At 35.2% G+C, this 282,446-nt stretch overlaps 12 protein-coding genes across 12 annotated transcripts; 6 read left to right on the top strand and 6 right to left on the bottom strand.

Moving 5' to 3' along the window:
* Positions 1-9,455: 9,455 nt before the first annotated feature.
* On the top strand, positions 9,456-41,102 carry LOC132555674 (atrial natriuretic peptide receptor 1-like). The gene is given in 24 exon segments (XM_060220028.1): positions 9,456-9,603; positions 18,314-18,415; positions 18,978-19,141; positions 21,426-21,678; positions 21,831-21,976; positions 22,762-22,917; positions 23,056-23,191; positions 24,106-24,200; positions 24,867-24,993; positions 25,800-25,902; positions 26,526-26,616; positions 29,302-29,376; positions 29,671-29,775; positions 30,170-30,241; positions 30,588-30,732; positions 31,376-31,534; positions 32,669-32,850; positions 33,843-33,979; positions 35,993-36,116; positions 37,125-37,193; positions 37,777-37,948; positions 39,214-39,312; positions 40,205-40,296; positions 41,022-41,102. Coding segments are annotated over 24 exon segments (3,033 nt in total).
* A 27,881-nt stretch (positions 41,103-68,983) lies between these two features.
* On the top strand, positions 68,984-82,946 carry LOC132555673 (protein HtrL-like). The gene is made up of 2 exons (XM_060220026.1): positions 68,984-69,074; positions 82,156-82,946. Exons 1-2 carry the CDS (start codon positions 68,984-68,986, stop codon positions 82,944-82,946), a joined length of 882 nt encoding a protein of 293 aa, XP_060076009.1.
* A 7,175-nt stretch (positions 82,947-90,121) lies between these two features.
* On the bottom strand, positions 90,122-155,678 carry LOC132555672 (protein hobbit-like). Its single transcript, XM_060220025.1, has 56 exons — positions 155,588-155,678; positions 151,852-151,975; positions 150,345-150,394; positions 146,519-146,693; positions 145,027-145,145; positions 143,608-143,668; positions 143,373-143,465; positions 142,898-142,943; positions 142,258-142,329; positions 141,844-141,893; positions 140,599-140,657; positions 140,241-140,338; positions 139,949-140,013; positions 138,525-138,694; positions 138,209-138,363; positions 137,505-137,665; positions 136,864-137,131; positions 135,846-135,952; positions 134,288-134,399; positions 133,879-133,999; positions 132,937-133,048; positions 132,460-132,548; positions 131,881-131,950; positions 131,565-131,666; positions 130,874-131,027; positions 129,784-129,994; positions 129,365-129,537; positions 128,561-128,659; positions 128,099-128,365; positions 127,143-127,239; positions 125,000-125,093; positions 124,444-124,679; positions 123,975-124,224; positions 113,613-113,668; positions 112,770-112,863; positions 111,856-112,023; positions 111,467-111,622; positions 110,510-110,588; positions 109,751-109,917; positions 108,098-108,274; positions 106,204-106,326; positions 104,916-105,008; positions 103,889-103,954; positions 103,361-103,458; positions 103,082-103,162; positions 100,162-100,254; positions 99,747-99,799; positions 97,371-97,485; positions 96,962-97,058; positions 96,472-96,559; positions 95,941-96,072; positions 95,457-95,584; positions 95,175-95,246; positions 93,683-93,823; positions 92,966-93,076; positions 90,122-92,799 (listed from the first exon to the last, which is right to left on the bottom strand). The coding sequence occupies exons 1-56, from the start codon at positions 155,644-155,646 to the stop codon at positions 92,743-92,745; spliced, it is 6,564 nt and encodes a 2,187-aa protein (XP_060076008.1). The 5' UTR covers positions 155,647-155,678; the 3' UTR covers positions 90,122-92,742.
* A 302-nt stretch (positions 155,679-155,980) lies between these two features.
* Positions 155,981-180,359, top strand: LOC132555671 (mediator of RNA polymerase II transcription subunit 13-like). Its single transcript, XM_060220024.1, has 31 exons — positions 155,981-156,049; positions 156,428-156,695; positions 157,763-157,871; positions 158,186-158,269; positions 158,670-158,815; positions 159,189-159,359; positions 160,791-161,100; positions 161,522-161,608; positions 162,502-163,239; positions 163,408-163,660; positions 163,892-163,961; positions 164,235-164,362; positions 165,011-165,104; positions 165,325-165,479; positions 165,809-165,984; positions 166,251-166,957; positions 170,736-171,032; positions 171,689-171,786; positions 172,319-172,568; positions 172,830-172,889; positions 173,149-173,385; positions 173,663-173,862; positions 174,146-174,332; positions 174,476-174,489; positions 174,963-175,174; positions 175,869-176,011; positions 176,365-176,633; positions 177,201-177,437; positions 177,650-177,817; positions 178,115-178,221; positions 178,723-180,359. The coding sequence occupies exons 1-31, from the start codon at positions 155,981-155,983 to the stop codon at positions 178,853-178,855; spliced, it is 6,177 nt and encodes a 2,058-aa protein (XP_060076007.1). The 3' UTR covers positions 178,856-180,359.
* A 7,718-nt stretch (positions 180,360-188,077) lies between these two features.
* Positions 188,078-208,735, top strand: LOC132555702 (WSCD family member AGAP003962-like). Its single transcript, XM_060220063.1, has 4 exons — positions 188,078-188,162; positions 203,885-204,226; positions 204,328-204,567; positions 207,189-208,735. Exons 2-4 carry the CDS (start codon positions 203,938-203,940, stop codon positions 207,530-207,532), a joined length of 873 nt encoding a protein of 290 aa, XP_060076046.1. The 5' UTR covers positions 188,078-188,162; positions 203,885-203,937; the 3' UTR covers positions 207,533-208,735.
* On the bottom strand, positions 199,060-203,826 carry LOC132555670 (uncharacterized). Its single transcript, XM_060220023.1, has 2 exons — positions 203,668-203,826; positions 199,060-200,664 (listed from the first exon to the last, which is right to left on the bottom strand). The coding sequence occupies exons 1-2, from the start codon at positions 203,824-203,826 to the stop codon at positions 199,060-199,062; spliced, it is 1,764 nt and encodes a 587-aa protein (XP_060076006.1).
* Positions 208,736-215,667: 6,932 nt separating the features above from the next.
* Positions 215,668-217,087, bottom strand: LOC132555669 (uncharacterized). Its single transcript, XM_060220022.1, has 3 exons — positions 216,926-217,087; positions 216,397-216,766; positions 215,668-216,131 (listed from the first exon to the last, which is right to left on the bottom strand). The coding sequence occupies exons 1-3, from the start codon at positions 217,085-217,087 to the stop codon at positions 215,668-215,670; spliced, it is 996 nt and encodes a 331-aa protein (XP_060076005.1).
* Positions 217,088-220,065: 2,978 nt separating this feature from the next.
* Positions 220,066-222,515, top strand: LOC132555668 (uncharacterized). Its single transcript, XM_060220021.1, has 4 exons — positions 220,066-220,327; positions 221,061-221,242; positions 221,370-221,739; positions 221,986-222,515. The coding sequence occupies exons 1-4, from the start codon at positions 220,066-220,068 to the stop codon at positions 222,513-222,515; spliced, it is 1,344 nt and encodes a 447-aa protein (XP_060076004.1).
* A 3,334-nt stretch (positions 222,516-225,849) lies between these two features.
* On the bottom strand, positions 225,850-228,347 carry LOC132555667 (uncharacterized). Its single transcript, XM_060220020.1, has 4 exons — positions 228,080-228,347; positions 227,114-227,307; positions 226,574-226,943; positions 225,850-226,307 (listed from the first exon to the last, which is right to left on the bottom strand). Exons 1-4 carry the CDS (start codon positions 228,345-228,347, stop codon positions 225,850-225,852), a joined length of 1,290 nt encoding a protein of 429 aa, XP_060076003.1.
* An 8,407-nt stretch (positions 228,348-236,754) lies between these two features.
* Positions 236,755-246,676, bottom strand: LOC132555661 (noelin-2-like). Its single transcript, XM_060220013.1, has 2 exons — positions 245,793-246,676; positions 236,755-238,564 (listed from the first exon to the last, which is right to left on the bottom strand). The coding sequence occupies exons 1-2, from the start codon at positions 246,502-246,504 to the stop codon at positions 237,777-237,779; spliced, it is 1,500 nt and encodes a 499-aa protein (XP_060075996.1). The 5' UTR covers positions 246,505-246,676; the 3' UTR covers positions 236,755-237,776.
* Positions 246,677-255,069: 8,393 nt separating this feature from the next.
* Positions 255,070-261,247, top strand: LOC132555714 (universal stress protein YxiE-like). The gene is made up of 4 exons (XM_060220076.1): positions 255,070-255,166; positions 256,565-256,645; positions 260,173-260,279; positions 261,050-261,247. Exons 1-4 carry the CDS (start codon positions 255,070-255,072, stop codon positions 261,245-261,247), a joined length of 483 nt encoding a protein of 160 aa, XP_060076059.1.
* An 8,678-nt stretch (positions 261,248-269,925) lies between these two features.
* On the bottom strand, positions 269,926-273,771 carry LOC132555662 (C-type lectin domain family 10 member A-like). The gene is made up of 5 exons (XM_060220014.1): positions 273,729-273,771; positions 273,016-273,113; positions 272,106-272,184; positions 271,188-271,461; positions 269,926-269,950 (listed from the first exon to the last, which is right to left on the bottom strand). Exons 1-5 carry the CDS (start codon positions 273,769-273,771, stop codon positions 269,926-269,928), a joined length of 519 nt encoding a protein of 172 aa, XP_060075997.1.
* Positions 273,772-282,446: the final 8,675 nt, after the last annotated feature.

Genomic DNA, 282,446 nt, shown 5'->3' with positions numbered 1-282,446 from the left:
TTATCATCATTATTGTTTTCAATTTTGAGGTTTACATTTTGAATGCCTAATAATAGACTCAGTCAAACCCATCACATTAACACACATGTACACATTTATTTACATCCTTTCTGTCACAATTGTATATAGCCATATCTGGATTTGCTTTTGTAATTTGTTACTATGGTGTACCTCCTCAAATTTTATTTGAACATAGTCCTTGTCTTCAGTAAAGGTGCATTTAATCAATAAAACCTGCTCATTTCATGATTGTTATAGTAATGTTACACTTCAAACTCAATTTCAGTTTGTTCTTTAGAGCTACCTTAAAACAATTATTTTTAAAAGCATCAGTGATTTTTAGGTCTCAGATATTTGAGTCCTTGTCTCATGCTTTTCCTGTGGAACTTGCTCAAACATGGAGAATTTTTGAACCAGTATTCTGAACTCTAATACTAATGAGTTTGCCACATATTTTTGACAGAATCTTGGCTGAATGAACCTCTGGGGTGATATACAGTACTGTAACCATTTTTGCAGCCATTGAAGTATATCATATATGTAGTTTTGAACAAAAGAAACTGATCAGAAATAACATCTTTTCTTTTCATTTCCAAAATTGCAGCATTTATTCACTGTAGCTTAGTGCATCAACATTATAAGTTCCCTTGCTTTAAGCTATCAGTTTCACAGACTGGAAACATCTATGTCTAAGTGTAGCCTTTTGGTCCGGATTTAATTGTAATGCAACAACCAGGCTAGTTTTGGTGTTCATTCATAACACAGTAGAAATCTACAACATAATATATCATAGAGATAGTACATGGACATGAACATATAGCATGTTAATGCTTCAATTTACTGTGGTGTATGGCTATACATTTATGTATAGTAGAATATTTGTAAAATATGATCAAACTAAACTCAGGCTTACCATGTCTGGCAGGTAAGATGATCAATATGAAATATGAAGGGAGGTGTTGCCTGTCTGACAGCTTAATGGAGAATGATTCAGGGAGGGTAATGGAATGTTATGTGAAGGAAATAGGAAGGAAAGTCAGTACAACACTCTCATTCAATCAAACCTATCACACCAGATGATGTTTAGGTACATGAAGGAACCTTTGTGCACTAGGGAAGTACATGTGACTGGCATGTGCATGTTCTAAATGTACATAAGAAAACAAAAATTATCACATGACTAGTGTGACTGAAATATGAGAAAATTTTGGGTTTAGGATCTACCTCAAAGGCAGCTATTGCTTACACATGCAATGATAGTTAAGATTTCGTTCTTACAAACTACATGGTCACAATGCAGTGATTTTTATGTTCATAGTATATATTAATATACATGATTATTCATAACTTATTTAGTATAATCCTTAAAAGCCTGACAATTTCAACTTCAATCTTAAACAATTCAATCGCACCATGGAATAGCATAATAACTTAATAGTATATGACTTTCAACATAGAATTTGCATAAGTATTTTCTTCCATTAAGTGTTATGTGTCTGACTAATCAAAACTAAATTGTCTTAAATGTCATCAACTTTATTTGAAGTGATGAAGCCAAACTAAGGTTAATTTGAAAAATAGTAAACTCTATTCGTTGACTAGAGTATAACCAGTGTTCATCCACTATTAACATGTATAGTCTAATGTGATACAATTAGCAATAAAAATCTATATACATTTATGCATAGCCATCCTAAACATATGCATTTTTACTTTATCACATAAGACTATGTCCCTGTGGTTGAACTTGATCTTAAATGAGTTTACCTGTTAACATGAAATGAGCCACATTTCGAATTCTTTATCAATATATTTCAAAATGGTCTTCTACTTAAGTTACAAGGGGGTGTCTGAAATTTCAGGTTACAAGGCGCATGTCATAAACTCCTCGTCTTGTAAACTATTAACATTGTTGGAGTATCACAACTAACGTGTATAATTGAAGCGATTGAAGTTCATGGGATGAAAACAACAGCAAGGTCGGCTGTCAATGAAGTTTTTCATTAATATAAATAGTGTTTCCTACACCTGGTAAATCAGTTGATTTGAATTTCAATTGTGTGAACTATTTTCATGTTTGGTGACAATGTTAAACTTGGTACAATACGAAACAGAAATGTCCGAGATCCAGAAATTACCTGTTGTCTGCCATTCAGAACTCTTTGACGTTAGTTGTACTTCCGGGTAAAATGTAATATACGAATAAAACCGTAGTCCCTTTTCCGGAACTAGCCGGTAACCCAGACTAAACTCTGCTCAAACGGATCATATAGTAACTTGTGTGGGTGAAATGGGGATGGAGGTGAGGAAAGGGTGTGTGTACGCGCGCGCGCGTATGTAGGGTGGGGGTGAGGGTGGGGAAGGGGGGTTCTTCGACGCGATTTTTTTCTTCTAAATATGATATAGGATGCGGCGGGGATGAGGGTGACAGAGGTTTTAACCAGGATCTAGATAGGATACACTACTAGGGTGACAGAGGTTTTAACCAGGATCTAGATAAGCTACACTACAAGGGTGACTCGGGTTTTAACCAGGATCTAGAAAGGCTACACTACTAGGGTGACAGAGGTTTTAACCAGGATCTAGATAGGCTACACTACAAGGGTGACACAGGTTTTAACCAGGATCTAGATAAGCTATACTACTAGGGTAACACGGGTTTTAACCAGGATCTAGATAAGCTACACTACTAGGATGACAGAGGTTTTAACCAGGATCTAGATAGGCTACACTACTAGGGATACACAGGTTTTAACCAGGATCTAGATAAGCTACACTACAAGGGTGGCAGAGGTTTTAACCAGGATCTAGAATGGCTACACTACTAGGGTAACACGGGTTTTAACCAGGATCTAGAAAGGCTACACTACTAGGGTGACAAAGGTTTTAACCAGGATCTAGATAAGCTACACTGCTAGGGTGACAGAGGTTTTAACCAGGATCTAGATAGGCTACACTACTAGGGTGACAGAGGTTTTAACCAGGATCTAGATAGGCTACACTATTAGGGTGACACGGGTTTTAACCAGGATCTAGAATGGCTACACTACTAGGGTGACGGGGTTTTAACCAGCACAATCTGTAAGGGGATGCTCAGAAAAATTTCCAGTGGTCAGACTACAGTGATGTCGTTAGTCTCCTAAATAAACGTGACGAATTGGAATCGATTATCAGCATGGAGTACCATTTTATTGTAGCACTGACGGAAATGTTGCCAATGAATAAATAAATGACCCAGGCGACAATGACATCAGAGAATTCAGCTTAAAATGATATGCGATATTACCTTTTTACCAACAGTGTTAAGAAGATTCGAGGAGTCATCATTTATATAAAAAAATGAACTACAAAGAGAAGGAAAAGACAATTCAATGCACTTGGACTTTAGAGAAATGGTATTGTGTAGCATTAATACAACGCATTAACAGAATTTGCTATAGTAGCTTAACCAACTCGGAAAACCTGCAGGAAGTGATGGCAGGAAGCAAATGACGGAACCTATTGTCTTCTGGAATGAATTGGCAAACGGGAAGAACAATAAAAGGCGGAAATCTACATCCCATGAACTTACACCTGTATACAAGATCATTACCTGTACCAGCATGTCACTGACTATACAAGACATGGAAAAACACCGTCAGTTTCTCACCTTGTAAAACATATTTACAAATGCTTAATGAAGTGGCGGATTTGACAGTGAATAGGAAAGAGTGACTATGTTAATTTAATGTTCGAAGAGAGTCTTTATACCGTAGAGAGTAATTGATTTATCTGGGATTGGATGTAAAGAAGTTGGAAGCGATGAATTGAATGGATATAGATGAATTATTGGTCTTCTTTGTTGACAGTATGATGAAGTGTATGTATGTAAAATGTAAACCGGAAAAAAAAGTAGTCCTGGGAGACAACAGAAGACAAGTATGAATGAAACTAGAATACGAGAAGTGAAGAAAAAAAGGAATTGTTAAAATGCAAAAGTAGAAGGAATGAAAACACACTAGAGAGTATAAAAGAGTAAGGAGCCACGTCACCTACGTCCAGCGACAGACTGCTAAACAGTATAAACAATAGGTAGCCAACGTCACCAACGTCCAGCGACAGACTGCCAAACAGTATAAACAAAAGGTAGCAAACACCACGTCACCTACGTCCAGCGACAGACTGCTAAACAGTATAAACAAAAGGTAGCCAACGTCACCAACGTCCAGCGACAGGCTGCTAAACAGTATAAACAGAAGGTAGCCAACGCCACGTCACCAACGTCGATTGACAGGCTGCTAAACAGTTTAAACAAAAGGCAGCCAACGCCACGTCACCAACGTCCAGCGACAGGCTGCTAAATAGTATAGACAATAGGTAGACAACGCCTCGTCACCAACGTCCAGTGACAGGCTGCTAAACAATATAAACAAAAGGTAGCCAACGTCACCAACGTCCAGTGACAGGCTGCTAAACAGTATAAACAAAAGGTAGCCAACGTCACCAACGTCCAGCGACAGACTGCTAAACAGTATAAACAAAGGTAGCCAACGTCACGTCACCAACGTCCAGCGATAGGCTGCTAAATAGTATAAACAAAAGGTAGCCAACGTCACCAACGTCCAGCGACGGACTGCTAAACAGTATAAATAAAAGGTAGCCAACGTCACCAACGTCCAGTGACAGGCTGCTAAACAGTATAAACAAAGGCAGCCAACGCCACGTCACCAACGTCCAGTGACAGGCTGCTAAACAGTTTAAACAAAAGGCAGCCAACGCCACGTCACCAACGTCCAGTGACAGACTGCTAAACAGTATACACAAAGGCAGCCAACGCCACGTCACAAACGTCCAGCGACAGGCTGCTAAACAGCATAAACAAAGGCAGCCAACACCACGTCACCAACGTCCAGTGACAGGCTGCTAAACAGTATAAACAAAAGGTAGTCAACACCACGTCACCAACGTCCATTGACAGGCTGCTAAACAGTATAAACAAAAGGCAGCCAGCGGCACGTCACCAACGTCGATTGACAGGCTGCTAAACAGTATACACAAAGGCAGCTAACGTCACGTCACCAACGTCCAGTGACAGGCTGCTAAACAGTATAAACAAAGGCAGCCAACGTCACGTCACCAACGTCCAGCGACAGGCTACTAAACAGTATAAACAATAGGTAGCCAACACCACGTCACTGTTCCATTACCTTCGATTTTGGGTCACTGCAAGTGTTTCCCCTAATGTGGCGTAGCCATGATCGTAAAGAGAGAGAGAGAGAGAGAGAGAGAGAGAAACACTGTTCAAAGGAGAGGTCAACATCAATCTTCAAAAAATAGGATGGAGGACATGGTGATGATTGTAACTGAAAATACTTTACCTCTGTGTATTTTCAGTTTGGGATCTGAATGCTTGATCTGTAATGTTATAATGGTTTCGTTGCTGTTTACTTTGATCTTATTTGGGAACGTGATATTATTAAATTGGATCAATCAATGTCTACATAAGGGTGTCGTCGATGATGCAAGAGACGCTGACTCTTCTGGAACTCATGATCTTATTCACCCCGTACTTTTTCATGTGTATCCATGTAAATATTTACTTTTCCATCGTTTCATCGACTATGGGTGTGATTAAGATGCTTTTATCATTGCGGTTTTTCTTAATGTTTAAGTAATATCGATTGCCGACATGAATTAAATATTACAAACTGATTGGGGAATTACTAAATAAATACATCAGAAGGACACCCGCCATGTCGTGGATGAAGCAGAACACGCTTACTCGTCCGGAAAATTATACATTGTAAATTTTCTCTACCCTTCTTTTTTTTCTGACACTGAATTTGAGTTTGAATTAAGATGTTTACATGTCGGTATGTTATTTGTTGTTTTGCTAGGTATTTATTTCGCTTATCGTGACTTCCTTCTGATGTATTTATTTAGTAATTCCCCAATCAGTTTGTGAATCACAAATCTTCATCAACCTTGCATCTCTAGAAACGATGTGTTGTGAGTTTGTCAGTTGCCGACATCCTGCATGCTATTGAATATCGAAGCAATGACATCTGAAAAATCCGTTAAGTTTATAACACATACAGTATTATGCCATTAGAATTATTATCACTTCCTTTGTAGTTTATTCAAGTACAGAGCGATATTGATATCAATTAGTACAGGCTTGCACCTGCGTGTGACTTATCCCCGTGGGAAATGTCGGTAACAACAATATCACAAATCTTTGATTATGACGTGCCTACGAGGTGGGCGAGTAATAGTAAACACCGAAGCTAGGGCATTATGGAATAAAAGAAGTCTGTCTTAATTTACTTATTTACTAAAGAGAGAGAGGGGGAGAGGGAGGGGGTCAAAGAAATTTAATGTAAGGAGTGTAAGAACATAAATTGTATATATATCAAGTCATTCATGTGCTCGAGTTTGGAGTGTGGACTACTTTTGTTCGAATTCGAATGTATTCCATTTGACGCAGAATATCATCTTCCAATAAGCATGACTTTATCATGAATATTTTATTTTTGGGCCCTGGGCACTCAAGTGATTACAACGCTAGACAACAAATCATTTGAAGTCAGCGAGTCGGCGTGTATATATGTGTCGTCGTAGCACACTTGTCACTGGATATTGTACCAAAGACACACAACCGAATAGTACATTTAGATACAATATATTTAGATAAAGTAGAGACAAACAATAAAGGAAACTGCATCATAAGCCTTTCCGTCCTTTGTGGAATCGTCAGTGACAAGAAAGGTCTTAATTTTAAAGCCTAGGAAGCGAATGTCGAAATAAAGGTCAAAATCTTGATGAAGAGTTGAAGTGTTTAAACAATCGTTTGGTGTTCCTAAGGTATGATACGAAAGCGGTAATGAGAGATGTGATTTTGAGTTTTCAAACATTGACTTGTTAAGAAATGTTTGTATAATTGTTGTGAACAGTTTTCGATAGATTGACTTCAATATCATTGATATTAGAATGTGACCACTCGACAGTTGCTTTTACACTCTCGTCCAATCACAAAATGGTGAAACCAAGGAACAGTCATTAACATTTTCTTGATGAAGATAAAGCAGACGTTTACAAAAACACACAAATCTGTTTTCAATCGCTGATTTCGTTTTAGATGAACAAATTCTCAAGATATGATTATACCTAACTAATTAATCTTATCCAGTAAAAATAGTCAATTAATACTGATTTAAAATCAACGTAATGTTCTGATACAAGCACGTATATAAATAGGGATTACAGACAGGTAATTATTATCATCGAGTCAGCGTGAATTAAACTGTATTATACAGCTGCTTCGTCCTTCTATTACTCCTGACGCTAGGTTTTAAACATGAGTTGCAACTGAGGAAAATTCAGAGTGATGTAGACCGAGAGGTATAGTAGCCCAATAATTCACTTAATTTTCCTATATCTCAACTTTTTTAAGAGTGTCAAGTATAGGTGTATATTCTGTACAATGCCACTATTTAATTAATTAAACCGCGACATGTTATTTACGTCACACCTCTCTGTTATGATCCTTCCGTGTTAGCATACTTTTCCAAATTGATAAATTAAAAAGATATATGGATATCTTTGATCTTCTCACATCAACATAACCATAATTCTTTTATTACTACGGCCTTTTTAAAATACATATCATCAACTAGCCATGTGGATAACTGTGAGATATATTGCGGTTTAAAACATATTACAGGAACATATCGACCTTTGAAATCTCGATGACGTTTGTATACTATACTTTCGCCAATTTGATTTTTGTACAAGGCTGAATTTTTAAATAGATGACAAAGACGTTAATCAACCAGTAGAACTTTAATAAAAGAATTTCATTTTATTTCATAAATGTAACCACTACTGATATTATAGTAATATGGGCTGTATATGACTTAAGTTGTTATCCTATGTTATGGTCTAAACTATTTAAAAAAAAAACACACAATGTATTAGTTTATCGTATGCGTCCACTGAACACGCGAATAAAGCCACTGCAGAATTTTGTATACATCATATATTTTTATGTTCTTTAGGTTTAACGACGATTTTCAAATTGAAATCTTAAATCACAGATACATTCAAGAGCTCATTACCAAGTGTATAGTATTTTGTACCAAATGATGAATGAAATTGCTTTATACAGCAGGTTAAACTCGTTAGTAATGTGAAGGACCTAATTTTAAAAACCCATGATGCGACTGAAGAATTCACTGGAAGATACGTAAGTAATGAAATACATATCGAGAATTGCACTAGTACTATAACTCGTTATAATTTCGTTAATTTAATGTATCTGATGTTTTCAGCAGAACATGAAGTACGTGTATGTATACTTAGTATATTAAAACGTGTCATACAGTTTACGACAAACCTTGGGGACTAAACAGTCAGCTTAGCAAGGTTATCTCAATGACTAAAAACACGCCAAAGCGAAAAACAAATTAATTTAGAGTTAGAGTATAGATAAGAGATGTAAATATTAATGTAATCTCATAGTTTATCCTCATTTTGCATCTTTTAAATTAACTTTTCAAGGGCAATAATTCAAAGTATTATTTATGTTAGTACCGCAGTAACGGAATTTGAAGAAATCTATTGCATTATCCCACATTTATCTACTTTTTGTTGGTATCTTTACGCTCCGAATGTTATATAAAAGCACGAGGACTATATATCGCTAACCAACATGTTTCATCATTATTTAGATATCCAGGTTATTTTTGTATTGAGAGATAAGTTTTGTCAGATAGTAGTAGTTCTGGAATTTTCAATTGCCATGGTCCTGCACATTTTCTCTGCGTTAAAAGGTTTTAAATACTTTTTATTAGCCGGCAAAGTAAAGGAGCATTTCTTGAAAAGGGAAGAATGTATTTTGGACACCAGGATTGAGCAAGAGTGAGTGGTATGCACAGTGGAAAAACAAAATAAGCAACGTAAGTAACGATCGTATAAAACAGCGCATGTTCGCTTTTCACGTATTTATTAACGAAGTCGATAGCTCGTTAGTATCCGTATCCCTTCTCCATAGGATAATAAACATCAGAAATCACGTTGATAGCTGACAATAGATGTCATGTGATTATTCTATGCGTATGTAATATATTAGCGTTCGTCCATTGACTGGTAACTATATTAATTATAACGAGTACTCTAAGGTATTTCCTTGTATTCATGGGCCAGGACCTACTCACCTATGGCGGAAGATTTGTATTCAGTTCTTGCCATTGATTGTTGAGCACGTGCGGACACACCACCAGAGGGCATATAATTGTAGTCAGGCTTATAGAAATCATACATTTATTAGTTATCATCGTTAAAAAATAGACGTCCATTACAGTTGTGAAGGATAATTTTTAGTGTTCTAGGAAAGTGTGAAATACTTTAAAATATTTATTGATAATATCAACTAAAAATAGACATGTGCAGTTAGAGTAGGAAGTGGACCTATAGATATGTATAGTGTTTTACATTTACTCGTCTTTACGAGTCTAGTCGTTAGTACACGACCAAACACAACAACCCTAAAACTTCTACTGCTGTTACCGGAACGGAAAGGTACCTTTTACTACCCATTTGGAATGGAGAAAACAGGAGCAGCAGGTCAGTATCCACTTGTGTAGTTATCTGGATTCACTGCAATAACGTTGGTATGATTTTTTTTATTTTATTTTAAATAATATTATGACTTTTACAGATAAAGAATAATGTGTCGTAAACAACTTTCAGGAACAAAATAAAAAGAAAATAAACGAAACAAAAACTAAATTTTAATGATTTTCAATTAAACAATTATTGATTTCGTCAGTTGCTCTTATGTTGCAGGTGATAGTGACTTGATTGTTTTAATTGATATGTAGGATTCAGGAATGATTGTAACTACGTATCACTCTTACACAGGAATAATCTCGCAAACCGTTTTGATTGAATGAAAATAAGCAAAACAAAAACAAAAAAGCAAAATAAAAAAAGTATTGTAGCCAATATGTTATCATAAACCTACTTGCCACGTTGAAACTCATTCGAATAGTGACAGGTCACAGAAAATAGACATACACTGGACACTGTTTTAAATTTATCTGGTGTATGAAAATTATGAAATTTAACTTATTATGAGACTACTGCACCTCTCCGTCAAGATTTTTTTCTTTTCTTTTGATCACTTTTGATTTTACTTAGTAGCCTCCTAGGATTCGATTTTTAGGCCCTTGGCATCACTGACGAATCCTAGAAGGACGAAACAGCTGTATGATACAGTTTTAATACATTGTTTGGCTCTACTGTATCTCACTATAATTCTGAAGAGGTGCTATTCATTCTTGTACAATCCAAGACTCGGATATTCCAGAAATTATATTTACTACATTTCTGAAACGAATCAACATATGTATCGGGTATTTAGTATCAGATAATACCATATATTCATAGTTACCGTTGCAATTGACTGTTGACTCTTGATACACTGTGCCTATTGACATGACTCGCGCTAAATGACATCGTATCATACTGGACTTGAATTACCGGTGTTTTTAAATACGTCCGCAAAATATAGTCCGTTTGAAGTATGGCCCTTTTATCAATCTTTTACAAACTTTTGAAGTTTTCCTTACGTAATTTCAATAGAATAAAAAGTGGAGTTTTGTATTTTGCAAGTAAAATATAATTGTATGTTGATTTTTTAAAGATGTTATCAGAAAGACTGAAACAATAGGCCATTCATGATGGTAGTTTTTAGGCCAGCAAACTGAATGTTTTTGTTGTTTTTGCGCCTGTTAATTTTTCAATCGATAAAAACATCAAGGTATTTAAATGAAAAGAAAACCAGTACATATGATAATTGACTTTCTTTCTATTTTACGTTATCGGAGGATACCTCAAATTAAAATCAAGTACATTTTACATAATTGTCTTCAATTTACTCGATTTCAATCGTAGTTGCTCTCCAGATAACTTCAACAAAATAGAAAATTCTTCCTTTAAGAGCGTCATTATCGACTGGAATTTATCTCTTCATTTTACTAATGTTTTTACGAAGTGTCGAACGGGTAAGATGTCGCAACAGAAATTTAATTCAACCTCAAGGCGACGTATGAAGCAACAATAAATTGAATATATGTAAATACTGATTCCACGAACAAAATAACTTAAATTCAATGTAAACACTTTTTATTTTTATCTAGGTTACATATGAATAAAATAACTTAATACTAGTTCAAACTTACTATTTATGCATAAGACGGTAAAACAGTTGGACAGACAAACAACAACAGCAAGGAAATCATCATGTCAACATAATTATAATCCAAACTCAAATTTGATGATAAAAGACACAGAGACTCTTGAAACATGACATTGTCCAAGGAAAATATGACCAGGTGTTCAGAAAGACTAAGCTGCTCCTGCTTCACCGACGACACCCGCCATGTAAATTTTGGTCAATGTCAAGTTCTCAAATGAGAACATGGTATGCAACCACAGAATCAATATGCAAACTGACGAGCTTCAAACACTTCCATTTTCATATCGCACAAAAAGATATAATATGTCTCTGTTGTTTGATAAAGTATTGGATGATACCGTTAGTACTGTCGTTCTAACTGTCGATATCGATGATACTGTTAGTGCTGTCGTTCTAACTGTTGATATCAATGTAGATGTGTTATCCTTTCAACTATATTCTCATCTCGGTCCGTTACTAACAAAATATAATCTTACCAGTTTACTTAATGAACCTACAAGAATTACTCTGGTACGACTGTCCTCACAAATAACAGTTCTTCCGTTGTTCATCCTGTAAACAGAGATCATTGTCTTATCAACTTTGACTTATCATATTCATTATATAAATAGACTGCATATAAGAAAATAATTATGATAATGCAGATGTTGATAGGATTAATAGTAATACATTATATACAAGGTATATTGACAGGCTCTCTGTTTGTAATGATGTTAATTATTTCAATAATATTTTGGTTGAATCCATAAATGACCAAATTGAGAAATACCTCATCGATATGTTATAAAATGTCAAACCTTGGTTTTACTAAAAGGCTAAACATAAGACAACGAAATTATGTCCATAAAAAGCTGTAAATTCGAACTCATCTTCTCACTGGGAATGGTATAGTTTAAGAAAACAATACTTACTGAAACTTGAAATTTCTCAGATCAATAGTTTGCCACTTGATAAGCGGTGCAAAATTGCGGAACCTTTGTTAACACAATAAGGAAACCGGCAACCGCCTCTAAACTATATCTAGATTTATATGTTTTAATTCTTACTTTTCTTCTGTCTCTAATTAATCAAACAATCTAAATTACCTCCATTCTCCTGTGTTCCTTTTTCTTAACCATTAAAAAGGTTCTCCAGCATGTGCTTGCAACTACAGTAAAGAAAGTTGTAGAACAGTATTTTTATCTGTTCGTTATTCAACCATTAACTACTAAGACTGAGGCTTAGAAATCAGCTGATAACCCAAAATATAACCCATGTTCACTTCAATATTTATATACCATTTCATAGATGTCATGAATGTGATGAAGAAAGTAATGCATTTGTATATCGAAGTACATTATTAATACTCCAACATTTGATTTAACTAATTAAATTAGGTGGGATCATGGAGGTACATAATATGTATTATCTATGTGTTTGTTTCATCATTACAATGCTTTATCATTCTGAAGTTATACGGAGAAGGCTTATGTAGGCTTTGCCAGATGTCTGTACCTTTGCATCTCTTTTGCATTGAAATTTTGTTGAAATGAAACTATTTCTCGAGTACGGTCCCACAAGAACTCAAATATATTCATGGTCTAGCTCTATTAGAAAGATTTTTCTATCATTTGTACATATCCTAGATACTTAACTTTTGGAATTATAAAAGAATTCATCAACATTGCTATTCCCTTAATGGTTAATTTCTTTTTGTTTCCAGTCTTTTAACACTTTATCATAGTCGTTTTAGTTTTTGCAAGTTTAAGTTGCCGCGCACTTTCTTTTCAGTTCCATAAAATATTCCAAGCGATTTCACTTGTTTTCCATTTTTGAAATACCACTATGGAAATTATTTCCCCCTTTTGGTCCTAATAATAAGCCCTCTGCTTTACACTCATTAATGTCAACCCAGTTAACCTTCGTAAACTCTTGTACCATGTGTAATACATTTTAAATATCACAGTTATCAGAGATAATTTGGCATCCTCCACTATCTTTGATATCTTAATGTGACCTCTTTTGACTTTGAATCTTGTAATATTTGCCTCCTACCTGAACACCTCCTTTGTTATTACAACAATGTAAAAAGAATGAGGACATCCTGTGTCTTATTTCCCTCAACTTCTATATTCTGCTGTTTTAACCAGTTGTTGTTTGAACTAGACCTCTAACATTTTTAGAAAGCATTTTAATCCAGTGAATAAATTAATCAGAATTTTAAAAATCCAACAAACCTACTTAAAATCCAATTCAATTGACTGGAAAGCCTTTTGGAATCTAAAAATAAGTGGATCTATATCAGTTTCTTTTTAAAATAAAATTTTTATCTAGCAATTTTGCCTTTTTTCATTCATTGTTTTTTTCAACCCAAGGAAATATTTGTTGTTTCGTTTTCTTTTTAGGTAGTTCGCGACCTAATTTGACCATCTTTAACATTTTTCTTCGTACAAGTCCTATGGTTGTATTTATTATCTGCATACAACAGCTTTTTTCCCTTTAATCAGTCAGGTCTTTTTCGCTTAATTCACTATTTTTCTTCTGCTAAATCTACCGAAACGTTATTGATTACCCGTATAAAGGTCTACCAATTTTACGTGGTCAGCAACTGACACTGACTCAAATGATGTGGCGACAACATTATTAGGTATTCCGAATTTATGGTAATGGCATGAGACAGTCTACAGGCATCCTATATCTTTTGTAATAAAATCAATATATCTTCCAATTAGTTCAAGGAACATATACCTATGGCCGATACTAAATAAAATATACCAATTGAACTACAGGAGTTTCATTATGCCAACTGTTGTGTACGTTGTCAGAGCATTATGTACATCTTGCACTTAAGGCACTATTTGTTTTCCGTTTCAAATCACGATAAAACATACATGAATATCACCCAGATCTTGATCATTATTTTTCTGGATTGTTATTTTCGACAATTTACTTATTTATATTTTTTACAGAAAAGACTTCATTGGTTACACAAAAAATGCCAATTTAACATTTTTTCATTATTTCGAGGACCGACATCTTATCATCTTAGTGCATTTTATTAATTTTGTCTCCGAACACCTGTTAAGTATTACTAATGTAGACCATATGACCCCCTATCGGCTGACACTTTATTCATGAACGTTTGGAAAAGCTTATCAAGAAAGGCTTTTCTCACTTATCACGGAAAACATCAAAGATCTTCTGCGGGGGTAATTCCGTATTCTCTTAAATTCTAAATTCAGGTATTGGTAAGTAAGTAAAACTGAGATGAAGGTGAAATCAATATTGTTAGTTACGTTAACATTTATTGCATTCCTCCACACGGATTCATGGAACTTGTCAATACATAATTACACTCACTGATGTAACTTTTCAACACATAACCACACTCACTGATGGAACTTGTCAACACATAACCACACTCACTGATGTAATGTCAACACATAACCACACTCACTGATGGAACTTGACAACACATAACCACACTCACTGATGTAACTTGTCAACACATAACCACACTCACTGATGTAATGTCAATACATAACCACACGCACTGATGAAACTTGTCAACACATAAACACACTCACTGATGTAATATCAACACATAACCACACTCACTGATGAAACTTGACAACACATAACCACACTCACTGATGTAACTTGTCAACACATAACCACACTCACTGATGTAATGTCAATACATAACCACACTCACTAATGCAACTTGACAACACATAACCACACTCACTAATGGAACTTGTCAACACATAACCACACTCACTGATGGAACTTGTCAACACATAACCACACTCACTGATGGAACTTGACAACACATAACCACACTCACTGATGTAATGTCAACACATAACCACACTCACTGATGAAACTTGACAACACATAACAACACTCACTAATGGAAATTGTCAACACATAAACACACTCACTGATGAAACTTGACAACACATAACAACACTCACTAATGGAAATTGTCGACACAAAACCACATTCACTGATGAAACTTGTCAACACATAACCACACTCACTGATGTAATGTCAACACATAACCACACTCACTAATGGAAATTGTCAACACATAACCACATTCACTGATGAAACTTGTCAACACATAACCACACTCACTGATGTAATGTCAACACATAACCACACTCACTAATGGAACTTGTCAACACATAACCACACTCACTAATGGAAATTGTCAACACATAAACACACTCACTGATGTAATGTCAACACATAACCACACTCACTAATGGAACTTGACAACACATAACCACACTCACTGATGGAACTTGTCAACACATAACAAAACTCGGTTATCCATCCAATTAAGATACTGTATACAGTGATAATAACATTATTCATATTTCTTAATCATGAACACTGTGTTTATGAACAATGTCGTTAATTCGACTTGTCTTTACGTCTTAGGAATTCATCATCATTCAAAGTGAGATATAACTATTAGAGAATGTCAATTAATCACAAATAAGGCTCTATTGAGATCAGCCATGTATATTTTAACGGGAAAATGCTCACAGAATGTTAGACAATCATAATACTAGTAGTCGTTATGTTGATTGTAGATTCTGGCATTTTCACTATATTTTCACTACCCACTAGCACACCAACCGCCTTCTCCGGATCATCGAAATTAATGTTTTATATCCTTCATTGTTCTCACCCGGAAATGCCTTGTAAAGTCCTTGCACGAATCGTGTAATTTGGTAGGAATATTGGAAATTTTTACTTCCATCCCGTGTCGTTTGTACAATCTTCGGGACTGCAGATGATAGACAATGCTGGTAGAGGTTTGCTGCGACCTGTATGCTATGTTTTATTCATTTAAATAGTTTGTAAAGTTTGATCACGTTGTGGTCATTATCTTATGTTTAAGATAATGTATACGTTTGCGTGTGCCTCTGTTTGCGTTTGCGTTTGCGTTTACGTACTGTATCCGGCACATACGCATGCGCAAGAACAACTATACATTGAACCGCATGTCGGTTCGGCCCACAGACTGTCCTTATTCGTGAGAGAAAACTCATAGAGAAAGCATACAAAGGTTGAGATTAATGCCCGGGAGAATAAAAAAGTAAAAAAAATAAATAAAGAAAGAAAGTTATGACATAATTATTACTATAATAGATGCGGTTATCAACAACCTTTACCAAGGGATGCATTATGCATAAGAATTATAGCAGTCTGTTGATTTAAACAAACGTCCATCATTTAGATCTAAATCAGTGAGTTCGGTCCGTGTTTTCAAGTAATTTGAAAGGCGAAATATCAAATAGCAGCATTATGTATGCAGACTCGTTGTAACGATAGAAACGAAACCTTAGAACCTATACGAACTTTTTTCAAGAAATCTGATCCACAATGTGCTTGTCGTCACTACTGCTTTTACGAGTCGATTGGACAAATGTATAAATCGTATATATCGTACGCATTCCTGGCGATTAATGAAAATTGTGGTGAGATTTAACGGCCGTCATGGTGATTAATTATGAAATAATATATCTTTCTGCCATAGGAAGCTGGACGTGTTTGATGCTCATTACGTTGCTCGGTGGTTCCGTTATTGTATACTTTGTTCTCATTTAAGAACCTAAATTACTTTTTTCTGTAGTCGTCTGACTGTCGATCTTTTCTTTGTTCATATTTTCTCTTGGTTTTATCGGGTTTGAAATACGATCTCGTAAGCTTGTCTTTATGATCTTCCCTGCTCTTACTTTTGTAGCCTCTTGATTGGAGGTGGGGTATGACTCCAACAACATATTATATTTTATAACACAGAAGAAACCTACAACACATAGATCATGGACATATTATATGGTAGTGAACACATTATACATCAACGCTACAATTTCCCGTGTCATATGGTACTCAGACGAGGGGTGGCCAACATGGCTGTTTTTTACGTACTCAATAGCAACAGTAACTAATGAACACGGTGCAAATTGAATATGGATGCTTTTCATTTTGACATTACAGAACTACGGACGATTTTCGTTATTTCTATGATGTTGTCTCTACTGCCGAATACACAGTCATCCTTTAAAATACAGCATGCTTCTAGGATAAGTTCTCTCAAACTAAAGCCGATGTTGTTTGAGATAAACAGTCAAAGCTGAAGTTCACTGGCAATTTGGCCATGAATTCGATTGGTCATACTAAAAGTGCATTTGCGTTTGGTATCATACGGTAATTTCGACATCAACATTACAAATGACACCTCACAAAATACATAAAATGATTGAACAACACTCAAACACACTGATATGTCAATCGGTGGAGTCTATGCATGGCCGTTGTAAACAACGTGACATCATTGGAATGTTGACATTGCAACAACATGTCTTTTATTAATAAACTAATAAGCTGAGGACTTGCGAGCAGCATTAACTACGATGCGGAGCAGGGAATGGAATGGCAGGTCATGCAATATGTAGGACGAAAAAAGTCATCAAACACTAGCATCAAATTTCAAACATCTTATGAATTACGAAAGGTCAACATAATCATAATTAAAACTCAAATTCAAGGAAACTTTCGCAAAATATTTACAAAAGAAAGGTTTACACGGTGAATCATAAAAAGTAAAGGGCAAATAAGACCAAGCGTGCCGGAAGAGTAAGCTTCCACCTCTTCATCGGCGACAATTGTCTGGTAAACCTTGGTCAATCCAAGTAAGTTATGTGACAGACATAAGCATGTTCCAATTTACAAAGGCTATACTTACAAAGAGAAGGTTTAAACATCACTTAAGAGTCAACCATATTGCTTTTCAGTCATACATCACAACTTCCAACATTTGTATAAGGTTTATCATCCCTAGAATTTAATTATGAATCACAGACTCACTGTTTCAAAGATATGGTACATGATCAATCTAAAATGTATAAACTGCCATTGCACAAAGCACAATTGAGAATCTTTCGATGAAATGTCGCCAGAACTATGATTTCTTCGTTGAGACGACACCTTGAAACTGGTCTAGTCAAGGAAACAGAAAAACTGAAACGAACAAACCAAACGATTAGGTTAGACAGCTTTATATGATTATCTTTCCAGTTTACGTCGCCTTGGATGATATCAACGCCGAGGGCCTCCTGGGAAACATCACAATAGAAGTTGAGAGAGTGAACACTAAATGTAACGACGTGTACGGCTTGGGTAAGTGTAGTTTCTCACCAAAGAGTACATAAAAGAATTTTATACTAAATTTCATTTCCCTTGATTTGTACTTGTTATTTAACAAATATTTCGATATGTCTTCGCCTTCGATCGGGTCTTCCAGTCAATAGAAAAGAATATTTACCTATGGCAAGACTTAATGAAAAATTCGTATCCGGAGAAACTAAAAAATTTGCTGGTATCAAATTGACAAATAAATTCTCATTGAATGAGAGATACTCGCTTTGTTGTGTCATTTCTAACTGTTTTATAGAGTTTGTAAGTAAGAATGAAAAGTATATATTTTAACGCATGATCTATGGCGGCGAGTTGGGACCTCATTTTTTTTTTCAATTATCACCATTACTTTTATCCAATGACTTATTTGTTCAGAAACCTGCATATGTGATAGTCTTTTAATTATTTACGCTGAAATTGGAATTTTGAAGATACCGCTATGTTATCAACAGAACAATTACATCTCAAACTCGTTTTTAAAAATGCATAATAAAACGAGGATACATATATATAACATTATTATACACGACTTTGTCAATTGTAGGTGTGACCACTGATCATCTGCACGCACACACGTACCACGGTATTATTGGTCCTCAATGCTCGGGAGTGTGTCGACACATCGGAAGACTAGCTGCCTATCACAACCTGCCTTGTTTGACAGGCGTCTGTCAAGATACGGAAATGCTCAACAAAGACACATTCAAGGTAGATTTCATCAGCGACTGCAAAAAGTACTGCGGTTATTGTTATTTTTGTGGATGTGAAGGTCGAGATTTCAGTGGTTAGACTATTTACTCAGGGGTTATTTCTGCGATCAAGATAGCTTCACAAATATCAATTGATTCACATATCGCTTTGCTGTTAAATGATAATATTTTATCTCCCCAACACGCGTCATTTCCTATCTATTACAGTACCTGTAATCGATCAGATAAAAATGTTACATTATTTATTTTAAAACCAGCCATTGGTCTCCGATATTTTATAGTAACGTCTTTTGCGTAAAAACTACCAACGACATTTCGTAAAAATATATTTATAACTAGCAACTGATTGTTTAGACTGTCCATGAATACTATTTGAACTTTTTATCTCGGGGTTTTATTGATTTCAGTGTGCTTATCGTCTCTATAAGCTAATGATGCATTATGTTTTGTTTAGCAAAGCAAAAACAGTTGCACAATTTTCATTAATTGTCATTGCCACCAATTATCCATCAAAAAGCTGCTATGCTATCCGATTTGTTAGAGCAGTTGACAGACATCAAAGCTAAGCTGAAGAAACCGCAACTAAGAATATAGATTTCTACTAAATGAGGCTAAAATTATAAAAAAGAATTTCTCGGTATCGTTTTAATCATACTATGTGACAGAGTAAGATTCTTTTTCAATTGTTAACTTGTGAAAAACAATAGAATAAAAGTTCTTTTAACACAACAATTAGACATTTTGATATGAAGTTTTGATACTACCTTCATCAGAAAAAAAAATCGCGAAAATACCAACATGTCTACATAAACATAATCCAATTCAATAAAACTAGGACAAGATATGCACAAAAGACAGATTTACAGGAAGGCTCATGAAAAAGTACAAGGAGAATAAGACCAGGCGTTCCGAAAGAGTAAGCGTCTTCTGCTTCATTGACGACATGCGCTATGATGTCACGTTCTCAAATGAGAACAAGGTATACAACGGAACCAACAGGCAAACTAACAAGAATAAAACACATTCGATTTCATGTCGCAAAAAGAAATAGAATATTTCTCAATGAGATCATTAAGACTACCATAAAACTTCACTAAAATTTTCATTAACTTGCATCTTTTGAAACCCTGCATTACAAGTGTGTTAGTCAGTTGACGATTTCTTGAAAATCGAGATAATGGGAACAGACCCTTGAATATCGAATCAACTGCGATATGTAAACACCTTAGGTTTGGGATGCAGGAATGCTGCTGTCCAGAGATGGAACATTCATAATAAGGAAATTGAAATGGTCACGTTTACTATACAGCCACAGATTACACGATATACCACAAATTTTAACATTCAAACTGGCAGTTTACGTCATTGAAGAGCTGTCCTCATAACAAATGAGTCAACGTTTCGTGTTGACTACAAGGAGCGTGTAAAGACGTTGTGAGCAGTCACAAAGGCCAACCGGGGTCATCCTCCTTATTAAGCTTCTGAAAGCAATTTCTGGACTTCGTGTTTTCCCTGTAATTGAATGTAGGATGAAATGATATTATAGCAAAAAAACTACAGTATGAATGGTCTACTTAATTGGCCTTATGAGAGTAGCACAGTCTTTGGATAATCCAGTGTGATGAAATTTATAGATAGGTTATATTGGAACTACCTTATACGTCTATAACCATGGTTTTGTTGATTAATACATACCAAGCTACACGGCAAGATGACAGGCATCATTTGTTCACTACAAATCTTCCAGTACTTTACGGGAAATGTCGTCAAATCTTGTGTTCACCTTTTGTTCTATAATGTTTTGCTTTGGACACGCGTAAGATAAAGAATATGAAGTAAGATGAACATTTTGCATTGTTATGTTTTGTACAAAAGAAACAGAGATTGGTATTATAGATTACAATAGCTAAACAATAGTTTTACAGAGTATGTGATACTAAACATTTCTTGATTGATATCATTTTTTTATCATTATTTTGTTGAATAGTTTTATATTCTTAGATATATCGTTATATTCAAATATAAAAGATGTATCATCAGTGTCCGGTGTGATATATTTGAATAACTTAACATAACATGATGCTTAATAAATTGCCTAGACAAATTATTAAGCATTATGAAGATTCAGGAATGAAAGCGATAATGCTTAATGTTGTTTATAGTTATTCAAATATATATATATAATGCAGGAAGTCATTTTACTCTTTTATAATTCACAATTAGGCTGTTGTTTCCTTATCATTCAAATGAACACAAATTAAAAACGTAATTGACATTTGTAGACACTGACCAGACTCCTAGGAACTTTTGACAAGGTAGGGCACGCCATAAGAGGAATTATGGTCCATTTTAAGTGGAAACGGATTGGAATTATTTCTCAGAAACACACGGACAGAATTTGGAAATACACACGGGAAGCTGTAGAAGAGGTGGTGACCGGGTCTGGTATGTTGGTAGCCGTAAGTAAGGAATACGATGGTGCCACAAATGATAGTCTCCGGTCCATTCTGGTAGAGGTGACGGCCGTGTCCCGAAGTAAGTACCAGTGTAGGTCCTGTTAAAGTACACATTAGTTCCACGGAAAACTTCAGGGGGAAAGATAAGATGGACCTATGACTAAATAGAACTACACTTTCTACGTTCTTGATATGGAATTTAAGCATTAACAACTATTGATTTTTTTTCAGTAATTATTCTTGCTGTACGGGGCGAGACATTACGGCAGCTGATGATAATTGCTCATGAAATGGGACTTACATCAGGGACATGCATGTTTATTTCCGTGTATTATTATGCCTCGTCGAGAACGTTTGGCGATATATCCTGGAAACAGGTAAGATTCACTAATATCAATTGCTATATAATTCCATTTTCTTTTAAATGTAAAATATGTTCGCATATGATTTTGTACTCATTCAAAATTGTAAATCACTTTGGCTTGCTTGTTATACTAATGGTTTGATTCGTCACCATAGTCATTCGTTGTTTAGTATACCGATTTGACGGGAAAAGATGTGAGGTCGGTGATAGGTTCATGATGGTTTTCTCCAAGTATTCTGGTTTCCTTAGACAATAGATCCCTCGCACGTTTTCATTATGTCGATATATGTTGAACGTTTACAGAGTTGAAATGTAGAATCTTTACAATCTTTACATTGTTTACAATAAGAGGTAAGTTAGTTGTACAATGTTTACAATAATAGATAACTTAGTTGTACAATCTTTACAATAAGAGGTAACTTTGTTGTACAATTTTTACAAGAAAAGATTACTTTGATAAACAATGTTTACAATAAGAGGTAAGTTAGTTGTAAAATCTTTACAATAAGAGGTAACTTTGTTGTACAATTTTTACATTTTGATAAACAATGTTTACAATAAGAGGTAAGTTAGTTGTAAAATCTTTACAATAAGAGGTAACTTTGTTGTACAATTTTTACATTAAGAGGTAAGTTAGTTGTACAATCTTTACAATAAGAGATTATTTTGTTGTACAATCTTTATAATAAGAGATAACTTTGATGAACAATGTTTACAATAAGAGGTAAGTTAGTTGTAAAATCTATACAATAAGAGGTAACTTTGTTGGACAATAATAGTGTGTCTGTTTCAATTCAGAACGACGAATTCGATGATGTAGCAAAGACAGCGTATACTTCTCTGATTTTTGTATCTTACCTGACACCACTGAATCACCTGTACCGGAAGTTCGAGGACGACGTGAAATCTAGGTCAAGCACGTTGTTCAACTACACATATGAAGCAGATGAAGGGGTATTTACAGTTCCACTTGTATATTTTCTCATATAATTTAATATATCAAATTTATTGCACATAACATTCGACGTATAAATATCAACATTGTATGAGCTCTTTGTGAAGTGACACGTAATAATTATATTTTTGCTATAGCTACCCTACCCGGCAGCAAACCTGTATGAAGCAATGTACTTGTACGCTCTGGCTGTTAATACGACTTTAGAAAGAGGAAATGACGTCACCGACGGACTAGTTCTTACTAATGCACTTTGGAACAAGACATTTTCAAGTAAGATCAAACACATTTTGATTACATGGTTGTTTAAAGAACTTACCAATGCTTTATTTTTAGAGAATTTAGTAATGTGATACTGTGTGTAATTCTGTGATGCTTTAATAGAATGACAATCTATTTTTACTTCTAGACCATACTTTCAAAGGAGCATTGAAAACATCACGAATCTAACGGAAAAACGAAAATAATTAATTTTAGACTCGTTGCTTAAATGACATTATAACTGGTAATCCGTTGTTGACCACAGGAAGGCATTGGTTATATACCTGATACGGGAATCACTTTTCATGTGGGAATTCGTTTTCAGTGAACGCCAGCTGTTGTACAATATATGCTGTCGAATTCACAATGTCTCTAATTATCCGTTCGATGTCAATGCCGATCGGTAAATGAAAATAATCATGTCGCACTGTCCTGTTATTATTGTTGATGTTGGTGCTTATTTGTTCTGGCGACACTCCGATAATGAGGGATATACCCTGTGGTAATCACGTTCCATATAGTGACACCATTCTGGTATAATGTTAAACTTAGTGTTAATTGGCTTATGAGAGTAAGGACCTCAGTATCACTTCTATAAAACCCACTGTCAATTATCTTTATTTTGTATTACATATAATGAAGTAGCGTTGATATTATAGAGCATGTAACAATACCAGATGCCTGTTAACGTTATTTGCATTGTTGTTGTTTCGGAGAAATAGCGTCAAGCCCAGGAACACAAATTTGGTTATGAAACAACTTGTAAACAAAAATCAGAATGCGTCCTGGTTGACCGTCAAATTATTATTTGAATGAATAACGTTCTTGCTAAGTTATTAACAGACCAAGATACTTAATGTTAGTATAGTGTATTGTTAAAATTTATTTCTGTTACAACACTATGTCAATTAACTCTGTTTCGACAGGTGTTACAGGCAATGTCTCACTTAATGCCATCGGAGACAGACAACAAGGTTACAAGGTGGAACAAGTAACTTCCGGAACTTCTTTTAGTCTGAAGGTACACTATATCCAATCATCGTTTAATTTCAGTGCAAAATTTGTCGATTATTTTTGTACGCTTTTAAATAGATAGATAACACACTAACCTTAGTCCATTCAAATGGAGGCGTATTGTTGTTAGTTACCGTGTCTATAAACATCGATGTTAGTATCACATCACTTTGTAATTTAATTAAGAATTATTTAAAATTCCTCTCTGTTCTAATACGAAATACTACGCTGTCAAATTATTGACCGTTTAGCGATAGATATTATTTGCAACATTGTCAAATAAAATTCCCGATTTTAGTTGAAATTGTTTAGACAGGATCAGATAACATTTATTTTTTCGTCTAAATACCGTTTAATCGATATCTTGGGTTCTAATGAACCCTCGTATGAAAGGCTTCTGCAGCTGATCATGAGGTTTTAATTTCTTGTCCACTGTTTCTATACGTTTCAGGAAACATTATTTGTGTTTATTTAAACTTTGCTGATATAAGAAATCAATATAAACTAATATCGATACTCAGTTTCAGTCTTGACTTTTGATATTATTGATAAAGAAACACAGATGTAGTTTGCCTCGTAAATTATTGTAATTTTTCTATTGGCATATACCATGGTTCTGTGTGGTTCAATAGTGTATTTACAAATTTGCTAATTCACTGATAATTTTTGTCAGCAAATTGGCCAGTACCTGTCCGAAGTTGGTCACTATGAGGAAGAAACTGGTGTGTCTCCAGTGTGGCCGGGACCATATCCACCTTCAGATAGCCCAGTATGTGGCTACAGTGGAGAACATTGTAAAGGTAAATGTTTCAAGAACTGAAAAACTTTACAAAAAAGGCAGAACATTTTAAGAAACCGTTATTTTATTGAAAATCAAATATAGAAAGGTGAAATGACCTTGACGTATTTTCAAGGTGACAAGGGTCAAAGTTGTCAAAACATTTGAATGACTTCTTCTCGTGAGAGTAGTAAATCATTCTGCTCTCAGCAATCTAATATTCCAATGCTTTGCTGAATAATGGTCCTCAAGGTTACTATTCCTGATATATATACAGCACAAATACCGCAGAGGTCGATGTAAACATGCGTCATTAAGATATCTGTGCTTTGATTTCGGTATGTCTGCTACATTGTAATGCTCTTAAAATGTAAGTTCATTGTGGAAATGAGTGCAGGTTACGGCAGCTTGTAAACACATCACAACCCTATTATCACTGTGATAACACCCATTAAAGAAATGCTATATGTGTTTCACACGCATATTTATAGGTTCCGATTGTTTCAATATGACTTCATAAACGCATGGCATCATCTGCCTTGTAAAGTCATCCAAGATACAGAAAAGGAATGAGATAATGGATTTTGTATTCGTCTAATCAAGTGTTGCTTTCATGAACGTCTGCAAAAGTATTATAGTTTTGTGATAAATCATTCATTCGATAAATTATTCCTGAAACTCGTCATGGATTCTCATTTTACCTGGAAGGAGTCTTGTTAAATAATTATCATACGAAATGGATACTCGTAAAAGATTCCATACATTTAGATTTATGGTTTTACAACAAGAAACCTATATTATAAACTCCTACTTCTGTAAATATTGCAGGTTTGACAGAGGCAGATATCATCCGTATCCTGATTTTTACATTTGTTTGCATCATTTTGTTGGTTGTGCTACTCAGCTTTATTATTCAGCAACTATATGTAAGGTAAGTGTTTACACATGTAGTGGCTGATAAACAATAAACCAGCGGTATTCTAATGTATTTCGTAAATGGTGAGACAGGACTAGAAAATAACGGTTTCTTTTTGATAAGGGGAATTTCCCTCGCTGTGAGACCATTGACCCAAAACAAACACAGAATAAGTCGCCCTGTCAAAACTTAGATTTGTTGATTAACAAATATCATCAAACCGACCCATTTTACGGGGTGCTTTTCTATATTTTGATATCACCATTATGTCAGAGAATTCTTCGGAATTGAAAAAAAGAAACACTACTTCGCACGTGTCACTAATTATATAGGATGTTTTCTTGTCATAGCGGTTGTTTGTCTCATTTTCTGCTTGATTTATTATTTACACTATACAGACAAGGGTCCTTCTCCGGATTTAATGGGATACAGAGAGATCATCATGTTTTGTAACTGGGATATAGATCTTTTTATATGTTCACGTTATCATTACAAATTCGAACGAATAACGAGAAACACAATGATGATTCCGTTAGTATGGTACTTGATATATAAGGTTCCACATGACTACATATCATGTGGTAAGATTTTTAACATTTATCTTATTAATTTCATTTACAAAAATGTTCTTGTTCCAGAAAAGTAAAGAATAAATTAAAAGAACAGTTTTGGAGAGTACATAAGGATGAGATCACCTTTAATACAACGTCACTTTTTGCTTTCTCTACGGTAAGTATCGGGAGATGGCTGTACAAAGGTGTTAGATTAGGATATACTTGTCAAATGACGTAAACCAACTTCTTTCTTGTGCAATTTACTTAATTTTATTTAAGTCAATTAACACAAACTCGTTTTGATAACAAAATTGAATTGTGAATGTAAGCAAACCGGAGGGAATCTGGTGTACAGTAGTTCTTTCTACAGACAATGTATGTAGACAGGAAATAACTGTTTATTTCATACTCAAAGTTTTGATAGTGATCTCTGATGAGGTGGATAATTATCTTAAATCTATGAATGACTTAAGATCATATCAGGATAATATCGATGGGTAGGCGAAATACTTTAAGTATTTGAAAGCTATTTAACAAACTCATACTTCATTTTAAACTAATATCGCTTTATATTACAACGAAACATCAAATTGATTGCAGTAGGATATTGTATATTGTAAGCACTTAAAGATTACGATCTCGTGGTTGTTTTAGCTGATGTACTTGTCTTTTGAATGAATAAATCTGCTTTACGTCGGAGAACATGAAAACGATTATTTAATTATTTTTATTTATTTATTTATTTTTAATATTTTTTGCTGTTGCTGAGTGATCATATCCGCTTTTGTAGTGAAGTAAAGTATTGCTTCATTATCAAGGCAGGCAGTCTTACCTGTACGTAGTTAGGCAGCTCGTGTTTAACGTGTATATAAAGATTTATTTCCGCGTTGCCAATGTATATTTCGAGCTTGAATGAAAACGTCTGTTCTAAACTACTGTTTTCAAACGCTAAAAAGCACTGATTATAATGAATCAGATTATTTTTCACTCCCTGTTTCAATCAGGGTGTGAAAGGCGGAAAGGAATCTCATCTCCTGTCTTAGTCATAGTATACGAGTGTAAATTATTTGAAATTAGTTTCATAAACAGAAACATATAGGATCATGACAATAGCAGGCACTACTGAAGGTACACGTACAGTATCTATTAATGAATTGTTTTTGACTAATTTCAGAACTAAATAATAATCGTTTAATAATGCTAATGTAAGTCTTACCTTTGTGGTTTCATGCTCTCACGTCCCTAGCATTATTGATAAGTCCTAGACTGAGGAGAAGGCTGTACACTAAAGAATATTTACTATTGTCATGACAATTCTACATAAACTATCTTCCATTGTGCTGTTCACTATTGTGTCATTATCAAACGTCTTGGAATGGCCAGTGGATAGTCACGTGTTAAAGATGCTTTCACACGTCGTGTTAAATGGTTAAATATCGAATAAAAATATTGTTTAAGCCAACGAGATGTTACTGTTTGGAGATACAGATTATTTAACATGACATTGGATGTTGGTTTTTTTCAATGTATGTATTACAGGAAATAAAAACGTTATTTTGTAGATTCTTTGTTAAACAATAGAATCATTCATTTGAAAGATTTTTTACTTTTATAAAATCCACTGATACATGTCTTGTTCACTACAACAGTTATCGATGAAAGGTGACAACGAATTAGCGATAAAAAGACGAAAGGTGAAAACGGGCGATTATAAGGTAGTATTCATATCATTAATATGTTACTAACACAGAGGTGCGTGTGATATCCAAATCTATTTTTGCACAACTTATAAGATATTTTCTCTTATATCTAGATTTTTTAATGTTGGTTCGTATATAATTGTTGGAGAGAGTTGACTACCACACAGCCAATCCTATCTATATTTGTGAGAAAAACATGATGTTGACAAGTTGTGTTCACCTGATCCTATTTTCTTTCTGACTGTGATATATGAAACTATACTATATCCATTTCCTTATGAAAATATTACTGAGATTGGACATATTTCCTGTAAACATGAGTATCTCATTGGGTTCCAATTAATTACGTTCTCATAGATATACGGATAGATATTAATCATTTATGTCGCATTCACCCCGGGTTTTCAGGAAAATTGATACACTGAAAATAAACAAGGCAGAGATTCACTTACACATGTGAGATCAGAAAATCAATCAATAAGTCAGCTTTGATCGGCCAATATGTACAAATCTATTATTATAATGTCCGTAAACACACCCTACTTCCCTTACATGTACATTCAAGGATATTTTTGTTATTGGGGTTGTTTTTTTTTCAAAATAATACACAATTGATTACCGAAATAGTTATGTTGCAGATTAAATAATGTATCTTTAGAAATTATCTTGTTAGTTTTTCCAACACTATAAAATAACCTGATTATCCATTGGTGTTGTGGAGTTTGAATTGTAAAGCCTGAAATGACGATTTCCAATTCCGAGAATGTGCGGACGAAAGTTTTCCTGCCGTTGTTATGTGTTTATTGACTGTTCCGGCGAGTATTATTCTGAGAGTTCATTATGTTGTTGATACTGACACCGATATAGTAAATCATCAATTCCACACATGTGTATTAAAGAAATCGGTATTTTCATTTGAATACCACAGATAAATGCTTGACAGAAGTAATCCAGAATTAATCATAAACGCGAAGTTAAATACCTGATATATAATATCATTATCGATAGCCGTCAATATTGCCAGGAATACTCAGCCAAAAACGCTCACGGTAAACACTAAAATAACGTATGTTTACCGTGTTAATTATCGCCTTGTGTCAGAAATAGGAGTGGGTTTTTTTAGGTGAATTGGATTACATCTTTTATTGTGTTTCCTTCAGGGATCGACGGTCATGATTAAAAGTTTTGACGATGTCATACCCGACCTAAGGACGGATGTGAAAGAATTCCAGAAGGTTTATACATCTTCATTAATATTACTCTGATTTATTGGATTTTACCACCAGTTGACTTGATATCTATATACATGGTATTTAGATTTTGTCACCTTTGTCTGTAAAAAGAACTCATATATGTATACATACACACACATATGTATATATTGAGGAAATGTCATTAGTGGAAAAGACGATTTTGGAATGGAATTGCTGATGATAATTATAACGCATATGTTTAACAAGAAGAAAATTATAATGACTAACATATTAGTATCAAGGGTTTTTATGCTTAACCGGAGTTATTTATTTCAGTTGAGAGAACTAGATCACAGGAATGTGGCCAAGGTACTGGGTTTCTGCATAGACACCGCCCACTTTTATATACTGACGGAGTACGCATCTAAAGGTAGTTTAATGGTGAGTTTGTATTTCTGTAAGAACACCGCCCATCTTTATATACTGAAGGAGTACACATCTAAAGGTAGTTTAATAGTGAGTTAGTATTTCTATACTGTAAACTAAACACAATCAATAGAAATTAATAATCTCTACTGTAGACTGAAGACAGATAAAAAAAAGTTAATATTTCCCTTCAATAGATTTAACACAGTCAGCAAAAAAGTATTTCTTTGCTGTAGATTATCTAAGATATTTTGTTTCTGTTATCTCATAATAATTTCTATAGACAAAACAAACCAATGATATGAAGATCTAGGGATACTGATTTTTTTATTAGTTGTCATATCATTTTCTTTTGGAATATGAATAATCTTGATTAATCATACATCACTTTTTCCGTCTTCGAAAACAGGATATCCTGGAGAACGAAGATATTAACTTGGACTGGGATTTCAAGTACTGTTTGATTTGGGACATTTTACGGGTAATTTCAATAAAACAAAAAGTCTACACTGTAAATAGCAGTTTTCCAGATTTCTGAATTATAGTATTTTTATTATTTATTTTCAATTTTCAACAAAATGAAACTTGATTTCTAATGTCATTTAAATGCCATAGATATTCCGTTATAAACATTTGATGCTTATCAAAACATCAAATTATCATTGAAAAAACAACACTATTTATCACTAGTTATGATATGAATAGAAAGTTGAGTAAAGTGAAATGACCATTTTTATCAATAGGCTTTTGTTCATTTAGTCAATCAAACACAAAACTCAATAACTTGAATGTGTAAAATAAATTGGTCAATAATTTTATCTTGAAAGGGACTTGAATACATTTTCCATGGTAGCATTAAGTATCACGGAAACCTGAAGAGTTCAAACTGCGTTGTTGATGGTCGCTTTGTCCTCAAACTCACGGATATAGGACCACGGCGTTGGATTAACTCAAAACGGAAGTGTCCAAGAGGTACTGCAAATGTTCCATATGTATACCTGTAATGCCAATCTGAATAATTGTAATAGTGAGACACAATTAGCAAGTATTTCCTCACTGAATAAAAACATGATATTTTGTAGGCAGGATTTTCTTTGAAGAAGACACCTTCTTTTTGTAAACAGGAAATGTCATAGTGTTGGCAGACAAGTGTCAAATTAATAAATACCTTGTTTTCAGATACAGACACTTCTGTTTATGCACCTCGGGATCAAGGATTATAGACTGAAGTTTTTTCTGTTACGAACGATAAATCAAATAGATTTTATCAATATTAACAGTTATTCCGAAGTACGCTCTGGAATAAGTTTCCAATGAATAGAAGAATTTTCACTTTATTTTGGCTCGATCACAACAGGCCCTAGTAGCCTAGTAGAAGAATAAGAATTCACCTGTAGCTAGAGTAGTGTGTATGCAATATGGCGTAACTCGAAATGAATATTACAGGATAAAGTATTTTATAGACATGTTGTCATACTGTCTACTTTTAATACACACGCAAAACAATCTAATGCAGTGGTCAACATGTATATGTCGATTCATTGACTTTGTGTTTGAAGGGATTGACATCATATCGAGGAATTTCATATCACGTTTATTTTTCTATTGCACATAGATTTGCTTTGGACTTCTCCTGAAATACTGAAATATCAAGGACCACTTCCCGCTTCGATGGGTCAACCTGGAGACATCTACTCTCTTGGTATCATGATGCACGAGATCTTACAACGGAACGGACCTTTCGGTGTTGAACTAGGAGGAATCACGCCGGAAAGTAAGCACAACTGTATTTTGTAATTAGTGGAATACCACGTTTTGTTTTACACACGATACAATAATTATAAAATCTTCATTCAACATTAAACGTTTATCAACCAAATTTTGCAGATGACGTCACAGTAAAATTGAAACTAAATAGAATTTTTAATCTTATACAGTGTCACTTTTTAAAGATCCGTTACTGATACTTTCTCTGATATCCAATGTGCATTCCAGATTTGTGTGGGAGAGGGCTGTAGGTGGGGTGGGATGGGGCTGTAGGTGTGTTTGGGTGTATGTGGATGGGGGATGGGGTAGGAGTGTTGTAATAAACACAGAACCATCGGAAAGTCGTGTACAATGTATGACATTTCCAAACTAAACTGTTACCATGCGCTGAGGAAAAATTGAGCGAGCTTGTAATGAACTCCCTAGACTTTTCGACTGTTTTGTAATTTTATGTAAACTGAGGTCGAAAATAGAATGACGAGATCGTGTAATAGTGTGACGAGATCGTTGTAAAAATGTGGCATAAAACAAGGCAATTTGATAATACCATATGTACGTGAGATGGTAACAATGTGCCACCCCATGATTCGGCGACACTTTGATTAAAACATAAATAAGAGAGAGTCTTCCAGATGGCCTCTGACCTGTCACTAGAAGAGGTTGTTTGTCCTATCCATTATTTTGGAATTGATATGGTTGTGCTGTTTGGCATTATCTGCTAGTGACGATATCTGAGGATGTGTGTTATTCGGGTAATCAATGAGACAGATCCATAATCTCCTTCAAGTTTGTCCGACATAAAATGCGTCCGATCTTGAATAAGCATTTCGCTTCGTTCGCTTTAGGTGTCTTATCTTCCGGATGGCAAAAGAATTACGGAACTCCTTGTGAGGTTCTATGAGTGTTGCAATGTCCTTTAAATCAGCGATGGCTACTTTCATTTTCCTAGAGAGTTCTTCTGTCTATTTTCTCTTTCTAGCGAAGATAAAGTACGAGTATATTTACACATTGTTGATTTCAGGGATCTAAGCTCAAAGCTATGGTTGGGAGGGGGATTTATGTCTTAACCATACGGACATTTTCTAGTTGATTATGTATTGGTGAATTTTATTGAATTGAATTATCGCTACATGTGTTTCAGATATTATTGAATCTGTGGTTAACCACAAGTCAGATGTAGCTTTCCGACCGGTGTTCGAACTGAACTCGTGCCCAAATTACCTCGTGACTTTAATCCAATCGTGCTGGGATGAAAAGCCCCATTATCGCCCCGTGCTAAAGGATGTCATAAAGCGTCTTAACGAAGTTACACAAAATAAGTAAGTATCGTTATAATAAGGTCTTTTCGTGGTTTTTATTATAAAGATGGATTAACATAGACTTTTAGGATAAAAACAGAATGAAACCTTATTTCCAAAACCAATCTGTATCATTAACAATATTCGTCATCCAATGAATGTCATTACTCCTTCCTCGAGAGGGATGCTAACAGATTCAAAGGATAATGATGACAATCTGTAACAAATCCACTGAGATCTCCATGGTGACCATGGAACAAGCCCGTATGATCATCGCGGATAGATAAAAGTGATTGTTAATGACCCGAGAAGAAGACATGTCAAGTGTAGTAAATTCCCCAGAGTTTGGGTTTTCAACTTTGAAGTCAAATACAAATATTTCTGCTTGACTGATTGATTTCACACAATATGGAAAATTTAACAACGTTATGTAATCATGCCGTTCGGACGATTAATGCAGACATTCGTATCATGATGCGACAACGTTTTATCAATTTGGAACTTGGGTTATGTTTTAACTGATATGTCAACATTTTCATTTTATCAACTTTTATCGACATGATAGCATAGTCAGTTGGATGATGTAACAGGCACACTGTGAAAACATTAAACTACTTTGGTTTCAATATAAAACAAAATGTAAATAAAAGAATAGAAACAAAGATAAATATAACATACCTGCCTCCTTTCTTAGGAAACGGGAAGGTTAAAGGTCAAAGTTCATATTAATTATATTTGTACCAAAATCATAAATTTCCTAAGTATCTAAGTATTGATGCTAAATGACACCAGTAGTTTAACTGCTATAAATGAGCTTGTTTTTTCCTTTAAAAGGATAAATCTACATACTTTTTTTAATATTTTGAGGCCTGTGGTGCCTAACAGTTGAGCTTTACTAAGTATTTGGGTTTTATTATTTGAAGGTAATGAATATGTTTATCTTCGAGCGGGATTAACTTCCTGAAACAATAAGATTATACCACGAATCACATATTATATATTTACAGATTCAAACAGGACAACTTTTTCGATAATCTCCTGAAGCGGATGGAGCAGTACGCAAACAATTTGGAGGATATCGTGGGACAACGAACAGATCAATACTTACAAGAAAAACAGAAAGCTGAAAATCTTCTCTATCAACTGTTACCAAAGTAGGTCAGAAAAAATAGAAAGCTTAAAATTTTCTCTATCAACTATTACCAAAGTAGGTCAGAAAAACAGAAAGCTGAAAATCTTCTCTATCAACTGCTACCAGAGTAGGTCAGAAAAACAGAAAGCTGAAAATCTTCTCTATCAACTGTTACCAGAGTAGGTCAGAAAAACAGAAAGCTGAAAATCTTCTCTATCAACTGCTACCAGAGTAGGTCAGAAAAACAGAAAGCTGAAAATCTTCTCTATCAACTGTTACCAGAGTAGGTCAGAAAAACAGAAAGCTTAAAATCTTCTCTATCAACTGTTACCAAAGTAGGTCAGAAAAACAGAAAGCTGAAAATCTTCTCTATCAACTGCTACCAGAGTAGGTCAGAAAAACAAAAAGCTGAAAATCTTCTCTATCAACTGTTACCAGAGTAGGTCAGAAAAACAGAAAGCTGAAAATCTTCTCTATCAACTGTTACCAGAGTAGGTCAGAAAAACAGAAAGCTGAAAATCTTCTCTATCAACTGTTACCAGAGTAGGTCAGAAAAACAGAAAGCTGAAAATCTTCTCTATCAACTGTTACCAGAGTAGGTCAGAAAAACAGAAAGCTGAAAATCTTCTCTATCAACTGTTACCAGAGTAGGTCAGAAAAACAGAAAGCTGAAAATCTTCTCTATCAACTGCTACCAGAGTAGGTCAGAAAAACAGAAAGCTGAAAATCTTCTCTATCAACTGCTACCAGAGTAGGTCAGAAAAACAGAAAGCTTAAAATTTTCTCTATCAACTATTACCAAAGTAGGTCAGAAAAACAGAAAGCTGAAAATCTTCTCTATCAACTGCTACCAGAGTAGGTCAGCTGTACATAAACTGTTATCAGATGTAACTAGAGTACCTGTGTTTGAAGGAGATATAAAGTTTTAAACATACAGGATCTTACAAGAATTACCATCCGTATGATATTGAATCTTAGAAATGTTCATTTTTCCCGAGGCTCGTGATGATTTTCATGATTTCATACATGAAAATTAATGTAAGATTAAGTTTCTAATAAGATAAATAATGTGTGTGTGTTATATATATATATATATATATATATATCAATGAATATAGTGGTGACATTTGTGTGATTCTGTTATAAGATGGGATACGTGAAGGTGATTATTGTTTCATTACGTATTTGTCGTTGTATCTAATTAATTGTATTAAATAAAATGATAAGTTACAAAAAGATAACTAATGGTAAAAGCGGTTACCGGAAATAAAGAACACGAGATATAATGGCAGACCAAGCAGTACATATGAACATCAGTCTAGTTGGCTGGTTTCAAGTTTCCGTCTCTATGACTCTTCCTATCTCTAGCATTCTCTCGTCGACAAACGTCAGTGTTCTAGCAACACGTATAATAGACAGAAAGTATTTAAAACATCATACAAAATACCTTACAACACGTCCATAGGATATTCAGTAGACGACAAGAGACAATATGTAGTAAAATAAACACTAGAAATGCCAGGAATTGAAAAAGACCTATAGAAATTAATGGAACAAAAAATTTCAAAATGGAAAAATAAAAATAAAGTACAACACAGGAAAAGGTAGTCCACAAGATATCACAGGAAAGGAAGAAGTACGCAGAAGATTATAGATATACAAAAATACACGGGAGGTCGAGATATGAGATCATGAGTTAAAGAAATGGTAATAGAAGATATTATATCAGATTAAATAGTAAAGGAGAAATAATGAGAGATAAAGAAGTACACAGGTTGTAACCATGAGGAAATAATGTAGTACAAGCGAGTAATAGAAGCGAAACAGTATTAAAATGATTTACCAATACTATTGGTTGATACAGAAGTTGAGCCTACGTAAATATGAACAAATAAGTTGTAAATATAACATTTATACAGACTGATATAATTTTATGGTGTTTCATAAACGAAATACACGAGGATCAAAAGCTTTATCAACGTCGATACACACACACACAAAATAAGACAGATAAGATTTATAACATGTGTTTCAGATCCATAGCGACTCAAATCCAGTTGACGGGTACGGTGGAGCCGGAGCATTTCGACTCCGTGACCATCATGTTTTCCGATATCGTGCACTTCACCTCTTTGTCTGCGGAATCTACTCCGATGGAGGTGACTTTCTTTCCGTTCTGCTAAAATATACCAAACATGTCTGTATTCCTGTTTATATAAATCGGACGTAACGGCGACGTTTCATATACGTTATGTTACGGATTTACCTTCGAGGTGACACGGGACAATGTTTGAAAAATACTAGAAACGGTACATTGAGTCTTTGGTGACTGTTTCCAGACACATAAGATCAACATAAATTACAAAAAAGGAGGGTGCTGATAGGCTTAATTATGTGACCGCTTTTCTTCGTCCTTTTTACAGTTAAATAGGTACTCTGTACAAACACCATATTATTGTATTCGGATCCAAGTCAAATGGAAATAAAAACATAACTATGTACTACACTATCTGTATGCATTTTTGTAACATTTCCATTTATATTAATTTCTCAGTGAATAAGAAATATGCTTCGTTTGAAACGTCAAGAGAAAAGTAAGCGCCAACTCAAACCACACGCCTACTTATATTCACGCCTTTTTTGGTCATGCGATTCTTGAAAATTTCTTAAACTTTCTTCCTGTTTCACCTATATCATTCTTGATGAGAGACATAGCTCCGCCCTAATCTAATGTTCACTCAGTCTGGGACACTGACACGGCCATCGTTGCAGTCATCAAAGATATGGTGTCCCCTTTCTTTCACTTATCAAACATTTTCCCGTTTCCCGAAACTCAAAGGTAAATCTGGACCGCATGTGCAATGTGTTCTTGTAAACAATATTGCTACAATGTATTTGGGAGAAAAGTGAATTGTGCTTGGTAAATCAAAGTAGTAATATGATGTAACCTGAACGTAAGATATCTTTTCAATCAAACAACAGCATATCATAACCGGAAATTTGTACCAAGTCACATTTTCTTATACTTTAGTAAGAAAACATTAATTACGTTATGATAAGTTTGATTACTTATTTACATATCCTATCATAGATATTGTATTATATAAACACGTACGTATTGATGGTTCTGTTTTGTTATATTCACTAACGTTTTGATGATTTTGCAGATTGTTCAGATGTTGAACGAATTATATTTGGCCTTTGACGACACCATTGATGAGTTCGATGTATATAAAGTAAGATTATACCGAACGGTTGTGTATCATTTTTACAATTTTTCCAAATATTAGTTTACTATTATACGTTCATATTTTATGTTTGTTTTTGTGGTATTTTGTTCTGAAAGACGTACTAAAATATGTTATCTATATGATTGTGAAAGGCAACATAAGCATTGGAATATATATGTGATGTTAACAGATGCGTTGAACTTTTCTCATAAAGCACCAGTTTGTATACCAATTTCACTGACGCGTTTTGTCGTAAAGGTTATTCAACAGCCGGATAAAATGAAATTGCTATTAAAAAACATCAAGAAAATACCAACATGTCAACATAATTGTAATACTAATTTGAATTCAATAAAACTAGGGCAAAATATTCACAAGAACGATTTACACGGAGACTTCAGAAAAAAACACACAGAGAATAAGACCAGGTGTTCCAGAAGAGTAAGCCTTTTCGTATAAATTTTGGTTAACTATATAACATTTAGCTATTATACACATCGGCGAATCACAATTTGACTAGTACATTATGTATAACTATGTATATATCAGTTATGGTGTCAAATTTAAATCTGCAATATTCTAATGCCAGGTGGAGACAATTGGTGACGCTTACATGTGTGTGTCCGGGCTGCCACAAAGAAACACCTATCACTTTAAAGAGATGGCAAAGTTGTCGGCGTCTATAATGAAACTAGCCGACTCCTTTGTGATCAGACATCGACCAGATATGTGCCTTCAACTCAGAGTAGGCATCCATTCAGGTAACCCAGGTTTCTAATGTGTCTAATTCCCTGAAAATCATACCAAATTGTACGAAGTGGCAGGCAAGTCGTCCTTTATCTGCGGTCTGTCCTTAATTTATTCTTTTTATTAGTATTTCTCAAGACGTTATGTACAGAACTATGTTATATTTTAAATGAATCTCCCGTGTTTTAACATTTTGAATTTTTTGCTAAAGGTCCTACTTCGGCCAAATTTAATTTTATTAGTTATTTGTTTTCCAAGAAACTCTATGGATCTTCCAATTAACAGCCATATTTGTTTTCACGGTTAAGAATCGTTATTGCCATTTAATGGAAATTAAGGAATAGGGTTATCTCGAATTTCATATTTTCATTCTCTTTGTTCTCATTTGTGCTTTAAAAAGATAATAAAAAAATACCAACATGGCAACATAATCACAATCCAAACTCAAATTCCATAAAACTAGGACAAAATATGAACAAAAGAAAAATTTACTCCTGACAAAGTACAAGGAGAAAAAGTCCATGTGTTTCGGAAGAGTTAGTGTCTTATACTTCATCGACGACACCCGCCTGTTTATTTCCATAAATCAATGTGATAATAAAATGGTTCTGAAGAGATTTTGATTCCTGCCGGATGAAAATATAAATAATAGCAAATACTTACAATGTATCAGAAATCTTCCACATATACTGTTAACATAACTGTCCACATCATTTATATTTAAGATTAGTAAAGAGATGAGATGGAACAGAGAACAAATAAAATGATACGTTGGTAATATATGGTAGATATAATGTGTAAGCTCCCTCACAAATCTCTATAATGTCTTTATGCAAAAAATTGACTGCTAATCGTTAGGCAATTTTTTTATCTATCACTCGGTAATGTAGGATCTTTAACTCAATTGTTCACTGTTATTTTTTTAATAAAAGTTTTATGAACAAGTTACTACTTTTGAAAGAAGATTTGTAATTTATTTGAAACACTTTTCCCTTCATCTGTGTAACCTAACTAATGTAATAATCCTTCTTTTGACGTCATCAACAATAAGAATGTGACGTCAAAAATCCTACTGGTATTGTGATGTTAACCAAAATGGCGGCATTATAGGTGAAAACTGATGTATTGGATCAAAAATGTTTTATAAATTTTACATGAATTTCACCACCAACAACAGAATTACAGTTTGAATTGATCTGGCCTTGCTCAATACAATGTCAAACGATGGGGTACATAATATCGAGCAGATTTGGTAATTAATGCCAGGTACTTTTTTTAGGGTCTTGTGTAGCTGGTGTGATCGGACAAAAAATGCCTCGATATTGCTTATTTGGAGACACAGTCAACACGGCCTCAAGGATGGAAAGCACGAGCGAAGGTACGCATAACTAATCTTAAAAGAACTGGAAGCACATCTATAACTGGCAAATGTAGTTAACGGAAAAAAATATCGGAAAGGCAATATTTTATTTTATTTTCAAATCAAGCAGGTCATTAAAACCTAAATTTTATTCGGACTGCACTCACTGACCCACAGACTCGTGTTCTGTTGTGTCAGCAGGATGTCGATGCTTCCTGTATGTTGACCGCGACATCGCCACTAATCAGACACGATACATCACCAAATATACATAATTCTAATTAATTTTCTTTCTGGTTCTCCGGTACCTGATGACCGGTCAGTTGTTCTAATTAAATGACAGGTCGATTCCTCTACATTGCAATCATATGAAGTGCGAAGATTATAACGAGGTGACAAATCAGAATACGTTTGAGAAAAGTGCTGAAAAACAGATGATGAACAAATCAACGTAACATCAAACAGAAACGATACAATATTGTTGCCATAGAAATGTAACTCGGAATAATGTTTCTTACGTCACGAGTTTTAATCAATACCCGTTACAGACGATACTTGTAGCAGACGAAACGTGTTACGGACGACACGCGTTAAAGACAATATCTGTTACATATGATACGTATTACGGACGATGCATTTTCTACAGACAATACCTGTTACCGACGATACGTATTACGGACGGTACTTTTTACAACCATTACGATATTACTGGTAACGAAATTCATTGGACAACGGCATACGAATAAAAAAAATTAACAATAATATGCTTGCTTTATGCTGGTCCTAACATGATTCTTCAAACAAAATGAATACGTCGCTGTTCTCTTCATTTAGTCGTGTTCAGATTGTCGATAGTTTGTTCATCTTGTTTTTGACATGTCTCAACAATTTTATATTTTTATGCACATAGCTTGCGCGATCCAAGTCAGCAACATCACAGCAAATTTGCTCATGGATGATCCCTCAATGATTCTTACAGAGCGTGGACAAATGGAGATAAAGGTATCACACTTTTGATTTTGATATAAAATCAAACGGTTTCCACTACTCTTTTACAAAGGATTAAATGGTTACCATCGATACCACGTCGCGAAAAAAGGGTAGATTTCTCAGGAAACATTGTAAGTAAGCATAAATGTGGATCCACTGAGAATTGCCATTGAGTATTGATAAACCAGTTAATGACTTAATTTGTTGCTATCGATATTAATGTGACATTGACGATTTTACTTACATTCGATGTCACGATGAAATCAAAGCTTTCAGTATTGTTACAAACCAATAGTGGTTAAAAACCGATGGTAATTAAAGGGAATAAAATGGAAGATATACAACATATAGTAGAGATGAACAATAAAGCCTAGAAGAAAGTACATTAAATCCTTGTCCTTTCGCGAAAAAAAAATCCACAAGAACAAAAAAAAAACAAAAACAAAAATCGAAAAGACGGTATATCAAGAGATACCTATTATCTCCCTTCCCTTGCAAAAGAACTCCAATGCCTTTCTGTTGGAGCTAAGGGTGAAATGGGAGAGAAAATATGTTAGTATTTGGCGAAAAGACGAAACTTAAAAAGGCACACACTAGCAGTTAAAGCTTTACCGTATCATCAAACACTTTATGCATAGGTAGATAGAGTGTGTGATATGTTAAAGGGGTTTCCAAAGGTGTCTCGTGAATTTAGCTGAAAAATAACACAAACTTGAGTTGATGCTTTCTCATTTCAGGGGAAAGGACAAATGACAACCTACTTCCTGGATTGGAGACAGACAGAACCATGCAAGCTAGCGAAATCTAAGTCTGACTAATGAGCATTATATATAACCATACAGTGTACGGGGAGTTGAGAATTCCAAGCTTGAGAAGTGCCAGTGTTGTTGTACCGAGCGTTGTAATTTTTCAGTTTTCCGCTAAAGGTTACGCCTGAAGGGATCTCCAGTCTGTACAATAACCTATAGAAGATGGCATATTACTTATTACTATGAACGAGTTACACGTTCACGTATATTACCGAAACCTTGACGGGGACTTACCTCTTCTTTTATTGTTCATGTTTATTGTATCCATTTTTATGATGCCTGTCTACTCATGAAATTAACGAAAAATAGATCCCTTCGAAGAGTAGAGCCTTGACAGTAAAACGTCTGTGTTACTTAGATCTTGATATCCGTTCTACACAGATCGAAGTATCATTAGATCAAATCGATATATATATATTCTTAAATATCGATCTCCGTTTACATAGATCGATACATCATGATATCCCGATCTTAATTTTCATAGATCGACATATATTTAGGTCTCGATCTCCGTTTACACAGATCGATATATCATTAGGTCATATAGATATATCTTTAGATCTCGATTTCCATTTTACACAAATCGATATATTTTTAGATCATATACATATATCTTTAAATCTCGATCTCCGTTTTACACAGATCGATATATCCTTAGGTGTTATAAAGATATCTTTAGATCTCGATCTCCATTTTTCACAAATCGATATATTTTTAGATCATATACATATATCCTTAGATTTGGTTGTCCATTTAACATAAATCGATGTATCCCCATATCTCGATCTCCGTTTTACATTGATCGATTTATCATCAAATTTCTATTTCCGTTTTACATAAATCGTTATATCCTTAGATCTCGATCTCCGTGATCTCCGTTTTACACATTTCGATATAACCTTAGATCGCGTTCTCAGTTTTATATAAATCAATATATAATTAGATTTCAGTCTCTGTTTTACACCGATCGACATATCCTTATATCTCGACTTCCATTTTACATAGATCCATTACAAATAGATTCGCCGCCAAATGATTATCTGATCTACTTAATTCTTATCGGCTGACTAAGTAATTACCCTTGCTTGTATGTCGATATTTGGCAGATAAATTATACCCGGATACTATGAGGAGGTGGGCTATTGAAATCTTCCGTGTCTTTTTTTAAACAATTTTATTATCACTATTTCTTGAGAAGTAATGAATGGTTTTTTTCAAAAAACATAATGTATGGTCCTCCTTGTGATGCCCTGTAATTTTGGACTAAAACAATAAGTCAAATGACTGAAAGATAACGACCTTGGGTTTTAATCATGGATATCTGTTTTTGCTATTTCTTGAGAGGTTCTGTATGGATAATTGTCTAGTTTCACTTTGTGGTTTCTCTTGGTCCCTAGTAGAACCCTTTTAATTTTGAGACTGACGAAAGAAAGAAAAAATGGCTAACATGTGGCCATCTTCGATTTTGTCAATTCAAAGTTTGCTATTGCTATTTCTTTAAGAATATTTTATACATTTTCACATATTTTATATGTAGGTAGCATTAGTCCTTTTTGTTGTATGCTTTTTGGATCCTCGTGAATATCGTTATTTGGGGAAAGTACTTTGATGGATCTTTCCTTAATTTTATTTGAAGGCTCCATTAGGTCTCTAGTCTAGTTTTGGATTGTCCATTTCGTAATTGAGAGACATGAAGGGAAACGATCCAACGTTTAAAGACCAAATAAAAATCAAATAATTGTGGTAGCAGAGATCCCCGTAGGATTCCTTGTTTTATTATATTTTTTTATTAGAGTACATTACGTTTAAAAAATGCTACAGTTCTGTGATATGTTCCAAAGCCATTTTCTAATGTGCCTTGTTTCAGTATTTTTGACAGAGATAGCATATTGTGGATGGTGATATCGCTAATCCAGTGGTAATGTCGTTAATCCATTGGTAATATCGTCAACCCATTGGTGATATTGTTAATCCATTGGTAATATTATTAATCCATTAGTCATGTCGTTAATTCGTTGGCGTTAATCCATTGGTAATATCGTTAATCCATTGGTGATATCCTTAATCCATTTGTGATATCGTTAATCCGTTGGTGATATCGTTAATCCGTTCGTAGTGTCGTTAATCCGTTGGTAATGTCGTTAATCCGTTCGTAGTGTCGTTAATCCGTTGGTAATGTCGTTAATCCGGCCGTAATGTCGTTAATGCATTGGTAATATCGTTAATCTGTTCGTAATGTCGTTAATCCGTTGGTAATATCGTTAATCTATTTTTTTTATTCAAGATCATTAAGTAAACTAAACAAACTGAAATCCGCAAAAATCTTGCATATGTATATTTCTCGTAACGATTTTTTTTATAAACCAAAAAGTCATTTGATGAAGTCCCATAGATTCGCACGGGAGAGCTGGTCTTATTCTGATAGAGGAAAAAATCAATGTGAAATGTGTTATCGACGACATGTTTGTTTTTACGTAAATAATCTCTATCATTGCGAAAAAATATATATAAAGCGAACGAAGAATATATAACAGGTTTGATCAATCTGACACCGGAGGCTGCAATTGCAGAATGAATTGTAATGTAAACTTTTCTTGTTTGAAAACACAGTGAAGTATGAATTTCACGATATGTCTATATGAATTACTCTTACCTGCATGTCATTTGTAATTCATTTTAAAAGTGAAATGGTTTGTTGTTTAAACTTTATTTTATTGATGTATATTGCAATAATATACATGATGAATCAATGAAAAGATTCAGAAACAAGTAAATCTGTCTCCTTATATCTATAGAACAGCTATGGGACAGTATTGACAATGATACATAAGGCGCAAACGTTTAGAGAGAGGTAATGTCGGGGTATATCTGTATTGCTGGAACAATTCTAAATTGGCACAATAGAGTTTTTACACTGACGCAATATGTAGAACAATATGATATATCTTTAGTAAATACCACGATATTAAATATTATTTCAAGTTTAAAGGAGATAGTTTTAATCAGAAACGTTTGGATCTATTAATCAAGTTTTGTACACAATCAAAGATAGTTTTATCATACTGAATTAGCATGCCTGGACTACCAAATAGTAAAGTATTAACATTATAGTTAGGAGGAAGGTTTCTAAAAAATTAATTTCATACCTGCTGGTAGTTACGACAATGGAGGGGGAGATGTTCGGTAGTTTCAACAGACCGAATAATGAGCACATAGGGCTATCAGTCTCGTGACTACATATAACTGTTCAGGGAGCTCAGTCACGCATGGTGGATCTGACCGTGTCGGCTTCTATGACTATCGGCATTTAAGAACTTTTTAAGATTACTAATTGACGAGTTGTGTTTTATGTCATCGAGAAATGCGTTCCACAAGTCAACAGAAGAGAGTAAGAAATTGTCTATAAAAAGGTCAGTTCGACAGTTTACTTAACAATAATTGTTATCTCTTATGGTGTTATGAATATGTATGTTGGAGTGACGAGTAGTCAGAAAGTTAGTGAGGTAAAGGGCACTGGCTATGAACAATTTTACAGAATTGTTTCTACAAATAGTCTGTCGCGACTTGTGAGATTGGTAGCCCCAATCACAATTCAGTATACACTCACATACTCCACACTGTTCCGAATTAATCAAATAATAATACCATTTATTATATATATTTAATTTTAGCTTTACACGACATTTCCTGTCTGGCTAATTTTGATTTCCCTATGTCGCCTCCTACGTTTCAACACTTGACTTTGGTATCAAAGACGAGTCCTCCAAGGACGAAAATTTGGTTTCGCGTAATCTAATCAACTGTTTGTCTTCAAAGTTTCTAATTATAGATCAGTATCGGGAGTTGTTTTAAAGTTATATGTCTTTTTCACAATCCCTGAAGGATCTCGAGCTATGAAGGATGTTGTTGTCAGGGTCATCAATCCATTGTTCCTTATTCTATGTTGTCTTATAACATGTGAATAAATATATTTTACTTACAGTGATGCACTTTGGTTTGTTTCTTATGCACGAGATTTAAATAATTTTGTACCAAGTGAGCAAAATGCATGCTGAATAATATTCAGTCTCAATTCAAGAATAGGTGAAACTTTTTTTTCTCTCTCTCTGTTGTCAGTCCCAAACAGCGAAGATTTAAACAAGTTCGAACTGAAGTTGCCTTTGAGCTCAAAAAAACGACATACGTGTAGGGACTATGCTTTTCAAAGGATAACCCGACAATTTTCAGATGTTCAAGACTGTTGGATGTAACTTGACTTCTGTGTTGGAGGATAAGAATCAGTTTTATTTAATACAACGAATTAATTTAAAGATAATTTTTATGTTGCTAAAGGAAACAAGATATTTTCTAAACATGAAATTTCAGAAATGGTTGACCCAATTAGTTAATCTGGCTGTGCCAAAAAAGGTAGAAAATAACAAAAGGAGGAGAGAGAGTGGGAGGGGGGGGAGTGGTTGTCAATGTAGCATGTAATGTTTACAAACAGCTGCAACAACAAAACACGCCACACCTTAGCCTGTGATTTTATACAAACACGCGGTACTGTAATAATGGAAAACGGACATATTATTGGCCTTGTTTGGAAATGTGGAAATTAAACCAGAAGACATATTTACCATGTTCTTTAGATACCATTCATTAAAAAAAGTATCACAAATCTGCTAATTTATGTTAATAATGAGCATGACGATCTGTTATAATATACATATAACATTAATGCAGCTGAGTTTTTTTTAATACTTTCGAATTTCTCATAAAAATAATGTCAACGGCGATTAGCGGTCAAGAGAAGTTGAAGAAACGTCTCTCATGTCTTTCCTGGAGTGACATTACACTCTACCACATTGCCAGCAGTCAGTACTAGATCGTTACACCTAATAATAACAGCAAAGACAAACTCAACTTAATTAAAATTAGGGCAAAATATGAACAAAATAATTACAAGGAGACTTCTGAAGAAAGTAATGGAAAAATAAGACCGTGTGTTCCTGAAGAGTAAACGTCTTCTTCTTCTTGGTCAATCCAAGTAAGAATTGTCATGTTCCCAAATGGGAACTCTATAGATGTGTTTGATGTTATCGTTTTATGTTTGGTTTATATTTTGAATTTAAAATCTTTAACGAACGGTGAATTAAAGAGATTTAAAATTAATTAAAGAAACACATAAAAAACAAAGGATCAATGAAAAACAAAAGGGAATAATTGTTTGATTTTAAAATTCATTGAAAGCTATCGATTCCAATATCTTATTGTGAATCAACTAACGTGGCTGAAAAATGTCCAAAGAGAGTTTGTCATGCATCACACTTATGTTTTTATGAACACGTCGGAGGTTTGTAATTTAGCAAAACCAATGATGATCAATTATACCTTTGATACATTTCCGTTTAAAAATTGACACGTCCGTACTTATCAACAGTTGCCCGGGTAACCGATCAGGTAATACAAATGAAGTAGAGTTCGTTTTCTTTATATTTGTGACACGTTACTTTTATTCTGTGTGTTTTTGTTGTTGTTTTTTTTTCTTTTCTTTTTTTAAGTTTAGCTCGTCCCTTTAATTTTATTCCTTCGTCTATAACACCGATATAATTTTATCATCTTTTGTCGATGATACTAGTAAATCAGTTAAGAGATATGTACAAAAAAGAACGGAACGTGATATCAATTTTTCATTGGACTTGTTGGTATCGTTAAATAGATTGCAGAGTAATGTTGAACAAAGTGTTAAATGTGTATGAGTTATCTCCCATGGATCGCTGGACATATGGTATAACGTGTTGTGTTTGAGACTTTTTATCAGGCCCCAGGCGTATAGTATTTCCCGTGTCTGTCCATCCTGTTACATTCCGTACCGAATCAGTCATACACTGTATCTTGAGAACCTGTCAACATATTTGTTTCCTATGTAAAGATTAAGGAATTAATCCCCCTCCTCTCTGTCTCCCTCTCTTTCTCTCTCTCTTTCTCTCTCTCTGTTTTGTAAATACCAATAATATATTTTGTTGTAATTAAAACCATTCGGTTTGTATTATTTCCATTTTAACGAAATTGTATTCTAAATAAATTAGTGGTGCTTAAAACAATACTTATCTGCTTTACATTTATCAAAACCCTTCTGTCAGGTATGTAATTGTGCAATTTTGTAAATTACCGGTTAACAGGTACCAAAAGGTCAACAACAACAGTAGTATTTAGGGAAGGTCATCCAGATCTGATCTATTAGTTTACTTCATTATCTACATCGATGTGATTTTCAGGACTTCAAAACGCTGAAGATATATTTCAGCAAGTCAGCCAGATGAATGAGAAAGCAGTCTTTAAATTTCTTTACATTTGTTACAGTTACAAATGATCAATACCAGCTTTAATCAATTTACTTGAAAACAACAAAAACTGTGTAGAAAACTGTAATTATCCTTACGTTTTACTCAAAATGATATAGCATTTGAAATAAAATGCTATATAGGTAAAATAATATGTTATACAAGTAAAAATATGATATACAATGTATAGGTAAAATTATATATATAGGTGAAATGATATGCTATACAGGTAAAATAATATGCTATACAAAAATCGTGAATACAGGTGAAATAATATGTTATACAAGTACAAAATTTGATATATAGGTAAAATAATATGCTATACAGGTGAAATGATATGCTTTACAGTTAAAATAATATGCTATATATGCTATACAGGTAAAAATATGCTATACAGGTAAAATAATATGTTATACAAGTAAAAAGTATTATATATAGGTAAAATAATATGATATACACGTGAAATGATATGCTATACAGGTAAAATAATATGTTATACAAGTAAAAAGTATTATATATAGGTAAAATAATATGATATATAGGTGAAATGATATGCTATACAGGTAAAATAATATGCTATACAAGTGAAAATATGCTATACAGGTAAAATAATATGCTATCTAGGTAAATAATATGCTATAAAGGTACTTGCAATCAGTGTTACCCGTACCATAGGACTTGCAATCAGTGTTCAGGATTCCATTGGACAATAGCATTGTCCTCGGCGCTCGTAATATCCTCCATGGTTCCGTCACTATCTAGCAGTTTAAGAACGAGGAATTAGGCCTCTAGCGGAGAACTCTTACTTTTTTCTAGGTTTGAAACCTCGTTTTTTTTTTTTTTTTTTTTTTTTTTTTTGTAAAAACATGTGTAAGGTGTGAAATTAACTATATCACAGGTGTTCGTGGGGATATCCTGTGGTTTATATGAGTGGAGTAATCTGCAGCTCGTCTTCGATGTAAGAAATCTATTTAATATCGACCCTATGTTATATATTACACCAGACAATATCTGTAACGCGCTATACCTGTACAAAAGGTTTGCGACAGGTAAAAGTGACAATGACATTCCCTAGCTCCTGAAGCTCGCCTATATACATCTGTATCTCTCGTTACATCGCTGTAGCGAAATGGAAATTCAAACGATAAAGGATTTCATTTTTATAACGTTTGTGTGACCAGTATGAGGTCTCGTTAAATATGCCCTTTTGATCTCGTGAGTACGATGTTATAGCTAGCTCAATAGAAAATTCCTCACATTCCATCCGTACAGGCTGGTGTTCCTGAATGTCATGATGTTTAGACGAATGCGTTTCCTTTATTTGTTATAGGGACAAGAATAAGGATGTAGGCTGGACTGCCACGAGACCACATTTAAAAACAGATGATGAATTTATATATTTTGATTCGTTTTTTCTTTCTCTCTCTTCCTGCTCCTATCCTTGTCGTTTCCTGTAGATAGCTTTGTTTTTTTCGTTTCTTGTGTTTCAGCTGTTCTCTCTCTCTCTCTCTCTCTCTCTCTCTCTCTCTCTCTCTCTCTCTCTCTCTCTCTCTCTCTCTCTCTCTCTCTCTCTCTCTGTTTTGTTTTTGTTTTGTTTCTTTGTTTTTACTATTATTTTCTTTAGTTATGTGTTTATTTAATTTTGGTAACAAAACAGAACTTGAGAGAGTGCGTAATAGGTATAGAGTATGATGGATATGAAAATTCTGTCAGAAGGAGACTTGATCAACCTCACATAATTGTAGGTAATTATTAAATAACAAAAACAGGGCCTGAAAGATTCTATATGTTTATATATATATATATGTATGTATATTATAAATGAAGCAATAATGACAGTACGGACAACCGAATTGTCAAATTTCGAGGCAACCTGCCCCTTTATCTAGACACAAATATTATATAAATTACATCCTATACTTAGCACATAAAACAAAGTTAAAAATCTAAATCGAGAGTTGTGGTGTAAATTTCGGTGTCTCGATAATCCCTTCGGTCGATGGACGCCGAAGACCCTTTATAACGGAAAAAAGACATCCTAAGCTGTTGTTGACTTCAGTCAAACACCCTTCATTTAACTATAAAGGGTTTGGTTGGTAATGGAGTTTTCACACCCGTTCATCCGCTATATATATATATATTCCATGCCCTATCTTATTGACACCATACATACTTCTGATTTCATGTCATGTATCATTATGACTGTTAAAAGGGTCTAATTTAAACGGAGACCATCAGACAACCTTACACCTGTTCAATATATACTACGATGAAATGATGTTTCAGTTTTGTTTAATTGGAGGGCTACCCTTCCATAGCGCATTCTGTTCGAATTAAGTTCTTCAGATCAGATAATTGTACAGAAGACACAGGTGCATAATAACACCTTTAAATACTAATTAACAAGGTAGAACCAAATAAAGGAATAAACTACATCATACAAGTGTTTCGTCCTCTTTTTCGTATTATTGTTTTCAACACTATAGAGAGATCCTAACAGTGACGTTTATAGACACTACGTTAAAGTCCCCTCTATCCTGAAGCAAAAAAAACTTCATTTTATTGTAAAGAGTTTGGTTTGTAATATAGTTTGCACTCCCATCAATACGTCTAAATTAAAAACTCCTCGACCAAAGTCAGAGTGTTGTTACTGTGTACGGAATAAGAAAAGATTAATATACTATCCGGAAAGATGTCCTCAATGTTGACTTAAGGGACGTCCTATTCTAACTAACTAAAGAAAAGATTTACATACTATCCGGAAAGATGTCCTCAATGTTGACTTAAGGGACGTCCTATTCTAACTAACTAAAGAAAAGATTTACATACTATCCGGAAAGACGTCATCAATGTTGACTTAAGGGACGTCCTATTCTAACTAACTAAAGAAAAAATTTACATACTATCCGGAAAGACGTCATCAATGTTGACTTAAGGGACGTCCTATTCTAACTAACTAAAGAAAAGATTTACATACTATCCGGAAAGATGTCATCAATGTTGACTTAAGGGACGTCCCATTCTAGATTAGATTAGATTAGATTCTTTATTAGCCAGGAGCCTTACGGCTCATAGGCACAAAAGTAATACATTTACATATAAATATATAATAATATATAATACATGCATGTAGCTTACGCTCACACACACCACCTCACACACCATCCCTCACACACACACCATCTCACCCACACACACACACACACACACACACACACGCTGACATATCGGGAGAGCTGAACACATAACATACATATATATATATATATAGCTGTATACATGATCCTAGCAAAAAGAGTTGGCATTATTAGAGATTTTTTTGGTAGCATAAAACAAATCACAAAGTTTTTACATGGTAGCATAAAACAAATATTTTCCCAAATTACAACCTTTTTAGTATCCTTAATTCCTCATAAAAAGGGCATTTTAAAATAAAATGGAATTCATCTTCAATATCTTCTCCATTACATCTGATGCACACTCTATATTTTCTTCCAATATTTCTACGACGCCCAGTTTCTATATTAAGATTATGTGCAGATAGTCTAAACTTTGTAATTAAACGTGTGTATTTCGTTTCAATTGGCTTACATAAATAATATTGCAAATTAAAGTTATCAGTAAGATATTGGTACAAATATCCTTTAGAAGAGTCTTTAATTCTGCTTAAAATTTCTTGTTTATTTACATCTAATAACCTCTGTTTTATTCTATTATACGCAGCACTAGCAGGAAGATCATTTTCAAATAAATACTCAAGGCCTAATATTGACAACTCTTGTTTTATATTACTCATCCATACATCATTTTCACTCACACATTCGTCATAACATGCTTTCAAGATGCAATTATCGGAACTCTTTATTTTCAACCAATATTTAAAAATTCTTAATTTTCTAGTTACTAATAAAGGTAATATCAAAGATTGTACAAAGACACAGGATTAACAGTTTTTATTACAGTTAGAATTAGATACAGTAGAACCAAACAATGCACGGTACAGCTGGTTCGTCCTTCTTTGACTCGTCAGAGATGCTAAGGGTCTAAATTTTAAAACCCCGGAGGCGACTAAAGAAAATCTAAACTGATCGAAAGAAAAGTCAAAATCTAGATGGGGAGGTGCAGTAGCCATTCAATACATTTCTCAATTTTCACATATCTGATAATCAATTTAAGAACGTATGTGTATAATCTGACTCGTGCCACTATTCGAATGAATTGAGACGTGGCATTATCTGAACACTGAGGTGTTTTGTGCAATCACTTTGAACCTCTGTTAAGGCCTCATCATTTAAAGTTATCAACCTGATTATTTATATTACACGAGACAAGTCTATTGAAATGTAAAATCTTGTCATAACTGCCAAGTTTATGACACACCTGTAATTCCGTAGACTGCATTATAAAAAGATGTTTTCATGTGTGAAATTAATATCGACCTGCCAGACAATATTTTTCTGGGTGTATATGATGTACACAGAGTGTTTATTCATATCTTAAACCTTAATTAGTAATAATGACATTTAATGTAGCAAAAACATCATCGATGGTAATTCATGATAAGTAAACTAAGTGTGACGATAGCTATACCACACCAGAATGTAGAATTTGATCAGTCTCGGTATGTGTAAGTGTTCGTTATAATGCCTGACGGTTTCGTTCTGTATGACACCAGAATGTAGTATTAGATCAGTCTCGGTATGTGTAAGTGTTCGTTATAATGCCTGACGGTTTCGTTCTGTATCACACCAGAATGTAGTATTAGATCAGTCTCGGTATGTGTAAGTGTTCGTTATAATGCCTGACGGTTTTGTTCTGTATCACACCAGAATGTAGTATTAGATCAGTCACGGTATGTGTAAGTGTTCGTTATAATGCCTGACGGTTTTGTTCTGTATCACACCAGAATGTAGTATTAGATCAGTCACGGTATGTGTAAGTGTTCGTTATAATGCCTGACGGTTTTGTTCTGTATCACACCAGAATGTAGTATTAGATCAGTCACGGTATGTGTAAGTGTTCGTTATAATGGCTGACGGTTTTGTTCTGTATCACACCAGAATGTAGTATTAGATCAGTCACGGTATGTGTAAGTGTTAAGTGTTCGTTATAATGCCTGACGGTTTTGTTCTGTATGACACCAGAATGTAGTATTAGATCAGTCACGGTATGTGTAAGTGTTAAGTGTTCGTTATAATGCCTGACGGTTTTGTTCTGTATCACACCAGAATGTAGTATTAGATCAGTCACGGTATGTGTAAGTGTTAAGTGTTCGTTATAATGGCTGACGGTTTTGTTCTGTATCACACCAGAATGTAGTATTAGATCAGTCACGGTATGTGTAAGTGTTAAGTGTTCGTTATAATGGCTGACGGTTTTGTTCTGTATCACACCAGAATGTAGTATTTGATCAGTCACGGTATGTGTAAGTGTTCGTTATAATGGCTGACGGTTTTGTTCTGTATCACACCAGAATGTAGTATTAGATCAGTCACGGTATGTGTAAGTGTTCGTTATAATACTTGACGGTTTTGTTCTGTATGACACCAGAATGTAGTATTAGATCAGTCACGGTATGTGTAAGTGTTAAGTGTTCGTTATAATACCTGACGGTTTTGTTCTGTATCACACCAGAATGTAGTATTAGATCAGTCACGGTATGTGTAAGTGTTCGTTATAATGCCTGACGGTTTTGTTCTGTATGACACCAGAATGTAGTATTAGATCAGTCACGGTATGTGTAAGTGTTCGTTATAATGGCTGACGGTTTTGTTCTGTATCACACCAGAATGTAGTATTAGATCAGTCACGGTATGTGTAAGTGTTAAGTGTTCGTTATAATGCCTGACGGTTTTGTTCTGTATCACACCAGAATGTAGTATTAGATCAGTCACGGTATGTGTAAGTGTTAAGTGTTCGTTATAATGGCTGACGGTTTTGTTCTGTATGACACCAGAATGTAGCATTAGATCAGTCACGGTATGTGTAAGTGTTAAGTGTTCGTTATAATGGCTGACGGTTTTGTTCTGTATCACACCAGAATGTAGTATTAGATCAGTCACGGTATGTGTAAGTGTTCGTTATAATGCCTGACGGTTTTGTTCTGTATCACACCAGAATGTAGTATTAGATCAGTCACGGTATGTGTAAGTGTTAAGTGTTCGTTATAATGCCTGACGGTTTTGTTCTGTATCACACCAGAATGTAGTATTAGATCAGTCACGGTATGTGTAAGTGTTCGGTGTTCGTTATAAAACCTAGTAGTTTCGTTGTTGTTAATATAATTAACGATGGTTGACACGTTGGATGCCGTGGTAATTCGATCGATATTCTGTTTGAATTACTATGTACGTTTTTATGTATATTTTAAGTTACCAGTGAATTCAAGGACGATCATGCAGTCCTCGAAAATTAAGAAATTTTATTTTTTGTACAACTTATACCTAGAGAAAACGATTTAGATTTATCTGTTGAAAAATCCGGTTTTTTTTTCTTTCTGTTTTGACTTATTCGTTACTTGTTTGCTTTCGTTTCGTGTGGTAAATCTTCTTTATGCTGAAGAGAGTCTGTTCTGACGATGCAGTTTACGATTCTGTTCGGCACTTCTTGCGCTCCATTTAACACTAAGCCATGAATGGGTGGCGCTGGTGAATGGATGTTGTAAGAATTATGTAAATTTAACTGCATTAAAAACTAAAAAGTGTAGTCTCCTAAGTCTCTGGATTACATACAGTGTTATTATTGTCTCTGTTAATTGTCATTGAGCCAATCTCGACTCTTTAGAGTGTTAGAGCTGTCTTACTACAATTACCAATGTAAGAGACATATCCAACATTGTCACTAGAAATTAGACATATGCTCTTCTCACCGATCACAACACTGCATAAAGTTATCAACAATTTGTGTTTTCACCGTCACATTCCAGTCTCTGTTCCCTTCACATGTATGAACCAGCCAAGACAAACAGGTTAGTTTAAATAAATCACGTCCAATAGACACCCCTATACAGTTTAGTGTCAGTAAGCTGTCTATTACCTAAACATTATATAGATCTGAAACGATAACGGGTGACATTATATATCACATAAACCTTACACACTAAAAAATCAGGTTTATTACCTTATCTTTTCAGCTATAATAAGTATCATCTTTACATTAATCCGAAGTCAAAAATAGACATGTATTGACTGCCTCAAACATGCTCTACGCTGTCGTAATAAATTATAAAGGACTATACAATGTAGAACCAACGGTGCAGTATAAATAGCAGTGCGAGAGGATTTACTGTAGAGTAACTATAGATAGGTCCTTTAATCCGTATGGTTATGTGAACACAGCTTGTAGGTGTATCTATTGATAATTCAAGCGAGACACCCGTAATAGGCATGCGAATTCACGTTTATAATAGGACGTTTTTACACACGACATGATCTAAGGAACAAGCCTGATGGTTTAAGAATATATTATTTATGTAATTTTTCATACATATCTTACATCTCTGTGAGATCGCGACTGGACTGATGGTGTTTGAATATATACGGGACTGCATTTGGCAATGTGACCTTAATTTCAGACATGGGACATGCTAAGAGCCTTATATGATAGTTGCTTTGATGGATCATTCGAGATTGGTAACGATACTGTATAAGATATCTACCTTATATTTCTCGGTTGTACCCTTCTGTTGCCGACCCCCTCTTTAGTTGCTGAAAGTGTATATTCCTTGAAAGTTCTCTCCAGCTGTTAATTTTGTTCTTCCTTTGGAAGGCAAAAAATTATCAACGTGACATCATAATCATAATCCAAACTCAAATACAATAAAACTAGGGCAAAACTGACAGCTAATTCTGCAAATCGCACGAGGTGCCTTCTGCAAGGTGTTCATTCGTGGACGATAATTATTCATTGCAGATTTCATGATAAAATCCGTTGCTGTATTTTTGCTGTATTTTTGCTGTATAAATTGCTCTTTGTAGTGTTAGTCCAGTCCTCGCATTTTTCACGCCAAAACCAACTAAGAAATCTTTTCACCAAGGTATGTGATCAGCATCTAGGATGTTCGTATTAGTGAATTTCGAAATTCTATAAAACAACATCCCTGCTTCCCCAAACTCTGATGTGTTTATGTTTCAGTTGATTCGGTATTAAAGGACATGCGTCCAACATCAAGATTTCTGTTACAGACGTCGACAAAGAAATTGATTCGATCGTTGCAGTAAGACCACGCCCGCCATTTCCTTGTGTTAATTGAAGTTAATTGACTTATTATTTTTCACCAGTTTTCCTGTAAGTTTTTCTTCAGTTTACAGTTTGAATTAACATTTTGTTAACAAGTTTGTGTTTTTATTTTTTTCCTTTATTACCTTTTCCAAGCACATTTAATGTATATCTGGATTCTGTTGCTTCCTTTGAGTAAGTCTCATACCTTACAATGTGTCTGTAATAATGTAGATTTATCTATCAATTAAACGAAATGCATTTATATCTAACAATTTTTCTTAATTTCATTTGAAACAATTTGAAATTTGAAACGTTATTGGCGCGATACGAAAAATTGGCGATGATCTTGTTCAAAATTTCAACCAGTTCATCGAGTGCCAATATTTAACCCCAACAGGTATCAGAATCAGTCACACATATGAAACATGATGCTAATGATATGTCCTATATTATTATGCCACGACAGTTAAAATTGAATTTGTTTAACAAGCAAGATAAAATTTGAGGTGCTACACAAAGCGGCTATAGAATAAATTGACATTTGTTTGGTATTTTTAAAGACTAGCTATGAAGGATCTCGAGTTTATATTTCCTATATGGTCATTGTTTCAAACCTCTCTGAAAGGGAAATGAAAATTTCATGACACCTTCATCATGACGACCTTCTATGACTTTGAAACAAATTAAGATACTATTTAAGAAATAACTTCGATACTGTTGCAAGCCTTCGTGAAAATGGGCCTTTAACACTCAAATTAGCAGTACTCTCACAGCCTCCATGATTTCAACATGACATTGATGGAGTCAAAGTGTTATATTGATGTAGGTCGTACCTTCTGCCTTAAGATCTTCTGGCGATGTTATGACACGTGTAGACACAGCACAGTGTAATGGGTGTCATAACACTGAAAACACGATAGCATGTGATGAACGCGTTTATATAAAAAAAAATGCCATGTGTGCACGTGCTTGTTTTAACCTGAGTATGTACGAACACAGTATTTTGCCGTTTAAACATGTATATTTCTATGTTAACATATAGGTACTTTTAACCATTTTTATCTTAAGATACGTTCCATTTGTTTGCCACGTTTTATGAATAGTATCACTGTTTCCGAATAAATACACGATATGACGCTTGTATTTTAGACATGTAGAGACATTCACATACGTTTACAGAACTTTTCATCCAATAAAATTTAGAATAGATCTTCTCTTTAATGATACAGATGTTGAAAATGATAGTTAAGGTGATACGAAATTACGATGCATACATTTTGCTTACTCACCATTAGGAAATAACAATAGTTTAGTCTTTCATCATCCCAACAAAACCACTGAAACGCATCCGGCTGTGGTCAATTACGTTATCCTTACAGCAACCAGCACCAGAAACACATTTTGTAGTATTTCTCACTTGATTCAATAAGAAAAACAATCAGAAAATACCTACAAACTATGTCAACAGAAAAGTAATATGAAAACAGAAGCGTTTACGCAGCGATTCTTGTAATCGTACAAAAATGATATAGCAGATGTTCCAAAAGGCCAAGCGTCCTCAGCTTTATCGAGAACATCCACCAAAACAATGGTACGTTCTCAAATGGAAGCACAAGGTTACAACGGAAAAATTATGCCCACTCACAGGTATCAATAAGTTCAACATAAACTACGGAAGGAAATAGAACATTTCTTTATGTAATCATTGTGACGACCTTTAAACTTTCGAATCATCCCTATTAGTCTTTTGCAACCCTGAAACATTACTTGCTTTAATATCTTACGTCACGTTAAGAAAAAACTTATTCATAAAATCGTTCTTTATCTGTAGTTAAACAGATAATAAAGCAATTAAAAATCCGTCATTAGACTAAATAACTTATGACAATATCAGTATTTCAAGATGAAAAAATTGAAATATATTACTAGCATAACCTCCACAAAAAGTTTCCAGTAAGTATGTACTGATCAACGGTTAATATGAACTGCTTTATATTGTGGGACAGAAAAAATGCCAAGGGATTATTTTTTTAATTCCTTTTTGAATAACACATGGTAGGAAACGTGTTGAATTGAATTAAATCTGAATTTGAAATGTCACCGTGGTGGGTAATTATATCTGCATATAGATACCACCAGGAACCTCGCGCACTCGCACACAAACAAGCACGTATTAATGTCCTCCCACACAAACAAGTACGTATCTATGTCCTCCCACACAAACAAGCACGTATCTATGTCCTTCCACACAAACAAGAAGGTATCTATGTCCTCCCACACAAACAAGTACGTATCTATGTCCTCCCACACAAACAAGCACGTATCTATGTCCTCCCACACAAACAAGTACGTATCTATGTCCTCCCACACAAACAAGCACGTATCTATGTCCTCCCACACAAACAAGCACGTATCTATGTCCTCCCACACAAACAAGTACGTATCTATGTCCTCCCACACAAACAAGTACGTATCTATGTCCTCCCACACAAACAAGTACGTATTAATGTCCTCCCACACAAACAAGTACGTATCTATGTCCTCCCACACAAACAAGTACGTATCTATGTCCTCCCACACAAACAAGTACGTATCTATGTCCTCCCTCACAAACAAGTACGTATCTTTGTCCTCCCACACAAACAAGTACATATCTATGTCCTCCCACACAAACAAGTACGTATCTATGTCCTCCCTCACAAACAAGCACGTATCTATGTCCTCCCACACAAACAAGTACGTATCTATGTCCTCCCACACAAACAAGTACGTATCTATGTCCTCCCACACAAACAAGTACGTATCTATGTCCTCCCACACAAGCAAGTACGTATCTATGTCCTCCCACACAAACAAGAAGGTATCTATGTCCTCCCACACAAACAAGTACGTATCTATGTCCTCCCTCACAAACAAGTACGTATCTTTGTCCTCCCACACAAACAAGTACGTATCTATGTCCTCCCACACAAACAAGTACATATCTATGTCCTCCCACACAAACAAGTACATATATATGTCCTAACTCACCAAGAAGCATACTTATCATAAGAATGCATGGCAAAAAAGGATTCAAACGACCATGTTTACCATGGTTACGGTTCAGTTAAATGCTTTTGATTTGATCTAGGAAAGTAATTATGAATAGGCACTAATAGAAACCTAATTTGGGGCACCTATATGATTTATTAAATCTTTGAAAATGCCGAACTCTTAATTTTTATCTGTTATAGTCTTAATGCAAAATGTGTTTTGATGAAATTTTACATCAGAGAAACCAGACAGAAAATTAATCGAGGATGCACTTTTCCATTCCAGGTCCATGAAGCACGTATCGGTAATTGTTGACCGAAATACTTTAAGAGGTTTTTGGAACAAATATCAGGACGCGAGTTCTGTACTAGTAAAGGATTTTAAGGTTGACTGAGACCACACTAGCACAGGCCACAATAGATTCATAGCAAAAATATCCACCTCGACCAGTTAATAACTACGTTCTTAGAAACACGTCCTAACTGAGTTACCAGGTACAAAATCCATCGAATAGGTGTGTTTTGTTTGATCATAATGCAGTGAGCGCTTTACGATATTATGTGAAATTCAAAGTGAATCAAAACAGAATTCACTAGAATATACAAACTACATGCGCGATCGTTTAAGACACCTGTATTGCCGGATGTTTTTACAGAATGGACTGTGAACTTTCAAAATTCCAATCAGGATGCACCGATGGTGTTGGTGTCAGCTCTAAACACTGGTGTTTTCCCTTACAGTCAGAGTCTGTTTATTATCTTCTAGACAACTAAAAATCAGCTTCCTTAGCTGGTTGTTTTTGATGACGTAATATATTATAGCAAGTAATGTTATAGAGTTATAATCACAAAGAAAAAAAAACCAAATAAGCCCAACAAACATAAACATTAGAAATTGTAAACCCGTAATGTGTTCGAAAAAGTAGTTTAACCTACAAAGACAAATGTACTCAAATGCCCGGTTTAAAGTGCACTCTAGCGGAGAAAAGCTGTACAAAGGGAGATAATAAAAACAGCCCCTATGGACGTATCATAGCTTACACTGACTTTTCCATTCATTATGTCTTGTTTACGAAGTTATGGGGTTTTTCTTTTCTTTTTTTAATTTGAAAACAAATAAGGTTTTTTCAACATTTATACATTTCACGTATAATAACAGACAGAGAATATCAAAAGCGGATAGGAAAACAAGCTAGTAGCATATATAATCCTTTACAGCAGAAAACTGGAAACCATAATGTTTCTGTTGAAGTCATTCCATTTGTTTTCTCGGTATATCATGGGTTTAAGTGCATTAAGTTCAGTCTAGAGTAGTTAGTTTTTTTTTACATATAAGCTTTTTGTTATTGTCATCTCATTATCATAACAAAGTGGTGGTTTTATTTGATACGTTGTCATTGGTTCGTTAATATTGTCATAACATACAAGGAGAAAACTGCCGTAAACAAGGTAACTCGAGACAAGAATATTATGAATCCATTACACAAGAAAATTTTGAAAATTCAACACGTCTTCCTAAATCTTATAACATTAAATACAATGAAGGTAAACAAACTATGTTATCTATAGGAATATTTTGCAGTATACGTGTATAAGATAGAGACGAGAATGACAATATTAACGGAAGTATGCAGCATTTGATTTTTTTAAAATCTTAATCTGTCTCTATGGACGTACAAAATTGCTACCTGACATTGTCTGATTTTAAAGAACGAGAAAAAAAATCACCATTTGTTCCCTCTCAGATGATATCTTTTCTTACAGCGAAACCAACAGGGACATTTTCCCATCAAGAAATATGATAACAGTGATAATATCGATTTTTCTCATGTGAATTTCTAATGACTTGATAGCACAACACTGCTTGCCCTAACTTGCTGTCTTTATCTGTAACAGTTGACTCGATTTTCACAGGCCTTTTTCCGTAAACAAGCCGACAGCTGACTGACAAATATTCGATGGATTCGATAGATACCGATGGATGAAGACCAATTTTGCAGTTACTACTCTTCTTGCACAATATCAAATGATAAATTGTATTAGATGATTAGATTAGATCGGTATATTGCTGGTTTCGTTGTTGACCTTGCTTGCATTTAAGATCCTGCCATCAATTAAATGGAATGATGAAACTAACATTATGGGTGGTGGTGTCAATGAAGCAGAAACAATGAGAAAACACCAACATGGCAACAGAATCTTAATCAAAACTCAAATTCAATAGATCTAGTACAGCCTATTTCATTGACCACTTCCGTCATTTAAATCTTTGTCAATCAAAGTAAGTATGTCGCGTTCTCAAATGAAAAATCGGTAAACAACAATGGAACCAACATGAATAGCATGTCTAATTCAGAAGACGTTTACTCTTCCGTAACGCCTGGTCTTATTTTCTTTGTACCTATTTCAAGGATTTCCATGTAAAAGTTTCTTTAGCTCAGATTTTGCTCTTATTTAATCGATCTTGAGTGAAGATTTTGTCGACATTATCATATTGTCTCAGTTGTGTTCATATTACCGATGTATCGACTAAATTTTACAAGCATATACTGATTGAAGACATAATTTGATATTGATGTGCAAACAGTTGATAGAGCGCTATTTTCCCTGTATCAGGAATACCAATGAAATTATAACAAATGCATGTGTTAACATGATTTATTGACAGATAAAATATTACATAATTTATCGCATATAGTGTGATAGTTCCATGGTAATATAAATATGACTATAGTTTTAACACACGAACGAAATTTCATAGCACTTACTCCAACAAATGAAGCAGATGAACAATAATGTGTTTCCATAGAAGTTAAACGCACACATCGCACATGTATATGCAGCTATTACTGATTCACATGACAGATACGCTTGCCATTAAGCGAGTGTCATTTCTTCTGGAATTTCATGAGAATAAATTTGCATTTAAAACATTAGAATATGAACATGGCGCTGAGTAATTCGTACTAAGGATAATAGTGTTTACATCGTCTCTTTGTTAAATTTCTATGTAAATAATAGAATGAATGAAAAGACTTTTACCAAAGTACCAGTTAATATGTCTAGACATCAACACTGCCAAGATTTAAGCAAAGACAAACACATATAACATAATTATTTGATGTATCATCTCAACGTATCGAGACCAGTAGTATATGAGCATCATTTCATACGACAAAATTATTCAACCGGGACAAACATTCATTCATGCATCAATTAAACAAAATGAATCACGTGTAGCGATAACACGCCTCATATTCACCACGTATAGGAGTCATAATGGTTGGAGAGGATGACACGGTGAAAAGGAGGGGAGGGATTTCAGGGAGAGATATGGAGAGGGAGGGAGGAGAGATAAAAATGAAATTGAGAGGAGGTTTTGGAGAGGAAGATTGAATCGAAGAGAATAATGATAAGGATAAGGTCAAGGTATCACTAATAGCATTAATACATACAATTGTTGAAACATTTCTTTCAAAATATATTTTCGGTTTTGATATACATCTTTGTATATTGCTGGCTGTAAGACAATCTTTGTGATTTGTCACGCACACACATAGAAATGATAACATGGCTAAGTATGGATACCCAGATCATTTAAAGGACACGACAGATTTATCTTCATTATAAAAAATACCTCGATTGTATTGATAAGCTATGTTATAACGTCATGAACGTAAACTTATTACAAACTAGGTCTACTTTATTAATGTCTAGACAGCCTACCGACTACTTAATACAAAAACGGAGACAACTCGAACATGGCATCACAAACCCCTAAGAAAGAATAGAAAATAAAACATTCTGAAATATGAATGTTAAGAAAATTATAACGTTGTGTAGTATAGATTTGTCATTGGAATAATTTTCATCAAGTCCTTGGCAAGATGGCTGCTTTTCTTTTGCTGGCTATTAATAAATATCGACAGGTAATATATTTAATATCAACAGGCAATGACATATGTAAATAATATCAACAGGTGATTTAATGACAAAGCAATCGATAAGTGTATACTTCTAATAATTAGTGTTAAATTATATATGATGTTTTGTTGTCCATTTTAGTGACAAGCTTTTACCAAGGAAACAAGCATATCATGAAATGTGTCATATTTGTGTCATCACATATGTTTGAGTTCTATTGCCATTGAACTATTGCAAGGAGTCCAAATAATAATGAACAAAATGCTCTATTGTTTCTAGTTTCCTAGACAAATGTGCATAAAAGGTACATTATCCATATGTGTTCAATTGATTAAAGAAACGAAATTAAGATATCCTATACATGACCAACTATACTTGTGTAGAGGCAATTTATGCACATAAACATACATTTTATACCAATAAAATCAATGATATAAACTGGAGGCACAAGCTTCATTTACAAAAGCATCTGAATTATTTTAAAATAGATAAATATAATGTCTATCAAGTATTTCATATTGATTATGTAGCAGCAAAAAGAAAAAAATATAATAATGACCTTCAAAATTAATCTGGTACAAAGTAAAAAGACTTGAGATGTATGCACATTGGGGTTACTAAGTACCACAACTGACTGGTATAATACACTTAGGCGAGAGTAGGTTTTTTTTCACCTGTAGTGTTCATCCGGATATTTCGTGCAGGAAACCAACATTAAAGTGAATTATCGTACGCACGCAGACGTAAATTCCAGAAAACAAACTACTCCCTTTGTTCCTATAAATGATGTCACATGAACAGAACATAATAAAATATGTCATCTTCAAGTGTTTAGCTATTATCATTTCATAAAATGACATAATTTCGAGATGTCAAATTGGTTATGCACCATAAAATATCATAATCTGAGAGCCCTCAGCCAGATAAAGTTCTGCGAGGTGTTACTGGTCTTGTTTATGTAAGACAAAAGGACGATGACTTTTGTAAGACCATACGAACGCGAAATATCGTTATACTTCATAGTCTGATATATATATATATATTTAGCATCCTTTTAATTGGTGTAGAATTGTAGCATACTATACGTAAAATGAAAACAACCTAGATATATTCCCAGTTACTGTTAATTGATACACGTTGAGTAACAGGCAACTGTGTATATACAGTTATTTAATTAAATGTCATTATCTTTTTAATATCATGTCAATATCTGTCGAGACTTTATAAATTAATTACATTTTTAATTGAAGTGTTTATTAGTCATTCAAATCGACAATAGCCTTATTTTTGTTCTTTGATACAAATCTATCTCCCTCATTGATACATAACTTTTATCGTTGTTATTTTCAACATTTTAAAGTCGCTATGACATTTTGATGTTTCAACTTGTACTTTAAAGTTAATCGTGACCATGAAAAACTTGTCATTGTATCATAATTAGGGAAAACAATTATTTTCAATAGGACGTGATAGTATTATATACTCGTATATTTATAAAGCGCATTTCTGTACAGATAATTTAGATCTGTCTAAAACATGCACAGTCTATTTGATATGCATACCTTTTGGTTTGGTCTGAATACATTATGTCTGACGTTAGCGAGACAGTGGATCAGCATTTATACATTTATAATTTCAATTAACTGATAAATATACGACTTATATGCGTGCCCCTTAAACACCTCATGTTGTAATTTCGTAAATTTTCAATTTTACTTTTTAAAAGTGAATCCAAGTTAGATTTTGTCACACAATGAAAATCGCCCAATGAAAGAACATAATATTACATTATGAATCGGGACAATATTCAACTCTCTTTTACAGCTGATAATAAATTCGAAAGCATTATCACTGATGCCCGAATAATTTAATAATAAAGCACAAAAAGATGTATGAAATAGAAAGGGAGAAATCCAGTTATAGATATACCGTCCGTGACCATGAAGTATGAATTTCTAATTAATGTGTAACGAGCTGTGGTTACGACTCGAACAACTGTAATTTCTCTGCATACTTTGCGTTTACATTGACATGAACTAAGATTGAATTTTCGTCTTAATCCTGATTTAACAAATGTATTCTGTCAACATTAGCATAAGATTGAAAAGATTGACAAGTTCTGCTCTTAGAAATGACATGTTTAAAGACGAAATTTATCATTGACTGTTACTTCCATAGTCATGGGTTTGTTTGAACTGCACTTTTAAAGTAAGTACAAAATCGGTCACTTTTTTACCATTGTAGAGAAATCAACATCAAAACATCTGGATTATTGTGGCCTGTCATACTATTGCTATGCTAATGTTATGCAATATTCAGTATTGATCTTTCAATCTCCATTAAATGTATGATTACAATATGAACAATTAAACTGTAAACAACCGTTTCAATAGTTCGGACGTATGATAAATGTAAATTCTGGGAACCTGTTAAACTGTAAACAACCGTTTCGATGGTTCGGACGTATGATAAATGTAAATTCTGGGAACCTGATTATAGAATTATGTTTGATTTGAAGTGCATGCAGTTTAATGCAAACAATTACTGCTCAAGAACGCATACTTGAAATTTATGATTTTACCAAACTATCAGACTATATCAACTGTTTATTGCTCGTTTAGTAATGAGCGCGAATAATAACAGATGACCCGAACCAGCTAAACTCTCCAAGGATTGACAATTTGAATGTCACAAGAGAATTAAAATATATCAAATGCTTTCGTGTAATATCATGCAGTGTATGTTGTATGAGAACAATAAAACTTTGTAAACATCTTTTGTTTACAGGGTCTTACTTATACACATCTTCATAACATAATGATCGCTATATCCAACCTAAAACCAATACAATGACCATATTTGGTCATCCTCAAATCAGGATGTACGTACCCTGTCTTTACTACAATATGACTATGTATAAACACATGAAAAGCACCTTGATATACACACATATATATATATAATTAAGCTTGTAAAGTGTAATCAATATCAAATTATCTAGCAACACGTTAGGTATGACATTAAAGAATGACTAAATTAAGCCGAACGTGAAATGAAAGTCTGGAAAATCTTAAAGGAAATTAAATGACGCTTACAGTGTTGGTTCTTAAGATTTTACACGTTAATGTAGATGGAATGTTGTATATACACTTAATTCGGCTAATCATTTATACCAATAAAGCAAGAGTTAGTGTATAAGGGAATCAGGTCATACGATTCGGAGCTATCGATATGTATTGCATGTTAACAAGTTAAATTGTTTTATTGAGAATCATACCTTCTTTATTTTCACTTTTCACATAGAAACGATTTCTGTCACCTATCTGACAAACGATAAATAATGTTGGATATTATTATTTCAAAAGTATAACCATTTCTCACGTAAAAAGGGGATGACCTCGTCTAATCGTTGTGTACGTACGAATGTGAGGGAACAGGCCAGGTCCCGCTGATCAGCAGGTGAGATAACATCCAAATATTGCTAGATCGAGATCTAGGCCACTTAAGTAATCAAACAAAGATCCTTGTGTGCCTGGTAAACAGACTGGCAATATAATAGTCCAAATTTCACAAATGACTTCAGCGTGCATAATGTGTTTAGTTGACATTTAACGAGTTTATATACGCTTTCACGATCTAGTAGTTGCGTTATTGAAAAATCTCTTTTAAACAAACAATATATGATGCAAATATCTATGTATATCCTTCCATTTTTTTGTTAAATGTTTGCCTTTGTCTATTATGTTTTTTAAAGAATTTTGATCCTATGCGTTTCTGAAGATGCTGGATAAGGAATTGGTTTATTTAGCAAGCGGACCTTCTATTACTAAATTACTACAACAATTAGTTCTTCTTTTGGCGAGTCGTTTGAAAAAAGTTTGTATATATGAGTTAAACTTGATATTTACTGTAAAACGTTTGAATTGTAGATGACTGTATTTATCTGATCTGATGTTACGGAGAGTTTGAAAATTACAGTGATTAAACAAAGTTTTTAGTCATGAGAAATGGAAATCTTCTCGATGAAAATTGTACCCAGTTTGCACGTTTATCCTGTATGAACCGTTGTTAAGTGGTCCGGTTCGGTACACACATATAAAAGGACACCTTGGGCCCCCTTTTTAATTATACTGTCTCCCTCACAGTTAAATCCTGATAGACACCTGGTTCCTTTATCACATACAATAACATCCCTTGATCCGTCGATCAATGGAGCATGTCGGTCTTCTTAATACAACAAACAAAAATGTATTGAACTTTCCCAGGACTTGTAAACAAATTGTTTTGACCTGACTGATCCATTCAGCAACACAAATCTATTAAGAACCACATGTTTACTAGCCATCACATATACCGACCAAGTCAGAGGTACATGTCTACTGTCCTCCGACAAATAAAGAAAGCGGGCGAGAAGGTCTGGGGTATATTATCGCACCTATCACAAAGCAATTTAATTATAGGCTCCATATCTTTCCAATACAATCTTCCATACAATTTGGCAGCTGAAAATAACACTTGTTGTCGCTTCTGAATAATAAATCCAGGGATATTGTAATAATAACAATCAATAGAGCTATGTCATATATACAAAATTATTCTCCATTATCAGAGTGAGTTTTTTTATAAGAATATTAGTCAAATTCTTCCTCGAAGCTTTAAGTTGCTTGATTATCCACTTGAACATTATGGTGCACCACTTCCGGGACTTTCAGCATATCCATTTCCGCTTCCCTTTGTTTTTCCCCAGAATGATCAGAAACCGACAAGCTCGTTTGTCGATGTTTGATGTCCCTAATTTTCTGGTAGTCGTCGTGCTCAGGAGAATTTAAACCACCATTGACCACTGGCACCCCGTTTCTATTCAAACCAAACGTTTGTGGTGTGACCACCTGGCGACTTCGGCGGTAAGATTGTTCCATACGCTTACGGCTCCTGTTTGGTACAGCGTACACATCCTCTATCGGGCGCTCTACAGTGGAGTTAAGGAACAGTCCTGATGCCCTGGGGTAGTGTCTCCAGGATTGTTTTCCTTCTCTTTTAACTTTTCCGTCAGGTGGCAGGGTTACATACCTCATCATTTTCTTGTTAAGGGAACCAGATGAGCTGGAACTGGATGACCTTAACTGATGACGAGGAACTAGCCGGTGATCAGGATGGCTGTACATAACCGAATCACTCTGGTACCTTTGTGTCCTATTGGGTATTTGTGAAGATGTAACAGGCCTTGTATAGCGTAGGGATCTCGGATCACTACTGACACGACTTCGCCTCACAAAAAGCATCTTTTGCCTATTCTGAGCATGTGCTTGTGCCTGCTGGCGGACATGTCTGGTTATTTCCGTTTGACTTGCAAAGCTCCGTGAATCATACTGATCCTGAAATCCTTGTCCACTAAACATATAGTTGGAATTCTGAGAATCGGATAACTGCTTCCGCTTGAAATACTCAGTGTTACTTATCGCGACGGATGACTGTACAATGAGTCTGAGCTCCTTTACTTCCTTTTGAAGATTAGAAATTTCATCCTTAAGAGAACCGGAAGAGGACATCGCTAAACTGTCGGCGTCGCCTTCATGCATATCCGTTTGCACGGTAGCGTCACGCTGCAACGGATAGGTGATATTGTTATGTTCCGCAAAATTCACGGTCCGGGTGGGAGTAAATACGTCATCTTCATGGGTTTGTGAGCTCGAGCTACCACGTGGTACATGGACGACCTTGATCTGATCAAGGTCTTCCTTCTGTTGTACATTTGAATGAAAGTCAATCACCTTGACGTTGTTTTCTTCTTTGTCTTCCGTTGGAACGTTTTGTTCTTCTTGTTCTTCTTGTTCTGCGTTGGTCGTGACGGTCTGGCTAAGTCCTGTTGTGACCACGGAGCGACCTTGACTTTTCTTACGGTACCTGTGTGTTTCGGTGGATATTTCCCTATTAACTACCACACTGCCGTTTCTATAGTTACCATGTGACGTTGACTCCGTTACATTGTGGCCATTTGGCAGATTGTTATTGTTATTATGGGTTTCACTGAAACACTTCAAAATATCAAACACATCGTTTTCATTAGCGCATCTCCATACAAGTATACTTAGTAACAACGTGGAATCGTCTTTTACAACACATAAAACAGATTCTTGTTGTAACCGGTTCTGTTTTATCTCCAAAACATTCTTCTCTGGGATTATTCCAGATTTTTGTGATTTTTCATATACACTTAGTTTGATGCCGTGTGGCAGTACCTGTAGCGTCGAAGGCGCCCCTTTGTTATCCTTGCCATGGGCTGTGATGTCGTGTAAAAGGTGCTCCGACAGTCGGTTTGCCTTCCACGAACCCAGAAAATGAATATTCTTCTCCAAGAGTACGTCTGCCATTTCGGTAGCTGTCCCGGGAGATGGAGATGCGCGGTCAGCGGAGAGCGAGTGACGGCCTTGTCATGTTGCCGATTGAAGACTGTCAGATCAATACCTGGCCCAAGTCTACAGGTATATACACAACGTCACTGAAGCGGTAACAGTACGGAACACCTTCGGGAGCAGCCGCTAACGCTGAACATGTGACTCGGCCAACGTGGAGCATTAATTATTAATGCGTTGTCGTCCAAGGCGTGCTTTTGACAATACAATTAACGCAAATGAAGACATTTCTGCCAATAACATACATTTCACGAGATAGTTTTGTTTTATTCTAATTCCTTCGTTTGTAATATACCTCGAGGTGGCAAAAGCGTGTTCCCAATTAACACATATTGCGATGTATCAAATACACATACAGCATCGGAGATGGACATCAGGTATGGTAACGTGGGTAAGCTGAATTGCAGATACTCAATAGATAAAATTGCAATAGCAAGTCTCTTGATAATCTTAACATTCCACTTGTTCAATGAAGCACCATCTGTAAAATAATCAATACAAACATACCTGTTCGTTCAATCTACTATAAATTAAATGCCATAAAAATGTCATAGCATTTTTTATGGATATACACATTATACTCTAGATGTGAATAAAGGCGGGAAATGGTTGATATAAAACACAGACATCCACGTGTCAGTATTAGTATTAATTAGCAGCTAGAGCCTACGCAGTTCAGGTGGAAATCCAAGGTGTCATCTTTTGTAGTTTGTGTTATTCAAAACGCACGTAGACGGGCTGATTGGTGCTGTCGTGACTGTAGCCTTTGGAAAGACACTTTTCACCACTGTTTGGCATTTGTCGGGCCTCTACTTGTTGTTAATTTAGGTACGTTTCGACTATAACATAATGATCACGCCTCAACAGGCGATAGAAATTACAACAACATACCTTTTACTTTTTACAAAGTTCGTGTGCAGTATCGTGAGATATATTGAGCGAAGAGCGAACCCAGTAAGGTTTCAATAGGTACTGTGTACGCTATTCCGTAGAATCTAGTCAGAAGATTCGTATTAAAATTTACTTTTACAGAAGCTCGCCTGGTGTTGGTGTTGGCTGTGGTTACGGCGGGTGAGGTATTTAGGCGTTCCCCATCAGGACGGGACGTGGGAAGCATGCCAAACACGTACTTATGCGGCAGTACCATTACGAACCAGTCGAGCGCAGCCATCAAAGTTAACCGACGATGCGAGAACACTAAAAATTCACGAAATCCAAAACAAATTTAAGTCTCTTAAATTTCAATATCTATCTGAGCGTGGATAGTAAATGGTATGAATTGCGTGGTAAGGATCCCGTGCTGCTCTATCTTAACGCTGTATAAATGACATAGGATCATACCTAGACAGATGCAATATCATATTTTATTCAGACCGGTTTGGTGTGTTTTGTAAATATACATTCCGTCCCACATAACGTATTATATTGCGTAGCACGTATACATCGGAATTTCGAGTGATTCATTTTCTCTTTTTGTTATAGTAATATACAAGCAAATCTTGATCATTTGGCTTCTGTGTAGATTTGGAGTGGTAATACGTTAGCGAGAAAGATAATGTCAAATAACTGGGGACCGATACAATGGGTAGTGTGACACCTCAGTATAGCTATTCAGCTAGTGTCACAGTCGTACAAAACCCCGCTTCACATGAACTATTCGGCACTGTAACAAACAACAAATCCTCATCATATTGCCTCGTTAAGCGTGATTAAAGACAATATTTGCTATTCAGAAAAACAACTGCCCTCTGAAATTGACATCCAGTTTGTAGCGCGACCACCTATATTAACCTTCAGTGCTTTTGTATATGTAAACACACAATACCCTAGTAGTTTAATACATCACCGTACTTCAGTTTGGTCTGCCATTCATCTGATCACATATTTTAGATACCCTGTAGTTCACTCCCCCCTTTGACGAATTTTAAGGACATGGTGATGTTCTTGTGAAGCATTTTTATCTTTTAGCATCATATCCTCAACATTGATAATGATTAATTTATTTAAAAAGCCCTTAATGATTTGCCAACAAATGATAAAAGTACAATTAACATTGAAAATGAAGAATTAATGGATGGTTTTATAGAGCTTCTGTGATGACTTGGCTGATATTTTAATTGTTATACGCACACTTCGTTGTTCATTTGATTTGATCGTCAGACTTCACACACTCGTAAATGATTTATTAAAAAGAAATGTTTTTCCCAATGACAGTCATCAATACACCTACGAACAATGTTACATTAGGTAAGTGTGACACTTTAATGACCTCTGTTTACCAACCCTAGACACAACGTTAGCGACTACAGATACACGTTACTAACGTATAATACCTTCAGCATTTAACTAGAAATATTGTCATGTCAGCAGCATCATAATTCAAACTCAAACGGCGAAATCAGAAGAAAAGCATGGACAAAGTTGTATACGGAAATCCTTGGAAAAAGGATAAGGCGAACAAGAATAGGATAGGCGATCACACCCGCCACGTAAATATTGATGAATCCAAGTAGTGTTATGTCCTCAGATCAAAATAAACAAAATAAAATCTTCATTGTGTTCATATTTTGTCCTAGTTTTTTTTTAAATTTGAGTTTAGATTATGATTATGTTGACATGTTGGATTTATTAGTTGTTTTTCAATACGATCAGGTTAGAAATCAGAAATCATGTTATATACGAAATGATAAATATATTTGTTTTAATATTTGAATGTTTGGGGCCATGAAAATGCCGCTATTGTTGTATACATGTCTTAGAAAAAGTTAGCGCAGCCGTTAAATATGTAAAAATAACCCTTATTATAAACAATGTATTTGTTTTGTTCCAATACAGCATACTGTAATATATACATGGGAAATAACTCCCTTGAAGTATATTTTATCAAATAAATTATACTAGATATTTTGGACATTTTCGTTATACATTGTATACAACATACGAAATCATCCCCCCTCTTTTTATCAGTTTGATAGTAAGAATAACACAACTATGTAAATATCTTTCTACCACAATAGACTTCAGTTAATCAGTCCAACTGTTGTGTAATAGCATGTTTTGATTGACTGGCAGGGTATAACTTCGCCCGAAATGGCGCTTCACGCACTCACCGAAATTAGAACACGCAATAATTAGTTCATAATTGTTTTTTTTTTTTTTTTTATAATTTGATTTCTTGTTTGGATTTCTATCCCGTTTAATTTGCTTTGAAGCAATTTATTTCTAGTCAATGTTTGCAATACGTTACAATATCTCCATGTTTGGATGAAATTGTCAGTTTTACATATTAATTAGCGGCATATCACCAAAGTCTTATCATTACACCATAACTGATGATGTAATCAAAACACATCAGGCTTCAGAATAGGTCAGTTCAACTTAGGAATAACGTTTTTTTATTGTGGTAGAAGCAGATGTCACAAACTCGGTGTTTTATAGTTAGTAGTATTTTTTAATGGTGTTAGCAGATACAATTATTGCGAAGGTGGTAAATTACTCTCCGAGACTTGCCTACATGCCACATTCGATCTTTTCAAATCGGTTCAGAGTATACACATATATTTGACGTTTTTCTGTAAATTACTAAATTGAATTCGGGGCTAGTGCACCTTCCTTTCTAAATTTTGACATGTTTCGGTCCCTTGTGATTTTCCTCAGTCACCTCATAGGTTTTAAAGACCAAGCCCTTAGCAGCACTGACGAGTCATAGGAGTACAAAACAGCTGTATGATGCAGCTGATAAGTGGATTTTTTTTTTAAATAACTCACTCGAGTGAAAGAAATACCATGAACTACAACCACTCGTTGTGTAAATCATTTCTTGCAGCATACCTTTAATTGAGTAATGTCACAATTTATTTGCACATTCGAGAGCCATTGAATTAGCGTGTCACATTCAGTTATCATCAACTTGCATGTTTGACGATCAGAAGAACACTAACCATCCACCTTGGTGTGGTGTAAACAGAGTTTAATTAATCCTCCGGATACCATTTTAAATTTCTGCATACAGCATTCGGTAAAGCCTCTTGTCGTGCTAAATGCTATCGGATTGAGATGTCAGTATATATCAAAACAGGGTGCTGACATAGTTACATACCTGTTTAACTACATATACAATACAGATGTGTAAGTTAAGGACTATAAATGTAACCTATAAAATGCATCTAGGACCTTCCTCTCTATGATGTCCTATGTGTGGTCATTAAGACGCGACATTACACTGGTAAAATGGAAATATAATATCCTTCGCTGTTGTACGTATCTCATTAAAACAAAGAGCCATGAATTAAAATCACTTTTCATACCATGACAGCATACTAATTGTGATTATCTTTATATAAAAGTCTCCTTTTTATTTTGAACACTAGGGAAACATATGTTCGGTGGCAACTTTGTTTCAAGATTCAAAAACATTTTTATGGAGTACTCAGTCTATGTTAACGTTCTTTGTGGCTCCGACAAAAACTTTAATGAAGCTTTTATTTACAGGGTCAAGAATCCAAAAAATAAATTTTGATATTCTATATTTTTAATATCATTGGGACTTTACATAAACTCATCAGGATCAGGGCACTATTATCGGTAAACTAAGCAGATATCGCGCTTTCATTTTTAGCCTCAATGTCATTTTTTATCTTTCAATACAATCATACGTGCATCAGATATGAAGGAAAACGAATTCATTCGGGCCTACTAATAAGCAATCTTACAATGTTCGCCGAAGTTTAGAAAGACATTTGTAAATGATATCACAATGACGATTTAAAAACTAATTTGGTATCAGTTTTATATTTTGTATATTTTTTATATCTATATATCATTGTTTGTTCCTTTTCCCTTCTCAATGTTTTAAATATTTTTCTTGCTATTTTCCTCCGAAGAGATGAAATGTTATTGAAGAACGCAATGTCATGTCTATTTATGATGACTTGTGTAAGTAATGGTCAGTATTAGTCGCGATGAGAATGGTGAGTGATAAAATACAAATAAGAAAACTTTGTCTGAATCCTTTTGAAAGCATGCTCTCATATACAACATTTTTCGATTCACGCCGGAAGTCATCTACTGCTAAGTGATTCCTGGTCAGCCTGTTTCAACAGCCTTCATTCATGCATCACTATCATAACATTCTGAACATCTTTCACAATGAAGAAGTAAAAAAGGAATCATAGTCCAGATGTGAATTATACGGATCCAACAACCACAGAAACAGCATTGTGAAATAACAATATAATTATTTCTTTAAAATTCTACTGCTCTAAGTGAGCCAAAAATTAACTAAATTGCAGAAAGCTAATGTATAAATGACGTTAATATTTCTGTTTCAAGACGAGATCAATGTTCTACAGAAAATTATCTTAAAAACGTTGTAAAAGAACATTTTTGTGTTGTAGTATCGAGTTAATCGACAAGACCAGTCATGTTAATCTTGGTTGATCCTATGTCGTTTTCTCAAATGAGGAAAAGGTTAAAAACAACGAAATCACTCTTGCAAAAACAAATCATGATACACACCCTTAAATGTCAAAACAACTGTGACATGGAGTCACCATAGAATGAGGAAGCATAAATAGTGCTATCCAGAGACGGAAAATTCACAAAGCGAAAATCGAAATGATCATGCTAGGCATACATCTTAGAGGAGAGCTGTTTTGTTTGGTTTCGTTGCAGAAAATGATTGCGGTAAGTGGCTAATGAAGAGTGTCTTACGATTGATTTCCAATTTAGTTGGGTACTGGTATATAAAATGGATATGGTCAAGGAAATCTACAGATAAGACAATATGAATACATGTTCAAGTGAAAATGATTTTGAGAGATGTTTTATCTGTCTTGATGATTTTTTTGTCAAAACATTCATGTTTTTCGGGTCGTATAACGGATTCAGCGTGCTCTAGGGTACCCGGTTCGGTGCTATAATACAACAACATTAAACTATGAAATTATTATGTTTCATGAGGTGTACCAAACATTTAAATTTGTCAGAAGTTAATTTAAACTTTACATTGTTAGGCTGCCGTATCTACTACCTGTGGTATTTCTATAAACAGGTTTGTGAATTCATTATGTATGGGCTGATTAAGGCGAAGGCGTTGTATGATTCATGTCTGTCTACCTCAAATGATACACATTCATTATTCAGTGTGAATAGGGGGCGGGGGAGGTAACTCGTCTGCAGATATCTGGAGGATCACTCCCACACTACTGTTTTACATAATTCTACATATGAACGTCTGGGGTACACATTAAAGTCTAACTCTGTATAAATAATGACAGTTTATCTTATTTCAACAATTTTCCCCTGATCTTCATCTTACTTGCTAGGTCTGCTTAAATACGTCCCACATACATCAATGTGTCAAATATGATACATATTCTGTATACTAACAACTAAACAGTGATCTGTCATTAACCTCGTGTTCGAATTTCATTCATAAATTAAACGTTATTCATTATGCAGTGCATATCAAACATCAATTTGCCTAAAACAAGTAAAATCATTTGAAGTTGAAGAGTTTATGTCGAAAAATCGAATCGATCATTCAACAAGTGTACAAAGGTCACATACATAAATATAAATACTACTGATTAAGATCGTCCTATTGTTTTTTTTCATTTCTTCTCTAGAAGATGACTTTCGTGCGAACTATCACATCCTATGTTTGCGGAAAAATCCATGTACAGGATATCACATGTCTGAATAAATGATAAATGTAAATATAATCAAACAGACATACAATCTCCTCTTCCAAGTATGTGAACTGAGTCAGAGGTGTCCAGGTTTGTCCTGTGTAATTCGGGTGTGGCCATCATTTTCTTCCAATCAAAGGTACTATTTGTTTGCGCAACACTTAGAATTACTGGTCGTTAACTTAGATACAAAGCTGGAAAGCACTCCTTCGACAGCACGTGCATTTAACTCGGCACTCCTTGAATACATCAATTCTTGTTTAACCATCGATGTTATATCGTTTGCCGCCTTCGATCTAACAACAAACAATAGATTTATTAGTTTTACTAATGCAAATAATACACTTATATACATTTTGTCCTTCTCCTTTCACAATTAATGGAATAAGGTACTGTGTTGCATATCATGCACTGATACCGTAGCACGAGAAAATGTCAAAGACTGACGATAAATCCTCATTACACACCATGGTTTGACATGTCATTATCGTACATGTCTTCTGCATAATAGCATTGCTATACAAACAAACTTTCTCTGGATTAATCGATTTTGGTCACGGCGGATCGAGTCCGTCAATTTGTTATGATAAATTTCTCTCCGTAGAAATGGGGGCAATATGAGATGACTTTCACGTAACATTGTAAATAAGAAATATGCTATCTCAGTGAGATAAGATACCTTATATTGTATTATATATATATATATATATATATATAGAGAGAGATACAATAATATATCAAATATAACTTTGGACCCATTTTCTCATTTTGTATTCATACGTTGTATATGAAATTGCAAGGGTTTGAAAACATGGGCTCAGTGAAAGGGTCGAACGATTATACAAAAGAAACAGAGATATTATTAATGGTAACGGAATTTCTAGCGACATGGTGTATGTTGAAATGATCAAGAGATAACTTGACCCGAGGAACACTTAAAGGATATGACAGCAGCAGCAGAATTGAGGTAAAGACAACTTCTATATTGTATTATACATACTATCACTTCAGCTAATTTTTAAAGTGTTCAGAATGTCACGTCTACCGCAGACAAACAAAAAATGAAATGTCATATAATGACTGATAGATGTGTGTAAATATCAAGATAATTACCTTATTAAAAGCACGTTAATTCTTACAAATTTCATTATAAAGATTGTTTGGCGCCAATAACGATATATGCACATGACAAATTATTGTTACATTAATTAACAGCCGAGATATATGTGCCTAGAGAATCCGTGTAGAAAGTTCAAATAAATCAATTAGGGATAAGTTGAAATTTTACTGGGAATGCCCATGTTGTGTGATTTGGTGTGTTTACTAATGTGTATTGATATTGGAGTTTAGAATATCTATTGTAACATTCCTCATTAAGTCACCTCATCTTGACCAGAATCTAAGGCTACCAATGGAATTAAACTTCTGATGTTAAATGATGATACTTGTGTGAGTCATGTTCTATTTACTCATTGAATAACATTTACTGTGTGTCGTTCATACAAATTAAGATACTGTAATCTCGCAAAAGGATCTAATGGAGGTGAATCAATTGTAACCCGTAATTCTGATATCTACTATTTATTTCCTAATACATCCACCACACTCGAACTTATTGAACAATAAACAGACAACAGTCTTGGAACCTCAGTGCGGCTACGTCACTGTAACATTCGGCAACATTTTCAGCAGTGCCTGGCAATATTTTTTTAAATTATTGGAGTACTTTCTTTCAAAATTTAAAAATTTGGGAGAGAAAGCCGTGCAATCGGTTCCACTGCATACACAAAATGTGGTAAAGCATCCAGCAATTGCTCTTTTCTACCTTCAAGTTTTCGGTAATTGAAATATGTGAGAGTTTTCTGTGCAAATTCAATTTTCCAGTCAGTATCTGTACCGAATTATCCGTCTTGTATAAAAAGCACAAAATTTATTAAGTGACACAGAAAACAAAATCGCATAAATATATAGTTTAAGCTTGAAGACGATTTATTCAAACAATTAATCGTTCTCTGAACATAACCATAACTGATATAACTCAAGTTAACTTCTGGTAAAATCGATGGAACCCGCTCTTGTTAAAGTTCTATTTTAATTGCAACATTTAAGAGGCCATCAAACAAATTGATCGGCGTCAATAACTTGACACAACACAGTTAATCCGGTTTGTTCCGTAACTGTTGTGACAATGAACAATGACTCTCCGTTTTATAACTAATATTAGCGAGAGTGAAGGATAGTAAACTGATAACGGTCTTACAATTCTAGGACGATGGATGTTGCACGTGAGTTCTCCAGCACGTGACATAACATCAGCATGTAACCAGATCTGAGGAAGAATCCACGTTAGACCATCAGAGACAATCAGACTGTTCAATGTCGATTTCTTTTACGTCATCTCTTCCTGGAGAGAAAACGACGTCGGTATGGGTAATTCATTGAGACGTCGAATTTTATCATCTCAAACCTGGAATTTTAACCAGATCAAGATTTATTACAATTCTGTTGAAGAAAGCGATGCCATGGATACAATTTAAATGCGTGTCAGCGATGGTCAGCAATATCTACAAAGATATCACAGGAGTGGTCTGATGACGGTGGATGTGTTGGAGACACTGAATAGGAACTTTGATGATACAAACACAACACTGAGGAAGTTTGTTCTTTATAAGTTTTAGTATTGAATCGTTCTTAAAAGAAATTGGTGAAGTGTTATTTAGTATCTGACAACCGACTGTGAGGTGAGTTTGGCTCCTGAATATGAAACAATTAAGAAGCAATTGATACCGACTAGTGAGAGAGATATGGCTGTGATTTAGAGAGTGATTAAGAAGGAGATTCGCCAAAGATGCACTGGTCAATGTGGACACTGTTAGTGAGCGGACTGATTCCGATTCTCGTCAATCAGGGTAGGTAATTAACAAAATGGAAAAGTTTTTATCGTCTAACTGTTGCCGAGGTCTGATTTATAAAAACGCTTTTTTACTGAAAGCCTCGTTAAATATCATTAATGAAAGTTATGTGCAGTTTCTGTTTATGGTAGAAATAGCCATATACTTACAGGAAATGTATGTTCATTGATATCTGAGACAACATCAACTATAGAGAGAGGTGTTAGAACATGCTATTCACAAACATATTTATTACATCTCAGATATTGGGTAGTTATCATTGTAGGGGTAATACAATGCAAAATGCAGAACAAAATGTGATATCATACTTAATTAACTTTGGTGTCATTAATGTATGTAATTGTACGCTGACTGAAGAGTTTATACGGCAAATATCTATTATTTTACGTAATTGCTGGATTAAGAATTCAACCCTAAACGTGATCATCTGCTTTCTTGCCATCCTCACTAATAACACGAAACTGCAGATAGGTTAACAAAATTAAAGTCGCTTAAACGAAATAAAAGAAAAAACAAAATTTGTTCTTACAGAGAGGAGTTGTATAGCCTGCTGTCAAATCCTACTGGAAAGATAATATTATGTAAATAACACTTTAAACATTACACGTCTAAAAAGGAGAAAAAGAAAAAAAGCGTCGTATGATTCATCTACAACGTCTACAAATCTTCTTCATGCCAAGTACATGATGTCATGATTGTATGAGATTTGGATGAAAATAATATCAAACAATATATCGCCAAAGTGATTGTGATAGCGACAACAAAACTTATCAACATACATCTCCAGGTCAACAAGCACCAAAGGTTTAGGAAATATTGTACCTAAATTCCACAATATAGAAATAAAGTCCTTTTTCTAATAGACTGATTTATGTCCTTAATTTTAATTCTAATGAAGGATATGGTCAATGAATTCCTTGTTATTCAAAGACAATGCGTCATCTTTCAATATATCTGAAGGTGAAAACTAAAGGATTTCTTCTGGTTTGGATAAATTTCAGTAGTCTCGAATGAAAACAAAAAACAAACTATTCAAAAGAAAACAGCTTTAACCTTTAGAAAGATCTTACCACCAAACTCATCGAAGAAACTGTCAACTTTGATTCGATCACTTTCATCCTTAGCATATGTCTTCTTGGCTTTAGAAATACTTTGAATGAAATGTTCCAAAAAAAAAAAAATAATAGCAAGAACAGCAAGCTCTCGTAACCAAACATACTGACGTGATTTTCAGGCCCAAGTTTCTCAATGCTTGGTTACAGATAAGCAGTTATACATGATATATTGAAAGTATTGCCACCGTGAAAAAGGGGACTTTTAAAGAAAAATTGACACTCAAAAATTATCAATTTAACCTATCACGACCTATCTACAGCTATAAAATGATAAATAATGTTCCAAATTTTTTACATTCACCCTTGAACATTTCCCCTAATTACTGGTTAACTTGAAAAAATCTATTTCAACATCACACCAAAACAGCTTCGTTTACATAATAACAATTGTAAATGCAGCACTTTTCAAACATTATCGATTGAACTAACCCGGCAATATTTCGTGTGAAACAAGTTATTTACAGACACGAACACTCGTAAACATGGCCGTTGTGTTCCATGAGTCTGACAACAGGAAGGCAATCGCAAAACAGAATATCCGCTGAGTATGACGTAAATACTTTATCTTTGAAAGCAAAATATTGAGTGTTTGCCGTAATTACAATGACAAGCAATGGGTAATATAACTGACAGAAGTTTATCGACTATGATAAATTTTGCCGCAGGTAACTTAGTCGAAGAAAATACCCTGTCTGTCGCTCTATCTCTAAAATGTAATTGTTTCTTGCTCCGAGACAAATTGATTTCCTTTCCAATTTCCGGCAACACTTGCAATCAACCTGTCGAGTAAAATTATTTTATTAAAAGCAGCAATAAACACCAAACGCCTAAAGTACAGAGGATTATTGAGCGTCAGAGAATGATGTGTAATCTCAAGACACAACTCGCTATCAGTGATCAATGTCCACGACACTTTCAACTTATTCGATTTGTCTATGGTTTAGCTTGGTTCTAGCCATCTGTTTAATGTGGTGTGTAGACTGCCTTTAAGCTTTCGAAATGTCACTCTGTCGTGGCTTCAAACTCATAAAGCTCCAAAAACGGAAACAAGCGATGTTCGAGGCAGGCATCCTGAAGCTGGAATTAGTCAGTGTCGTGGTTGCGCAATGGACTATTTTTATTTTAGATAGAAATGTTAGTTACTATTTAACAAACTTGCTATGGATATTCATTGACAATGCTAACCCGATCCACACATCTAGTTATCTGTTAAAAATGCGGGTCCGATGGGATACTTATATATTCTAGAAGTCGAAATCGAGCTTAATCTTGGTGGGAATATGAGAATCAGAGATGCAGGCCTTTAGATTCGTATCATTATCTTTATTTCCATATCGTAAGACATCGATCGCGTTGATGATCTATATACTCTCGGTACTGCATTATGGAACTGTATTTTAGCACTTACTAACAATAAGTTAAGTTTGATATACTGATTTTAAAACATTTATGCCAATACGATTTGATAACCACGAGTATACGAACCTCATGTTAATCTCGGTCTGACTTTATGCTGTATGACGGTACCGAGCTGCGTTCATACCGCCATTCCATTACAGCCACAAAGGCAGACTAGAACCATAACCTATTATTCTTCTACATCCAATGCGATACCACAGTGCATTGTAGACTTTCTTATCAATACCGGATGTTGACGGAAGCTTAACACTCAGCATTGCAATAAAACGTTTAAACATTCACATTATAACAAGGCAATAACTAATGTCTGTGAGCATAAAGTATTTAATGGATAAGTAATGGCCGTTCGGAATGTCTCTTAAGCCTAGATTGACGACAATAGTGATCATTATACGTAATTGCCGCAGCGTTATTCTCGGGATTTCAATTTCAGTGATGAAATACACACCATTGTATATTGATTGCCATTAACGTGTCGGAGTTTTCGGATTTTAAAAACATCTTTGCCTATCCACTGGTACTTGTATTCGAATTTACGATATCTCCATTATTTCTGAAACAGGAGACGGTGGAAGCATATCTCACGATTTTTTAGTTTATGGAGATAAAGCAGATAGCTCCACTGTTTCCATGGTAATAAGCTAATCACTCGCATAGTATTTACTTTCGGAGAGACATTTTTTAAAAGCATATATCCTATACCAGAAGGACGTTAATCTAGAATAAAAAACATATAAGATATGCTTGATAAATTTCGTTTTTCTTTTAGTTGTAGTAAGTATAGTAGCTATTATTTATGTACTTTTAACCAGATAGTATGTGATCATGATTACATACAAACCACTGTTGTCAATACAAACATTTTTTTGCTCACAATATTCCACGTACAGAGACTACACATTTCTGGTTTTTTATTAATTAAAATAAAAACGTAAGTTTCACTGTAAGTATTATATATATTGTATAAATCATTTAATACTTCTAATTTGTACTGGCATCTTATTTATTACAGGCGTGGCATGCAATGGTGGCGTGACCTTTGTGACAGCGCTTTACGACATTGGGCGCGGAAACTGGACGGGTTGGGCCCGAGGTTTCGATACATACTTACACCATTTTTCCGTTCTTTTAAAAGCTAACATAACCCTGTACATTTTCTGTGATGACAAGGTAGCCCATTTTGTCAGACGTGTTCGGACTCCAGCACAAGAAACGTTCGTCCACACTCTACCTTTTGAGGACCTTGAGTTCCAGGGTTACAAACAACATATCAATCAGGTATTAAGGTCAGAGGAGTTCCGGAAGGACAACGACATGTTACACCATCCGGAATGTTTCTCTTCTGACTATATAATATTAATGAACAATAAAATATCTTTCTTGAACATAGCGAGGGCGTGGAATCCTTTCAAGACTTCTCATTTTTATTGGATAGACGCCGGATATGGACATGGATCGGTAGAATTTCCAAAAAACTGTGCATCTCCATGGAAACCCGAAAAACTACTTTTAATAGTTAGAAAAATTACTTATATACAACTCGCTAATCTGACTTTGTATCAAAACAAGACGGACCTACATAAGGTGAGACGGGGTCCTGCGCTAAGTGGCGGCTTCTTCGGTGGAGACCTGTCAGCTATTGCTGAATACTACCACCTGTACCGGAAAGTGTTTCGCGCATGCCTGGTTGAGAACATAGTTGATGATGACCAAAGTATGGCGTTGTACGCCTATTTTGAATATCCTATATTGTTTAAATTTGAACATGGACGTTGGTTTGATGCTGTCGAACTGTTTTCCTGATTCAAATAAATAATAAATAAATTGTTACAGTTGTATTGTTTATGGAATATTGGAGTAACCTCGAATTCACTGTAAAATCAATTAAATCGATACCTAACTTACTGAAATCTTACTTGAATTGAAGTCACAAGATATATAAACATCTTTCTCATATGAGATTACTTTTCGTGAACAGATTTGAAGATGAATTTGAGACATGGTCATCCGATCGATTAAACAGAAAAACGATTGTCTATCATTTCGTCTGCTATGGACAATTTCACAATGAATTGAATCCCACAGTTTTACAGTTTAACATCTCTCTACCATGTCCGAGTTTAACATCTCTCTATCGTGTCCGAGTTTAACGTCTCTCTATCGTGTTCGAGTTTAACATCTCTCTACCATGTCCGAGTTTAACATCTCTCTATCGTGTTCGAGTTTAACATCTCTCTACCATGTCCGAGTTTAACATCTTTCTATCATGTTCGAGTTTAACACCTCTCTATCATGTTCGAGTTTAAAATCTCTTTATCATGTTCGAGTTTAACATCTCTCTATCGTGTTCGAGTTTAACATCTCTCTATCGTGTTCGAGTTTAACATCTCTCTATCATGTCCGAGTTTAACATCTCTCTATCATGTTCGAGTTTAACATCTCTCTATCATGTTCGAGTTTAACAGTTCTCTATCATGTCCGAGTTTAACATCTCTCTATCATGTTCGAGTTTAACATCTCTCTATCATGTCCGAGTTTAACATCTCTCTATCATGTTCGAGTTTAACAGTTCTCTATCATGTCCGAGTTTAACATCTCTCTATCATGTTCGAGTTTAACATCTCTCTATCATGTTCGAGTTTAACATCTCTCTATCATGTTCTCTCTATCATGTTCGAGTTTAACATCTCTCTATCATGTTCGAGTTTAACATCTCTATATCATGTTCGAGTTTAACATCTCTCTATCATGTTCGAGTTTAACATCTCTCTATCATGTTCGAGTTTAACATCTCTCTATCATGTTCGAGTTTAACATCTCTCTATCATGTCCGAGTTTAACATCTCTCTATCATGTTCGAGTTTAACAGTCTCTCTATCATGTTCGAGTTTAACATCTCTCTATCATGTCCGAGTTTAACATCTCTCTATCATGTTCGATTTAAAATCTCTCTATGTTCGAGTTTAACATCTCTCTATCATGTTCGAGTTTAACATCTCTCTATCATGTCCGAGTTTAACATCTCTCTATCATGTCCGAGTTTAACATCTCTCTATCATGTTCGAGTTAAAAGTTCTCTATCGTGTTCGAGTTTAACATCTCCCTATCATGTTCGAGTTTAACAGTTCTCTATCATGTCCGAGTTTAACAGTTCTCTACCATGTCCGAGTTTAACATCTCTCTGTCATGTTCGAGTTTAACATCTCTCTATCATGTTCGAGTTTAACATGTCCGAGTTTAACATCTCTCTATCATGTCCGAGTTTAACATCTCTCTATCGTGTTCGAGTTTAACATCTCTCTATCATGTTCGAGTTTAACATCTCTCTATCATGTGTTCGAGTTTAACATCTCTCTATCATGTTCGAGTTTAACATCTCTCTATCATGTTGTTTAACATCTCTCTATCATGTCCGAGTTTAACATCTCTCTATCATGTTCGAGTTTAACATCTCTCTATCATGTTCGAGTTTAACAGTTCTCTATCATGTCCGAGTTTAACATCTCTCTACCATGTCCGAGTTTAACATCTCTCTATCATGTTCGAGTTTAACATCTCTCTATCATGTTCGAGTTTAACATCTCTCTATCATGTTCGAGTTTAACAGTTCTCTATCATGTCCGAGTTTAACATCTCTCTATCATGTCCGAGTTTAACATCTCTCTATCGAGTTTAACATCTCTCTATGTCCATCTCTCTAGTTTAACATCTCTCTCATGTTCATCTCTCTATCATCATCTCTCTATCATGTTCGAGTTTAACATCTCTCTCTCTCTATCATGTTCGAGTTTAACATCTCTCTATCATGTTTAGTTTAACATCTCTCTATCGTGTCGAGTGTTCGAGTTTAACATCTCTCTATCATGTTCGAGTTTAACATCTCTCTATCATGTTCTTTAACATCTCTCTATCATGTTCGAGTTTAACATCTCTCGTTCGAGTTTAACATCTCTCTTCATTTAACATCTCTCTATGTCAGTGTGTCGAGTTTAACATCTCTCTATCATGTTCGAGTTTAACATCTCTCTATCATGTTCGAGTTTAACATCTCTCTATCATGTTCGAGTTTAACATCTCTCTATCATCTCTCTATCATTCGAGTTTAACATCTCTCTATCATGTTCGAGTTTAACATCTCTCTTTAACATCTCTCTACCATGTCCGAGTTTAACATCTCTCTGTCATGTTCGAGTTTAACATCTCTCTATCATGTTCGAGTTTAACATCTCTCTATCGTGTTCGAGTTTAACATCTCTTTATCATGTTCGAGTTTAACATCTCTCTACCATGTCCGAGTTTAACAACTCTCTATCATGTTCGAGTTAAAAATCTCTTTATCATGTTCGAGTTTAACATCTCCCTATCATGTTCGAGTTTAACAGTTCTCTACCATGTCCGAGTTTAACATCTCTCTATCGTGTTCGAGTTTAACATCTCTCTATCATGTTCGATGTTCGAGTTTAACATCTCTCTCTATCATGTTCGAGTTTAACATCTCTCTATCATGTTCTCTCTCTATCATGTTTCGAGTTTAACATCTCTCTATCATGTTCGAGTTTAACAACTCTCTATCATGTTCGAGTTTAACAGTTCTCTATCATGTCCGAGTTTAACATCTCTCTATCGTGTTCGAGTTTAACATCTCCCTATCATGTTCGAGTTTAACATCTCTCTATCATGTTCGAGTTTAACATCTCTCTATCGTGTTCGAGTTTAACATCTCTCTATCATGTTCGAGTTTAACATCTCTCTATCGTGTTCGAGTTTAACATCTCTTTATCATGTTCGAGTTTAACATCTCTTTATCATGTTCGAGTTTAACATCTCTCTATCATGTTCGAGTTTAACATCTCTCTATCGTGTTCGAGTTTAACATCTCTCTATCATGTTCGAGTTTAACATCTCTCTATCATGTTCGAGTTTAACATCTCTCTATCATGTCCGAGTTTAACATCTCTCTATCATGTCCGAGTTTAACAGTTCTCTACCATGTCCGAGTTTAACATCTCTCTATCATGTTCGAGTTTAAAATCTCTTTATCATGTTCGAGTTTAACATCTCTCTATCATGTTCGAGTTTAACATCTCTCTATCATGTTCGAGTTTAACATCTCTCTGTCATGTTCGAGTTTAACATCTCTTTATCATGTTCGAGTTTAACATCTCTTTATCATGTTCGAGTTTAACATCTCTTTATCATGTTCGAGTTTAACATCTCTCTATCATGTTCGAGTTTAACATCTCTCTATCATGTCCGAGTTTAACATCTCTCTATCATGTTCGAGTTTAACATCTCTTTATCATGTTCGAGTTTAACATCTCTTTATCATGTTCGAGTTTAACATCTCTTTATCATGTTCGAGTTTTACAGTTCGTCTCTAATACATTACTACCTTGATCCCAAACATAAACGGAACCCTCTTCTAATGTCACTTCATCTCTTTGAAATATTACAAAGGTATGCATGACACATAACCTTTACTTCCAGTTCCCCTGTATGACTTCAAATGCTTTAATTTGCTATCAACTATGCATGATCGGCAATAATTTAACCTTTAAATATCTAGACCAGTGCTTTCTGACAATTTGGTCCGTATCGACAGCGACTAAAATAAATGTGACAAAAGTGATTTATCATCGACTTCAAATCACCTGGTGATATTGCACAAATGTAAGGCAATCGGCGGCGTCACCATAGCAATAAGACTTGACTTCTGTAGAACAACTAAATGAACCCGGTGTTGTAACTGGTGATTAATGATCACGCCGGAACGTCGAACATTTAAACCACAAATTGTAATGAACGCACAGTTTGTGGCACTGTGTTTACCTTACTAGCGATCTCGGGAGGTCACATCGACATTACATGTATCCATACCCCCTCATCGACTGCTTGTTACAGCTGGTGATAGAAATATACTTCATTCACCTGTATCTACTTCATTATATAAGTAAGTTGATGTACCTTTGAATGGCATGAGGGGTGAACTTATTTTACCATAATCATTCTCTTCCAAAGTTGGACTTCACATCCAATAACAAAAAACAAGAGGCCCAGAGGGCCTGTATTGCTCACCTGGATATATAAGTTAATAATGCTAAACTTTACATTTCTTCAGAAGGAAAATATTTCCCCTGGTGAGCCTCACCCCATAGATACAGCTTTAAATTCCCTAGGGGTGGGGACAGAGATCAGTTTTTAACCTCTTGATGTCCACCAAGCTATGAAGTTATGTGATTATAATATCAATGGCTTCAAAGATTTCATCTGTCCTGAGGTAGGACCAGACCCCAGGACAAATTATCAGTTGTGATTGTTTATCTCGAGATGCTCAGCAATGCTAGTTATTCAGTGGGAATCACAACTGTTTCAAAGAACCAAATATCCAAATGATTGTTGATGGTGCAAAACAATAAGAAAATGAACTAAATCCACTTAGGGGTTAGATTTTCCCTGTTGGACTACGCCCATCTGACCCAAGGGGGCCGAAACTCACACTTTGTTTAAAAATGATATCTCTTCACCCAAAGAATGCTTTAGAGCAAATATGGACATTGATAGATAGATTTTCTTTGTTGTGCCATGCTCCTTTAGCCCCAGTGGTGAAACCCATGCTTTATACAAACCCGATTTTACTTTACCCAAGCATACTTCAGACCAGTTTTGGATAATATCCTGAAAATCCAAAAGAAGAAGATAGATTTTAAAGAAATTATTAGATTTTCTCTATTGCGCCCCGCCCCTTTAGTCCCAAGGGGCCGAGACCCACCGTTAATAAAAAAAAACGATTTCCCTTCACCCAAGTCTGCTTCAGACCAATATTGGCAATATCCTGCAATTCCAAAGAAGATAGACTTTAAAGAAGTTTTCCTCGTTGGGCCCTGCCTCTTTAGTCACAAGGGACCGAGACCTACCGTTTACACAAAACTATTTTTTCCTTCACCCTAGTATGCTTCAGACAAATGTGGACAATATCCAGAAATTCCTTAAGAACAAGACAAATTTTAAAGAAATTGATAGGTTTTCCTCGTTGGGCCCTGCCTATCTGGCCCCAGGCTCAAGCATGCTTCAGATCGATTGAAGAAAATATCCTGCAATTCCTGAAGAACAGGATAGATTTCGGTCCAGGTGAGCTAAATAGAATGTAAGGTAATTCACAAAAGAGAGAGGTGTTTTGTTCTTCCGAGTTTGAATTGATAAATAGTAGATACTAACTATGCAGTAGCCAAACTTAGCCAAAATCTTACTAGGAGCTAAGCACAATAGTAGACATATATCTTAAGTCAGTTTTGTGCTCTGGTGCAGTCCTGGCAAAGTCAAAAACTAGTGTCAACCCCTTTTATATTGTTACAATGTATACGACTGTGATTCATATAGTCATCAGCTGTAGGTCATCCTGACCACTTACGAACCTGGTGCTCCGGAAGGGTAAAAGTCTTCTGCTTCATCGATGTCATCTGCAATGTAAATCTTGGTCACCCCAAGTAAGTAAAGGTGTTCTAATGTTTCTAATGACAGATTAAGCCAGATTAATAAGATGTACTAATGAACCTGGAGCACCTCTGCCTTCATTACGTCTTTCTCTAGGACCACAAAACAATTCCATGATGATATACAGTATTACTACTTGAAGGGAAGCTATCCTTGTTGATGTATGATTAGTTTCTTGTACATTAATTGATTTTTATTTCAATAGTTAGGTTTGCCTTTATAAACACCCATCCACCCACACTCTCATTTACACATGGTGTGGGCCACGGTGGTTGAATGGTTAAGGCATCTGACCATCTATTATCACTAGAACCCCCCTCTGTCCTTCGGAGTTTGAGATCTACATGGGGCAGTCACCAGAGGTACTGGCTGTATGTTGGTGGTTCTTCTCCCGAGATTCAGTGCTTTCTTCCACCTACCAAACCTGGCATATCCTTAAATGACCCTGGCTGTTAACAGGACATAAGGCAACAATAATACACTATCAGACACACACACAACTGATGTGGTACGTTTTTGCACAACCATGACTGAACTATTCAAAATTAAAATGCAACACAGAAGAAAATGAGGCATTTTTCTACATTCTTTATTGAGTGACTAGGTTTAGTAACAAAATATAACAAAACCTCAACAACTCATTAACATTGCATACTCCCAACATATATTATTGTGCTCACCATATATTCACAACAAGTACAACAAAACACACCATTAAATATATACATGTACACAATACACAGGTTTTAAAATCATAAATAACGTCTGATACATCCCGAAAATAGGTAATAAATATATACTACAATGTATACTACACAACAATATAATCAAATGACAAAAACAAACAAGCAAAAACTTATTGCAAATTGAATAAAGAATTATTGTACCACCTGGAAATCAACATCAGAGTATTTCATTCAACTTAAGATGAATCTTCATAAACTTAGCACTTAATTTGATGTCAATATTTATACATGACAAATTGCTATTTTATGACTTATTCATTTCAAGGTTTGGCTATAGATATTTAGCGTAGAAGTAAGCATGTTGATTACAATGATAAATTATAACGAACCTTGTGAAGTAACACACTTTACACAAACAACCATCACTACTTAAATACCATGAACAAATTACTACATTTAAATAAAAACTTCAACACCAAAACAAAATTGGTAAAGCTTAGTACTAGCCAGTAATTTTTTTCACTTACACTGAAGTTGGAGATTGTAAGTATCGTAAGTATTGTAAGTATTGTAAGTATCGTAAGTATTGTAAGTATCGTAAGTATTGTAAGTATTGTAAGTATCGTAAGTATCGTAAGTATTGTAAGTATTGTAAGTATCGTAAGTATCGTAAGTATTGTAAGTATTGTAAGTATCAAGTAGTAAGTATTGTAAGTATTGTAAGTATCATAAGTATCTAAGTATTGTAAGTATTGTAAGTATCGTAAGTATCGTAAGTATCGTAAGTATAGTATTGTAAGTATTGTAAGTATCGTAAGTATTGTAAATATCGTAAGTATTGTAAGTATCGTAAGTATTGTAAGTATTGTAAGTATTGTAAGTATTGTAAGTATTGTAAGTATCGTAAGTATTGTAAGTATTGTAAGTATCGTAAGTATTGTAAGTATTGTAAGTATCGTAAGTATCGTAAGTATTGTAAATATTTCAGTAGTGTTGATTCATGCTAATATTGGGACTAATAGACATCAACCCAGTACTGGATATTTTACAGTTGTATTGTTATTTCTAGTGCTTTCCTTTCACAAACCGAAAAGTTACTGAAAGTCAAATCTGTACATTGAACAAGAGGACTACAGAGTGAAACAATCTAAAACTGTTTCATGCTAACGAAATATTCATGAATAATTATGTGCAAATTAATACATATACATAAATTTTAATATTGAGTCAAAATTCCATAAAAGAAAACACTGTTTATGTATTAGTGAAATATTCTAAAATAATGGTCATGTAACAGTGTTTTTTATTGGTTAATTCTCATGATGTTATCCTAACTATTCGGACGCCATCCTAAAGATGTTAAGACTGTTAAAGCAGATGACCAATACTGACATCAGAAATTTATGACAATGACATGCTCAAATATGTCATCAAAATGTGAAATAGAAAGAACAGCTACGATAATGTTTATACTCCAACGCCGTTTGTTCTATTTTGCTAAGATTATTTGAGGGATTGTTTCGAACAAAATAGTGCAGATCTTAATTTTGTTGAATTTCATTGATATTACGATAAAATACATTGTTCTTAGACTTAAACTACTTCAGAATGGGGATATTATACTTCGTCTTGGTCTCATGTTAAAACAACAAAATTAATAATTTAATCTCTGATATATGCCAACAAACAAGCATACTAATCCATAATTGAAAGTTTAAAAGATTTTTTAAGTTTTAAAGGGATGAGAAAATTATAAAGTTGAAAAAAACAATGGGCAGTAACTCTGAAATATTGTTGAATCAAAATGTCATTCATGTAAACACAACTTCATTTTATGGTTTAAATCCTATCAAGTTTGAAAGAAATCAGTTGAAAACTGATAAATGAGATGTGTGGACAATATTAACTGTATGAAAAAAACAAGGGGCAGTAACTCTTCCAAATACTTTGACTCGAAATATCCCTCAAGAGGACACTACTTCATGTCACAACGATTAAGCCTTCCAAGTCTGAATTCTGGACATGCTCATTTGAACAGTGTAGGCAAAGAAAAGTTTATGACAGATGGGCAAACAATGCCACACAAAAATATGTCCTGTCAAAAATGTTTTACAGGTGTATAAAAATGAACAACTAGCTGTGGTGCATTGCCAGGTAAGTAGATGATTACATAAATTATAATTAACACACAAAATATATACTACCCTAAAGCTAAGACTGCTTTGTTCTGTGAGACAATACTCATGCAAAAGCTCAACTCTGAAAGTTGTTGTCAGAATTCAGAGAAAATCTGTTGAACATACTATGATTATGAAATAAACAATACTTAAATGTTGAATAAAATTTAAACTTAACTTAAGATTTTGGTTTATAAATAAAGAAATGGACAGCAGAAACAGAAACATATTTTACCTTATACTACATACACACATGATTTCAATACACAAATATCAAACATCTTTAATCACAAAGCATTGAGTAAGTATCACAGTTGGAGGACATATATCAAGGGATTCTCTGACATGCTACAATAGATGCTTTCTGACATTATCTATAGTACATAAGGTTTCTATTATTAGTAACTATGTATTTTAGTTAACCACCCTCTCCTGTGTACATCTATCTTTCCTTTATGTCAAGTGTCTCAGATTCATGTATACCTCTATAAATCTAAATAGCAATTCTTTTAATACATTTTATAAGTTTCTGCAAGATCTTTCAGATAGATAATGCACATCACAGGCGGATAGTAAATTCCTTACTAATGCTATGAAACACATACCTTACTGTGATCACTTGAAATTCATTTGTATTTCATAAAACAATACTTTGTCAGAACTATAGAACTTTCAGTAGTACACATCTTTTTGGTCACATACTGGTAGATAAGGTTGTTATATCTTATAAGAAGATTTAGTTACTCTAATCACAAGAAATGAGTCGCAATAGTCCTCTTCAAGAACATATAGCATCTTCCCTTGTAGCAATCTACAACACTTAATCAAATCAGGAATCACAAATGTTTAAAGTTTTATCAACTTTTGAAAGTCTATCAATTCCTGGTCTTTAAACTCTTGATCCAATAATAGCATGCACTACTGTATGTCCAAACATGAATAAGTTCATTTTTGATACAAAGTGGAAATTTTAAACCAATTAGCACAGTCAATTATCGAGAATATAGTATATAATCTATATTAAACTATTTAGAATTATAGATTTGAAAAAAATACAATATTATTCATCATCGTTTCCCACAGAACCACAAAATAATAATTATACCAACAAAAACTCCGAGGTTTAGCACCAACACAGAAACAATTAGGTTCCTTTAGTACAGTTACATTCAGGTCAATAATTATAGGTCACTGAACAACATTCTGGATTTCTTCTTAAAGCTTTGTCATCACAAACATCCATCATCACTGTTTTGGTGTTTTTCCAAATAAAGTTTTCTTCATGGGCTTATCTTTCCCAGACTGGAAAAAAAAATCATGATTGTATATGGTATCAGTGACATTTTAGAAATAGTCTCATGGAATCCACACAGCAACATAAACATCAGAGTAATATATCAAAAACATACAAGGATAATTACAATTCAAAGGGTTTCTAATATTAATTCAAAAATATCTATTTACTTACAAGAAGTTTAGCACCAAGAAGCATCTTCATTTTATCCTCCTCTTGTTGCACATCCGTCAGTGGAGTTTCCTCCCCTACACGAGCTCTCATGTGGAGTTTTTGTTTGATTGCCTGAATTTGAGCAATAAAACTGATATCATTGAACTAAACTGAAAACATAACTGCAAATTTTGAAGAAGCTTTGTCAGGTTATGAACATAATGGATTTGAACAGCTAAACACTTCGAAAGACAAGTGTATTTTTTCACAATTTAAATCACAGAAAAAAATAGTATTTTGTTTGATTCTGCCTTTCATCTGAATAGAATAGAATATCTTGGTAAATAGATTTCAGTTTAATTCCATTAATCTACACAGGTGTTTCATTTTTTCAAGGCAAATGTAGTTGTCATGCATGAGGTACACTGTTACGAGAATTTTTGAAGAGCGCCTTAATATTTGTAAACCCACACATTTTATTTTAATTGTGTTTGTCACAATCTTTGTTAAATCCTTCAAATCAACACCATTCAATGTGCAGCTAATTCTTAGTCATTGATTTAGTTGTTTATTTTTTATAAATATAACATGATGAATTCACAAACAGTCATTTATCTAACATCATCAAAATTATTGAGTTTAGCATGGCATAATCTAGTTAACAAAAGTATTGATATTGTTATGAACAAATTCATATGAACAATATGATAATATAATTTTTGCATAACAAAGCTGTACCTGAGAAAGTACCACTCTTTTGCTGTCTCCTTGCATCTGCATCAGGAGATCATACCATGTCCATATTTGGTTGTGATATTCCAGAGTAGGCAGTACCAAGCTAAAGTCATGAATATCCTCCAGGTTCTTTTCCTTCATACCCTTTATATAGAAAAAAAAACATGCATCATTTTTTTTTCTGAACTTAACAGAAAATGTTTATGCAGATTGTAACCCAATGGTAACTGTAGCTATGCACAGGTAGACCATGAACTACACTTAGCATCAATTATCTACCTTGTAGGTAACCTGTAAAGACACATCAATTATCTACCTTGTAGGTAACCTGTAAAGACACATCAATTATCTACCTTGTAGGTAACCTGTAAAGACACATCAATTATCTACCTTGTAGGTAACCTGTAAAGACACATCAATTATCTACTGTAAAGACACATCAATTATCTACCTTGTAGGTAACCCATAAAGACACATCAATTATCTACCTTGTAGGTAACCTGTAAAGACACATCAATTATCTACCTTGTAGGTAACCTGTAAAGACACATCAATTATCTACCTTGTAGGTAACCCATAAAGACACATCAATTATCTACCTTGTAGGTAACCCATAAAGACACATCAATTATCTACCTTGTAGGTAACCCATAAAGACACATAAAGTACCCATAAAGACACATCAATTATCTACCTTGTAGGTAACCTTGACACATATCTACCTTGTAGGTAACCCATAAAGACACATCAATTATCTACCTTGTAGGTAACCCATAAAGACACATCAATTATCTACCTTGTAGGTAACCCATAAAGACACATCAATTATCTACCTTGTAGGTAACCTGTAAAGACACATCAATTATCTACCTTGTAGGTAACCTGTAAAGACACATCAATTATCTACCTTGTAGGTAACCTGTAAAGACACATCAATTATCTACCTTGTAGGTAACCTGTAAAGACACATCAATTATCTACCTTGTAGGTAACCCATAAAGACACATCAATTATCTACCTTGTAGGTAACCTGTAAAGACACATCAATTATCTACCTTGTAGGTAACCCGTAAACACATCAATTATCAATCTTGTAGCTGACCAGTAAAGACACATCAATTATCTACCTTGTAGGTAACCTGTAAAGACACATCAATTATCTACCTTGTAGGTAACCTGTAAAGACACATCAATTATCTACCTTGTAGGTAACCCGTAAACACATCAATTATCTACCTTGTAGCTAACATCTAAAGACACATCAATTATCTACCTTGCAACTAACCTGTAAAGACACATCAATTATCTACCTTGTAGGTAACCAGTAAAGACACATCAATTATCAATCTTGTAGCTGACCAGTAAAGACACATCAATTATCTATCTTGTAACTACCCCGTAAAGATACATCAATTATCTACCTTGTAGCTAACCAGTAAAGACACATCAATTATCAATCTTGTAACTAACCAGTAAAGACACATCAAAGACTTACCTTGTAGCTAACACGCAAAGACACTTCAGGTATCTTTATGTACAGGAATGTATTGTTCTTAGCTGCTCGCTCCTAAAATAGAAGTATGAAAAATTTCTGGTTAAACTTTTACATAAATCAAATGTTTGGAAAAAAATATCACAGAGTATAAAAGGTTTATATAAATCTAACATTACTTGGTTTGAGAATCTCTTGAAATCATTGTCCACTAGAGTTAATCTAAAGCATCCAAATCTGATCTACATATGTAGATGTTTTAGAAATGACAATATCACATTGTACCTTCATTTTGTCAATATCATTCTCCGAGCTAAATGAAGCGGACTTTTTCAGCGAGTCCTTCTCTTTTCTTCCTGAAGGTTTTCGGTCGAGCTTCTTTTTGGATGATGATGCTCCATCTGATACATCATCTACAAAAGACATTATCTCCAACAGTTTATATCACATTGGAACATTTTATAGCCAGGTAGAAGAAACAAGACTGATTCAACCTTCTACAATTATATCGTGTCTGGAACATCAAGCTTATAGGCATTCAAACTCTTACACAGTATTCAAATGATCATTCCATCCATTTCATCATTTTTGTTTTTTCATTGAATCTGCAGTCATATTTTATTGTATTTGTTTTTTCTATTTAAGTTTTTATTGTTTGATATCACAATACTGTTTTAATTGTATTTTATACCAGCAATGTTTGACAGGTTATACATGTAAATATTACTAGTCACTAATAAAAAAACAGATCTATCCCGTCTTAACTCACCCTGAGCATCCTCGTCAATGTCCTTATCAGGGAAGAAAAACGCCATCATTGTTTTGAAGAATTGGTGGGTTAGTTGGATCTGCATGGGTACAACATTGACCTCAAAGTGTTCCTTCACAGCTATACCTCCAACTGTCAAACAAAACATACAGAAAAGTACTTTTACTGTCATCACCTTCAGCTATACCTCCGACTGTTAAACAAAACATATAGAAAAGTACTTTTACTGTCATCACTTTCAGCTATACCTCCAACTGACAAATAATGACAGTAGTCATCAAAAGGTCACACTCTACTGGTTGTTTTATAAGAACTACTGTTCTACTGACATTACCAACCTGAAGAAAATATTCTGAAATTTGGAAGCAAGTTTTTCTAAACAAGAAATCAGACAATAAAACAAAACGTATATTTGAATTGGTTAAAGATGACATCCGAATGATAACAGCATTGTACAACTACATGTGAAGAATAAGATGTAGTTAGTGGAGATCAAACATAAGTGTGAATTGTGTTGCATGTTATGTGTACCTGGTGGTCTTTCACTACACAAAATCCTGATGGCCATCTGACGGTTGTCGCCCTCATTACCAATGGGGTGTAGAGGTACAATCACATCCTGAAAATAAAACATTAATGATAACCAGTCAAAGTAGAATTTTACCAGAGACCATCTTCAGATCACAATCACACTAATTTTTTACTAAAAGCTTTTTTAAATTGTGCAATAATTCAAATACTGTTTACTAGGAAACATCCTTCTAGGGTCTTTTTGCCCTCAGATAAACATGTCAATTTTCATCCATGGTTATTCATCTGTAAATATGTGATTAAAAACACCTGACAGGTGAAATACCGAACATTCTTGAACTTTTGGTAAAAAGAAGAAACAAGATGAAAGTTAAACTACAAGTTTCCCTTCTATAGTACAGTCATTTTGGGGCTCCAAAACATCTTCATATTGACATTTTACTTTGTATATAGGGTCATGGAGGATATCTGTGGTGATGTATTGCATTACCTTGTATATAGAATTTGGAAGAAGGTTGGTCATCTTTATCCAGCCTAACTCCAGTTGGTGAGTCCATGTGTCATTGTCTCTGTTCACTTTGGTGTACCTGTTGTCCGAATGAAATATCACAAATAAAATGAAAGGACAGGAAAGTGAATTCTCCCACCTGTATCTGAAGGGTAGGGGAGATAACTCTGAATGGAACAAGAGATTTAACCTTTTCTTACAATATTTTCTATCTATTCTAAATTAAGAGTTTTGGGGCTCTATCTTAACCACTTTCTTAAAAGTTTGTAAATTAATATAAATTTTACAAATATGAAAGACTGTTATGAAATAAACACTAGGCCAGCATACAAAACATGTGTTATTCTTCAAAGCATTTGCAATGCATACTGAAAAGGATCAGGCTACCTACACGAAGTTTCGGAGAGCTAGGTCTGTAACTCCAAGCTGACCATCAGCTTCGGTCAGTCTCCAGTGGGCAAACTTGAAGCACACCTCATGTCTCTTGTCAACCCTAGCTTGGTGGGCTGTTTAATATAAACATACTTTAACACCTCTTTCCTTCCCAAGATTTACTAACTTACATTGTAAGTAAAACACTTTACTGACTGATAGTTCTGATAAAACTTCACAGAAAACAAGTATCAATCTATCATCTCCCCCAAAAACATTAATTTGCAAACCAAATAAAGTGTAAATCACTTTATCATATTTTGGGAAGTTTTCACACAAAAAAACAAAACATGACAAGTAGATAGACAAAATACCCCAGAAACTTAACAAACAAACAAACAAAGAATACTCAAGATTGAAATAAATATACCTCACACTCTCTGATGTTTCTTCTTTAATTAAACATGATATCTTGTATGGATATATAAATTAAGCTTTTTCTTTCAAAAGTGCTCAAGTGAGATCTTTGACCCTTCAACCCTGACTGCTAAACATCTAAATCCAATCAGATGCAAAACTTTTTTATCTTTATCATAACAGATCAATATCATACAACATGTTGAACACAATATCAGAAATTAATATCAAATATAATACCTATGGTTGTTATGATGTATACAACAATATAAGTGGAGTAAATGATAACACAGATAAAAGGTATTTATCAATGATAAACTCACTCTGACTTATTTACCTATCTATTTCTTTAACAGGGTTTTACATCCACTATAATGACCTTTTGACCTTTCAGCGGAGAAATTCACTCCATCTAAACCATACCTTTTAAGGTGACATTTACTGGACACATGTCAGAAGTATTGAAAAGGTGCCTGTCAGCAAACCACAAACTTATGATATAAACTTTTTTTTAAGTTTCAATAATCATATTTTATTTTAAAAATGTCATTAGGATCTGAATTCAAACTAAATATTGACGAAATTGGGGTAAACATGAATTTTTCCTTTATTCATAGATGTTAAACTTTGTTATATCACAGTGTGATGACATGAAATAAATCTGCTGTGGAGCTCGTGATAAAATGAGACAAAAAGGGGGATATAACACACTCTCGTATGTAAGCTAGTAAAAGTTAAGAGTTTTTTGACAATTCTCTGTGTGCTTTTTTGTGGTTCTGTGCTATTATAAAAAGTAAGGAGTGTTTGAATAGGGTAAATATGATACCAGGATGTAGATAGTGTATGGTTTATTGTTCATTATAATTAATTTACTGACACAAACTGTAGATATACCTACATCTGTAACCTTCCATATTTTTCACTTCTTGTCTCATACAGAAATCTCTTGTTGTAATATGTGATTAGTTTTCCCCCTCATTCACTGACGATTAATGTTATGACTACCTATATCTTACTTAGAGCAGTACAATACGGAATCTTACTTTTGTTATTGTATTATTATTTGACTTGTAGGATTTGGTATCATATTTTGAGTAACAGTATATGGTATCTAACTTTTTAAGGTAGAATATGGTATTTAACTTTTTAAGGTAGAATATGGTATTTAACTTTATAAGGTAGAATATGGCATTTAACTTTTTAAGGTAGAATATGGTATTTAACTTTTTAAGGTAGAATATGGTATCTAACTTTTTAAGGTAGAATATGGTATCTAACTTTTTAAGGTAGAATATGGTATCTAACTTTTTAAGGTAGAATATGGTATCTAACTTTTTAAGGTAGAATATGGTATCTAACTTTTTAAGGTAGAATATGGTATCTAACTTTTTAAGGTAGACTATGGTATCTAACTTTTTAAGGTAGAATATGGTATTTAACTTTTTAAGGTAGAATATGGTATCTTAACATTTTAAGGTAGAATATGGTATCTAACTTTATAAGGTAGAATATGGTATCTAACTTTTTAAGGTAGAATATGGTATCTTACTTTTCAAGGTAGAATATGGTATCTAACTGTTTAAGGTAGAATATGGTATCAAACTTTTTAAGGTAGAATAACTTTTTAAGGTATCTAACTTTTTAAGGTAGAATATGGTATCTAACTTTTTAAGGTAGAATGGTATCTAACTTTTTAAGGTAGAATATGGTCTAACTTTTTAAGGTAGAATATGGTATCTAACTTTTTAAGGTAGAATATGGTATCTTAACTTTTTAAGGTAGAATATGGTATCTTAACTTTTTAAGGTAGAATATGGTATCTAACTTTTTAAGGTAGAATATGGTATCTTAACTTTTTAAGGTAGAATATGGTATCTAACTTTTTAAGGTAGAATATGGTATCTAACTTTTTAAGGTAGAATATGGTATCTAACTTTTTAAGGTAGAATATGGTATGGAACTTTTTACAATATCTTACTTTTAGTTGTTTTCATCTGTGACTTGACTTGAAGTTGACTTTCCTTCAAACAGCTGCCAATATTGATGTAAAGATAGAATAAGTCAATTATGAGTCATAACAATTTCGAAGTTGTCACTTTTTCACCATAGTGCATTCACATGAAATCTGATCACAGCTAAGATAAGTGATTTTGAGGTAGTATACTGTGACAACTACAAACAATAGATTATCAAATAAAGCAGACATGAAAATTTAAACTTATTCAGAGCATCAGATTTTACAAGATCTGGGCTTTTTGAGTAGCCTGCACTTACTACGATGAATAAGTATAGCAATCATCAATTCAAAGGCAATACAAGAAATACAAGAAACATGATAACAAAAATCAGTAGTTATGGCATCATAGTTAAGTTTTAAAATTAAGTCTCCCTACCTGATTCTGAGTGAAAGTTCTTCATTGGAGGAGTTGATTCTTTCTTTACAATCAAACAACATCATCTCCAGCTTTTCTGACTGCTCTAACAGACTGCAAATTAATTACCAACATGACTGCAGCACTCCAAAATTATATTTTAATATACAAAGTTAAGTTACAATATATAAATTCATAGCTCTGATATACTGTAAAATCATACATTTTCATGGGCTTAAATTTTGTGGTTTTTAAAAACCCTTCTATTTCATGGACACTTGATTTTGCGGATAAATATTGCTCAATAAATCTGCTTTTATCATTTTAACATTTCGCTGACATAGGAATTTGTGGATTAAGAGTATTCACCAAGCCAATGAAAATAAATCCCTCACGGAAATTAATGATATTACAGTAATGTTCTTGGTGGTTGTTCTTATGTTTTGTGACCCAGACCACCGAGATCAGCTGTGTCATCCCTATACTTACCATACTTATCCATAATAACATTTCAGGTGCTGAAACACTGTCAACCATTCCACCACCACTATATACTGTACAGATTATTCCTATTGATCATTTTGATTATCACTACAAAGTTTATTCATAAACCAGTTCTAAACATTTTTTTAACAAAAACAATATTTTTCTTTATTTTCTGAATTCCTAGTTACTGAGTTAATATTTAACCTGAATTCCTAGTTACTGAGTTAATATTTAACCTGAATTTCTAGTTACTGAGTTAATATTTACGCGAGTTCGGAGTTACTGTGTAAACATTTACCTGTGTTCCTACATACTAAGTAAACATTTACCTGTGTTCCCCTATATACTGAGTAAAACATTTACCTGTGTTCCCATATGTACTGAGTAAAACATTTCCTTGTGTTCCCCTATATACTGAGTAAAACATTTCCTTGTGTTCCCCTATATACTGAGTAAAACATTTACTTGTGTTCCCATATATACTGAGTAAAACATTTACTTGTGTTCCCATATATACTGAGTAAAACATTTACCTGTGTTCCCATATATACTGAGTAAAACATTTACCTGTGTTCCCATATATACTGAGTAAAACATTTACCTGTGTTCCCATATATACTGAGTAAAACATTTACTTGTGTTTTACTTGTGTTCCCATATATACTGAGTAAAACATTTACTTGTGTTCCCATATATACTGAGTAAAACATTTACTTGTGTTCCCATATATACTGAGTAAAACATTTACTTGTGTTCCCATATATACTGAGTAAAACATTTACCTGTGTTCCCATATATACTGAGTAAAACATTTACCTGTGTTCCCATATATACTGAGTAAAACATTTACCTTGTGTTCCCATATATACTATATATATACTGAGTAAAACATTTCCTTGTGTTCCCCTATATACTGAGTAAAACATTTACCTGTGTTCCCATATATACTGAGTAAAACATTTACTTGTGTTCCCCTATATACTGAGTAACACATTTACCTGTGTTCCCATATATACTGAGTAAAACATTTACTTGTGTTCCCATATATACTGAGTAAAACATTTACCTGTGTTCCCATATGTACTGAGTAAAACATTTCCTTGTGTTCCCCTATATACTGAGTAAAACATTTACTTGTGTTCCCCTATATACTGAGTAAAACATTTACTTGTGTTCCCCTATATACTGAGTAAAACATTTACCTGTGTTCCCCTACTTGTGTTCCCCTATATACTGAGTAAAACATTTCCTTGTGTTCCCATATATACTGAGTAAAACATTTACTTGTGTTCCCATATATACTGAGTAAAACATTTACTTGTGTTCCCATATATACTGAGTAAAACATTTACTTGTGTTCCCATATATACTGAGTAAAACATTTACTTGTGTTCCCATATATACTGAGTAAAACATTTACCTGTGTTCCCATATATACTGAGTAAAACATTTACCTGTGTTCCCATATGTACTGAGTAAAACATTTCCTTGTGTTCCCATATATACTGAGTAAAACATTTACCTGTGTTCCCATATATACTGAGTAAAACATTTACCTGTGTTCCCATATATACTGAGTAAAACATTTACTTGTGTTCCCATATATACTGAGTAAAACATTTACTTGTGTTCCCATATATACTGAGTAAAACATTTACCTGTGTTCCCATATGTACTGAGTAAAACATTTACTTGTGTTCCCATATATACTGAGTAAAACATTTACTTGTGTTCCCATATATACTGAGTAAAACATTTACCTGTGTTCCCATATATACTGAGTAAAACATTTACCTGTGTTCCCATATGTACTGAGTAAAACATTTCCTTGTGTTCCCATATATACTGAGTAAAACATTTACTTGTGTTCCCATATATACTGAGTAAAACATTTACTTGTGTTCCCATATATACTGAGTAAAACATTTACTTGTGTTCCCATATATACTGAGTAAAACATTTACCTGTGTTCCCATATGTACTGAGTAAAACATTTACCTGTGTTCCCATATGTACTGAGTAAAACATTTCCTTGTGTTCCCATATATACTGAGTAAAACATTTACTTGTGTTCCCATATATACTGAGTAAAACATTTACTTGTGTTCCCATATATACTGAGTAAAACATTTACCTGTGTTCCTAGATACTGAGTACAACATTTACCTGTGTTCCTAGATACTAAGTAAAACATTTACCTGTGTTTCTAGATACTAAGTAAAACATTTACCTGTGTTTCTAGATACTGAGTAAAACATTTACTTGTGTTCCCCTATATACTGAGTAAAACATTTACCTGTGTTCCCATATATACTGAGTAAAACATTTACCTGTGTTTCTAGATACTGAGTAAAACATTTACCTGTGTTCCTAGATAATAAGTATACATTTACCTGTGTTCCTAGATATTAAGTAAACATTTACCTGTGTTCCTAGATATTAAGTAAACATTTACCTGGGTTCCTCATTATCCTCCAACTCCTTCTCTATCAGGTACAGCTCTCTCTCCAGCCTCCTCAGTGTTAATACGTTCTCTCTGGAAAGAATCAACACAAATGACGCTCATCATAAACGTGTTCTCTGTTTTATTTTATTTCAGTGAATTTTCCTGAGGACAATAATAACAGACATCTTTGTACCTGACATATTCCTGTAACTGCTGTATGGGTGTTCTCTGTTTTACTTACTATCAGTGAATTTTTTCTGATAACAATGATAAAAGATATCTTTGTACCTGACATATTCCTGTAGTTGCTGTATGGGTGTCTTCTGGTCCTCTTCTCTAGAAAGTTGTAACTGAAACCTCATACTCTGTAGCTTCTCTGTTGTCTCCTGTGTACATAACACTGTATGTATCAGTCATTCTTATCAACTTTTTTATTTTACAACAAAAGAAGGTATCACTCTATATCAATCACTTGTTGGCCTGGATTGAAGCATGTGAGGGTTCTTAATAAAGGAGGAAACAAAATTACCCAGGGAAAAATCACTTGGTTGGGCAGGTGACCCCCTTATCTTTTCACGTCTAATCTAGGACTGAAGAATGAACGTCAAGGTGAAAGATAAGTGTGTTATCCCTACATCACTGACCACTTCTTAATCTATAAACAGGTAAATCATGTCTAGCATCCTTACAACATTTGCCAAGCTTTACCTCCACTAATAAATAGGGCACATGTATTCTTTAATTGAAATTATTATCGAGGTCACATAAACTCAAGAACCTATGTTTTTTTCGAGGTCATTTTCTACTGATACTTGCCTTTTTCGTTTTTTCTACGTGAAGCAGTAGATTGTTCACGATGTCAAGAATCATGGCATATTGCAGCTGAAATAAAAACAAGGGGAGGTTATCCAATATTGCACACAGTGCAAAGTCTTTATTATATCTTGATGAATGCATTATTCAATGAACTAGCAAACTGAGACCATTTTTAGTTTTCATACTAATTAAACTTCAGCCTAATTACATCTCAATTAGACGCTCCTGCAGTGAATACATTTCCAATATGTAATATGATTCTATTAGATTCAGACATATTGACTCAACCTACAGCGACTGTGGATGTTATCTTCCCATACTAAAGACTCAGAAAGATTGACTAAACCTACAGCGACTGTGGACGTCATCTTCTCAAACTTGGACTCGAGACAGATTGATTCAACCTACAGCGACTGTGGACGTCATCTTCCCAAACTTGGACTCCAGACAGATTGACTCAACCTACAGCGACTGTGGATGTTATCTTCCCATACTAAAGACTCGAACAGATTGACTCAACCTACAGCGACTGTGGACGTCATGTTCTTACAAATAATGCAGTTAGTATTACGTATTTCAACTCAAAACAGCCCATGTCAAATGAGTTCTTCAGCATTTCAAATGTAACATAAATTAGGAAGAACCTGCCAACCTTGATATCTCAAAAGACTTAGTTGCATCTTGTCAGATAGTAAAATAAATTTTAGTTGTTCATAAACGAACATCCCTGGTTCAACTGATCAAACTGCCAAACAGAAATGGTCCTGATGTGATGTTACTGTATTCCTACTTCAGAATAATTCTGCCTATCAGGGGCATTACCATACTTATTTTGTGATAAGTCAGGCAGCAAACACATACGGTAACCTGTATCTCGAGGTAAGGAGGCGAACTTATCAAAGGACAATGATAAAGTATTTGTTGGCATTTTTATAGACCGCCAATAGATTTGGGTGATCTTATTGCTACAGATACAGGGATATACGGCTTAAATAATATGTGGTACCTCAGCTTTCTGATTACTTACAGAGTTTGTACAAACATTCAAGTCGTGATGAAGCAATGTAAAACTGTCCACCCCTTCTTCTCTGGACATCATATCCGAGGAATCCTCCGAAGGCTGTATATGAAAAATCAAAGGTGTGGAAATATAATAATGTTCAACTATCAATATCCATGTTTTTTCTTTACCCATATGCATAATACTTTTCTCAGATCTACTGTATTACTTAACTGATAAATGTACTGCCACTTAGTTATATGTTACGTAAAATGCTGTCACAAAAACAGCCATTTATGTTACAGTTAAAATACATTTTGTAATGATATTATATGATATCTTAATGGAAATAACAAAACCAGTACATGTCACTCAAGACAAAAATCATGGGCCAATCTATTTTTTTTTAATATATTCATAGAAATTTAAAAATTAGCTTCAGTTGAAATATTCATAAAACATTTTGAATTTTAGTTGAACCATCTTTATCTTTCGTGAAATCTACTATTCAGATATTATCACCAAATCTGTTGAGAGCTTCACAGGTTCCCATAACACTGAATCTGAATGTGACATGACATGACAATGTGAAATTACTGATATAATTGTCGCTATTTACTTCCCCTCATCCACTATAACATCGACACCAGTGTCAGACTATATAACACCATACAAATAAATTCAATGAAAACACTCAAATTCATTTCACAATAAAATAGAAAAATCTTGCTCCAGATGGTATGTTTTTCAACACTAAGAAAAGTGAAATTGTTTTTTCCCATATGGCAATACAATAAAATCGTAGTGCATTACACACATATCATATGGTTTATCACACAACTACCCTGTTATCATGGTTTATCACACGACTACCCTGTTATCATGGTTTATCACACAACTACCCTGTTATCAGAGTAATAACACCCATTACAAAAATCTTTGTTATTACACTTGTAAAATATAACCCCATGGACCTGTGTGTGGCTGAATGTTCTCATTGTTTCCACTGTGACGTCATACTTTCTGGCGTCATTTGTAGTGACCTCACTAAAGAAAGATATATACGAGTGGGAATATTGCCATAAAATGCTGTCCTTATGAATTTTGGCAAAAGTATCTGAGTGATGTGATAAAAACGAAATCTTAAATCCATTTCATAAAAGATTAATGAAAATATACCGGAGTTTTTCATTTTATGTCTTAAGATTTGTTTAATAAATCTCAAAAGAAATGGAAATTCTTATAAGATCCTCAATACATCATGGGACATGCTGGTCAGACAAAAAAAAATTTCAAAATCAGTGATTTAACTTACTGGGGGTGGTATTTCTGGCAGTGTTTCATCATCCACATCACCATAGCTGGCAAAGAACACCTGACATTTACATCTGGAGATAATTCTCTGGAGCTGTACTGAGGTCTTTTTAGACTTCTGGGACTGCCAAAGAAAAAAAGAAACAGGATTGAAAATACAGATCAATCATTACATATAAATCTTGGAATGTCATTTCAATGTTTCAGGAAAAAAATAATCAATGATCAAATATGTAAAATTCTGCCTCCTACACTAACAACTCCCCCTTTCACTTCCCATCTATTAAATTCTAAGTAAGGCATCCACTTGTATTGTCCTGTGTATAGTTTCCTAGACATACACATGTACACTTACATCATAGGAAGCATCTACTTTGTTGTTAAGTCTCATTCACTGAAATGAAGGCCACAACCACCTGTGTCATCCCTTTCACCGGAGATGTTGGCCACATACACCTGTTTCATCCCTTTCACCTGAGATGTTGGCCCTATACACCTGTTTCATCCCTTTCACCTGAGATGTTGGCTCTATACACCTGTTTCATCCCTTTCACCTGAGATTTTGGCCACAACCACCTGTGTCATCCCTTTCACCTGAGATGTTGGCCACAACCACCTGTTTCATCCCTTTCACCGGAGATGTTGGCCACATACACCTGTTTCATCCCTTTCACCTGAGATGTTGGCCCTATACACCTGTTTCATCCCTTTCACCTGAGATGTTGGCCACATACACCTGTGTCATTCGTTTCACCTGAGATGTTGCCCCTATACACCTGTTTCATCCCTTTCACCTGAGATGTTGGCCCTATACACCTGTTTCATCCCTTTCACCTGAGATGTAGGCTCTATACACCTGTTTCATCCCTTTCACCTGAGATGTTGGCCCTATACACCTGTTTCATCCTTTTCACCTGAGATGTTGGCAACATACACCTGTTTCATCCCTTTCACCTGAGATGTTGGCCCTATACACTTGTTTCATCCTTTTCACCCGAGATGTTGGCAACATACACCTGTTTCATCCCTTTCACCTGAGATGTTGGCCACATACACCTGTTTCATCCCTTTCACCTGAGATGTTGGCCACATACACCTGTTTCATCCCTTTCACCTGAGATGTTGGCAACATACACCTGTTTCATCCCTTTCACCTGAGATGTTGGCAACATACACCTGTTTCATCCCTTTCACCTGAGATGTTGGCCACATACACCTGTTTCATCACCACCATGTGTTACATATGTTCTCCTGTTACTAGTATTGTCATGCAAAATCCATACACCCCATTGTTAGGTTCTCCTGTAGACCGAAATCCATCTGTTTAATAATCCTGTCCACAGTACATCAAAACTCACCTGTTTATTAGTTCCGCCCACTGTGCTGCAGACCAAATTAATCCTGCCAACTGTGCTGTAGACCAAAACTCACCTGTTTATAAGTCCCACCAACTGTGCTGTAGACCAAAACTCACCTGTGTATGAGCCCCGCCAACTGTGTTGAAGATCAAACCCACCTGTTTATTAGCCCCGCCAACTGTGTTATAGATCAAACTCACCTGTTTATTAGCCCCGCCAACTGTGCTGTAGACCAGAAACCATCTCTTTATTATCCCTGCCCACTGTACTGTAGACCAAAACCCACCTGTTTATTACCCGCGCCCACTGTGCTGAAGACCAAAACCCATCTGTTTATTAGCCCCGCCCACTGTGCTGAAGACCAAAACCCATCTGTTTATTAGTCATGCCAACTGTGCTGTAGACCAAAACCCATCTGTTTATGAGTCCCGCCCACTGTGCTGCAGACCAAATTAGTCCCGCCCACTATGCTGTAGACCAAAACCCACCTGTGTATTACCGGTAGTTCCGTCCACTGTGCTGTAGACCAAAACCCACCTGTTTATTAGTCCCACCCACTGTGCTGTAGACCACACCACCGACACTGCTACCACTGCCCACCATTTCTGACATTCCTGACAGGTCAGGTTCAGTACGATCTTCTACATTCTCTGGTTGTAGCCAGGCCATGGTGTCATCATCAAGATCATTATCAGGGTCGACTGTAGCATAGTACTGTAAAAGCAAAAATACAGTCACATATATAATTGTAAAATTATTATGAAATTGAACAAAGTTTCAAAAATGTTAACAAGAGACCTATGGGCCTAACAGTCACTTGAAGTCTTCAGGTCTTTAGACAGTTTTAGAACCTGTTCATCAGTCCAAGCATAGAGGCTGACAAAACAGAACCAATATATGTATACATACAAAGTCTTTATTGTTTCTAAGTTTGAAGACTTAATTTCGATTAAATGGGACTGATAACAGCTGTCTGTTGTTGTACTTTAGCATATTTGACTCCTGTGACCCAGTGAATGAAAATCAAGGTCATTTATTTGAACAAACATGACAGTCCTTCATCCCAGCATGTTACTGGTCCAATATCATGACCCTGGGTCATTGGAATGTTCAGAAGAAGTTGTTGAAAATTTAAATACATTTGATCAAGAAGAATTACAGTGCAGTGTGTCTTGATAATAAATAAAAGCATAGCAAGTTTTCAAAAGACGGGTAGAAACTGAATCTCTGGACAATCTTAAAATTCCAAAAAGGACTAAGGGCAATAACTATCTGAAATATTGTTTAATCAAAATGATATAGGGTTTTCAAGTTTCAAAGAAATTGAAAATGTAAAATCCCAATGCAAGTAAAGAAAATGTCATTTTATGTAATGGTGATTTAAGCCTACCAAGTTTGAAAGAAATTGATTGAAAACTGAGTGGAGACCTCCAAACAAGATTAAAATTAAGAAAATAACAATGGGCAGTAAAATCAAATCAAACTGCCATTCACAAAAACTTAATTTGGAGTCATGGTGATTAAGCCAACTAAGTTTGAAAATGATTAATTGAAATATGTGGGTGGAGATCTCCGAACAAATAAAAATTTACTATGGATGGACATTGGCATACCATAATACATCCCATCAAATATTTTGACAGGCTTATAAAAAGAGTAACATTGGCCTTGACCTTCAGCTTGATGCTATAACCATGAAACTCAAACTTATGATAATATTATCTTTATAAATAATGATGATAACCATGACAGGAATCCCATAACGTACTTGTATAACATTTTCTTCACTGAAATTATACTTATCATTAATTAAATTTAAATATTTCTGACACTTCATTGCTACAGCAGCTTTTATATGGTATGTTTAGATATTTATAAATCAGCTGTTTGATGCAGCCTATTGTCACACTTCCTCCTTACTGAATTTAAAGTTTATAATTGTATCTGTTAATAAGATATTTCTTCCTTTCCTGATTTCACAGCTTATTTATTAGAAATGATATCTATGTAAATCTGTCTTTCGTGAATATTTTGCAATTTTCATTGTTTTGAATTTTGACACGCCCATATACCCTTTATCATTTTGACACCATCATAGATATTCAAGATTTGTACAGACTGTTCCTTATTCAGTCAATAAAACAAAGTATGTCCAGATGCCTGGTATCTATAGTCATATGACACACTTACCTGCATACATTCGACAGAGGTCACCCAGGATGTCTTACTGCGGAGTTGGTTTTCCTGCCACACAGGGTGATGTGTACAGGACACAATCTGGGCTTTAGCTGCACTGACAATCACATACCCTGACGTCTCACATCCTTTCACCATCATCTGGCTGTTGTGTAGTTCAACTGTCAAACAGCGACAAAATTATTTGTAAAGAAACAATGTTATATAGGATTACACTTGGTGATTTTTTTATCAACTTACCCAAATTGTTAAATCTTGACTTTAGTAAATGCTGCAATTTTCATCTGGTTCCATTTTTTGTTTTGTTTTTGAAAGATTGAATAAAATCTTGAGAATTGGGCACATTTAAATAAAAAAGAAAAATTAGAGAAAACCAGCATTTGTTGAATGATTTTCATAAAAATCATCCTTTTGATCTGAAACTTAAAAATGCTTAAGTTAAAACCATTGAGAAGAACCTTTGTGAAAAATTTGTGGTGATTTAAGAAACACACAGCAGGGAGTTTTTTGAAAGATTTTCATCAAAAACATCCTTTTACAAGAATTAGCACAACATACTTCATCAGTTACCACTATTATAAAATGCCTTATGAAGATAATTCAGTCGAGAAATTAACTTTCTCCTGATAATCCTGAACCATAACATTCCAAAAGACACCCACTTGATGGTGAAAGACTGGTCATTCATTAGAGGGAGTTTCATTTCTTTATGGAATTAAAATAAAGAGAAATTTAATATTGGAGATAACTCACTGAGCCAGTTTTTACAGTAAACATCATCTGTCTGGCATGCAGCTACACCATGTAACTGGTCCATATTCACACTCGATGGCTGAAATTTTAATTAGAAATTACTTTAAATTCTTAAAATGACACCAGTATCAACTCAATCATAATACAACAATATCTACCAAAATCATGGACAGTATGCACATTTTTTACACTAATTAAATGTCATTACAGAGTCTACCAAAAGCATAATGTCCACTGTATGTCAATTCATTAAAATCCTATTAGAATAATTAATATCTAGTTATGATTAAAATGTATTAATATAAGGGATAAATGACTCACATTAATGGATTCTAATATTGTTAACGCACACTATTAACAAATTTTAATCAAAAATTTAATGACAGTAAATAATGGAATATAATAAAATTTTAAACTTAAAGCTTAATTGAAAGTTAATGACATTAAAGTCAGATATACTTCAGAAGTGGTCTTCTACAGAATTTTATTCTAAATAGCTACATATCATCACCAGTATACAACTACGGGTCATGGGATAGGGATCTAAAACGTTTTCAAACACATTTCTCCTATTGAGCCCCTCTCCTCCTGCCCTAGGGGGGCTGAGATACACCATTTATACAAAATTGATTTCCTTTCGCCCAAAGATTCTTCTGATCAAATTTGGGCAAAAGCCAATCATTCCTACTGGAGGAGTAGAATTTTAAATAATTTGCTCTATTTCCCCTAATGAGCCCTGCCCCCTCCTGCCCCAAGGGGCTCCGAGATGTAAAACTCTCCTCAGTGAATGATCATGATGTGATAGAGATTACAATGATAAACTCTCAGTTTACTCACCTCCTCAGTGAAAGATCATGATGTGACAGAGGTTACAATGTAAAAACTCAGTAAACTCACCTCCTCAGTGAAAGATCATGATGTGACAGAGGTTACAATGTAAAAACTCAGTAAACTCACCTCCTCAGTGAATGCCACAGATTTGCTATCCGACTCTGATACCAGCTTCATGAGAAGTGAGTGTGTATGGACACCACTGAGCTTAGTCCCAGGGCTGGGATTAGGAGTAGTCGGGGAACCAGGGGGACCTGTTGTCAAGGACATTGACCTTGTCTTCTGTAACAAAAATAATAAATGAGAGTAGATAACAATTCATGATAATTCCACCTGTAGAATTTTCATCATAAAATGCAACTTCATCAGATGGAGCATTCAACAAATATTTGAAAGTAGTACTAAAGTCAAAATAAAAATTGGTATGCTGACACTGCACTTAATTAAAACACATACTAAATATATAAAAACAATATATTTGAAATCTCATTATCTATGTAACCAGGAAACCTTACATTTGACCCTTGTCCTCCATCGACCTTGAACTTTTTGAGGGCATCAGCAGACAGATTTCGCTTTAGTGATTGAGCCTTGGTGTAACTGTCGAGCACGCCCAGTAATACAGTACGATTGTGTTTGGTCCATGCTCCCTTAAGGTCATGTACTTGTACATTGTGGGTTGCCTGTAATATTGTTCACAGAACTGAATAATCAGTGTATCAACACCTTTTACATAAATGTTTTGGTATTACACACGTGTAATATGACTTAGCTATGATTGACTGAAGGTTCTCTTTGTTTCCATGGCGATGTAACTTCATAGCATCATATGTATTGTGATGTCACCAAAGAATGAGAGTTAAAAATTATCACCAATTTTAAATCTAGTACCAGTCTAATAAAACCTTGTTTTCTTGAATGGATGGAAACTGTCTTAGTTTTGTGATAAACTAATCTAACATGTTTCCACTTTATATGTGAATCATGAAACTTGACAAAACTTTTCATTTTACCTTGTCTGAGTCTTCTAAAATTAAAAAATCTTCTTGTGAAAATGAAAAATTCTTTGACTTGCTTCATAATCTTATTCATAAAACTGAATCAGATGTATTAGATAAACTCCTTCTGATCAATGATTGCCTATTGTTTTAATGACAAACCATGAACGATAACATTATAAAGATGAGTCTTTAATTGCTGTTATTTCCATCTTTATCAAATTCAATATGCAACACTGAAGAAATCAATAAATACAAATTTGTCAATTCCTGTCTTAAAAATACCAACAACGGTCAACAAAGTTGATAAAAATCTCAAAACTGAGTATGTTTTAAAATGTTCATTATCAGTTATATTGCAGGGTAATAACTATATAGAATTGACATTACGTTACACCCTAAAACAAAAGCCATAAGATTTTCCTACCAACCTTATTAAATCGTTTGTCTTCTTCCTCCTCTTCGTCTTCTTCCTCGTCCTGCTCACAGGAGGCACTGGTGTTGTCTCCTCTTTGATATGAAACTCTGTAGACAATATTAGCAATCAATCATTGACTTTCAGAATATATCAAACAAAACATGTCTAAGAGTTAGGAGACTGAAACAAATGTAAATAAAGCACCTCAAGATGGTTCCATCCATGAAAAGCATTTGATTCTACCATATCTAGGTGTTGAGAAGAGGATTTCTGAAATCTGGGTCAATTTGAATGCTTCTTGTCCTACCCCTTAGGCCCCTGAGTGTGGGGACCAATAATTCATTGTTTTGGCCAGGGAAGGTTTCTGCAAAATTGGCCAAGGAAGTTTCCTTCAAAATTTCAGTGAAATATGTTGAGGTGTCTGAGATGAAGCCAAGAATTTAAAAAATTTAAGGACACACAACCCTGTACAAAAAATATCAATAAGCCTTCATGAGACTCAGTGACCAAAAAATTAACATCTGTTTTTACACAAAATTATTGACTTCCCCAGTTTCTGTAAAGCATACATCATCCTTGCCTATATCACCTGCCCTGACCACTGTATTTCAAATATGCATATTTTAATTTGAGCTTAATATTAAAAACGATTAATTAATATACCACTGTTAAACATAATTCTAATATTGATAAATTATCAATAAAAAGAAATGTGTCCCTCGCCCTAACATATCTATAATATTTCAGTATCTAGGAAGGCCTTTCAGAAAATGTCAGCAAGCATATGATGGTTATCTTACATAAGAATTTCAGAAGTTACATTTTCACGGTCCATGTGTAAAATTCTCCATCTTACCTGCCAACACTCAGGAAGAAATTCTTATCTACTGGATTACGGAGAGACACATTCAACTGAAAAAATAGACACAAAATAATATAAATATTTTCTCTGCTAGACCAACGAATCCCACAAAATTACTTTTCCGACAACCCTGACATTTTAGATTAGAAATCTGATCATTTCTATTAAAGTGATCAAACTTTTTCCAATTTTCTGCTGAAGATCTAAGTTCATATTTGAAAGATTTTGGTATATTTTTTCATAATAAATGATTACGTTATATTATTTTAACTTAATAACTGGAAGTTTTACTTTGATTTAGAAATCATTTATTTAAATGATGAATAATTTGTGTTTGCGGATATCAATAACAACCCCTTAGTGACAATAAATCATTGCCCAGATGCTCAAACATGCCAAATAAAATCAGCCAGGCTCCAAGCAGCCTAACTCTAACGCCGTTTAATGGATAAAGCTTTTTTCCCACAAGATTCTGCAATTTTATCAAAATATTTGACTAATGATGGTGATTTTATGTCTATCAATACATTTATCCCCAAGTAAGCATGTTTTCTTATACATATGTGATCCAGCAGAGAACATTGTGAGTGTTAGTTTTATATCTTAAGTCTATGGATACATGTATGTTTGGTGTGACATTATAATTCATGTTTATTCACTCAAAGAAAATAAGGCAAACAGAGTAGTGCAAGAGGCTTTTGTACAGATTTTGTATGATAGTGTTAGAAGTTCTGATGAACTTTTTCATTATTCATTAGTCCCGATATAAACCAGCTTTATACCTAGCAATGCTCTAGGCTAGCCAACATTTACAAGTTTTTTAAGTCAATGCACTTGAGCAGAGAATAAAGCATCAAATATTTCACAGTGAATTCATCATTTGATCATTTTCATTCATTTTTTTTCATATCAGTTACTTAGTCGACATCAATAGGAAGTCACTAAAACATCATTTGGATCTCAGTGTCTGGAAAAAAGTTGGATATCATTGACAATACCTATATATTTCAGTATCTCTTCGTCCAGATTACAGTGAAATTACTTGCAAAATGCCCATTTGATATCCCGTCCGTGCGATATCTATATTGTATTTCATCAGTGAAAATACAAAAGCAATCAGGAAAATGATAACCAAGTGTTCAAAACCTGATAGCTTGACCAAATCTGTGGCTAGATAAACTCACAAGATTTAAAACACCTTAATCTGTGGCTAGATAAACTCACATGATTTAAAACACCTTAATATGTGGCTAGATAAACTCACAAGATTTAAAACACCTTAATCTGTGGCTAGATAAACTCACATGATTTAAAACACCTTAATCTGTGGCTAGATAAACTCACAAGATTTAAAACACCTTAATCTGTGGCTAGATAAACTCACAAGATTTAAAACACCTTAATATGTGGCTAGATAAACTCACATGATTTAAAACATCTAAATCTGTGGCTAGATAAACTCACAAGATTTAAAACACCTTAATCTGTGGCTAGATAAACTCACATGATTTAAAACATCTAAATCTGTGGCTAGATAAACTCACAAGATTTAAAACACCTTAATCTGTGGCTAGATAAACTCACATGATTTAAAACATCTAAATCTGTGGCTAGATAAACTCACAAGATTTAAAACACCTTAATCTGTGGCTAGATAAACTCACAAGATTTAAAACACCTTAATCTGTGGCTAGATCAACTCACATGATTTAAAACATCTAAATCTGTGGCTAGATAAACTCACAAGATTTAAAACATCTTAATCTGTGGTTAGATTAACTCACAAGATTTAAAACACCTTAATCTGTGGCTAGATAAACTCACAAGATTTAAAACTCTTTAAACTGTGGCTAGATAAACTCACAAGATTTAAAACACCTTAACCTGTGGCCAGATAAACTCACAAGATTTAAAACACCTTAATCTGTGGCTAGATAAACTCACAAGATTTAAAACACCTTAATCTGTGGCTAGATCAACTCAAAAGATTTAAAACACCTTAATATGTGGCCAGATAAACTCACAAGATTTAAAACACCTTCATCTGTGGCTAGATAAACTCACAAGATTTAAAACAGTCACCTAAAGAGACAGTATTTCCACCTACTGTACATGAAAAAATAAATCTACTGAAATTACCAACTGTATGTTAAGAAATACACGTAGTGAAATCATCATCAAATTCTAACATATTTCACATGGTGATCCAGTGATTGTTAGGGATGGAATAATTCTATCTCACACAGGGTAGGGAAAGAGAGCTGCCACACACTATGATGCTACTCATTACAGAAAAGCATAGGCCCTTCATTTAGCGTAACCATGTCAAAAATCACATCTATATCAACCCAAAGTTCATGGGACATTGATGACGGCAGGATTAAGAGGTAGCTGCAGTTAGAAGCAGTTCCGAAACGTCAAAGAGAATTATCTTTATACTAGCTTACTAATGATTGTCAAAGATTGAAAGGAGTAGCCAGGCAAGAATATAGGGTTATTCTGTTTTCTTGTGCAAACAATGCTATAATATTCCTGGGTTAAGTAGCAGTAGGCCAGTAGAATCTTCCTGGATTATCCTTGTTGCAGTAATGTATTTGTGATCTCAAAACATTTAAAGACATCACTGATCAAAAACAAAGACAGATGGTTTAGAATGTAACCAACTCTATAAATATTTACTGTATCATTAGACAGATGGTTTAGAATGTAACCAAGTCTATAAATATTTACTGTATCATTAGACAGATGGTTTAGACTGAACCAAGTCTATAAATATTTACTGTATCATTAGACAGATGAACAAGTCTATAAATATTTACTGTATCATTAGACAGATGGTTTAGACTGAACCAAGTCTATAAATATTTACTGTATCATTAGACAGATGAACAAGTCTATAAATATTTACTGTATCATTAGACAGGTGGTTTAGACTGAACCAAGTCTATAAATATTTACTGTATCATTAGACAGATGAACAAGTCTATAAATATTTACTGTATCATTAGACAGATGGTTTAGACTGAACCAAGTCTATAAATATTTACTGTATCATTAGACAGATGAACAAGTCTATAAATATTTACTGTATCATTAGACAGGTGGTTTAGACTGAACCAAGTCTATAAATATTTACTGTATCATTAGACAGATGAACAAGTCTATAAATATTTACTGTATCATTAGACAGATGAACAAGTCTATAAATATTTACTGTATCATTAGACAGATGGTTAACAATGTAACCGAGTCTATAAATATTTACTGTATCATTAGACAGATGAACAAGTCTATAAATATTTACTGTATCATTAGACAGATGGTTTACAATGTAACCGAGTCTATAAATATTTACTGTATCATTAGACAGATGAACAAGTCTATAAATATTTACTGTATCATTAGACAGATGGTTTACAATGTAACCGAGTCTATAAATATTTACTGTATCATTAGACAGATGAACAAGTCTATAAATATTTACTGTATCATTAGACAGATGAACAAGTCTATAAATATTTACTGTATCATTAGACAGATGGTTTACAATGTAACCGAGTCTATAAATATTTACTGTATCATTAGACAGATGAACAAGTCTATAAATATTTACTGTATCATTAGACAGATGGTTTACAATGTAACCAAGTCTATAAATATTTACTGTATCATTAGACAGATGAACAAGTCTATAAATATTTACTGTATCATTGGACAGATGGTTTAGAATGTAACCAAGTCTATTAATATTTGATGTATCATTAGACAGGATTTACAATGTAACCATGTCTATAAATATTTACCGTATCATTAGACAGATGAACAAGTCTATAAATATTTACCGTATCATTAGACAGATGAACAAGTCTATAAATATTTACTGTATCATTAGACAGATGGTTTAGAATGTAACCGAGTCTATAAATATTTACTGTATCATTAGACAGATGAACAAGTCTATAAATATTTGATGTATCATTAGACAGATGGTTTAGAATGTAACTAAGTCTATAAATATTTACTGTATCATTGGACAGATGGTTTAGAATGTAACCAAGTCTATTAATATTTGATGTATCATTGGACAGATGGTTTAGAATGTAACCAAGTCTATTAATATTTGATGTATCATTAGACAGATGAACAAGTCTATTAATATTTGATGTATCATTAGACAGATGAACAAGTCTATTAATATTTTATGTATCATTAGACAGGATTTACAATGTAACCATGTCTATAAATATTTACCGTATCATTAGACAGATGAACAAGTCTATAAATATTTACTGTATCATTGGACAGATGGTATAGAATGTAACTAAGTCTATAAATATTTACTGTATCATTGGACAGATGGTTTAGAATGTAACCAAGTCTATTAATATTTGATGTATCATTAGACAGGATTTACAATGTAACCATGTCTATAAATATTTACCGTATCATTAGACAGATGAACAACTCTATAAATATTTACTGTATCATTAGACAGATGGTTTACAATGTAACCATGTCTATAAATATTTACCGTATCATTAGACAGATGAACAAGTCTATAAATATTTACCGTATCATTAGACAGATGAACAAGTCTATAAATATTTACTGTATCATTAGACAGATGGTTTACAATGTAACCAAGTCTATAAATATTTACTGTATCATTAGACAGATGAACCAAGTCTATAAATATTTACTGTATCATAAGACAGATGAACAAGTCTATAAATATTTACTGTATCATTAGACAGATGGTTTACAATGTAACCAAGTCTATAAATATTTACTGTATCATTGGACAGATGGTTTAGAATGTAACCAAGTTTATTAATATTTGATGTATCATTAGACAGGTGAACAAGTCTATAAATATTTACTGTATCATTAGACAGATGGTTTAGAATGTAACCAAGTCTATAAATATTTACTGTATCATTAGACAGATGAACAAGTCTATAAATATTTACTGTATCATTAGACAGATGAACAAGTCTATAAATATTTACTGTATCATTAGACAGATGGTTTACAATGTAACCATGTCTATAAATATTTACCGTATCATTAGACAGATGAACAAGTCTATAAATATTTACCGTATCATTAGACAGATGAACAAGTCTATAAATATTTACTGTATCATTAGACAGATGGTTTAGAATGTAACCAAGTCTATAAATATTTACTGTATCATTAGACAGATGAACAAGTCTATAAATATTTGATGTATCATTAGACAGATGGTTTAGAATGTAACCGAGTCTATAAATATTTACTGTATCATTAGACAGATGAACAAGTCTATAAATATTTACTGTATCATTAGACAGATGAACAAGTCTATAAATATTTACTGTATCATTAGACAGATGGTTTAGAATGTAACCAAGTCTATAAATATTTACTGTATCATTAGACAGATGAAGAAGACTATAAATATTTACTGTATCATTAGACAGATGAACAAGTCTATAAATATTTACTGTATCATTAGACAGATGGTTTAGAATGTAACCAAGTCTATAAATATTTACTGTATCATTAGACAGATGAACAAGTCTATAAATATTTGATGTATCATTAGACAGATGGTTTAGAATGTAACTAAGTCTATAAATATTTGATGTATCATTGGACAGATGGTTTAGAATGTAGTCTATATGTAACCAAGTCTATAAATATTTACTGTATCATTAGACAGATGAACAAGTCTATAAATATTTACTGTATCATTAGACAGATGGTTTAGAATGTAACCAACTCTATAAATATTTACTGTATCATTAGACAGATGAACAAGTCTATAAATATTTACTGTATCATTAGACAGATGGTTTAGAATGTAACCAAGTCTATAAATATTTACTGTATCATTAGACAGATGAACAAGTCTATAAATATTTGATGTATCATTAGACAGATGGTTTAGAATGTAACTAAGTCTATAAATATTTGATGTATCATTGGACAGATGGTTTAGAATGTAACCAAGTCTATAAATATTTACTGTATCATTAGACAGATGAACAAGTCTATAAATATTTGATGTATCATTAGACAGATGGTTTAGAATGTAACTAAGTCTATAAATATTTGATGTCTCATTGGACAGATGAACAAGTCTATAAATATTTACTGTATCATTAGACAGATGAACAAGTCTATAAATATTTGATGTATCATTAGACAGATGAACAAGTCTATAAATATTTGATGTATCATTAGACAGATGAACAAGTCTATAAATATTTGATGTATCATTAGACAGATGAACAAGTCTATAAATATTTGATGTATCATTAGACAGATGAACAAGTCTATAAATATTTACTGTATCATTAGACAGATGAACAAGCCTATAAATATTTACTGTATCATTAGACAGATGGTTTAGAATGTAACCAAGTCTATAAATATTTACTGTATCATTAGACAGATGAACAAGTCTATAAATATTTGATGTATCATTAGACAGATGGTTTAGAATGTAACTAAGTCTATAAATATTTGATGTATCATTGGACAGATGGTATAGAATGTAACTAAGTCCATAAATATTTACTGTATCATTAGACAGATGAACAAGTCTATAAATATTTGATGTATCATTAGACAGATGGTTTAGAATGTAACTAAGTCTATAAATATTTGATGTATCATTGGACAGATGGTTTAGAATGTAAACAAGTCTATAAATATTTACTGTATCATTAGACAGATGAACAAGTCTATAAATATTTACTGTATCATTAGACAGATGAACAAGTCTATAAATATTTGATGTATCATTAGACAGATGAACAAGTCTATAAATATTTGATGTATCATTAGACAGATGAACAAGTCTATAAATATTTACTGTATCATTAGACAGATGAACAAGTCTATAAATATTTGATGTATCATTAGACAGATGGTTTAGAATGTAACTAAGTCTATAAATATTTGATGTATCATTGGACAGATGGTTTAGAATGTAACCAAGTCTATAAATATTTACTGTATCATTAGACAGATGAACAAGTCTATAAATATTTACTGTATCATTAGACAGATGAACAAGTCTATAAATATTTGATGTATCATTAGACAGATGAACAAGTCTATAAATATTTGATGTATCATTAGACAGATGAACAAGTCTATAAATATTTACTGTATCATTAGACAGATGAACAAGCCTATAAATATTTACTGTATCATTACACAGATGAACAAGTCTATAAATATTTACTGTATCATTAGACAGATGAACAAGTCTATAAATATTTACTGTATCATTAGACAGATGAACAAGTCTATAAATATTTACTGTATCATTAGACAGATGAACAAGTCTATAAATATTTACTGTATCATTAGACTTTGATTTGAGAAATAAAAAGATTATACAGAATTAAGTAGGTTTGTATTACAACTGTCATAAAGAATGGGTATATATTGAAAGTATCAAATGGATTGTGAAGAATTTGTACTGATAGAGACAGGTAAGCGCTAAAGAAATACAGTACTTATGTAGATGTAGAAGTATTTATAAAGTCTTAATATTCATTTACATTGTGACTTTACAGAATCCTATATACAGACACTGGGGACAGTATCATGAAATACAATACTATTTATGAAGTCACAGCATGTATATGGTATATATGGATGTTGAAGAACCTTGTGATCATAAATGGAATGCTGTAGACTAACAGACATTATAGGAATCTGCATCACATAGTATCACCAGTTATAGATGTATTGATAACTTACTACCAAGATCAAATCTGTTTTCTGTTTTTTTAATAGAATGACGAAAGGATGGACGACAGACGCTGTGGTATGACATAGTAAGTTCACTGTTGTAGATTATAAACATGTTTCTTTATATCATTTCAAACTCCAGTTTAAGAACTTTGCAAAAGAGTATTTTCAGAACATGTATATTACTATAATGACATAATTATCTGATCTTCTTACTGAATAACTTAGTATAATTCATGGACTACGATATCTCTTTCTTTAAGATATAGATCAATCAGAATTAATAAGTCAATTCTGGGTCATGAAAGCTTCAGACAAAATAATGGTAAAAGACCCTATGTTTGCGTAGGAAAATAAAACTTTGAATAAGGACCTGAAAGTTCTAGCTATTGAACATTACACAAGACAGAGATGTTGAAAGCATTATATCAGTTAACAGGTAATCTGTTGTAGAATTACTACATTTACACTCAGGAGAGACAAAGCTAAAAGTAACTAATATATTCCATAGAGAACTCACAACTTTGCGCTGGAACACATATTTTTTTCTCTGAAATTTTTCAAAACATTGCAATATCTGGGAAAGAATATACAACATATTTAAATGAAGAAAAAAGGAAGACTACAATTTCACAAGCATAAAAATACTACAATATAGAACTGAACACTGTCTACAAAGGTTCACATACAAAGCATAAACATTGGTGTAAGACAATGATAATACAAACATGCTTTTTGTATATCTTTATAATAAGTCATCCAAGAGGGACCTTCATGCCCAGCATCATTTGATCTTTATTTGTTCATTAAAAGTTAAATTTTTTCCTTTCCATTCTCTTCTTTCCTTTGTTTTTACTCTTATTTATATGGAATTTGATAAATCCTGTAAAGAATTAGACAGTAATTTTCAACTGCCAAATCAAAGATGACTTCCTGACAGTCATTCCTCTATTCTGATCTGTCTCAAAATCAAATGGGCAAAACTAGGGACTAATGGAAACCTATAATAAAGATTGAGAAAGATCCATCCAGTGTTTCTGAAGAAATGTCAATAACAATTTTCATTGTCAAAATCTAGGATGGCCACCTGTCAGTCAGTTTTTCTGACCATTCCCAAAATCAAAGGGCATAATTACCGTAAAAACCTGCATAATGTGTGCACCAACGTAATGTGTGCACCAACGTAATGTGTGCAGGTACTTTTTGGGGCTGAAAATGGTAAAAAAAGCTTTTACTTGCATAATGAGTGCACCCAAATATTCAGTCATAATCAATCTATTGGAGTAAAAGAAATGGATCTCGGAATGTTCAGATAACACGTCAGACCAACGATATAAGTCCAAAACCTGAATGTTTTCACTTCAAAATTTGTTTTCATCTCATTTACTGACTTTCAATAACCTTCTGTTTAATCAAAGCCTAATGTTTGTGCATCTTCTTGTTTTCTTTGACATCAGACATGTCTTGCTGTCATTCACTTACCAATTATCCCTAATTTATCTTATGTACACAAGTACTTGTCTTCACACTAGCTCTAATTAACAGTGTTCAGTGTTGAAATCACAGGTACAAGTCATCTGCCTATTCGTGACCAAACCAAAACCAAAATACGATCTCCTCAAGTCATTTTTTCTTTCATGTCTTGCTGTCACATTGAGCACCGCAAACTGACATAAATTGAGGCCCCAACTCTGTATATGTAAGCAATCGGTATATGGAGCATGGAATGGAATCACAAGAAATGTACTATAGACATGCATATGTGTATCGTCAAAAGAAGAACAGCGTTTCATTACACAGTTTCTTAATAGTTGAACAGGAAAGTGTTTTAAAAGATAATCCAGTTATAATTGACACATTTTTTAATGTCCCAAACAGGCCACTGTCTTTGCTGATCATCAGTTTTCTGTCTGTCTAGTTGCTATCGCTTTTTTTAAACACTTCTTCCAGATTTTGCATGATATTGACTCCGATCGTTTGCAAATATATATACAGTATTTATCTTATTTATTATTTTTGTTCATAAAATAAATCGCCGAATCCTATTTGTGTCAGTTTTGAATACCGGATAATCCTGACAAACAATGATGGCAGACTCACAGTATCTTTAATTTTTCCATTAAAAAAAACTTCAAAATCCTATAGCTACATCACATGCTCACCCCCAACCTTGGACACTGATTTTCTCAAACATTACTGCGCACATTATGTGGGTTTTTACGGTAGGTATTAAGTGGAACCTACTTATGAAATTTAAGGTGATCCACCCAGGACTTCTAATGAAAGGATAACACAAATTGTTTATGGATGACAAATGGACCAAGGATGTAGGGCATTTAGAAAAGCTCACGATCTCATAATGGTGAACTTTTAACAAGTCTTCAAAGTAGAGAGATTCTACAATCAGATCCATGCATATAGGACATCAAATTTCACCATCTCACACATGAGAAGAGAAAACATTTCAGCCAGTCACCAATATCTGTTCAGACAGTAATGTAGGTTACATCAGATTAATGTCAAAGATGCCGTGAGAGAAGACTTCTTGCTACAGACCACTAGTATTCTGATCCATCGAGACAAGCACCACTTCTCTAAACTTACCTGGTCCTCTGTCTCCCTTCTGGCACTGCATAGCCAAGTCTTAGCTCCAGTTAACTGGCAATGGAGATAACGAACACTCCACGTAGCCAAGGGTCGGTGGAACAGGCCATCCTCCACTGGGGTAAGAGTCAGGTCATTACAAAGGGACAGCACAAAGGAATCAGCTAGAAGCTCTGAGCCAAGCTGCTTGTTGAACGACATCCAGTAACAGATGTTGAATCTATGCAGGTTTACTGATGTCTTGATTGTCCTGCAATGAAAATGCCATACAAGGACTGCACATAGATGCATATACAAAAACATTTTATTGGCTTTATTGAATATTTACAATATTTTATGAATTTATATAAACATGTGGACCATTTCATACCTCAAAATAATCAATTTCCTTTCAAGTTCAGCTATGGAATATTTCTTCATTAATTAAAAAAAAAATTTTAAACTCAAAATAACAATTAAGTAGTCTTACTTGTAGTGTCGGGTAAGCTGTGGTTTGCGAGGCCTTATAACATTGAAGTAAGACCCTCGACGTATGGGGCGAGTGACACTCGCAAAACACATCTTGATTTTGTCCAGAAATCTGAGTGTGCTTGCGTAGAAGAGGCAACTTGGAACATTCAGTGTGTTCTCCCTCAGTGGTTTGGTGTCCAGAGATATGGACACATTCAGATTCTTGGATCGGAAAGCTCGGAATGAATCATGCTCCTGTAATGTAGTAATTGATATCTAAATACACGGTTTCCAAAATATAATGATATGAATTAGTGTTTGGTCGCTCAAATTTTTGGTTGTGCAAACTTTTAAATAGTGTAATTAAAAGAAAGTTCATAACTTTAACAGGTATTTGAATGATATGTTTTTTTTTATCTGAAATGAAAATCTAACCATTTACTCCCTTCAATCTTTACAAGAAGTCAGCTACTTTGTACTAGACAGCTGGTATATCACATTTCATCTTCAGCTTGACTGAGGCATACATCTTACTTCATACGACAAGGCTAGACATACTAAAACATATCACTTACTTCATGTGAGAAATCCGGTACTTTGTCAGGGGCACAGGGCATTACAGCATGGTGGTCATTAGGGTCTCCATGGCACAACCATTCCAGTTTGTAACTATGAAACAGTCAATGACAACATGTTAATATATATGTTTATAGTAAATCATACACATTGTCCTGTTCTGAGTAAGGTAAATCATACAAATTGACCTGTTCTGAGTAAGATAAATCATACAAATTGTCCTGTTCTGAGTAAGGTAAATCATACAAATTGTCCTGTTCTGAGTAAGGTAAATCATACAAATTGTCCTGTTCTGAGTAAGGTAAATCATACACATTGTCCTGTTCTGAGTAAGGTAAATCATACAAATTGTCTTGTTCTGAGTAAGGTAAATCATACAAATTGTCCTGTTCTGAGTAAGATAAATCATACAAATTGTCCTGTTCTGAGTAAGGTAAATCATACAAATTGTCCTGTTCATAGTAAGGTAAATCATAAAAATTGTCTTGTTCTGAGTAAGGTAAATCATACACATTGTCCTGTTCTGAGTAAGATAAATCATACAAATTGTCTTGTTCTGAGTAAGGTAAATCATACACATTGTCCTGTTCTGAGTAAGATAAATCATACAAATTGTCCTGTTCATAGTAAGGTAAATCATAAAAATTGTCTTGTTCTGAGTAAGGTAAATCATACACATTGTCCTGTTCTGAGTAAGATAAATCATACACATTGTCCTGTTCAGAGTAAGGTAAATCATACAAATTGTCCTGTTCTGAGTAAGGTAAATCATACAAATTGACCTGTTCTGAGTAAGGTAAATCATACACATTGTCCTGTTCTGAGTAAGATAAATCATACACATTGTCCTGTTCTGAGTAAGATAAATCATACAAATTGTCCTGTTCTGAGTAAGGTAAATCATACAAATTGACCTGTTCTGAGTAAGATAAATCATACAAATTGTCCTGTTCTGAGTAAGGTAAATCATACAAATTGTCCTGTTCTGAGTAAGGTAAATCATACAAATTGACCTGTTCTGAGTAAGATAAATCATACACATTGTCCTGTTCTGAGTAAGATAAATCATACACATTGTCCTGTTCTGAGTAAGATAAATCATACACATTGTCCTGTTCTGAGTAAGATAAATCATACACATTGTCCTGTTCTGAGTAAGATAAATCATACACATTGTCCTGTTCTGAGTAAGATAAATCATACACATTGTCCTGTTCTGAGTAAGGTAAATCATACAAATTGTCCTGCTATGAGTAAGATAAATCATACAAATTGTCCTGTTCTGAGTAAGGTTAGATATTGGTAATCTATTCCAGTACTACACCAAAACTTACTTAAAAATACAGGTACAATATACCAGGACTGTTATTGTTACTAGTGATACTGTTACTGAAATCTATCTGAAAGTTCAGCCCAATATCAATGTAACAAAGATTGCATTGATAACAAGTTTACATCAAAGGGTAAGTGAATAAATTAATTCTATTTTTAACACTGAAAGGAGAAATGTACAGATTTACAAGAAGCATGATAAATAACTAATCCTTTATCATTCAGATTGGAAGATAGAGAATGTATCATTCTGAACACTCTGTCACTTCATTAAAACCAGTATATCATTTTGTTTTTAACTATATCCAACCCTCAATCTCAGTTCTATACAGTAAAACCTGTCCTTATCAGACAAAGCTTAAATCAAGTTCTGTGTACATTATCAACCCTCAATCTCAGTTCTATACAGTAAAACCTGTCCTTATCAGACAAAGCTTAAATCAAGTTCTGTGTACATTATCAACCCTCAATTTCAGTTCTATACAGTAAAACCTGTCCTTATCAGACAAAGCTTAAATCAAGTTCTGTGTACATTATCCAACCCTCAATTTCAGTTCTATACAGTAAAACCTGTCCTTATCAGACAAAGCTTAAATCAAGTTCTGTGTACATTATCAACCCTCAATTTCAGTTCTATACAGTAAAACCTGTCCTTATCAGACAAAGCTTAAATCAAGTTCTGTGTACATTATCCAACCCTTAATCTCAGTTCTATACAGTAAAACCTGTCCTTATCAGGCAAAGCTTAAATCAAGTTCTGCATAATTTGACAAAAAAGGCAGCTCTTTCTGAGTGTTCTGAGTGACTTACCAAAGTTTGAGGTTTGGCAAGTGCAACAGTTTACAGTCATCATACTTGGATGTAGTCCTTGCAGAAATGTCAAAGTCTCCCAGCAAGACAAAATTGGCTGTAATTCAATTAAAAAAAAAGAGACAATTACTATGTATTTAATCCAATACTTTGTCGTTGATAACTAGCATTAAACAACATTTATCATTGAAAAGCTACAACTCCCAACACAACTTTTATTTACCACTGATCCAAACAAGACAGACTTTAACCAGGACTTTACTTGCTATTGGTCCAATCAAGACAGACTTTAACCAGGACTTTACTTACTATTGGTCCAATCAAGACAGACTTTAACCAGGACTTTACTTACTATCTGTCCAATCAAGACAGACATTAACCAGGACCTTTACTTACTATTGGTCCAATCAAGACAGACATTAACCAGGACTTTACTTACCATTGGTCAAATCAAGACAGACTTTAACCAGGACTTTACTTACTATCTTTCCAATCAAGACAGACTTTAACCAGGACTTTACTTACTATTGGTCCAATCAAGACAGACATTAACCAGGACTTTACTTACCATTGGTCAAATCAAGACAGACATTAACCAGGACTTTACTTACCATTGGTCAAATCAAGACAGACATTAACCAGGACTTTACTTACCATTGGTCAAATCAAGACAGACATTAACCAGGACTTTACTTACCATTGGTCCAATCAAGACAGACATTAACCAGGACTTTACTTACCATTGGTCAAATCAAGACAGACATTAACCAGGACTTTACTTACCATTGGTCAAATCAAGACAGACATTAACCAGGACTTTACTTACCATTGGTCCAATCAAGACAGACATTAACCAGGACTTTACTTACCATTGGTCCAATCAAGACAGACATTAACCAGGACTTTACTTACCACTGGTCAAATCAAGACAGACTTTAACCAGGACCCTTACTTACCATTGGTCCAATCGAGACAGACTTTAGACCAGGACCAATCCATGAATTCAGTGGTGTTGTAGGGGTCAAATGAGGCATGGTACAGCCAACTCATTTGTTCCACAGACATGAAAAATCGACCATGTAGAAGAAGGCGTATCTTGTCCCAGATTGGAAGCGGACGACTGGGGTCTACTGAGGGTTTATTGATAAGGTCAAGACTGATATTGTATTGAGCTATAGCAGGTTCCCAGCATGCTCCATAGGCCATCACCCAACTCTTCACATCTGGACAGAAACATGTACACAGTCATCATACTCTGTGTATCAGTACAATAAGTTAATCAATGTTTTAATGCTAATTTACTATATTCTATTCTAGTATTCTAGATCATGAGAGTGACAATAACACAAGGCCAAACAAATTATTATCCTTGTTTATCAATAATTAATAAAATATATAAAGGGTATTGAAGTACTGACCACAGCTAAAGTCGTGGTAGAATTTGAGGGTGGGCAAGTTCCTCTCCACCTCCATATTACCCCATGGGTCCTCCACCTCTACAACACACTTCCTCTTGGCTGAAATAACATTCATTTCAAGTTATACTCACATATCAACAAACATATTATAAAATCATCAAGGCAGTCCCTTTATAATACAAATATGCAAATTAAAAACCATACATTGTGTTATTTACATAAGGGCAAAACTTCATAAGGAAAAAAATTAGTATTTTTTTTATGAATTTAAGGTAGTTTTAGAAAATTGAAAATAAAAACATTCAGGTTGAGTTTTTCAACAATCCTATTACACAGGAGGATTTCATCTAAATGAGTGACAATCTAATTATAAAAAAAAATACATGTTAATCATGACTGAAAGAAAACAACACAAAATGCTGACATTAGAAACTCGTACAGACAAAAGAAAATTGAACAATTGTAATATTTGTGATTTTGATAGGATTGCTAATTTTGCATAATATAGAGTAAAATGCAAAATTTAACGTTAATTATCAACAACAATCAGTGTATTTTTGACTGAACCAAGTCAAAACTCGTGGTACAAAATTACTTTTTCCCCACTATATTTTTCACTAGTAAGTACTTGCTTCTGCATCGTTAACATTACTTCTAAAATCTTATTTACAGTTACTTATCAAGATACCAGGAATATTCTCTCACTAGTATTCAATTTTTTTAAATTTGTTTGCAACATGTGTACACACCTTGTACCAACATGGCGCCTAAAACAATGAAGAAATTCACATCTCTGCTACCTACCTCTCCTACTGCCATCCTGCTCCGCCCCAATTAACCGACCCCAAAGTCCCATGTCCTTCACTTCCAGCATAGGATGAGGATAGTCACGCATTACTACTTTCCACAGACTCAGGTTAAAGTTCACATAACGACACCAAAGGGTAACAAATTCTAAGCCCTCCTCAGGATAGGGACTGTTAACAATGTGAAGAACAAGGGTAACATATACGTGTAATGAAATCTCTGTTTTATCCAATTTTGGTGTCATTGTTTGTGGGTTTATAATATTTACATATTGCAAAATATATCAAACTTAAGTGAAATTATTGATAATCCTTACACCTCTTTGTGAAATTACTTAATCTGCTTCAAAAATTGTACACGACATGGATATATATTTACATGTTCCTCTACATAATACCTAGTACATCATACTCTACCTCTGATTGTCAATGTCCCTCATTTGTCTGATAACATTCTCCTTCCCATGGAACGATTTATCAGCATAAGCAAGGATTTCAACATCTTCCATTAGCCAGGTGAAAAGCTTGGTTCTCATTGGCGTTGTTTTATACAACAGGCGAGATCGCTGCAAGTAAATGTCACTGCTTTTCTTGTCCAAGGAATCAAATAATTCCTGTACACGGTCAGCTGAAAATCAAGATAAAAGATCAACATCAATTAGAGACGTATATTGATAACTCTCTGTAAGAACAAATCAAGAATTACTAAAAATGAACTTTATTTTTTGTACTCAAAGTTTAATGTGTAATCACTTTTTCGTAATTAAGTGCATTGAGGAATTCACACATCTACAATAATTGTAATATAAATAACATACAAAAACAGATATTAGTGTAAATAATGTAAACATTATTTCAGAACATTTTCTTCAGGTTGGTAATGTCAATAGAAAAGAAGTTCTTATAACACAACCAGTAAAAGATTGAAGTGTGACATTTCCATGACTACACGGTCACCTTCATCAGACAAATGTCCAGTGTTAAGCATACTAGCACTGACATACATATAGTGTACGAGATGGTAAGGGATCGACCAACATTTTCAGCTGTACTATGTTTAATATTGATCATTTGTCTGATGAAGGGGACCGTGTAGTCACCGAAATGTCACACCAAGTCTTCTACTGGTTGTTTTATACTGTAAAGGTTGTTTTTTTATATCCTAAATTTTCGTGGTTTTTTACAAAAATTTTTAGTGGACAGGATATATCTGATATATAATGGAGAATTGTTCTTTTTATTTACATCTTCAAAGTATCTCTAATTTGTGATTATATAACATCCTCAACAGCAGCGAAAATAAGCGCTCATGAAAATAACAGTAATTTTTTAATTGTTAAAAAGATCACTTAAAAATTCTGGAGAGTTAGGCAAGAAAATTCAGTCATTAATTTAAGAGGCAAAATGACACACGATTTTACTGTCACATCACATCCTTAAACGACTCTTTCATTTCAAGTTTACAATAATGTCTAACAGAATTTTATAGGAAAGTAAGTAAACATACCTGGAATGAAGCCATGAGTGCGTCGTAGATTTTGTACCTTCTGCTCCATAACAGCCTTCCTCTTAAAGTATTCATAACATTCGTCTTTCATTAGCTCATAGTTATCCCCCAGCTTAACCTCGAATGGATCATCACTAAGCTGTACCTGGAACCTCTGTGGACAGAAATCAAGCTATTTAGAAAGCAAATCTAACAATCAGACCACTGGGACCTCTGTGGACAGAGGTCAAGGTATTTAGAGAGCAAAACTCACAAAAAGACAACTGGGACTTCCGTGGACAGAAATCAAGCTATTTAGAGAGGAAATCTCACAATCAGACAACTAGGACCTCTGTGGGCAGAAATCAAGCTATTTAGAGAGCAAATCTCACAATCAGACAACTGGAACCTCTGTGGACAGAAATCAAGCTATTTAGAGAGCAAATCTCACAATCAGACAACTGGAACCCCTTAAATGAAGCACTAAATACAATTTGTAAATACACCCACAATATGTATTTTGCATATCAAAAATACCTGCCACATTATTTGGTATGAAGCTATGAAAGACTCAAAAAGAAGTCCCAACTTTCATACAAAACTAGAATATTAGAATGAAGAAAACAATTTGTGGCAATGCTTGACAATGTGATCAAAATTAACTAATTACTGGAGACTTTTCATCACTATGGTTACAGGTATTGTTGCTGACCTTGACTTTGATCTGTAGATCAGGAGGAAGTAAACTGTCCTCTGTAAACGGCTTCTTCTTCACTTTGTGGACCAACTTCCACCACTTCCATAGGTTCACAAACTGTTCAAAGATCAAGATTTAAAGTCTACACACACAACATACAGTAAACAATAAACATTGATATTCACGTTAAAGTCCTTTTAATGAATACAATTTTTAAAAATGATTAATTTCCAAAGTTATCAGTGAGTTGAACAAAACATGAATACAATAAGCAACAGACTGACATAATATTAATTCCCTATCACTGGACGTGTATACTGATGTGACTTACCTCCTCAAAACATTTAGCAAAGTTGTATTTGAACGGGAAGACAACATCAAAGTTGTTAAACAAAACATGCCTGAAAATGAAAATATTCATGAATTTTTCATACCTGGTGAAAACTCAGGCTTAAACAAATCCAATAAACAAAATCATTTTAAACTGTTCACGAAGTTTTCCTAATCATATTAAATCAACATTTGTTTTGAAAATAATTACCATCATAACCATCGATTAAAAGTAAAAAATGAAACGCGACACAGAAAAATAACACAACACTGTGGCTTTATAAAACATAAACACTACTTCATCTTTCTTTACAAATACATATTATTATTAACTGAAATGGTGTTCATTCCACAGTAGAGCCTGCCTGTAATTATTAAGATTATCTACAAATGACGTCATTTTAATCAAGCATTAAAAATGACTCAGATTGTCATTTATGAGGGTATGGGGAGGTAAACCTAAAATTAACATTCATGAATATTAAGATCATGCCCTGTGTAATCTGCTTGCTCTCTATATCACTTACAGCTTTATTACGGCTACCAGAACTCTGCCTGCCTTACATATCATTATACTTACCATGCCCTATTTGTGGGACATTTTAGGTTACCCACACTCTGTCTGCCCTCCCTTAGCTGGTACTTGGATAGTGTTCCCATCATTGTACCCTGCATTTAAAAAAACACAAATCTGAAGTATTTTACAATTTCATTCATGCAATTTAAAGGTGTATGGGTGTTTATAATGATAATTTATTTGGGGACTGAGATCAATTTCTTACTTCCAATATATCCAAGCATCCTTTAATTCTGAGGTTGTTTTTGAAGTGCTGTCATTTTTCCACTAGATGACTTAAAGATTAAAATCTTTTTAGCAAAAATTGTGCTGAGACCCATATGTACAGAAGATCAGAAAGACATGTTCAGTGCTTTCTGGGGTATGACAGTAAACTAACAAACCTCAAATATTTAAAGATACCAATCTGTTAATCATCTTGTTTTCCATCAGTTCCCTTACCTTATATGTACAGTAACAATAAATGATTGTTAAACCTACCTCTAGCACTACCACTTGATGTTCATCACAGTTCACTGTGAACCTTTCCATTTCCATCAGTGTCTCCTCCTCAGATCGTGTCATGATGAAGCCCTCTGGTACAAAGGTCACACTGAAAACCAGAAGATTAAACAGTGAATTACCATACAGGGGACATAAAACACAAAGGTCACCCAAAGGTCACCCTGTATACCAGGTTAAACAGTGAGTTACAATACTGGGATAGAAACACAAAGGTTACCCAAAGGTCACCCTCTATACCAGGTTAAACAGTGAGTTACAATACTGGGACAGAAACACAAAGGTCACCCAAAGGTCACCCAAAGGTCGCCCTGTATACCAGGTTAAACAGTGAGTTACAATACAGGGAGAGAAACACAAAGGTTACCCAAAGGTCACCCTGTTTACCAGGTTAAATAGTGAGTTACAATACTGGGATGGAAACACAAAGATATTTAAGTCTAAACAGAACTTCAATAAAAGAAAGTAGAGTGGAGTTTACATAAAGAGCAGAAATTCTGAAACTCACAGAAAGTTGAGGTTCAATACATACATATGTTCATATCATAGGTAACATATCAAGAAATTTTCTATGAAATATCCCAATAAGTTGAAGAATAGTGTTTCAGAGGCAAAACAAACCAAGGGCAATAACTCTTGTAATATCATTAGAAATAAGAAGCTAGTGTAAGTGAAAATCCAAGAAATTTGGATCTTTCCAATTGTCAAAGATTAGATTTTGTCTCCAGACAGCCAACCATATAATTCCAGAAAATCTTGAGAAAAGCACAAGTAGTGCAGATAAAAACATCCCCGGTCAGTTAGATTAACAACTCAATTCCATTGTAATATCTGTCTTCCTTAGGTAAGGAAAGAGAACATTACTTGTGCCATGACAAATGGTAAATGTTACTGGTCTTCAGGCAGTGGCTGCATAGTTACCTGTGTTCCTTAGACAGACAGAGAGTAAATGATGTAGCTGCCTTCACTATGACGTTGATTTTGAGTCTGTGCTGAGGAGTATAACTGTCCCTCTGACTATCCACCACATCAGGACGGTAGGCTGAAGTAGAACATCAAATGCTGTCAAACTAAATAATCTAAAATACATTATTAAAGCCTTGCTAAAATTATCCATGTGAATGACAATGTTTTACATATATACTTACAGAAAATATACTCACTCACTTTTAGGCAAATTAGCACAACAATGGATGTGAGAATCAACAATAATTAATATGAAGGCAACACACAGAAACTACAATTACTGAAACCCAGAAAAAAATCACAGAAAAGTAAGCAGCCCTTAAATAGCACTGTTTTACACATGTAATGGGTTAATCATTGTTACCTTGGTAGCGTGATTTGATCTCTTTGACTTCCTCCAATCCCTGTATTAGACACATATGATGACATGTCTTCCACTCACACGACAAAATCTTCAGAATGCGTACATGCATTTCCTGTAAAAAAAAAATCGGATACATTCATAAATCAATCAATGTTCATTCTGAATATTGTCACTAAATTAGTTTATATTTATTCTGTTCACAGACAAGGAAAGCATTACTACCTCTGACTCTTTAGATGTGTGACCTTGACCTTTCCTTAAAGAAGATGTATTGGCCTCTGACTTGAATTACATTTAACCTTGACCTCTAAGATCACTCACCATATCTGACCCCAGTCATATGTGGACTGTCACTTACTTTCAGACATTATTTCATACACTACCTGACCTCACGAACTGCTCTTTCACCATAGTTACATATGGCCTTGTTCTCACATTTACTCTTTAAATCCCCTGCCAGGTGAGAATTCTTTAAAGGATGTTTTTTCAAGGGTTCTATTTTTATGCTTTTTTTGTAAGATGAGACTTAAATAATTAAACAAAGAAACCTTGAAAATAAATTAACGAAGGAAACCATGGACCACTACTTCACCTCTATGGGAAAAAATCCTTTCTGTTTCAAGGTTTTTAGCAAAGAAATGAAAGTTTGACTCCATCAAATGACAATCTTTACAGTGAATAATGTGAAGTGTATAATACTTACACTCTGATTTTGACTGTGTGTGACCCTGACTTCCTGAATATGGATGGCAGGATTGTGCAGCTGGCTAGCTGGAACTAGCATTACAGACTAGAAAACAATAAAGAAAAGAGACCCATGGGGCCTGCATTACTCCCCTGGCATTTAATGTTCAACAAAAATAGGATTGGTATTTATCACAAAAACTGTTGGCTTTTAAGGTTGGCATATCCAATCAATTTTCATTGATTTCCACCATAAATAGCTTTTAATGCTCAACACTAAACAATGACAGTTATGATCTGAATTATAGGCAAATATGATTTCTTTTTTTTTCTCAAAATCTGACAGGCTTTCTAAGACCTCTGGTTTACCAGAAGAAATCTTTCACAGGTTTCGACAGTTTGATCCCTGTGACCTGGAGTAAGGATCAAGGTCATTTCTATTTTTCAAACTTTGCCGAGCCAAATGTCATGCTTCTAGGACTTTTGATTAGCCATTAGAAATTGTTAAAGGTTATAATAGTCAAGGTCATTTCTTTTTGCAAACTTTGCCAGACTTCATCCTATAAACCTATCAGCCAAATAACATTACATTTGCCCAGTTGGTTATTGAAAAGTTGTTTAAATGGAAAAAATGACCAAACAGACAGACAGTGGAGAGACGATGTACACTACATCATGGTATAATCTCACGTGGCTCGAAGTGTCAGGTGATCTTTAAAAAACTATTAATAATATGTTAGGATAGTTAAACCATTCCTTGTAGACAGATTGGGTTCTCTGTAATAAACTCATGTTTAAGTGATAAATGCAATTTCATGAATAAACAAGCAGTTACAGATACCAATAGATACCTATAGGAGCTGTAAATACCTACCTTATCTACTTGAGAGACATATGTAACTTTGCAGCCCTCTACCGTAACACAGCTGGTTTGTTTGTTGAGATCAATATCCACAGCGTCAATTCTTGACATCAGACACACTGCAATAAAAAAGCATTGCATAGATAATGCTACAAAGTCACACAAAGGTAAATATAATAAAACATTGAATTCTTTATTATATGCTCAGTATCATCCAACAGATATACAAACTGCTAACCCTTAAATATAAATAACAATACTTATTTTTTGTTTGCTATTTTCTCTTCTTTCCTTATCACCTTCCATATTGTCAATTATATCAATTCTAATTTATTTAAGACAGACATAGCACAACATTCCATTCATCAATGAAAATAACTGGCAAAAGTGAAACCCTAAAATGAACTATCTGTAAATTTCTCATTTGTTCTGTTAGTGTTGTCAATGACCCTGATGCTGACATGTTATAAAAATGACTTCAAAAACAATAATGTGATCCTGAAATGTCAGTGGAAGTTTGCTTGATTTTGAACGGTACAGCACTCAAGCTCAGAACTTACATTTATTCCTGTCCCAAGTTATTCTTTATTAGTTTTTTGATAATATGCAAGCTTGAAAACCATGAGGAACTTCCACATGTCATTTGATAATGCTTTTGTAATATCTGAGAACCTTGAAATTGTCACCGTTGGAAGTCTGTCTGCCAATTTGTTTTCCCTCAGGTCCAAATAAGTATTACTAGGGACAATGAGGGAAACTAAACTTCTTTCAGAATAATTTCACTGAGTGATATCATCCTTAACTTTAAATATCACAAGTGGAATATTGTCAGCAATAAATGAGGCTACACAAATTGGCTAACAATTTGTTATAGAAGGCTGACATACTGAGGGAAAAATATTTTATGACCATCCACTATAGCTGTGAGAATCACAATGAAATTTTGAGCAAAATGACCTGTGTGTCGTAAAAAATTGAAATACAATTCAAATGAATCTAAATAATATGAAGAAAAATTAATATGACCTACCTTTGTGGTTATTACATAAAAATATGTTCACATCTGACACACACATTTTCATGGATACACTGCTTTCAGGCTTCTGTAGATTGGATGGTGGTATATTTAGAGTTCTTTCCCTTTCAGTAGTTATGGTAACAGAACTAGCACCAGACTGTTGTTTCCATAACAAAGCACCAAGGAAGTGTAAGGCAGTGTTGACTGTCAGTGTAGACCATTCCATATGAGTATTGCACAAATCTACATCTAACATCAGGTCTCCGCATCTTTTGTCGGCCTGTAGAGGTTATCATTATAAAATGAGACAAAAGAAATTTCAATATTTACAAAAAAATCTACCGTGCCAAATGAAAATTTAAGAAATAAATTTTCATTTGCAGCTAATTAATTAATCAAAATAAAAAACTTCAAGAAAATCATGATCCAATTAAAGTCTTACTATGTGATTTTCACATTTTGCTAGGTGATTGCTTACCAGATATGTATGGAATGGCAACAGGACAGCATGGTATAAGTTCAATGGAACTTGATCCAGCAATTAAAATGTTAATTAACATCTTTCAACAAATTTTAAGTTTACCTTTGCATAGATATTTACTTTTACAGACTTCCGATGATGTGATGACAGGTGGTTTAATCTTAACACTGACCTTGATATAGAAAGTTCCTATGTATAAAGCATGGTCCCAGTAGTGAATGTTGTTACACAGATGGTCCAGAGCTACTCGAGCATCCATATGCTGACAGCTGACAGTCTGAACCTCAACTTTACAAGATACATTATCCAGCCAAGGCAGGTCAGAACACTCCTCTGTAACAAACAGTTTCATTGCTAAACATGTCACATTGTTACTTAAGTGTTCTATATAGGGCCGATTCACACCATTTTGGAATATTCAGATTGAAGGTACCACCACAAACTTACTAACAAACACTTTAGGAACAGCCATTGATATACTACAGAAGGTTTGATTGTAGACACCAAGTGGACTCACTGGACCCAAGACTTAACTGTTACAGATAATACACACCATGTTGACTGACTCTACCCCAGACTTACCTGTTATAGATGGTAGACACCATGTTGACAGACTACACCCCACACTTACCTGTTATAGATGGTAGACACCATGTTGACTGACTACACCCCACACTTACCTGTTATAGATGATAGACACCATGTTGACTGACTACACCCCACACTTACCTGTTATAGATGGTAGACACCATGTTGACTGACTACACCCCACACTTACCTGTTATAGATGATAGACACCATGTTGACTGACTACACCCCACACTTACTTGTAATAGGTGGTAGACACCATGTTGACTGACTCAACCCCAGACTTACCTGTTATAGATGGTTTAATGGTAGACACCAATTTGGCTGAATGGACCCCAAAATGCAATCCTGAGGAGGTTGCAGAAGATAGAGATGAAGACAATTCAGTCAGAGCTATAGACAAACACACACTACGTCTCCGACAGTAGTCAACTGCAAGTGATCTACAATCCAAATAAATAAACTTGAAATAGTTTCACTTAAACTTTAAAGTGTGTCAGGTAAACCCTAATGTCATACTTTCATGCAAAAGAGTAATATGTAGATATAATGTAGGTATTTTAAAAAAGTTTTTAATTTTTAACTCCTGTATGGTAACACTTACTTGAGAGGTGAGGAGGTAGACGTCCTTCGTGACTGTATTTGAGTGTTGGTACCAGGGCGTGTGTCAGACACTCGTGTCAATACAGAAGACCAGTACTGGATTTCCTCGTGATGGTAATGGAAGAATGCCCCTTGGACAGCTACGTCGGATACAACTTTGTTTTTATTTAGCTAGAAATAGATCACAGTATCAGTATTTCTCTTGTATGTATCAGTTGTAAACATTGTAAGATTAAGCAACAGAGATGAAAGGATACATTTGGATAGTTTGATGATGGTGATAATAAAACCCCATCAATCAAGAGTGATGCTTATTTAAGTTTATCAACAAAGGGGTGGAAGATCCGCAGAACAGGCTGGCAATTTTAAACCATGAAGTTGACAATGGCAGGGAACCCTGATGTACACCTATATATACAAGAGGCCCCACGGGCTCACTTGGTATCAATGTTCATCATAGATACATAACGCATGCACCATTGGCATTCAAAGTAGACACATCCAATGAACTTTAACCAATTTTCACAACAAATGTTAGCTTCTAAACAGCAGCAGTTATGACCTGGATTAAAGGTTATATGTAATCACATTGTTTTCTCAAAGTTTGTTAGGCTTTGACTGAGAAACACCTTTCTATCAGATATTCTGCTTCTCAGAGATTTGGTTTAAAAACAGAAGTCTTTGACCCCGTGACTTTAAATATTGTTCAAGATCATTTCATTTTGCAAACTCTGCTGGGCTTCTTCCTCGAGTCCTACCTGCCAAATATTATGCTTCTAGGCCTTTTGGTTAATCAGAAGAAGTTATTAAACTTTTAACAAATTCCACTCCTGTATACAATGCTTCTGGGTTTTTTGGTTGGTCAGAAAAAGTTCTTATTAGTTTTAACAAATTCAACCTTTGTGGCCTTGAATAAAGGTCAAGGTAATTTCTTGTCACAAACTTTGTCAGGTTTCATTCTAGAAATCAATCAGCCAAAAAACATGTTTCCGTGTCTTTTGGCTAGTGAAAAGAAGTCTTTAAAATTTTCAACAAATTCTACTCGGGCCAGGTGAGCTAAAAAAATCTTTTGACCAACCTTTGGTCAACCATTTTGTCCAATCAGAAAATGGATGTCACCATGTACAATTCACCTACATACCAAATTTCACTAATATGGGACAATTACAACCAATCAGAAGCCTCCATTAGAATTGACACCACAACCCCCACTCCACCTACCCTAGTTCCTAACTTCCTAGTGGGCAAATAACTAACAGAAACAAGGGACTTGACAGTATCTGATTTCTGCATTTGAAACAATGATGTCATACAAATAATAATGAATTCAATACATTATATAAACAAAACGACAACATGAAGTAGAATGTAATTGCATATCAAATTTGGAATTAAACTGACCAGCAAATCAGACAACACACTTACCTCCACCTTAACATTAGCCTTCAACAAAGCAGCAAACTTGGCTTGAGGGGACTCTGTATGGAAATCTGTAAAAACAATATATATATACCGTATAAAATCTGAATCATTCGTTCAAGACAAATAAAGAACAACTATGTGAATGAAAATGTTACCAAATTCACAGTATTATTTGTTTAATATAACGATTAAATGATAAACAGAACTTGATCTTTATCCCATCTAATGTTATCTTATTTCTCTTCGTGTTATTTTCTGGGTTACATTATTTCTGACTGGTCGTTACCAAACATACCTTCTACCAATAGCCCACATATACTTTGTTCCTCTTCTGAAGTATTAGTGTTGTTCTGAAATTCCATGTGGAAGTTTCTCAGTCCGACTGACAATGTTCTGAAAGAAAAAAGTTGATGTGAGTAATCTAACTAAGAATATTTTCAATCTAGAACAAAGTTGACTTACATAGTTTCTTAACTCTTTTGACATAATTTGCATAATTGTTAAATTACTCACTGCAAAAGAACTTTGTATTTTAAGTTACATTAATCCAAGGCACAATATCAAAGGAGACTCAAAGTTAATAAGAGCAACAATGTTCTAAATAATAAGAAATGATTATTCATAATCCAAAAATTATTTGCGGACTGTCTGACCTCTGAGTGTTTTGTCTCACGATCTTCACGTCCAAATCTGTGACATCTAGACCAATCTCCTGTAAACAGTAACAATTACATCCTACATTTGACTGCCATATCATTGCTGAGATAAAAAATATGACATTTATGTAACTCATATAGCAAATACTCAAAGATAGACAATGAAGTCTAATAAAGACAACTAGATATGTGGCAAGGATGGCAGACTGATCACCCCTGATCCCTATTTAACAATAGTTTGGAAGGATTGTCTGAACAAGATTCCCTAAAGAGGCCTTCATTTACTCACCATGGCAAACAAAAGGCAATCATTTTTTGTTCGAAAATGGTACCATTGTATTTGTCAACCCTCTGAACTTTTTTTTCAACTTAATCAGAAAATATCTTAATTTCAACCAATCAGAAGCCTTCAATGTGTTTCCATGATAATGGTTTTGAAACACTTAATATTTCAAATAATAGGCTATAATTAGCATTAGCATCTGATCAATATATCATTATATCAATTTTCAGCACAATTGAACAATATCTCAATATCGGCCAATCAAAAGCTTCCACCATATTTCCAATGTAATGGTTCTAGTAACACCTTATGTGTCAATTTACAAGCATTGATAAATTACATCACTTGACCTATTCAAGTTTCAATGAATTTGATCAAAGCATTGATGAGTTACGGCCATTACAATAAAACCTATGTAGAATGACCTGGTTACCATGGCAACCAAAACGTCTGCTAAAAGAACCTTGTGTGCACAACTACACATGGTCCATAGCATTCCTGTTCAGGTTCATAAAATCAGTCCACAACATTAGGAGGAAAGTCTGGAAAATATCTGTGTTATCATTGGTCTCATGTGGTTACCAGAGCAACCAAATGATATGGGATGTTTTCGAAAATGGTACCATTGTAACTGTCTTCCTTTAAACCTTAAATATCTATTTTCAGCACAATCAGACTATCTTGATTTTGATCAACCATGTTTCCATAGTAGGATAAAAATATTACATAATTAATTTGTTTCTATTCCATGAGATTTACAAACTTTAAACCTTATAAAAAAGTAGAAACTTATTTCAGATTCTAGAAAATGTTATATTTATAAAGATATAGTGTAGTACTTAATATCAAGTATGTGTAATTTAGAATTAATTTAAAAGATTCACATGTATGATACATTTATTATCCACCAGTTAATCTACTTATGGTACATATAGATATGCAAATCCATGCTTACTTACCTGTGGGATTAAATTTAAGTTGAAAGAAGACCTAGTGTTTGTGATGTTATCTGAAAGCAAATTCAAAGATTCTACAGTGATGATAAATTACTACACTGATGATCTAAAAATGTTTTTGCTTTGTACATTCTTACTGATTCTGTAGTAATAATTACTCTTAACTCCTAAGTGTTTACAAATGACTTAAAATTCAGTATCAGCTCCAGCAAACTAAATTTGTAGCATTCCAAACACACTTCGTGACATTTTGACACAAATTTGATATATTGACAAGAGGCCTAGTGGCCTTTATGGTCACCTGAGGGATTGATATTGAATATAAAGATTCAAGTGTCGTGAAAATGAACTGTGACATTGCTATTTGAAATAAGAACACCTGGTTATGGACCCTGACATGTTAAGTAGAGATGGTACCTGTGTTTTCGTGGTTGTTTTCCATCTGAAGAGCTGACACTGTCCTCATGGCCTGAATACTGGAGAATAAAGCTGTAACAGGCAGAATTATGTTGAAATATTTACGTTGAAATATTTAAGCAATTCAAGCTGTGAAAGTTTTAGTTTTAATGAGGATGTTATACAGACACCTCCACATCCAACTTGCCCCCTTTCCCCATCAAATCATACAGAATACAAATGTTTGTCATCAGATAAACTAGATGAATGGTGGCCCATTGGTCTTGTATCACTCAAATGATATATTGTTTTCCTGTAAAATAACATTTTTTGATCACAGCATAGGTTCATTTTTAAATGCCCAACACAAAAGAACAAAAAAATTAAATAGCTATTCAAAAAAGCAGCATTACTACATTTCATTTCAAATCAATGCTTCAGGGCATTTAGAGAAACATAACAAACATGAAGGATGGTCCCAGAGATATCTTACACTTGGCACCTCTGCATGTCAAATGTACATTTAAGTGACAGTTTTCCAAGGTCCCTTTAACCAGAGACTAATGAAAAACAAACCGTGTTAAATACCAATTTTTTAAAATTAAATTCCAACATGTCTGTATTGAAAAGTTATGGAGATGTACAATTTAGCCATTCCTACCTTCTGTCATCTTGGCTTGTGGCTTACTCATCAGAAGTCGTATCATCTGGAATGTAGGATGAAATATTGAGGTGTTTAAGTTCTACGATATATAATAATACCCTTAGAAGATTCAGTAAGGCAAATATATGACAGTAATTGTCAAACATGTATTTTCTCCTTACAGTGGAAACATTGTCAAATAGACAATGTCCAGGCTGTCTGAGATTTGAATAGAACATTAGGGTCAATAATCTTATTGAAAACTGGTTTACATGAACTTTATAGAAAGATTACAACAGATGCAACTAGTAAATGAATCATTGTTCCTGTGATTATGCTCTCACTACTTTGATCAGGCTGTGACTGACATTTTACTAATAATTACCAGTGACTTTAAGTGGGTAATTAATTAAGTCAATTGCCTCATATCTATTTAGGTAACCTAAATCTAGATATCTCAAGATCTAAGGTTGAGCTTGAACCCCACACTGACCTTGAATTGCTTGATGTTGTCTTTATGAGCCTGTAGATGTACAAATGTACTCCATGACATCTCTGCTAAACATGGCTCCACCTGCTGCTGCTCCTGTTACCAAGGAAATCAAACAGAAGTACTTTCTGACACTTATAAGTCATCCTTTACAACAAGTTCTAATATCTCAATTCTAGGTCCTGGCAGAAAAGAACCATCATTTTGATATCTTACAAAGCATAGTTTTAAGACATACCTCTGAAACACTTCTAAGTGCCCGACAGCTAGCCCCAACAACATCCATAGTCAAATCATAGCTGGAAAAAATTAACATGTATATACGTCTCTTCAAATAGGTTGTTAATTAACATTTCCTTTTTAATAATAAGAAATCACAGGAAAACAGAAGAGTATTTTTCATAATTGGCAATGGAAAGAGTAATATACGAATCAGTGTCAGTAATGAAAGGCTCTTTTCCCTTGTATTCCTAGATGTATCACTGGCATCAAAAGCAAATCTTAAAGTTAATTTGATATTAATTCTTGTTTTTAAAGTAAATTTAAGGACAGCAGAAGTCATAACTTCACATTTTGTCTGAGATGAAATATTACATATTGATAAGAAAAAAATCAATTGAAATTCTGTAGGGTAAACACCTCCTTAACTTCTCTTGATCCAACGTGGATATATCTAGAGAGAGGCTGTGCCCCTCAGCATGGACCAAACAGTCAGGAATAATGGTATTTAGTACCCACCACTGATCAACCATGGATATATCTAGGGAGAGACTCTGTCCCTCAGCATGGACCAGACAGTCAGGAATCATGGTGTTTAGTACCTACCACTGATCAACCATGGATATATCTAGGGAGAGACTCTGTCCCTCAGCATGGACCAGACAGTCAGGAATCATGGTGTTTAGTACCTACCACTGATCAACCATGGATATATCTAGGGAGAGACTCTGTCCCTCAGCATGGACCAGACAGTCAGGAATCATGGTGTTTAGTACCTACTACTGATCAACCATGGATATATCTAGGGAGAGACTCCCTGCATGGACCAGACAGTCAGGAATCATGGTGTTTAGTACCTACCACTGATCAGCATGGATGGACCAGACAGTCAGGAATCATGGTGTTTAGTACCTACCATTGATCAACCATGGATATATCTAGGGAGAGACTCTGTCCCTCAGCATGGACCAGACAGTCAGGAATCATGGTGTTTAGTACCTACCATTGATCAACCATGGATATATCTAGGGATAGAATCTGTCCCTCAGCATGGACCAGACAGTCAGGAATCATGGTGTTTAGTACCTACCATTGATCAACCATGGATATATCTAGGGAGAGACTCTGTCCCTCAGCATGGACCAGACAGTCAGGAATCATGGTGTTTAGTACCTACCATTGATCAACCATGGATATATCTAGGGAGAGACTCTGTCCCTCAGCATGGACCAGACAGTCAGGAATCATGGTGTTTAGTACCTACCACTGATCAACCATGGATATATCTAGGGAGAGACTCTGTCCCTCAGCATGGACCAGACAGTCAGGAATCATGGTGTTTAGTACCTACCATTGATCAACCATGGATATATCTAGGGATAGACTCTGTCCCTCAGCATGGACCAGACAGTCAGGAATCATGGTGTTTAGTACCTACCATTGATCAACCATGGATATATCTAGGGAGAGACTCTGTCCCTCAGCATGGACCAGACAGTCAGGAATCATGGTGTTCAGTAACATCAGAGTCAAGTTGTTCATTCTCAGGCCTATGTACTGTAAATTGAAGAAAAATATCCTCTATGAAATACAAGTATTATTCCTAACATTATGTAAGCTATATTTTTACAATGGGATCTTTCCAAATGAATACTTGTGTCAACATCTCTTATCATGTCCAACATTTTCCTAAAACATCAATTACATAACCTTCTTCTTAATGTAGATGATATGCTGAAATGTATTAAATCAGATTAAAATTCGGCATCAATAACAGAATTACTAACAGATATGAGATGTATAAACACAGGACCTGGTCATCAAATTGACAAGGACATTGTCATCAAAACTTTAACAAAGGGTTAAGGTAACATATCTACCAAGCAAGTCTCATAATAATTCATTTGTTCCTTTACAAGATAACATGTAGAAAGCATTCATTCAGAGTGTCGAAAGATATCAGCCAATTAGGTCACAGCACTCTCATAAATTATGCCTAGTATTTGCCGATAATCGAACCTAAACAAGGAATTAAGGTTACAAGTCAACAAAGCAAGTTTCCTAAAAATCTTATCATTCCTTCTTAAGATAATGTGCAAAAAGATTTCCCATAGAGTGATTAAAGAAATCAGTTAATCAGGTCACGAAAGCCCCATTATATAGGTGCTGAATTTGCCATTAATCAAACATGGGCAAGGAGTTAAGGTTAACAGTAACAAGTTTAATCAAAATTCTACCAGTCCTGCAAAAGATATCATGTGGAGAGCAGCATCTGAGAGCATTTCAAGAAATCATCCAATCAGGTCACAGCAGCCTCATCTAATAAGTGTGGAATTTACTGTTGATCGGACATGGGCAAGGGAATAAGGTAACAAGCATACCAACCATGTTTCATCAAAATCTGACCAATCCTTCAAAACATATCATGCAGAAAGCAGCATGCGAGAGTGATTCAAGAAATCAGCCAATCAGGTCACAGAAGCCCCATTATGTAGGTGCTGAATTTGCCATTAGTTGAGCTTAGGCAAGAGAGTAAGGTAACAAGCATACCAACCAAGTTTCATAAAAAATCTGACCAGTCCTTCAAAATATATCGTGCGGAAAGCAGCATCCAGATGGACGGAAGGAAGAAAGGACAGACAGACGGAACCCATTTGAATATCCCCGAACTTTGTTGGGCGGGGAATAACAATATTTATATCCAGTAGATTCTGCAGCACAATTTTTTGTAAGATTTCCCCCCACTGATTTATCCTTAAATACAAAAGCTATGGATTTCATTAAAATTTTGTAAAAAAAAAAAAAAAAATCAAATGGCACAAACGTTCACAAAAAATACTTTTTTTGGGTGATGGAGGAGTTGATTAAGGGCAGGGGTAAGAAAAGGAAAGGAATATTCCGAAAATTTTGAAAACACACTTCACCAATACCTGCAAATAATAGGCTATTTTTGGCAGTGTTACTTTCTTGGCTTCCTGCTGATTTGATTGTGGCTGGTTGGAGTCACTGGAGCCAGGGAAGGCAGCATTGTCAGTGGGAAACTGTCCATCTTTTCTGACATCTGCTTGTATTCTGATATCACTGATACATATCACTAGAGGTTTTCTGTGGAAATATTGAAACCTATCTGAAGATTGAAGCATTTATATTATTCTTTATCAAATTTCTTTTATTTCTTAAAAGTGAGGGATCACATGAATTTAATCCAATTTCTACATGGATAATTCCTTCTTAATCAAGTTACAAAAAGGCAAAATATTCTTCAGTCTTGATTTCTGTTCTAAAATGTATACAACCACCTGAACTGATAATACAAAAGGCCCATAAGGTCTGTATCACTCACCTGGATCTTAAAGCACACCAATGTTAAACATGCCTATAGGTTTGGTATTTCAAACATTTCCAAATTAAAGCTCAGACACTTAACCTCTTTGATGGGGCAAGACCAATGGGTAAATTCTTATATCACTAATGTCTTTCTCTTATGATTCTCAGTAAGAGTTTTTTCTGGTAGTCCTTTATCAAAGCATGATACAGACTTAACATCAATACCCTGGTTATTTTCCTTATTCATAAGAAATAGTTTGTAAAACTTTTGACCACTGTGACCTTGAAAGTAGGTCAAGGTTATTCATTTAATTACTTTGATAGCCTTTCCTCTGAACATGCTACTGGCTTAATATCAGTACTCTCTGACTGTTGGTTATTGGTTCTTTCAAGATTTTAACATATTTGACCTGTGACCATGAAGTGGACCAAGATCATTAATTTGAACAATCTTAGTTGTCTTTTTCCGAGTATGCTAAAGGCCCAAGATCATTATCATTGGCCTTTCCCTTACTGAGAAGATTTCAGCATATTTGACCCCTGTGACCTTGATTCATTTGAACGCACATGATAGCCCTTCATCCAAGCATGCTACTAGCCCAATATCATGACCCTTGGTCATTTGAATATTGAGAAGAAGTTATTTAAAGATTTAACACATTTGACCCCTGTGACCTTGAAAGTAGGTCCATGTCATTCATTTTCAAACACTTTTTAGCCAAACATAATGGCCCTTGATCTTTGGTTATTTGAGAAGATGTTTAAAGATTTCAACACATTTGACATTTGTGACCTTGAAAATAGGTCAAGGTCATTAATTTGTACAAACTCATCCCAGCATGCTACTGGCCCAATACCATGACCCTAGGCCTTCTGGTTATTGAGAGGAAGTTAAAAATGCAAATTGTTTACAATTCACAATGTATAATGCCTGACAAAAGATTATTGCAATAGGTCTCTTGAGACTTCATCACAGGTGACCTAACAAGGCTGCAGGCCATCTGTTATTTACACAAATTGCAATGTTCATGATGTTCAATAGTAATAAAACTGCAAAGACCCATAACTATAACTCTCTATATTACAGATGAACAAGTTCCATTGTCAAACTCATCCAAGTTCTTATTAGTATAAGGCTGCATACCAAATTCCATCAAAATCTGTTCATATTTACAAAAATTATCACGTTCACATGGTCCAATGGTAAAAAAATTGTAAGGTACCAAAAATCTGTTTGAATCATCTTAGATCTTAATGATACAAGGCTTCATAACCAGTTTCGTAAAACATATTTACTCCAGTTATCATGTTCATAAGTTCCAAAGGTTAAATAAAATTGCAAAGGGCCATAGCCCTGTAAGTTACAATTGAATTGGTCCTATAAGTCATATCGATATAAGGCTACAAACAATGTTTCATAAAAGACTGTTCATGTTTACTGAAGCTATCAAGCTCACAAGGTCCAAGGAAATAAAATTGCAAAGGGACATAACTCTGCAGATAACACCCATATCAGACATATTTTTGCACTTACCCACCATTTATAACATATAAGGCTGTATACCAAGTTTCATCAAAATCTGTTCATATTCATTCAAATTAGCATGTTTAGAATACCCTATGGTTATAATACTATGATGGGCTAATGGTAATAAATCATACATCTGTAAATTACAAATGAATCAGTCCCATTAATGAACTCAAATAAAATCTTATTGATATAAGGCTGTAGATCAAGCTTGATTAAAATCTCCCGTCATACCTAATTCAAGTTATCATGTCCAAAAGGACATCTTGGTGCCCACCATTGTCTGATCTTAACATTTTTTTTGTCAGTCCCAAACTCAAACAGGTACAACAAGGGACCTAAAGGGACCTATACGTGAAATTTGAGAAAGATCTATAGAGTAGTTTTCAAGAAATATTGATAACAAACTTTCAAAGTCAAAATCCCAGATGACCTATTGTGTGCCAATTTTTTCTGATCAGTACCAAAATCAAATTGGCACAACTAGGGACCAAGGGGAACCTACATATGAAATTTATGAAATATCTATCCATAACTTCTCAAGAAATAGCGATAACAACCTTTTAAAGTCAAAATCCAAGATGGCCGCCTTTCAGCAAATTTGTTTTTTCTGATAAAACCCAAAATAATATGGGCACAACTAGGGACTTAAGGAAACCTACATATGAAATTTATGAAAGATTCATCTGTAACTTCTCAAGAAAAAGCAATAACAAACTTTTAAATTCAAAATCCAAAATGGCCATCTGTCTGCCATTTTGTTTTTCTGATAAGACCTAAAATAACATGGGCACAACTAGGGACTAAAGGTAACCTACATATGAAATTTTTAAAAAATTCATCCAGTTCTTATCAAGAAAAAGCGATAACAAAAATTGTTTACGGATGGACCACAGACCATTTGAAGATGATGCAGACGAATGAACAATCACATTAGGTCACCATAACCTATAGCCAGGTAACCTAATATCACAGAACTATCATCTCTGCATAAAGCTCATTTGTCTTCTAAAGTGTGATAACTTTCATATTAATTAGCCAAATCGTTAACAACCTAAATGCAAAATTTGCACAAAATGTGAAAAAGGTCTGCCATTCAAAGCATACAATACATGTATAGGGACTCCATATGCAAAATTATATTATAACTTTCCAATTTAATAAAGGAAGTAACCTTAATTTCAATCACTTCAGATTTAACAGTTTTCGCAATCATGTACATAATGATCCATGTTATTATAACCTCATTTCGGTCATGTGTGTATTAAATGCACATATCAGTTTTTTTTCCTTCCAATTGGTTTCAAGTGTAAATTTTTATCACATTTTACTTCTTCCTAGGAATAGGAAATGAAGTAATTATAGCATAATGTTTGTACAACAGAAAGCCCACTTTGGAGTGTGCATATCAATACTGTATTTTGAGACAGTATAATTTATTTAGTTGTTTATACTATATTTGAGAGGTTATCATTTATATATACAATGCTTGCAGTTTTAATTCTGGGGTCAAATAGCTAAAAGTTCTTTTTGAATATCTGTTCTTGGTTTTGGTTACAGAAAATTTTGGTTTCCAGTAAATCTCAGAGAATATATACTGCATAATGACACCAGTATTGTCTTAACTCTGCAATGAGCCAAGAGGACCTATAAATTACCTCTGGCTCAAAGTTAGGGACTGGGCCTTTCACTAGACAATGGATCACAATATATTGTAACTCTACTTATCATGAAGCCTCTATTTCTCAAAAAAAAAAAAATTCTAATTTGATTAAATGACTCCTTATTAGACCCAGAAAATTAAGGATTCAAACATCAATTCGACAAATACCTTATCTATAACAACAGACATATCAGTTACATTCTTCATAATTAGAAAACATAATTGTATTCAAACTCACCGTTGTTCCTGGTTTACAAAACAACTGGACAGCCATGCCTTTTCTATTTCCTGTTGAAAAAACATCCATGATGACTAGATGTAAAGCATTAATCAGGACTGGAAACTATTCAAACCTCATGCAGTTTAAGTGTTTACCAAAGGAACAAGTTTAAAGACAGCACTACAAAAGTTTAATTATACTGATTTAGAAAATAAAATGTTTTCCCCGTTTCACAATAATTTTGCATTCATCTACATTCCACATATGAATCCAATCTAAATATAGCTCTTTCCTTACTTCTTTACTGAAGCTTCAAAAAAGGGACACAGAGATAATGAAATGTTCTCGACACAGTGGAAACAAGACTGAAAGGGATATCATGTCAGTTCTTAAATGTATAGAACGTACTAGGAGCAGAAAAATGCATTTTAATATCAGGTTCAAACCCAGGACCCTTTGAACTCTTAGGCAGTCGCCTTACCATTTGAGCTACCTGGTCCATGACAATAAACCCAGTCCTGCTTATCAACATTAAAGATACTTTTCAATATTTTACAGTTGAAAATATGCCAACTTTCATTCCATGATTTAATTTCAGGCTTTACAGTTTCTTTGTATTAACACAATATTACGTGGCACTCTGCATTCATATACACTTTGTGTTGATTCATGTGACACTGATAAAGAGGAACATTAATGTTGATAATGCATTGCAAGAAGTCCAGAAAAAGCATTGTTTAAACCATACAAAAAGTACAGTCCATCTGAATGTTTTTCATGATCTGATAAAAAATAAAAATGAAATTAAAGAAGAATTGAAATTATTCAGGTGGACATTTATAATTCAAATTGTTGGAATTATTCTATGAATCAATGACATTATTGCTTTCATTTCCATATAGGCTACAAGAATGCTCTTTTGAATAATTGACATTGGTGCTAATGTTATTGAAGTTGAATCAAATTCTTTTTCTTTGCCAGTATGGGCAGCCATGTGTTGAAATACTGTAAGGGTACTATACAATGGTAGAAAAATTGAGTTTACAATAACAAACTTCTGTAAAGGTAAATAACATTGTATCGGGATACCCACTCCAACAAACAGAATGAAACTGTATCAAACGAGACGAGTAATAGGGCTCCCTGTTACAGAATCTCATTACTTAAGGTATTTCTTATGTTAACTTTGAACACATATATTTTCTAATGCTGAAGTCTCCTACAATTTCACACCATAATGATGTAAGAAATGATTTAATATTATTGTACAACTCTCGTCAACCTGTTCAGAGAAATTACTGTGTCACAAATATTTATGATGACAATGAGTTAAGTTTCAGGGAGCAACATTAACATACAGACAAGTTCTGCTACAGAACTACAAAGCATCAAATACCAATATCAATACCGTTTGGCAGATCTACAAAAAGTAACAAGAGGAAAAGAAAATTGGATTAACATGACTCTCTGAAATAAATCTCCATCCATCTTAAATTTCTCAACACCATTGATGATGATTACCTACCAATTTAAGTCCCTTTTTGACTAAAATCTGTACTTTTCTGCAGCTGAATATCCCAGTCCGTCCAATCTTGACTGAGACACCAGCATAGCGCTGAAGCAGCCATTGGATCAGATATGCGAGAGTGCTGTGGATAAACAATGTTCATTATAAGCTACCTGTGCCCCCTAGAAAGTTTACTTATAAAAATGTACATTTGTAAGGATCTACTATATATCAAATTTCAGTTCAATATTACCATCCAGCTCTGGGAAATTAAGCATAAACTGATTTTCTTGAGAATGATGATGTCCGTGGACCATGATTCTGGAAAATTTTAGTTTCAGTCAAACAAACAATGAATTTTACCTGCATCTTCTCAAAATACAAATACAATAAGGTACATGTCTGACTTTAATTCAGCAATTTCCCATTCATAGAAAATTAAGCAACCTTGATTTTTTAATATTTTAACTTGAAAAGGAATCTCAAGAAAATACTTTCAGTGAAGAAGTTCTGTTTTATTTCTGTTTTATTTAGTTAAATTGACCAAAAATTGCAGATATTTTGCAGACAAGATGCTTGTTCCAAAACTTTTGGACTATAACAAATGGATTTAGGCAATTAAAAATTACAATAACTCCTTTTGATCACTTGAAATTTTCAAATTTTTCATACAAACATAGTAATACATTTCTTCGTTGTTTCAAGTTGATATACTATACACTTCATATATCATGGCTGGGAGTGGGGGTGATGTAAATATCAATTTTATTTCATGCATTTCTTAAGTATTAGTATAACCATACTGGTATGTTTTTAAATCTAAAGCCCATTTAGAACAGTAAGGTTCACTTGAAACTTTAGCAGGTGAAAGCAGCCTCGTCCAAAATGGAATGCATCATTTTCCAAGACAGTTTATAAACATAATTAACAGCTGAGCATTTTAACTAGTTGTCTTCAGAAAAGTTTAAACATCAATTTCAGACACTGAATTTGAAAATATTCACTTAAAGTACATTTTTCTTTATTTACATAATATGTGCGTAGTTGCAAATCATCTCCCAAGATCTATTTTGAGCTTTTCATTTTTGACATTTGTTACTGGAGCTGAAACGCATTATTAATCTAGTAACATGTTTTCTCATTTTGGAATAGTAAAGACAATTATGTGGGATTTCGAGGGAGGAGTGTTTTGAAGGCGGGGCGGAGGAGGGGCTGTCATAAGGGAAGTTATACAAGATCATAAAAATGAAAAGCAATTGCCCTGCAGGTGGTTGTGTGTGAGAGATTCAAGACTACATATGTGTCTGGAATTTGAATATTGTCTTAAAGTGTAATTCTACTAATTGCAAGAGATTCTAGTGTGTCATTCTGAGAAAAAATGAGACAATGTAGGTGTATTTCATCACAGTTATGAAATAGGATGAATGGGGGGTCTTGTTCTAGAGTCGGGTGGTATAAGGTTCTGGATCTGGCTGGGATAAGGTTCTAGAGTTGGTTAGGATAAGGTTCTGGAGTTGGTTAGGATAAGGTTCTAGAGTTGGTTAGGATAAGGTTCTAGAGTTGGTTAGGATAAGGTTCTAGAGTTGATTAGGATAAGGTTCTGGATCTGGCTTGGATAAGGTTCTAGAGTTGGTTAGGATAGGGTTCTAGAGTTGGTTAGGATAAGGTTCTGAAGTTAGTCAGGATAAGGTTCTGGATCTGGCTGGGATAAGGTTCTAGAGTTGGTTAGGATAGGGTTCTAGAGTTGGTTAGGATAAGGTTCTGAAGTTAGTCAGGATAAGGTTCTGGATCTGGCTGGGATAAGGTTCTGGAGTTGGAAAGGATAGGGTTCTAGAGTTGGTTAGGATAAGGTTCTGAAGTTAGTCAGGATAAGGTTCTGGATCTGGCTGGGATAAGGTTCTGGAGTTGGAAAGGATAGGGTTCTAGAGTTGGTTAGGATAAGGTTCTGAAGTTAGTCAGGATAAGGTTCTGGATCTGGCTGGGATAAGGTTCTAGAGTTGGTTAGGATAAGGTTCTGAAGTTAGTCAGGATAAGGTTCTGGATCTGGCTGGGATAAGGTTCTGGAGTTGGTTAGGATAGGGTTCTAGAGTTGGTTAGGATAAGGTTCTGAAGTTAGTAGGGATAAGGTTCTGGATCTGGCTGGGATAAGGTTCTACAGTTGGTTAGGATAAGGTTCTGAAGTTAGTCAGGATAAGGTTCTGGATCTGGCTGGGATAATGTTCTAGAGTTGGTTAGGATAAGGTTCTGAAGTTAGTCAGGATAAGGTTCTGGAGTTGGTTAGGATAAGGTTCTAGAGTTGGTTAGGATAAGGTTCTAGAGTTGGTTAGGATAAGGTTCTGAAGTTAGTCAGGATAAGGTTCTGGATCTGGCTGGGATAAGGTTCTAGAGTTGGTTAGGATACGGTTCTAGACTTGGTCAGGATAAGGTTCTGGAACTGGCTGGGATAAGATTCTGGAGTTGGTTAGGATAAGGTTCTAGAGTTGGTTAGGATAAGGTTCTGGAGTTGGTTAGGATAGGGTTCTGGAGTTGGTTAGGATAAGGTTCTAGAGTTGGTTAGGATAAGGTTCTGGAAAAGGCTGGGATAAGGTTCTAGAGTTGGTTAGGATAAGGTTCTAGAGTTGGTTAGGATAGGGTTCTAGAGTTGGTTAGGATAAGGTTCTGGAGTTGGTTAGGATAAGGTTCTAGAGTTGGTTAGGATAAGGTTCTGGAGTTGGTTAGGATAAGGTTCTAGAGTTGGTTAGGATAAGGTTCTAGAGTTGGTTAGGATAAGGTTCTAGAGTTGGTTAGGATAGGGTTCTAGAGTTGGTTAGGATAAGGTTCTGAAGTTAGTCAGGATAAGGTTCTGGATCTGGCTGGGATAAGGTTCTAGAGTTGGTTAGGATAAGGTTCTGGAACTGGCTGGTATAATGGTCTGGAGTTGGCTGGGATAAGGTTCTGGAACTGGCTGGGATATGATTCTGAAATAAGGTTCTGGAGTTGGCTAGGATAATGTTCTGGAGTTGGCTGGGATAAGGTTCTGGAACTGACTGGGATACGATTCTGGAATAGGCTGGGATAAGGTTCTGGAATTGGTAAGGATAAGATTCTGAAGTTGGCTGGGATAACTTATCTTTTGCGGTCTATTACAACGTATTGGTGTATCATTTTCAACTCAATAACTATTGTTTATCTTTAACTTTTCATTTATCTGTTATTGGTTCAATATACAGTGTATGATCAATATTAACATCCTTGTAGGTCTTCACATGACAAGTCAGTGGAATTTAATATGTAGAGTTATTCAATGGGCCACTGAATTCCTATCTGTCAAACAAAAATTAATTTGTCATTTAACTTTACAGTTCATATTAATCAGCAATACACAAGGGTCTGGTAGTTTGAATTCAAAATTAAAATATGCAATTACTTGATTCAATAATCACAGTCATATCACTTGTTTTGATTGACTGATTGCATAGGTCACAGAATCTATAATTAGTTACGTTAACTTGTTACTGCAAAAGTCGAGTGCTGACAGCCTACTTCATCATCGATATACGGAAAAATATATAATATTTCATTCTTTGTGCGCATTGTTAAGTACATATATCAATAAAATATTCAATAATATATCACCCCTTGTAAGAAACACAAACTGTCATTTCGAACTTTAAGGACATATCGGTGAAGAAACAAATTTATAATGCTAGGTTCGGTTGACGTACTAATGTTCACGTGCACTATGCTCATAAAAACACTTCCTTTGAGTTAATACCTTGTAATCAGCCATATTATGATAATTATATAGAGAATTGTCCATAAGTAGGATGGCATAATCGTTCGATTTCGGTCACTTCTTCACTTAATCGAAATGTCGGACACCAATTCATCTCTACATTCCCGACATAAACTGTCTCTCAACTGTGTTCCATAGACGGTAGGACTTCCATGTTACTTGTCTAATGTAGGTCAACTCCCATGTGACCCTATTCAACCAATCAAAACAGCTGGCCTTGCCGCCTTGTTGTTCCCAGCAAGTCGCCATTACGGCTGTCGCCATTTATGCGAAGTACTTGTGAATTCGGAATTTTTTCTCAATATATGGCCGAATTGAGGTTTATGGGTTGAGGTTTTATCTTCAATTTTATTTCAAGAACATGGAGTGACAATGAATCACCCAAATCCATCAGGCAACGGCTGTTCACTGGAGGATTGTTACGCCAACATATTTGCATTGGTAAGAACACATTTAAATACACATGAACTTATCATCTTCGGCTTAGCATCGATTGTTTTCCGATACGGTAAAGCAAGAATTGTTGATGATTATTATTCAAGTGCATATATCAGCTCATTAAGTATTACACTGTCTATTTTATTGTTCGTTTATTTGAAACGGTACTTGTTAATTTGACGACAGAACACCTGCTTAGTGAAAATAACGTTAGTTGATTGTTCGCGATCAGTGGTATTGACTTTTTGTATGTAACAGTAATCACAGAGTAATGTGACGACAATCACATAGCTGTCATTCATAAAAGACACTTCCGGTTAATGCTTTCTCACAAAATAGTGGTTATGCAAGGGGGTTTCATTTTTTGTACATTGTTTACAGACGGATATCTGTGGGATAAAATGGAGGAAATTGACAGCCAAAGCCGATTATAGTCCGAATACGGTTGATCATCTGGAGGACCCCGTTCTCGAGTCCTATTCCAGATGCATCCAGGCCGACATTCTGTGTGTTTGGAGAAGGGTACAGAAGTGTTCGGACCAACCACAGAGGGTTATAGAACAACTGTCCCACCATAAGGAGTTATGGATATTTTGGTATGGTGATGAACCGTCTGTACTTAGTAACCTCCTGTCTCCCTATTTGGATGGTAAGTACTGTTCCATAACCAAGTTAATCAGTATTCCCCCATCCACATCTACTGAAAAATAAGTAAAATTATTGAATGAATTATGTAATTCAGTTTTGTTTGGATATGTTTAACAGGTTAAACACCACTGTGTCATAAAGATCAAGTCCTCCTTGAGTTTTTTTGTCAATTTTCATTTCTGGTGGAAGTCACATTATCACACCAAGTAATGATAAAAGTACACTTTTTTGTGTTTATGGTATGGGAATGATATTTAAGAACTTATTATATTCTAAATTGGTAATTCAATACTTACATCGATAATTAAGTGTTCATTATCAATTTTACTATAACCTGAGTAAAAATGTGTAGTTTCCAACAAACAATGCATATGGACGTCTTCTCCTCATCCAAGTCAAATTATCTCTATTGCTGTCTTTGACAAGCTGGTGAGAATGCAAGTTACAAATCTTCATTGAACTGTGAGAGAAAAGCCACTGGTTAGAAACTCTTGACACATAAGCTGCTCTTAATGACATTTATGAAAATGAGGTATAAAAAAACTTCATTCTCAAACTGATTACCCCTGAATGAGGGTACAAAATCTTCAAAATTGGTAAAATTCTAGACTTGTACCTCAGTTTTCAAGGACTCCTGTATGAATATTTGGTTAAAGGTATGATGTTCCAACAGTTTCAGAATACACTGAATTTTATAAAGTAAGAAAAAAATAATCAAAATTAATCAGGTTGTCACAAATAGACAATGAAGTTGACAGGAAAGTACAGTAAATTTGGCAGAATAAATGTTATTTTGAGATTTAGAAATGTTGGAAAAGGAAAATAAGACATGAAGACTTAAGAGAATACCTTTTGATAATTTTGTTGTTTCCAACATTTTCTGGATTTCCACAGGAGCTCTGTAGTCGTATCTTTTCTCTGAAGTTGTATTCATTCTGATGTTAGCATTTATTGATTTGAGCATGACAACTTTTTCTGGCCATGGAATTGGAAATGTTTTATCAGTCATTGAGATAATGCATAATGTAGAAATGTTATGATAAAGATTACTTTTTCTTTTCACTCTAGAAACTGAGCATGGATCCTGGGATAAAGACAAAGATAAAGACAAGGATAATTCTTTATCTTATGAATGCCGTACATTACTCTTTAAAGCTCTTCATAACCTAATTGAAAAGTTAGTATCATAAAATATAAATAGATGTATATATGAAAATTTTCCATCAACAGAGGAGATTGCCATTATAAGGGATTATCATTACTGTCTGCACAAACATATGCAAGAAAGAGTTCTTAATGTATTTAGTTTACAACCAAGGATTAATTTAAGGCATTATTTAAAAATCCATGTATTGATGTTTTTCCAAATTCCATTGAAGTTTATAAACCTATTTTATTGCTATATATGTATGTTATCTTTTTTTTTCAAAATTCCTTGTCTTTAAGCATTATACAAACCTTTGTAAACATTATTTTCGATTATATTTGCAGGTGTCTATTAAGTAAAGGTTTTGCCAGACTTGGAAGGTGGTTTGTGCAACCCTTTGACTCGACTCAAACCAACACAGAAAGAGGGTAAGTAAAGTTAGTGTGATATATTTGCAATGTGCAACATGATCCAATGTATGATGCATTCATGTAATTAGTAGTTACAATAGGTTCTGCAAAAACTGCTAGATCATAGGACATGTCTGCTAAATGTTGTTTAATCTACAAAGAAAAACAAATTTAATGATTTTTTTTTTTTTTTTTTTTTTTTGTGATTTTGACCTATTTAAAGTTTTTGAGTTAGAAAGTAAGTGGAGTTTATTTTTGCCAGGATTTTAAATACTGTTTCATGAGCACACAAACTTCTCATTAATCCCCATTTTTGCTATGGAATTGAATGTAGACATCTAGGTATTGTTTTTTTTCGCATTTGATTTGATGCCTGTCTTATTGCTCTTGCTCATGAAATATATTTTCTTCATTTCAGAACTCATCTGTCCTTCAGTTTCAACTTTTTCCTACATGGAGAAAGCTCTGTTTGTGGTAGTATTGACGTAAAACAACACCCACCTGTATGGAATCTTACTCCGCAGCATTTGACTTTGGCACAAGAAAATCAGGCCAATTTCCAAGGTAAAGTTCATCAATATTATACTAGATCTAGGCTGATGAGATTGTGACATCATGGTTATCTTAAAACTGTCAAACTTACTATTTCCTTTGGATTTTGGTATCATAAATTCATCAATTGAATTAACTAAAGAATAAAAAATTGTTTTATGGGGCATTCTAAGACTTTTTGTATTGTAAACATAAATTAACAATTAAGTCCAGACTTCATAAGCATTATTCTAAAACTTGTAGTCAAAAAAGGCATCACACTTTCAACATGGATATTACTTTGTTGTCATTTCTATTTCCTACAAACAAAATATCCATCTGCTGCCTGGTTTATTAACAGATTTTGATTAAATATCTTGTTCATAACATCATATGTTCTTTTTAGTCATCCTTGCACCCTATGGATTAAATGGGACCCTGACTGGAAATTCGTACAGAGAGACTGACCAATCAGCACACAAAATCCTGGAGGAATGGGGTCGATTTTACCCACTTAATGCAGACGATCTGAAAGACGATACATGTCGCCCACCTCCCCTGGTGGAAGTGGTTGTTGGTAAGTTGGTTTGTTGTGCCAGTATGGTAATGAATTGAGATCTATTTCAGTAACATTTTGTCTTATCATCATCTATGATGCTTTGTCCATCTGTAATCAATTGACATTTCAAATATTCTAAAACCACTGAAGCAGTCATGGCCAAATGCAAACCAAATGAATTAAACTATTCCCAACCCTAAGGGGCCTGAGGAACAGGTCGTGGATGTCTTATGAAATGTTGTCAAGATGATAGTGACATTAAAACCTGAAAAAAGTACATGTGTCCCTGCTAGCATGCCAGCAAGAAAATAGAGAGATTGCCATAAGCTGGCTGGATGACTTTAAGATCCATAAATAAAACGATGTTGATCATGAAGAATCAGGAAAGAAAATAATTTCAGGTCAAACTGTTTAACTGTGATAAATTCGCATTGAAGAATTTTTTTTCTTTTTTTTTTTTGTGTGAAAAATTTTAAGCTTTGTCAATTGTAAACAATAAACAAAAATTATCTTAAGGGAAGTAACTCCAACTTACGACATTGGTAAAAAATTGTATTTAAAATTGGCTGCTTCATCTTGATTTCCTTAAATGACATAATAGAATGGCAACAGAAAGATTATTTAAGCCCTGTAAGCCAGATTTTCATATTGGTAAATGTTTTAAAATGTCTATGTTCTTACAGTGTAGTAATTTCTGCACTGTATACTTTTATCAATTCATGATATACTGCAGTTAAGAACAGAGATATAACTTTTTGAAAGGGGAAAAATTGTAAAATGAGTGTGAAAATTGTGGGGTCTCTCACACTGTGATCAGCTAAACATGTCAGAAAAATTATAGTTTTATAATAAGGTATTGAAATTATAACTTATTTTCAGACATTTTTTAAGACAAGCAACTAAGTGATATATGTAATATATTGTGTTCAAATTAATGCCTTCATTGAACACCAAATTAGACAAAGTAAACTAATTTTCATTGATCATGACATCATGTTCAATTTATTGGATTAGTTTGGTCATTTCAATGTAACATTGTTAGGAATACAAGATTCTGAATCATATAATTGTTCATAAAATTTTGAGAGTATGGAATCACTATCGAGACTATCGTTTAGTTAACATCGTCACATTGCAATAGTGTTATATATTTATGAATATTTGGTGCTTATGAAATACAAAGGTAGATTACATGACAGCTTTGTGATATTATTTTACATATATTTCAAACCTTAAGATTTACTGGACATACTTGGTTATTTTTAGGATTTAAAGTCTGGGAGGTCGGCATATTACCGGACAACAATATTGCTTTGGTTCATGATTTTACTGAAGAGCAGTATATATACATACATACATACATGGGCTTATTACAGAGTAAATATTGGTAAAGAAGTAGTTAAAGTTTCAGGGAAGGCAATTATCAATATTAATGTCTCTTCTTTTCAGCCGGAGTTCGAATGAAGTACCCATCTTGTTACGTGTTCTTATGTGACGCTGAAGAATCTCCAGCCCGTGTGCAGCCCCATCCAGTCTCCTCCACATCTCGTCAATCGGGTGGCCCAATGAGCCCACCAACATCACCAGAAAATTTGGTTGGGGGTGAAACTGGCATTAAAATATTACCATCCCTTCACTACTCGGGCAACCCAAGCGAACTCAACACAGACATAGTAGCTAATACTGCCAATGCATTCAGTATCCAGATACGCAATCGAGTCAGTCAGGATAACTGTCTCACATCAGGCATTGTGAAAAGGTTAGTAACAGGGTCAAACAAAATATATTTACCATTTCCAGCAAACTTTCTGATCATTATATTTTATGCTTACCCTAAGCTTTTTAAGACAATTTTAGAAGCGTAACAGGCCAAAGATCACTTTTCTAAGTAAAGCATATAAAATTATTTGTTAAATTACAAATTTTTGCCTACCTGCCTACCCAGAATGGTTTTTGCAGACAAATAACTCATTGAGCTTACATGTTTGTTCTGCTACACTGTGATTTATAATTAACAAATGATGGTAAAAAAAATTGTAAGTTTTACAAAAGTCACTGTTCTGTAGTCGGTGTCATGTTGCTGTAACAGAATGGATTTCATTTTGATTGTAACACATAAAACTTAGAGAATGTAATAATTCATACTCATGCATCATATTTTACTTTTTTTTTTCCATCAGATCAACAGAGACATTTAATGATAGCAATTCTGCTGGAGTGTGGGAATTGAATGATCCCACTGCTAAATCAAACTGCAACTGTCTGAGGTAAATATCAACTGATTGCTTTAAGAGGTGCTGTGCTGGTTCTTGTTCCTTTGTCCAGCATAAAAAATGGCTATGAGTTTTGAATACATAATTTTGCATTTCTACAAACCTGACACAGAATGTTACAACAATTTTTACCTTTTTCTCATGAGATATAGTATGAAATGTGTCTTCAAGGTTTTTTTCTTTTTTAAATTTCATTACCATCAGTTGCCACTTAGAATAGCAGTTAATAACAGAAACTTATAATTAATTTGTTTTTTCCATACACAAAAGTCTTCAAACAAAGATCATTTTGAGAGATAATGATAATCTTCAAGAAAAGACACAATTTTTTTTTAAAGAACATAAAAATAGTTAGTATATTAGTTGTAAGTAGGAGTTTTTGTCTCCTCAAAAATGAAATTAAGGTGTTACTCGTCTGCTGCATTGGCATTTTCATTATTGAACCTGAATGTTTCATGTTTAGATCCGTTGGTCAAAAAGTGTAAGTCTTCATTTAACCAATCTTGATATATAGCTACATCACATAGTGGCCATGGCACACCTACTTAAATTTTAGGAATTAATAAATAAATCTTTATGGTTTGTTCAATTTTTTGAGATTTAGTTTATGGTTACATTAAAACATGTCTTGTAAAACATAATGCCTATTTTCCTCACCCTCGTATGAAGGAATATGTTTGGAATATGTTTGGCATGTCCATGCTGTGTTGAGATAGTGTACAATGCATGAAATATTTTAACATGACAGCAGTATATTTTGCATTTTGCTTTAAAAAATACCCAAACAGGTAAAGCACATAATTACATGTTATTCTTGTGTTTTAATCTGCCTTCAGTCCATGCTTCAACACAGAATCATACAAATTGATCTAATGTTCTTATTTCAGACACCGAGCAAACAAAGCTAAACAGAGTCTGGTAAGTCATGGGAAAGGCCCAAACACCGCTGGTGCCAAACATCAAAAGGGGGAGAATCAAGAGAAGCTAGAGCGCCAACAGTCACGTGTGAATCGCGGTTTAACTTCCTTCCACAGACGAGCTCCTCTGACTGATGATTTGCTCCAGTTTGATATGATAGGGATGATGCCACAAGTTCAGCCTCCTCCACCCCCGCCTAATGCCAACTTCGGCTCCACAGCAAGTGCCAATGTTTTGCCTCAGCTGAATGATGGAGTTGGAGTGGAATCCCCTTCCCCAGCAGCCCCCTCCCCACTGGATGAGCCCCACAGCCAGACTGTGGTCAATCCTAGTGTTGACCCCACCATGCCCAAACTTAGCCCCCATCCTCCAGCCGAGGAGTCAACGGAAAAGGAAGTGGGAGCATCAGTAGGAAAGCCTGCTGCAGAGAGTGTAATCAATGGGGGAGTGGACAATGCTGCAAAACCAGCAGAAAATGCCTCCTCAGTCTCCCAAAAGGCATTGACAGACAGTGTATTCTCGCCTAACTCATGGCCAACAAGCCAAGGAGACATTGTTAAAAATTCTAATGTGAATAGCTGGATTTCATCTCAGCAGCGGCAAATTGATTCTATGAACCTGAAAAGGCCAATTTTACCTTCAAAGGATTGCGAGCAAGATGAACTAGTCACAAATGCTTTATACAGCTTTGAACAAGTCAATGTGTGGTAAGTGCAAATTATTTATATTAGAATATGCATGTATCAGTTCTCAAGATAAACATTTAACCCTAAAAGTAACTAAAGTGGTAATCAGTTATGTATTATAAGCTTTGTGGAGTTAACATTCTTCTGTATAATTTAGGTTCAGTCTACATTTGGTTAATTATATTTCAGGAATAACTTTCCTGTGAAGAAGGCAAAAGTTGAGGGTCTATACCTGGCTGGTCTAATGGGATCACAGGTTCCCCATGATCCTCGACAGAATAGTATGCCCAGTCCAGCTCAGAAAAACCACAAGCCCTCAACACCCCAGCCATCAGCTCCAGACATTTATGAGTTCTCGGACGAAGCCTCCATCAACCCATCCCCAATCTCAAGACGAAGCTTCAGAAGTAGTCGTGATGATCGTGCATCATTTACTAAATTGGTAGGTTATATTGAAAATATTTATCCCATTTTCAGTCTGATAATTCTCCTTAATTGAACTACACATTACTTCCAACTTTAATAATTAGTTAATAATTTGGTATAATGTTAAAAGATTTTTTTTTTAAGTCTAAGAAGATGTGAAATCAGAGATAGTATTGGAGAAAGTATTCTTGTGAAATGGTAGTGTTTTAGCAATATTGTAATTTGGCTGATCTGATTTTGTTTGTAGGAGGATGACAAGGATCCTAGCAGACACAACAGTGATTCTTTTATGTTTCCTGACAGGGCATCTCATGGAGGTCAGTTCCAGTATAATCATTTTTGTGGAATATAAGAGATTGTTGGAAATAAATTATCATAGTCCCAGAGCTGTTCTGCAGAAGACATATTTATCATGTGTTAATACTTAACGTCATATTATAAAAACCAGAACTTTCCAAATATAGTTCAAGACAAGATAAAGTGGAAACAAGAATTAAAATATATATTGCTTCCATAGTAAGCCTGTCATCATTTTGAAATTTACACATGCTGTGATAGCTAAACTAGTAATTAACCCTTCTGTGTTACAGAGTCTATGGGTTCACCACCAGAGACACCAAATCCTGTCCCAACACCAAGTCTGACACATGAGTATGATCTCCGGCCAACTCAGAGTGACCTGGATCACATATTTGATGATTCAGATAATGATGATGCTGTAAGTATGAGTTTGTAGGAGAATATTCCTCATAAAATATTGATGATACTGTATTTGTAAATAAAGAGGCTTTACAAGGACAAGCACGCACTTTTACAGTGCTGAATTTGCCATTATAAGCCCAGCTCATACCTTGACTCAGTTAGATATGAATGCTTCATTGGCAGCATCATACTTTTTCGTTTAGAATTTGTAATTTTGTAGAGAATTCCAATCTCAGGGATGATATCTTAGCATTAGTTGTACCAGACAACTTGGTCTCAGAATTATTTTGATCTTGGTCTTTTACAATCATTGTCAACTATTTAAACAATTGGTAATTGGTAGTCCAATCTAAAATAAATTTGGGGCTCTCCATGAGATAATTTTATGTCCTATTATTTGGTTATTAAGTAAGTGATTTATGGTGTTCTGACATAAAAAATGGTTCTCAGTTGACAACCTTTATTTATAGTTCTCCATTATTTTCAATCATATATTCTATTTATGGACAATTTGAAACTAGAGATTCTGCACAAGCTAGATTCTCGAAAAGATGTTGAGCTGTAATTAATGGGATATTTAGAACTACGTTGGAACTTCACATATGTGAGAATTTGATTTATCTGGATTACATGAGTAACATATCTATTGCAATTATTCTTTCAGTTTACTAGTCCAAGTATAGTTACCGAAAAGGCCACTGAGGAAAAGAAAATTCCAGCATCCCTTGCAAGTGCTGTGATAAGCGATGGATCAATAGGTAATGTCTTGAATAGTTAAAATAGCTTTCTCATTTCTCGAACTTCATTTGATTTTATTGTCAAATGTGTTTGGTTTAAAAAGATGTCGAATCATGAATACAAATTTATAGTTATATATTATGCACATTTTTGCTACATCTGTCTTGGTACCTTAAATAAGAATTAAAAATGCTTAAAATGTTATTTTGAATTCATGAAACGATGAATTAAAAATTGCAGCTGCATCAGAGTTGATGAGGATGTATCCCACACCACCCTCTAACCCTGAGTCCTGTCATGACACTGCGATGGAGGTGTCCTGTGTTGAAATAAAGCCAGTAATCAAATCTGAGATCTTCCAGTGCATTAGCAACCCAGTGGAAGACTTTTCTAAGGTAGGATCAAAAGATTTCTGCTTCTTTTTCTGAAATCATTGTATTTTAGTTTATATCTGTCAGTATTTTGGTGAACTTGGAATAAGGATATCTGAGAGATGCTTTTCAACTGAATAGATATTACTGCATTATGTTTTCCTATTTATGAATGTGCTGGTTGGCAGCAAGTTCATCATGTAAAGCTTTTGAGCATGAACTGTATAGTAGAAATTTATCAAAAACAGCAAAAATGGCTGTGCATGTCAGCATTATGAGTTGAGCAATCACTGTGATATTGTTTCATGGTATTGAGTTCAGATTTTTAAAAAGTCTGAATTTATGTATTTCAGGATTGGTCATATGTGTACAAGCAGCCAACTGCAGCTCAGTTTGACGTGTCCAGTAAATACTCGCCAGTGGATCTTCCTAGCGCTAATGGTCAGTTGTCTCCTGTCCAGCAACCACCAGACTACAAAGCATCATGGCAGTACCCGATGCCAATAATGGAAAAACCTAACCCAACAAGGTAAGCAAGTCTTCACTCTGTTGATAAAGTTTTGTAATCCCTTTCTTATGTGAAATGAGACAATATTAAAAAGATTGATCGGTGACATATATGATGATATTTCAGACTTGACAGAGTACGTGAAAAAAATTCTGTATGAGAACTATATAAAAAAAATTTCAATATGGTTTATCACACAAGAATTCCAATATAAAGTATATAATCTTATGACCAATTACATTTACTTTTTTTAATTGTTAAATTTATTTCATGTGATTCTTTTTCAGTTATATAAATGTGCCGTCCATAGAGAACATCCCCAGTCTCTCTTCGCGCATGCCCTCAAGTGCTGTGGCGGCTTCTCCAGCCCCATTTCAGAACAGTGTTGGCCAGCAGCGCACTCCTATGTCATATGAGCTTCAGTCTCCAGCATCTAATGCATCATCATATCTCAACAAGACTCTTAATTCTATAGACAATTCAGGCACAAACAATCAGATGCCAGAGGTTCATAGTCTCATTGTTAACATAACATTGTCCGACACGAGGCTCAACTTATTCCGTGATTATAACTTCGATAGTTGCAATATTTGTGTGTGTCAGATGAGCATTAAGGGTGTAGATGTGGGACTTTACATGCCTGACCCAAGTGGTGCTCCCCCAGAACCTCCAGAGCGGTGCTCATGTGGCTTCAGTGCTGTTGTGAATCGTAGGGTGGGGCACAATGCTGGCCTGTTTTATGAGGATGAAGTAGAGATAACAGGCATACGTGATGATCGTTATGACCAGAGGAAACCTAGTTTGTTATCAATGGAGTACCAACAGAAAGACAGTAATAAGTCAGAAGACTTGAATCAAGTGGAAATGGAGTTACTTTTAGGACAGTTTACAATGCCCTACTCTTCATTCACTGCTTCAGAACACATGTTCAAACTCTGGCTCTCCAACTCCTCTCATTATACAGGTTCTGTCTTCGACGTGCTGCAACTGCAGGGTAAGTGGTAGTGTTGTGGAAATAATGGGATGTTGTGGAATACTTCATGTTTTATGTAAATGAATACTTAGTGTTTTATGTAAATAATGTATTTATCTTGAAATATTCCGAGGATGCCAGTTTATGTGTTAAATTGAAACAGGAATGAAAGGCATATTTAGCACATCTGCGATAGGTGTGGGAAGGAAGTTAAATGGATGAACATGTGACTCAATATGCACATTTCCAAGTCAATCTTGAATTTGCAATAACATGGTATTTTTATTTCCATGCAATTTGGCTAAAGTGTATCTATTTATCTTGAGTATTTTGTTTTAGTCTTGCCAAGTTTTCATGATTTAATGTATGTCTCTAAAACATGGTGATATTCCCAACTATATACAGAGTCAAGGCTTTTAATATATCACTTAGTCCAAACAGTAATACTGGAAAGGGTGGCAGCATTGTAGGAATCAGGTCTTTAGAAAATTATGTCTCATGTCCCATCATTCCTGTTTAAAACCTCACATCACAGATATGGAAAGTGTTGGGAACGGACTGATAAATCATGTTTTTGGTAAAAAAATATCATTTATCGGTTGATTGACAATTCAATCAGAATGTTTTGTTATAGCAATTCAATATGGGAAATTGAAGGACAAAGACAAAATTGTTTGAACCAGAAGAGTTTTGTTTCAAGGTGATCTGCCTGCCATTTTCTGTCAAAAAAGGATGTTAGAATTAGATTTCTACGATATGAGGCTAAAATTTAAGCTGCTACATGACATTAACTTATAACAAAACAAGTATAGAAGACTTATTTCCAAAAACCGACAAGGTTGATGAAAATTTCAGGAATTGGTTTTTACTTTTTCATAGTCATAATTATAACACTAATGAGGCTACTGTATTATATTGTAAGGTCAGTCTGTGTATATGATATCGTTAGCTGTGATGTGATGTGATATCTTCTGTTTGGATTATTTATTAATTACGAATTGTTATATTCACATTTACATTTTGGTCAATGTTAAAAAAAAATGTCACATTCATTTAAAACTTTTCTATGCATAAAAACAACAAGAAAATAATCAAATGTTTGAATGATCTGTTACTACATCTGTTGATAGCCTAATTGATACATACGGACCATATTTCATTAGGATATCTTGTGTAAAAGCCTAAAAATATGGATATTTTTCTATGAGTACACTGATGGATGTAGATGGATAAACAAATTTATAAGGCATACTGTCTTCAGTTTGATCAGAGATAAGTTATTACTGTAATATGAAGTGCTAGCAGATTTTGTATCGCAAACCTCAATAAGATATAATTACGCATATTCACGGCAACATGCAAGCTAACAAACCTTAACAAAGCAAAGATCTCGCAAGAACATGACTACGGCATGAGAACAAGATCATCACTTTTTCTAATATGGATTCAATTAAGCAGAACCATTTTAATATCACTAAATGCAATATAAGCATGAGGTCTATCTTTAGGTAAATCTATTCAAAATTGGTCTTCAATCCTTTTCCACTTGTATTAATAAATGAAACCAGAAGTTATTTTGGCCTAAATGTAATGATCCTTTGGTAAATGGGCCTATAAGAAGAAGGGTCTAGACATACTATTGAATCTGCATGGTATATTGTATCTCAAATGACAAACCATATTCTACTGATTAGTGCACCCCACCTTTGTTGGAGGGATATTGCATACCAAATGCATATTTAACCTATATATGAGGATATTTAACTTTAAACTACATACTTAATCTTTTGTTAAAATAGTTCTGTTTGGAAATTGTCAAGTGGTTTTTTTTTTCTTTTTTTTTTTTACACTGATTAAATTTTTGACTCTTTTTTAACTTCTGTTTATTGATGACGGGAGAAGTTGAAGAAAACTATTAATTGGGTTTAAATATAAACAAATAAGTATGTTTATCTATAAAATCTAACAAAACAACTAAAATGTGTTACAACTGAGGTGCGTTCAATTGATAGCTTACATTAAAGGCACTGTAACATTCCTACTTTCAGTTTCAGTCAAAAGATTTTGTTGTATTTTCTTGAAGATATTTGATAATCTTGTTTCTGCTTAATTCATACAATAAATAGCAGCAAATAAAAGGTGACATACCAAACATATAACACAGATGTAAAGCATCCTGTAATCGAAGCAGATTTATTTTGCCATGTGCTTAGTGAAGCTTCACAAGCAGAAAACTACCTAACAGGCAAAAGGAAATTTGAAACGACTAAGCAAACAGTTTATAAAGTGGAACCATTCAGTGTTTTTGCAAGCACTCAGTACATTAATTGGGTCAGATATGGTCTCATAGTGACCTTTTACGATTACCTTCTCTGGCGTCATGCATTGTGCACCTGTAAACAATTTCAACATTTTGGACTTCTTCTTGAAAACTCCTGATCCAATTTCAGTGAAATTTTACAGAAACCTTCCCTGGCAATATGATAAGCAGAATTGTGATTTTACAGTCCCCACCCCACAAGGGCCTGAAGGGCAGGGCCAAAAGGGATAAAATTGACTCAGATTTTAAAAATCTACTTCTCAACACTCAGATATGGTAGAATCAAATACTCTGCATAAATGAAAGCATTTCAGGTGCTTTATCAAAATTGTGAATTTAATTATCCCAGTGTCTCAGAGTTCCCCATGGGAAAGGGGTAAAGTTTGCTATATTTTATATAGGGAAAATAGATTTTTGAGTTTAATTTGATTAATTTTGACTTTAAATTTCAAAAGTCTTCTTCTCAACACCCAGGTATGGTAGAATCATATGCTCTGCATGAATGGAAGCATCTTAAGGTGCTATGATTAACAAAATGGGTCTCATGTTTATTGATCAGCTTTAAATGGAAATAATTATTTGATTTTTGTATTACATACATCTTCATTTGGCAATTGGCATGTCATTTGTAATAAACACAGTTGACAAAATAGATTTGAAAAACAACAGGTTGAGCATCTAAGGAAATAGGACTATCTTCTTCAGAGGGTAATTAAAATTATTCCTGTCAAAAAATTTGGATGTGATATTTGTTCTTCCGTAAGTCAACTCCTTATCATACACAGGCTCATGAATCGTTAGCCTTCACCATGGCATCTTACTGCTGGAGTAGAGAATCACGTTGCATGTGCTAATCATAAAATCAATGCCATTAAAGCCAGCTCTTGAATGCATGTAAATCGGGCCAATATGCTAATATTCCTGTGACTTGAATATAAAATGACAGCTATTGACTGATTTGATAGTGTTAGCAGATAAACATGCAGGAAGGAAATGTAATAAAATATGTTGCACATACAATTAGTCATATCCCTTTCAATAGCTAGTGGGTGGAATATAATGATAATGATAGTTTATCATGTCAGAGTGCTGAAAGCCTGACATAATGTTCCTAACTATCAACTTGCCTTCTAGGATGGATTGTTGATCTGGAAATTACATCTCCTACCCATTACAGAAATTAACTTTGTAAGAGAAACCAAAAATGACAAGATAATAATGATCAGACCATGGAAGATAGTAATATTAGTAATAATGAAAGGTTAATTAATTAGTATCAATGAATGCTGGTTCAGATTTTAGTCACCAGCTCATCTAGTAGATTGACATTATGTGTATTCATTGACTGAGAATAAAATTCTGTGATATACTTGAAATTACACTGTATCCATGTTTATTATTGTGTACTGACTAAACTTTAAAATATAGACGAAGATGATGAGGTTTTTTAATATGAATGTGACTTGTTTTTTGTTGTAGATGGAAATGAGGTGTCATATCAGGCACTGGATCAGGGACGTCAGGCCATGGAACATTGTCCACCTTGTAAACTAGATGATCCTCACATGAAAAAGAGTTGTCTTCACAAGTGGCAGTTTCTGCAAGGGGCTGGAAGGATTCCACAAAATTCACAGGACAGTGTGCGTCTCCTGAAAACTCTTCAGCCCTTGCTGCAGGACGCCATACAGAATAGCCGTGTAACAAGGTTGTGGGAACATACATACAAACTCTCAGGTCCCCTCACCTGGAAAGAGTTTCATCAGCTGGCAGGCAGAGGTACAATACAAACTGTGCACATCTGATTAACTACAGCAACTTGATATGCAAGATAATGATATTGAAGTTTTTGTATTGACTAACTGCATTTTAAAATAGTTAGAAGACTAGTTTGCACAAGGGTAACATAGTCAAAAGAGCTTTATTTCCACTGATTTGGGAATGAGCCTTTTTTTATGTCATTTTATTATCACCTTAAAATATGTTTTAACCAAACAGAGAGTGATGTACTTGATATTGCATAACAAGATCTCACAGTATTAAATTTTCATACATATTGTCCTTATTACCAAATGTCAAATAGATAAAAAAAACTCAGTTTTAACATCACGTTGGAACTGTTTTCTTGCTGTGTCACCAAAAACATATCTATATTATGTACAACAAAACTAAATTGATTCCAGCTATATTATTGAGATAGCCTACATACCCCCTGGTGATGATGATACTAGTATGGTAGTTATAATAGGCTGCATCAAGTTACATAACTCAGATATTACAGGTAACAAATTTTGCTACTACATTATGTGCCAAAATTGATGAGAAAAGATTGTTTTCACATGTGTTTTAGGTTTCGTTTGGTGAAAGAAACTGTCATTAATTTTTGTTTTAAATAGTTGCCTATTAAAAACAACGCTCAATTTTTTATTTTATAGGTGCAGATGAGAACTCGGCTCCTCAGCCAATCCCTTCATTCCTTGTTGGTTATGACCGAGACTGGCTCTCGGTCTCGCCACATGCTTTGCACTTTTGGGTAAGTGTTGAGTTAGCATATACATGTATATTACAACTTTCCATTCTCTATTAGCATTTCATTACTTGGTAAAATTATTTAAAAGATAAAATGATTCCTGTTTAAAAACTTTATTATTCTGTAAAATATTCTGATTTACCTTTCTGTTTTAAGAATCAACTAAAATATATAGACTTAAAATAAAGTAGACACTAGATTTAGTATCAGAATTTGGGATATAAAGTAAACTTTGTGAACAGCTGTAGATACATGTACAATGGAAATTCAAGGTATTTTGGTATTTAGAAACACCTTAGGAAGTACTCTCTTGACAGTCAACATGTTCAGTTTTATCTTAAGTTTGATTTTAAAGTTATGCATTTTTTGTGAAGTTAGGGACTATTTTTATCATTATTAATGATTTTATGCATCCTCAAAAACCTATGAAAAATAGGTCCCTACACTAACTTTACACAAACTTTTCATGAAAATTCAGTTAAGATTTTAGTCCAAATTCAGCAATAGGAATTGATATCAAATATTGTGTTTGCAGGATAAGCAGTTCTTGGAGCCCTATGGTAAACCTCGTGATATTGCCTATGTGGTATTGTCTCCTGAAAATGATTACATTGTCAATGCTGTGAAGTTGTTCTTCAAAGAGCTTAGCACAGTGTATGGTATGTCTAAGATGGGAAGACATTGTCCAGCTTCCAAGGTTCTTCGCGATGGCATCATGAGGGTTGGCAAGAAGGCAGCAGAAACTGTACTCAATGAGTCTGTGGATGAATGGTTCCAACAGATTGGTAAGAATAAGCAAGCTTTTATTTTAAAAAAAGGTTGTTGCAGATTAATGTACTAGAGTGCAGAATCTTTTTTTCCTTATAGAATCCTTATCTTTACTACCAATTTTTAATATCTTTAAAAGGGACTTTTTCTGGGTCAATCAATTTTCCACTGACATCACCAGGTAACTTTAATTTGGAAATTTTGTCTTTATATTGATGTCCAAAATAAAGTTATAATGTCTGTGAATAGATGTACTAATTTAACCTTTCTTTTTATAGGCGATTCACCCGTAGCTGAAAAATTGAGACTCTACGCAAAAGTTTGCTTACATCGTTTATGTAAGTAGACATGGCTTTTTAGAGGATTGTAGATGTATAAATGTTAGATATTATCAGTAGATAACAGTCAGCATCTTACCTGTGTAATGCTAACTATGTAACCTCAAACTGACTAGAAGGATTTCACTGCACAAGATTAAGTGTCAAGTTAAAGGTTTTTTTGTTGAGAAATATTTTAGTTAATATCTTATAGGTAAAATGTTATACTTGTGATTTACATAATGCTTCACTCACAATGATATGATTTTTTATTTATCAGCACCATATCTGTCACAAAATATGGACATGAAGTCATTGTTTGAACCGACAACAACACACAGACCAGGCTACAAAACACCTGACTCATCAGCACCCACCTCTACGCCTGCCTCTACCGCTCCCACCTCACAATCAGACCACTCAACATTCAATGTACCTACATCACAGGCAAACTCAACAGAAGACAAAGGTATGTTGTTGGCTCATCTAGTCATAAGCGAAACCCCTATGACAGCGAGTTTTGGCCCAGTTAAAAAAGTAGAGGATAACTTGAAAGTGTTACAGGATGAACATATATTAATATCTGAATGGTTTACAATGCTGGTGTAAAGATAATGTACATGCCTAATTATATGGGCCTTAGAGACTTTAAATTTCATTAAATGAAAAATTTGAAAACTTCTTTATCAAACAGATTAATATTAATTCATGCCTAATTGTTATTTCAAGATTTAAATTAGGTTCTATATTTATTTTAGAAAATAATGCTCATGAGAATGGGGAATCCCAAAAAGACATGAGTTTTGGTAGACAGGACGATGAAGATGAGAACACAAACTGCCCAGCACTGGTCATTTACATTGTAAATCCATTCACTTATGGCAATGAGTGGGACAGTAGTCTGGACAGGCTTGTACACACAGGGCTCCTCAAGTGTTACCAGGCTCTCGTCAAAACACTACCTCCTCAGCTACAACAGAATATTAATCTCCAGGTATGTGGATCATATCTCTAGTCATTTTTCTTCTCATCATTCTCATTCTGGGTGGCCATTTCCACAGTCATTTCTAGATAACAAGGTGAAAAGTGTCTATCCTGTCACTTTCATGAGATAAAATTTGCTTTACAGGACTCACTTAGACATTTTTCTGATTTTCAGGGTCTCAGACATAATTACAAATCTTATCAAAACTGTCTTGCTGTATTTTGTGTATATGTAAACAACACACCTCAACTTTGTTGACTTGTAATAGCCTTTGTTCTGACTTTAAACACAGATGGTACCCCTGAAGACAATTCTGGAGAACACAGAAAAAGGTAGTAACACACAACTGTTGAAGTCCATGTCATTTTCTGTGTTCAATATGTGTGGCTGGAACCTAGTTCACACGGTCATGGGCAGGTCCCTTACTGGATTTGGTCCTGCTGCTGCAGCAGAGCGTCTTCTCAAGAAAAAGGAGGTAGGTATTGGTAGGCTTGTCATCATATATAATACATCATTGGCAAAGTGACAGAGCCTAGGAAAGTAGTTGATTTGGAGAAAATGTTTATGCTGAAATATTTGGAAAGTCCTCATTTCTCTTCATTGCCTTTATAGGTGATCTGAGACCAAATCGCAAGTGTCGAATCTATTGCAATTGTCTTCAGTCAAGTGTCATAAACAATTGACATTTTTAATAACCTATGGAAGTCTTTTCTTAGGTTGTTTAAAATGTTATTAGTGGTAGATTCTTCACTGGTTAAAGAATAAAAGTCACATTTGTTTATTTTTAGCAAGCCATTGTCATTGCCTCTATCAGTTTTAATTTCCATAGGAATTTTGATCAAACTACACCCTATACAAGACCACACATCTCAGATATGTTTGAGTTTTAGCATAGTTATGTCAAAGTCAAGATTACTTTTAATATATTCATAGTGGGCTTAAGTCAAGGGGATTGATGTCTTTTTTGGATGGCTGTCTGATGGTAAAAACCATTGAAACATTTTCAGCATTTATTTTACTGAAAATGCTGTCGTTTGCTAATTGAAAAAAATATGCTATATAGGTAATGCAAAGTAACAGGCAATTGAAATACTTTTCAGATTGAGAAGAATCGCCTATACAGTCCTCCGTTTATTCTGGCCCCTACCAAGGACAAACAATCCATATTAGTAGAGTCGTGTTCAGAGAAAATCGAGAAGAGTAATGTCTTGTTCTGTGTGTACTGTCTGTCTGAGGACCAGCGCTGGCTGCTGGGTGTCTGCACTGATGAATGTGGTGAACTCATGGAAACTTGTACTATTAACATCGAAATACCAAACAGGTATGTCTTAGTATGGTCATTGATTTTTTTCTTAGTGTTGTCCTTGATTTATCATACTGATAGTAGCAGTGTATTTAATAGATAGTAGCAGCGTATATAAATTCCTTTATTTATTAGAAGTATCATACCAGTAGTAACAGCATATTTACAACCCTTTATTGGTAAGACTAAGTATCATACCAGTGGTAAAACATTTAAAATTCCTTATTGGTAGGATTTTCTGAAGTATCAAGATTAGAAAGGGTTTTTTTTTTTTTTTTGTTTCTTACACAATAGCCATTATCTTCTGTGTTGATCTGATAAGTCAGTCCAAACAACATCATAAGTTAAACATAATCAATAATGTCACTGCTTTTGTAATGGTATAATAACGCCTGGCATGTTCATGATAAAACAAGATGAAATGTTTGATGAAATTGTTATGAAATGTGTTAGTGTATAACTTTTGTAATCTTAAGACTCATTTCAGCTTCTGCATTGATCAATAGGTTATTTGATCTATTAAAGAACACTCAAACTTCATTTTGTGAGAAATAAGAGGGATGGAAACACAATCCACCACTTTGTTTCAAAATTTTTCTCAATTTGGATATTTTCAGTATGCTTCAATTGGCAAACATTCTTAAAAACTCTACCTCAAACTTCAAATAATATTTTGAAGAATCTGTGTACATATACTATATTTAAATTGTAGAAATCGACGTCGGAAAGCATCTGCAAGGAAAATAGGACTAAAGAAATACTGGGATTTCATACTTGGGGTTGTATCAGTTGTGGCTAGTCCTTGTCGCCTGGTTATAAGTCGATTTGGGCGCATTGGGCATGGTGAAATGAAAGGTATGTTCATAAACCTGCATATTGTAAACGAAAGTTGATAGTCTTTTGGGATTTTTATGTTTTAAAAAACATGTTTTCTTCACTGAAACAATGCAACAGACTATGTTTTATTCCAGATATCTAGTTTTTTTTTTTTCAATTTTCAATCTTATTGAAAAGAAATTCAAAAAAAAAAAATAAAAAAAAGAACCCTTTAAAATCATGTTTTTGTTTAGGTAAGTAACAGATATATAATTCATTCAGATGAAAAATCATTACAATATAAAAATTTCAAGTCTTCAAAAGAATTGAAATGAAGAGAAGAAATTTCACTTCACTAGAACTGTTCATGCAATTTTCTTCTGCATTTTTAGGTTGGTCTGGACTGCTGAGCAAGAAAAATATCATGAGGGTCAGCAAACAGGTTAAGGAGTCTTGTGTGCAGTGTTCTCTCCTCAGTGGCACAGATGTACCTGGTGTACTTAGCGCCTGTCTTGTCTCCCTTGAAGCTCAACCCTCCTTCCATATCATGGCTGATGCTGTCAAGCTGGAGGAAAAGATGTCCTCTAAATGTCCTCTACAGACTCCAAGAGACACTTCCGTCACTCACATACTCGTCTTCCCAACTTCAGCCAAGGCTCAGGTAGAGGGTTAAGCTTTAAACTAGATTTCAGCTGTTGATTTATCTATTGGACAGGCTGAATTATAGTATTGTAAATTTTATACGATTACCTCTAGTTGTTTTGATGCTTAAATATCTCAATTTTGTCAGATTTGATCGACCTCATCTTAATTATTGGGTCAAAGGACTATGATTTGTAGACCTTTCTTCACGATCATCTAATCTGGTATGATAGACTCTTGTTAAACTAGTAAATGATTATCCATCACAAAGACTTAGTTCAAAGTTTAGCGAGTCTCAGATACTGTGATTAGCCATCTGCAGTTTGATGGGACTGTCATATATAATAATCAGAATACATGTAAAGAATAATGAAGAAAAGTTTAAGCACTATTATTCCATTTAACAATTCAATATGAATTGTACTAAATACTTGTAAGGACATCTTTTTGCCATTTTCTTGAAGGAAGGAACATTTCTGTGTGATTGAAGAGAAAATTGTTTAGAATATTTGTATTATTGAAGAAACCAGCATCCAGAACGATTTGTAAGAAGTTCTAAATATCAAATGTAATGAATGTTTCACAGGCCAATTCCAGTACAAGCGAGCCTGTTGGAGGTATGGATATAGTCAACCACAATTTAATGGAGGATAACATCTTGGAGTGTTTAGAAACGGACTTCAATGCCGACACAGACGAAGATTTATCCTTCCTCAACCTATTTGAGTCACTGAAGAGTGATCCACTTCCCAACATCCCAGGTTCTCCTACTGGCATGGACACTGGTCACCACCCTTCCATCGGCATGAATGACCACTCATCGGTATGATCATGCTTTCACATTCCACTTATTTAAAGATTTTATCAATAGTCACTTAATTTTCTCTACAACAGCTGTACCATGATAGTCACCGTCAGGTCACATCTGTTTCTGTAGAATTATAAATGCAGATTTTTAATTTTGCTTTTGGGTATTATTCCTAATGTCCGATTTCATTAATTGATAATCACTTGAGATTTATTTACCATTGACAGGTTGGACAGAATACATCAGGATCAGACCCTCAGGATGAGCCCACAAACCTCCTACAGCAGCCCCTGGCTATGGGGTACTACTTGTCCACAGCACGTCATGGACCACTTCCACGCTGGTTCTGGTCATCTGCTCCAGAAAATGAAAACCACACCCTCTCTTGCTTCAAGGCAAGTCACAAAACATTTTACAACAGTTACCTCCCCTGTATGTCTGCAGCTGTTCTTAATGAATACAAGTGAAAGATGTGCTTTATCCATTTCCGTTCTTTAATAACTATGATTTATATTGATTCTGTATTTGACCAATAACCAATAGCAATAAATCTTGGCAAATTGAGTCATAATTTGAACATTTATGTACATGAATTAATGTACTGAAATGAAAAGGAATTTCCTTTATATTGTGTTCACTTTATAGAAAATATCCAAAGTTAAATATTTTAAATGTTGGAACTTTTTTTTCAGGCTGCACTCCATGTACATAATTCACAAAAACATGACGACTTCATGCAGTCAACACCAAATCGGAATTCTCATCCATTGGATTCTGGCCTTACTTGTGACGTACTAAGGTGAGTGATGATTAATAATATGACTCTAAAAACATACTGAAAATGTTGGGTGTTCCTGTAAGGTAGTTCTGCTGAGTTAGTTTCATCCATCAGAGTGAAACTGTATAGGATGCAATTTTCTCTATCTCTCTCTTCCTCTCCCTCTCCATCTCTCTCTCTCTCTCTCTCTCTCTCTCTCTCTCTCTCTCTCTCTCTCTCTCTCTCTCTCTCTCTCTCTCTCTCTCTCTCTCTCATGTATATATATTTATTGATGCTTTCAAGGATGTTTTATTGTAATTTTACCAATTTTCAACTGCTTTTGTACAGTCGAACCAAATTTAGTTGCTATATTATTGTTATCAAAAATGAGATTTAAAGATGTCAAAGATTGTTACACAATTCTGCTTATTTCATTGCTTAATTACAAACAGAATGATAATGTTTAAGGTCAAATTAGCTACTTGACTTAGATTTACTCACTTAAAGAAAACAGATTCTACAATTGCTGTTTTGTGTTTGTAGGTATGTGTTGGAGAACTTTAACTCCTTGTCGTGGTTAACATATGATGTGGTAGAGAACGATCGACAGTCTTGTCTGCCCATACACTTTGTCGTGCTACTACAGATGTACCATGCATTGAATGCATTTGTGTGATAGAAATTATATGATGCTGAAAAACTACAAGGACAGTCACACCAGACCAAGCAGGGTAAAAAGACAGGACATGGAGAAAAGTTATGTGTGGTGCTATAGGTGAGAGCTAACAATCTGAAGCCAGTATCAGGGATAGTTTGGTGAGCTTCAAAGAAAGTATTCAAAATAATGTATATGTCTCAAAAATGCCTGGCTATGAACAGATCTGCGGATAAGAGTGCGCTCTGAAAAAAAGATGTGATGCTTTGAAAAGTTGTGTTTTGATAGAGAGGAGCAGCAGAAATGGTGCTACATGCATTTGTCTGAGAGGGACCTATAAGAATACAGGAAAAGTAGACTTGTGTTCTTGCAAATGTGAGTGGTGCTACCTAGGGAAACCATTTGTGGACTACATATAAAGACACAAACACAATGGATGCCCACAAAGTAGACACCCGATGTTGAGGTGTCCTGGGCATAGGTTGTGGTGCTACTACAGAGAAAAGTCTGTGTAATGAGAAAGTGTTGTAAAGGACATTTAAGGCTATACATAGGCTTAACTATAAACTATGTACTGTAAGTACAAGGTGGTAATTATTGAATTTGGTCTAACCACAGTATAAGAATCTCTGTATAGGATCAGATGGACCGTTGATCTCTTTTTTTTTTATTGATATACACTGTACAAGCATTGTGTTTGAGAGAAATCTATGAAGTGATATGCATGTCATTGTCAGAAGTTTTTGTCAAGTCATGAATGTATCCCACTAAAATCTACTGTCAAAGTTTGTTGGCAAAATATTCTAATGAAATGAATTGAAAACCTCAGGGAGGAAATTATTAATTACAATTTATTGACTATTTGTTAATATTGTATACAGGAAACTGGCAATATGATTTAGAGATTAGAGACAAAATAGATTAATTTATTTGTTAGAGTTTTGTCAATTAGCAGTGTGACATTATGTGTTTTCATTTTATAATGAAACAACACCCCCAACCCCTCTATTTATTTTCGATGAAGATCAAAGTGGATTTCAGTATGTGATAGATTGTTGACTTGGTGTATTGTTTAACTTATATTGTTTCTACATTTTATAAAAACATCCATACTCCAAAACACAAGAAGATTATCTGGAAACCTTTTCCTTTTGAATGAATATAAAACAAAAATTATAGTCGTTTGGGGTGTTCAGCTCTTCAGCATTTTATGATACCGAACCAGAAAAAATACAATATTCATTATGTTCCTGCACCTCAATTCTTGTAACAGAGGTGTAGAAGGATCTTTTATTTGAACGCACAACTCATTACGCCAACCTTGGTTCATTGAGAGCTCATAATCAGAGGATTAATTCTGGCGAAATTTTAAGTTCAGGGTTAAAGATGAAAACTAGAGTTGATACAGTATATAACCTGTCTGAATGGAAAGGCACCAATACCAAATTATCCTGTTCATTTATACAGTTGTCCTATTTACAGAGATCCAAAATTGTCAGCATTAGTAATGGAGAGTTTGCATATATCAATGAATTACTTATTTACCTATTACAAAAGGTTTACAGAAAGTCTGACATTGATCAGTCAGTAATTACGTAGGCCTCATAAATCATGGTAAGTTCAAGATCACCAATGTGCAGAATAGAAAGGGTCCAGATTAAGTAGGTTGTAATTACTATCAAAAGATACAGGATCAAGCCATGATGATAGAAGTGGACAGGGATCTGGATTGGATATGGTATCTTGTAAGCACAATAATCCTGAGGCTTGTTCTAATTTGGTACAGTGATAGGGCATATAAAGAGGATAATGTTTTCAATAAGATGTGGCCACAAGTGATTTATTGCTTGTTCAAAATGCACAAAATGCTTATTGAAATTTTAGATTATATTTGCTGTAATTTATATTTTGTAAGTTCAAAAAGCTGCCTCAGATGAAAAAAAAATCACTTGAAGTTTCTTATTTGAAATTCCTGAAGAGAGACAACTTTGTTGAAATTGCAAGTGAGATAAGTCAAAAGTCACAGTTATTGGTCAAAGGTCTCGTTTCTGGTACACATGTTGTTGCCATCATCCTTAACACTTCTTACAATAAGTTTATGAATGGATGTATGAAAAAAATATTGCATGAACATGTGTACGAATGTATATATTTATATGTACTTATAAAAAAGTGTGTATTTCAGAACGTCATGTCACTGTCTACAATGAAAACTGTTATACATAGTTACCTACTTTATAAACTGATGTGAAGAAGGATCCATGATAATATTAAATGAAATTGATGGAATGATAATTTACTAAGACCTAAGTACTTTTGATAGATGCTTTCTAACATTCTGTTGTGCACGTAAGGGAATTGATTAATATTATCATTTTCATTTCCTTGGTACAGTTGCATCAGCTAACATTTTATTCTTAAATGATTGCATCTTTTCTTGAAAGGACTAGAAGACCATATCCAATTTGTGGTGAACAAGTTCTAAATATACATTCTCCAACGATATTAATTTAGACCATTTGAAATCATGAAGATCTAATTTTATAAATGCTCAAAAAGAAGCAAACCATAATAATATTTTTCGTGCAATCTCATATCATTACAGTCAGCCTGTCACAATACTCTGGCAGTTTGTATCGAATTAATTAATTGAAGAATTCAGTGTTTTGCATGCCAGCACTATTCAACCTGACATTGTAAATTATTTATTTTGATGAAGGTATTCTATAATGAAAGTTTGTTAATAACTGTTAATATTGTTCTCTTGTTTTCGAGGTTTTATATGTGAATGTATTTGCGGATTACCAAGTGCTGGAAGTTAGGCTTTATGATTTTACTGTGACGCTATTTCTTTCTTTAATCTTTTAAGTTCAAATGACACAATATTTTGTAAAGAAAACCAGGTCTCTGGTCCCCAGAGTACCACAGTATGTTTAAATCATTCCTTGGGTTCATGCTGAAAAGAGCATGAAGAACAAAGAGTTAACGTGATTTAATGACTGTGTAAAGATTTTGTTTTTGATCCTGAAATTACTGTCTCAATTCATAGCAATGTTGTTTGCTTGAATTTATGTTAAAATACTAATTGATACTGAATGGTTGTTGATGAAAGTCGGAACGTTTTGTTATTTGTTGTTTTAGGATATTTAGTAATTACAAAATTTCAACATTCCATTAGCTTATACCAAACAAAACCACATAAATGTATGTTTAGAGAGAGAAAATTTGCATTGATAGACTGAGCTGATACTGCTCATGTAACACAAGGACATGTAATCTCTTGCGAAATAAAGAAAAGTAATCATCTAGTCACAGTTTGTATGTATAGGTATAAATATGATGAGACAGGGAGACAAAATTACTGATTTAACTTTGTGGTCTGTTGCATTAGCTGTACACCTATAGCTAGTCCTTCCACTACGTTAAAAATATACTAGTCTTAAAACTGACAGAAAATCCTTAGCAGTCAACATTGAATGAGCTACATCAAATCTAATTGCTGTTAGAAGCTAGTAAGAAAAGGTTTGACAATCATCCATAAATATTTTGTTTTTATAGTAACAACACTACAGGAAATGAAATCTTAATAAAAACATTCTTTTATGGATCTGTACATGTCATAATACACTACCACAAAAAAAAAGCATTTAGGCAATTTACATTCAGTAGCAGTGATGGTGCTTGTCTTTCAAAAACACGATCTAAAGTAATCATCTCCAAAATTATTCATTACATTGATTACAAATAAAAGTGAGGGAAAAGTAATTCATTTACACGCAAGAATTTGAAAATCACCACATAATATTGGGGGGAGATTTGGAAATATAATATAGTTGAATACATTGTTACAATTTTTTATTAACATATCACTAAAAAGTTCTAGTCAAAAGCCTAAAATATAGAATGTATCTGGATATATACATCAATTTCAAATCGTTTTTTGTCACATAGGTTAAAGTGCTATTTGATGCCTATACAGCTTTAAATTGGGCACACTTTTCATTTGAGTACATATAAAGAGTACTGTCACAATGATATAGATTTTTAAGAAAAACTACCAGGGTAACCTTATTACAACTACAATATCTCAAAACTTTCTAGTTACAGCTAACTTCTGAAACATACATTTTTGGGAAGATAGAAGAAAAACTTCTGTAATATCCATTAATTGTTGAGATTGGTAATCCTATCTTTGATTATATAGATCAGTATTTCTACTTGTGAAAGACTACTAGGTAATCCCAATAGATTTTCTGGTCTTTTCTATCAGATATCCTTTTTCAGGATGGATAAGCATTAAACATAAAAAACCATGTAAAGTGTTAATGTTTTAGCAATATGCAGACCTGAAAAAGTTTATATAACACTTGAGATTTGGAAATTTGTAGGTTAAGTCCATCACAGTGGTAACTTATCCTCTTCAGATGCCAAAAATGTCTTTTTAAGGCTTTTCAGGCACGTTTTCTTTTCTATAGTGGATGCAATATTATTTTTGAAGATTCTTTTAGCCTTGTTAAGGTGATGTCGAAGCTTTTCCTCTTGAAACTGGATATTTTTTAAGTACTTGAATTAGTTCTGGTTCATCATACAGGATATTATAATAATGATTAATGCATATTGTTACAGGTTGTAAAAGTAGGCCGTTGTTGATAGGGCCATCAAGTGTTATGCATCTATTTTATTAGACTATCAACATTACCTACTCACTATATATGTTGGCAGCTAAAATGTATAAAATCTATAGGAACATGGTTAACATATATGCACTTATTGAAGGAATGCATACCCTTTGACAATACACTTGTATCCAATTTTTGATGAATTAAAAACTTCAGTGTTTATATCACACTTAATTTCCTATCTTAGCAATACAGAATATTGATATCTATCATACTAATTTCCTGTTCTAGTATTACAATACGTTGATCCAATCAAGGGTAGATAACTGTTAAATGTAAAATAAACATTGAAGACTGAAAAGTACAGCAGTCTCTTGTCTTAATGTGTAATTAGGTTGATACTGTCATTTGATCATGTTTAACTGTGAAAGGTACAGCTGTTGCTTTCCTTTATCCCTAACTAGGTTGATACGAACTCTGTCATTGGATCATGAAAATGTTTTTTGACTTAAGCTACTACACAGTAACTAAATTACCACACATGCATGTAAAGTAGCTATGATCAAAATATGGATAGATTTTTGTATGATCAGTGACTTTACTTACTAGATATAACTAATACCTTGATCTGATGAAAAAAGATTAATAATAGGAAGTCTCTTCTTGGTTTTTTACTCGCAATGTTCTAGTCAAAACATAGCCTTTTGTAGAAAGACTGGTTAATAGTAGCAGTATGAAGTTTTTTGGCAGGTTACCACATAATAATAGACATCAATGTGAAGGTGGAAAAAGCATAAATAAAGCTAGCAGTGATCTGCAAATGTTTCATTGATACCTAGATTTGTTAATAGCTTTGAAGAATGATTTTTTTTCAATTTATTTGTAGAAACGGGAAATAATTTCAATTTATTTGTAGAAACGGGAAATAATTTCAATTTATTTGTAGAAACAGGGGGAATAATTTCAATTTATTTGTAGAAACAGGGGGAATAATTTCAATTTATTTGTAGAAACAGGGGGAATAATTTCAATTTATTTGTAGAAACAGGGGGAATAATTTCAATTTATTTGTAGAAACAGAGGTGATAAACAATAGTGGCCATTTCAAACCAGCATAAACTGTCTCTTACTGATGTTACTGTATTACAACTGTTTGATATGGTACTTGGTTATTGAAAATATATCTATTGACCTGCTGGGAAAATTGTCGCTGAGTCTTATAAACAGTATTTTTATTAGAAAGAAAGAAATTATGTTAAAATATTTTTCATTTAATTCAATCTGCAAAAAAATCTGAAATCGTATCAAAACAAAGTTGTTGATAAAATGTTGATCATTATCTGTGTCCCGCATTTTGTCTTCCTATACAAGATGTCTAACCTATGTGTTCAGATACACTTAATTAACACACTTCTAGAGTACCACATATACCAGTGTCATAAATAGGTACCAAACTGTAGATTTCATACTATTTATTGAACAAATAAATTTGTTGTGTTGAAGTTTCGCTATGAGAAAACATTTCAAACTCAAATGAATTTTTATATGTCAAAATTATCATGAAGTCACAAGGTGTATATATTTATAGGATATTGAATTATGTTGTCATGGTTACTTGCCAAAGATTTGTAATCTTATTGGAGCATGTGTGACAGTAACTACTTTGAAGATGTGATCTTGTAAATAGTAGGGTCCTAATATCAGTTTAGAGATCCGTGTCAATGTTTATGACGGGCATGTGAGGTGCAAATGGGTGGAAAATGATCATCCAAAATTTACAAATATATATCTATTGTTTTGTGTAATTTTTGTATAGCGAATATTTGTATATGCATACATAATTGTACTACTTTGGAGCTTCAGTGAGGGGCATGTCTACAGGACATTTTATTGAAGATGTTTACAGTATTAATGCTATGACATATTAATTACAAGGACTGTTCTCCCCACTGGAGCCCCAACTTGGCTGGGTTGTCTTCCTTATTTGTACCGACAATAGGACAGCCTTAGCCACCATGTCAGTTGCCATGGCAACGAACAAAAATACCCCATTAGCATCCTCATTGGATACCATGACAATGTCATGGATTTTCATGAATTACATTGGTCACCATGTTTTACTATTACATTATACAGCAATGAACAGTGTTTGTGTACAACTCATTGTGTACATATGATTAGTGTAGATGAACTGTGATGTCATTTTTATTATTATTAATAATATAATTCATGAATTGTGTCATTTCTTTATTCATTACTTGTCAATTTGATATGATCATGACTGAAATTTGTGTTATTGAAAACAAGTACATTCAGCGATTATTTTTTTCATCGCTAGAAAAATCAAGAATGGTACTAGCTCATGAAAAAATAAAATTCAGACTCATGTTACTTTTCTGTTTGTTGTTGTGATATTTGTTACTTTCTAAATTTAGGGAGAACAGTTTTATGGCAAACCACTACACAATGAACCCAGTGTTTTCTACTTACTGGATGGTATCCTGGACCCCATCTGTTGGGACAGTAAAGTTGTGAAGAATGTTGTCCAGAAAGTCCGGCCTAGCACCCTGGTTTGGATATTATTGGTGGCCTCCCATCTCCTTTCATTGTATTAGGAACTCTGTCAGGTCGAGTTGCTGAACGGGTTATAGTTAATAGTTTGTTTATGTATAATGAACTCTGTCAGGTCGAGGTGCTGAACGGGTTATAGTTAATAGTTTGTTTACGAAGATTTGATAAGTAGAGTCAGATAAATTATTAAATTGCATCTTACAACTGTTTAGTCTTTCTAGGATACACCAGCAATGCAAAATACCTAAGTATCAAAACTATAGAGGTGACTGAATTTTTTTTTTTTTAATGTTAATATCTAGGATGGAAGATACACTAACCTCATAATTCAGTGATTTATATGTGTATATATGAAGAAAGGAGATGTAACCCGTTACATTTTGTAGGATAACATACAATAATTTGTTTGTTGAACGGAAGGAACCGACTCCATACATTTCAACAGTCACATATGTTGAAGTGAAAAGAAATACCGACGGCAAGATGATGTTCACAGCATATAGTACTACAAAGATTAAGTAAACCTGTATAAAACACTGCTAGTTCTTGTATCCTCAACATCTAGAACAGGATTACGTCCCTTCATCCTTTCCCGGGGTCAGCATCATCTTCACTACTAGTAACCTTTAGTACTTATACCCCGCCTCTTGCCAGAGCTACAGGGATATAGAAGATGCTCTATGATGTTGACGGTTACATTTTGGCGGGAAAATCGTCTGGTATTTGTCACCAAATACTACGTATAACTACTCTGTAACCTTAAAAAAAAGCAGGTGGAAGCAAAACTAAATATTGTTATATAAACCCAGTATTACAGTTTATCATAGATATTCAAAAGCAGTGAAGATAATTATCACGGTTGTGTTAGAAAGGTTTCACTGTAAGCTATGATTAAACTGCGATGAGATCCTGGGGTAGCCACATAGATTCTATTGTGGCGTTATATAATAACATACGTAGTGATTGGGTGTCGGTTTTCTTATCTAGGCAATGGTTTATAGGACATTAATAATGGTAAGCGATAAGGTCTGTCATCAACTTAGTCGACAATAATACATGTTTATTGGAGGTTCTGGCAATAAACAGGCATTAATTAAGTAGGTTAATAATACCACGAAAGAAATTAAGGGGTAGCTTGAAAGATACAACAGAAATGTTTTGAAATTTCATTACAAGGTTCGGTTGTGATTTGCCAGAGTATCCACGCTGCACAGAAACTCACTGGAGGCAACGCCATGAAAAGGGAGTAGTTCCAAACCAGAATTGATAAAACTAGGACTAAATATAAACTAATGACATGTTCACAGAGTTTCCAGAAGATTGACAAATTTCAATGACAACCATTGTGTAAATGTATGCTAACTAACAAATTTAAAGTTCTCAAAATGTTAACCGCGATAATAAAAGCGGGTATGCTTACAATATACAATATTTATCGATGGCAAAGAATATTTGGAGTCAGTGTTGCATTTTTTGTTACATTAAATCGTCATGTGAAAAACAATGTGACCCTAGAATATGCCCGTTACGCTATGTCTTGTTCTGGTATAGAATTATCAGTTTCTCTTCACTAAATAACCATTCATTGAAAACAACATATGAATATATTTTTTTAACGTATGGTTTTCAAAATGTTGGCAAAAACGTTTTTAGTAAATGTTTTATAACTTCATCGTAACGTGGAATCTACGTAGCGCTAGATCCTAACGGAAATCGTTTTTGGCCATCGACAGGTAGTACACGTGACATTGATGATGTTCTACATCATTGTACACTAGTTTGTCGGTCACAGTGATAACATAATAAGTAGCAATAGTTGGCTGTTACCAGAGCTCGCCATCTCGTGTGACAGTTACGATAAAGCATGGCGTACTGCTCCGTTGTTCAGCTGTAGTAAAACCAAGCAACATTAAACAGTATTCTCATTGAGAGATCGGGGCACCATTAATTTTTGATAAATGTGGAAGGAATTCATGCATGTCCCAATAAATCAACAACGGAAGTTTCTACCACACAGGTTCTACACAAGATATATCGCCCGCAAGGTCACCTACACGTATTTACATCTGCACAGGTAAAGGGGACGCCTTCACAAGGTACACACAGCCGTAGGAGTAACAACAGTAAAACATGCACAGGTAAGTTGTACGAGATAGTTTATTAATTTATAACTGACTTTCCCGCGGCAGTTTTGCAGGTGTTTACTAGTCCTCGACAATATCGCATCGTCGACAGTGTCAGCTGTTAATCACCAGGTTGATGTCAATAATACGATACACATCTTATCTGGTATATCTTGCATTGTTTGTTTCTAGTGTAACGGTCCATCGACCCATTTTGAATCGACACCACTCGGTATGTTTCGCGACAACGCGTACGGAGGCCAGTGAAAAGCGAAACTGGTATACTGTAGAAAAACTTGTATATACCTTCTCGGGAAAGAATTAATAAATACGTTTATCAGCATGTATGCATAGGTAGACTTATTAACACGTCGATCGGTGTGTACATATTGACTGATTTATACACATGTATATCAGTGTGTATATGTATATCAGTTTGTATACATGTAGACAGATATATATATATGTAGGTCAGTGTATATATGTAGACTTATTTATATATATGTAGATCAGTGTGCAGACAAATTTATATATATGTAGATCAGTGTGTATATGTAGACTTATTTGTATATATGTTGATCAATGTGTATGTAGACAGATTGATGTATATGTAGATCAGTGTGTAAATAGATTTATATATATGTACTTCAGTGTGTATGTTTAGACAGATTTATATATATGTAGATCGGTGTATATATGTATATATATATCTATATATATATATATGTAGTAGATCAGATGTATATATATGTAGATCAGTGTATATATGTATACTTATCTATATATATGTAGATCAGTGTGTATGTGTAGACAGATTTATATATATGTAGATCAGTGTGTATGTGTAGATAGGTTTATATATATATAGATCTGTGTGTATATATATGTAGACTTATTTATATATATGTTGATCAATGTGTATGTAGATAGATTTATATATATGTAGATCGGTGTGTATATATATATATATATGTAGATCAGTGTGTATATGTAGACTTATTTATATACATGTAGATCGGTGTGTATATGTAGACAGATTTATATATATGTAGATCGGTGTGTATATGTAAACAGATTTATATATATGTAGATCAGTGTGTATATGTATACTTATTTATATATATGTAGATCAGTGTGTAGACAGATTTATATATATGTAGATCAGTGTGTAGACAGATTTATATATATGTAGATCAGTGTGTAGACAGATTTATATATATGTAGATCGGTGTGTATATGTAGACAGATTTATATATATGTAGATCGGTGTGTATATGTAGACAGATTTATATATATGTAGATCGGTGTGTATATGTAGACAGATTTATAGATATGTAGATCAGTGTGTATATATAGACAGATTTATATACATGTAGCCATCCTTTGAAGCAGGTCAGAGTTGTTTTGATTGATTTCTTCAGTGTATGTCAGTCCAGTAGGGAATTCATGTTTTATTTCTAAAACATCCTGACCAGATGTATCAGAACCATAAACATTACACTTGCATTAGTTACGTTATCTCAGCAAAGGTCAATCTCTTCTGTTAAACCCATTTAGGTAAGTTGACATTTATATGAACTTTCGTACACAAATGGAGTCAGGAGTGACTCTACTTTCTCTACTCTGTCACTTACGTTAATTATGTTACATTTAGGATAGTGTAATCTTATATAGCATATAATTAAACTGCCGATTATTTCGTTAAGATGTTAGAAGTATTTCGACGCCAGTCCATGTTATGTGTGTATTGTATTACACTGTTGTCGACTGTGGTCTGTTTATTATTATCATTATTTATATTTATTTTTGTAGTGGCCAACACCGGTCAGTGTTCTGGACATGGTTTAGTTATATAGTTGTTGAATAACCTACACCAGACCATTTTTTGAGCCCGGTGTAGTGGTCAAGTGACCGCTCTGTGGTGCTGTGGTCAGGTGACCAGCACCGCTCCGTGGTTTGTGGACGTTGTAGTGGTCCAATGACCGACACCAGCCCGTGTTCTAAGTTTGCGCACTTGTACAGGTTTCGAGTGGCCGACTACAGTCCGAGCTCTGGAGGACGAATGACCGACACTAGCTTGTATTTTGGGCACGGTTTTGTGGCCGTGTTCAGACCATGTGTTTGGTGCGATGTAGTGGGCTAGTGGTAATCTGTGTTTTGGTGTGGGATGACAACAGTTCGTGTCTTTAGGCGATCCACAGAGACCTCTACAGTCCCTGTGTATAAACCAGTAGTGTTATACCCATTCTGATCTTCCATACAAGAATTCTTCTCGGGATATACTCAGGTGTCCTTGTGCTGAAAATTATGTAGATTCTAACCCGAGTGAGCAAGGGTATACGGACTCGTTCAGGATGGCAATCTGTAGTTAGTCGACTACCTGTATAGATGGGACACGTGTTGAGGTAAGCATACACATGGACTGGTCTGCACACATGCTGTACACGTTGGGAAGAAGGAGCTAAATGTCACGTGTTTATGGTATTACTCCATTGATGTGTAACGATAATACCACGACACTTGTAGTTTCTATGTTTCAGAAGACACAGCTTAATGTGTACCTATATTTGTGAACTCTTTCGTTTCTATTTATTATTACCCGAAAATATTTGCCGATGGACAGTTTGTCGATGTGCGTTACCACATCCGTCCGTCGTCCTTCAATAACACCTTAAAACAAGACTTCTTCTTCACTACCGGTTAGATTTCAATTAGATTTGACAGGAAGAGTGCGATGGTGGTGGTAATATTTAAAATTTTACATATGGAGTGGCTGACAAACCGGAGGCGACTGCGATGCGGGGCTAAGTGGTTGAAATTTATTTACATCGCTATAAATGACTTCTCAAGAAATATGTACCGTATATCATTCATCTGTGATTGGAAGCTTTTCAGAGCAGATTGGAATTCAAAATTGTACAAATGAGGGGCTTATCATCGGCACTAAGGGGCTGGTCCATAGGGAATATAGTGATATACAGCACTTTCATTTTTAAAATCCTTCTTTTCTGCTTCCATAAAGGTATTTTGTCAATATTTTGTCAAAATTTAATTCGAAGGTTTGAATTTCCTCATGTTTTGGGAAAACGTAATGTTCTGAAGTCGGAAATCTAAGGTACCTAGGTGAGTGATACAGGTCCCACGGACCTCTCGTTCTTTTGATAATTTATCGAATTCTGATACGTTACATATAAAATTTTACGGTGATCTAACATAGTCTGTTATCGTAACATGAACTTTTCTTCAGTCAGTTAGATTCTCCTTGATATTCTACTGCTCGTTAAATGTGATGACATTATTGTCTCTATATAAAAACTGTACTCATTCTAATATACAACTTCCTTAGTTCATCGATTCGCCCATTCACACAAGTCGCTAAATAAGAATTCTAAATAGTAACAAGCTTCACTACGAAGACATGTAACAATGGTCTGCAAAATCTAACCGGGATATGGCGCTTCAGTTTTTCACATTGTGTGGGTTGTCAAAAATTAAATTTTGGAAAACGTGGTGGCGTTAATGTACTGTATAAAATAACTGAGTTCGTAACGTTCATTAGAAAAAAAATGGTGACCAAAGTTAAACTCGGGAGACACATGTCGACAACGATGGACTTTGGGTGACAGGTCGATAATAATTGCTTTCGAGAGACACATGTCAACAACGATGGACTTTGGGTGACAGGTCGATAATAATTGCATTCGATAGACACATGTCTACAGCGATGGACTTTGGGTGACAGGTCAATAATAACTGCCTTCGAGAGACACATGTCAACAGCGATGGACTTTGGGTGACAGGTCGATAATAATTGCCTTCGATAGACACATGTCTACAGCGATGGACTTTGGGTGACAGGTCGATAATAACTGCCTTCGAGAGACACATGTCAACAGCGATGGACTTTGGGTGACAGGTCGATAACAACTGACGTCGAGAGACACATATCAACAACAACTGACTTCGAGAAAGTCTCGTCGACAACTATGTACTTTGTGATACTTATGTCGACAAATATGAACTTTGGGAAACTTATGTCGACAAATATGGACTTTGGGAGACATATCGAAATCGCAAAGCATTCTGGGAAGATATGTATTCGTGCATTTAAGACAGGTAGTAACGTTTTAGAAATACTGAGTAGGCAGGCGTTGGTTGTGAAATTCTGTTTGTCAAATTGAATTCTTTCAGAGCTGTATTTAGTTAACCGTATTAAAGTGCCCGAAAGTAGCCAACAGTCATCCTTTGCATGACTACTGGAAGTTTTCAACCTGTTTCTGTCGACATCAGTAGATCTACTACTGGTCTTATGTTGAACATCTTATCTCCCATTCCATTCTCCGAGGTCCTGTCAGATTAATACAAAACCCTGATGAAATAACAACACTTTAGTGTTATATTGTCACGAAAATATCATTAATTCTTTCTCAGACGGTACATTGCCGATTCTTTCAAATTCATGTACACGAACGTTGTTTTTATCCAAATGCCGAGAAACATCAATATTGCTAAAACTGAACAGTAATACTTATATACTGTACCAAAGCTAAGAAGCGCAGATATATCGATATACGTTTAAAATTAGACTACATAATTGTTGATGGCTCCTAAGCAGGCGTGTCTATGAAAAGCAACACGCGTCATAGACGTCCAAGTGCTTGGTAATCTATGACAGTGCTCCACCAAAATTATAACGTGTCAGTATTAAAGGTTGAATATAAAACTAAGACCCCTCCCGATATACATGAACCTTTTCATTCCAGATATCTGATTAGAAACATATCCCAACTCACTTCCAATCTATTATGGATAAGATACAGTATTATTAATAGTTAAATTTCATACTTGGTATAACACATATATCGCACATCCGAAGTGCAAGAAAACGTGTCTGACAGTGTTTAACCCATGATAATGAATATTTCACCATACTATTATCTGGTGAGAGGTGAACGTTCCCTTGTCTGTCTGCCTCTTTCGTCCTTGCTCATTTAGGATCGATATATAATGGGTCTGAATTTAGAAACCAGCTGGTTTTGTCATTAATTGGCAATGTGTTGTAAATGCCAAGGTCATGCAAACTGAACCTTTACAGGATATTTTGTCGTATGGAACGTACTATTTTGTCTACCTTTTCGCTTTGTATATTTTTTGTGCTCGGGTCATATTTTTTGTTGAATTCATGCAAGTTGACGGAGAGCTATAAAATATTTGCGGTGAGGTGTTGCTTAAAGATTCCAAGTAAAAGGTTATGATTGCAACAGAGAGAAAAAAAATCAGTAAACAATTTGTTTATCTAGCCTGTTAGTGACATTTTTCAGCACGGGTATCGTCAGTAGTAAACTGCACAAGCCGCATACCCCTTAAAGGATAAACGAACTAACTGATTTTTTGACTCTCTGGTGATTAAAAAGACAATTTACTGAACTCGAACTTATATGGTTGTATCTTAAACAGCTCCATAGAAGTGAACTTTGGTATTCCTTGTAAACAATCATGGCCGGGATAGGAACAATCCAATACTCCTATCTTAGTCCTTAATTCTTATTTTTATTTAACTGCAAAGTTGTTTTATCACTTTGATATAGATGTATACAAACGTTGCAAAATATAGGTATTTCAATTCGGCACTAATGCATTTCTAATTGGATGACAGATAGTTTATATATACTTTGATTTCCCTATCGAAGACCTTCACGTGCTATTTTTTATACCTGCGTAATCATCGTTTAATAGGGCGTTTGTCCGACCATTGCTCTGTCCGTTTGTCGGTGGATGAAAGTCTGTTCGGAGGTCTGCTGTTTACGAGTTGTTGTTTGAAGGCGATTCTTGTCTTTGCTTTAACATTTTAAAACACTGTGATATTGTGAACATGTGCTGTATAATCGTGATTTTATAATATATGGCCTACTCCATATCGTGTTGTCATATAAATCTTTTGACGGGATCCGTAAACAACATGCCATATTCTAGTCCCGACTGTAAACAAAAGGTTCTTTTACATTCAATGACGTTCAAATACAAGAACAGTGTGAAAATAGCCATACCTATCACATGTAGCATATCAGGTCTCTCACCACGCTTTCTACGGCCATATCTGTCTATGATCGCCTTGACAAGCAGGCCATGTTCAAGTAATGTCTGTAATTTGGGTTCAGTTTTCACGATATCACGCACGTTTATTTAAACAAAAATTATATCTCTCAGACTACAGTATAAGGCTGACTTAGATATTCTAGGTTGATGTCATCTTTTTGACTATTGGTTGTTTGTGATCGCATGTCTGCACGCGCAGTTTATTGTCCTTTGTCTCATATACCTTTGTTGGTAATAACCGTCGTAATTTTGTTACGTCAAAGTCTTAATCAATACAAATGGATCATTGGTCTGATTTCCCACCTGACTAATATAAGAATAGGCAATTCTCATCCAGCGACAATAGAAGTGAACTTCTTTGTGTCGCAAGGAAAGGAGACCCATAGGCATAACTTTATTAATGTCGTCAGCCAGTCGTGGGGTTCGTCGTCCGACCACGACGACTGAATACCATTGGAACCAGTAAAAGGTCTAATGTTGCTTCTTTACCGAGAGAGAAATGGTTTGGGTTGCTTTTCAGGTTTCAAGTTTCCAGCGTGATATATATGGTATACTCTAAAAGTATTGTAGTGTTTCTCTCCATAGGAGAACAGGAGAACCTTACAGCTGATCGATCCCCAGATTCACGAAGTTTGATTTTCTGTAATTTGAAACTAATTTACAGATATGAAGTGTAAAAGTCAAGGTCATTTTTGCCATAAATAGGAAATTGGTTTCCACACCATAACCTCATATCTTTTGGTGAATCATCGGGGGATATCTTGTTTAGAAGTGCTTTCAGCTGAAAATATAAAGAAATATCGGTTTTCACACGATAATTTAGCATCATTGACTCTATAAAATTCAAACTTCAGTATGTGCCCGCTTTTGAATTGCGTGCTGTTTTGGGATTTCATAACATGTCAAAGGTCAAGGTCTGTGGACCACCAAACTCCAAATTCGTCATGCTTGCTTGGAATAACATGTCAAGTCTCTTGCTTTTCTAACAAATTTGTTTCTAGCTGAATTAAAAATTCATTGTAGTTGCAAGTGATTTCAAGTTCTCTTTTTTAATCCCTTTCAGTCTCTTGTCTCTTAAAACTATTATTTGGTTTTATTCTACAAATTTACTTATAGCAATTCAATCTATATTCAAGCTTACTTTCATGGCAGAGCTTACATTCCACATGGCCACAAATCTTTCGTCCTGATCTGAAAATATTTTTGTCTTTCTCTAATTCCTCTACTACTGGCAACATTGACGAATCACTGTATATTGAATCATTGCTTTTGAACGTATTTTTGTGTCGTCTGCCAGCTAAAGGCGATATACATGTATTACTATGTCGTCAGCGTCGTAATCCGCACAAAGGTTTCTCAGCCGTAACTTAAGTGATCTTTGGCCGATCATGCTCAAACATTTTACAATGCTTTCTTATTAAACGTAATTGATTGGGATGGCTTTTCAGGTCCGAAAGTCAAAGCTCAAGGTCGCTGTTACTATAAATAGATTTTCAGTTCCCTTTGGCCGATCAACCTCAAACTTCATACAGTTGTTCCTTATCAGAAACCAAATATGTTGATTTCTAGGGTCCTATACATATGTGTACTTGTTTTGTCTCTTCCTGTACCTATTTTAAGTTCGCAAATTTAGCAGTATTGAGGAGTTAGCTTGTTATAAAAAAAAAATAAATAAAATTTCAAAAACATTCCTCCTTGAAACAAGGAATTCAGAAATGGTAGCAGTATTTGAGAATTATATTAACAAAATATTAAAGACATTACAATAAAGCATTGTAAATAACATTTGGAGCAAGAAGGCATTTAAAAAATATAGGCGGCAATTTCCACTTGCATTTAAATGATTCCCACATTAACGACGTTGGTATACCGCTCCACCTATATCATGTGTATTGGTCACATTATATCTACTTAAAAAGGACAGCTTCCATTTACCAATCCACTCGAACATTATGCAAAATGTCTTGGATCAACTACTCACTAAATATTATCAGTTTGCACGTTGAATCTGTTACTTCACTGAAACTGTATAGTGGATACCTCTGATGTACTTAGCAACTCTCTTCGTTTACTCTGCGATGCTGTCTTGCTCCAAATCGAACGTTGTTGATGACACTGTTTAAAAGACTCGAGAATCTCAGTACAGTCTGCATATTAAGACTTGGGATGAGTCCGCACGGAGTAAAACATTAATACAGTAACATTTACCTGTAAATTCATATCCCTTGTTTATGAAGACTTACTGGAATAATAGTAAGCTTGTTAACAAACATTATGTTGTATTAATAAGGAAAACCTATCCTCGGGACTCAGTTCCCTTCGACATCTAATCTGCAAATTTACTCACCACATCTCAAACAAAATTATATCAATGGAATAAATACAATGAATATCTATGGCTATTGTTCCTTAAAACACACCCCGAAACCATGCTGGGCTGGCGACACACCCACTTCCGTGGAATTCTGGTTTAAGATTGCTTGATGTCAGCTACTACTGACTAATGCTATCGACTAACAGGACTTACAGGGATTAGTCCGTTTTTGCGACAACGACATTCTTCAATAGTTACTCAATTTTGGTATCTTACAAACCCTACAAAGTTTACTCGAAATTTGCGTAATACTGGCAACCCAAACATCGAACAATTATAGCGACCTTTTGGTCCAACAAGATGTGTTCAATACCGGCATGCGAAACACCGAACAGATACAGCGACCTTTTGATCAAAGAAGATGTGCTCAATACTGGCATCATAAAGACCATACAGTTACAGCGACCCTTTGATCAAAGAAGATGTGCTCAATACTGGCATCCTAAACACCGAACAGTTACATCGACCCTTTGATCAAAGAAGATGGGCTCAATACCGGCATCCTAAACACAGAACAGTTACAGCGACCTTTTGATCAAAGAAGATGGGCTCAATACCGGCATCCTAAACACTGAACAGTTACAGCGACCCTTTGATCAAAGAAGATGGGCTCAATACCGGCATCCTAAACACTGAACAGTTACAGCGACCTTTTGATCAAAGAAGATGGGCTCAATACCGGCATCCTAAACACTGAACAGTTACAGCGACCTTTTGATCAAAGAAGATGGGCTCAATACCGGCATCCTAAACACCGAACAGTTACAGCGACCCTTTGATCAAAGAAGATGGGCTCAATACCGGCATCCTAAACACTGAACAGTTACAGCGACCTTCTGATCAAAGAAGATGGGCTCAATACCGGCATCCTAAACACCGAACAGTTACAGCGACTTGTTGGTCCAACAAGATGTGCTCAATTAGCCGAATTTTAGGCAACCGTAGTTGTGTGTCAGCTATATTAATGTCCGGACAATATGTTCACAAAAATAACGATCTGTTGATGTGCTGAACCTTAGCGCCTTTAACAGGTCCTGTTTGCTAGGGGTGACCGGATTACAGGCATAAAAATAATGATCTATAGATATGCTAAACCTTAGCGCTTTTAACAAGTCCTGTTTGCTAGGGGTGACCGGATTACAGGCATAAAAGTAATGATCTGTAGATATGCTAAACCGTAGCGCCTTTAACAAGTCCTGTTTGCTAGGGGTGACCGGAATAGGCACAAAAATAACGATCTGTAGATGTGCTCAACTTTAGCGCCTTTAACAGGTCCTGTTTGGTAGGCGTTACTGGGCTACAGGCACAACAGTAATGCCCTAAATGTCCTTCTAGAAGCGCTACTTTACTTCTTAGGTTTATAACTACGTTTATTTGGTATCTCACGACAAAACCACACTTGGAGAATTTATCATTTTTTATTAAAACGTCAATTTCTCTTGACGCTAATATGGATATATTAATTTTAACTTTATGTTTTCTTGGTGTTTATTACGATTGCTTTTGATATAGAATTTATTTATTTAATAAGAAATTATGTGATAATGGACCCTCAACGGGAGCCTGATGTTGGTTCCCAGTTCCTAGTTCCCTTTGAGAAAAACATTTCCAGTTTCATTTTTCTTAAACGGAACTAGAAACTGGAAACCAACTTCAGGCTCCCACCCTCAACCACCTGTTAACAGTGACAGGAGCGACAACCCGATCACACGGCATGAGAACGACTTTAATAAGCTTTTGTTCCCATGGCGGTTTACATCACTGAGAGAACATCTATTAGAAGCACTAGGTGTTTATCCCTGATAACTTGACCTTGATTTTTAAGCTGAGAAGGTTTTGGTGCCGGAAAGTGGTTACATTTCCTAACACAATTCGTTTGTTGTTCATCTTACATCCGGGTCCCACGTTGTATACCGAGCGCACCCTACAACTATCGTCGTGTGATGCCATTATTAGATCAAAGCCACTCCATCTTTAGTGGCCAAAATCAAATTTTGTCTGTAGGAAAATTGCTATCATTATGTCATAAGAAAAAAAAGCAATTTGTTGCCATGGTAATTCACACTTTGTCAGCAATTAAGTGTTATACCAGACCTAAACATAATTTACAAATCATAGGAGGAGACCGTAAATGTGCGTAATTATTTTGGTAAAATGAAACATAGCCAGCCGAGATGTTTTCCGAGGAAACAAACAACCAGTTATTAAATAGTACTTAAAGATAAGGTCTATGACGATAGTTGTCACGTTGTCAATAATTCTTAATTAGACCAATGAAATTCCATCAGATACAAAGCATATCGGTACAACGACAGTCCAATTCTCTGTGAAGTGAATTTTATTTCTGATAAATTTGGATTCGTTCCATTGCATCTTGTATATGCATCGTTAATCCAAAACACGAGTAACGATATCCGAGTATCGACGATAATCGTGGTATTGTTAAAGTTTTGTATCGTATTTGGGATGAGAAGAAGTAACTCGTGAAACATATATCAATATCATACTGGATTTTGCCGTTAGGTTCGGTGGCGTCTCAAGAACGGTTGTACCCGTTACGTTCGGTGGCGTCTCAAGAACAGTTGTACCCGTTAGGTTCAGTGTCGTCTCAAGAACAGTTGTACCCGTTAGGTTCGGTGTCGTCTCAAGAACAGTTGTACCCGTTAGGTTCGGTGTCGTCTCAAGAACAGTTGTACCCGTTAGGTTCAGTGTCGTCTCAAGAACAGTTGTACCCGATAGGTTCGGTTTCGTCTCAAGAACAGTTGTACCCGTAAGGTTCGGTGGCGTCTCAAGAACGTTTGTACCCGTTAGGTTCGGTGGCGTCTCAAGAACAGTTGTACCCGTTAGGTTCGGTGTCGTCTCAAGAACAGTTGTACCCGTTAGGTTCAGTGTCGTCTCAAGGCTCTTTGTATGCGTAAGGTTTGGTGCAGATTTTGGAACAGTTGTACCCGTTAGGTTCAGTGTCGTCTCAAGAACGGTTGTACCCGTTAGGTTCAGTGTCGTCTCAAGAACAGTTGTACCCGTTAGGTTCGGTGTCATCTCAAGAACAGTTGTACCCGTTAGGTTCAGTGTCGTCTCAAGAACAGTTGTACCCGTAAGGTTCGGTGGCGTCTCAAGAACGGTTGTACCCGTTAGGTTCGGTGTCGTCTCAAGAACAGTTGTACCCGTTAGGTTCGGTGGCGTCTCAAGAACAGTTGTACCCGTTAGGTTCGGTGTCGTCTCAAGAACAGTTGTACCCGTTAGGTTCGGTGTCATCTCAAGAACAGTTGTACCCGTTAGGTTCAGTGTCGTCTCAAGAACAGTTGTACCCGTAAGGTTCGGTGGCGTCTCAAGAACGGTTGTACCCGTTAGGTTCGGTGTCGTCTCAAGAACAGTTGTACCCGTTAGGTTCGGTGGCGTCTCAAGAACAGTTGTACCCGTTAGGTTCGGTGGCGTCTCAAGAACAGTTGTACCCGTTAGGTTCAGTGTCGTCTCAAGGCTCTTTGTATGCGTAAGGTTTGGTGCAGATTTTGGAACAGTTGTACCCGTTAGGTTCAGTGTCGTCTCAAGAACGGTTGTACCCGTTAGGTTCGGTGTCGTCTCAAGAACAGTTGTACCCGTTAGGTTCGGTGGCGTCTCAAGAACGGTTGTACTCGTTAGGTTCGGTGGCGTCTCAAGAACGGTTGTACCCGTTAGGTTCGGTGGCGTCTCAAGAACGGTTGTACCCGTTAGGTTCGGTGGCGTCTCAAGAACGGTTGTACCCGTTAGGTTCGGTGTCGTCTCAAGAACAGTTGTACCCGTTAGGTTCGGTGTCGTCTCAAGAACAGTTGTACCCGTTAGGTTCGGTGGCGTCTCAAGAACAGTTGTACCCGTTAGGTTCAGTGTCGTCTCAATAACAGTTGTACCCGTTAGGTTCGGTGTCGTCTCAAGAACAGTTGTACCCGTTAGGTTCGGTGGCGTCTCAAGAACAGTTGTACCCGTTAGGTTCAGTGTCGTCTCAAGGCTCTTTGTATGCGTAAGGTTTGGTGCAGATTTTGGAACAGTTGTACACGTTCGGTTCCGTGTCGTCTCATGAACAGTTGTAAGTTCGGTTTAGCTTTTGGAACAATTTTACACGCTTGGTTCGGTGTCGTCTCAAGGACGGTTGTACGCGTTAGGTTTGGTGTCGTCTCAAGGCCAGTTGTACGCATTAAGTTCGGTGCGGTTTTTAAGACGAATGCACACGTTAGATTCGGTACTGATAATTAAGGTTCGCTGCGGTATTTGGACGGCTTTTCATGTTATGTTCGATGCCGTCTCTGGGACTGTTATATTCATGATTATTTTTGATGCGGTTCCTGTGACGGCTATGCTCTTGTTTCCTGGGACGATTTTGACTGTTATATTGGTTGTCCTGTATTTCTGAACTCTAAAGAATCCCCTAGTGCAATGACCTCGAACTGTATGAGATCACAAATTAATTTTCTGATGTTGCGGACAATGTTTTACCCATTGTAACAGGAGATGTAGACAACAGAGACTGCTACTTCTCATCATCAAATATTGAGTAGCCTATATTGCCGCCGAGACTGCTAGCCTCCGTACTGTCCCATACTAACAATGTTAGTAACGATTTAACCGGGATTGGAGGTCCATCGCCTTTGTAACATCTCCATTCACGGCAATTAGGCACTGACTTGATTGTATAGATCATGTAACTTCATACAAAGACTGACCACTTGTTTTACCAGTGTTTCCGACCCGATTGACCCTTTCTTGGGTACACTAGACTAAATCGATGGTTCCAGATTCTGTAACATACTGATATGTCAACTGTTGATTACAACGCCTCCTTTTCATGGCTCAGCAAAAATCTGTCGTCACAGGATACACAATTTTTATTTATTTTACCGAAGATTTTTTCAATCATTGCAAGAATTTTAAAGAAATATATACATGGTTTCAAATGTGATAAAAAGTTGATAATATAACTAATTTTGATGTTACTCGAAGTATTTTTTAACAAAAGTAATTAAAACATTGATTTCATTATTTGCTTGCGAAACTGTTGAGTTGCTGTAGGTGTTGTCAGTGATACCGAAGTAGCGCCACCTGGTGTTGTCAGTGATGCCGAAGTAGCGCCACCTATTGCTTCTGATGGAAATGATCTACCAAGGTGTGAAAGGCAATTGTTTTAACGTTTTTATGAACATCCCTGGTTAAAATGTAAAAATAAAGGATTATCATTTCTTTTCAATGCATGCATCGAAATGTTAAGTAAATTAATTGGAGTGACTACCCATTGGTGCGCACGCTGAACGTTAGGTATGACGAGCAATATAAAGTTCTCCAAATATCATCCCTGATCATCTTTAGGTACTTACACATATGACGTATCTTAAAATTGAAAAGATGTAAAGCTTTTATTGAACAAACATGTAACGAATACATCGAAGAATTGACGAGTAATCATTTCGGTGCGTCACCAACATGCTAAGGAAGATGACGTAATTATCACATGCATTCATTATTAATGAGTGAACACGCCGATTCCATATTCATGCCCTTTCTTTATTTTTGATATGACGTCATTGAAGTGTAAATCACTAGCTATGATAATGACGTCACAACCAGAACCGTGTTTATCACATAACTCACCAATTTTGTCATGAGATAAGGTTATGCCATCAACGTAGTAAGACACATGTATACTAACAATCTCATGACGTCATGGACAAGCCGCGTCTTCATGACGTCACATGATTGTCTTTTCTGTGAAAAACGTACCCTGCTTACCAAAATAAGTCTGTCTTAAAGGGAGATCGATTTGAACGCTTTTGTTTATTTTTCAGAAATATAGCTTATGTGATAAATATGATTTTACGCTTTTCAGTGTAATATGGAATCATGAACTTTTGAGATAATTTGATATGTCACTTTCGTTAAATATTAAATAACTGAACTCGTTTAGTAATTTCCAAATGAAATCGACGCGAGTATAAGAGTGTATAAGTCCCACTTGTATGATGTATTGAATAGCATGTGTCGAGTTTTCAACACACGAGCAATGCTATCACGTTCGACCCGCTGCTGATATTGGCATGGGTTCTCTCTCACCGTTACTTTGGACTCCAGGCCTGTGGAAACCAGAATGTTAATATTCCATCTATACATGCTACGTTAGTGACCTGAGGCTGATGTAAATAAAATTTAATATGCTATCATTGGACTTGACGTGCTACAATCTTTGTCTGTAAATCATTATTATCTCAGGTCGTGGTTCGGTGTTTTACGATAGACATGTTGTAGGCTGGATACCACTCCCTGATGGCAATCTTCTGTGTGCTATAAAATAAAATTCAGGGGCACTAACACAACATTTATGGTAACTGATAAATCTTATTTACATTTGTTTATCTGATCTATTTATTTAGTTATTAGATTGTTCGGGACTTGAAGTCCTCGTGTATATATATATATATATATATATATATGTGTGTGTGTGTGTGTGTGTGTGTGTGTGTGTGTGTGTGTGTGTGTGTTATATATATATATATATATATATATATATATATATATAGAGAGAGAGAGAGAGAGAGAGAGAGAGAGAGAGAGAGAGAGAGAGAGAGAGAGAGAGAGAGAGAGAGAGACAGACAGACAGACAGACAGACAGACAGACAGAGAGAGACAAAGAGACAGAGAGAGACAGAGACGGAGATAGATAGATTGAGAGAGAGAGAGAGACGGACGGACGGACAGACAGATAGACAGGCAGCCTGACAGACAGAGATAGAGAGACAGAGACATAGACAAAGAGAGAGAGACAGAGAGAGAGAGACAAATAGAGAGAGAGAGAGACAGAGAGAGAGAAGTATTTAGCTGTTTCTAAGCAGGAGAGAAGGACCACTATCAACATACACATGGGTCGGATAAAATGGATCGTTATGAACAACTTCATTATCTTTTAGATATCGAAAGTTTAGACAAAATGATGAATGACGATTTTAGTAGGTTCATTAACTAAGTATCTAAGATTCGTAGTGTTATTAATTAATTATCGGGACAGGTGATGGACAGAACTTCTCCACAAACATGAGAGTCATTCCATTCTCGGAATAGGTACGGGATAAGGTGCGGAGATAGGACTGGCTTTGGGATAAGAGATACGTTAGTGATGGTGGTTGGGCCGCTGCGGAGAGAGTAGATAGTGGAACGGTGATTAGAATTCTCAATCAGTGCGGGGACTGGCATGCCTAACTCTAGAAATGGTATTACAGATGGTGTACTTGGTTGTGCTTATACATTTTAGGTAAGACTGACGGATGATTTAGTCCTGGCTGTCCTTTGACCCCGGGCGTCCTTATGTGTTGGAAAAAACGTCCGAAGCGGTCAGCGTTGACAATTATTGCATGTGCCGTGGTTTACGTTGGAGCGGTCAATCTTCTGGCACTTTATTCCATGGTTAAATCGTACAACAGTCCAGTGTCGTGGGTACAGCGATTCGGTCACTTATATATTGGAAAGCCGGACACCAATAACTGGACATGTAAAGGTCTTCGCTACTCCACCATCCCGCTCCCTCTCACTGCTCTGGTCAGCTTTCCCGGGTCTGGCAATACCTGGCTACGTCACGTCATACAGCAGGCTACAGGTAGGAAACAGAAGGCTACATGCTACGTCATCATTATTGTGCCTAAATGTATTGTGTCATTTTGTTGTACCTAAACATGATAAGACTGTTTTCACTTACAGGTGTGGCTACAGGGAGTGTCTATTCGGACGTTGGTTTGAAGAGGGATGGCTTTCCTGGTGAGGGTCAGACCAACGCCTCAGTGATTGTAATAAAGACACATTCTCTAGGTCCGGACGAGCGTGCTCGCTATGTCCGAGCTATTCTTCTGATCAGGGACCCATTTGACGCCCTCCTGTCCGAATTCAACAGGCGGCATGGAGGGCACAAAGGCTATGCAGGACGAGTACACTTCCAGAAAAGTAAGGATGGTATTATATAGTATTCCTCGTGAATTGTAAAGTTAATGGAGAGTTCACGTCATGAAGTGTAGGTTATAGGAGAGTTCACGTCATGAAGTGTACGTTATAGGAGAGTACACATCATGAAGTGTAGGTTATGGGAGAGTACACGTCATGAAGTTTAGGTAACGGGAGAGTTCACTGTAGGTTATGGGAGAGTACACGTCATGAAGTGAGGGTTATGAGAGAGTACATGTCATGAAGTGTAGGTTAGGGGAGAGTACACATCATGAAGTGTAGATTATGGGAGAGTACACTGTAGGTCATGGGAGAGTACACGTCATGAAGTGTAGGTTATGGGAGAGTACACGTCATGAAGTGTAGGTTATGGGAGAGTACACGTCATGAAGTGGAGGTTATGGGAGAGTACAAGTCATGAAGTGTAGGTTATGGGAAAATACACGACATGAAGTGGAGGTTATGGGAGAGTACAAGTCATGAAGTGTGGATTATGGGAGAGTTCACGTCATGAAGTGTAGGTAATGGGAGAGTACACGTCATGAAGTGTAGGTTATTGGAGAGTACACGTCATGAAGTGTAGGTTATGGGAGAGTACACTGTAGGTTATGGGAGAGTACACTGTAGGTCATGGGAGAGTACACGTCATGAAGTGTAGATTATGGGAGAGTACACATCATGAAGTGTAGGTTATGGGAGAGTACACATCATGAAATGTAGGTTATGGGAGAGTACACATCATGAAGTGTAGGTTATGGGAGAGTACACGTCATGAAGTTTAGGTTATGGGAGAGTACACGTCATGAAGTTTAGGTTATGGGAAAGTTCACATCATGAAGTGTAGGTTATGGGAGAGTACACGTCATGAAGTGTAGGTTATGGGAGAGTACACGTCATGAAGTGTAGGTTATGGGAGAGTACACGTCATGAAGTGTAGGTTATTGGAGAGTACACGTCATGAAGTGTAGGTTATGGGAGAGTACACGTCATGAAGTGTAGGTTATTGGAGAGTACACGCCATGAAGTGTAGGTTATTGGAGAGTATACGTCATGAAGTGTAGGTTATGGGAGAGTATACGTCATGAAGTGTAGGTTATGGGAGAGTACACGTCATGAAGTTTAGGTTATGGGAAAGTTCACATCATGAAGTGTAGGTTATGGGAGAGTACACTGTAGGTTATGGGAGAGTTCACGTCATGAAGTGTAGGTTATGGGAGAGTACACGTCATGAAGTGTAGGTTATGGGAGAGTACACGTCATGAAGTGTAGGTTATGGGAGAGTACACGTCATGAAGTGTAGGTTATGGGAGAGTACACGTCATGAAGTGTAGGTTATTGGAGAGTACACGTCATGAAGTGTACGTTATGGGAGAGTACACGTCATGAGGTGTAGGTTATGGGAGAGTTCACGTCATGAAGTGTAGGTTATGGGAGAGTACACGTCATGAGGTGTAGGTTATGGGAGAGTTCACGTCATGAAGTGTAGGTTATGGGAGAGTACACGTCATGAAGTGTACGTTATGGGAGAGTACACGTCATGAAGTGTACGTTATGGGAGATGAATTTTAGGTTACGGGAGAGTTCACTGTAGGTTATGGGAGAGTACACTGTAGGTTATGGGAGAGTACACGTCATGAAATGTAGGTTACGGGAGAGTACACGTCATGAAGTGTAGGTTATGGGAGAGTACACGTCATGAAGTGTAGGTTATGGGAGAGTACACGTCATGAAGTGTAGGTTATTGGAGAGTACACGTCATGAAGTGTAGGTTATGGGAGAGTACACGTCATGAAGTGTAGGTTATGGGAGAGTATACGTCATGAAGTGTAGGTTATGGGAGAGTACACGTCATGAAATGTAGGTTATGGGAGAGTACACATCATGAAGTGTAGGTTAGGGGAGAGTTCACGTCATGAAGTGTAGGTTACGGGAGAGTACACTGTAGGTTATGTGAGAGTACACTGTAGGTTATGGGAGAGTACACTGTAGGTTATGGGAGAGTACACGTCATGAAATGTAGGTTATGGGAGAGTACACGTCATGAAGTGTAGGTTATGGGAGAGATCACGTCATGAAGTGTAGGTAATGGGAGAGTACACATCATGAAATGTAGGTTATGGGAGAGTACACATCATGAAGTGTAGGTTATGGGAGAGTTCACGTCATGAAGTGTAGGTTATTGGAAAGTACACATAGGAAATAGCAGGGTTAGTGTGGTATTTTCAGTCAAGTATTAAGTGTAAACACCCCGCCTCCTTCCTTAATGATTATAGAGTGTGATCTGGCTCACCGAATGTGTATCCAACTCACCATCTTGATTTTAGAGGTTTACGTGAACTGTTAGGTAATCAACTCTAGCCTTGTATATTACTGTAATAGGGAAGGAGTTGAGGATATGTCCGGGGTACTTTCAGGGCAATACATGTTAATTAAAGTCTTTAAGAGTTTTAATTCGTGTTGTGAGGAGGCTTACGGTGAGCACAACGGTGGCAGGTTTGTATCTTGTTACGTATCACCAGCAGTTGAATTCAACATTTCGTTGACCGACATACCATTATTATTGTGTATTATTTGTCTCGCATCATGATCATGACTTTTAATTGTAAATTCACTTGTCATTTTAGATTGGTACGACTATATCTTTGGAACAGCCGGAGATTGGTATGATCTTTACCACGATTGGCTGACATTTGACGGCCCGCTCCACGTGGTTATGTATAAAGATCTGCGGGAAAACCCCTCGGTGGAATTGGACCGGTTAATGAAGTTTCTGGGTGTTTCTTTGTCACACAAAGAGAAATTCTGTGTGATGAATAACTATGAAGGTAATTACAGACGAGGAGGTAAGAGTGCTTCCGTGTCGGACAGATACACCGATTATATGGTATATATGATAAATAACTACAAACGGAAACTGTCTACGGAACTCGGACATTATCTTAACAAGTCAAACATCCGAATTAGCTAACAGTGTCATTACAACATGTTACACACGTACCGTGAAAAATAAAAGGGCGATTTGAAATACGTGTGTATTCTGGTGAGGAAAGGGACCATGCTTTGGCGGACCAATTCACAATATCACTGCTTCACGATCATCACTATGGTTATTTTTTTTAATGCTTTTTTAAATTCGTTTTAGCTCAATTAACAGTTAAGTGGTTGAGCGGTAAGTATCATTGAAGACGAAGGCAATTACTATGTGTATAAATGATCACTTAGAACAAACACAAGAAAGGTAGAGTTATCTCCCGTCGCTTACTTTGCGACAGCACAAAATAACTACTTTCCTGTAAAAGAGTTATAAAAATGACCGTTTGTATTAATTATTGACTATTTTTGAAGTTGGTTATGACGCTTATTCAAGAGTTATTGGTTTTATGTTTTGAATAACAGAAATGTGCGTACAGAAAAATATGAGCAAATTTAGAAGGTCCTTTTGAATTTAATAACAGAAAATGATGCTCCCTCTGAATTGCATTATTTTTTAAAGGACCGTTTAGTTATGTATCATTTGCTAGGTATCAGAATTCTGAAAACTTTGTTACTGAGACAGAGTTGGTCGGAAAGCCAACGGTATCATGATTATTGTTTCGTTTCCTACTTTTTTTAACTTTTGAAGTGTCCTTTGAACGCACAATGATAAAATCTTACTTCTACCAATGACAGATTTACATACCGTTTAATGACTCCGTGTATCTGTGGTGCTTTTACTTGACTTAATATTTCTTTCTGATTTATTACTGCTCTGCGTTAGCATAAAACTGTGAAATTTTGGTATGATTACGCTATAATGAATATGTTCTAATTTAGCGAAACTTGTGTATAGCAGAAGAGCATCTCTCTGTGTTCTCGTATTTTTGAAAACATACTTAAAAGTTCCTGTAAGAAATTCCTATTTTTCTGCAAATATATTTTCATTTGTTAATACAAATTTCAATTACATACTTATTCACCATGAAAAATGGGTTTTAGCCAATTTTTTAATTTCATTCATTTTTAAGAATTATTACATAGCACTAGACGTTGAAATGTAGTGCTAATGTTTGTCAGAGTACAGCAATCAGTACGTTTTATACATTCATAACAACGATCTCTAGCCTTGAATAGATGTTGTCTACATAGGAAGTGATATATCATGTTGATCTTTGTTGATTTTACAAACAATGAAATGAACAAAATATTAAAAAAAGTGCTTTTGATGTTTAAATGATAAACATTGTTCGATGTTTTTTGTTGTTTTTGTTTTTAATTTCCATCCACATTTTACTGCGTGATATATTTAGATGGTACACACCTGTCTAGCTCGGTTCATCTTATTGCAATTTCTCGTTACACATTAGGACATTGACATCGGAATATTCAGTATTGTTTGAATCAGATTAAAAACATCCCTGTAACCGAAGTTTTAGTTATTCTATTTTTAGATGTAACTCATTAAAGTAATAATGAAATTGCGGGGAACTGCTGTTGTAAACTTTAAGTGGATTTGTTTATGAAAGTTGTCTCCCCTAGGACCTGTCCACCATTATGATAAATTATAAGACATAAAACAATGGCAACATTACAAAAAGCTAAATCACTTCTGCTAGCTATTGATCTCATCACAAACAGCTGTGATGTTCGATAAGTAATATATCTAAGTACAGAAACAAATAGAACTTAAGTTGTAAATTTTGCCATGTTTCTTACCAATAACATCGATCGATCGGTGGAAACGGAAACTATCTAAGCCTACCTTTGACTTTTTCAGTATACTGACTTTAAAGATAATTGCAAATAGGGTTCAACTTTTAACAAAGTAAATATCAGTACTGAAAATAAGATTAAAAAACAGATACCTGCTGGAGAAATTTATTAGTTTGGCTGGTGTAACTATAATATGTATATTTTGAAGTGATGGTTTCCCAAATATGATCTATCAAATGCAGTACACATCAAAGGTTAACTAAGTATAGTATTATTACTAAACACTTTCACAGAGTCGTGATATCAGAACGCTCTTACTCAGTAACACAAATGAAATGAAGGGTGTTGAAACTAAATATTTATTAGAAATCGATGGACAATGGTCACTGACATAAAAATTAAGGAGCAAGATAATTATTCCAAAGTTTACCGTCAACTTGGAACTGTCCATAGAGATCAACGGATCGTGAAGAGGAATCTCTGCATCGTACATTACCCGCTTCGTAACGACTCTGAATGTTCAAGGAGCGATAAACCCAGCTAACAGCGATCACTCGGAATAACTTAAGGACACATTTGTTAAAAAAGCAGTAATGAGTGTGTATGATGCTAAGTTAATAAAATATTAGAGTACTTTATCACCACCGGTTTCTTTTAAGTTCCACACGTAATGTAGGTACAGAAATCAATTGTTTACTTTCTTTGTTTAGGACGAGGTTCTACTGATGACTACGAAATGCCAGAAACTTTTTCTTAACCACTTAAGGAGTATCATAACACAGCCTCGTTATGAACGATGTATTTACTTGGAAAGATAGGCCACCCTATAACTATTTCCTATAATCAAAATTTATCTGACCTTGTAATTAACATCCTCGAAACGATAGAATATCTATTGCATTATAATCATGTGATGAGCTGGTTATTTATAGTCATGTTGCTATAGAAGTCACGTGATGAACTGATTATTTATAGGTATGCTGCTCACTCTTAAGTGATCTGAAGCTAATAGCAAAGATTGGACTATTTTTGGTAAACCTTATTATACAACAAAATGGTAGCGTGCCAATTATAAACCCTTCGTGTCGTTACAAGTTCTGTATAATAGATACGGGTTTCTTTAAAATTTCTTGTGAAGTCTGTCAAAATACATTATCGCTGCAATGAGTCATCAGCCACAGCTATGTTACAAAATCGTTAGAGAGATATAGACTAAAATGAGCACCTTGACAGTTACAGATGAAGTATGAGGATCACAAGTGTAAGACTCGAATCCAAAATTCTAAACACATGTTTTTAGACGTTTTTGAATCGCGTTCGCGTGTCTTTCGTCTTTAATCATTATACCATTATAACTTCTCGTGTCCCATGGTTGTACTTTTAAAACTTCTCTCCATATCCTCCCTCTCTCCCAGTCTAATCGATGTTGACTTAGAAATTCATGTTTCTTTACACGTTGTCTTTAATAAACTTTTCATGTGCTTGTACACGTGTTATTGACGTGTAGATTTGTAATTGATTTGTTGACGTGTTTTTCACTTGAAGATGTATCGTTTACTTGAATATGTATAAATGACTTGCAGACCTAGTGCACGTGTTATCAAATTATAAACGTGCTATTGACGTGTAGACGTGTTATTGACGTGTAGACTTGTTACTGCCTTAAAGACGTGTTATTGACGTGTAGACTTGTTATTGACTTGTAGACGTGTTATCGACGTGTATACGTGTCATTGACGTATAGACGAGTTATTGACGTGTAGACGTGTTATTAACTTGTAGACGTGTTATCGACGTGTATACGTGTCATTGACGTATAGACGAGTTATTGACGTGTAGACGTGTTATTAACTTGTAGACGTGTTATTGACGTGTAGACGCGTTATCGACGTGTAGACGTGTTATTGTCTTGTAGACGTGTCATTGATGTGTAGACGTGTTATTGACGTGTAGACGTGTTATTGACGTGTGGACGCGTTATTAACGTGTAGACGTGTTATTGTCTTGTAGACGTGTTATTGACGTGTAGACGTGTTACTGACGTGTAGACGTGTTATTGACTTGTAGACGTGTTATTGACGTGTTATTGACGTGTAGACGCGTTATTGTCTTGTAGACGTGTTATTGACTTATAGACGTGTTATTGACGTATAGACGTTTTATTGACGTGTTATTGACATGTAGATGTTTTATTGACGTGTTATTGACGTGTAGACGCGTTATTGTCTTGTAGACGTGTTATTGTCTTGTAGACGTTTTATTGACGTGTAGACGTGTTATTGACGTTTAGACGTGTTATTGACGTTTAGACGTGTTATTGACTTGTAGACGTGTTATTGACGTGTAGACGTTTTATTGACGTGTTATTGACGTGTAGACGCGTTATTGTCTTGTAGACGTGTTATTGACGTGTAGACATGTTATTGTCTTGTAGACGTGTTATTGACGTGTAGACGTGTTATAGGCGGGTAAACGTGTTATTGACGTGTAGACGTGTTACTGCCTTGAAGACGTTATTGACGTGTAGACGCGTTATTGTCTTGTAGACGTGTTATTGACGTGTAGACGTGTTATAGGCGTGTAGACGTGTTATTGACGTGTAGACATGTTACTGTCTTGAAGACGGTAATGACGTGTAGACGCGTTATTGTCTTGTAGACGTGTTATTGACGCGTAGACGTGTTATTGTCTTGTAGACGTGTTATGGACGCGTAGACGTGTTATTGTCTTGTAGACGAGTTATTGACGTGAAGACATGTTATTTACGCGTAGACGTGTTATTGATGTGTAGACGTGTTATTGACGCGTATACGTGTTAATGACTTGAAGACGTAGACATGAAAATGATGGGGCGGATAGTTGGGATACATTTTTCTATATTTTCGAGGATGTTATGAAATCCATATATTGAAAATGAATTGATATAGAGAACCTGGATCCATTTTGTGTCTTTTGAAGAAAGTGCATGCAGTTTTTTGCTTCAAACTTTTTTTTGTTTTTTTTTTTTTAACGCGAAAATGTGATTCATTGGGTAAAACAACATTGAAGGTACTATATATAAGATAACATTGGTTTGAATTGCTTAAAATGGAGAGATATTTGAAATATTAGAAGCCGATATTTTCCTTTCACCTCCAACCTGTTCTTTGTAAAAGTACCCGATGACTATACACGATTTATAATACTTAAAACCAATAATAGATATTAACATGTAAAGGAAATGGATTGTTATTTTATATTTCGTTGTAAACTTGACGGTTTTCAGTCAGATGCTGTCTGGTAGATCTTACAGTGTGACCTATATAAGGAATGCTTTGTTGCCGCCTTTTATCGCCTATTTATGCCTTCTGTAACTTATTCCCTACACTTGAGTGTTACGTAATCTATCTTTAAATTGAGTGTGTGCTCTTAGTGCTGAGTATATAAAACAGTCGAGATACCAATCAAACTAGATAGAAACTGACACATATACTGTCAGGTCTCTCCGAGGACTTCTTGGTCGATATTAGACTTACTAACCTACACAATACTCTGATGCGTGGTAACTAACCTCATTGTTAACACGAGAACGCAAAACAATCCTATATATATATATATATCGTTTTAATCACACCCACAGGGACTTGAGAACATGTATTTGGATTTATAGCATTTTAGATCAATATTCGAAAACACGATACCCCTCTAAGGTATATATTTAATACACCAAACAAGGGTGTCGTTTTTACTGAATATTGATCTGACCCCTCTCAACATTAAACAAACCCGGATAGACAAACCATGGTAGATCCTCTTAACAAAGACTGTTTCAAATTCTCAGGTCCCTATGATTATGTCTAGAACGCTTCGTCACAGGGATGGTTGACGTAGAAACAAAACTTACTGAAGGAAAAATGCGCTTCACGGTGGGTTTAACCTAACGTAACTGTGTGCCTTTTGAACATGGGATCTATCAAGCAGACACCAGGGTAAAAGTATTGTTAGATCCTTTCTCCTTTTCATAGAGGTTAGCGTGTAAAAACATCATTTGAACTAAACATATGTAATATTATCATAGTTTGTGAATCCTTGGTGTCAATCTTCGGGGATAAAATGTTATGTTTTATCGAGTAACAGAAGGATCATTACTGTGGAAATATCGGCTTTGTGTTGATAGCGTAACTCTCGGGACAAAATGTGGAAATAAGTTACATATAAATATCACGGAGGTGAAAAAATACTCGCAAAAATAGTAATCTCAAAATGTTAAATCAACCAAAATGGGGTGAGAAACACAATAGGCATTTAACAATAGTCTCCAGTATCTAGTACAGAAGTACAAAAGTGATGTAGGTTACTTATTGTAGGCCCAACAGAATAACTATTGAAGACATATTCTTCGAGGTACATGTAAACCATTCGGAATTCAATTCGACAACGTTTTCTCTAGACACAGAGTAAGAACAATATGATTACACTTATGATACGCCCAAATTAAGGAATGAAGGAAAAAAGTAATTTTCTGCAAGATATAAGTCAAGTTGAAGAGTGGAGACAAATTCCCGTTAAATAACACAGCCTTGTCATTGCAGATAGAATTACACAACGAATGAGCTATCACGGTAAAATTGAAAAGTTCTTGAAACGGACATGGGCTTTTACCTATCATAATCATACGTCAGAACTGTTTATTAAACGGTCATAAGAACTCGGGAGACAGACCTGTATCCCAGTTTGAATAAGTATAAAAATCTTCTTCTCCGTTTGTAAACTTTAGCCCGCTGTTTTCAAACTGGTCGCGTAAGCCATCAAATTACATATGTACATTGTAATTGTTATTGCACTAATAAAGTTTAATTGAATCTAATTGATAATTTTCGATGATGATGTCTGGAAGTATTTAATAGTGTTTAATAGACACGAAATGCAGGCGATAAGCGAAATGTGAACTTGTTTTCCGGAGTTTCACCTGTATATGTACCTGATGGAAGTGCGTTAATTAATGAAGTTTGAAATACTGTTGACAGTATCTCGAATGCAACATTTTCCATTATATTAAATTTCCAATCACATGTATGTTAGTTGCAATGGCCAAACGAGATGTTCCTGAGCACAATGTTGTCAGCAGGCAAACCCGGAAGTTCTGACAAAGTTGTCAGATACCTGTTACCAAAATATACCACTGTATACTAAAATGAGACGGGTTATACTTCCCGAATGGCACAAAATTTACTTTTGAAAAATATCAAAGGACAGTAAGAGAGTTATGATTCTTGGGCACAGCACTTTTCCTTGTAGAAATTTATCTACCTATGCAGTGTCATGTTGTCATCTCTTAAAGTTTTAGTGTAATGATCCGGACAAAATTTAAGAATGAAAAATAACAAACAGCAATAACTCCTAAATTGTGCAAAACAGTGATGAGTCTGGTGCACTGCACTTCTTCTTGTTGAAATCTATTTACTTATGAAGTCCTATGTTGATACATATTATAGTTTTTAAGTTATGCTCCGGGCAATATTTAAGTATAAAAAGAGGGCAATAACTCCTAAATTGTGCAAAACAGAGTGACGGTTCTTGTGCTCTGAACTTCTAGTTAAGATCTATCTACTTATAGAGTTTTATGTTGATACCTCTTATAGTTTTTGTGTTACGATCCGGACAAAATTATGACGGAGAGATGGACGGACAATGCGGTGACTATATGCTCTCCCTTCAGTGAGCGTAACAAAATCCAGATAAAAACGTAAGATATTTTTCATCTTTTATTACAAAAAATACTTGCATATAAAATGACCATATAAAAATGGAAGAACAAAGCTATCCGACAATGACAAAGAAATTACTTACATAATACATCTCCGGAAATTATCATATCAATACATTAGATAAAAGAAAAGCACATGAGTGAAAAATATATGTCTGTCACAATTTAGAAAACATCTATATAAGTTTGTAGCTGAATGTGACTGGAACTATTATGCACAATGCTTAGATAAATAGAATAGTGCAACATATCTCCGATTCTTTCAAACGTACAAGTTTACGAATGCACATACCAATAACATTTACACAATAATGATGTAAGCAAACAATGCAAAAATATAAATTATAAGAGTAAGAACGATGGGACTTGTAATATAATGGCTGTATGCTCAGTGGCAATGCCAGGATTTAAAGTTGGGGGTAGGGAGAGGGGCAAAAATCTGGCAACGCCGGCCAAGCCGTGCGTTGCGAGCCCCGAAGGCGCGAAGTTTTGGCGAGGGCTCTGGGGGCCCTCCCCCAGAAAATTTTGAAAATTTTGGCTCCATTTCCTGCACCCCCAATAAAAAACTCAACGGATTTACACGTTTCACAAAAGTCACCTCTGGGACAATTTGGGGGGGGGAGCCCTTGCCTACGCCAGTATCTGTATGCTGTATCTTGTGGAACTGATCACTTGCCGCCTGACGACTTCCTACACGCCGAGGTACAATACTGTTCAGCCGGACAGTTCCCTCTACTACACTGTACAGCACAGTACTGGTCGGCGTACTGATAGATAGCTCGATAGCGAGGAGTAGCTTTACACGGTTCAGTCTGACTTCCGCTTCCAACGGAAAACGGGTTACCGGATATGATGTGATTAGTGTTCTGTGGTGCATAGCCAGCGGGTTGATGATTCTGAATATATTGTCCTTGTTGTTGTGCAATCGCCGGAAGTAAGAAGTGAATGCCTGATGTCTGTGTTTGTCCCTGGGGAATGACGTTGACCGGATGATAGGAAGACGGTGGATTTTGTCCTGATGAAGGTGAAGATGATCCCATTGATCCTACACTGACGTCAGCACAACCGTAAAACTGTTCTTGTTCCCCACAACCGATACAGCAATGACCTCCGTCACAGCCGTACGAGTTTCCTGTAAAGAGAAAAGTGACAAATTCAAATACCTATCTGTATCAAAATAGAAACAAAATTGTATATCTTCATCAGCCGATTTAAAGCGTAGATCTTCATTGGCAAAAACATTACATTTGTATTCTAAACCAAGATCGTGCAGCTTATATCAATATCTTACACTCAGAATATATGGCGACACAACTTCAATAGATAGTTGTTCTTTAAGGATTCAATAATCAAGAATCAAATAAGCGCAATAAAAGCTTATATGAAACGAAACTGACCTGCGTTGTATTTCCACTGGAGAAGACATTGTGAGCACGTAACACCAGCCGGAAGTTTGAGGTGGATTGTGTAGTTGGTGGGATGACCAGCCTCGTACACCCGAGTGCTGCCGTCGGTCTGTTGCAGAACGTGATGGTCCAGACATGCCTGGGACACACGGGTACTGGTGTTGTTGTGAGGACACAGCCGGAACTCAAAGTAGCCCTTGTGTGACGCTGTTATCTGAACGTTCACACTGATCGTCTGTCCCTCACTGTAATGGCGGACAATAGTTCCAGTAGCATATTTCCCGCCAGCCTCATGTTCACGTGCTCCATCCCAGGGGTCGCCACAAACGCCACATTTACCGCCATTGATTTTCCACTGACGCTGCCAGATAAAAATAACGCTTTTGAAAAACCTTTTTATAGACCTTGCAATGGTGTTAATTTTGCTAACTGTTACTTGCATGATGCATAAGTCGGGACAATGTGTAATATTAATTCATTTAATGACAATCAAACATTTCAAAGCTAAATGATGACTCACATTAAAGCCTCCACAGAAGAGTTGATTGTCGTCATAGTTTGGGGGAGTGTTGTAGCCAAACCTCCACATACTGGCCCTACCCGGGGGCTCTAAAAGTCGGCCATGACCTGTAACCCCCTGTATCCATACGCACAGCGTTAAGCAAATCGAGAATGTCACCATGGTGAAAGCTTTCATGTTGGAAAGAGTTCCTGTAAATAGTAATGGACATTATAGTATTTGTTATTGACGTGTTTGATTGTTGTTGGTGTACCTATAGGTCTCCTTACGTGAACTTCACATGGATTGAACTAGATTCACACGGCGGGTATCGGTTATGTGTAAATATTTCATTTGTTCATATTTTAACTTCCGAATTTGAGTTCGAATAAGAATTTCGTCAACATAACTGTTTTTTCTGTTCATCAATTTGTTTATGATTTTCCACAATTTCTCTGTATTTAACCTAAAAGCTGTGTTACCTATTTTTGATACATGTTTTATGTAACGTTGAATTCATACTGATATATGCTATTTATCTATTTGTCCTCAGTACAAACGTAATGGTATTTACTATATTTCTATAATATAACACCACATATAGACACGTAATTAATAAGGACATAAATTGATAAAAAAAACTGTTTTAATTAATCGCACGTGCCGAAGAATACATTTGTTGAACCACAGACATTAGATATACCATATTATTATATGTAGTGAAATCTCATAGTGTTATCTAAAGCATAGAACTTGTTTAATTGTGAACACACGTACCTGTATGTTACTCTCTACCGAAGTATTCTGTAGTCGTTCCGACAGTTACGGCTGTTCGGGGTCGTGAGCTTTGTTGGTATACAAAAGGTACATGTGTTCCTGGTATTTATAGTAAAATTATCGGAAGCAGATCGCATAAACAACATAACAATATTTGTTTTGCAGAGATAAAATTTCTTTTGGACATGGATACGGTGATACGCAGATTTGACGCCATTGCTGTACCCGATTACCTACTGTCCGTTAGGTCATCGAACGGTTGGTGCTGGTGATAGCCCCCTCGTCTCAATACAAGGTCATATCAAATGACGTCAGACCCATTGTGTGGGCTTAAACGGTACGATAAACTCAACACTTGTTCCATGGAATTATAACAATTGAAAATAACATAACTGACGCACATTTTTATCTGGGTACCTATTGTCAATACCTATATTTGTCAAGAGTTAATGAATAAATTCACTAAAAGACTTTATAAGTTTTGACGTCACAGCATGCAGCAATCTACAAACGTACCATCCAGAACGAAAGATCTTTTACTATATCCACGATTTTCTTTGACTTAAGTAAATAAAATGGAATCCATCCTATCCCTAATTTCGAATTTTCACCATGAGTAAACAAATTGAGAACTGAAGATGTGTTCAGGATTCAATTTTACATTAATAACATTGAAGTATGTGAAATGTTATTTTCTTTGTTTGAACTGAAGTTTTCTTTCGCATTACTTTGAGTTTATTACAAAAAACAAAATTGTTATTTCACCTCATTGGCTGTTACTCTGTTCCAACTTGTCGACGTTCAATTAATTCCGGTAAACAGCACCATCAGATTCAAATCTATTGATCAATTATACATGTGATCAAAACAAATATTACAGACAAATGGCGATCATAAATAATTTATAAATAAGAAGTTTGGAGCAGAACTACCAACAAGAAACATACACTACAGACTAACAAAGTATGTGGATGGGCGGTCGATTGGCACATTGGTTGCACACTCACTTTTCACACAGGCGTCCGAGGTTCGATCCCCGTGAAAAGGTATGGGATAACCTGTCCGATCCCTGGATACTCCGGTTTCCTGCTACAACAAAAATCCTCGTGCCCATCCATCCGGGCCAACAAGAGTCATTAATGTAAGCAATGTAACAATTGTTGTAAATTGAATAAAGTTTATTATTAAGACGATGTAACAATAATCTTGAAATGAATACGGACCGTTATAAAAATATATCTGGAAAACAAGGGCCGTGTAAAGTGTAAAATAAATAACATGTCTCCTTTCATTTCCTTTTCTGTATACCGTACGTTTCATACTTATATATCGGATGTCAACAACTAATCAATATTCTGAACTCTGAGTATCATCAATTCCTTCATAATTCATGTTTATCCATACAGCAAACTTTATAACTGAAGAGGATGACTTGTTGAAAAAGTTAGCATCTTTCACTACAAATTTAGCATTAGAAGCAATAGAATTTTGAAACCTCGAAGATGGCGGAGAAAATTCCAAAGTGATCAAAGAAATGTCAGAAAGGTGCACTAGTCCCATAATTTTCTAAATCATGTCGTTGATGAAGCAGAAGACGTTAAATATTTAGAGACACCTGGTCTTATTCTCCTTGTACATTGGTAAGGGTCTCAGCGTAAATATTTCTTTTGTCATATGTTACCCTATTTAATTGAATTTGAGTTTGTATTATGATTATGTTGTTATTTTCTTGTTTTTTTTAAATCCACCGTTTGTCATGAAACAAAGATGGACACAAATTCTGTTTACTTCAATCTTTGACTCGTATTTGTTTTTATTTGATACATTGGTATTTTGTAGAGTTTTTATTGTCGCTGTGATGTTTTGATATCCTACATGATGAGTCTGCAAAGAACATATAATTTGTATATAGTGAATACTATTAATTCAATACAGATAGTAATGCATAATCAACATAAGTAATATTATCTCGATCGCCGAAGCGAGAGTTCGCTTCTCTTTTGATATGATATTGCATGATACTATAAGTCATATCACAACACTAAATATATCACATTATCAAATGACGCAAATTTGTACACAGGAAATACGTTATATATATTTATTATCAAATGGATAACTATACAACTATCTTTAAGGAAACCTTCTCCAACCATTTTAACTCCAAACACGTCCATTGATAAGTTTTTTGTGTAGGGGTACCACGTCACCTCGGTATTAACATAGATTATATAGACAACCATTGACTGACGGCGCCATACCTATATATCCTAGTATCAGTATCTTATAGAACTCTTATCGTCCTTATACAAACATTGTACCGTAATGACCTCGGGTGACGCTGTACTACACTTCCGATATTTTACTATAAATACTAGTAGTACATGGTACTCTGTATACCAACAAACCGAGGAAGGCAACTGTCCGAGCGGCACAGAGGAAAACAGTACCAACAAATAGAGGAAGGCAACTGTCCGAGCGGCACAGAGGAAAACAGTACCAACAAACCGAGGAAGACAACTGTCCGAGCGGCACAGAGGAAAACAGTACCAACAAATAGAGGAAGGCAACTGTCCGAGCGGCACAGAGGAAAACAGTACCAACAAATAGAGGAAGGCAACTGTCCGAGCGGTACAGAGGGAAAAAGTACCAACAAATAAGAAAGGCAACTGTCCGACACAGAAAAAAGTACCAACAAATTGAGGAAGATCAACATTCAAGACAGGTGTAAACAGTACAACAAATGCCTATATACTATTGTTTTACATGAAAAGTCTAACAAATAGAGATCGTTTTCCCTTTTCGTTTGCCTTAATACCTTTTTTTTACTCAAATCCAACTCGATTCAACTATTCTGTATGGTCTACGCGTTTTCCTTTGATTTTAACTATATATACATCGCTTATGTTCAGAAGTATGAGTCCGAAAAGCTTCAGAAGCAAAAAAAGGGCTAATCTATCTTCACGAATTATGACATAGCTTCGGCAAGTGTCGTCGTTGAAATAGAAGACGCTTACTCTTCCGTAACACATGGTCTTATTCTCCTTATACTTTTTCAGGACTTTCCGTATAAATCTTTCTTTTGTTCATATTTTGCACTAGGTATATGGAATTTGAATTTTAAGTATGATTATGTTGCCATGTTGGAATTTTCTTGATGTTGTTCATATTTTGCACTAGGTTTGAATAAATTAAGAAATGTTTCAGACACGTAGACTTGCACTGATCACAGGTCATCATGTTCCTGACGAACAATTCTGTAATGAAGTATAATTTACGAAAAAGAATAGAAAATATATCTTTATGAAAGATATCTTTACCGAAGAAATGCCTCTGACAAAGAAAGTTTGGTTTTCTAATAGTCATATTCATTTTCCAGGATTTCACCGAATCAACATGCATACAGTGGCCTTATTATATCTAACATTATGCATATGGATGTCCGGGGTCAGAGGTCATGGCCGACTTTTAGAGCCCCCGGGTAGGGCCAGTATGTGGAGGTTTGGCTACAACACTCCCCCAAACTATGACGACAATCAACTCTTCTGTGGAGGCTTTAATGTGAGTCATCATTTAGCTTTAAAATGTTTGATTGTCATTAAATTTATTAATATATATGAAGTAACAGTAAGCAAAAAATTCACACCATTGCAAGGTCTATAAAAAAGTTTTTTTTTTTATCTGGCAGCGTCAGTGGAAAATCAATGGCGGTAAATGTGGCGTTTGTGGCGACCCCTGGGATGGAGCACGTGAACATGAGGCTGGCGGGAAATATGCTACTGGAACTATTGTCCGCCATTACAGTGAGGGACAGACGATCAATGTGAACGTTCAGATAACGGCGTCACACAAGGGCTACTTTGAGTTCCGACTGTGTCCTCACAACAACCCTAGTACCCGTGTGTCCCAGGCATGTCTGGACCAACACGTTCTACAACAGACCGACGGCAGCACTCGGGTGTACGAGGCTGGTCATCCCACCAACTATACAATCCACCTCAAACTTCCGGCTGGTGTCACGTGCTCACAATGTCTTCTCCAGTGGAAATACAACGCAGGTGAGTAACACATTGACCACTGTGTTAATATTTAAAATCAATATGAAATAATGATAGTTTATCAGTATGTGTTGCTGTTGTTGTTGTTGTTGTTGTTGTTGTTGTTGATGATGATGATGATGATGATGATGATGATGCATCATTTTTTGTGTGGGAATAGTTTTTCTGAGAAGTAATATCGCATCCAGTCATGTATAACAGAAATCAGGTTCTGTTTGATAAATGAGTGTTAATATTTCTTTCCAGGAAACTCGTACGGCTGTGACGGAAGTCATTGCTGTGTCGGATGTGGGGAACAAGAACAGTTTTACGGTTGTGCTGACGTCAGTGTAGGATCCGGCGGGAGTTCGGCATATTCATCCCCTCAGATTCATTCGTCTGTCTATCAGAACGCGCACGGAGTATCTCAGGGACAAACTCCATTATCAGGACAACATCTCTCTGCCTATCATCCGATCAACGTCATTCCCCAGGGACAAACACAGGTATCAGGCATTCACTTCCTACTTCCGGCTATTGCACAACAACACGGACAATACATTCAGAATCATCAGCTCGCTGGCTATGTACCACAGAACACTAATCACGTCATATCCGGTAACCTGTTTTCCGGTGGAAGCGGAAGTCAGACTGAAACGTGTAAAGCTACTCCTCGCTATCGAGCTATCTATCAGTACGCCGACCAGTACTGTGCTGTACAGTGTAGTAGAGGGAGCTGTCCGGCTGAACAGTATTGTACCTCGGCGTGTAGGAGGTTGTTTGGTGGCAAAGTTTAACAAAAATTACAGACGAATGTGACATTTTTGTACTCCTGATATCGATATATTAATTATATGATAAGGTATGTTACGTGTTTTTGGTCATACTAAAGTCCTTATGGAGATCCAGGAGAAACATGGATCATCATGATATATTCTTTATTGTTGTTATCAATCTGCATAATATAACGTCGGTGCCAAAACACACGATAAATGCTATTTATTTCCCCCGTGGTTTTAGAAAAGAAACGTTGTAATTTTGCTATATTATTTTTTACATATTGTGTTAATTACATTATCAAAATATATCATGTTTTGTATGGAGACTTTCAGCTTTTGATAATAAAATCTCAAGGAAAAATCTTTTTCTGCTTGTTTTTTGGACGCTGTACTATATCTAGCTTTATACAAAAACACTATCATCAAGCGATATTTCTTCACGTGTATACCTGAATCTCTAGATGACTTATTTCTCTTGTTTTCAATCTTCCTGTTGGTTGTCAATAGGATATGGATTTCATCATAAGATAAAGATTCTAAACATGAATTTCCGAGAAATTGTTGAACGTAAATGACATTTATGACGGAGCCAATACGATGCATTGTGATGTACCGAACATTTCAGGGCTGTTAGACATTTTGCTGCACATAGACGCATACTTTCTTCGTCTTTGTTGAAAACGGAAGCAGAAGATGTTAAATAATCCGGAACACTTGGTCTCAATCTTCTTGTACTTTTTCAGAAGCCTCCGTCTAAATCTGTATTTTGTTTATATGTTGGTTGATCTGTAAAATTGAGTTTGGATTCTGATTATGTTGACATCTTAGCATTTTCTTGGCATGTTTTGTGCGATTTTGTCTGTACAAACTAAAAAATACTTTTCATTTTGATCTCCGTTTTTAAATATCGGTTTTGTGATATACACACTGCTTTGACCATAGTACAGCCAATCACATTCGAGATCAAAAGTCACAGCCATTGTCACGGAACATTAATCAGTAGTTCAGATTCCGCACGTCGTCGATGAAGCAGAAGACAGCTTACTCTTCCGGAGCACCTGGTCTTATTCTCCTAGTACTTTTTCAGGAATCTCAGTGTAAATCTTTCCTTTTTACACACTTTGCACTAGTTTTATTGAGCTTGAGTTTGGAATATGATTTTATTGACATTTTGGTATTTTCTGTTTGTTTTTATACAACGGAAATTTTATACATATGATTCAAATTGTTATGATACACAAGCAATTAGAATTAATGTATTAATAAAATATAGGAACAAGTGTTTACTTCACATGTTTCAGTAAGATAATTGCAATATAGAGTTAATGTATATGAAATATCGATGACGTCACATGTGTATGGTTCCTAGAGTTGATGTAGACTGATGAAAATTCATATGATATATTTTGAGACAGTGATTTATATACACGATATCTATACAGAAGACGGCTTATAAATTCATATAAAAAACTAAAACAGATTCTGTTGTAAATTATACCAAATATGAGATTGGAGATTTTAACACAGTTAAGTATGAGTTTAGATTATTCTATAACCATTGGCACGTGACAAACAAACAGTAAATGCTAAGTGCTGATACAGTATAGATCAAACCGTTATAGATACGTTAGAAAATAGCATTTATTTAGTACTAATTAACATCAAAACATACAATCACTTCAGGTGCAAATCAATTCCGTGAAATTATCTATAATAAAGGCTATCATTCTTGATCACGTAAAACAATAAAGCAGCTGTTCATTTACACTACATAGAGTACTGTTCGGCAACTCTTTACAGAATGATGTCTACGACAGCGAAATGATAATTACAAACTCAGATGACTATTCTAGCCAGTTGATACTGGTTTTAATGGTGTTGAATTTGATCCAATTAGTTATGCTCAGCATCGAAATAAACACTACACCAACTATCTAGTTAAAGTGTATACTTCAAGTGCTGCGTAACAGACAACCTGTAACTTAAACCTGTTATGAAAATAGTTTGCTCTTCTCAACTTAAGGTTCACCATTCTAAGATTATTTCGAAATTAAAAGGGAACCGACATATACTGATATTAGTGAAATATTTCAGGTTTGTATTTAATCACTTTTGATCATTAAAACACTCATTTTCCATGCATACAAGCATTTGAATATTGCTGTAAGCGTAGAAGTTTCTAATTATATTCGCTGTGGCCTGACTTCCTAGTCCCCTACATGCTATAAACCATTATAAACTTGGTTATGAGGTAAAGCGTTAGAATAGCAGCCGCTAAGGTCGTAAAATTGGCGTGAAATGTTGATTTTGGCAACACATCATACTGATATTTTATTATGAGAGTTAAAGTTCAGCTAAGATAGAGGGATCGTATGATGTGTTAGTAAAAATGTACAAAATGGGAAAAAGGAAATGGTTATTATTACTTCGATTATAGAAAAAAGGTGGGCTTAAAAGCTAGCAATACGTCATCTTTTGAATTCAGCTGGCTTTCATGACAGTTTCGTATATACAAGTTTTCCAGGATTTTTGTAGCTGAGTAGGCTGTATACGCTATCTCTAGTTCTTTTTGCATCAAGTTCAACTGGTGTAAGGTTGTAAAGGTCACCAATCATGGTCAAATATGATATCTGCTATTTCCACGAAGGTATGTATCTTTTGTACAATCTTCGATCTACAATAACAGGTGGCAGATACATCTTGTGCACTTTAATGCCCGAGGTTTGCATTATCCTGCATGCCACGTTTCGATTCATGCGAATAGTGGAACGGTTCAGAATATACACATATACTTGACGTTCTTTTAATTTATCTGATATAAGAAATTACAAAATTCCTTAATTTTTTTGGACTGCTGCACCTCCCTGTGGATTTTGTTACTTTTTGTTGAATTTTAACGTTAAAAATAACGTTATGATTTATTGGCGTTAATTTTTAACGTCATTATGTAGTACGTGCTCGTTTCATTTGAGTTTGATGTTCAAATTTTAACGTTATGAAAAATTAGCAGCACAGGGACATGGTGCCATTTTTGTGTTGATTTTATTTTTAAAAGTATAAAACCAATATTCAATATACACAGCAAATTATCAAAAATGTTCAGCACAAATACTATAGCATATTGAAATCATCATAGGTTGCCCGTTTTCTGAAGAAATGACATCGTATTTTTATATCTACTACATATTTCACATATGCTACATCTTTGGCACCGGCACTGTATTATGCACAATAACAAAATAAATAAATAAATGTATTATAACACAAAGGTGTGACCCGACACAAAATAAACGGCATGTATAAACAATAAACTAAATATGATGTTCATGCCAAAATCAGTTTGTGAAACTTGTTATTTGCCACCAAATGACCTCCTACACGCCGAGGTACAATACTGTTCAACCGGACAGCTCCCTCTACTACACTGTACAGCACAGTACTGGTCGGCGTACTGATAGATGGCTCGATAGCGAGGAGTAGCTTTACACGGTTCAGTTTGACTTCCACCGGAAAACAAGTTACCGGATATGACGTGATTAGTGTTCCGTGGTGCATAGCCAGCGGGCTGATGATTCTGAATGTATTGTCCGTGTTGTTGTGCAATCGCCGGAATTAGGAAGTGAATGCCTGATACCTGTGTTTGTCCCTGTGGAATGACGTTGACCGGATGATAGGCAGACGGTGGATTTTGTCCTGATGAAGGTGAAGATGATCCCATTGATCCTACACTGACATCAGCACAACCGTAAAACTGTTCTTGTTCCCCACATCCGACACAGCAATGACCTCCGTCACAGCCGTACGAGTTTCCTGTAAAGGGAAAAGTAACAAATTCAAATACTTACCTGTATCAAAATAAAAATAAATTTGGATTTTCTCATCAGTCGATTTAAAGCGTAATTCTTCATTGGCAAAAACATTACATTTGTATTCTAAACCAAGTTCGCGCAGGTTATATCAATATCTCCTACACGCCGAATATATAGCGACACAACTTCAATAGATGGTTGTTCTTTTAAGAATCAATAACCAGAAATCCATCAAAGCAATAAAACCTGATGTTATACGAAACTGACCTGCGTTGTATTTCCACTGGAGAAGACATTGTGAGCACGTGACACCAGCCGGAAGTTTGAGGTGGATTGTATAGTTGGTGGGATGACCAGTCTCGTACACCCGAGTGCTGCCATCGGTCTGTTGTAGAACGTGTTGGTCCAGACATGCCTGGGACACACGGGTGCTGGGGTTGTTGTGAGGACACAGCCGGAACTCAAAGTAGCCCTTGTGTGACGCTGTTATCTGAACGTTCACACTGATCGTCTGTCCCTCACTGTAATGGCGGACAATAGTTCCAGTAGCATATTTCCCGCCAGCCTCATGTTCACGTGCTCCATTCCAGGGGTCGCCACAAACGCCACATTTACCGCCATTGATTTTCCATTGACGCTGTACAAAAAGAGAATCCTATATTCGTATGATCTTGTATGTTGTTACACACCTTCGTTGTTTTGCTACTGGTTCGTCCAATGTTGTGAATAGCTTTTATATTGCTTTACGTAATGCGAAAGTGATTCGTATGGTAAACATTCTTATTTCAAAATTAAATGATGACTCACATTAAAGCCTCCACAGAAGAGTTGGTTGTCGTCATAGTTTGGGGGAGTGTTGTAGCCAAACCTCCACATACTGGCCCTACCCGGGGGCTCTAAAAGTCGGCCATGACCTCTGACCCTAGGTAACCATACACAAAGTGCCAAATATGCTGCCAATATGGTTACGACCATGGTATCCATGCTGATTTGCCGAAACTCTGGAAAACAATATCATAACCAAATAATTATATTTTACATTGAAAGAAGTATAAAATATCTTGCACAATTTATATTCTAAACATTTTTGTTAATGTAAAGATTCAATTTTCACTTTTGTCGATTTGATATTGTGATCTGACTGATGTGGAAGCAGTTTTTAAGAATTCCAAGTCGGTTTATCAATAGCTTAGGTACCAAGACACAAACAACCTTATTAACGTCGACAGCTAGCTACTAGATTAAAATTTGTGAAAGCAAAATTTGATTTCGAATGTCATCTATTTTCGAAAATAACACAAAACAACTATTTACTTATGTTTTGGATTTTAATCTATCAAAAGCGTAGGGGAGAAGATACGAGAAATTCATACAGACAATTTATCGCTAATTTGGTCAAACTGAGTGCCAAATAATATAGAGACAAAAACAGTCGTATTGATAAATCCATTTTAAGTCGAAATGAAAGTGTTTTTCGTCAATTAATTAGGAATTAGAATTCTGTGTAATCATAGATATAAACACCTGTTTTGAAAATTGAAGTCACCGGTTTCCTCTTCGACGGAATTTCAATGATGTCCTTTCTGAGCTGCTCGGACAGTTGCCTTCCTCAATTTGTTGGTACTTTTTTCCTCTGTACCGTTCGGACAGTTGCCTTCCTCTATTTGTTGGTACTTTTTCCTCTGTGCAGCTCGGACAGTTGCCTTCCTCTATTTGTTGGTACTTTTTCCCTCTGTGCCGCTCGGACAGTTGCCTTCCTCTATTTGTTGGTACTGTTTTCCTCTGTATCGCTCGGACAGTTGCCTTCCTCTATTTGTTGGTACTTTTTCCCTCTGTATCGCTCGGACAGTTGCCTTCCTCTATTTGTTGGTACTTTTTCCCTCTGTGCCGCTCGGACAGTTGTCTTCCTCAATTTGTTGGTACTGTTTTCTTCTGTGCCGCTCGGACAATTGTCTTCCTCGGTTTGTTGGTATACAGAGTACCATGTACTAGTATTTATAGTAAAATATCGGAAGTGTAGTACAGCGTCACCCGAGGTCATTACGGTACAATGTTTGTATAAGGACGATAAGAGTTCTATAAGATACTGATACTAGGATATATAGGTATGGCGCCGTCAGTCAATGGTTGTCTATATAATCTATGTTAATACCGAGGTGACGTGGTACCCCTACACAAAAACTTATTAATGGACGTGTTTGGATTTAAAATGGTTGGAGAAGGTTTCCTTGAATAGGGCTGTATAGTTATCATTTTGTCACTTCAGAATATGTTAAACAGACGTTGTTGTGGTCATATTTGCGTCATTTGGCAGTGCTATTTAAGTTATTTTCGGTGTAATTTTAGCGATAGTGTTCATGGTCTTGTTCAATAACAAACAAAAAATAAATTAATAAAATGCATATATACAGCATAATCTAGTTGTGCATCATTGTATGTATAACGGGAATATGCATTTTATATATTATATGTTGTTTGTATCATTAAGTGGTCCACCATAATTGGACTATGACCAACATATATACTAACATGAAAAAGAAACGCCGGGTACACTAAATATACTACAAATTATTTGTAGCTTGGCCTAGAATAATGACACTCGGTCAGGTTGATGTGTTGTTCGCGGTCACTAGGTACACGTGTTTAAAATCACACAATACCTGACCTCCGCGCTCCGTGCGAGGCACGTGCTAAAATACAAGAATCCCGTGCAGGGGAAGGTCATTGAGTTCGCCAATGGAAATTTTCAGTCTATTTGATACTGTTCAAGTATTCAGCGGGGACAGGCTATAGGAATGCTTTTGCAGGGTCAGGGTCAACTTCAGGTTGCTGCACATTTTGGTGTACATATTCGGACAATTCAACGTCTTGTCCAACGTGTGCGAGTGACGGGGAGGGTCATCGACCGACCGCGAAGTGGACGTCCGCGCGTCACGACGCCACATCAGGATCGATTTATAAGACTTTCTCACTTACGTAATCGCCATCTCACAGCTACCGAAACTGCAAATAACACTATAGGCAGTCATAACCGCCATATTCATCCTGATACGGTTCGAAACCGATTATGCGTCAATGGCCTAAGAGCCCGACGTCCCTATGTTGGTCTGCCCCTAACTCCTGCGCGTCGCCAACGCCGATTGGCTTGGTTACAAGCACACTCGCCCAGAAATTTTCCTATGAGGCAATGGAGACGGGTATTCTTCACTGACGAATCCCGGTTCACTCTCTACCGTTCGGACGGGCGACGTCGTGTATATCGACGTCGAGGGGAACGTTACACCGACGCGTGCGTCGCTGAGCGGGATAGGTTTGGCGGTGGTTCAGTATGTGTTTGGGGCGGTATCTCCTATGGGTTTAAATCACCCCTGATCGTAATTGACGGTAATTTAACCGGCGTAAGGTATAGAGACGGAATCCTTCGCCCAGTTGCCGTGCCATGTGTGCAAGCACGGAACCTGATATTCCAGCAAGACACTACCCGGCCCCATGTCGCTAGAGTTTGAAAGCAATTTCTTGCCAACAATAACGTAATCCCAATCGATTGACCAGCATTCAGTCCAGATTTGTCTCCAATTGAGCATTTGTGGGACGAATTGGATAGGAGAGTTAGGAGGCGTCCAAATGCCCCTACTAATCTGGTCCAGCTCACACGTGCCTTGCATGAAGAATGGAATAACATCCCCATTGCAAGGGTTAACACCCTGATTAATTCCATGCATAGAAGAATCAGGGCTGCGACAGCTGCGCATGGAGGACACACAAGATACTGAAATGTCCGGCCGTGTTGCGCAATACATGTAGGGTCATCGCTAAAAGGGGGATATTTTTGGCATAATTAGCATTGATAATCGATAGAACTTTCATCAAATGGTTCCAAACAGATGAAATTGTATACAAAAATGAATGAAATAATGTAACATTAAATTATATCATTTAAAAGAATCTTTTTAGGTTACACGGCGTTTCTTTTTCGTTGTAGTATATATGAAATTTATAAATATATATGTATACATATTAACATGAAACTCGGATACAATTACGACAGATAACTCAAATCTGAAACTTCAGATCATCGAAATTACTGTATATGATGCATTACGTTAATTTATAGATATTTAGGACATTGTCACTCAATTAAAGAAGGAAGACAATTTATGATTCCTGCCATGTCCTGGCCTCAGGATTCGGCACTATGAAATTCGAAACTCAAAAGTTTTGTTAAGTTTTTGGGCTAGTGAATCTCTCTATTAGGTTTTTCGAAATTTGTTTCGATCAATTTTGATTTTTATCAGTCGTCGTTGGGTGTCAACAGTTTAAACCCTTAGCATCACTGGCGAGTCTAGGAAGAAGGAAACAGCAGAATAGTCAATTATTGTGCTTAATCTTATTTATTTGATAGGTACTAATTACTTCAAGAGAATAGAATATAGTCTTTTCAACAATTGTTGCAACGTGTTTGCTATTTTTGAGATGTACAACATTACCTCGACGTCGAAAGTAATTTATTAGAAGTTTTTATAGGGATATCACACTGAAATGTCATAATGTTGACACTGTAGTTTGGTACCCACCCGGTTATATATACAGGCAATGGACAAAACAAGTCGTTGCTATTTAGTTAATACCGAATGCCGAACAAGTGCCAATTATAAAGATTTTACTTTCCTTTAAATATCACTTGTTACATGCCATGAGGAAAGAAGGGACGATATAATCATTAAAATATTTGGATTTTAAGGGATAGAGGTCTTCATATCGGTTAAGTAAACTAGACATCGTAGAGAAGACCATGCCATTTCTGTAAGATATTACTAGTCAACAAGTAGCATGAGTTGTTATGTTGTTTTTCTTAGAGTAATAATGTAATTAGGAAAAACCAAAAACGTTCATCATAATGTCACATTTAGTACCGGTAACAGTCGAGAATATACCTATATCATTTAGTACCGGTAACAGTCGAGAGTATACCTATATCATTTAGTACCGGTAACAGTCGAGAATATACCTATATCATTTAGTACCGGTAACAGTCGAGAATATACCTATATCATTTAGTACCGGTAACAGTCGAGAATATACCTATATCATTTAGTACCGGTAACAGTCGAGAATATACCTATATCATTTAGTACCGGTAACAGTCGAGAATATACCTATATCATTTAGTACCGGTAACAGTCGAGAATATACCTATATCATTTAGTACCGGTAACAGTCGAGAATATACCTATATCATTTAGTACCGGTAACGGTCGAGAATATACCTATATCATTTAGTACCGGTAACGGTCGAGAATATACCTATATCATTTAGTACCGGTAACAGTCGAGAATATACCTATATCATTTAGTACCGGTAACAGTCGAGAATATACCTATATCATTTAGTACCGGTAACAGTCGAGAATATACCTATATCATTTAGTACCGGTAACAGTCGAGAATATACCTATATCATTTAGTACCGGTAACAGTCGAGAATATACCTATATCATTTAGTACCGGTAACAGTCGAGAATATACCTATATCATTTAGTACCGGTAACAGTCGAGAATATACCTATATCATTTAGTACCGGTAACAGTCGAGAATATACCTATATCATTTAGTACCGGTAACAGTCGAGAATATACCTATATCATTTAGTACCGGTAACAGTCGAGAATATACCTATATCATTTAGTACCGGTAACACTCGAGAATATACCTATATCAATCCCGACAAAAAAAAGTGATAGATTAAGATGAACGATTAAGGAAACGTTTAATGTGTTCTATTGAATTAGGAAGTACTGGAAACTGATGTTTGTAAACAAATCATTTCTAACGACTTTAAAACAAGAGGAATCAAGTCTATGTAAATACTGTATCATAATGACTCATAAACGGGAGTAAACAGAACCCACAATCCCATTCCAAAGTATCCATTGTGAGGAGTCCAGTAAATGGATGTTTTATGGCTTATATCAACTAATATTTAAAATAAAAGCCAATATGTGAATCGTTTTGTAAATACTGAATGTATCATTCTCATCTTCTAATGTTATGTTTTGTCCACTGCGTAGCTAGATTATGGCGCGTCTTGTATCAGTGAGTTAACAGCATATCAGTTTAAACAAATGCTGAAGTTGACAAATAACTTGTGGTGAATATCTACTCATGTACATAGTAATATTTCAATCGATAAGAATAAGTATGAGCAACATTTAAATGAAATTCTCTCATTCTCTCAGATATGGAATATCTTTATCACCATGCAGATCTAACTTAATGTGGTGTAGAATTGTATCTGTACTGACAATTGTTTAAGGCACTAAAAACGAAAGAGAGCTAAGAACTAACAGAATCAATTATCTAGTTGTACCATTAATTAATAACAAGCGGTCGATTTACAATATTCAATATGACATATGACATGAACGGACATTTTAAAAGTTATAATCGAGAGCGCTACATTTAAACCCTGGTTGTGTGTAACATAATGTCTAAAATGTTATCATTGGAACAGTTTTTTTTATGTCCTGAGATATAATTTAATTTTTTTAAAATATGGAAGTAAAAGCTTCGTTTTAGTTCTCAAGGTTAAAAAAGAAAAAAAAAGCACTTAGAATAATTCAACATTTAACAAAGGAATAAATACGGAATAATAGATACGTTAATTTTTACTATAAAATATTTCCTGGAATAATAGATACGTTAATTTTCACTATAAAACATTTCACTGAAGAAAAGATACGTGGATTCCTAATACAGTGTCTGAACTTTTCATGATGGAATTAATGTTGGAGGCTTACTATAAACATATTTCGAAAACAAGATGTGTTGCTGAATGACGAAAGTGGTATCAGTACTTTGTTCAAATCTAAACAATTTTATTGATAAAAGTAGGAAGTTGCAGAACGATAGTATTGGCTGTTTGACGTCAACTATCGTAGAGCTGTCCGAAAAGTTCCATATCATCTGTTGTACAAAGGTAGCCATTTTGTTCTGATAAAAAACCAGACACACGTAATTCACGTATGTAAACAAGACAGTTGACTGTAACCTTTATCAGCTGTTGTGAAACATTTTCGCAATATCTTCACGGGGAGTGTCATGATTATACCTATATCTTTTTATACCTATATTTCATTGTTGACAAGTTGAGACAGGATTATCATCGGTACTGTTAACACCCACTGTTGACACCGGTATTTGGAATATCACAGTTAGCGTGTCACTGTATCCCTGTTCCTCAAAAATGTTATCTATACCGATACACCGATATGAATGTCCCATCTTGCCGGATATTTTGTCTGATTTTCATATGAAAATTATGAATAGCGATATCATAGTCATTCGTTTTATCATTTTCAAGCATTAGGCTGTTATTAAACGCGGACATACAATCGATATGACTACAGTTAAGTGACAAATAAAAAAAAAATCATGGTAACAGTTCAATACTTCTATCTACATTTACACTCACGTTTCCGTATCCGAAACAAAAACGGTATTCAATTTTCTCTCTTAAGGGTAAACTGACGTCAGCAAAATTAAATAAGTGAATTGGTGAACATTACGGAAGAAATGGTGTAGTTCCTCGTTTTATCATAAACAAAATTTATAGAGATTAGTAGACAAATGTTTAACTTTTATGCAAAATTTAAGTGAAAGTGAAAACGTCGCATGGTTAAAAATAATATATTTAAATATATATATACATGTATATTGCTTGTTTGTAATAAAATCCATTTATTGCTCAATGAGTACACCAATGTAAACTGTGGTCTTACTAGTAAGGACTAACTGAATGTAAATTGTGTTTTAACTTGCAAGGACTACCTCAAGGTAAATGTTGGTCTAACTATCAATTACTACATTAATGTGCACTGTATTACTATATTGGATAGAAAAGTGGGATTTCTTGTGCGTCATTTGTTCTATTTTACAATTAGGTTAGATACAAATGATGTAAATATTAAATCCTGAAAAGCTACAGTGATGTAAATTGATGAAGACATCACAGATAACTGATGACAGACCATGATACAACAAAGAAAGGCAGAGAAACATGTTTAATCAACACTGTAAATAATAATCAAAGACATTACCGTCATGTTGTGTTCTATAAAGAGGATTGATGAAGAAGTGTTTGTAGTGTTGAAGAAAGCAATTTTTTTATCCAGTGCCATATTGGTGTTAAATACATTGAAGATAAAATTTTCGTAGCAATCAAACTATGTATTGACGTGGAACCGATTTGGGGATGTTTATGTGAAATATATCGAAAGCTTTTTTCCGCAGTCAAAGTTTGTAAAAGATGTACGTTTAAACTTGTGTCGGGAATGTATTGAAGTTGTACCTAATTGTATTGCTTGTATTTTTGTGCTGTCTCGTACAGTGGCACCATGTGTTAGTGTTACTGGCACATATACAATATATACTCCACGGAATGACAATAAAACGAAATTAAAATTTGCTTTTGATACGTTACGAGAAACGATGTATAAAGATACAATAATATAAATATGACTTCATAATGAATTAATTAACATTTGAAAAACGTGTCAATAGAAAGTTTTTATCTGTTATAGAAAACATTATACAAGCACTAGACTTTACTAACAGTGCACAGATATAGACTCTTTCAATGAAAAATACTTTCAGCACTTCATTGCCCGATCACAGTCCTTTGGTAAACAAGCTCAAAATTAGTTCTCTCGGAATTGTGGGGGATCAGATTTCGTCAAAACGTTTGTACAGATTTGACGGTTTCGTTTTTATCGTTCCGGAAGATGCACGCAACCACGTTAAATGTTTTCATATCTTTTATAAACGTGCTACGTTCTTAACATACATGTAAGTCACTGTTGCAGGATGCTGACACAAATTAAGAAGCCAACCTTTAACTGGATACGTAAACTGGTAATTCAATAATCTCGCCAGAAACCAAGTGTTGTGTGTACGATGGGACCGATACGCCGTTATTAGCCAGGTGTCGTTCTACTCTGTGTATATATTGCGATGTTTTGACCAAAAATAATTTCGAGACCATGAATGACTTTTCCCTACAATTGAAGGGACAAAAAAATCGTTTCCACTCCACACCGAAATGTCGACTCATTGAAATTCGAGTCATCCGAACTAAAATTACAAAGATATAGAAGGAAAAAATTCGGGACTGATTTTGAGACGCCGAGTTTCAACCTTTTTTTTTTTTTTTTTTTGGTTACTTTTACAATGAAATGTTACAAGACATTAAAGATGATGTGTTGATGACGTGTATCTTGGATAATGTCTTGTTAAGACCCCATCTGTAATGATTAGATTAAGTATCAGTAACTGTATCCCAATTAAAGGCATTGTGAAATGTCCCTTTGTGTTTAGATCAGTTCTAGCGCAACACCAAATTGTGCATCTAATAACAGTAAGTTTTAATCAGAACCAGCTTTTATCTGGTTTCGAAATGATTTCATTTCTGTCTATTCACAGTCTCAACATTTCAACTAATAGGGTATTGGTCAGGAATAGAGATCTACAACTTTATTGTCCTTTTTTCTAGATGGATTGTCAGTCAAAGATGGTTTTGGAGCGACAGCATCGGATCGATGACGATCACATTGGTAGACCCAGAAATATTCCTTCAGTTTGCTCCTGTCCACCCCAGAGACCTGGCCCGACTCCTACATCGTTTCTGCACTGAATGAGCAGGGTCTTAGACTCACAAGAAGTAGGGATGAATAAAGATGAACATCGCTGACAGCAAACGTCAAACCATCCAACCACCCAACCAACCAACGAAAGGTGATTTGATAAACTGTCAACAAAATCATAAAGTGTTTACACTACACAACCGTCTCTCAATAATACCAAACAATGTCACCAATTTCATCATACCACAAACACATTTCTACGGTGGACCATTTAGAAAAGTCGTAATTTGTACTTATAATCGATGTGACCTCGGTTGCTCCTAAAGAGGGGAAATCGTCCTTTGTTTCATCAACGACACACGATATGCGAGTCTTGCGCAATTGGAGTAAGTTATGTAACGTTCCCATATGAGAATGGCATACATAAGTGTACTTAAAAGCATCAAACTCTTCCATCTTCATATGGCACAAAGGGATGGATCACTTTTACGACCGCAAAACTTACCCATAATTTCCCTTAACCTGGACTTTTGAAACCCTGAGTTACAATTTGTCAGTCAGTTGACGATTTTGCACGAAAATCGTGATAACTGGAACAGGCCCTTGGGTATCGGATCAACCGCGATATGTAAACACCATAAGTTGAGGATGCAGGTGTGTTGCTACCATAAATGGAAAATTCACAATTCTCATTTACATTTGACGATATATCGAGAAAAAACATCATTTACATTTTAGCAAACATCTCCTATCAATTAAGATTCTTTAAGATTAATTGTAATTTTGAACAATAAAAAACAGATTCAAGCTTTTCTAAGAGTTTTTTTTATTCCACACAAAAGAACTCACAAAAATGAAAAGACAACGTCCATGGAAAATCTCATCAATGTTTGAAATCTATTGAAATGGATAAGTAATGAAACATTCGCATATAATGTACATATTTACATATTCACTTTTCATTGCTGTCGGTATAATGTATATACCTGGCTTTGAAAGTGACATATTTCCCTCTGTTATACATTCACTAAAGACGTGTGATATCATACATTAAGGTAGAATAAAAAACTTACTTTGTACAAAGCAAATAAATATTCATTACATGTTAGAGTCTTATATACAGTCAACTCCTTCAATACTGATACAGTATTATGTTAATAAAAATGAATAATTACGCAATCGACCGGAAAACTGTTTCCGGATTAAATTTAGATTACATAATGCATTGTATCTGTGGAATATTCTTCACTAAACTTATATTATCATGGGATATATTAGGGCATACTACTGCAATGTATAGGACAAGCAGGACACAGCGGTACTTCGGTAACGAATCAATATAGAGAAAAATAGGTTGTGGTAAGATACGACAATAATCCTGCCGATTGTTAATTGTGAAACTAAAAGAGAAAATTGTAGATGATAACTCACTACATCATGATAAATGATACCACCAGAAGTTCATGAATCGATTATGAATTCACGCATAACTGTTGATTCCGTCTAATTTATTTTATAAGTTATTTTTCTGTTTTTAATGGAAAATATATAGAATATTGATATATAACTATTTTTAGAAACTCCCAACAGACTCTTACCGTCGGTATTTGCGATAATGCATGGAATTAAAACGTCCAGGATCATCACATATGACCTTATTACCAAGATTTCAGAGGTACATTAATATCAACGTTAAATGTAGTGATCTCACTGTCTTCATTAAATATTCCGTTTCAAAGGACTTAAGAAACTGCTCATCTTCTGTAGCCCTCCAGACATCCAGGTAGCTTTGACTTCTGTCCGCTGCAAGTCCGTACCATTCGGTGTCTTTTTAATCAGACTCAAGGGACAGATTGTAGATCTCGATCCGGCCATGGTTCCAAGCGTATAATTTCTCGTCCAGCGGGTTATAATCAAGCATGTAGTTTTGAGCGTAGTTGGTGCTGATAGAATTTTTGAATGGAAGAACACTCTCCGTCAAAATCCTTTTGCCGCCATTGTTCGTGTCATAGATATATTTGATGTACGTTGGAACTTTTTTGTAGGAATCAACACAATAAAGAACACCACAGATCATGAATGCGTTGCCGACGTCCACCTTGGATATGTCCGTCGTCCAGGTCTGGGCGACGATGAAATTGAGGTCATCAAGTTTACTTATGACGATGTGTCCTCTAGATGTCTGTGTCGCGTAGATAACCCATAAGCCGAGTTCATCCACAGCGAAATCCACATCCGTAAAAATACCCGACTCGTAGGGGAACGTATTGTGGGATCCGACCCCGCCTGGGAGGGGCAGCTCGCCAACCCAGCGTCCCTCAATAAGATTAAACTTGACAACCTTATTTGTCATCACTTTATGACAGTACAGACAGTTTTTGTATACCACGTGACCAGTGCCTTCGCAAAAGAACGGAAGTGTATGCTTCTTTGTGGCAGTGTCGAAGGTGAAAGACTGATGAGAATCGAACTCGGCTATTTCATTGAGATCACTATAGCCGTAGGTCACCCATATCTGTCCCCCTGGAATAGGATCCTTCATAAATGTTCCCTGTGCGATACCGACCGGCAGCTCCTCACCCCCAGGTAGAATAGCCGCCAAGTGCCTCGGACAGAAATCTGCAAAACAGCGATAAAATGAATTAGAAATAAGATAAGTTAGCGAAAACTGTATAACATAGCAAAACCTGAGAATGAATCATGGGTTATGTACGTAGTCGATATTCTCATCAGACAAAGTGACACTGTGTCAGTCGTTTGCACAACTTCCAATAATACTATTCACACCTCTTTTGGTCTATTACCAGCAGTATAAGGCAACAGTCATGGTATATGAGACACTTCACAAATCGTCGATTCAGTACTACACCATTTAAGAGCTATTAAGATGTTTTCTAATAAAAAATATCATAAATATTTTGACACTAAATGCAACAAGAAGAAATTGTTTTTGTACATTTTTTGTATGAAGTACAACAATGTACTTTCGACCAAAATTTTATCCGTTTTATTTGTTTTATTTGCGTCCGTCATGATTAATGTGACTAAAGTTCAAACAAAAAATGTGATTTGTTGGAGCAACTGTGTAGTGTTTATTGTGTTGAGATAACTGTGTAGTGTTTATTGTGTTGAGATAACTGTGTAGTGTTTATTGTGTTGACATAACTGTATAGTGTTTATTGTGTTGAGATAACTGTGTAGTATTTATTGTGTTGAGATAACTCTGTAGTGTTTATTGTGATAAGATATCTGTATAGTGTTTGTTGTGTTGAGATAACTGTGTAGTGTTTGTTGTGTTGAGATAACTGTGTAGTGTTTATTGTGTTGAGATAACTGTGTAGTGTTTATTGTGATAAGATATCTGTGTAGTGTTTATTGTGTTGAGATAACTGTGTAGTGTTCATTGTGTTAAGATAACTGTGTAGTGTTTATTGTGTTGTGATAACTGTGTAGTGTTTATTGTGTTGCGATAACTGTGTAGTGTTTATTGTGTTGAGATAACTGTGTAGTGTTTATTGTGTTGTGATAACTGTGTAGTGTTTATTGTGTTGTGATAATTCTGTAGTGTTTATTGTGTTGAGATAACTGTGTAGTATTTATTGTGTTGAGATAACTGTATTTATTGTGTTGAGATAACTGTGTAGTATTTATTGTGTTGAGTGTTTATTGTGTTGACATAACTGTATAGTGTTTATTGTGTTGAGATAACTGTGTAGTGTTTATTGTGATAAGATATCTGTGTAGTGTTTGTTGTGTTGAGATAACTGTGTAGTGTTTATTGTGTTGAGATAACTGTGTAGTGTTTGTTGTGTTGAGATAACTGTGTAGTGTTTATTGTGTTGAGATAACTGTGTAGTGTTTATTGTGTTGAGATAACTGTGTAGTGTTAATTGTGTTGAGATAACTGTGTAGTGTTTATTGTGTTGAGATAACTGTGTAGTGTTTATTGTGTTGAGATAACTGTGTAGTGTTTATTGTGTTGAGATAACTGTGTAGTGTTTATTGTGATAAGATAACTGTGTAGTGTTTATTGTGTTGAGATAACTGTGTAGTGTTTATTGTGTTGTGATAACTGTGTAGTGTTTATTGTGTTGAGATAACTGTGTAGTGTTTATTGTGTTGAGATAACTGTGTAGTGTTTATTGTGTTGAGATAACTGTGTAGTGTTTATTGTGATAAGATATCTGTGTAGTGTTTATTGTGTTGACATAACTGTATAGTGTTTATTGTGTTGAGATAACTGTGTAGTGTTTATTGTGTTGAGATAACTGTGTAGTGTTTATTGTGTTGGGATAACTGTGTAGTGTTTATTGTGTTGACATAACTGTGTAGTGTTTATTATGTTGTGATAACTGTGTAGTGTTTATTGTGTTGACATAACTGTGTAGTGTTTATTGTGTTGTGATAACTGTGTAGTGTTTATTGTGTTGAGATAACTGTGTAGTGTTTATTGTGTTGTGATAACTGTGTAGTGTTTATTGTGTTGAGATAACTCTGTAGTGCTTATTTTGTTAAAAAATATACTTGACATGCAAAGATACCGAGTATTTTTGGACACAGAGAAATTGTGCAAAATCTCACACAAAAACATGTCCAAATTAGATTAGTACCTGTTTCATATCACGGGATCAAACAACACTGCAGCCGTGAATTGCGATCTGAAGGCGATAATCATGAAATGCTACAAATATGATTTTTGAAAATGAGATACGATATTAAACCCTTCAGGTAGGAATAAAGCAAAGGAGCGTCCAGGATTCACGTAAATCATAACAACGAATGAGGGAGTTGATCATACTTGTTGATAAATAATGACAGTAAAATGGAAATATGTAAACATATGTTTTCAGAATTGGATTAATATAATACAATGTCGTCCTGGAAAGATTATTTACCGGTCTTCACGCCAGTGTACATGATATGTCGTGTATGACAAAAGGAAGTTCAAGTCAGTTTCTCGTGTGTGGAGATAAAATTTCGTTTTTAGAATTGGCTATGTTATCAATGTCAGTTTGAACGAGGTGTTGTGTCGAGATTTCTATAAATAAATTAATGCGAATATGTAATTTTAGTTATTTTAGTTGTAGATAGCAAACTATGGTACCATCCTATCACATGCATATGCGAAATATATAGACAATTATCTCTTTTTTTCTTGATGACTTAAAGTTATATCTCATATCTCAGTGATGGAAACTTACCTGAAAAGAAAAATATTAAAATGTTCACCCCGATATTTTTGTAACATTTCTCATACCTTTCATTGATAGCAGTTTGATTTTTCCCGCTCTATCTAAATCTGATAAGTGTGTTCTTTTATCATCACACCTTCACGTCTAACACACATACCATCAAACCATTTAACATAAAACCAGTATACATAACATAGCCTCTATTTATCAAATTCATATCTACCAGGGTAAATATTTACAGCAATGCATTTAACATAAAATAAGCGACATACCAAACTCTTTAATTATCAAATTCATATATTACCAAGATGAATACTTAATGTAAAACAATTAACATTAATTCAACATACCAAACACTATTTTTTCAAATTCATATTGTACAGAATTATCACATTACAGTAAAACGAGAGCTTGGCTATCTCTACCAAAAAAGTAATTTCCTGAAGTTTGCAATGCATTCTGGGAGAATTGTTATTTTGTCTGCGAATGCCACGATCTCATTGGTTAAAAATGAGAACAAATATCAAAACTTATTTCACTTGAGTAAAAATATCACAATATTCTTTGCCAGAAAAAGGCAGGTCAATGCTTCTTTATTTTTTATTCACAATGGATGTTGTTGTCCAAGTTGTCTCAACGTTTCGTCGTTTCTGAGTCGGCAATAATGACGTGACAATGGTCACTTAGAGATATCGGGATTACAATCACTGTTGGTTAGTATACATATTTGCATTGTCGTGTTAACCCAAACCCAGCTACAATTTTAAATAATGCACATATACCTGGGTAATATGCCATGATACTGATGGCACCTCTATAAAAATAGTGTTTTATGTCACAATTCAAGTGAGAACTTAAATATGCCAAAACACAGAACCGTTTAAAAAATTAGTTCATCGAAATACCAAATAAATAAAATATAACGTATCTTACTGTTTGAATCAAATTTTATATCTTTTAAAAATGGTAATTATGATTTAGTTGTTTTTTTTTCGAGGGGAATAAGGCAATGTATTTCATCATATTATTGAATTTGTAAATGAATTATTCTCACTTGTCTGCCCTTTGTATGATCCTGTCACGCCTATATAACACAGAACCAAGACAACCTATGTTTAGGTGCCAGTACAGCTTCACTTTCGCTGTAAAAGAATGTTTTTTACATCTCTTAACTTCATTTCATCAATTCTCAACAAAGTAGGTGTGCTAGGTACTTCAGCGGAATGATAAGGCTAATTCCGCACGAAACAATGATGTTGGCAAACATCCAATATCCTCTGTTGGTTTTGCTGTTGAATTATGTAACCGTGTGTAGAACACGATCGGTTAAGCTGTTGGCAAATGATGTTCACAAACTGCGCAATAAAAACGGTAAATAAGCTTCAGTCATTCTAGAGTGTGTATATTATCAGCTTTCAAAATAATTGATGAAATTTGATATAGTTCGTTTCTCTATTTATCAAACATGTTTTAACCGGTAGACGAAGGCAGTGTTGGATGTTCACATATTTCTCGTATTAATCAAGAGTTGACATGTACAACACTTCAGGCAGTGGTAATACTTAGCATGTTTGAATTGCTTCCTCGAACAAAATGGAACTTAGCCAATAAATAATCTTCCGTCGTCTAGTTTGTATATACGATGTATACTTTTGAACATGCAGTGCCAGAACAATATATTCATATGTTTATCTCATCAATAATACGAGGGCTCGAGTGGTGTTGTAGGTATTTCTATGACGTCATTATTTGTAAAAACAAAAATTGTTTTTTTTAAAAACACTTTCCAGAAATGATAGAGTTACAGGGAACGGCGGTAGAGGCTTAAACGTACTTTACTGTTTCAATAAAAGTCAGAAAACGTAAGTGTTATTAGAAATTAATGTTGTAGTGTAGTGTCTAAAAACAACATCACATCAATCTTGTATCTTGTATTCTGAATCTCCCTCTTAACTTGTACGAGCAGATCCTAGTTTGATGTTGGAAACGTATTAAAAGTGAGCACTGAAGTCACTTAAAATAAAGATGTGTGACAGGTACTTTGTTACACTAAGTGGTAGATTTACATTTATATGTGTTTGTTAATATAAAAGACATGATCACCAGTGTTTTAAATAAGGGAGTATGATTAAGACGGTTATAACCAGCATGTGTTTTGGGTTCAAGGTGCGTTTCCTTAACATCCTGATTTTTGTCGAAGTATTCTGAATAATCTATGACCTATGGCCTTGCCAATGATACTTGCTAATTTTCTCCCTAATCTAATTAGTGTCCGATTCTTTTACAATACAATTCATCTGAAGAATTAACAAATGTTCATGTTACATTCTTAGCAGTGTCGACGTCTAGAACGAAAATCGATTCTGTAAGCGCCATTCAGAAAATAAACATCACTTATATGTCAAAATATTCCCCAGGAATTCCCAGAGTTAAGATTAACAAGGCGATATCATACTGCTTTCCTCGCCCATCAGTTCCTCCCTTCCACAGGGGAAACCGTAAGTGATGGATGATTTCCTTGCGTTTTTTTCAAGCGGCAATTGTATTCAATTTGCAGCTTATTTTGACAGTAATGCAGTTTGACGATGATTTATTGAATTTTGCAGCCGCGATGATAGCCTATTTAAAGAACTCGTTCACAATTTAGCATCAGTTACGTAACACTCATTAGTTTTTAATAGTTTGAGGAGTGGATTTAAATATAACCAGTAACGCAGTGCAATTTATTCGCTGTTAAACTATGTTCTTCTTCAATAAATCAGTTTGTCGTATACTGAACCAGTTTGTCACATACTCAACCAGTTTGTCACATACAAAACTAGTTTGTCACATACTCAACCAGTTTGTCACATAATCAACCAGTTTGTCACATACTCAACCAGTTTGCCACATACTCAACCAGTTTGTCACGTACTAAAGTAGTTTGTCACATACTCAACCGGTTTGTCACATACTCAACCAGTTTGTCACATACTTAACTAGTTTGTCATATACTCAACCAGTTTGTCACATACTCAACCAGTTTGTCACGTACTAAAGTAGTTTGTCACATACCAGTTTGTCACATACTCAACCGGTTTGTCACATACTCAACCATTTTGTCACATACTTAACTAGTTTGTCACATACTCAACCAGTTTGTCACGTACTAAAGTAGTTTGTCACATACTTAACTAGTTTGTCACATACTCAACTAGTTTGTCACGTACTAAAGTAGTTTGTCATATACTCAAGTAGTTTGTTATATACTGAACCAGTTTGTCACATTTTCAGCCAGTTTGTCACATACTCAACCAGTTTGTTACATATTTAACTAGTTTGTCACATAATCAACCAGTTTGTCACATACTAAAGTAGTTTGTCACATACTCAACTAGTTTGTCACATACTCAACAAGTTTGTCACATAATCAACTAGTTTGTCACTTAATTGACCAGTTTGTTACATAGTCAACTTTATTTCATACTCAGGTCATGTATCACATACTCAATAAATGTGACACATGACCAACTAATATTACACTGAACTAGTTTGTGTCAGTATTACACATAACCTAGAATGGTCGCACACTGAACTAGTTTGTGTCAGTATTCCATCATTACCTCACACTAGTGACACCTGTATCAATTTGTACCAGGTTTTTGTTTTCATATTACTCTACTTTATAGCATGAAATACTGGTATAATTTATCTACAAATAGAATCTGATATGAGTTTCATTTGTTTTTGTGAATTTATGAAACGAGTCTGGAGAGCTATGGTATAAAAATCATGACAAGTTTCATAAATCACATATCAAAATGGAAATGAATTTAAGTTTTTTTTTTATCACTCGATCGATTTTTCAAGCAAATATGGCAGAAGACGGACATGTTCATGTCACAACATAAATCATTTTTCTTTTATAAAAATCGTTGCTATTGGTACGTCACAATGCAATTTGAATGTGTGACGTCATTTTATTATCTAAAATGTGGAAATGTCGATAACTTATTTTGTGATGCATTTATACGATACGGACAAAATTGTTGATACGAAATTAATCAGGATATTTTGTTTTCGAAAACGAAGATATAAAAAATATCTAAAGACCAGATGAATTTTACTATGAATCAAATATATACACTCTGACATCTTAACTGTTGTCCCAACTCAAGGTAATATTGACACAAAATACTTCCCGCAGTTTCTGTTACTACAATATAATGAAAGTTAATCTAATTTATTTTCACGTGAAAAAATCTTCTTTTGTGAATATATATGAAAATCACGTGTAAATTTATAAAATCGTCATCAAAGATTTATAAATAACCTCAACTTAAATATATCACCACGTCAACAAATATTCGCCATGTTTTTGTCTTACATACATGATTACCGTCGTTCATTACGTATTCAATGAATTTATCAATTACGTATATAGAGCAGTGACAGTTTAAATACATATGTTGATGGACGTCATCAATATCGTTTCTCATTTTTTATGTTTTTGAACAAGGCAGTCATTAATATGTATAAATCACAAAATACAATAGGTAAAATAGGAAGTGGTTTTACTTGTGAACGATTAAGTTTGTAAAAAAAAATGATTTGTACTTAATAACTGGAGGAGATCTGAACTCGTATGACTGCCCTATGGAACATATAAAACTTACCTTTTCTTTTTTCTGGTTTGGAGATGTTAGCCCGCTGAAGGGCCGTGTTCAAGAGGACAATTTCCTCCTGAAGTTGATCGTTAACAGCCAGGCTACCCCGAACAGATTTTTGAGTCGCCACTATCAGTGAGTTCATTGTATTAATCAACGCCTTCATTTCGGCGTTCTGAGCCAGCATAGCCATGCTTAGAAACCTATACTGGTTAGTCAACGTTGCTGCAACGTTTTCTAGGGCGAGAGCATTGCCCGCCTGTAGATCTCTCAATCGTGAAAGATCGTTCTGTACTTCGACGTCGCCATTTTTCAGATCCGTTGTAATATTATTTAACACTCTCTGTCTGTACACCAGTTTCTTCTTCATCCTTTTCAGAATCGTTGTGGAGTCTTTAAGTTTAGAAGATGCCCTGTTGTTTACTCCAAAACTTGCTGAAGTTTTGTTTGGTCGAAATAATCCACCACCGGGCCGGGCGCCATTTTGAAACCATAGATTGTCCGATTTCCGGCCCGTCATGGAAATTACGCCGTTTTTATCGTGTATGCGAACAGTAACATTTCGGCCACAAGAAACATTTATCAGATTATTTTTCACGTTTAGTTCGTAAGTACAATCCTCATTGCTCATTTTAAAGCTAGGAAATCCCCCATCCGACGCATAGTTTGGAGGTGTCAGTAAACCTATTGTAAACACGGTGATTAAAACATGGTTCTCCATCGTCGGGAAACACACTGACGTAGTTATAAAATGATCTCACACAATATTGAACTAAAAGAATGCCAAATAAATCCAATCTACATCTTCAAAAAGACGGGACCGACTTCAACGAACGAATCCATTGAGAATGGTTATGAGAGGCGTGAAGACGCAGAGAGCAATTATTGCTACAGCGTTTATAACCCTCTTAAGATATAAAGCCGGAATTAGACCGTCCATATCGCTGCTACTTGAGACATGAGCTCAGTAGTCGCTTGCTGTTTACCGACTACCTATCTCGGAGTGGAAACCAGTAGGGCCGATTAATTAGGGAGGTTCTCAAAGGATCCAAAACAATTTCCATCTCAGAGCTCAAAATCCAAACGAAGCCAACGGAATCAGCTTGTGTTTCAATGTAAATATTTCTCGGCGCCTTTTCATGTAACCTTCCATTTCTAACGGAGATCGCTGTGTGTGTTTGATTGTAGCATTGTCCCTGAGGACTGTCTCATTCTGGCTTTCCATCGTTCATTGTTTCAGTAAATTTCCCTGAGGCCTCAAGTTTTCTTGATTTGTAATTTAATCACATTCATCAAAACTTTATGTAATTTATTGATTACGGTGCCTGCACGCGATTTTACATCATATATTATTGACATATTTGCACGACGTTTGTCGGAAACCGACACAATCGACCGAGAGAGGACCGAGTCTGATATTAGATTGGCCCTTTTCTTTCACAGTTTAGTCAGCATATAGATGAGTTTAGGCTTTCGTTTTTGCATAATGCTTTGAAAACATGTAGTATTACTAAATTCATTAGTATGTGAACGTTTTAAAGTTAAGATTCGGGAGAAAAAAGCTTAACAGAAATAGAAAAGACGGTTGTATGTTGAAAATAAAACTTACCAACAAATCTGAGATATGATAGATACTAACAATGCACAAACCCGCATGATCAGGTACGTAATTATGATATTGTGATGCTGATGCGAATACGAGGCATGTAAGGAGCATAGAACATTACTGTCTCAACAGCACCTCGTTTAATGAGAAAGTGATTTTCAGAGCCACTTGCAGGTTTATGTAATACTATTACAAAGAAAATCGATCAAGTAATGCATAATTTACGGCAATCAAAAAAAGCTTTTATTTTTTTTTAATTCCAAACGTTCAGGGGGTTTTTCTATGTACAAACTTCCATGTTTTGAAAATAATTACTGTTACAATTCATAACATTTCTTCGAATTATGAGATTAATGCATATCTTAAATGAGAACTTCCTTATCATTTTCATTAAACTTCATCTTTTTAAACCCCGTACATTTTTGTAGTTCGAGTTTATCTGTTAATTTACGACTTCCTGCACGATAATCGTGATAAAAGGAAGATTTCCTTGGATTTCAAATCAATTGCAACATGTTAACACTATAGGTCGGGGATATAGGAGTATTGCTATCCAGAAAAGGGAAAATTGAAATCATCACGTTTATCATTATGCTGGGCGAAAAGCTGTTTATTTAGTTTTCGTTGTAGGAAAATACCGCGATAAGTGGGAGATGTAGAAGTATGTCGTATCTTTGATTTCCAATTTTGGTAGGTATATGTAATGGGCGTGGTCAAACAAATTCTTGTGATGTAAAGACAATACGTTATCAATAACTAAGCCTGTATAATCAGAGAAATCTTAAAATTTTGATTTTGGTAAAATAATAATAAAAAAAAAAATCCAGAACATGTAGAAGTGAGGAACACGTTTCAGTAAAACGTCTTATTAGATAAAGTACACTATATGTCTAAACGCGAATTTACTGTTTTGTCCTAATGTCAGTGATGTTTCGCCCTTCTATAACTCGTCAGTGATGTTTCGCCCTTCTACAACTCGTCAGTGATGTTTCGCCCTTCTATAACTCGTCAGTTATGTTTCCTCATTCTATAACTTGTCAGTGATGTTTCGCCCTTCTATAACTCGTCAGTTATGTTTCGTCATTCTATAACTTGCCAGTGATGTTTTGTCATTCATAACTCGTCAGAGATATTTCGTCCTTTCATAACTCGTCAGTGATGTTTCGCCCTTCTATAACTCGTCAGTGATGTTTCGTCCTTCTATAACTCGTCAGTGATGTTTCGCCCTTCTATAACTCGTCAGTTATGTTTCGTCCTTCTATAACTCGTCAGTGATGTTTCGTCATTCTATAACTCGTCAGTGATGTTTCGTCATTCATAACTCGTCAGAGATATTTCGTCCTTTCATAACTCGTCAGTGATGTTTCGCCCTTCTATAACTCGTCAGTGATGTTTCGCCCTTCTATAACTCGTCAGTGATGTTTCGCCCTTCTATAACTCGTCAGTTATGTTTCGTCATTCTATAACTTGCCAGTGATGTTTCGCCCTTCTATAACTCGTCAGTTATGTTTCGTCATTCTATAACTTGCCAGTGATGTTTTGTCATTCATAACTCGTCAGAGATATTTCGTCCTTTCATAACTCGTCAGTGATGTTTCGCCCTTCTATAACTCGTCAGTTATGTTTCGTCATTCTATAACTCGCCAGTGATGTTTCGTCCTTCCATAACGCACCAGTGATGTTTCGCCCTTCTATAACTCGCCAGTGATGTTTCGCCCTTCTATAACTCGCCAGTGATGTTTAGTCATTCATAACTCGTCAGTGATATTTCGTCCTTTCATAACTCGTCAGTGATATTTCGTCGTCCCATAACCCATCATTGCTGACCTTTCATGTTAAAACCAGAAGGTAAATTAGGATAATTTTATTACAACATTTTTGTAACATTTTCAAAGCATATCAAGTACCAATCTTTGGTATAGATTCTGAAGGCATAGACAGAAATCGATTTTCTTTTGATTCTTTACTAACTATAGATTTATACGTTAACCTCCAATTTCCTGTCAGATGTTTTACAATAGATTCCAAACACGAATCCGTTACAGTATTAACAGGAAGAAATATCCTATTCTCATCCTCTACTAACAATCTAACGCCATCTTTTCCATATTCATTGAACTTAAACTTGCAATTTCAAGAAGATCTCAGTTCATGCTGATTTGCACTTTTGGGAATGGCGCCATTTAAAAAAAGAAACTGATTAGTAGTTGTACAGATATATGGAGGTACGGAGGGGACAGCAGGTCTATTTTATCCATCACGTGCACACGTATTAAAATCAGTGATATGTTTCCCCCTATAACGTGCGCACGTGATAGGTAAATATACACAAAAAGGTATGAAAAGAAACGCACGCAAAAGAAAAATATACATATCTAAGTTATCACGTGCACGCGTAATAGGGGAAAATAAGTATACCAATACCACGAGTACGTGCGCACGTAACAGAAAAATATACCAGCTGTTCTCTCTGTACTTCCGTAATTGTTTGTATCATGTCAGCTATTAATTAACTATGGACATATGCCAACAGTTAACCCATACGTGACATTGTCAGAAAAGTACGACTATTTAAGCCAATAACACTAAAGAGCTATATTTCTCTTTCATTGGTTGCCAGCAGAGGTTTTCGGACTGTACGGCACTTGACGTCTTCATTGCGTTATTGCTTCATTACAAAAGTACTGTATTTCGATTAGAACTTATGCTGGTTCATTCCTATACATAGTTGGTATACTGACTCGACATCTTTAAGTGTTGAACGACCTTATAAATATCCATTGGGCGTTCCGATTATACCTTTCCAGATCATGTGATGTATGTGAGAAACCTGTAAACATATTAGATATCAATTTGTCTATTTCCTAGAAAAACAACTTAATGAACTCAGTGGTGACATGGTATTGATCTGAAGAAGAAAACGATGTTATGATAGGGGTCTGATCTGGTTAAAGGAAGCTACTTGGTTTTACCTAATAGAGGATTACAAATGATACACGTCCTTGTGTAAATAGTACGGGCGTATTTCCCTCATCATTACCCCACCATTATTGATGACAAGGTAGCGTAAAAATAGCATTAGCGGTTTATCTAACATACTCTCGATATAGCAATTCGACGTCAAAGAAATTATGGGTTCTTTATATTGAGTGGATTGTACGAAAGCTATTCAAGTTAACATAAAAGGCAAAGATACGGTTCTCAGCCTCCAAATCAAAGTATGTCTATGCTAGTGGCATAAATGGTTGAAATATTGGGGGCGAGCAAGGCAAATCACATTGGTCGAATTGGAGAATATCGGATAGAGAAATCAGCAAAAAAAAAAAATAATTAAAAAAACAATACCGATATTTCAACAGACCCAGAATTAAAAAAAAAAGATTTATAAGGAGACTCCCGAAAAAGTACAAGGAGAATAAGAACAGATGTTCAGGAAGAGTAAGCGTCTTCTACTTCATTGATGTCATGTAAACCAATGATTCAATAAATCAAGTTAGTGCTGACAGAACAAATGGATTTGATTATTATGTCCATTTAATCACTTTAAACGTTATACTACTAGTGTTTTAATCGCTTAAAATCTGACACTATTGAATCACATAAAACATCATCTTGTTAAGCTATCTAAAACGTCGCACTAATATATCATGTATGTTAGTCAGTTAGAACGTCACACTGTCCACAATTACGCTGATTTATATTCATAATGTCTGTGTACACATGGACTGAGCAGTACGCTCTATATGAACTTCGATAGGAGAAAAAGGAAATCATTCATCTTTCTTATTTCCTTTTAAAGCTCTGTTTGAGTTGTCAAAAATTTCGATTGTCTTGGTGCCTGTTATTTTGCTAATTCTTTCATCGTTGCCTTGCTTCTGTCCCGTCGATTTTGTTTTCTCTTAATATCTGTAAAACCAAAAAGCTATCATGGACGTGTGTGGTTGGAATGTTCATAATATTGGCTAATCATCAAAAATAGAATGAGAATTCTACATACATCTACACTATTAACAGTTTAAGTGTAGAGCACTTTTTACGGTCGTCATAGTGATCTCATTGAGAAACATTCTGTTTTATTGCATTTATAAGATAAAAAAAGTATGCGTAGACCCATTTTAACAACTATCATAAATTCCACAGAGATTCAAAAAGACAATAAAGTTTTTCTAGATACAGAAACACGTGTTTTCAATAGATAGACAGAGACTCACTTCTACATAAACTTTACAAGGCACGCGGGGATGTTAATTTAACTAACACAACGCTATATTAATTACTTATATCGACCTCTGGCTTTCCTCTCGCTGCCACTTCGTCCTTTACCTCTAGTTTCCCTCTCATTATCTCTTCGTCCTTTACCTCTAGTTTCCCTCTCTTTACCTCTTCGTCCTTTAACTCTAGTTTCCCTCACTTTACCTCTTCGTCCTTTACCTCTAGCGTCCCTCTCTTTACCTCTCCGTCATTTACCTCTAGTGTCCCTCTCTATACCTCTTCGTCCTTTACCTCTAGTTTCCCTCTCTTTACCTCTTCGTCCTTTACCTCTAGTTTCCCTCTCTCTACTGTTTTGTCCTTTACCTCTAGTTTCCCTCTCTTCGTCCTTTACCTCTAGTTTCCCTCTCTTCGTCCTTTACCTCTAGTTTCCCTCTCTTTACCTCTTCGTCCTTTACCTCTAGTTTCCCTCTCTCTACTGTTTTGTCCTTTACCTCTTACTTTCCTCTCGCTAACTCTCTTCCTTTAGCTTTTTGTTTATTTACTGCAAACCATTTGATTGACTAAGACAAGACATAAATAACATTACAAATTAGTCCTCACAAAGGAGAACTTGCATACTTACACACATCATCCACACTTCTCATGTCATTAATATTAATATGAAATATAAGTACAACACATCTACACACACAATTTTTTGAAGTATTCGTGGAGTGAATTTCGTTGTTTCTCGGATATTTTGCTGCTACGAATTGGTTAAGTGTTGTTATGTTACATGACTCGTCAATATGTTATTAAATTCCTGCATTTTGTTGGCTGTTTAGTTGCATGTATCTCCACTGTCTGGGAAGTAGTATGCCGAGCTAGCCTTGTAACAGTAGACGACGCCTGACTAATTTATTTATGGAAAGAAACTGTTATTTATACCACAGACGGTACGTATTTATATCGTTTACATATATATCCGAGACAATAAACCTTTTTAGGAATTATTCAGAGTTTCTAACTAGACCATATGGCGGCGGAGGTCAAAGGTTACAAGTTATGAAAAGCCCCGTGCATTTAATGGACGATTTGTGAATAGTAGTTCTGATACGTGTTGATGTCTTTGATTTGCCCATATATTTTAATAATATTGTTTTCATTTCTTTGTAGAATAGACAGATGACCGATAGTTTGATGAAATTTCATAGCTGACCGATTGATGCAAGTTTTGTCAAAGGACTAGGTTAAATTTCAGTATCACTTATGAAGACAGTCCAATATGTTCACATCTTGTTTTGAGAATTTTTTGGATTTTTTTTTTTTTTTTGGAGTGTTTGGCCTCCAGTTATTAAGATCACGGTGATAATCGTTTCATACAAAAGCGATAAAACCCCAATTCGTTGTGATTCAGATATTTTTCTGCATTTAATGAATCAACAAGTATTTTTTTCAAGTGTGGAAAGAACGTTCTGTAAAATTCTATTGTCAATTCATGAGATCCTTGGCATTTATTTGATTTCATCGAACATATTGCTTTAGAACATTCTCCCTCACCCAAAAGACCTCCACACTTATCGCTGTCTGCATCCCTTGATATATTCTCTAGGTTAATTGATGTTATATATATATTGATGTATTTCGTGTGTATTGGGTTTCTTGTGGTGAATAGTTCTTCATAAAATCGTTTTTGTCTGTTCAATATATCACCTTGGTTTGTCAATATACTACCGTCTTCATCATATAGTTTACTAATGGATTTCTGTCTCTGTCGATCTTTTTCAAGTGACAGAAAATATTTTGTATTTCCCCCTTCCTCCTTCCATTTTGATCGAGGTCTTATCTGATGACCGATACCTTTGCATACATATTGTGTTTCTATTCGGTCTTCAATCATCTTTATTTCCTCTGCATTTGCATGATTTTCGTTTTTCTTTCAGTTTCTGCTTTAGATTAAATTTTTTCTCAAATTTGCTATTTTTACCCAAAAAGTATAGATTTTCATCTTTTTTCTATTTAATAGTCCCATATAATTCGTATATTTTGTCAGTTCATCATTAATTCACTTGTTTAATATTTTTAATATCATGTACTGGTATTCTATATTGTTAACAAGGCTATTGTTCAATTTCCAATATCCTGGTCCCCTAGTTCCAACGTTTCTATTTGTTTGATGCTTATCAGCTTGCCTACTGGTTCTACTTTGTATACCTTTGTTCTTATTTGAGAACCTGACATTACTAAGATTGACCAAGGCTTATACGGCGGATGTAGTCGATGAAACCGAAGACGTTTACTCCTCCAGAACATCTCGTCTTATTATCCTTGTTCAGTTTCAGGAGTCTCCGTGTTAATAATTCTTTTGTCAAAATTTTGTCTTAGTTTTAATGAATCCGAGTTTGGATTATGATCATGCCGACAAATTGGTGTTTAATTATTTTTCCATTTGTCATTATTACAATGCAATATTCCCACGTTTACTTTATCCTTGTAAAATAAGTACACTATTTAATCCCACTTACTTGGTTTTGTGATATAAAGGTGTATCTTTTAACCTTGAATTTTACCAATAGTTATAAATAGTTTTCTGATTGTTGTTGCAACTATCAGTCATACACTTTTTTGCGTTCATCTCAAACGCAACAATGTCTATATATCTTCAAATCTGAATATCTTCACAAGTGACAACTCCAAGCCATGTATGTCTACAGAATGGGAAAAATATCAAAGGTGACATAATATTTGACCGCAATGCTGTTGCATGAACTAGACTACAATGTTACGTTTGTTAGGATCGTGTATTCTGTAACCGTCTTCACGCTCACTATCGCTAACCTCCGTTCTGTTCTTTCAATGCATTTGATTAATGACTTTAGTGTTGGTCTATGCACATGTTAACCGTTCCATGCCTGATGTTGAGAATGGATCTGTCTACAGCGCCGGTGTGTTATTACCCTATAAATCATGTTAGACACCTGATGTGGATCTTTAGGATGTTGGCAGTATCTTTATATAATTAATTGGAACTGAAATAAATAACTCCATGCAAAGAGAATTTTGGTTCATGAATCGTCGGAACTAATGTAGATGTTGCAAGTGTATCGACTCACTGCCGACCCCCGTTGCTACTGCGAAACGCACGTGTACTCATCGTTATCTAAACTTTTACGTGTTGTATTGCTTACAAGCGCCGTGTAACCCCTAGTGGTAGATAGACCATCGCAAGTTGTTGAACAGGAGCGAGCAAAACCCTCAGTGTGCAAAGCATCACTCATTGTCAAATGTTTGGCGTTCCATAGAGATATACTTTTTATTCGTGTTATAAAGCTAAGGAACTTTATCAAAGGTTACAAAAACATCAAGCTACATGAGCATGTTATCGATGAAAGAACCTGTGTATGACTTAGGCAAAAGTAGCAGACCGACGCTGAGCGAAGCAAATTGATTACAACGAAGAGAGGTCACAACCAGGTCAAGGATATAATAATGGCGGAATCTACAGATGGTCAGAAAAGTTGCAGCGGTCAGCGAACAGTCGTTGTGGCCATAGACGAGAGTGAAGACGCAGAATATGCATTCGATTGTAAGTTGAGCGTATTTAAGCTGTGACTACGTGGTGCATGTTTTGTTAAATGATGATAAAGTTGTTACCCTAATATCATAATTGCGAATGCTTTCTGCTTATAATATCCCATACAGAACTCGTCAATACCGAGGGGATTTTCTTGTTATCGACAGCAGTTTACATAGGGTTTCAACACGCCTTGAGGATATTCCTGTGAAATATGCCAGAAAGAATTGGGAGGAAGTAAATTATCATTAATCTGGGATCGGTGTTGTAGAGGAACGTTGCGATAATGAAACTTCACTTCTGAAATGATATTTCCTTCACTGTTGTCTTTCATCTTCTAATTCCTGTGGGTGCTTCCAGCTATAGGTTAATTAACATCCCCGATTATCCATTAGTCACGGTTGTATATGAGATCGTTAATATATTAGAATAGAAAGACAACACATACACATATACTCTGCGCGTATTTGTTTCGTATTTACTGAACACAAGCAAAGTGACTGTAACAAGTAACTTCTTAAAAACTAATTTCCGTAGCTTATGTATCGGATCTTATATTGTATAAATATAATGTGTGAAATATACATGTAGATCAGCTACGGGAAATAGTGAAATTTCTCCAAGACACACTTCACGTGATAATAGATAATCAATAGCATACTTGATATTCAACAATTAGTTTCAAGTATTCCATAAATCTTCAGGTATCCCTCAGTATGTTTTATCATACAGAGGCATACCTCTTTCATCTTCAAATTCTTTAAGATCTTGATCTGAAGTTATCGACGGCGTTTTCATTCTAAATCCTAAATGAAGTCACATTTATTGATGTTGAAGTCCACTAATAGGTACGCTATTCCTTAGCTGGAGGCGCGCGTTCAACGTATCAGGTTTGATAAACAGTTTAGGCTGCAATAGAATGGATTGAACATTATGTAGTTTAATAGTTATAGTCCCAGAGGGTATCAGGGGCACGTTATGACGCAGGTGATGAAACTAAACGTTTGTGTTTATTACTAAAGAAAATAGACGTGCTAGAGGATGTAAACATAGTGTATTGAGAGCATGCCAAATTCTTTACGGGGCAGCCGTTCCTGCCAAGTGCGAGCACTTACAATTTTCAAAGGTACATGAATTAAGTCTTGTAGTTCTTAAAGCAAGACTACTTTAAATACTGTTTTTCCAGGCGGTTAAGATTTTAGCGATTTTACCAACAATCTCAAGCAGACATGATATACTATCAAAGTTTGTCATGAAACGGGCTGTAGTTTTCATTTTTAATTTAAAATTCTCTATTTTTTAAAATCCGAAATAGCACAACATTTTACAATGAATAGTTCTGCTCTTTATAGTGTTTCTGTAGAAAAACAAATTACTTTGAATCATGATAACATTGTGGTATCGTTCTAGTCTACATACAGAATGTGAAGAGAGAAGAGGACAGCGTAGTGTTGGTAACGGTTCCAGAGTATCATGGTATCTTCAACAGCTGTGAGTATAAGATGATATCAATACAATCGATACAGAAGTCACGACGACTTGTACTTAAAGTAAAATGTATCAAATTATTGTGTAATGTTCCTTGCATTGAAAAACAAACACTTACGTCTTCGATCGATGGCTGAATTAACTGTATCGTGGCGGTTCTATTAGTACTAACGTGCAACGTCTTTTGAAATTCACTCTACAAAACCTGAAATTTTGAAATATTGATGTTATCATTTTCCGTCAGGCGTATTGTTGATGATTGTGAACAAGTACTTACCCAATAAGTTGTCTTATCGTACAAGACCAACAGGGAAGGGCATCATTGCAGCAAGCTGTATGATTGATTTAATGATTTTGATTTCCCTGTTTTGAATGTTCCGTTTCTGGGTAGCAACATTCCTCACATTTTTCATGCAAGATGTCGGCAACTAAAGACAAAAACCTTAACACAGGGTTTTGAGAGATGCAAGTTGCTAAAAGTTACAGAGAAGTTTTACGGTCGATCGTCAGAATGATCACGTTAGGAAATATCTAACTTACGTGTTAGAAGTTGGACGTGTTCGTTAGTGTGCCTGGTGGTTCCGTTGTTGTATATATCATGTTCTCATCTGAGAATGTGACATTACTTAACTGGATTGACCAATATCCACATGGCAGATGTCGTTGGTGAAGCAGAATACGCTTACTTTTCTGGAGCAATTGGTCTTATTATCCTTTTACATGTTCCGGGGTCTTGTAAATATTTCTTTTGTTAATATTTTGCCCTAGTTTTATTTTGGATTATGTTGATCTGTTGTTATTTTTTTCTTTTATTTTCAAGAAGCAAACGAATGTGAACTCATGTTAAAAAGTTTATGAAACTAGTGTAATGAGAAGGAATTGACACCTCCTGTCATACAGGCAGCTGACAGAATTACTCTAATAATGACAATATTTTCTTTTAAAGGCTGTATAATGCTCTGTAACACAATGACTAAACACAGTGTTTACTTGGGTTGACCGAAACGTTTATTTCATCGTATAGTGGTTTTTCACAGTTAGTACTTCGTAACACTCCAGGTGCTTAACAATACAACCAGGTAGTACGAGTTCTCCAGTCTTCCCATGCAGTTAAAACGAAAGAGTTCGAAAAGTTGAAAAAAAGTCTACAGTTAACAAGTTTTAGGTTCCGTTGGCCGAATATGAGAAATGAGGAGAGAGAGTAGCACTGGTGATGTTCTCTGGCCAGTCGTTCTCCCCAAGTCTGTTAGCAACAGTGCAAGCCCCTATTTTATAGACAACGATCACGTTGCCAAGCATGTGAAATGGTCAAGTGTTCCTTAATACTCCGTGCTGATCTCACAATTTGAAGTTTCATACGTATTCAATGACGTAGGTCCAGTTCTATAAACTGACCATAAATGCTTGAGTTATGTATTTAACGTGAGACCTTAAGTACTTATCTAATTCCTTGACCGATAAACGGTTTGATAGTATCATCAATTATATAAGATATTATCTCTAAGACTATGTACTTATCTAATTCCTTGACCGATAAACGGTTTGATAGCTCTGCACTAAATATCATCAATTATATAAAATATTATTAATTAACTCTGATTGGTTATTAACTGCATAATTATTAATCGGATCTTATTTTGTTACAGCTCTTTCATTATTCTATTTTATTGTTATTGGTCCGATTGTCATCTTTATTAGCATATAATTCCTGCCAAACAGGTTTTATTGCAGTGGCTTAAAAACTAAGGCGTCATGATTGTTAAAACAAGTTAAATAGGAATCCGATTAGAAATATTATGCAGAGACGATTGGAGCCACGTTTTAGCTTAATCAGTGTTAAAATACTTCCTTGATAACTAAAGATTGTACAACAGACACACCAGCGAATAACACCTTTCAATACAAATTGCGAATTATTTACAGTAGTGCTTAGTAGAGCTAATCAAAGATTAAACTGCATGATACATTTTCGTCCTTGAGTTATGCTAAGGGAGTATATTTTGAAACATAAGAGCAGACAGTAGAAATAAAAAATGATCGAAAGAAATGTCGAAATCTAGGTGGGAAGGTACACTTCTGATATAATCATTGAGGATATTTATCTTAGCTTGTGTTATTTCAAGCTCTGTGAAAATACTCTCTCGAATTTTGAATGGATAGAGTTATTTTCATCTGATCCGTCGGTCAAATTTATGAGGTCACAAGAGACCACGTGGTAATTAGATCGTAGAATACCGACATATCAGCATGATCTTAATTCAAAGAAGAGGAAAATATGAAAGGTGAGTGTTGACGAGACCTACTATGTAAATCTTGATCAATGGGTAATATCAAGTTCCTAAAACGAGAACAAGGTAAACAATGACAGAACAACCAGGCATATGAACGACCATTCAACACGTCCAACTTCATACGTTACAATTTGTCATTTTTTATCTTATATGATCGACTTATGAACAATTAAGAAGTAAGAACTATAGAATTTAAAACTATGAAGATAAATCAGTATTTGCTGACGTTAAGAAATCAATTTGAAAATATCTTAGTAGATCACAACATGCATGAGATGATAACCTTTGAAGGAAGGCCGATTTAATTACAACGAAAGCATAATACAGTTGGTTAGGAAGATGGCTGTTTATACAGCTGGTACTGGAATTTCTGTCGGTTAAAGTGATTTGGTCAGACTTTTATGTGAACATCTCTCTATTTAGATATTTGATTTCAGACTTGATGCCTCCCATTTGATTTTACCGATTGTACCGACATTTGCTATCAGGTTTTGTCTTCTTTGTTGTTTGTTTTTATGTAGGAAATATTGCGGCATTACACCGAGTTGGACTGATGTTGTCAGTGTGAATTTAATTACGAGCTATTTTTGATATCACATTCTGTTTGATTTTTCTTTATTGCATATTACATTTATAGTTATTTGACATAGTGTTACAGCCTCTTAGTTCTCATTGATGTAATAATGTAATTTTGTGAATTCCCATTATCATTTTTCCTTATCTGGTTTAAGATCCGCACAGTTTCCTTATAGTCTCTAAGACAACGTATATCTAAAGTAATATCTCGGTGAAGCAGAAGAGGCTTGTTCATCCGGAACAACTGGTCTTCTTCTTGTACCTTCTTCAGAAGTCTCCGTATAAATCTTTCTTTTGTTCACATTTCATCCTAGTTTTATAGAATTCGAGTTAGATAATGATTACGTTGACATGTTGGTATTTTTTTTTGTTGTAATTGAGATATGTAATTACGCGCTCTGCATTTATGCATTTGTTTCCGATGTAGAATTTTAAAATTATGGTCTGTCCTGAATCAGCTTCTGTGTTTATCACATCATTAACTCATTAAAGCATGCGACGGATCTTCACCCGATGATGCAAAGTTCAGCTTACTTGACGAAAAACGTTCTGTTAACTTGTATGTGTTTCCATACATGTTCTACTTTAACACTAGGATCCACTTGAAGATGTGACCTTGCAATCTGAAAACTTTTATTACATCTAATATGATTTTTGTTCCAGCGATACTGTTCTCTGATCCTGCTACAGTGGCTGTTTTGGTGAAAGAGGAACAAAAGAGGATACAATACATATTACAAAAGTACACCAAAAAAATGCAGAACGCTAATGTAAGTTGTCTTATCAAAAGAACAAAATGTGATCATAAGACAGTATATATATACCATAATTCTATCATCTGAGAGAAAAATAAATAACGAGTTCGTAAAATGGTTTAACATTTTAGCTAATGACAAAGTGAATATTTAACAATTTTAAAGAAGTGGTATTATATATCAGGTATCCTAACTGACCTTAACAGTTCGTAGTATTGGTGAATAGGATGTTGCGATGTGTAAATTGTGTCGCATGATATTAATTAAAATATTGAACAGAATGAGAAAACTGATATATAATGGGTTTTTTTCTTTCTGTCACAGCCAAAGGTAAGTTCAGGTGGTTGCTAATACAGTGATATAAAGAAAAGATGTTCAATTTTCTATTAAAATCTCAATATTTACATTAAAATGAAACAATATTCATTAAGATGGTAGAGCATAAGGGATGATATATTTGCATACAGATGAATAACATAATATGTTTTTAGTCTCCGCGAACTAGTCCATTTATCCAAAGGCTAATTTTCACAACATTTCAATTGTGACATATTTTCAAGGTAGGTTAAGGACAAAGTGTTAAATGTCAATATAATTAATCAGAATCTCGCTGGAAAATATTTCTTGTTTCTCATATATTTTTATTGTAATAAACATAGATTAGAGATGTTACTGACTGAGCTAACTGTCTAGTACATCATTGGAAACACCAATAGGTTAAGGTTTTGTTGGTCTGTTATCCATTGTATGACAAAGGTCTATTGTCTTTTTTACTGTATCATCAGATTGGTGGAAAGCTCCGCGAAGACGTCGGAAAAATAGGGGAGACAATTCTGTCTGTTGCTCGTGAAGAAAATGCTAATTTAATAGTGGTTGGTTCCCGTGGTCTTGGGAAGGTCCGTCGAACGATATTGGGCAGTGTAAGTGACTACTGTTTACACCACTCCACGGTTCCGGTTCTCATCTGCCGGATGGAAGCTTGATGGAAATTTCTCCATATCGACCTGCCGACTAGCTGCTAATCCCTATATAACACTGTATTGGTGATCTACGTACTATCCGTTGTAGAACTCGTATCGTGTGTTATAGTACCACCGGTGGGACCATTCTCAGTATGCTGTTATATATCACAGATATCAGTCATTACATATACCTAGTCATGATAAACATGACGCGTGGACTCAGCATGTTCATCATAATATGTGAATAATATCTCGATTGAGTATCAATTAAATTGTTTACAAAGAGAGAGTTTGTTGTGTTTTGTATGGTCTTTGTCAGTGTTAGAGTAACAGTGATTCCCATAACAAAATCAAATTTTTACATCAATAATCGAAATGACCATTATTTTAACGATCTTATTTTTTATCCAAGCAACATAACATGGTATTGATAGTATATTTTAAATACATTGAATTCCACTAACAACCAAGGATACTTTTCTTTTGATTTAACCAATAGAACGATTCGATATAATTCCTCTGCATCATCATTATAGACCTCTTCATAGTTGTTTTTGTTAAGCGTCAGTCGTATTTGTATGATGATAGATAAATTATACCAAGTGATTACTGTAGGCACTAGACCATGTTATTCAATTAAGAGGGTTTAAGTTTATTTTTAATGTAGTTCTGTTTCATATCAAACACCACTAATAACGTAATGACAGCAAATAAAAGGGTCTTGTGGTGTCATAAAGAGATAAAGTTTGAGTATGATATCGGCATATGTTACATATTCCACTATTTTCCAAATATGGGGTCATTATTGAACTCCATCGGTTGATAAAACTAAATGGAAGACCTTTAAACATTTAGATTAAATATGATATTTAAAGAAAGAACAATTAAGTGAAAATAGAATGCACGAATATCTTTGGTACGCGGTTCCAATAAATATTAACTGCTTGAGGTTTCCCGATTTGTCTCCCTTGATGTCTTAACATTGTTTGAAGCATACAAAAGCAATCAAAACTTCAGGACTTTATTTATTTATTTTTTTTTATGAAAAATATAAAGGAATGTTGCTTAGCAACATAGCGTTGCACTTTGCATCAGAAGATATCCATGGGGGAACATTAAGGAATGAGGATATTCTCAATATAAGGTTGCTGCATTGCTAGCGGAGTTCGCAATCTTCAACAAAATCTAGAAAATTAATATTGGATCGTTATCAGAATTATTGGATTTTCTGTGTTGCTTCTATAATTCAATAAGTAAACGTTTTGTTTATAAGAAAGTCTTATATCTTCGATTTTTTTGGTTTAAATCTCTTACATTCTATGACGTGACATATAATATGTTTGATGTATTATTGTCAATTTTTCTCGTGCATTCATTCCGCCCATATTCTTAAAGAATTTCTTTATATTGATCCTATGACAGAGCGATATTGAACGACCAGACCGGGCGTGACACTGCCCCCAGCCTTGGGCAAAGGACTTACCTATCCAGGTTCAGACAAACATCAAAGATATCTGTGTTGATTGGCAGCTAACAATTATTCTTATTATCTGTGTTGTGTAAGCGTTGTGACATATCGTGTACTTTATACTTTGTCAATCAGTTAGGGCCTAGTCCTCGTAACGCACAGGTGTGTTTTTAGATGTTACTAGAAACCAGTCATTGACCTGAACAAAGATGAATAATAAATACTTATCTTGGTCTACATTCTTCACCTAACCTATGAAAGTTAAACGTTGTCATGCGAGAATTCCTCTATAATAGTAGACTATTCTTATTATGCTGATAAGACACTGGAATATTGCAGCACTTGATACATATCTGGACGCATATCTTTTCGCAGAGAACAGTTACCCTAGCAATGGAAACAAGAAAAGATAGCAGGATGTCCGTCTGTACTAATTTCTCTTGTCTCAGAAACGTTGGCACAAAAGTACTTTTTGGGATGACTTCACAAAACGGTCCTTGATAATACTTTTTTGAAAAATGCAAGCTGCCCAGGGAAGGGGTTGAACCATACAATTCGGATCTTCTTTCTTAAAGTACAACAGAGCAAGCAGAGATAAAGCCATAAAATTCGATAAGCGATCTGAAGTTATATCATTTTATTGGGACGGAAACGTAAATTTATATCGGAACTAAGATATAATGTTATATGAGCTCTGTTTGTGGAGGAGAGCCAGGTAACATTAGTTGTAAAGCTTCGCCATGATCGGATAGTGAAAACCATGAATATTGTTCAGCATGCATAGACTCCAAGTTCCTCATGGTCTCAAAAGCAGTCTCTTTTGATGACCTACTTAAACGGCGTTTTGTAGAAATGGTAATTATTTACCGAAATAACTATTACCATGGTCGAATTCATCTCGAAGCATGTAATACCCCTGTCTTTTTTGTTTAGATATACGAGAGGGACGGGGCACGAAAGGTACGACAATGGGAATCAATTAGGCATATCACAATGAAATAATTGAAAAACCTAAACACAAAAGGAAAGGCAGCACAAAGTGAGGGACAAAAACACAAAAGGAAAGGCAGCACAAAGTCAAAGACAAAAACACAAAAGGAAAGGCAGCACAAAGTGAGGGACAAAAACACAAAAGGAAAGGCAGCACAAAGTGGGGGACAAAAACACAAAAGGAAAGGCAGCACAAAGTGAGGGACAAAAACACAAAAGGAAAGGCAGCACAAAGTGAGGGACAAAAACACAAAAGGAAAGGCAGCACAAAGTGAGGGACAAAAACACAAAAGGAAAGGCAGCACAAAGTGAGGGACAAAAACACAAAAGGAAAGGCAGCACAAAGTGAGGGACAAAAACACAAAAGGAAAGGCAGCACAAAGTGAGGGACAAAAACACAAAAGGAAAGGCAGCACAAAGTGAGGGACAAAAACACAAAAGGAAAGGCAGCACAAAGTGAGGGACAAAAACACAAAAGGAAAGGCAGCACAAAGTGAGGGACAAAAACACAAAAGGAAAGGCAGCACAAAGTGAGGGACAAAAACACAAAAGGAAAGGCAGCACAAAGTGAGGGACAAAAACACAAAAGGAAAGGCAGCACAAAGTGAGGGACAAAAACACAAAAACACAAAAGGAAAAGCAGCACAAAGTGAGGGACAAAAACACAAAAGGAAAGGCAGCACAAAGTGGGGGACAAAAACACAAAAGGAAAGGCAGCACAAAGTGAGGGACAAAAACACAAAAGGAAAGGCAGCACAAAGTGAGGGACAAAAAACACAAAAGGAAAGGCAGCACAAAGTGAGGGACAAAAACACAAAAGGAAAGGCAGCACAAAGTGTGGGACAAAAACACAAAAGGAAAGGCAGCACAAAGTGAGGGACAAAAACACAAAAGGAAAGGCAGCACAAAGTGAGGGACAAAAACACAAAAGGAAAGGCAGCACAAAGTGAGGGACAAAAACACAAAAGGAAAGGCAGCACAAAGTGAGGGACAAAAACACAAAAGGAAAGGCAGCACAAAGTGGGGGACAAAAACACAAAAGGAAAGGCAGCACAAAGTGGGGGACAAAAACACAAAAGGAAAGGCAGCACAAAGTGAGGGAAAAAACACAAAAGGAACGGCAACACAAAGTGAGGGACAAAAACACAAAAGGAAAGGCAGCACAAAGTGAGGGACAAAAACACAAAAGGAAAGGCAGTACAAAGTGAGGGACACAAGAACAAAAGGAAAGGCAGCACAAAGTGAGGGACAAAAACACAAAAGGAAAGGCAGCACAAAGTGAGGGACAAAAACACAAAAGGAAAGGCAGCACAAAGTGAGGGACAAAAACACAAAAGGAAAGGCAGCACAAAGTGAGGGACAAAAACACAAAAGGAAAGGCAGCACAAAGTGAGGGACAAAAACACAAAAGGAAAGGCAGCACAAAGTGAGGGACAAAAACACAAAAGGAAAGGCAGCACAAAGTGAGGGACAAAAACACAAAAGGAAAGGCAGCACAAAGTGAGGGACAAAAACACAAAAGGAAAGGCAGCACAAAGTGAGGGACACAAGAACAAAAGGAAAGGCAGCACAAAGTGAGGGACAAAAACACAAAAGGAAAGGTAGCACAAAGTGACGGACAAAAACACAAAAGGAAAGGCAGCACAAAGTGAGGGACAAAAACACAAAAGGAAAGGCAGCACAAAGTGAGGGACAAAAACACAAAAGGAAAGGCAGCACAAAGTCAAAGACAAAAACACAAAAGGAAAGGCAGCACAAAGTGAGGGACAAAAACACAAAAGGAAAGGCAGCACAAAGTGAGGGACAAAAACACAAAAGGAAAGGCAGCACAAAGTGAGGGACAAAAACACAAAAGGAAAGGCAGCACAAAGTGAGGGACAAAAACACAAAAGGAAAGGCAGCACAAAGTGAGGGACAAAGGAAAGGCAGCACAAAGTGAGGGACAAAAACACAAAAGGAAAGGCAGCACAAAGTGAGGGACAAAAACACAAAAGGAAAGGCAGCACAAAGTGAGGGACAAAAACACAAAAGGAAAGGCAGCACAAAGTGAGGGACAAAAACACAAAAGGAAAGGCAGCACAAAGTGAGGGACAAAAACACAAAAGGAAAGGCAGCACAAAGTGGGGGACAAAAACACAAAACGAAAGGCAGCACAAAGTGAGGGACAAAAACACAAAAGGAACGGCAGTACAAAGTGAGGGACACAAGAACAAAAGGAAAGGCAGCACAAAGTGAGGGACAAAAACACAAAAGGAAAGGCAGCACAAAGTGAGGGACAAAAACACAAAAGGAAAGGCAGCACAAAGTGAGGGACAAAAACACAAAAGGAAAGGCAGCACAAAGTGAGGGACAAAAACACAAAAGGAAAGACAGCACAAAGTGAGGGACAAAGACAAAAACACAAAAGGAAAGGCAGCACAAAGTGAGGGACAAAAACACAAAAGGAAAGGCAGCACAAAGTGAGGGACAAAAACACAAAAGGAAAGGCAGCGCAAAGTCAAAGACAAAAACACAAAAGGAAAGGCAGCACAAAGTCAAAGACAAAAACACAAAAGGAAAGGCAGCACAAAGTGAGGGACAAAAACACAAAACGAAAGGCAGCACAAAGTGAGGGACAAAAACACAAAAGGAAAGGCAAAAACACAAAAGGAAAGGCAGCACAAAGTGAGGGACAAAAACACAAAAGGAAAGGCAGCACAAAGTGAGGGACAAAAACACAAAAGGAAAGGCAGCACAAAGTGGGGGACAAAAACACAAAAGGAAAAGCAGCACAAAGTGAGGGACAAAAACACAAAAGGAACAGCAGCACAAAGTGAGGGACACAAAAACAAAAGGAAAGGCAGCACAAAGTGAGGGACAAAAACATAAAAGGAAAGGCAGCACAAAGTGAGGGACAAAACACAAAAGGAACGGCAGTACAAAGTGAGGGACACAAAAACAAAAGGAAAGGCAGCACAAAGTGAGGGACAAAAACACAAAAGGAAAGGCAGCACAGTCAAAGACAAAACACAAAAGGAAAGGCAGCACAAAGTGAGGGACAAAAACACAAAAGGAAAGGCAGCACAAAGTGAGGGACAAAAACACAAAAGGAAAGGCAGCACAAAGTGAGGGACAAAAACACAAAAGGAAAGGCAGCACAAAGTGAGGGACAAAAACACAAAAGGAAAGGCAGCACAAAGTGAGGGACACAAGAACAAAAGGAAAGGCAGCACAAAGTGAGCACAAAGTGAGGGAAAGGCAGCAAAAGTGAACAAAAACACAAAAGGAAAGGCAGCACAAAGTGAGGGACAAAAACACAAAAGGAAAGGCAGCACAAAGTGAGGGACAAAAACACAAAAGGAAAGGCAGCACAAAGTGAGGGACAAAAACACAAAAGGAAAGGCAGCACAAAGTGAGGGACAAAAACACAAAAGGAAAGGCAGCACAAAGTGAGGGACAAAAACACAAAAGGAAAGGCAGCACAAAGTGAGGGACAAAAACACAAAAGGAAAGGCAGCGCAAAGTCAAAGACAAAAACACAAAAGGAAAGGCAGCACAAAGTGAGGGACAAAAACACAAAAGGAAAGGCAGCACAAAGTGAGGGACAAAAACACAAAAGGAAAGGCAGCACAAAGTGAGGGACAAAAACACAAAACACAAAAGGAAAGGCAGCACAAAGTGAAAGGCAGCACAAAAACACAAAAAAGGAAAGGCAGCACAAAGTGAGGGACAAAAACACAAAAAAAAAGGCAGGACAAAAACACAAAACGAAAGGCAGCACAAAGTGAGGGACAAAAACACAAAAGGAAAGGCAGTACAAAGTGAGGGACACAAGAACAAAAGGAAAGGCAGCACAAAGTGAGGGACACAAGAACAAAAGGAAAGGCAGCACAAAGTGAGGGACAAAAACACAAAAGGAAAGGTAGCACAAAGTGAGGGACAAAAACACAAAAGGAAAGGCAGCACAAAGTGAGGGACAAAAACACAAAAGGAAAGGCAGCACAAAGTGAGGGACAAAAACACAAAAGGAAAGGCAGCACAAAGTGAGGGACAAAAACACAAAAGGAAAGGCAGCACAAAGTGAGGGACAAAAACACAAAAGGAAAGGCAGCACAAAGTGAGGGACAAAAACACAAAAGGAAAGGCAGCACAAAGTGAGGGACAAAAACACAAAAGGAAAGGCAGCACAAAGTGAGGGACAAAAAACACAAAAGGAAAGGCAGCACAAAGTGAGGGACAAAAACACAAAAGGAAAGGCAGCACAAAGTGAGGGACAAAAACACAAAAGGAAAGGCAGCACAAAGTGAGGGACAAAAACACAAAAGGAAAGGCAGCACAAAGTGAGGGACAAAAACACAAAAGGAAAGGCAGCACAAAGTGAGGGACAGCACAAAAGGCAGCACAAAGTGAGGGACAAAAACACAAAAGGAAAGGCAGCACAAAGTGAGGGACAAAAACACAAAAGGAAAGGCAGCACAAAGTGAGGGACAAAAACACAAAAGGAAAGGCAAAGGCAGCACAAAGTGGCAGCACAAAGTGAGACAAAAACACAAAAACACAAAAGGAAAGGCAGCACAAAGTGAGGGACAAAAACACAAAAGGAAAGGCAGCACAAAGTGAGGGACAAAAACACAAAAGGAAAGGCAGCACAAAGTGAGGGGACAAAAACACAAAAGGAACGGCAGCACAAAGTGAGGGACAAAAAACACAAAAGGAAAGGCAGCACAAAGTGAGGGACAAAAACACAAAAGGAAAGGCAGCACAAAGTGAGGGACAAAAACACAAAAGGAAAGGCAGCACAAAGTGAGGGACAAAAACACAAAAGGAAAGGCAGCACAAAGTGAGGGACAAAAACACAAAAGGAAAGGCAGCACAAAGTGAGGGACAAAAACACAAAAGGAAAGGCAGCACAAAGTGAGGGACAAAAACACAAAAGGAAAGGCAGCACAAAGTGAGGGACAAAAACACAAAAGGAAAGGCAGCACAAAGTGAGGGACAAAAACACAAAAGGAAAGGCAGCACAAAGTGAAGTGGACACAAAAGGAAAGGCAGCACAAAGTGACACAAAAGGAAAGGCAGCACAAAGTGAGGGACAAAAACACAAAAGGAAAGGCAGCACAAAGTGAGGGACAAAAACACAAAAGGAAAGGCAGCACAAAGTGAGGGACAAAAACACAAAAGGAAAGGCAGCACAAAGTGAGGGACAAAGACACAAAAGGAAAGGCAGCACAAAGTGAGGGACAAAAACACAAAAGGAATGGTAGCACAAAGTGAGGGACAAAAACACAAAAGGAACGGCAGCACAAAGTGAGGGACAAAAACACAAAAGGAAAGGCAGCACAAAGTGAGGGACAAAAACACAAAAGGAAAGGCAGCACAAAGTGAGGGACAAAAACACAAAACGAAAGGCAGCACAAAGTGAGGGACAAAAACACAAAAGGAAAGGCAGCACAAAGTGAGGGACAAAAACACAAAAGGAAAGGCAGCACAAAGTGAGGGACAAAAACACAAAAGGAAAGGCAGCACAAAGTGAGGGACAAAACACAAAAGGAAAGGCAGCACAAAGTAGGGGACAAAAACACAAAAGGAAAGGCAGCACAAAGTGAGGGACAAAAACACAAAAGGAAAGGCAGCACAAAGTAGGGGACAAAAACACAAAAGGAAAGGCAGCACAAAGTGCAGGTGAGACAAAAACACAAAAGGAAAGGCAGTTCTACAAAGTGTGGAAGCAAAACACAAGCCCAAGGTCAAGGCATGTCGAAATCTGTCAAACCAGAAATAGCTATGTGTGTTACCTTCACATTATGTTCCAACGGCTGTTCCATTTCAGTCATCGCCGTGCGAATAAAGAGAGAAAAAAAGAAAGAAAATTAATTCATTTACGTATAACAGAGGACTTGAGTTAGATATGACATACGCACACCAATGTCAATACACCCACGTCCTGCTTAATAATACCATTTCATATCCGATATACTTTTATGTATTACTATTCTCAATAGAAACACTTCATGCAAACGTTTCATGTTTCATACATATTGAGTGAAAGCATGCCAAACGTTAGAACTAATATCTATAGTTCAAATTGTTCATAATAATGACCCCCTTCCCATCCTGATACAAATAAACTTTGTGGTCGTGTTATTTTTATACTTTAAAAATAAAACGGAACGCATATTAGTTATACTTCTAAAACAGAAGTAAAATTTATTAGACTGGAAAATTTCAGTGTATCTGTTTGCCTGTTGAATCAAATAGACTTTCATCCGACAAGTGGTCCACTATAACTGAAAATATAAAAATAGATGGGATTATTGTATTTCTTAACCTCGAAAATTAAATCAAATGACAGCTTTATCATATTGGATTACTACAACGCACCGTAGTGAAATTCTTTCATTAGAGTACATTAAGTAAAGATGAAATCTACCAATAGGTAGTATGCCACATCACCAGCTAAAACCACCGATCTACCTATTGGGTTTTGTGCTTTCTAATATTGATAAGATTGAATCCACATTTGCTGCTGGTTCAACGATACTAAGTTTACTCTCTTAGACAGGTGATGTAAAATCAATTTTTAGTTTTCCTGTTGGTTCCGTTGTTGTATACCTTGTTCATATTTGAGAACATGACATTATTTTCTTGGATTCATCAAGGTTTACATGACGGATGTCGTCGATGAAGCAGAGGACGCCTATCTTATTCTCCTTGTACTTTTCCAGGAGTCGCTGTATAAGTCTTTCTTTTGTTCGTGTTTCGCCCTGGTTCTATTGAATTTGAGTTTGATTATGATGATAGTAACATGTTGGAGCTTTCTTGTTGCTCATTACGTGTTAATAGACAGAAATCTATGAAAGTATTATCAATAATTTGGAAATAATTTCTCTGTAGGGCAACAACATTACATGGACATTTTATACCAATATGAGATAACATTAATGCTTTTCCCATCTCATAGATTTTATAAATTCAAAAGTTTGATTATTTAAATTTCCATATCGGAATTTTCCAATTTTTGATAGCAACCTCCCTACATCCACAACCTACGCTGTTTGCATATCGAAGTTGATTCGATATTCAATGGCCTGTTCCCAAACTCGACTTTCGTGCAAAATGTCGTCAACTGAAAAACTCATAGCAAAGGGTTTCAAGGAATGCTGGTTGATGAAAATTATGGGGAAGTTTTACGGTCGTCATATTGATCTCATGGAGAAATATTCTATTCCTTTTGTGTGTTATGAAGCTAGACATGTTTGATGCTCGTTAGTTTGCTTGTTTGTTCCGTCCTAGTATACTTTGTTCTCATTTGAGAACGTGACAAAAATTACTGGCATTGACCAAGATTTATTTACATGGCTGGTGTCGTCGATGAAGCAAAATACGCTTCCTATTCTTTAAAAAAATATATCGTTTTACTTATTCAGAAGTCTTTTTCATAGTTTACCCTTGATTTACTGAATTCGTGTTTGGATTATGATTATCTTCACAGGTTCGTTTTTCATTTTTTTTTTTCAAACTTACCCATCAGCATTCTTTTCACAAATATAACCGTCGTAGTTATCAACGCTGCACGTGATGTCATCCCAGCCCCAGTGACCATGGCCGTTCTTGTTAGTGTAAGCTACACAGTGTTGACCTTCGTGGCATGTATGGTGGGGTGCGCAGTAGTTGTCTGGCTGTCCAGGTAGCCAGTAAGTGTCCCCGTAAGGCAGGGAACTACCAAGATTATTCCAGGTCCAACTGCCATGCCAGTTAGTGGCTCCGATCATGAAAAACCCTGAACTGTAATCCGATGCTTGGGATATATAAATGACATGTAACATTACGCTGAGCAACTATAAAATCTTCTTAAATTTTGAGTAATTAAAGACAACTGATTTGAAGTTCAATATTAAAACAAGTTACGTATTATTCTCTTGCTATTTACACAATTTTGAAGCTACCTCGAGATAAATATCGAGAATAAATATTTTTTATACAATCGTGTTTAATCTGATGTCCGTTAACATTCAAATTTATGCACTTGATATCTAAACTAAAAAGACCACTTATTTCATTTGTACTTATTAGGTATACGCTATGTTTTTTATGCCCCCGGATCGAAAGATCAGGGTCATATTGTTTTTGTGCTAGCTGTTTGTTTGTCTGTCTGTTTATTTATTAGTCTCTTGTCAACTTTAACCTTGTCAACTTTAACCTTGCCATTACCAGAGCTCACCATATGATTTTAATTTGTTTCTATCGGGTCATAGTGTTTCATAAACGCATCTTGTTTCCGTTTTTTTTAATTAAAGCAGTAAATAGAAAGGCTGATTCTGATTGCACAGTATAACAGTTCCTAAATTTACTATTTCTTCCTTGTAGTTAACAATATAGTAAGATACGGTATGACAATTCAACAGAGAGATAACTCGATATGGTCTACATGGTAATACTTACATATTAGATTGATCAGGTGAGTATGTGTACTATGGTCAGACACCTGTGCTAGAACAGTACCCATTCCTCTACACCTTGACTATAATAGTGAAATTGATACAAAGTCATTTAAAATCACCTGCATTTGGCTTGTTCTTACTCCTGACTAATATTTCTTGATGTCGGAATTGATCTCTCCAGACAAATAGACGTTACTGTAGTTACGCAAAATACACGTATGTATAATAAGTAATTGGAAACAATATTTTTAAAGAATTACTGATTAAATTTTCAAGATAAACTTCAAACAACTGCTATTGACATCCATTTCTAGATCTCGAAATATCAGTATTAGTGCGGCACCCTCTTTATTATGAGACCATGTAAAATCCGTTATCATTTAACCACTTTATAGTATATATAATATTATATATGTCTCCAACCGGATCTGAAAAATTGTCCGAAACCAGTTAGGAGAGGATATATGAGCCACCTATTTTCAATAAGCTAAACTAAACGTTTAACATTTATCCTATTTATCACTCCCATCCGTGCGTTTGTTCGTTTGTCAACGTTTTGTTTGAACAAATGTTCCTGACTGAAATAATTGTTTATGTTTAATGATACCCAAACAAAGTATCTCAATATTGTCTGTACACGTTGAAGTCAGCAAAAACGTAGAACACATTGATGATATGATAAGTTAATTTCAAAGTACAATAAAGAATGAAAGTTATCAGCTCGTTTCGCCATCCCCTTGAAATGATATCACATGGATCGCAGAAAAAAACAATCCTGCATCATTCTTGAAATAAAAATCCCACCACACATATCTGTGAGCTCATTATTTACCATTTGTAGTGTTATTTTGTTTGGCTGACCTAAAAGTCCGTTGATGTTAAAATATTTTTTTCATGAATTCTTTACTTACATTGGCTTGGTTCCAACTGATTCCACTTTCGTGAAAGACCTTAAAACATGGGCCTCCATGATGAAACGAATGCCATCCACCAGTACAAGCCGAACAAGCTATAGAAACACCAAACATAGCTCTGGGTGTTTGAATTTTAAAATCTATCCACTCATTCGTTCTCATCTAAGCGTAACGAGTAATTATATTTGCCGATAATAAAGTTTTATTAATTTTCCCAAGGACTATTACTAATTACACAGATTTTTTTTCTGTCTAATATTGTAGGTCTATTTTAATATTCCGTGCAATTTTGAATTTGAGGTTTGTAGTTGTCCAGAAATTTCATACCTTTTGTATAAATGAATTGAAAAGGAAACGTACTATTTAGTGACATGATATTTTATCGGGTGACTTTGAATCATGTCATTTCTGACATTCACGGAGGGAACATCAGCTAGCAAACAGGGTTCGCATTACGTTTCAATGATGCCTATTCATAAGTGAGGTTGATTTCTGATCCTACCTCATGTTTTCCATGTAAGCATTCTCACTGTCTTTACCAGATGTAGCTATCAATGGCTACCAGATCCAGCAATACAAAAATACCACTTTTTATAACTACATTTTAACATATTGCCTTTTTTTTATAGTGAATGCATATCGGGGTTTGCGACATTTACATGAATAATAATAATTAAAAAAGAAAAGAAAACAATCCATGAATTTCCTACCATGAATGAGTAGCACAAAGGTTGTAAGCGCGAGTCCTGTCATGATTCTATGTGTTGTATGGACTAAAAACCTCTTTTTATATAAGACTGCATGGCAAGAGAGGCGATGTCTTTAATTCAAACCACTGACCTGAACTCAATACGTACTATCTAATCTTTGAATGTTATGTGGTCAGCTGGAAGCAGGAATTTGAAATAGAATTCTGCTTGCACGTGGTTCAAAACCCTATCACAGTTTTAAATAAGGTTAACATCTTTTGTATAATTTTTCGGGGTGTATATGTGAAAAAATAATCAACGCTTTAATAAATAATGGAACGCTTTATTCTTTTTAACCTGGAGTTAGAGAATAGCTGGTAGATGTCTTGTTATATCATTTTAGACAAGTCTCACACGAGTCTAGTATAAACACAGCGTCATTTCTGGTATAAAAGTACACTTTGATGTATTTACTCGTTTGTTGTAATACAAATATTTATCAGTGGTTAAAATACATTTCAACACATAAAGATGGAAATTTAAAACATTTACTCAGGTATTTTGGGTTTCTGAAATCAAGATAAAAGACGAAATTCAAAGTTTAGTGTTGTTGATTGTCATATCTAGAAAACATTTATAAACCAAATGGGGAATATTTGGGCGCTCGTTACAAAATTATACGAATAGCTACTTATCATCTTTGCATGTGTGATTTAACAGGTGGTGTTCTATATGAAGATCCATGCTATACATTATCTCTGGTTTTACCTGTACCCACAAATGTTCACCATATTATCCTTCCCTACCGAAATTTCCCCTGTCCTCATCAACCTTCTCTATCCGCCTCTACCCACATTTCCCCTGTCCTCTGTGTCTTCTTGTTCCCTCACATTCTGTCATCCCTCTCTACCACATTTCCATTGTCTTTTGTCCCGTTCCCTCACACTCTGCCGTCCTTCTCTAGACACAATTTCCTTTTATTTTGTACCGTTCTCTCACACTCTCCCATCCTTCTCTACCCATATTTCCCTTCTCCTTCGTACTCGCTGTTTTATTTTACCTTCCTACCGACTGTATATATCTCGTACTCACTGTTTTATTTTACCTACGTACGACTGTATATTTCTCGTACTCCCTGTTTTATTTTACCTTCCTACCGACTGTATATTTCTCGTACTCACTGTTCTATTTTACCTTCCTACCGACTGTATATTTCTCGTACTCACTGTTCTATTTTACCTTCCTACCGACTGTATATTTCTCGTACTCACTGTTTTATTTTACCTTCCTACCGACTGTATATTTCTCGTACTCACTGTTTTATTTTACCTTCCTACCGACTGTATATTTCTCGTACTCACTGTTTTATTTTACCTTCCTACCGACTGTATATTTCTCGTACTCACTGTTTTATTTTACCTTCCTACCGACTGTATATTTCTCGTTTTTTATTTTACCTTCTACTCACTGTTTTATTTTAGCTGTTTTATTTTACCTTCCTACCGACTGTATATTTCTCGTACTCGCTGTTTTATTTTACCTTTCTACCGACTGTATATTTCTCGTACTCACTGTTTTATTTTACCCTACCGACTGTATATTTCTTGTACTCGCTGTTTTGTTTTACCTTGCTACCGACTGTATATTTCTCGTACTCACTGTTTTATTTTACCTTCGTACCGACTGTATATTTCTCGTACTCACTGGTTTATTTTACCTTCCTACCGACTGTATATTTCTCGTACTCACTGTTTTATTTTACCTTGCTACCGACTGTATATTTCTCGTACTCACTGTTTTATTTTACCTTCCTACCGACTGTATATTTCTCGTACTCACTGTTTTATTTTACATTCCTACCGACTGTATATTTCTCGTACTCACTGTTTTATTTTACCTTCCTACCGACTGTATATTTCTCGTACTCACTGTTTTATTTTACCCTACCGACTGTATATTTCTCGTACTCACTGTTTTATTTTACCTTTCTACCGACTGTATATTTCTCGTACTCACTGTTTTATTTTACCTTCCTCACTGTTTTATTTTACCGACTACCGAGTATATTTCTCGTACTCACTGTTTTATTTTACATTCCTACCGACTGTATATTTCTCGTACTCACTGTTTTATTTTACATTCCTACCGACTGTATATTTCTCGTACTCACTGTTTTATTTTACCTTCCTACCGACTGTATATTTCTCGTACTCACTGTTGAATTATAAAGACCAAACGACTGTAAAAAACTCGTACTCACTGTTTTATTTTACCTTCCTACCGACTGTATATTTCTCGTACTCACTGTTTTATTTTACCTTCCTACCGACTGTATATTTCTCGTACTCACTGTTTTATTTTAACGTCCTACCGACAGAATAATTCTCGTACTCACAGATCTATTTTACCTTCCTACCGACTGTATATTTCTCGTACTCATTTTACCTTCTATTTTTTTATTTTACCTCCTACCGACTGTATATTTCTCGTACTCACTGTTTTATTTTACCTTCCTGCCGACTGTATATTTCTCGTACTCACTGTTTTATTTTACCTTCCTACCGACTGTATATTTCTCGTACTCACTGTTCTATTTTACATTCCTACCGACTGTATATTTCTCGGACTCACTGTTTTATTTTACCTTCCTACCGACTGTATATTTCTCGTACTCACTGTTTTATTTGACCTTTCTACCGACTGTATATTTCGCGTACTCGCTGTTTTATTTTACCTTCCTACCGACTGTATATTTCTAGTACTCACTGTTTTATTTTACCTTCCTACCGACTGTATATTTCTCGTACTCACTGTTTTATTTTACCTTCCTACCGACTGTATATTTCTCGTACTCACTGTTTTATTTTACCTTCCTACCGAATGTATATTTCTCGTACTCACTGTTTTATTTTACCTTCCTACCGACTGTATATTTCTCGTACTCACTGTTTTATTTTACCTTCCTACCGACTGTATATTTCTCGTACTCACTGTTCTATTTTACCTTCCTACCGACTGTATATTTCTCGTACTCACTGTTTTATTTTACCTTCCTACCGACTGTATATTTCTCGTACTCACTCTTTTATTTTACCCTACCGACTGTATATTTCTCGTACTCACTGTTTTATTTTACATTCCTACCGACGGTATATATTTCTCGTACTCACTGTTTTATTTTACCTTCCTACCGACTGTATATTTCTCGTACTCACTGTTTTATTTTACCTTCCTACCGACTGTATATTTCTCGTACTCACTGTTTTATTTTACCTTCCTACCGACTGTATATTTCTCGTACTCACTGTTTTATTTTACCTTCCTACCGACTGTATATTTCTCGTACTCACTGTTTTATTTTACCTTCCTACCGACTGTATATTTCTGTATATTTTTATTTTACGTATTTCTCACTGTTTTATTTTACCTTCCTACCGACTGTATATTTCTCGTACTCACTGTTTTATTTTACCTTCCTACCGACTGTATATTTCTCGTACTCGCTGTTTTATTTTACCTTCCTACCGACTGTATATTTCTCGTACTCACTGTTTTATTTTACCTTCCTACCGACTGTATATTTCTCGTACTCACTGTTTTATTTTACCTTCCTACCGACTGTATATTTCTCGTACTCACTGTTTTATTTTACCTTCCTACCGACTGTATATTTCTCGTACTCACTGTTCTATTTTACCTTGCTACCGACTGTATATTTCTCGTACTCACTGTTCTATTTTACCTTCCTACCGACTGTATATTTCTCGTACTCACTGTTTTATTTTACCTTGTATATTTCTCGACTGTATATTTACTCGTACTCGTACTCACTGTTTTATTTTACCTTCCTACCGACTGTATATTTCTCGTACTCACTGTTTTATTTTACCTTCCTACCGACTGTATATTTCTCGTACTCACTGTTTTATTTTACCTTCCTACCGACTGTATATTTCTCGTACTCACTGTTTTATTTTACCTTCCTACCGACTGTATATTTCTCGTACTCACTGTTTTATTTTACCTTCCTACCGACTGTATATTTCTTGTACTCGCTGTTTTGTTTTACCTTGCTACCGACTGTATATTTCTCGTACTCACTGTTTTATTTTACCTTCGTACCGACTGTATATTTCTCGTACTCACTGGTTTATTTTACCCTATCAACTGTATATATCTCGTACTCACTGTTTTATTTTACCTACGTACCGACTGTATATTTCTCGTACTCACTGTTTTATTTTACCTTCCTACCGACTGTATATTTCTCGTACTCACTGTTTTATTTTACCTTCCTACCGACTGTATATTTCTCGTACTCACTGTTTTATTTTACCTTCCTACCGACTGTATATTTCTCGTACTCACTGTTTTATTTTACCTTCCTACCGACTGTATATTTCTCGTACTCACTGTTTTATTTGACCTTTCTACCGACTGTATATTTCGCGTACTCGCTGTTTTATTTTACCTTCCTACCGACTGTATATTTCTTGTACTCACTGTTTTATTTTACCTTCCTACCGACTGTATATTTCTCGTACTCACTGTTTTATTTTTTATTTTACTTCCTACCGACTGTTTTATTTTATTTCTCGTACTCACTGTTTTATTTTACCTTCGTACCGACTGTATATTTCTCGTACTCACTGGTTTATTTCACCCTATCAACTGTATATATCTCGTACTCACTGTTTTATTTTACCTATGTACCGACTGTATATTTCTCGTACTCACTGTTTTATTTTACCTTCCTACCGACTGTATATTTCTCGTACTCACTGTTTTATTTTACATTCCTACCGACTGTATATTTCTCGTACTCACTGTTTTATTTTACCTTCCTACCGACTGTATATTTCTCGTACTCACTGTTTTATTTTACCTTCCTACCGACTGTATATTTCTCGTACTCACTGTTTTATTTTACCTTCCTACCGACTGTATATTTCTCGTACTCACTGTTTTATTTTACCTTCCTACCGACTGTATATTTCTCGTACTCACTGTTTTATTTTACCTTGCTACCGACTGTATATTTCTCGTACTCACTGTTTTATTTTACCCTACCGACTGTATATTTCGCGTACTCGCTGTTTTATTTTACCTTCCTACCGACTGTATATTTCTCGTACTCACTGTTTTATTTTACCTACGTACCGACCGTATATTTCTCGTACTCACTGTTTTATTTTACCTTCCTACCGACTGTATATTTCTCGTACTCACTGTTTTATTTTACCTTCCTACCGACTGTATATTTCTCGTACTCACTGTTCTATTTTACATTCCTACCGACTGTATATTTCTCGTACTCACTCTTTTATTTTACCCTATCAACTTTATATATCTCGTACTCACTGTTTTATTTTACCTACGTACCGACTGTATATTTCTTGTACTCGCTGTTTTGTTTTACCTTGCTACCGACTGTATATTTCTCGTACTCACTGTTTTATTTTACCTTCCTGCGGACTGTATATATCTCGTACTCACTGTTTTATTTTACCTTCCTACCGACTGTATATTTCTTGTACTCACTGTTTTATTTTACCTTCCTACCGACTGTATATTTCTCGTACTCACTGTTTTATTTTACCTTCCTACCGACTGTATATTTCTCGTACTCCCTGTTTTATTTTACCTTCCTACCGACTGTATATTTCTCTTACTCACTGTTTTATTTTACATTCCTACCGACTGTATATTTCTCGGACTCACTGTTTTATTTTACCTTCCTACCGACTGTATATTTCTCGTACTCACTGTTTTATTTTACATTCCTACCGACTGTATATTTCTCGTACTCACTGTTTTATTTTACCGACTGTATATTTCGCGTACTCGCTGTTTTATTTTACCTTCCTACCGACTGTATATTTCTCGTACTCACTGTTTTATTTTACCTTCCTACCGACTGTATATTTCTCGTACTCACTGTTTTATTTTACCTTCCTACCGACTGTATATTTCTCGTACTCACTGTTTTATTTTACCTTCCTACCGACTGTATATTTCTCGTACTCACTGTTTTATTTTACCTTCCTACCGACTGTATATTTCTCGTACTCACTGTTATATTTTACCTTCCTACCGACTGTACATTTTACCTTCCTACCGACTGTATATTTCTCGTACTCCCTGTTTTATTTTACCTTGCTACCGACTGTATATTTCTCGTACTCACTGTTTTATTTAACCCTAATCACTGTATATTTCTTGTACACGCTGTTTTATTTTACCTTCCTACCGACTGTATATTTCTCGTACTCACTGTTTTATTTTACCTTTCTACCGACTGTATATTTCTCGTACTCACTGTTCTATTTTACCTTGCTACCGACTGTATATTTCTCGTACTCACTCTTTTATTTTACATTCCTACCGACTGTATATTTCTCGTACTCGCTGTTTCATTTTACCTTCCTACCGACTGTATATTTCTCGTACTCACTGTTTTATTTTACCTTCCTACCGACTGTATATTTCTCGTACTCACTGTTTTATTTTACCTTCCTACCGACTGTATATTTCTCGTACTCACTGTTTTATTTTACCTTCCTCCCGACTGTATATTTCTCGTACTCACTGTTTTATTTTACCTTCCTACCGACTGTATATTTCTCGTACTCACTGTTCTATTTTACCTTCCTACCGACTGTATATTTCTCGTACTCACTCTTTTATTTGACCTTCCTACCGACTGTATATTTCTCGTACTCACTGTTTTATTTTACCTTCCTACCGACTGTATATTTCTCGTACTCACTGTTTTATTTTACCTTCCTACCGACTGTATATTTCTCGTACTCGCTGTTTTATTTTACCTTCCTACCGACTGTATATTTCTCGTACTCGCTGTTTTATTTTACCTTCCTACCGACTGTATATTTCTCGTACTCATATTTCTGTTTTATTTTACCTTCCTACCGACTGTATATTTCTCGTACTCACTGTTTTATTTTACCTTCCTACCGACTGTATATTTCTCGTACTCACTGTTTTATTTTACCTTCCTACCGACTGTATATTTCTCGTACTCACTGTTTTATTTTACCTTCCTACCGACTGTATATTTCTCGTACTCACTGTTTTATTTTACCTTCCTACCGACTGTATATTTCTCGTACTCTCTGTTTTATTTTACCTTCCTACCGACTGTATATTTCTCGTACTCCCTGTTTTATTTTACCTTCCTACCGACTGTATATTTCTCGTACTCCCTGTTTTATTTTACCTTGCTACCGACTGTATATTTCTCGTACTCACTGTTTTATTTAACCCTACCGACTGTATATTTCTTGTACACGCTGTTTTATTTTACCTTCCTACCGACTGTATATTTCTCGTACTCGCTGTTTTATTTTACCTTCCTACCGACTGTATATTTCTCGTACTCACTGTTTTATTTTACCCTACCGACTGTATATTTCTCGTACTCGCTGTTTCATTTTACCTTCCTACCGACTGTATATTTCTCGTACTCACTGTTTTATTTTACCTTCCTACCGACTGTATATTTCTCGTACTCACTGTTTTATTTTACCTTCCTACCGACTGTATATTTCTCGTACTCACTGTTTTATTTTAACTTCCTACCGACTGTATATTTCTCGTACTCACTGTTCTATTTTACCTTCCTACCGACTGTATATTTCTCGTACTCACTGTTTTATTTTACCTTCCTACCGACTGTATATTTCTCGTACTCACTGTTTTATTTTACCTTCCTACCGACTGTATATTTCTCGTACTCACTGTTTTATTTTACCTTCCTACCGACTGTATATTTCTCGTACTCACTGTTTTATTTTACCTACGTACCGACTGTATATTTCTCGTACTCACTGTTCTATTTTACATTACTACCGACTGTATATTTCTCGTACTCACTGTTTTATTTTACCTTCCTACCGACTGTATATTTCTCGTACTCGCTGTTTTATTTTACCTTCCTACCGACTGTATATTTCTCGTACTCACTGTTTTATTTTACCTTCCTACCGACTGTATATTTCTCGTACTCACTGTTTTATTTTACCTTCCTACCGACTGTATATTTCTCGTACTCACTGTTTTATTTTACCTTCCTACCGACTGTATATTTCTCGTACTCGCTGTTTTATTTTACCTTCCTACCGACTGTATATTTCTCGTACTCACTGTTTTATTTTACATTCCTACCGACTGTATATTTTTCGTACTCACTGTTCTATTTTACCTTCCTACCGACTGTATATTTCTCGTACTCACTGTTTTATTTTACCTTCCTACCGACTGTATATTTCTCGTACTCACTGTTTTATTTTACCTTCCTACCGACTGTATATTTCTCGTACTCACTGTTTTATTTTACCTTCCTACCGACTGTATATTTCTCGTACTCACTGTTTTATTTTACCTTCCTACCGACTGTATATTTCTCGTACTCACTGTTTTATTTTACCTTCCTACCGACTGTATATTTCTCGTACTCACTGTTTTATTTTACCTTCCTACCGACTGTATATTTCGCGTACTCGCTGTTTTATTTTACCTTCCTACCGACTGTATATTTCTCGTACTCACTGTTTTATTTTACCTTCCTGCCGACTGTATATTTCTCGTACTCACTGTTTTATTTTACCTTCCTACCGACTGTATATTTCTCGTACTCACTGTTCTATTTTACCTTCCTACCGACTGTATATTTCTCGTACTCACTGTTTTATTTTACCTTCCTACCGACTGTATATTTCT

This window comes from Ylistrum balloti, unplaced genomic scaffold, assembly GCF_031769215.1.
Source record: "Ylistrum balloti isolate Yb309-2 unplaced genomic scaffold, AGI_CSIRO_Ybal_v1 Utg370510, whole genome shotgun sequence".
Classification (NCBI taxonomy): Eukaryota; Metazoa; Mollusca; class Bivalvia; order Pectinida; family Pectinidae; genus Ylistrum; species Ylistrum balloti.
This window is presented reverse-complemented; position numbering and strand designations above follow the sequence as displayed.

Excerpts from the sequence above, each read along its gene's own strand:
- LOC132555673 (XM_060220026.1), top strand. The coding sequence starts at position 68,984 with ATGGAGATGCGCGGTCAGCGGAGAGCGAGTGACGGCCTTGTCATGTTG. Across the intron at positions 69,075-82,155 it reads TACCTGGCCCAAGTCTACAG|GCGTGGCATGCAATGGTGGC; the intron begins GTATATACACAA and ends TATTTATTACAG.
- LOC132555672 (XM_060220025.1), bottom strand. The coding sequence starts at position 155,646 with ATGCCATCCTACTTATGGACAATTCTCTATATAATTATCATAATATGG. Across the intron at positions 140,014-140,240 it reads ATGTGGGCTATTGGTAGAAG|ATTTCCATACAGAGTCCCCT; the intron begins GTATGTTTGGTA and ends TTGTTTTTACAG. Across the intron at positions 103,163-103,360 it reads CAACTACAGGAATATGTCAG|AGAGAACGTATTAACACTGA; the intron begins GTACAAAGATAT and ends GATTCTTTCCAG.
- LOC132555671 (XM_060220024.1), top strand. The coding sequence starts at position 155,981 with ATGAATCACCCAAATCCATCAGGCAACGGCTGTTCACTGGAGGATTGT. Across the intron at positions 165,985-166,250 it reads GAAAAACCTAACCCAACAAG|TTATATAAATGTGCCGTCCA; the intron begins GTAAGCAAGTCT and ends ATTCTTTTTCAG. Across the intron at positions 173,386-173,662 it reads CGAAACCCCTATGACAGCGA|ACATGAGTTTTGGTAGACAG; the intron begins GTTTTGGCCCAG and ends AATCCCAAAAAG.
- LOC132555670 (XM_060220023.1), bottom strand. The coding sequence starts at position 203,826 with ATGCCAGTCCCCGCACTGATTGAGAATTCTAATCACCGTTCCACTATC. Across the intron at positions 200,665-203,667 it reads GAGAATGGAATGACTCTCAT|ACGACACGGAACCGAACGTG; the intron begins GTTTGTGGAGAA and ends ACTGTTCATGAG.
- LOC132555702 (XM_060220063.1), top strand. The coding sequence starts at position 203,938 with ATGTGTTGGAAAAAACGTCCGAAGCGGTCAGCGTTGACAATTATTGCA. Across the intron at positions 204,227-204,327 it reads CGTCATACAGCAGGCTACAG|GTGTGGCTACAGGGAGTGTC; the intron begins GTAGGAAACAGA and ends TTTCACTTACAG. Across the intron at positions 204,568-207,188 it reads ACGAGTACACTTCCAGAAAA|ATTGGTACGACTATATCTTT; the intron begins GTAAGGATGGTA and ends TTGTCATTTTAG.
- LOC132555669 (XM_060220022.1), bottom strand. The coding sequence starts at position 217,087 with ATGGTGACATTCTCGATTTGCTTAACGCTGTGCGTATGGATACAGGGG. Across the intron at positions 216,767-216,925 it reads TCTTCTGTGGAGGCTTTAAT|CGTCAGTGGAAAATCAATGG; the intron begins GTGAGTCATCAT and ends TTTATCTGGCAG. Across the intron at positions 216,132-216,396 it reads CCAGTGGAAATACAACGCAG|GAAACTCGTACGGCTGTGAC; the intron begins GTCAGTTTCGTT and ends TTCTCTTTACAG.
- LOC132555668 (XM_060220021.1), top strand. The coding sequence starts at position 220,066 with ATGGTACTCTGTATACCAACAAACCGAGGAAGGCAACTGTCCGAGCGG. Across the intron at positions 221,243-221,369 it reads TCTTCTGTGGAGGCTTTAAT|CGTCAGTGGAAAATCAATGG; the intron begins GTGAGTCATCAT and ends TTTATCTGGCAG. Across the intron at positions 221,740-221,985 it reads CCAGTGGAAATACAACGCAG|GAAACTCGTACGGCTGTGAC; the intron begins GTGAGTAACACA and ends ATTTCTTTCCAG.
- LOC132555667 (XM_060220020.1), bottom strand. The coding sequence starts at position 228,347 with ATGACCTCGGGTGACGCTGTACTACACTTCCGATATTTTACTATAAAT. Across the intron at positions 227,308-228,079 it reads GAGCGATACAGAGGAAAACA|AGTTTCGGCAAATCAGCATG; the intron begins GTACCAACAAAT and ends ATTGTTTTCCAG. Across the intron at positions 226,308-226,573 it reads CCAGTGGAAATACAACGCAG|GAAACTCGTACGGCTGTGAC; the intron begins GTCAGTTTCGTA and ends TTCCCTTTACAG.
- LOC132555661 (XM_060220013.1), bottom strand. The coding sequence starts at position 246,504 with ATGGAGAACCATGTTTTAATCACCGTGTTTACAATAGGTTTACTGACA. Across the intron at positions 238,565-245,792 it reads CAAACCAGAAAAAAGAAAAG|ATTTCTGTCCGAGGCACTTG; the intron begins GTAAGTTTTATA and ends GCTGTTTTGCAG.
- LOC132555714 (XM_060220076.1), top strand. The coding sequence starts at position 255,070 with ATGGCGGAATCTACAGATGGTCAGAAAAGTTGCAGCGGTCAGCGAACA. Across the intron at positions 255,167-256,564 it reads CGCAGAATATGCATTCGATT|TCTACATACAGAATGTGAAG; the intron begins GTAAGTTGAGCG and ends GTATCGTTCTAG. Across the intron at positions 256,646-260,172 it reads TCATGGTATCTTCAACAGCT|CGATACTGTTCTCTGATCCT; the intron begins GTGAGTATAAGA and ends TTTTTGTTCCAG.
- LOC132555662 (XM_060220014.1), bottom strand. The coding sequence starts at position 273,771 with ATGACAGGACTCGCGCTTACAACCTTTGTGCTACTCATTCATG. Across the intron at positions 272,185-273,015 it reads TCAGTTGGAACCAAGCCAAT|TCAAGGTGTAGAGGAATGGG; the intron begins GTAAGTAAAGAA and ends TCACTATTATAG. Across the intron at positions 271,462-272,105 it reads TCACCTGATCAATCTAATAT|CATCGGATTACAGTTCAGGG; the intron begins GTAAGTATTACC and ends ATATATCCCAAG.